This window comes from Malus sylvestris, chromosome 11, assembly GCF_916048215.2.
Source record: "Malus sylvestris chromosome 11, drMalSylv7.2, whole genome shotgun sequence".
Lineage (NCBI taxonomy): Eukaryota > Viridiplantae > Streptophyta > Magnoliopsida > Rosales > Rosaceae > Malus > Malus sylvestris.
Window position 1 is genome coordinate 40015031 of NC_062270.1, and position 278241 is coordinate 40293271.

The 278241-nt window shown below is 37.2% G+C and overlaps 27 protein-coding genes, 6 long non-coding RNA genes, 2 other non-coding genes and 1 pseudogene across 64 annotated transcripts; 23 read left to right on the forward strand and 13 right to left on the reverse strand.

Annotated features, from left to right (window-relative positions):
- The first annotated feature begins 4984 nt into the window (after positions 1–4984).
- On the forward strand, positions 4985–9757 carry LOC126590115 (nuclear transcription factor Y subunit B-4-like). Of its 2 annotated transcripts, none has more exons than XM_050255639.1 (2): positions 4985–5648; positions 9413–9757. In XM_050255639.1, the coding sequence occupies exon 1, from the start codon at positions 5063–5065 to the stop codon at positions 5558–5560; it is 498 nt and encodes a 165-aa protein (XP_050111596.1). In that variant the 5' UTR covers positions 4985–5062; the 3' UTR covers positions 5561–5648; positions 9413–9757. The 2 variants fall into 2 exon arrangements, with proteins under 2 accessions (XP_050111596.1, XP_050111597.1); XM_050255640.1 differs by lacking the exon at positions 9413–9757 and adding an exon at positions 5985–8071.
- A 149-nt stretch (positions 9758–9906) lies between these two features.
- LOC126590109 (potassium transporter 5-like) lies at positions 9907–79255 on the reverse strand. 11 transcript variants are annotated; one of them, XR_007612062.1, is made up of 9 exons: positions 78884–79251; positions 77759–77984; positions 76698–76946; positions 75758–75808; positions 75220–75480; positions 74508–74675; positions 74100–74354; positions 72755–73901; positions 9907–9991 (listed from the first exon to the last, which is right to left on the reverse strand). XR_007612062.1 is itself a non-coding variant. In XM_050255631.1 (9 exons), exons 2-9 carry the CDS (start codon positions 16238–16240, stop codon positions 10143–10145), a joined length of 2397 nt encoding a protein of 798 aa, XP_050111588.1. In that variant the 5' UTR covers positions 16241–16251; positions 79093–79254; the 3' UTR covers positions 9907–10142. The 11 variants fall into 11 exon arrangements, 10 of the variants coding, with proteins under 10 accessions (XP_050111588.1, XP_050111589.1, XP_050111586.1 ...); XM_050255631.1 differs by lacking the exons at positions 72755–73901; positions 74100–74354; positions 74508–74675; ... (2 more) ...; positions 76698–76946; positions 77759–77984 and adding exons at positions 11331–11585; positions 11775–11942; positions 12413–12673; ... (2 more) ...; positions 14885–15110; positions 16046–16251 and having other exon boundaries at positions 9907–11134; positions 79093–79254; XM_050255632.1 differs by lacking the exons at positions 72755–73901; positions 74100–74354; positions 74508–74675; ... (2 more) ...; positions 76698–76946; positions 77759–77984 and adding exons at positions 11331–11585; positions 11775–11942; positions 12413–12673; ... (2 more) ...; positions 47023–47248; positions 48159–48364 and having other exon boundaries at positions 9907–11134; positions 79093–79253.
- LOC126590113 (wee1-like protein kinase) lies at positions 27812–96613 on the reverse strand. 3 transcript variants are annotated; one of them, XR_007612066.1, is made up of 12 exons: positions 96191–96613; positions 96019–96079; positions 95852–95927; positions 95487–95747; positions 95307–95374; positions 95082–95191; positions 94958–94998; positions 94733–94881; positions 93763–94116; positions 93273–93459; positions 92981–93070; positions 27812–27877 (listed from the first exon to the last, which is right to left on the reverse strand). XR_007612066.1 is itself a non-coding variant. In XM_050255637.1 (10 exons), exons 1-10 carry the CDS (start codon positions 96538–96540, stop codon positions 93364–93366), a joined length of 1566 nt encoding a protein of 521 aa, XP_050111594.1. In that variant the 5' UTR covers positions 96541–96612; the 3' UTR covers positions 93115–93363. The 3 variants fall into 3 exon arrangements, 1 of the variants encoding a protein (XP_050111594.1); XR_007612064.1 differs by lacking the exon at positions 27812–27877 and adding an exon at positions 51727–51904; XM_050255637.1 differs by lacking the exons at positions 27812–27877; positions 92981–93070 and having other exon boundaries at positions 93115–93459; positions 96191–96612.
- On the forward strand, positions 34796–71834 carry LOC126590116 (uncharacterized). 2 transcript variants are annotated; one of them, XR_007612068.1, is made up of 4 exons: positions 34796–34898; positions 34993–35061; positions 40363–40593; positions 71565–71834. It is a non-coding gene; the product is annotated as an uncharacterized LOC126590116 (long non-coding RNA). The 2 variants fall into 2 exon arrangements; XR_007612067.1 differs by having other exon boundaries at positions 40369–40593.
- On the forward strand, positions 56944–57699 carry LOC126590119 (uncharacterized). The gene is made up of 2 exons (XR_007612070.1): positions 56944–57138; positions 57246–57699. It is a non-coding gene; the product is annotated as an uncharacterized LOC126590119 (long non-coding RNA).
- A 1395-nt stretch (positions 96614–98008) lies between the features above and the next one.
- Positions 98009–99153, forward strand: LOC126588261 (uncharacterized). Its single transcript, XR_007611387.1, has 5 exons — positions 98009–98123; positions 98199–98316; positions 98410–98504; positions 98625–98716; positions 98836–99153. It is a non-coding gene; the product is annotated as an uncharacterized LOC126588261 (long non-coding RNA).
- Positions 99154–99526: 373 nt separating this feature from the next.
- Positions 99527–99598, forward strand: TRNAD-GUC (transfer RNA aspartic acid (anticodon GUC)). The gene has a single exon. It is a non-coding gene; the product is annotated as a tRNA-Asp (tRNA).
- Positions 99599–99776: 178 nt separating this feature from the next.
- LOC126589441 (autophagy-related protein 18a-like) lies at positions 99777–103261 on the forward strand. Its single transcript, XM_050254726.1, has 4 exons — positions 99777–100789; positions 101750–101954; positions 102581–102707; positions 102872–103261. The coding sequence occupies exons 1-4, from the start codon at positions 99932–99934 to the stop codon at positions 102960–102962; spliced, it is 1281 nt and encodes a 426-aa protein (XP_050110683.1). The 5' UTR covers positions 99777–99931; the 3' UTR covers positions 102963–103261.
- An 8316-nt stretch (positions 103262–111577) lies between these two features.
- On the forward strand, positions 111578–112672 carry LOC126589442 (glutathione S-transferase F13-like). The gene is made up of 3 exons (XM_050254728.1): positions 111578–111831; positions 111935–111983; positions 112104–112672. Exons 1-3 carry the CDS (start codon positions 111685–111687, stop codon positions 112559–112561), a joined length of 654 nt encoding a protein of 217 aa, XP_050110685.1. The 5' UTR covers positions 111578–111684; the 3' UTR covers positions 112562–112672.
- A 192-nt stretch (positions 112673–112864) lies between these two features.
- On the forward strand, positions 112865–113571 carry LOC126590501 (glutathione S-transferase-like). Its single transcript, XM_050255944.1, has 2 exons — positions 112865–112898; positions 113138–113571. Exons 1-2 carry the CDS (start codon positions 112865–112867, stop codon positions 113569–113571), a joined length of 468 nt encoding a protein of 155 aa, XP_050111901.1.
- LOC126589440 (pentatricopeptide repeat-containing protein At5g06540-like) lies at positions 112967–115329 on the reverse strand. Its single transcript, XM_050254725.1, has 2 exons — positions 113688–115329; positions 112967–113591 (listed from the first exon to the last, which is right to left on the reverse strand). Exon 1 carries the CDS (start codon positions 115136–115138, stop codon positions 113720–113722), a length of 1419 nt encoding a protein of 472 aa, XP_050110682.1. The 5' UTR covers positions 115139–115329; the 3' UTR covers positions 112967–113591; positions 113688–113719.
- A 597-nt stretch (positions 115330–115926) lies between these two features.
- On the forward strand, positions 115927–118318 carry LOC126591246 (dephospho-CoA kinase-like). 4 transcript variants are annotated; one of them, XM_050256832.1, is made up of 5 exons: positions 116089–116228; positions 116312–116373; positions 116901–117039; positions 117148–117293; positions 117742–118318. In XM_050256832.1, exons 3-5 carry the CDS (start codon positions 116932–116934, stop codon positions 118184–118186), a joined length of 699 nt encoding a protein of 232 aa, XP_050112789.1. In that variant the 5' UTR covers positions 116089–116228; positions 116312–116373; positions 116901–116931; the 3' UTR covers positions 118187–118318. The 4 variants fall into 4 exon arrangements, with proteins under 4 accessions (XP_050112787.1, XP_050112789.1, XP_050112788.1 ...); XM_050256830.1 differs by lacking the exon at positions 116312–116373 and having other exon boundaries at positions 115927–116228; XM_050256831.1 differs by lacking the exon at positions 116312–116373 and having other exon boundaries at positions 116092–116228; positions 116882–117039.
- TRNAG-CCC (transfer RNA glycine (anticodon CCC)) lies at positions 115943–116013 on the reverse strand. The gene has a single exon. It is a non-coding gene; the product is annotated as a tRNA-Gly (tRNA).
- A 3416-nt stretch (positions 118319–121734) lies between the features above and the next one.
- On the forward strand, positions 121735–123507 carry LOC126591245 (heavy metal-associated isoprenylated plant protein 36-like). Its single transcript, XM_050256829.1, has 3 exons — positions 121735–121914; positions 122009–122084; positions 122311–123507. Exons 1-3 carry the CDS (start codon positions 121735–121737, stop codon positions 123105–123107), a joined length of 1053 nt encoding a protein of 350 aa, XP_050112786.1. The 3' UTR covers positions 123108–123507.
- Positions 123508–132925: 9418 nt separating this feature from the next.
- Positions 132926–135277, forward strand: LOC126590906 (bifunctional protein FolD 2-like). Of its 3 annotated transcripts, none has more exons than XM_050256421.1 (6): positions 132926–133083; positions 133393–133587; positions 133665–133848; positions 133963–134120; positions 134305–134517; positions 134909–135277. In XM_050256421.1, exons 2-6 carry the CDS (start codon positions 133474–133476, stop codon positions 135137–135139), a joined length of 900 nt encoding a protein of 299 aa, XP_050112378.1. In that variant the 5' UTR covers positions 132926–133083; positions 133393–133473; the 3' UTR covers positions 135140–135277. The 3 variants fall into 3 exon arrangements, with proteins under 3 accessions (XP_050112378.1, XP_050112379.1, XP_050112380.1); XM_050256422.1 differs by having other exon boundaries at positions 132954–133083; positions 133295–133587; XM_050256423.1 differs by lacking the exon at positions 132926–133083 and adding an exon at positions 133102–133299.
- A 12011-nt stretch (positions 135278–147288) lies between these two features.
- Positions 147289–149870, reverse strand: LOC126588604 (putative indole-3-acetic acid-amido synthetase GH3.9). The gene is made up of 4 exons (XM_050253708.1): positions 149566–149870; positions 149375–149476; positions 148280–149103; positions 147289–148040 (listed from the first exon to the last, which is right to left on the reverse strand). Exons 1-4 carry the CDS (start codon positions 149853–149855, stop codon positions 147466–147468), a joined length of 1791 nt encoding a protein of 596 aa, XP_050109665.1. The 5' UTR covers positions 149856–149870; the 3' UTR covers positions 147289–147465.
- Positions 149871–156577: 6707 nt separating this feature from the next.
- LOC126589765 (protein LOW PSII ACCUMULATION 1, chloroplastic-like) lies at positions 156578–160114 on the forward strand. 3 transcript variants are annotated; one of them, XM_050255157.1, is made up of 9 exons: positions 156581–156924; positions 157430–157533; positions 157684–157819; positions 158026–158257; positions 158692–158849; positions 158986–159174; positions 159311–159411; positions 159541–159637; positions 159852–160114. In XM_050255157.1, exons 1-9 carry the CDS (start codon positions 156685–156687, stop codon positions 159924–159926), a joined length of 1332 nt encoding a protein of 443 aa, XP_050111114.1. In that variant the 5' UTR covers positions 156581–156684; the 3' UTR covers positions 159927–160114. The 3 variants fall into 3 exon arrangements, 1 of the variants encoding a protein (XP_050111114.1); XR_007611925.1 differs by lacking the exon at positions 159311–159411 and having other exon boundaries at positions 156578–156924; XR_007611926.1 differs by lacking the exon at positions 159852–160114 and having other exon boundaries at positions 156578–156924; positions 159315–159411.
- A 502-nt stretch (positions 160115–160616) lies between these two features.
- LOC126589766 (rapid alkalinization factor-like) lies at positions 160617–161567 on the forward strand. Its single transcript, XM_050255158.1, has one exon. The coding sequence runs from the start codon at positions 161114–161116 to the stop codon at positions 161453–161455; it is 342 nt and encodes a 113-aa protein (XP_050111115.1). The 5' UTR covers positions 160617–161113; the 3' UTR covers positions 161456–161567.
- Positions 161568–161827: 260 nt separating this feature from the next.
- LOC126589767 (heat shock factor-binding protein-like) lies at positions 161828–163262 on the reverse strand. Of its 2 annotated transcripts, none has more exons than XM_050255160.1 (5): positions 163102–163262; positions 162732–162785; positions 162547–162570; positions 162416–162463; positions 161828–162143 (listed from the first exon to the last, which is right to left on the reverse strand). In XM_050255160.1, exons 1-5 carry the CDS (start codon positions 163102–163104, stop codon positions 162003–162005), a joined length of 270 nt encoding a protein of 89 aa, XP_050111117.1. In that variant the 5' UTR covers positions 163105–163262; the 3' UTR covers positions 161828–162002. The 2 variants fall into 2 exon arrangements, with proteins under 2 accessions (XP_050111117.1, XP_050111116.1); XM_050255159.1 differs by having other exon boundaries at positions 161828–162148; positions 162421–162463; positions 163102–163261.
- A 700-nt stretch (positions 163263–163962) lies between these two features.
- LOC126589764 (dol-P-Man:Man(5)GlcNAc(2)-PP-Dol alpha-1,3-mannosyltransferase-like) lies at positions 163963–167636 on the reverse strand. Its single transcript, XM_050255156.1, has 13 exons — positions 167420–167636; positions 167290–167324; positions 167071–167208; positions 166903–166971; positions 166472–166629; positions 166326–166392; positions 166183–166236; positions 165819–165907; positions 165539–165655; positions 165053–165186; positions 164890–164968; positions 164575–164631; positions 163963–164462 (listed from the first exon to the last, which is right to left on the reverse strand). Exons 1-13 carry the CDS (start codon positions 167583–167585, stop codon positions 164291–164293), a joined length of 1335 nt encoding a protein of 444 aa, XP_050111113.1. The 5' UTR covers positions 167586–167636; the 3' UTR covers positions 163963–164290.
- A 762-nt stretch (positions 167637–168398) lies between these two features.
- Positions 168399–172656, forward strand: LOC126590504 (uncharacterized; annotated as a pseudogene).
- A 2856-nt stretch (positions 172657–175512) lies between these two features.
- LOC126591627 (thioredoxin O, mitochondrial-like) lies at positions 175513–177973 on the reverse strand. 2 transcript variants are annotated; one of them, XM_050257403.1, is made up of 7 exons: positions 177517–177973; positions 177355–177429; positions 177121–177168; positions 176792–176877; positions 176279–176326; positions 176042–176154; positions 175513–175803 (listed from the first exon to the last, which is right to left on the reverse strand). In XM_050257403.1, exons 1-7 carry the CDS (start codon positions 177785–177787, stop codon positions 175719–175721), a joined length of 726 nt encoding a protein of 241 aa, XP_050113360.1. In that variant the 5' UTR covers positions 177788–177973; the 3' UTR covers positions 175513–175718. The 2 variants fall into 2 exon arrangements, with proteins under 2 accessions (XP_050113360.1, XP_050113361.1); XM_050257404.1 differs by lacking the exon at positions 177121–177168.
- Positions 177974–190472: 12499 nt separating this feature from the next.
- On the forward strand, positions 190473–201757 carry LOC126591626 (uncharacterized). 2 transcript variants are annotated; one of them, XM_050257402.1, is made up of 9 exons: positions 190473–190674; positions 199603–199628; positions 199723–199794; positions 199874–199936; positions 200128–200175; positions 200264–200349; positions 200461–200511; positions 200957–201051; positions 201267–201757. In XM_050257402.1, exons 1-9 carry the CDS (start codon positions 190586–190588, stop codon positions 201502–201504), a joined length of 768 nt encoding a protein of 255 aa, XP_050113359.1. In that variant the 5' UTR covers positions 190473–190585; the 3' UTR covers positions 201505–201757. The 2 variants fall into 2 exon arrangements, with proteins under 2 accessions (XP_050113359.1, XP_050113357.1); XM_050257400.1 differs by lacking the exon at positions 190473–190674 and having other exon boundaries at positions 199407–199628.
- Positions 194750–195470, reverse strand: LOC126591628 (uncharacterized). Its single transcript, XR_007612456.1, has 2 exons — positions 195093–195470; positions 194750–194988 (listed from the first exon to the last, which is right to left on the reverse strand). It is a non-coding gene; the product is annotated as an uncharacterized LOC126591628 (long non-coding RNA).
- On the forward strand, positions 196448–199302 carry LOC126591625 (uncharacterized). Its single transcript, XM_050257399.1, has 3 exons — positions 196448–197788; positions 198043–198457; positions 198545–199302. Exons 1-3 carry the CDS (start codon positions 196894–196896, stop codon positions 198987–198989), a joined length of 1755 nt encoding a protein of 584 aa, XP_050113356.1. The 5' UTR covers positions 196448–196893; the 3' UTR covers positions 198990–199302.
- Positions 201758–202877: 1120 nt separating the features above from the next.
- Positions 202878–203722, forward strand: LOC126590147 (translocator protein homolog). The gene has a single exon (XM_050255675.1). It carries the CDS (start codon positions 202949–202951, stop codon positions 203531–203533), a length of 585 nt encoding a protein of 194 aa, XP_050111632.1. The 5' UTR covers positions 202878–202948; the 3' UTR covers positions 203534–203722.
- A 677-nt stretch (positions 203723–204399) lies between these two features.
- On the reverse strand, positions 204400–206101 carry LOC126590145 (xyloglucan 6-xylosyltransferase 2-like). Its single transcript, XM_050255673.1, has one exon. It carries the CDS (start codon positions 205954–205956, stop codon positions 204607–204609), a length of 1350 nt encoding a protein of 449 aa, XP_050111630.1. The 5' UTR covers positions 205957–206101; the 3' UTR covers positions 204400–204606.
- Positions 206102–206665: 564 nt separating this feature from the next.
- Positions 206666–209554, reverse strand: LOC126590146 (alkylated DNA repair protein ALKBH8 homolog). Its single transcript, XM_050255674.1, has 4 exons — positions 209313–209554; positions 208553–208584; positions 207562–207771; positions 206666–207346 (listed from the first exon to the last, which is right to left on the reverse strand). The coding sequence occupies exons 1-4, from the start codon at positions 209515–209517 to the stop codon at positions 207044–207046; spliced, it is 750 nt and encodes a 249-aa protein (XP_050111631.1). The 5' UTR covers positions 209518–209554; the 3' UTR covers positions 206666–207043.
- Positions 209555–211938: 2384 nt separating this feature from the next.
- Positions 211939–213279, forward strand: LOC126588918 (stress-related protein-like). The gene is made up of 3 exons (XM_050254078.1): positions 211939–212095; positions 212356–212580; positions 212667–213279. The coding sequence occupies exons 1-3, from the start codon at positions 212060–212062 to the stop codon at positions 213117–213119; spliced, it is 714 nt and encodes a 237-aa protein (XP_050110035.1). The 5' UTR covers positions 211939–212059; the 3' UTR covers positions 213120–213279.
- Positions 213280–214430: 1151 nt separating this feature from the next.
- LOC126588917 (translocase of chloroplast 159, chloroplastic) lies at positions 214431–219245 on the reverse strand. The gene has a single exon (XM_050254077.1). The coding sequence runs from the start codon at positions 219076–219078 to the stop codon at positions 214654–214656; it is 4425 nt and encodes a 1474-aa protein (XP_050110034.1). The 5' UTR covers positions 219079–219245; the 3' UTR covers positions 214431–214653.
- Positions 219246–225910: 6665 nt separating this feature from the next.
- LOC126588775 (uncharacterized) lies at positions 225911–237136 on the forward strand. Of its 3 annotated transcripts, XM_050253878.1 has the most exons (27): positions 225912–226295; positions 226461–226689; positions 226844–226953; positions 229772–229888; positions 230013–230159; positions 230296–230969; positions 231121–231242; positions 231391–231482; positions 231659–231884; positions 232004–232073; positions 232650–232798; positions 232895–232968; positions 233063–233236; positions 233321–233392; positions 233829–233939; positions 234021–234110; positions 234370–234445; positions 234550–234646; positions 234730–234799; positions 234932–235111; positions 235183–235305; positions 235398–235481; positions 235775–235959; positions 236058–236196; positions 236327–236386; positions 236497–236601; positions 236720–237136. In XM_050253878.1, the coding sequence occupies exons 1-27, from the start codon at positions 226218–226220 to the stop codon at positions 236831–236833; spliced, it is 3768 nt and encodes a 1255-aa protein (XP_050109835.1). In that variant the 5' UTR covers positions 225912–226217; the 3' UTR covers positions 236834–237136. The 3 variants fall into 3 exon arrangements, with proteins under 3 accessions (XP_050109836.1, XP_050109835.1, XP_050109837.1); XM_050253879.1 differs by lacking the exon at positions 229772–229888 and having other exon boundaries at positions 225911–226295; XM_050253880.1 differs by lacking the exon at positions 225912–226295 and having other exon boundaries at positions 226559–226689; positions 226801–226953.
- Positions 237137–249769: 12633 nt separating this feature from the next.
- On the forward strand, positions 249770–254733 carry LOC126588777 (cell division control protein 48-like). 2 transcript variants are annotated; one of them, XM_050253884.1, is made up of 18 exons: positions 249770–250023; positions 250181–250302; positions 250440–250531; positions 250709–250849; positions 250944–251150; positions 251677–251781; positions 251864–251953; positions 252212–252287; positions 252392–252488; positions 252572–252641; positions 252773–252952; positions 253064–253186; positions 253279–253362; positions 253565–253749; positions 253848–253986; positions 254117–254176; positions 254287–254391; positions 254510–254733. In XM_050253884.1, exons 1-18 carry the CDS (start codon positions 249800–249802, stop codon positions 254621–254623), a joined length of 2214 nt encoding a protein of 737 aa, XP_050109841.1. In that variant the 5' UTR covers positions 249770–249799; the 3' UTR covers positions 254624–254733. The 2 variants fall into 2 exon arrangements, with proteins under 2 accessions (XP_050109841.1, XP_050109840.1); XM_050253883.1 differs by having other exon boundaries at positions 249773–250023; positions 250977–251150.
- A 4135-nt stretch (positions 254734–258868) lies between these two features.
- LOC126588776 (uncharacterized) lies at positions 258869–263913 on the forward strand. 2 transcript variants are annotated; one of them, XM_050253881.1, is made up of 18 exons: positions 258869–259107; positions 259258–259379; positions 259518–259585; positions 259738–259917; positions 260012–260185; positions 260712–260825; positions 260905–260994; positions 261203–261278; positions 261383–261479; positions 261565–261634; positions 261767–261946; positions 262058–262180; positions 262274–262357; positions 262615–262799; positions 262902–263040; positions 263170–263229; positions 263341–263445; positions 263564–263913. In XM_050253881.1, exons 1-18 carry the CDS (start codon positions 258884–258886, stop codon positions 263675–263677), a joined length of 2205 nt encoding a protein of 734 aa, XP_050109838.1. In that variant the 5' UTR covers positions 258869–258883; the 3' UTR covers positions 263678–263913. The 2 variants fall into 2 exon arrangements, with proteins under 2 accessions (XP_050109838.1, XP_050109839.1); XM_050253882.1 differs by having other exon boundaries at positions 260712–260822.
- An 8480-nt stretch (positions 263914–272393) lies between these two features.
- LOC126590775 (uncharacterized) lies at positions 272394–273489 on the reverse strand. The gene is made up of 2 exons (XR_007612152.1): positions 273218–273489; positions 272394–272933 (listed from the first exon to the last, which is right to left on the reverse strand). It is a non-coding gene; the product is annotated as an uncharacterized LOC126590775 (long non-coding RNA).
- Positions 272876–273690, forward strand: LOC126590776 (uncharacterized). Its single transcript, XR_007612153.1, has 2 exons — positions 272876–273019; positions 273425–273690. It is a non-coding gene; the product is annotated as an uncharacterized LOC126590776 (long non-coding RNA).
- A 750-nt stretch (positions 273691–274440) lies between these two features.
- On the forward strand, positions 274441–276935 carry LOC126589342 (thiamine pyrophosphokinase 1-like). 2 transcript variants are annotated; one of them, XM_050254608.1, is made up of 6 exons: positions 274441–274714; positions 274813–274909; positions 275338–275410; positions 275643–275744; positions 275933–276182; positions 276582–276935. In XM_050254608.1, exons 1-6 carry the CDS (start codon positions 274567–274569, stop codon positions 276698–276700), a joined length of 789 nt encoding a protein of 262 aa, XP_050110565.1. In that variant the 5' UTR covers positions 274441–274566; the 3' UTR covers positions 276701–276935. The 2 variants fall into 2 exon arrangements, with proteins under 2 accessions (XP_050110565.1, XP_050110566.1); XM_050254609.1 differs by having other exon boundaries at positions 274567–274714; positions 274808–274909.
- Positions 276936–278241: the final 1306 nt, after the last annotated feature.

A 278241-nucleotide genomic window follows, 5' to 3' on the forward strand; every position in this document is an offset into this window, starting at 1 on the left:
CAGCCCCTGCCCATTCCCACTGGTGTCTGGCAAGATATATCTCTCGATTTCATCGAAGGCCTGCCCCTCTCCAACGGGTACACAGTCACCCTTGTGGTGGTCGACCGTTTATCCAAACATGGCAATTTTATCCCCCTGAAACACCCATACACTGCAGCCTCTATCGCAGACACTTTCATCAAAGAAGTCTTCATCCTACACGGCATGCCTAAGTCGATTGTGTCTGATCGCGATCCCATTTTCATCAGCAATTTTTGGCAAGAGTTTTTTAAACTCCAAGGCAGCAAACTGTGCCCAAGTTCAGCTTACCAACCTCAAACAGATGGCCAAACCGAGGTTCTCAACCGCACATTGGAACATTATCTTCGTTGCTTCTCCACTGACAAACCCTCCAACTGGTCTTCTCTTTTTCCCTGGGCAGAATGGTGGTATAACACCACGTTCCAATCGGCCATAAAAATGTCTCCATACCAGGCTGTTTACGGTATTGAACCACCATCTATCCGCATGTATATGCCCGGCTCCACTGCGGTTCACTCCGTTGATGCTGCACTCCAAGACAGAGATATGTTACTACGTCTGCTGCGCACAAACTTGCAGATGGCACAAAACAAAATGCGGCAGGTTTATGATCAAAAGCGAACCGAGCGGGAATTTAGCGTTGGCGATTGGGTTTATCTCAAGCTCCAACCATATCGCCAACAATCAGTAGCTACAAGATCAGCTAACAAATTGGCACCCAAGTTCTATGGACCTTTCCAAGTTACTCACCGCATCGGGTCCGTTGCTTATTGCCTTCTCCTACCTTCAGATTCCAAGATCCATCTGGTCTTTCACGTGTCTTTCCTCAAGCAGAAGATTGGGGATGCTGCTACGCCACTTCCACAATTGCCTCTTATCGACTCCACAGGATTCCTCCACTGGCAGCCAGAAAAAGTCCTCGACAGAGGCATTTTCAAGAAGAAAAACAAACCTGTGACCAAATGGCTCATACAGTGGGCTGGCCTACCCGCGGAAGACGCTACCTGGGAGGTGGCCGACAACATCTTGGCCCGTTACCTCGACTTCCAGGCCTGAGGACAGGCCTGTTTTCAAGGGCAGGGGAGTTGTTAAGCCCATTTACTGGAGCCCACTACTTCCCTCCTTGCAACCGGCCCATATCAGTCCCTTTATCCTCATGACTAAGTAACTAGGGTTCTCCCTTACCAGGAGTATAAATATGTAATAGAGAGGAAGAACATGATATGAATGAAATGAATTAAACTGCCTCTTTTCCTCAAAACTCTCTGTTTCCTTCTTGCTCTTCCTATTTCCTGCACTATTTCCTGTTCAAGTTACCATTCTAGCTAATCTGAGCCGATTGGGTGTACCAGAGTCTGTTTTCTTTCCATCTATGAGGTGTTTTTTATTGGGTTCCTAGTAATTGTTGGTGGTGGTAGTTCAAGCTCGTTGTGGAGTGCCGTTGTGGCGCTTTAGGCGACGGCGGTGGGAGGAAGCAACTAGGGTTTTCTTCGGTGTGTTTTATATTTTGGGTTCTTCGGTTACTATGTAGTGGTTATTGTATTTGAACCTCTTATGTAATTATGTTGTGTTTTGGTAATAAAGTAACTTTTGACCAAAGAAGAAAGAAGTAATAATGAGAGTGTATAATTGCATACAAGCTTTGGACCAAAAGGCAGTATTCGTACCAAAACCCTAATTTAAAAAAAGAAAAAAAATCCAAAATCGGATCAGCTAAGATGCCCACTAGAGCAAGCAAATTGGAGAATCGCAACGAAAGTAGGAAAGTGTGGCCCCAAACTATATATAAAAATACAATGTGTATTTTTTAGAGGTTCACTTAGCTTTTAGCTTCAAATTGACTCTAAAAATTCAGGACCGACCTTGATGATCTCACATAACGAGTTGATTGAAAGAAACGTATATTCTATCCCCACCAAGTTCCCAAAATGATGACGCAACGATGATGATTGTGCCGGAAAAGTAAGAAATATTAGAATTAGGGTTGTCAAGCTTAATTAGTTTGAAGATACGAGAGCCATGAGTGTGTCTTTATCCTTGTACTTTTATTGCATGATCTGCCTGCTGATCGACCAGATTTGAGAGTTGGTAAATATGTTCATTGAACAAGGACCACAAATGTTCATGTTCTCTAAACAATGGTTTCACGCTGCAAAATAGTACGGCAAGAAGCAGAAACATTGGTTTAAGTTTGAAACTCTAAAAGCGGCACTTTTTTGCCACTAGCGGTAACCATGGTACGAACATGTATTACAAATATGTGGTGGTAATATGATATTGGCCTGGAATGGGAATGGGATATATTCTTTTGACATTGTTAAATTTTAATTTTCAAAAAGAATTTATGTACGAATATGCATCCTTATTAAAGGGTTGCAGCCTTATTAAATTTTATCTTTTGTTATCACCATCCGATATCTTCTATATCCTAAAAGAATTGATATAAGTATAAATTAAAGAAGAAGTACATGCAACTGTGAGGTTAGAAATCTTTATAAGGAGCTGAACTACTTCCCATGTTTCAGAGATAAATTAGTGATATAAGTGAATCCTTTATAAAGAGCTAAAACTTTTAAAATGGTTGAAATGAACTAAACTTTAATAAAAATACAAGTGAACCAACCTTTATAAAGAGTTGAGCTACAATTCCCACATATTACAGATAAATTAACAATATTAATTGGAGTAGGATTCTCTCGTCTCTTTTTTCCCCTCCCATTCCCTTCCCTCGTATTTGAACGGTTACGATTAAGTCACGTCAACATCTTATATTAATTTTTTATAACAAGAGAAAGACAAAATAAGAGAATGTGAGAGGAGAGGATGGAAGGGGATGAAAAAATGAGGCGAGAGAATCCTAGTCCATATTAATTTGTAGGGTACATTGGAAGCTAAGACTTGCACGATATATATAAACCCTTTCACAGATAAATGTCATTTCTTAGTTTTTTTATGTCTGAACCTTCTTTATGTCTGGCTCTAATATATGTATAAAATGCCCAATTTGGCAAGTTTATTGTTTTCATCTTCAGACAGGCATCAGCTCATCTATAAATTTATTACTGTAATCCCCTTTAAGAAGTGTGACTGCATAGATTAAGAGTATAAATGCCTATGACTTTTATTAGACTACATAACAACCAAACCAATATAAAATTTTCCTGCATAGATCAACGGGTTTGTGTTGTCCTTGACTGCACATGTTTTTCCATTCATAGGCTACTTAAATTTAATTAATTGAGCATTATAACTTGATGTTGATCTTCAACATATTCATATGAGTACTGGTGTCATACATGTTTCTTCCTGATGATTTGTTGAGGATCATTTAAAAACACTAATACATATATGCTAGAAAGAAATTAAATTCATATGATTACAGACAACTTGCTCAATATTATTATTTAATGTTTATTATAATTTAACAAAACGAATCAAATTTCATTGCAAATAACTGTAGCGTCGAATAAACTTCACAACTCTCTTTTAAGTTGTCTCCTTTTTTGTTCTTTCTAAACGAGTCTTTGGTTTTTGTGACGTATAAGCATCTATACTTATCGCTTAGTTGCATACTTAAAAGAAACTTAGTTATAAAATGAAAATCTAATTAGCTAATTGAACCTTTGCGAATAAATTATATATGTCATTTCACAAGGGTGGGAGTGGGGAGATTTCATCATTAAGCATAATAATCAAGATTAGGACATGTGAATTAATTTGCACCAAGTGAAATTGTATCCACCCTAAACCCTAGCTAGATCAAACTGCCACGTGCCAATCCCTACATAACCTAACAATAACAGTGCTCCTATTTGGCAAACGATTCATCATTGCATTTCGCAAATCAATCCAGGATTCCTGGACCTGGCTGTCACCTTGAAAAGTTGATTAGAGTACTATGCTGTTGTTAGAGTGACTTAATCTCATGTAAGAACCTTAGATTTAGCAGTAGGTAATCAAACACTAGGGTTTATAATATATAATTCGATCATAAAACTAATTAGTAATATGAGAAATAGCTCAACTTATTCATAAATTCATGTAAAGTCCAACCTCTCATCAATGCGAGATTCATTCTCAACACATTTCCTTATGTGTAGCGAATTTTCAAGCCTAACATGTGAACAACGCAAATTATGTAACGTTGAGCACTTGTGGCCGTTGCTCTGATATTGTGAAGAAAGTTGAAGTTCAAACATAAAACGAATTGGCAATCTGGAGACCAATCTAATTTACTTGTAAGTTCATGTAAGGTTTTTCATTTTATCAATGTGTGATTCAGTCTCAATACATTCCTTTTAGGTTTTAATTGGTTTGAACCTGCAGTGCAACAAGTACACGTGCATGCCTTTTGTCCACAAATTCAAATTCAGTTCATTATTTGAGATTAATTAGTTATTAATCTTATTGAGCTTTAATCAAAACAGATAGTCGAAAGACCAGGGGGGACAATTTTCTCCATAGTTATATGTTTGAGTCTTTCTCCTTTCCAAAGCTTTTACGTAGGAGTACTTAGCTTCCACAAAAAAAAAAAAAAACCTCTACACACAGTAATCCAAGGAGAGATTTTTGATGCACCGGAACACAATCACTTAGTGTTATTATTTTACTTAAATGATGACACGTATATATATTTTTATTATTGTTAATGTACTCTAAAAGTTTGATAAAAAATTTACTATAAAATTATGATATATATCAACTATATCGCTTATATTATAACACGAGAACTAATATCATATAACAAGTGTTCTTAGTACAAATAAACATTTCTACTTGAAAGGGAGAGAGAGAGAGAGAGAGAATAAACAATTAAGAAGCCAATTATACCAACATAGAGAATTGCCCGTTGTGCTGACCAGTATTTGTCAGGCATGCCACGTCATCATATCATATGATATGGTGCATATGTACATAAGTATGCATGTATGGACATCTAAGGTTCTATATAAAGCAGCTTAATTAAGTAATTAGCAAGTGAGAGAAGAGCTAGGTCGCGACGTGTCTGTGTTTGAGAGGATCAAAATTTCATAACATAGAGATGGTTGATAATATAGGAAACAATAATTCATCGGATAGAGAAGGGTTTAAGTACAATTTCACAGGTGGTGGTAGTGTCTCTAGTGATTATCACCACCATCTTCATCATCAAGAGGGGGTCATCAAGGAGCCAGATCGGTTGCTTCCAATTGCTAATGTTGGGCGAATCATGAAGCAGAATTTGCCCCCGAATGCGAAAATCTCGAAAGAAGCCAAAGAAACCATGCAAGAATGTGTTTCTGAGTTCATAAGTTTCGTGACTGGAGAAGCATCTGACAAGTGCCACAAAGAGAAGCGCAAGACGGTGAATGGGGATGACATTTGCTGGGCTCTGGCAACCCTTGGATTCGATGATTACGCTGAGCCACTGAAGAGGTACTTGCATAGGTACAGAGAATTGGAAGGAGAGAAGGCTGCTAACCAAGGTAAGGCTAATAGTAATGAAGAACAAACTGCCACCAAGGACAAGATTTCCTACAGCAGCAGCAAATACCTCTAATCCTCCATCGAAGTACAACATGATGGAAAGGGGAAATAGCTCGCTCTCTCCCGGCAATTTTGAGTACTGATCATATGAATTTAGCGAGGTAATTAATATACCTTTCAAATAGTTAGTACTACTAGATCTTAATTAAATTGCATGTGTTGAAGGTACATGACTATATATAATTAAGTGGGGAGTTAGGTTTTTGGTTTTGGTTTTTGTTTTCATGTGTGCTCTCATAATTAAGTCCTGGGGATCCTTCTTTGGTTGACTGTAATTAGCTTAAGAATTATGAGATTGGAGTTAATCCATTGACTTTTTTTGTCTTTTAATTCAAATATGAAGTTTACTGCAGGTGATTGTATGAGATATACATGTTGAACTGCGTTCCTAGTTAGCTTAGTTTTCTAAATCGCGATCAGTAACTTGTTGTAAACAGGTTATCTTGCTAATCTTCCCTTTCAATTTTGTCCTCAACCTAAATTCAAGCGGAGGGTTAGTGATGGGATCTGGATATACTTTTCCCCTAATTTATGTCATATTAAGGGCGATGGAAACCCTAACATCACATTTGTGCTAACTCACAACAAAAAGAGGAAACACCAACCATATATGCATCTGATTAGTTAAGCATCAGATTTTTCTTAGTGCAAGCTACCATTAGGTTCTTTGCCCTTTAATTATGGAATCTACTCACAAACACCAATTGTGCATAATCTCGTTTCAATTTTGATGCTAACTAAGTCATGTTCCGACCACATTTATTCTGGTGTGATCGAGTTGCATCTGATCGATATGATCAATTACTGGAGAAATTGGATAGGCTTAGGGTTTTATACGTGGATCTATCTTAACTCTGGGGAAAACAATTTGTTTGTAGGTTTGTTATCTGACTGATATTAGAATCTTGTAAAAGACTTGGAGATCATATCTATGCATTATCTCTTGAGAACTGATTGCATTTGAGTACTCTCTGATCGTTAAGATTACAACAATCTCCTTGCCTTTTGGCTTCCTTTGAAAATATATAGGAAAATAATGATTAAAAGAATCTCTCTGAAGGTGCTTTGTCCGGCCAAATTTTGGAATTCGTCAAAACAAACTTTGATGCTTTGTTGTTAATTTTACTCTCGAACGGTAAGATGCAAGTCGAACTGAGAATTATATCCTGATGTGCAATACGGCTCACTTAATCTCTCCTATAGCTTGAAGCATCGTAGTTTTACCTAAGTCGTAATCTCATTTCATCAATATATTATTAAAAAAGAAACTCTCTCTGGGTTAAATTTTTATATGTTTGTGTACATATATGCCATGTAGGGTTTTTCCTTGTAAAAATGAAATTTGCTAACAAGAAATCAATTGTGCGAAGTCTTTTTCCATTGTCTGATGCTAATTAAACCATGTTTTGATCACATAATACTGACGTGACTAAAATGTACATGAGAAATTGAATGCATAATTAAGCTTAATCAAATCAAATACTATTCGTGCAACTCTTTAGTACTTATACTGCAGTCTGGTTTTACATGTCTTGAGCACTAGACATCTTGGACTCTTAACTGTTAAATCTCTCTCTCTCTCTTCTTGTCATATAATTAACTTACCAAGTATAGATACTACTGCATGCTGCTTTAGACAGTTAACTTACCAAGTATAGTGACACCCACATCAGCCTTCCCTTCTGGAGATCATTAGGCTAATTATGTTAGTCAATGGGTAGCTAGGGTTTTCTTTGATAACCGTAGGGCATAATTTTTCACCGGGGACCACAGTAAATTTAGTAGCCCCATTAAGTCTCGATCATGCCGAAAGGTTTTACATATTCAAATGGGGCTTGGATCATCTTCCCACAAGTGAGGATGACTAAGCTCCAATATGTCAAGTTGTTAGGAAGTTTTTGTGAGGATTTCTTGGCAAATGGAGACAAACTAAGAGAGAAGTGCGAGGCTGAATTAATTATTTGGGTTTCTAGGGTTTTTCTTCATGTTTTCTTGGTTACTCCAAAAGAAAATATGATCGATATGATACAAGATCTGAGACAAGCAACACAATGGATGGAAACTTGAGGCATGACACAAAGTTGTTTGTTCAATGATGTACCTACTTAATTAATTTGTGCTTTACTAAAAAACTTAATGAATTTGTGACTTACTTGTTTAATCAAACCCTATCAATTTTACTTTATTAACGGATGAAGGATCGAGAGTGAGAATAGTTAAGAGCAAATATAGCGGAACTGAGCGGCTCAACACATCATTTTAACCACTAACCTTGCGAAGCCATTGCTGCAGAAAACTAGGGTTCTTCTTCTCCCAACATGGTTTGTATGCAGTGTCAATCAATGGGGCTTGATCAGTTTGTCTGCGTGTGTTGTGCGAGAGTAGGGACTCTTTATTTATAATGTAAACAATAGTCCTTGATAATTAAGGATACTTCCTATCATGTAATCCCTATCATAGTCATCAAGTTTGATAACCCTTATCACTAATAACCAAAGCATCCATATCAATATGGATAATACCATTTGCACCGGGACTTCTTAGGCTATATTTTAACACATTCCTTAATAACCTACAAGTACTGTCAATCCTAAACTCTTATGATCTCAATCCCTCATGCATGTGCAAAACAAGTGTGCAGCTCTAATTAAGCTTACAAGTAGTACCAATTAAACTTTCTTACTCATAAGCAACTAGAGAGTTTAGTGGTGAGAATCAGTAGAATGAAGTATACTACGTCCAATGTTTGAAATTTGTTTTCTTCTTTTTTTTTTTGTTGACAAGGGTCATAAAGCCCGAGAAAAATATAGAAATATTTCAATATAACATAAACAAAAATAAAATTTTCTTTCTCATGGAAATCGCTTTATTGGTTTTGTGAGCCTTCCATACTTTTAACTTTTTTTTCCCAACTATCATTTAGTTTTACAGTCTGATGGTATTCATTTTCATAGTCTTAGGTTCAATTATCGTCAAAGACGAATTTGAACTAAATTTGTATAACTAACTAATTGTATGGTTTAGCCTACTATCCCATCATTAATGTAGTAATATGAAATGTATTTAAAAAAAAAAAATCCCCCGACTCTCTTGGCTTTGGAGATGACATATAAACTATGGGTTACACACCATTAGTCATCAATATAAATTAAAGAAATTGCCTATTCATTATTTATTATCATAAGTGTCAATTTGTTCTACTAATATAAATAATTAAAAGACCTAACTTCTTTTTACACTATAAGTGACTCGTTAGTTGAAAAGAGGAAACCCAGAAGGAAAATTTCCTTGAAATAGCTAATTTAGATTAAATAGAAAGAAAAGAAAAGTGTTACTTCACGGAATCTCCTCTCAAACGGGCCAGACCCATAAATCTGACAGAGAGGCATGTGATTCATGAGTTCTCCATGTGACACTTAGTGGAGTCCCCAACTCAACACGTGGTATAGAGTTGGCACGTTGTGCATTTTCTTTTGTATCAACTTTTGGAGAACGTACGTACTACGATTGGGATTTTTGCAACTTTTTTATTTACCATTTAATCAGTGATTAGATATTAAATCGTAGTTTATCAATGACTATGGAAATAAGATATTAAATCGTAGTCAATGACTATGGAAATAAGTACTCATAAAATGTTGAATAAAAATCCCAGTTAACTTTTGTTGTGTTCAAATCGACAGTGGTTTAGAGAAGGGTAATTTTTACTTTATTACCATGAATTACTTTATGTGTGTTATGTTCTAAAGTTGTGTTTTCGTTGTAAGGTAATGCTACAATCCTTAACTAAGAAATTCTGTGGTGAAGTCAAACATTAACTTTTGTTGTTGTTGATAGAACTGAGTTTTTTTTATTGATAAAACAGAGTACAAAGAGTTTGGGGAGCAAGAGGAGCCTCATTAAAAAACCTCCAAGAAAGAGGGAAAACAAGCACTTAACCAGCTTGCTCCGTAATTACAATCAATTATCATTCTCCAAATCAATTTCAAGGAATGGAAATAATCAAAGTGGTTCCTCCTCCATGTATTAAATCCTCCATTGCTAAGTCCATATTTTCTCAATTCATGAGCCACCACGTTATATTTTCTTTTTAAATCCTCCATTACTAAGTCCATCCATGTGTTTAGGTGTATATAAATAATATAAAGTGTAAATATACATGTTCTCTATCAATAATATAACACATAGATTAATAATATTATTTGAACAATCATCGGGATTCTACTACAATCAGTAATATATTGCACTATAGAAAAAGAACATGTAAGAGGGTAGACCATGAAAAGAAGGAAGAAAAACTTGTACACAAAATTCACAGCATGAACAACCAATTGCTACTTTACGAAACAAATGTCATAATACATTAGCAATGGAGCATTGCATATAAGCGTATGTATCTATTACAATTGCACTCTATCTCGTGGCCGGAAGAGCTCTCAGTCACCTGATAACATTTTTAATTTGTAAAAACTCAAACCTAAATCCAGAATTCTTGATTTATTTATCTATTTGATGTAGCTAGCTAGCTAGTAATTAATCACCTTAAATAGCTTGTCTCAAGCATGTACTAAAATTTGTATCCACTTTCTTTTGCTCTAAAGTTCATAAGTCATGCCCACTTTCAACAGCCGCTTGTGAGGAATATCAAACACTTTGTCACTCTGCCTCAAATTTCTCTTCAAGAAATTGTAAGCGTAATCGATCGAAATTCTTTTTGCTATACCAGCTCCTTTGGCAGCCGTCACTTCATTTTCCCCAATCAAATGAACAACTCCCCGCCTCCATGCTTTGTCTATTGCCTCAATCTCTCTGTCCAACAAATCTTGTTGCTTATCATGATCATCAACTTGCTGCTTCAAATCCTCCTTTCCATTCTCTCCACCGTTCGCCAAAGCACTGTCTTCGAATTCTTCCTCGATCTCAAACGTGGTATCCCCATTAGCACTACTGTGCATATTATTTGTTTGAGATATCCAAAAACTATCCTTTATGAACTCTTTCAACTTCTCCACCAACAATCCTTCAAAGGGTTCGTTCTCATTGCGAACATCGGTGTACCCATACCTAGCAACGCATCGGAACACATTCATATCCTTAGGCTCTACTCTCCGAAAAAGAAAGCGCTCTTCCAATGGAACCTTGCTTATAGGCAACGATTTGATTGAGACAAAAACAAGGACGGAGTGCAATGCAGGCACATTCGCAGCGTAATGATTGAAGATTGGCGGGATGCCTTGAACAAGTTCCGAATAGAACAAGGCGAGGCCAGGCATACGAGAAAAGTTTGCATCAACAGCAATTTCCTTGAGTTGTTCGGGAGAAATTTTGTGTTCAAGCTCGTAATAGTACTTTCTTCGATGCACATCATTCCACACAAACATTACAAACATCAACAATGTAGCAAAGGCGAGGGGAAGATATCCGCCCTGGTCAAATTTGTAGAGCACTGAACTTAGATACAGAAGCTCTACACTTCCAATAACAAGAACATATGAGATGACGAGGAATATGTTGGTCTTCCATATCATGATCATGATTAGCACTAGGAAGGATGATGTAAGCGTCATTACAAACACCACTGCTATACCTGTACATATATATACGTATGACAATTAGACAAAGTCATTCATTATTAGTTTAATGTGCACATAAATATTTTCCTGTCAAACTGAATGTGGATCATGCATTAATTCGACTATTTTTTAATGTGAGACGGTGACTCAGATTTTGGCAACATAAGCATTTGTTTGATGATATAATTAAGTTTGTAAAGAGAACATTACCATATGCATTGCCGATCTTTGCAGTGCTTCGAAACCCTAAAGTGACTCCAACACAAGCTAACATGAGAAGGTAGTTCACTTCCGGAATATAAACTTGTCCGGCATACTTGGTTGATGTGTGCACGATTTTCACACGAGGGAAACACCCTAATGATAGTGATTGTTGGATTATAGAGAAAGTCCCTGAAATCATAGCTTGACTAGCTATGATCGCTGCCATTACAGCCACTACAAACATAGGCCAATACAAAGGCTCTGCATGCATTCAGCACAATTAGTACACAATTAAAAAATTATGCAACCACCTAAGTTAGTTATTATATATGGTTGTTAATGTTGAGGTATACATATTTGATACTTAGCTCGTAAAAGGTTAAACTGGTAATTTTATAGAGTTTTGGTTGACAATGAGTGTTTTATTAATTAGTAAAGATATATACTTACTTGGTATCGACTTGAAGAAGGTATCTGCAACAAGAAGATGGTGCTTGCGAAGAAAAGAGGCTTGTCCAGAGTATGCCAATATGAGAGCTGGATAAGTAACTGTGCACATACTTATTTGAATGGATCGTACTGTGAAGTGTCCCACGTCAGCAAATAAAGCTTCAGTTCCTGCAATTGAAGATTGAGACATTAAATAGTTCTGATTATAAAATTTGTATGGTAAAGATACGTTATGTATTATCTATTTTTGAAAGAAATTAACATTTAACTACTAAATAGTTCAGGGGTGTAGATAGGAATTCTATAGAATTTTAAAAGAATTATAAATTCATGGAGTTTTAGTGGGCTTATGCAGATAACATGTGAATTCTCTTAAAATCTGAAAATTCTTTAAAATCAAATCATGATACTTCTATAAAATTCTTTCAAAATCTTGATTACACCAGGATTTAATCTATATGAAGTATGAACTTGTAGAACGTCTTTAAAAATGCTAATTGAATAACGTTGAACTTTTATAAATTCATTTAAAATCTTGAATGAATACCATTGAATTTTTAAACTCTTTCCAAATCCTTTATATTGTCTTATTTAGAAATTAAATTTTTATGTTACTTTGCATGAAATTAATTGTAAACCTGTTATGGCTAAGACAATGCCACCAAGAGAAATCCAAGCGTCTTTTTTGTTCCTCCTGAAGTAATCTATTATGTATTGTGGATTTAGAGCCTTGACCACCGTCGGATCAAACTTGATGAAGTTGTAGACGCCAATTCCACCAATCATGGTAAACCAAATGCAAATAATTGGTGCAAAACTGTAGCCTACTTTATCAGTTCCAAATCTTTGAACCATGAATAGGGCAATCAAGATGACTACTGATATCAAAACAACCCGACCTGTGCACACAGATTAAATTCAAACTATTTAACCAAAAACATTTAAATTTAAATTACTCAAATTATCTTTTCACTATCCGTTTTATAGAATGAGGATCATCTCCGGATCGTCTTTGTGAGGATCCAAGGATCCTTTAATTTTGTCAGTTCATCATATATCGTGAGCCAATTTTCGTTAAGTACGGTTTGTGTTCAATTTTAAATAATAAAATTTAAAATGATTTCTAGCCATGCAATATACAATAAACAAATACGATTAAAGGATCTAAGAATCCGAAGAGGATCCTCATTCCGTTTTATATACCACACACAAATAATATTTGGATCAATACCTTGTGTCATTGCAGATGTGGCTTCTTTGATTCCTCCAACAGCCGATAGAACTGCCATCACATTGGAACAAAAACAATTTTAATATTCAAGTCAAAAGATATTAAGCACATAATCATGTGAGAGTAGGAGACGCAACTTTGATTTTGTCTTATATTGCAAAATTACTCAACTTTTTCGACTTCATTTTTGGGAAATTTTCTAGGTTCTTCTTTTTATTTTAACTTATGCTTGTGAATAAGATAACATGGACTCCATACGGAGAGGAACCACTTTTATTTTAGAGTTTGGTTCTGCCGGTTTTGCCCTAAAATTTATTTTTATTTATTATTTCATGATTTTTTCCTTTTTTTATTTGAGTTATAACTCAAGTAATAATACTCTATGTAGATTCCTTATTAATACAACTATAGACAAATAAATTAGATGTGTAGCAAGAGTTTTGTACAAGCGCCCATTTACTACCTTTTGCAAAAGACCCTAAAATCTGAGAGTCGACCATGTACTTGTCCCGTTAGTAAGTTACACTAATGAGCATGCAAGTTGAGAGATTCTAGTTAAACTTTAGAGACAGTTTCAGAATCGATATTGTTTATGACTTAATCATTTGTTTAATAAGTTTTATATTAAAAGTCTCAATATCTCATTCCCTTTAGTGTAGATTATATCGTTTGTTTTTTAAAAAGTTTCAATATAATAAGTAGTGAAACTATTCGATATAGAAAGAATTTAACTTCATTAGATTTTCGAACCGAGACATAGTTAAAAAAATTCTATATAATCAGAAATATATTCACCTTTCATCACGCCACTATGTCAAATGAGGAGATATATAGATAGGTACTTTTTTTTCTTCTTAATTAAAGATTTGACAAACCTGAGATGCAAGGAGTGAGGACACCATCACCAATGACCATGGAAGTACCAAGCATGGTGGCGAATAGTAGAAAGATTTTGGCAAATGGGCTGTTCTCCAATGATGACTTAAGCCTAGATGCCCTCTTTACACTTTTGGTAGGCAACTCAAGCTGAAAATTTGAAACATCACGATCCTCTGCTTGTTGACTCGGAGTCAAACCAACCTTGGCATATCGACACAGCAAAGAGTATAGTGCGAACGTCCCTCCTGCAAAAAAAAAAAAAAAAAAAACATTATGTGTTTTAAAAATATACTATAATTTTTTTTTTCTAATAAAAAAGACTATGATTGAATTGGCAATTTAGAAAAACCTATCATTATGCGTATTAAAAATTAAAATTTTTGTTAGACTCCACTTGACAAGTTCCTCCCAGGTTCGTACCTCAAACTTGTATTAAATTCAAACTTGGTATCTTTTTTTTCTTTTGGTCTTTTTACGTGTCAGAAAATGACACAGCGAAACATCAAAGGTTGGGGCTTTTGGTCGCATTAAAATGACATAATTAGGACTTTTGAAGTGGAAGAAAAACTGCAATTAACAATAGATTAATGGGGACTCAATTATATATAAGGGAATTCTTCTTTCTTTTTGACAGTTTAATTATAATAAGCAATCAAAAATTTCAAACTAACAACGTATGAGTCTAAAGTATATGCTGATGGAGAAATTTTGTAATTTGTCCAGAACACGTGGTGGTGCACCACATGTCATTATATAAGTGGAGATAAATTTTATTTTTTAAGTGTCCCTTTACTTGTATAATGACATGTGGTGTACCATTCTGTGTTCCGATAACATTGAAAAATCTCTCAAGCTGATGAGACACCGAAAGCTAAATGATGCTTTTTATATTTATTTATTTTCTATGAAAAGTTGAGAACATAATTAAATATGAAGGATTTAATAAGTGATAATATTTTGTTTGTAATTATACAGATCTAGGAGATGTATGGAATCTTACCATCGCCGTTATCGTTGGCCCGTAAGACGATTAAAACGTACTTAATCAGAGGGATTAAGGTGAGTGTGTAAAAGATCAAAGAAAGAACACCCAAAATGTCATCGCTATGGTTGATGCCTTTGGTGAAGGTGCTCGCATACACATAGAGAGGTGATGTACCAATGTCCCCATAAACTATGCCAATGCTCTGAAATGCCAAGTGCATTATCACCGACCAGTCTGCACCCTAAAAAAAATTCCAAAAGAAAATAAATTTAGAATAAGTTCAACAACAACAACAATCAAACTTTAATTATCTCATTAAGTGGATTGGCTCTATGAATTCTATAACGTCACTGCGCTCGATTTTACGCCAAGTCTTCCATCAGTTTCAAGTACTTCTTATCTTTTTTTAAAGTCTCTTTCAAAATCTTTCTATCCCTTCAACTATCGTTTTTGCCATAAACTTTCGTCTCATAGTCGCATCTTCTAGTCGGAACATTTATAGGTCTTCAGTGCACATGTCCAAACCACTTTAACCAATTTTCTCTCATTTTATTTTCAATTGCGATCACTCTTACTTTACCTCAAATATCCTCGTTCTTAATCTTATCTTTTCTTGTGTGCACACACCTTCAACAAGCATTTTCATCTCTGCTACACTCATTTTTTGCACGTGTTGATTTTTGATCTTCCAACAATCTGTGCCATAAAGCATTGTTGGACTTATTGTTGTCCTATAAAATTTTTCCTTGAACTTTAGTGGCATATGACATCGCACAACACACTCAAAGCACTCTTCCACTTTATCATCCTGCTTGTATTCTATAATTGAGGTTTCTATCCAATTCTGAATAAAATCATGTTTTCTTTTTATCTTAGAAAATTGTTCCGTTGTAAAAAAAAAAGCTATTTTGTCTTCTTTCTTAACTATTCAACAACTACTGTAAAAAAAAAAAAAACTATTCAGCAACTGTTGGTCTTTTTTTCTTTTTTTTTTGTTGAAAACAACTTGAGAATTAAATTCGAAACCTCTTCAAATGAAATGGAGGAGATTAGATGCCGCTGTATCAAATGACTTAAAAAATATATTTAATACACCAAATATGTATATATCAATAAAATCTAATTGAAATAGTACTATACTATTAAAGAACATAAGAAAAATGGAGATCGATGGACCTTGGAGGCATGGCCATGGGGAACTGTGAAACGGCGTGACTCGAGGTCCAAGGAGTCGTTTCTTCGCAACTTTTGCCAGGAAAGTTTCTTCCCTTTGAGTTGATCCTTATGATGCTCATGATGATCAGAAACTTCCTGATGATCTTGGCTTCCCTCATCTGTAGGGTTTTCCACTACTACCTCTTCATCAGACATTTCTATTAAACCTAGGCAGCCACTTCTCACACACTCAAATTAATTTCTAGAGAGAGAGAGAGAGAGAGAGAGAGAGAGAGAGAACTGTAGGTAGGTCTTCCTCTTTGAGAGCAAAAGCAAGCTAGCTAGCTAGGTGTTTGGGACAGAGTTAGAGATCTGGGGGTGCCAAGTGTGGGGAGGTGTTCTTCTATATGTGAGGATGGATTGTGATATTTAAAGGCAAATTAATTGAGGAAGAGGCCACAACTCATTTACCATATGCTCATATACATTGACCGTCTATTTATACGCATGGTTTGCACACATATACGTACAAAGTTGAATAAAATGTAGGGAAACATATCTCATGGCACTAGCAAAACAAATCTCATGGCATTAAGACAAGAGCTTGACCTTGTTTGTGAGAATAATATGAAGCTGACCTAAACGAGCTTCGTCCGAGGTTGAAGATGTTGATGGGCTCCCAATTTGAAATCTTTTTAATTGCTACATATTTATCCCTTTAACCCTTGATCTGTCAATTCTGACAGTATCACACACACGCACACATATATGTGTGCGTGTGCGCCCTTATCTATTTTATATATTATTCACGAATCACAAAGTACTTGAAATACGAGTGACACACCATGTGTCACTATACAGATAATGTGATATTTGTATTAAATTTTTCTTCACATGTATAATGACCCATAAAATTTTTCCAGTCATAATAAAAAAATTTCTCCACATTTTCATGACATTTCCATTTTTCTAAGGTGACGGCACTATCATTCATACTCCCTATTATATAAAATTAGGTTACCTTTTTCTTTTGGACTTGGAATATTAATGCACATTACCCAATTATAATATTTTTGTTTTAAATAAGTATTTAAATGCCCAATAATTCAACTTCTTCATAGGTCAAGTTTTATTACCAGCTGTGTATCTACCATATTTTATATTTTATAACTCATGTTCCTTTTAATATAATTTCCCTTTCTTGTATTATATATGAAACTAAAGAAATTTACAATGATACAAGGATATTCTCAATAAAAATGGCAATAATGAAATTTACAAGAAAGACAATTTGGACATGATCTCTATAAAAATGGCAATAATGAAATTTACAATTGTTGATGCACAAAACCGGAAGTCTTGGAACAATGTAAATCCGACCGTGAATCTGCATGAAATGTAAATGACACAAGAGTTATCGTGGTTCACCCCAAGGTTTGGGCTACGTCCACACTGATTGTATTATATTTCTCTGAGAAGTGAGGGAGAGAGAGCTTAGGGGATGTGAGGAGCTTTGAGAGGGGGTGAGAGGCTTCAGAAATGGCCTCTGATGGTGAGAATGAGCCTCCCCTAGAATGAGGGTAGGAGTCCCCTTTTATAGAATAAGGGGCTCCTCCTCTTTTACAAAGTATGGGCTTTAGTGTGAGGCCCAAATACAAGGCCCAAGGCCCAAATATACGAGGCCCTAAATATGGTATAAACAACAATGATACAAGGATATTCTGAAAAGCTATATGTAATACGTATAAGGCAGATTTGAGGCAATAAGGTCCATAACTACAGTCAAAGACTCAAAAGTCAATCCCCCGTGCGCTTATGTTAGAGGTGACACAAAATGATAATCCTTTATTTTATGTGTAACAGGTTGTTTCTATATACATGACGATGTGATATTATTATATTGTACAAACGTTATACTTAGGATTGTTTATTCTTTCTATAGATAAGTTCATTTAATTTGAAGATTGTTTAGTTATCCTTAACACATGTCAAACAAATCCATTGTTATGGTAACAAGTAATATCATTACGATTAACTGGTTGACGTGTGTGACGATTTGCTATTTTTCATCTTATTCTTTATTCTTTATTTATAATTTTTATTTAGTTTAGTTTGGATTTTTTTTAAATTAAATTATTTTATGTTAGAATCTTAATTAGAAAGAAGTATTTTGGGGATATTGAAAACTTCACCATTTGGGTGTATATATGTATGTATGTATGTATGTATGTATGTATAGCTAATTAAGCTTAATTTTCAGCAAATAAGAAACTGTATTAATACTGATCTATCACAGTTAATCTGTTGCTTTGCTTAGTTATAATCGGATAACTTAGAGCAAAAGTCACAGAGAGTTTTGTTGTGGAAGATGTCCACGTGATCGTCGTGTGACATGAGTAGGATTTAGGCTTTAAGCTTTTCGGAAGTATCAGAGGAAGGCATCAACTGTTTGACTTAGGGCATGCATGGTATGGCGCAACCAAAGCTTTTGGTCCTTGGCATTGTCAAGATTCCACTGCATGCTGGTAGCTGCTTTAGAGGGGGCGTTGAAGGGATGCGAAAGGTGCAGTTGCACATGCCCCAATTTTGAAGGGATCCTCAAAATTTTTGTCACTAGTATTTATATGTAATAATATTCTATATTTAAAATTGCTTTTGTTATGGGATAATGTTCTATATTCAAAAATTGATTTTATTAGGACATTAAAATCTCATCTTGGACTCCTTTTAAGCGTAATTTTTTTTATTTTCTAAATATAAAAATTTAGAGCACAATAAGATATTTTGAGTGCTAATAATACACCATAAAAGACGGTATTTTTTTTTCAATATTATTATATAATAATGTCACATATTCAAGTGAAACTTTAAAGTTAGAGTTTTTGAAGTTTGTTTTCTTGTTTGGTTGTTTAAGAGTGAAGTGCTTTTGATTATTTAGTGAACGTTATGTTTGTAGCTCTTTTACTTATTATTAATAACATTTTTAAACTTGCAATTAGTGAGTGCTAAACTTTGTTTTGATTTAAGTAATTGTTTTCTAGCGTCAATACATTGTCATACATTTTTTAAGACTATCTTAAGGAGGGGCGCTTTTATAAATTTCGCACAGGGCCCCTAAAATCTTAGAGACGGCCCTGCAGCTTAGGGGCCAATCAGCAGGCGTTACGTACCAAATTTGGTTATTTTTTATGGAGTAATGTTAAGGAGATTAAATTTGTAGACAAATTTTTGAAAACTAAAAGACATGGAAGTTGATGATTGATTTATTACTCACACATTGATAAACGTGCTTATTCTTATTGGTGACACATCATTTAGTTTGCAAATTTAGTCTTCAAATTTGGTCTCCCCTAGCATTATTCTTTTTTATGTTGTGTGGCAATTGCCACTGCTAAGTACAACCCCCTATGGCTTCTATGCCAACTTCCAAATTTAGATTGATGTTGATTGTATTACAATATTCACCAAGAATTTGAGAGAGAGAGAGTTCATAGGATCTTCCAAGATATAGGTGGAGTTAACGGTGTCATTAGAGAAATTATTGCAGTTAACTTTCCAAAATATAGGTGGAGTCAATTATTTTATTGATAGGGAAGAGGTCGGAGACTCGGATATTCAAAGTTAGGATATCTTTTAATACTAAAAAGAGAAATATATTACTGAATTATTAAGAGTTAGATAGAATAATTTAATTAGCTATAAACTGGTGTCTGTCATCGAACATATTATATTTTATTGCGGCCTCACGGTAATAACCATATTTTTGTAGAATCCCAGACGCCATGTGCGTGTTGTCTACTCCATCATCGCAATTATAAGTAATTATGTAGTTTTACTGAAAATAATGCAGAATTAACCAGAAGCAAACAGAAATAAACTACTAACCATGCTCCCTTCTGATCACTCTGTCCATTTGATTCTGCTAATTACCTTATTTTATTATTTGTTTGTCTCTTACTTTCGAGGTTCTACAAGGCTATTTCGAATTTGGACTTTCTCAGAAAATTAACCTCCAATAATAATTCTTCTAATTAATTATTTTACTTTGCACCTGTCCATTAATTTATGTTAGGTATTAGTTTCTAGTTCTTACAAGGCTGTTTCGAATTTGGATTTTCTCAGAAACCTTTTAGCCGAATTGGGTTTGTTTGCCGTTTCACATGTACCAAATTCAAGATATGGATAGACTGAGTTTCAAGTACTAATCAGTTCATAACTTAAGACAACATTAATCATTTATTTAGGTTTACCTTACAATATTTTACATAATCTGAATGGATCACTTTTTGGATTATGATTTAAAGCTTAATCATACAAAAAATTATAAAGTTGGAAGCCAGTTAATTATTTAAGTGTCTTAAATAGAATAACACACATTTGTCAATAAATAAATTCAGTATTACAATAATAATTAAAGAGCTAAACGACTTTCGATTTGATTGAATTTTTACAACGATTTATGATTGATGACCTAAAAAGTGAACTCTTATTTTTTTTTTGTCAAATGATAGATTTTGTTAGATTAGCCACCGACAGAGTTCGAACCCATGCCGTCATGCAAGAGCTCAACACCTTTCCACCACTATAATAAAGAGCCACTTGCTTAGGTATTGCCAGCAACGAGATTCGAACCTATGCCTTGGCCTAGCGAATAAAAAGTGAACACTTTAGATCATGAGATTATTTTGTTGACCAACACCACTGACCCGCACCTCCCCTTCCCCATTTACCTACTATTTTGTTATACCTTTCATCTTTTTATGTAGTGTCATTCTCAAACTTATTTCTATGCTCTCGTCTTGAAATAGAACGTGGGTTTGAATTGGCTTTGTGGTTGTGGTGGGTCAAAATCGCCTTCTACTAGTTAGTGTCCACGACGATTTATTGCGACGAATTTATACCGAATATAGTTTTTGTGTTTCTTTGTTCATTGTGGTTGCTATATAGAGATCAAGTTTGCTTGTTGTGTGCTTATTCTCTCCAAATTAAGGATTTGGTCACTGAGAAGATGTACTCAATTGACATCGATTTTGTATTTTTTGTTGTAATCGTCTTTTTATCAATGAATTACCACTACCATTCTTTAAAAATAAAAAAAAAACTGATTAGCGCTAAAACGCTCCTATATTTGTATTACATGTATATGGATATATATTTTGTAAGATTCATGATTTAATATTTTTAATTTTTCCGTCGAATTAGATAACAATGACTGCTATAGTTTTCTAACACCGTATGCTCTTAGAGCAACTCCAGTGTAGGAGCCCTTCCCCCAGACTATTCACTATTTAATCCACACAGTGAACAGTAATTGCCCTTAATGAACAGTAATTGCAGTGGTAATTGCCTTTTGCATTTCCACCCTTGCACTAAATAGCCCTGGCAATTGGCAATAAAAATTATTTTATTTATAAAATAATACATAATAATTTAATTTTAATTTTGGATAAGATTTTTAATCGTTCTCGTTGTGCCACGTGTTATTATCCGAAAAGCCAATAGCAATAAAATATTTGTATTTTTTTATTTATAAAATAAGTCAAAATAATTTTATTTGTAATTTCAGATAAGATTTTTAATCGTTCTCGTTGCGCCACGTGTCATTATCCGCAAAGACAATTATTGGTGATGGATTTCCGATAAGATTTTTAACCAATCATGTCGTGCCACGTGTCATAATCTCATTACAATCTTTGAGGCTAGATTTCCACCAGATTTTTAACGAATGACAGCATGCCGCGTGGCATTATCTACAGCCTAATCCTTTCTGAATTCTCCATATAATCTACCATCCATCCTTAGAAATCTCACACCAATTTTCTCAAGATCTCTATCATTATTCATAGTTTCTGCTTCATTCTTCACCAAAATCCCTATCATTATTCATTCTGCTTCATTCTTCACCAAAATCTCTATCATTATTCATAGTTTCTGCCTCATTCTTACAATGTTTTCTTCTTCTTCTTCAAAGATGATGTGGGAAATCGATCAAGAAGAGGAAGAATTGTTTAACCAATCAGAAGGAATGTTCAATGCTGGTGATTGGGCCCAAAATGAGATGAAGGAGGATGACAAACGTAGATGGAGAGATGACGAATCAAGAATGGCAAGAGCCTCACACTCCCGTCGAGTCATCCAACCTGTGGCTCAAATCTGCAGACCCAACCGTGCTGTAAACATTGATAGAAACAGGCAACGACGAGGTGAGGAGCTCTTGGACGATTATTTTGTCTGTAACAGTGCATTCCCTAATACGTACTTCTGACGTCGTTTTAGAATGGAACGACATTTGTTCAACAAAATCATGGGCGCTGTTTGCAACCATGATTCTTACTTTATGCAAAAACTAGATGCTTTTGGTGCTATGGGTCTCATGCCTGAGCAAAAAATTATTGCTGCCTTGAGGATGCTGGCATATAGAGCAGCTGCAGGCCAAGTGGACGAGATAACGAGGATGGGAAAATCAACCATTCTTGAGTCCCTGATGAGGTTTTGCTTGGCAATCGAATCTATCTACACCGCAGAGTACTTCCGAAGACCTACTCATATGGACTTGGAAAGGCTTCTGAAGAAGGGCGAGATGCGAGGTTTTCCAGGGATGATTGGAAGCATTGATTGTATGCACTGGACTTGGAAAAATTGTCCAAGTGCATGGAAAGGCGCTTATGGGGACAGAAAATGATCAAAAAGTATCATTTTGGAGGCGGTGGCCTCTTTTGATACATGGATTTGGCATGCATTTTTCGGGGTTCTGGGAGCTCAAAATGATCTCAATGTCCTTACCCATACCTCGGTGTTCAACGAAGTCTTGCAAGGAAAGGCAACAAAAGTCACATACTGGGTCAACAGACGTAAGTACGACGGGCCCTACTACTTAGCAGACGGCATTTACCCAAGGTGGGAATCATTTGTCAAAACAGTGCCACGTCCACGAAATGCAAAGAAAAAATACTTTGCAAGCTGTTAAGAAAGATGCAGGAAAGATGTGGAGCGTTGTTTTGGTATACTCCAAGCTCGCTGGGCTATTGTTAAGGGTGCTGCCAGAATGTTTGATGTAGAGTCGCTTCGATCCATCATGATGACGTGCATCATTCTTCACAACATGATTGTGGAAGATGAGTACGATTATGATGCCATTGATGAATATGAGCCAGACACTATGAACAATTCCAGAACACAAATATATTGTGCTCATGATGCCACCGAAGAACCTGTGCAACACGAGCTATTACAAAGGGATAGACGTTACAATGATAGGGTCATTCAACGATATAATGCACTTCAAAGGCCATATATGCACAATGCCCGCCAAATTGATTTGATAGAGCACTAGTGGGAATTGAGGGGTGCTGAAGATACTTAAGTTCATTAGTGTTTTTTTTTATTTGGTGTGTTATTTTATTTTATGTGGTGTGTTTTTTTAGTTCATTTAGTGAGTTGAAATGTAATTTTGGTATGTTGATGTAATTTTATTTGGTGTGTTTTTTTGGTGTGTTGATGTTATTTTATTTTGTGTGTTTAAATGTGTTTTGAATAAAGTACTAAATTAAATAAATTGGAAACAACATAAAGTACTAAATTCAATAAATAACCAAATTAAATAAATATACTCTTAGTTTAAATAAAGTACTAAATTCAATAAATTGGAAACAACGTAAAGTACTCTATTCAATGAATAAGAAATTACAACCCGAATAAGAAATTACAACTCGAGTTGATTGGAAAATTATGGGTTCGTGAATGGATAATCATCACCTAACCAATTTGTCGTGCTAGGATGATCTTCTGTTGTCGTGCTAGGATGATCTTCTGTTGTCATGCTAGGACCATCTCCTCTTACTGTCGCTTCTCTTGCATGCCTCCTTCGCATCACGTCAGCTTTCTCCGACTTCCAAAAATATTTAGAGTTTGGAGACTTCCCTTCTAAAGGCTCCTTCATAATGTTACGACCTTGTTCAGCCATTCTTTCTTCCCTTCTATGTTCCCTTTTTTGCCGAAGTAGTTCTCTTTCTCTCTCATCAGCTTCAATTTTTTTCTCAAAAGTTGCAGCTTTTGCATCCGTTCTAGCCTTATCAGCCTCAAATTTAGTCATTTCCCGGGCCAAAGTCAATTGACTTTGGTGGGCAAGGTCTTCCATATACTTTGCATAATCATTCTTGGAAGCATTACCTTTTCTCTTTGAAGCCTTCTTACCTTGAGGCCTAATTGGAAAACGGGTTGACCCCGACGCTTGTTCAATGGGGGGTGTTTCAGGCACTTCTTTTGCATCATCTTCATCATGATCATGTGAGGCATGATCGGGTGTAGAGTGTAGATGGGTGTTGTTCATGAAAACTTATGGACCGACAGGCACAACTCTGAATTTAGGACAATCTTTGACAATATTCCAACATTCAAACCGGGGGAATGTTTTGTTTTTGCTTTTGGTTTTGGCACCATACCAAGCTTGTGCTTGAAGTTCCTACACAATGCGGGAGAATAAATAATTATAACGAGAATAGGTAACAAATAAATAAAACAAACAAATAATTATAATGAAAGTAGGTAACAAATAAATAATACAAACAAATAATTATAATGAAAGTAGGTAACAAATAAATAATACAAACAAATAATTATAATGAAAGTAGGTAACAAATAAATAATACAAAAAAATATTTATAATGAAAGTAGCTAACAAATAAATAATACAAACAAATAATTATAATGAAAGTAGCTAACAATTAAACAATACAAACAAATAAATAATATATTGTTACCTGATCCGCTAAATTTTCCCCACTTCGAACATTACCACTAGCTTGTGCCAAGGCGTCTTTCCACGTACTAAACGCTTGGCTAAGTAATTTCCAACGACTGGACATCGATTCTTTAGTTCTTTGCCCACCCATTTTCTCAAGATAATTGGTATGAATAAGACTCCACATTTCTCGCAACTGCATCTCATTACCCGTAAGCGAATCATGAGTAACTTGAACCCAGCTAGTACACAACGCAACATTTTCAAGAAGCGTTCAATTCGTACTTGCTTGAGTAGTCATTTTGTTGGAAAAAATTGGATTCAAACTTTGAGAGAAAGATAGGAATGTGGTTGAAAGTAGTTGAGAAAATATGAAATTGTGGTGTAAGGTAGAAGATAATGAGAAGGTATTTATAGAAAAGTAAAATCAATTTTTTTAATAATTTTTCATAATTTTTTTTTGGATTTTAAAGAATTTTTTACATTTAAAAAAAAATTATTCACCTAATTAATCTCTGCCGTTGGTTTTTAAAAAAATTTGAATTCCAACAGTCCAGATTGTGCCACATGGCACAACGGTAGCATTTCAGAATTTTTAACTGTTTTTTTTTTAAATTTACAAAGCCTAATAACGTGGACCTTTGATCTTAGATCAAACGGATGAAATTAAATGATATTTTAAATGTTTTTTACCGTTGAAAATCCAACGGTCCATAAAATAAGGCCGTTTCAATCGAACAGACATGGGGAAGCCACGTGGCTTCCCCCAACGGTAAGTTTTCAAATCAGGCGCCGCGGGCCCCAGCCCTGTTTTTTTGTCGGAAGACGCGTGCCCACGCGCGCGTGAAACGCACGCGCCTGACGCAGCCCTCGGGCTCTCAGGCTGGCAATCAACGCCGGGCCTACTCCTCGGGCCTCGCCTGTCACTCGGGCTACCCAACGCTAGACCCTATCCCCCCAGCAATTTGGTCCTATTTAAATGCCTGGCCCCTGAGCAACCTCCCCCGCTGGAGTTGCTCTTATTGAATATTAGTTTTCAAAAACAGATGCTTATGTCATGCAAGAATATTCCAACTCAAAGTCTCAAAGACAAATATTTACGCGTGTATATGATCTAGATCCAATTGACATGCTAATTAATTAACTAAACCTTTTACTCAAATTATGCTACAAATTATTGTGGACACACCTTGATTAGTAATTACTTAGTGAATGCATGATTATAGAAAAATAATGTATTAGTTTGGACTAAGCGGCTAGACTTTCGCATATAAACGGCGAGTTGTAAGATATGACTAATCACACATGCTGCTGACATATTCCAATCAACTACACGTCACATCCGTTGCTATTGTATGAGAAATTTTTGAATGTGACGGTCACATAGCATTTGCAGCTTCAAGGCATGCATGCAACTCAAGGCTCACACGAATGTGTATCATATTTTGTACTCAGTTGTATTCTATGAGATTGTATTGTATTTGTTGAGGTCCTATATAATGTATATTAGCATGGATTGAGATCCATTGCAAATACCTGTGTCCACTGCAAATACCTGTGTCCGAAGTTTGCAGATCAGAAATCTGGACAACTCAATTTCAATGCTAAACTCCTTATTCGTTCATCCTACTGGCCCACTTTATGAAAATCCAAAACTTAAACGGCCTGAATCTCTTTATCACACTCTCAAACAGTCCAGATCTCTTAATCCGCACTCCGGACACAGAGATTCGGAATGAATCCTCATTCACATTAGCATCTTCAGATTCTAGCTACGACTAATAGCAGTGTTGTCCGTTATTAATTTGCTCGACCAAACTAGTTGTTGTCAACTTTGTGTTTCAAAAGCACAAAATGCATGTCTATTCGAGAATATTCCAACTCCACGACAACTTTCTACATGTTTTCTGGTTCCCATTGGAAACTAGTCACTCAAAAGCTACAAAAAATATTGTGGCTATGGATCATGTTGCCACCTTACGAATCAGGTTAGGTATATGCATGATTTGGGAAAGAAAAAAAATTACATTTTGGATTATTCAATTGGAGCATTTCTCGTATAAACGGCTGAAAGATTTTGTAAACATGATGCTGAGAACAAGAGTTACCTGTTTTAGGAAGGGGTATTCGGTAGGGCCACTGTACTATGGCAACATATACAAAGTATAGGGACTAACGAGCAAGTAGATGGGATCATGGAACAAAACATAGGAGTTGCATGATACAAGAACACTCAGGCGACAATATCATAAACCAATTAAATAACGCCACATGAGAAATTGAAAACAAATGGCGTTGTGTTATTAGTCTAGAATGTCAGTATAGGTTTTTGTTTATATATCTCTACTAATTATTAATAAAACACTCATTGTCAACCAAAATCCTATGAAATTACCAGTTTAACCCTCTAATTAAAACAGAACATAAATAAGAAATATGGGGCATAAATGTAATTTCACACAACCAAATTTTGTTGTTTTTTTTTTCAAAGTCTCACCTACATGTAATCCTAACATTTCTCTAATTAAAAAAAATTAAAAAATTAAAAAATTAAAAAACTTCTCACTCCCACATTCTCTATCACTCTCTTCCTTTCTCATTCTATTTCAAAAAAAATAATAAAAAAAAATTCTCATACACTTTGTGTGTGCTCATATACTAGTATTTTTTAAGTTTATTATTATTAAGACGAAGTGGAGGTTTCGAAACTGTTAAAATAATTTAAGAAATGAGAGAGTTTCGAATTCAGAATATATGAGTAAAAACTCAACACCCTATTTACTAAGATATTAGATTGCATGCAAAAATGCCGTGTAGGTAAATCCGCCTAGGGAAGAGGTGTTTTTATGTGCAATCGGATGCATCATATGGTCCAAATACCTTTCTCCTAGTTTAGTGCTATCTTGTATATGTATGTGTAAGTTGTAGCTATCGGTTATACCCCTTATGATTTAGCTACAATGGGCGATGGGGTCATTCGAAAGTGACTCTTAGAAGCAGCTCATGAGAGATGCTTTTCCTTAAAATCACTAGCCATCGTGATTTATAGAGAAGCACATATCCTTCTCCCAGAAGTGATTAAGGCCCTCTCAGAATTACTTTCCGAACGAGACCTTAGACTCCGAAGTGTGGAACTTGCCTGTTGACAAATTCAAAGGCTTTTTCTTTGTAAAACATCCTTCATTCTTTGCACATTAACATCCCTACGAACGAGTAAAAAGAGAATTAAAACTCTGTTCAAAGTGTATTCCGGGAGAATGAGACCTTTTTCATTAGCAGCACATAACCATGAGTACATGACCAAGAATTCCTCAAGTCGCAGAATATGCACCACACAAGTGGAATTTTAGGTGCATATATTAGAGGAAGAACGGATACATACAAAATGGGTCATTCTTCACAAACTTTCCTTTTCCTGTTTTGCAGGGCTTGCTGATGCTGCATATGGATGGCGAATACAACATGCCATTCTCTTCCAAAGGCGATCGTGGTTGCCCTAGGCTTGTCCATTTTGTTAGAATAAGAAGAAAATGTAGTACACAATGGAGGATATGCTGCAATGACTAGAGTGAGAGAGAGAGAGAAAGAATGAGAGCAGAGAATATATGACACTGCAATTCTTTTCACACGCACTGTTTGATTGCTCACAAAGTGAGAGAGGAACATCTCTCTACACTTAACAGTTACACTTCCAAACTTTTGGCAGTATTCAAAATTACATCCAAGTAATCCTAGCCATCCATCTTACACCCTATGAGATGAAGACACATGTACACTCACTTACTTAAGAACTATGAGACTTAGATAAGAAAACATACAACCAATTTAGCTAATCATCCTAGCAATATAAGCTAGAAATACAACTACCACATCAGATCACAATTTACACACTAACAGCCCCCTTTAAATTGTGAACTGATTTAACTCCAAGAAGTTCCCTCAGATAACTGAATTGTTCTCTTGCCAATGCCTTTGTAAAGATATCAGCAATTTGCTCTTTCGTAGGACAATGCAACAGCTCAATTACTCATTGCTGCAATGCTTCCTTTATGAAATGGTATCTCCTGTTGATGTGCTTGGTCTTCTGATGAAAAATAGGGTTTTTAGTGATAGCTATGGCTGAAGTATTATCACAATTCATTGGTGTTGCAACTATTTGCATTTCACCAAAGTCCTCCAAAACAAATCTCAGCCATGTAGCCTGTGCAGTTGCTTCAGATGCACTAATGTACTCTGCTTCAGCTGTTGATAATGCAACACATTGTTGCTTGACCGAAGACCAAGAGAAAACTCCACTGCCAAAGGTAAATGCATACCCCGATGTACTTTTCATATCATTTTCTGAACCGCTCCAGTCACTGTCACAAAATCCCATTAAGATTGCTCATTTACCTTTCTTGTATTCCAAGCCAAAATCAAGAGTCCCTTGAACATATCTTAGTACTCTCTTTGCTGTCCCAAGGTGCTTGTTGGTTGGACAGTGCATAAACCGTGATAGCAGACATGCAGCATACATTATATCAGGTCTAGTTACTGTGAGATACAACAAACTGCCTACAATTTGTCTATATTGAGCTTCATCCGCAGTCCCACTTCCATCCTATTTTCTTAATTTATCACTTGGAACCAATGGAGTACTCACTGACTTACAGTCTTGAAGTCCAAATTTCTTCAGTAGAGAAGAAGCATATTTTCTCTGATGAATGAAAATATACTCCTCAGTTTGCATTACTCCCATACCAAGAAAGTGATGTAAGAGTCCAAGATCAGTCATTTCATATTTGAGCATCATATCAGATTTAAAGTCATCCATCAATTCCTGACAACTTCCAGTGTATATTATGTCATCAACATAGATAGACACTATAATCATTTCTGAACTTTTCCTCCACTTGGTATACAGAGTTGCTTCGCTAGTGCTTTTCTTAAACCCACAGAGTGTAAGATATGAGTCTATTTCACCATACCAGGCCCTTGGTGCCTGCTTCAGACCATACAGTGCTTTATGTAACCTGTAGACCTTATCTTCTTCCCCTTGTACAATAAATCCATCCGGCTGATCAACATACACTTCTTCTTCTAGTACACCATTCAAGAATGCCGATTTTACATCCAATTGAAACAACTTCCATTTGTTCTTTGCTGCCAGGGCAATTAATGTTCTGATTGTATCCAACCTTGCCACAGGTGCTAAGGTTTCATTATAATCAATTCCGGGCTTTTGTGCATAGCCTTTTGCAACAAGCCTAGCCTTGTTCTTTTGAACTGATCCATCCAAATTCAATTTAGTTTTGTACACCCATTTCACACCAATTACAGGTTTATCAGATGATCTTTTCACTAATTCCCAAGTCTTATTTTTCTCAATCATGTTGATTTCATCTTTCATAGCTTTCTTCCATGCTTCATCCTGTGCAGCTTCATAATAGGATTCTGGTTCAACAATACACACATGACATCTTTCATAGATTTCACTCAAACTTCTATATCTCAAAGGAGTATGATCAATCTGAGATGCAGAAATTGAGTCACTAGCACTTCCAGATTCAATGAGTGGAGAATCTGTAAGTTGAGTCTGAGAACCTTCAGCAACAGCTTGTTCCATGGAATCCGAATCCTTATCAGCTTCTTTCATCTCTGAAGATTCACTTTCAGCAATTGGAATGTACACTTCTTTGATCTTCTGTCTATTCCAATCCCATGTACCATTCTCATAAAAAATAACATCTCTTGAAATGATTACTTTCTGATTTTCAGGATTAAGCAATCTGTACCCCTTTTCACAAGTGCCATATCCAATAAAAATACCAATGACACTTGTTTCATCCAGCTTCTGTCTCAGGTTTCTAGGAATAAGGGAATAACCTAATGAGCCAAACACTCTCAAGTGTTGAATTCCAGGTTTTCTTCCACTGAATTTCTCAAAAGGTGTCACATTTTCCAATGCTTTTGTAGGACATCTATTTAGCAAGTAGACAGATGTAACTACAGCTTCACCCCAAAGACTATAAGGAAGACCTTTCTCATGAAGCATACACTTTGCCATCTCCACTATAGTTCTATTTTTTCTCTCTGCAACTCCATTCTATTGTGGAGAGTATGCAACAGTAAGCTGCCTCTCCAAACCCAAAGCTTCACAAAACTGTTCAAATTCATTTGAGGTAAATTCTCCTCCTCTATCTGTTCTCAATTTCTTCACTGAAAAACCACTTTGAAGTTCCACTATAGCTTTGAATTTCTTGAATACATGAAAGACATCTGACTTGTGTCTCAAGAGATATATCCAGCACATCCTCGAATGGTCATCAATGAATGTAACAAAGTATCGATTTCCACTCATGGTTGGTGTTTGCATAGGGCCACACACATCTGAGTGTATAAGTTCCAATGGCATTTTTGCTCTCCAGATTGACTCCCTTAGAAAGGACACTCTATAATTCTTACCAAATGCACATCCCTGACATACACCTTCACTGTCATGCATTTCAGGTAACCCAATAACCATATCATGCTCCTGCAATTGTTGCAAACTTCTAAAATTCAGGTGGCCAAACCGTTTATGCCACATTGTACTACTCTGATGCACATTGGTTTTCAGTACCAAATGATCGTTTGACTTGAACACAAGTGGAAAGCATCTGTTTCCCTTTTGTTTCACACTAACCACTAAATTTGTCAGAGTTCTATCATAAAAAATATCCACCTTATAATCACCAAATAACAGAAAATACCCATGTTCAGTCATCTGCCCAACACTGAGAAGGTTTTCTGCAATTCCAGGTACCAACATAACTTCTCTTATGTACCTTTTTCCTTTATCCGTGTCAATGACCAAGGTTCCTTTGCCTTTCACATCAACAAGAACCCCTGTGCCAACTTGCACTTTTGCCTTAATACTTCTATCAATTTCCACAAGTAACTCATCTCTGGAAGTCATGTGATTACTGCACACACTGTCAATATACCAGGCATCACTCACAGCTTTCACTTCAGTTGATTGCTTGACCATGAAGAGATTTCCAGGTTCTCCCACCTTGTTTGTAAAATTCCTTTGCTCTCCCACTTTGTCTGCAAAATTCCTTTGCTGAGCATTTTTGTTTTGATTGCAGATCCTAGCAATATGACCAAGTTTTCCACACTTGTGACATTTAATCTTCCCTTTTAGCCAACATTCACCATAGTGAAGTTTATCACAGTATTTGCATGCCCTTCCAGTGTTGTTAGCTTCATTTCTTACACTTGGAGTAAACCTGTTAGTCCACTGCTTCCCTTTGAACTTGAAGTTCTTCTGATATTTTGATCCACCAGTATTGGTATGTTGATTACCAAATTTACTATTCTTAGATGAGATATCTAAGCTAGCAAATGCACGTTCTGTGCTACTCTCTTCATGTCTGATTAATCTTAGTTCAAACCCTTTCAATATGGCAACCACATCTTGTGTATCAATTACATCAATATCTTTAGTATTTTCTATAACAGAAGCAATGCTATCATATGTTTTGGGTAAACTGATCAATAACTTTTGCACAATTCTCTGATTACTAAGATCTTCTCCATAGCTTCGCATCTGATTTATCAGATCAAATAGCCTAGCTAAATATGCAGCTAGAGATTCACTTTCACTCATACGGGTATATTCAAAATCACGACGCAGACCTTGTAATTTCACAGATCGTACCTGTTTGTCCCCTACATACTCTTGCTTCAGAATATCCCAAGCTTCTTTCGCAGTTTCCAAGGTTGCAATGCGTGGAAAAATTTGATCTGATACGGCTCCCTGAATGATTCCAAGAGCCCTTGCATCCTTGACCAGATTTTCACTCCGCAACTTCGTTTCCACCTCAGTGAGTTCTCCTTCCCCTTTCGTTGAAGTGGTAAAACCTTTTTCAACAATATTCCATAACTCGTGAGATCGGAAGATTGTTTTCATTCGAATCTGCCAGAAATCGAAATTTTCTCCGTTGAACACCGGAGCTCGAAGCTCCCCTCCACCAGATCCAGCCATGTTAGACTTAGATCACACCTCTCTCTACTATTTTCTTTGCAACGATGTGTTGCAAACACTTGCTCACTATCTCTCACAGAATCGACGCCCAGAGATTCAGACCCAACAAGGCTCTGAGGCCATGTTAGAATAAGAAGAAAATGTAGTACAACAATGGAGGATATGCTGCAATGACTAGAGTGAAAGAGAGAGAGAAAGAATGAGAGCAGAGAATATATGACACTGCAATTCTTTTCACACGCACTGTTTGATTGCTCACAAAGTGAGAGAGGAACATCTCTCTACACTTAACAGTTACACTTCCAAACTTTTGGCAGTATTCAAAATTACATCCAAGTAATCCTAGCCATCCATCTTACACCCTATGAGATGAAGACACATGTACACTCACTTACTTAAGAACTATGAGACTTAGATAAGAAAGCATACAACCAATTTAGCTAATCATCCTAGCAATATAAGCTAGAAATACAACTACCACATCAGATCACAATTTACACACTAACACATTTCGCCGCACCTTGTCAAAAATTGGATTTTCGACCAAATCTTTCGCTGACGGCCTCCAGACTGGATTTGGATCCAACATGAACTGAGAGATTCATCAAAATGTAATGCAATCAGCAACGCTATCACAGGGTTCATTTAGTAGCACAAACCAACTAAGAATCATAGGATGCTACGTGTAGAATGGAACCGGTTTCTTAGAAAATTAGTCATCTACGAATACCATTTTCTTTAACAAAGATTCTCGCATTAAAATTAATTGCAACAAATAGAAATAGCAAAAGTGAAACAGTCACAAGTTCACAGCCACAGAAAACAAAGTCCAACCACTAATGGAAAGGAAAAGGTGATGTTACCTTGAGTAAGTTCTGAAATTGCAACGAATGACCAGGAAGGAGTGGCAACTTTCCCTCCCAGAGATTTAAAATTTGAGGTCCTGATTCTGGCAAAGGTGAACCTCTAATAAGCTCATAAACAGCAACTCCCAAGGAGAAGATATCGGCCTTATCAAGATCATCATATTTCTCATTCAGGATTTCTTGCGGCATATATCGAGCATCACCCTCTTCAATTGGCAGGCTGTTGTCAAGTAGAGTTGCACATCCAAAGTCACCAAGCTTATAAACACCATTCTTCACGTATATATTATCAGGTTTTACATCTAAGTGAGCTATTCCTCGCCCGTGTATAAGCTGCAACGCTTTTGAAATCTGTACATATATATTTTTACATGAGAAATTAGCATATACCAACAGAAGATGAAACATTGTCAAGCTAAAAAGCGTTCAAATTAATCAAAGACTACAGCCTGTCAGATAGGATCTCAGATATGTGTCAATGCCAGTGAGTGTGCATGCATGACAATGTGCAGCTGCTCATTTTCAAACCAAGACGAATAGTATCCAACAATGTTTTCATGGGATTCTTCAAGCACGGAGGAGGCATGACACGACAGCGTAAAGCCACTGCAGATTGAGATACATAATTTTGCTTCTTCCGTGGTTCCGTTGCCGTTGGTTTCTCCATCACAACCTCATTGATGCCAAAAACATCTTTCTCAAGCTCAACTACCGGCTCATTTCCGAACAGCGTAGGGCTGAGAGGATTCAATGAGATGTCATCTGCATCAAGTATGAATTTTTACTAGCAATTCCAATTACCAAGTAGTTTTTCATCAGAATTTACTTGTAGTAACAAAGTAAAACTTTTAGCCTTCCTCTGATAAAGTGATTCGAACCCTTGAAATTTGATCAAACCGCTAAAAACAGAGGCTTCTTTTAAAAGTTATAATAATTTTAACCGTTGGATCAAATTTCAAAAGCCTAAATCACTTGATCCGTGTGATTTGGTGGAAGAGATTCGAAAATGATACATTTTCGGCTTGTTTCAAAATTAGTGCACACTCTACGAGGACGATGGTAGTGGGCCGAGATAAAAAAATAGATAGGACACGTGTCGCTTACACACGCATCGAGGACCAAATTTGGCGTCAAAACCCACTGTCGACGAACCTCTTCCTTTGAACCCACAATTTCCTCTGTTTCTGAAGATTTATAAGCTCCACCACCGTGCTATGCGTTGTTTTCAGACAATTCCAGAGTTTGATCAGAGCATTTCTGGTAAACTCTCTCGATTCGATTCTCGCATTTTATCTGTGTTTTTCTGAATTGGGATTCTTGGATTGAAGTGTTCTTTGGTTGTTCATTTGGGCAGATGAGGAAGAATCGGAAAAAAAATGATTTTCCCAATTGCACTGCCATTGACGGTTCCACCAAGAAAAAGGTTTTTATTTATTTTTTAATGTTTATATTTATTTTGCTTTAAACTTCAATGTGCTTGATTTAATTTGTATGTATATGCATTGTTTATGTAGTCGTAATTGGCAAAGGATCGGTACAATGTGTTTGGATACCAAGAAAATATGAGATGGTACAGAGAAAATTATGTGAATTGCTTTTCTAGTTGTATTGACCCTGCAATGTGAGTTAGACCAATTCGCCAAGGTAGTGTGCCAGCTTCTTTACACTGAATTCGAATCCAATCCCCTCTTTGCAAATCATAATTGTTTAGAATAGAATATTGTCCTATACAAAAGAAAAATGATTATAGTTACTTTTGTTTTGCTTTTATAGTAGAAACTTGTCTTGTTGACACAACGGAAGTTGTAAGAAAAGGGATCACGAATGGTCTCCCTTGAAAAAACTCTGGAATTCCAGAATTTGTGAGAGAAACTCTCGTTTCTGAATTTTGTATTGATTCAAAAGCTATTGTCTATTACAAAGCAAAAGAACATATTATAAACACTTGTTTCAAGAAAATGAAAAGACAAGCAACAATAAATCCTCATTGATTAGGAAATACCCTCTAAACGACTCGGAACGTTTCTAAACTGTTCGCATCATCAAGCAGTTTCTTTATTCCTACGTTAGTCTTCTCTCCTTGAAAAGAACTCGTCCCCGAGTGATCAAGATATAACGGAACATCAACAAGATGGAAATGATGCAAATCAGTAACATTGAAAGAGCGAGAAATCCCCATTGATGTCGGCAAATCCACCACATAGGCGTTGTCATTGATTTTGTGCACAATCTTTGAGCATCGATGTTTATCAGCAGCAGCCTTGTTTTTGGAATTCATTTGAGCAAGTTTCTCGGCAACTTCGTTCTTGGCTGCTTGAACTCTTTCAGCCATATGTTCAGCTACAACATTTATTCATGGGCCATGAGGAAGCCTTATAAAATCCACCACATGATGGGGATTTAAAGTATAGACAATCGAAAATGATGACTTGTCGGTTGCGGTATGCACACCACTATTGTAAGCAAATTCGACTTGAGCAAGCACCAAATCACATTGCTTGGGTTTATCTCCACATACACAACGAATCATATTACCCAACGTCTTATTGGTCACTTCAGTTTGTCCATCTGTTTGAGGGTGGGCAGTGTTACTCCGATTCAATGTTGTTTCAAATATCTTCCACAAAGTCATCCAAAAGTAACTAAGAAACTTAGAATCCTGATAAGAAGTAATGGACTGAGGAACCACATGAAGGCGCACCACCTCTCGAAAGAACAAGTGAGCAATGTGAGATGCATCAGATGTCTTACCGGTCAACCACCACAAATACAAAATCGACTCCACGCTGGGTTCGAGGTAGACCCAACACGAAATCTATAGATAAATCCAGCCAAATATCAGTAGGGACAGGTAAGGGCATGTACAAACCCGTGTTTTGGGACTGACCTTTAAAGGATTGACAAACAAAGCACTTGCTAACTATGTTACCAACATCATTTTTGAGTTGTGGCCAGTAATATGGTTTTATCACACCCAAGATGACCGCTTAAACCACCATCATATAGGTCTTTAATGAGCTTCTCCCTTCATGAACAACGTGGAATGCACAAGTTATGCCCCTTGAAAAGAAACACATCGGTAATGTGAAAGTCAGAAGGAGGATGGGAGCGGAGACACTTTGCCCAAATGTCTTTAAAGTCGTCATCCCCCTCATAAAGCTCATTCAAGAAATCAAAACCCACAACCTCCTGACTCAAAGTCACCAATAATTGGGCTCTCCTGCTCAATGATCGGCTACGCGATTAAGCGTACTGGATTGGTGCTTGATGACAAAAGAAATTTTTTGGAGATAAGTCACCCATCGCATATACATCATGTCTAACACTTTTCTGATTATTGACCCACTTCAGTGCCATGGTCGGTGTATAGGACAAATTCATTTTGAACGAGTTAATGCTCCGATTAGAGTAAAGCACGAATGACAGCATAAAACTCTTGAGCATATGTACTCCATTTTTGCCTCACTTCGCTAAGCCTCTCACTGAAAAATGTAATGGGATGTTTTTCTTGAGATAAAACAACTTCAATACCTACTCCGTTTGCATCGTATTCAACTTCAAAAACCTTATCAAAGTTGGGTAAGTTGAGGACGGGAGTAGAGCATAGCTTTTCTTTAATTAAAGCAAAGCTCATGTCCTGTTTATCACCCCAAATAAAGTTACCATTCTTCAAACATTCTGTCATTGGCGCCACAATGGTGCTAAAGTTCCTTACAAACCATCGATAAAACGTTGCAAGGCCATGTAAGCTTCGCAATTCAGATACATTTTTGGGAGCTAGCCAATCTCAAATGGCTCTCACCTTCTTTTAGTTTACATGGATGCCATCCGAACTTATGACATACCCAAGGGTAGTCGATCGGTGAAGAAACTGCACTTCTTGAAGTTAATTTACAATTTGTTTTCCTGAAATATTTGAAGTACTTGTCTCAAATGCTCTAAATGGTCGTGCTCAGATTTGCTATAAATTAGTATATCATCAAAGTATACAACAACAAATAATCCGACAAATGGACGAAACACCTGGTTCATTAGTCGCATAAATGTGTTATGAGCATTGAACAGACCGAACAACATCACCAACCATTCATATAAGCCATCTTTACTCTTGAATGTTGTCTTCCATTCGTCTTCTGGACGGATTCGAATTTGATGATACCTACTTCGTAAATCGATCTTAGAAAATATTATGGAATAAACTAATTCGTCCAACATGTCGTCTAAACGGGAAATGGGAAAACGATATTTGATAGTGATCTTGTTGATAGCTCGGCTATGAACACACAGTCTCCATGTCTTGTCTTTCTTGGGCACAAGAAGAACCGGCACTATACAAGGGTTAAACTAATGAAGCCCATTTTTAACAACTCATCAATTTTCTCCCGTAGAATCTCAATCTCTTTCGGACACATCCTATAGTGTGGCAGATTTGGCAAGCTTGCCCTAGGAATGAAGTCGATTTGATGTTGTATATTCTGCATGAGAGGTAACTCATTCGAATATCGTCACTCACCAAATCCTCAAAGTCTTGTCGGATTGCTTGAACCTTGTTCGGAATCTGCAACTTTCGGTCTTGTGTCATTAAGAGGCTTTTCATGACCAAAGCACAAATTACCTTGGTCTTTTTTGCTTCGGATGTAACATCGCGCTCAGATGTGATCAAGGTGATGAACTTATTCGGGTTATCAACTTTTATGACAACATTAGTTGATTTTCCATTAGGGAACATGGTGATGCAATGTTATTCCCAAGTGAACTTATAGACATTGCCACGACCCTTGTGCATGACATCTCTATCCTATAGCCATGGACTACCGAGCAATACATGAGTCACGTCCATGTCAACTACATCACACACAACTTCCTCCTTGTAAAACTTCCTAATTGAGATGGGAACCTTACAAGTTTCAATCACCTTTTCCGTCGGGCCCTTCTTAATCCACCCTGCCGAGTATGGGTGTGAATTTTTCTCAGTTTGAAGGTGAAAGTGCTCCACGACTTTTCTAGCAACGAAGTTTTCACAACTACCTCCGTCTATTACCAACTGACAAACTTTGTCCCGAATAGTGCACTTAGAGCGAAAGATTTGATGACGTTGATTGTCATCGCTGGGTTTGGAATAAATCACTCGCTGTAAAACTAATGCTAACTCATCTCCTTCTTCCTCAGCCACATCATCATCATATTCATCATCTACTTCTTCATATTCACCTCCTTTTACTAAATTCACTATCTTGCCAACCCAGCAGGTGCTTGTGGGATGCCCATGGCTGCCACATTTGTAACACATGTTTCTACGAGGCTTGGTATACGGATTAGCTTGCTTGCGGAATTAGTTGTTTTGAAAACGAGTAGTGTTACGAGGACTATTTTTCACTCCTAGATGATCAACTTTATTTTCAACCCTTTTTTCTGGACCCTTGGAAACCTGTTGCTGCTGCACCATTTCTTTATTTCTTGGGAAATTGCTGAAAGATTAAGATGACTTTCCCCATTGCTTTCTAAAACCATAGCTCTGGTTGCTGCGATTTTTCTCCAGCAATTATGCGCTAATAGCCAACTCTTCTGTTTGAAGGGGAGTTAACACGTTGTAACCCAATTTTGTCATGAATGGAAGGTTTTAATCCAAACAAATATCGTACAGTTTGTCATGCAAAGGACTCAGTGGGACGATTTCTTGCAGCAAGGTTGAAAAACTCTTGTGAATACTCATGCACAGTTCGACTTCCTTGTACACAGTCGTGGTATTTTTCAAACAACACTTGCTTGTAATTCCGAGGAAGGAAACGTGCCCGAAGCATGCTTTGCATTTTACGTCAAGTTTGGACACGATTCTTTCCTTGCCACACCCTGGACTCTTGAGGCTCATCCAACCAAACGGCAACGCTTCCCTTTAGCCTCCATGCCATAACTTTAACTTCTCGCATATTCGAAGAAGTTCTCTTACTCCGCAAGCCAATCTAAAAACTCTTCAATCGATAAGTTTCCATTGAAAGTGGAAATTTCAATTTTTTTTTTCTTCTCATGGATTTTCAGGGATGGCAGAGATAACGTCATCTTCAGAATCTGAATCACCGTTAGGGAAATCTCTGACTTGCTAGGGTGCTACAACCAGTTCGCGAGCACGAACAACATGTTGAGCGCCGCCTACGGCCAGGCCTGCAATCATCTCTCTAATTTCAGCGAGGGAATTTTGCATTGTATGATTGATGCGACACTCCATAGCCACAAGCTCTCAACTCACGTATGTGAAACTTATGATATTGGTTCTTGCTTCGTCTTCAGCCATTGAATTGGAAAACCGGGCTCGATGCCAACTGATATAGCAGAAGTTGTAAGAAAATGGATCACAAACGGTCTCCCTTGAAAGAACTCTGGAATTCCAGAAGTTGTCTATTACAAAGCAAACAAACAGATTATAAATTCTTGTTTCAAGAAAATGAAAAGACAAGCAACAACAAATCCTCATTGATTACGAAAGACCCTATAAACGACTCAGAACGTTTCTAAATTGTTCGCATCATCAAGCAGTTTCTTTATTCCTACGTCAGTTACAGGAAGAGAGGGTGTATTAATCATAATTCTATTCCTAAACATGAGGAATTACCTATTTTGTCACGTCTAGAAGTGCTGAAAGGTGCGTGTTTTTTCGAAAATGGCTACTAGGCTTGAACTGGCATAGGCTCTATTTAGCAACACAGTGATGTTTGTTTAATTCTTTCAGATGCAGGTTCTAATGCGTATGCCTGCAGCTTGGCGGATGAAGTGAGCTCTAACGAAGAGGTAGTATGCATTCAGATATATAGATATCTTATTTTTGGTGTTTTTGTGCTAATGCAAGGAGTAATGTGCTTGTTTAGCGGAATGGATCTCCTAGGTTCTTGAATTTTCAGTGGTGGGCAGCAAGCGACGTGGAGATGAGGCCATGAACCGCGACAGAGTGATGGAGATAGGGGTTTGTTGTTTGGGTCACGGTGGTGTGAAAGAAATGAGCAATCTGAAAGGCAAAGAGAAAGAAAGGGGAAAGTGAAGTGGAATGGTTTAGAATTTCACTTGTTTGATATTTCATTCTAGCGCTATAATTTCCCACTATGCATTTTTTGTAAAATATCTAAAAAGTTTATGTGCGTAAATGTTGTTTGTCCTGTGTTTCGAGAATACGTGATGAATCTACTCGCCACTAGCTTGTTTTTAAGTTAGATATCTATCAGAGTAGATATGTGTGACGCAAATGAATAATTCCTCACGGATTCTTATAGTATGTGACAAATTTTTAGGCGTCACAATCAATTTCGTCACCTAATCTATATTTTCTTGTAGTGAAGGTATGGACCCAAATATATAGAAAATTCACTTTACGACATAACGCGATGCCTCAAAAGAGAAGGAAAGTGTGTCGTGTAAATTGTCAAATACGACACACGACGCTTAAGCCGTAAATATTTTTATTTAACGACTTGCACAAAAGTGATGCCGTGAATGCTAGATTATGTGCAAGTATTATAACATGAACTTTACGAATGTCGTGAATAATATCATTTAAGGCATGCCAGTACTGTACGCTGCATATTTCAAGTCGTAAAAAACCCAAACTGTTGTAGTGAATCAATTATCATTCTCCAAATCAATTTCAAAGAATAGAAATAATCAAAGTGGTTCCTCCTCCATCTATTAAATCCTCCATTGCTAAGTCCATATTTTCCCAATTCATGAGCCACCACGTTATATTTTCTTTTTAAATCCTCCATTACTAAGTCCATCCATGTCTTTAGGTGTATATAAATAATATAAAGTATAAATATACATGTTCTCAATCAATAATATAACACATGAATTAATAATATTATTTGAACTATCACCGGGATTCTAATACAATCAGTAATATATTGCACTAGAAAAAGAACATGTAAGAGGGTAGACCATAAAAAAAAGGAAGAAAAACTTTTAGACAAAATTCATAGAATGAACAACCAATTGCTACTTTACAAAACCAACGTGTCATAATACATTAGCAATGGAGCATTGCATATAAGCGTATGTATATATTACAATTGTAGTCTACCTCGTGGCCGGAAGAGCTCTCGGTCACCTGATAACATTTTTAATTTGTAAGAACTCAAACCTAATTCCAGAATTCTTGATTTATTTATTTATTTGATGTAGCTAGCTAGCTAGCTAGTAATTAATCACCTTAAATAGCTTGTCTCAAGCATGTACTAAAATTTGTATCCACTTTCTTTTGCTCTAAAGTTCATAAGTCATGCCCACTTTCAACAGCCGCTTGTGAGGAATATCAAACACTTTGTCACTCTGCCTCAAATTTCTCTTCAAGAAATTGTAAGCGTAATCGATCACAATTCTTTTCGCTATGCCAGCTCCTTTGGCAGCCGTCACTTCATTTTCCCCAATCAAATGAACAACTCCCCGCCTCCATGCTTTGTCTATTGCCTCAATCTCTCTGTCCAACAAATCTTGTTGCTTATCATGATCATCAACTTGCTGCTTCAAATCCTCCTTTCCTTTCTCTCCACCGTTAGCCAAAGTACTGTCTTCGAATTCTTCCTCGATCTCCAACTTGGTATCCCCATAAACGCTACTGTGCATAATATTTGTTTGAGATATCCAAAAATTATCCTTTATGAACTCTTTCAACTTCTCCACCAACAATCCTTCGAAGGGTTCGTTCTCATTGCGAACATCGGTGTACCCATATCTAGCAACGCATCGGAACACATTCAGATCCTTAGCCTCTACTTGCCGAAAAAGAAAGCGCTCTTCCAATGGAACCTTGCTTATAGGCAACGATTTGATTGAGACAAAAACAAGGACGGAGTGCAATGCAGGCACATTAGCAGCGTAATGATTGAAGATTGGCGGAATGCCTTGAACAAGTTCCGAATAGAACATGGCGAGGCCAGGCATACGAGAAAAGTTTGCATCAACAGCAATTTCCTTGAGTTGTTCGGGAGAAATTTTGTGTTCAAGCTCGTAATAGTACTTTCTTCGATGCACATCATTCCACACAAACATTATAAACATCAACAATGTAGCAAACGCGAGGGGAAGATATCCGCCCTGGTCAAGTTTGTAGAGCACTGAACTTAGATACAGAAGCTCTACACTTCCAATAACAAGAACATATGAGATGACGAGGAATATGTTGGTCTTCCATATCATGATCATGATTAGCACTAGGAAGGATGATGTAAGCGTCGTTACAAACACCACTGCTACACCTGTACATATATATACGTATGACAATTAGACAAAGTCATTCATTTTTAGTTTAATGTGCACATAAATATTTTCCTGTCAGACTGAATGTGGATCATACATTAATTCGACTATTTTTTAATGTAAGACGGTGACTCAGATTTTGGCAACATAAGCATTTGTTTGATGACATAATTAAGTTTGTAAAGAGAACATTACCATATGCATTTCCGATCTTTGCAGTGCTTCGAAACCCTAAAGTGACTCCAACACAAGCTAACATGAGAAGGTAGTTCACTTCCGGAATATAAACTTGTCCGGCATACTTGGTTGATGTGTGCACGATTTTCACACGAGGGAAACACCCTAATGATAGTGATTGTTGGATTATAGAGAAAGTCCCTGAAATCATAGCTTGACTAGCTATGATCGCTGCCATTACAGCCACTACAAACATAGGCCAATACAAAGGCTCTGCATGCATTCAGCACAATTAGTACACAATTAAAAAATTATGCAACCACCTAAGTTAGTTATTATATATGGTTGTTAATATTGAGGTATACATATTTGATAGTTAGCTCGTAAAAGGTTAAACTGATAATTTCATAGGGTTTTGATTGACAATGAGTGTTTTATTAATTAGTAAAGATATACACTTACTTGGTATGGACTTGAAGAAGGTATCTGCAACAAGAAGATGGTGCTTGCGAAGAAAAGAGGCTTGTCCAGTGTATGCCAATATGATAGCTGGATAAGTAATTGTGCACATACTTATTTGAATGGATTGTACTGTGAAGTGTCCCACGTCAGCAAATAAAGCTTCAGTTCCTGCGATTGAAGATTGAGACATTAAATAGTTCCGATTATGAAATTTGTATGGTAAAAATACATTATGTATTATCTATTTTTGAAAGAAATTAACATTTAACTAATAAATAGTTTAGGGGTGTACATAGGAATTCTATAGAATTTTAAAAGAATTATAAATTCATGGAGTTTTAATGGGCTTATGCAGATTACTTGTGAATTCTTTTAAAATCTACAGGTGAGAGACTGGATTTGTTAAAAGTCTAAAATACATTATGAACACCCTCTAAGCCCATCAAAATACCTTTTGAAAATTCTTTAAAATCAAATCATGATACTTCTATAAATTCTTTCAAAATCTTGATTACACCAGGATTTAATCTATGAAGTATGAACTTGTAGAACCTCTTTAAAAATGCTAATTGAATAACGTTGAATTTTTATAAATTCATTTAAAATCTTGAATGAATACCATTGAATTTTTAAACTCTTTCCAAATCCTTTATATGGTCTTATTTAGAAATTAATTTTTTATGTTACTTTGCATGAAATTAATTGTAAACCTGTTATGGCTAAGACAATGCCACCAAGAGAAATCCAAGCGTCTTTTTTGTTCCTCCTGAAGTAATCTACTATGTATTGTGGATTTAGAGCCTTGACCACCGTCGGATCAAACTCGATGAAGTTGTAGACGCCAATTCCACCAATCATGGTAAACCAAATGCAAATAATTGGTGCAAAAATGTAGCCTACTTTATCAGTTCCAAATCTTTGAACCATGAATAGGGCAATCAAGATGACTACTGATATCAAAACAACCCGACCTGTGCACACAGATTAAATTAAAACTATTTAACCAAAAACATTTAAATTTAAATTACTCAAATTATCTTTTCACTATCTATTTTATAGAATGAGGATCCTCTCCAGATCGTCTTTGTGAGGATCCAAGGATCCTTTAATTTTATCAGTTCATTATATATCGTGTTATCAATCTTCGTTAAGTATTGTTTGTGTTCAATTTTAAATAACAAAATTTAAAATAATTTCTAGCTATATAATGTATAATGAACAAACATAATTAAAAGATCTGAGAATCTGAGGAGGATCCTCATTCCGTTTTATATACCACACACAAATAATATTTTGTATCAATACCTTGTGTCATTGCAGATGTGGCTTCTTTGATTCCTCCAACAGCCGACAGAACTGCCATCAAATTGGAACAAAAACAATTTTAATATTCAAGTCAAAAGATATTAAGCACTTAATCATGTGAGAGTTGGAGACGCAACTTTGATTTTGTCTTATATTGCAAAATTACTCAACTTTTTCGACTTCATTTATGGGAAATTTTCTAGGTTCTGCTTTTTATTTTAACTTATGATTGTGAATAAGATAACATGGACTCCATACGGAGAGGAACCACTTTTATTTTAGAGTTTGGTTCTGCCGGTTTTGCCCTAAATTTTATTTTTATTTATTATTTCATGATTTTCCTTTTTTTTATTTGAGCTATAACTCAAGTAATAATACTCTATGTAGATCCTTTATTAATACAATTATAGACAAATAAATTAGATGTGTAGCAAGAGTTTTGTACAAGCGCCCATTTACTACCTTGTGCAAAAGGCCCCTAAAATATGAGAGTCGGCCATGTACTTGTCCAGCTATTAAGTTACACTAATAAGCATGTAAGTTGAGAGATTATTGTTAAACTTTAGAGACAGTTTCAGAATTGATATTGTTTATGACTAAATCATTTGTTTAATAAGTTTTATATTAAAAGTCTCAATATCCCATTCCCTTTAGTGTATATTATATCGTTTGTTTTTAAAAAAATCTCAATATAATAAGTAGTGAAACTATTCGATATAGAAAGAATTTAACTTCATTAGATTTTTGAACCGAGACATAGTTAAAAAATTCTATATAATCAGAAATATATTCACCTTTCATCACGCCACCATGTCAAATAAGGAGATATATAGATAGATACTTTTTTTTTCTTCTTAATTAAAGATTTGACTAACCTGACATGCAAGGAGTGAGGACACCATCACTAATGACCATGGAAGTACCAAGCATGGTGGCGAATAGTAGAAATAATTTGGCAAATGGGCTGTTCTCCAATGAAGATTTAAGCCTAGATGCCCTCTTTACACTTTTGGTAGGCAACTCAAGCTGAAATTTTGAAACATCACGATCCTCTGCTTGTTGACTCGGAGTCAAACCAACCTTGGCATATCGACACAGCAAAGAGTATAGTGCGAACGTCCCTCCTGCACAAAAAATAAATAATAACATTATGTACGTGAAGTGTTATATTTGCTATGGTGAACAATTTCTTTCTTCTGAATTGTAAGTTCGCAGAATTAAGAAAGACAGTTAAGGTCATGTTTACTCTATTTACCAATATGAGTACATTGACTCTAGTGAAGCGTATTGTTAGTATAATTTAATTATGGGTTAAAATCAACTAAAATATGATTAAAAAATCAAATAAAGTTTTCATGAATAAGAGAGGATTCAAACTTTAGTGAAAAAATAATACACTCCTCCCTCTATACAATTTGACCAAACTTGTATTTGCCTACGAGTTTTCCCCTGTAAGGATCTTCTTTTAGATATTTAAAAGTATACTATATATATATATATATATATATTTAATAAAAAAGACTATGATTGAATTGGCAATTTAGAAAAACCTATCATTATGCGTATTAAAAATTAATAATTTTGTTAGACTCCACCAGACAAGTTCCTCCCAGGTTCGTACCTCAAACTTGTATTAAATTCAAACTTGGTATCTTTTTTTTTTCTTTTGGTCTTTTTACGTGTCAGAAAATGACACAGCGAAACATCAAAGGTTGGGGCTTTTGGTCGGATTAAAATGACATAATTAGGACTTTTGAAGTGGAAGAAAAACTGCAATTAACAATAGATTAATGGGGACTCAATTATATATAAGGGAATTCTTCTTTCTTTTTGACAGTTTAATTATAAGAAGCAATAAAAAATTTCAAACCAACAACGTATGAGTCTAAAGTATATGCTGATGGAGAAATTTTGCAATTTGTCTAGAACACGTGGTGGTGCACCACATGTCATTATATAAGCGGGGAAATTTTTTATTTTTTAAGTGTCTCTTTACTTGTATGATGACATATGGTGTACCACTCAGTGTTTCAATAATATTGAAAAATCTCTCAAGCTGATGAGACACCGAAAGCTAAAGGATGCTTTTTATATTTATTTATTTTCTATGAAAAGTTGAGAACATAATTAAATACGAAGGATTTAATAAGTGATAATATTTTGTTTGTAATTATACAGATTTAGGAGATGTATGGAATCTTACCATCACCGTTATCATTGGCCCGTAAGACGATTAAAACATACTTAATCAGAGGGATTAAGGTGAGTGTGTAAAAGATCAAAGAAAGAACACCCAAAATGTCATCGCTATGGTTGATGCCTTTGGTGAAGGTGCTCGCATACACATAGAGAGGTGATGTACCAATGTCCCCATAAACTATGCCAATGCTCTGAAATGCCAAGTGCATTATCACCGACCAGTCCGCACCCTAAAAAAAATTCCAAAAGAAAATAAATTTAGAATAAGTTCAACAACAACAACAATCAAACTTTATCTCATTAAGTAGATTGGCTCTATGAATTCTATAACGTCACTGCACTCGATTTTACGCCAAGTCTTCCATCAGTTTCAAGTACTTCATATCTTTTTTTAAAGTCTCTTTCAAAATCTTTCTATCCCTTCAACTACCGTTTTTGCCATAAACCTTCGCCTCATAGTCACATCTTCTAGTCGGAGCATTTATAGGTCTTCAGTTCACGTGTCCAAACCACTTCAACCAATTTTCTCTCATTTTATTTTCAATTGCGGCTACTCTTACTTTACCTCAAATATCCTCGTTCTTAATCTTATATTTTCTTTTCTCATCTCTGTTACACTCATTTTTTTGCACGTGTTGATTTTTGATCTTCCAACAATCTGTGCCATAAAGCATTGTTGGGCTTATTGTTGTCCAATAAAAATTTTCCTTGAACTTTAGTGGCATATGACATCGTACAACACTCAAAGCACTTTTCCACTTTATCCTCCCGCTTGTATTCTATAATTGAGGTTTCTATCCAATTCTGAATAAAATCATGTTTTCTTTTTATCTTATAAAATTATTCTGCTGTAAAAAAAAAAGCTATTTTGTCTTCTTTCTTAACTATTCAACAACTACTGTAAAAAAATTAAAAAAAAAACTATTCAGCAATCGTTGGTCTTTTTTTTTTTTTTTTTGTTGAAAACAACTTGAGAATTAAATTCGAAACCTCTTCAAATGAAATGGAGGAGATTAGATGCCGCTGTATCAAATGACCTAAAAAAAATATTTAATAAACCAAATATGTATATATCAATAAAATCTAATTGAAATAGTACTATACTATTAAAGAACATAAGAAAAATGGAGATCGATGGACCTTGGAGGCATGGCCATGGGGAGCTGTGAAACGGCGTGACTCGAGGTCCAAGGAGTCGTTTCTTCGCAACTTTTGCCATGAAAGTTTCTTCCGTTTGAGTTGATCCTTATGATGCTCATGATGATCAGAAACTTCCTGATGATCTTGGCTTCCCTCATCTGTAGGGTTTTCCACTACTACCTCTTCATCAGACATTTCTATTAAACCTAGGTAGCCACTTCTCACACACTAAAATTAATTTCTAGAGAGAGAGAGAAAACTGCAGGTAGGTCTTCCTCTTTGAGAGCAAAAGCAAGCTAGCTAGCTAGGTGTTTGGGAGAGAGTTAGAAATCTGGGGGTGCCAAGTGTGGGGAGGTGTTCTATATGTGAGGATGGATGGTGATATTTAAAGGCAAATTAATTGAGGAAGAGGCCACAACTCATTTACTATATGCTCATATACATTGATCGTATATTTATACGCATGGTTTGCACACATATACGTACAAAGTTGAATAAAATGTAGGGAAACATATCTCATGGCACTAGCAAAACAAATCTCATGGCATTAAGACAAGAGCTTGACCTTGTTTGTGAGAATAATGTGAAGCTGGCCTAAATGAGCTTCGTCCGAGGTTGAAGATGTTGATGGGCTCCCAATTTGAAATCTTTTTAATTGCTACATATTTATCCCTTTAGCCCTTGATCTGTCAATTCTTACAGAATCATATACACACACATGTGTGTGTGCGTGCGCACGCGTGCGTCCTTGTCTATTTTATATATTATTCACGAATCACATTCACAAGAAATTTTTTAGGTACTTGAAATACGAGTGACACACCATGTGTCATTATACAAATAGTGTGATATTTGTATTAAAAATTTCTTCACATGTATAACGACCCATAAAAATTTTCCGATCATAATAAAAAAATTTCTCCACATTTTCATGACATTTCCATTTTTCTAAGGTGACGGCACTATCATTCATACTCCCTATTATATAAAATTAGGTTACCTTGTTCTTTTGGACTTGGAATATTAATGCACATTACCCAATTATAATATTTTTGTTTTAAATAAGTATTTAAATGCCCAATAATTCAACTTCTTCATAGGTCAAGTTTTGTTACCAGCTGTGTATCTACCATATTTTATATTTTATAACTCATGCTCCTTTTAATATAATTTCCCTTTCTTGTATAAAAATAGTTTCTTATATATAAATATTCTTTGTAAAAAATTTGAAAACTTATATGTGAAACTAATGAAACTTACAATGATACAAGGATATTCTCAATAAAAATGGCAATAATGAAATTTACAATGATACAAGGATATTCTCAAAAGATATACGTAATACGTATAAGGTAGATTTGAGGCAATAAGGTCCATAACTACAGTCAAAGACTCAAAAGTCAATCCCCCGTGCGCTTATGTTAGAGGTCACACAAAATGATAATCCTTTATTTTATGTGTAACAGGTTGTTTCTATATACATGACGATGTGATATTATTATATTGTACAAACTTTATACTTAGGATTGTTTATTCTTTCTATAGATAAGTTCATTTAATTTAAAGATTGTTTAGTTATCCTTAACACATGTCAAACAAATCCATTGTTATGGTAACAAGTAATATCATTACGTTTAACTGGCTCACGTGTGTGACGATTTGCTATTTTTCATCTTATTCTTTATTTATAATTTTTATTTAGTTTAGTTTGGATTTTTTTTTTAAATTAAATTATTTTATGTTAGAATCTTAATTAGAAAGACGTATTTTGGGGATATTGAAAGCTTCACCATTTGGGTGTATATATGTATGTATGTATGTATGTATAGCTAATTAAGCTTGATTTGCAGCAAATAAGAAACTGTATTAATACTGATCTATCACAGTTAATCTGTTGCTTTGCTTAGTTATAATCGGATAACTTAGAGCAAAAGCCAGAGAGAGTTTTGTTGTGGAAGATGTCCACGCGATCGTCGTCACGTGTGACATGAGTAGGATTTAGGCTTTAAGCTTTTCGGAAGTATCAGAGGAAGGCATCAACTGTTTGACTTAGGGCACGCATGGTATGGCGCAACCAAAGCTTTTGGTCCTTGGCGTTGTCAAGATTCCACTGCATGCTGGTAGCTGCTTTAGAGGGGGGAGTTTTTGGGGTGCGAAAGGCGCAGTCGCACAGGCCCCAAATTTGAAGGGATTCTCAAAATTTTTGTCACCTAGTATTTATATGTAATAATATTCTATATTTAAAATTGCTTTTGTTATGAGATAATGTTCTATATTCAAAAATTGATTTTATTAGCACATTAAAATCTCATCTTAGACTCCTTATAAGCGTAATTTTTTTTTTCTTTTCTAACTATAAAAATTTAGAGCACAATAAGATAGTTTGAGTGCTAATAATACACCATAAAAGACGGTATTTTTTTCAATATTATTATATAATAATGTCACATATTCAAGTGAAACTTTAAAGTTAGAGTTTTTGAAGTTTGTTTTCTTGTTTGGTTGTTTAAGAGTGAAGTGCTTTTGATTATTTAGTAAACATTATGTTTGTAGCTCTTTTACTTATTATTATTAACATTTTTAAACTTGCAATCAGTGAGTGCTAAACTTTGTTTTGATTTAAGTAATTGTTTTCTAGCGTCAATACATTGTCCTACATTTTTTTTAAGACTATCTTAAGGAGGGGCGCTTTTATAAATTTAGCACAGGGACCCTAAAATCTCAGAGACGACCCTGCTGCTTAGGGGCCAATCAACAGGAGTTACGTACCAAATTTTGTTATTTTTTCTGGAGTAATGTTTGGGAGATTAAATTTATAGACAAAGTTTTGAAAACTAAAAAACATGGAAGTTGATGATTAGTTTATTACTTACACATTGATAAACGTGCTTAGTCTTATTGGTGACACATGATTTAGTTTGCAAATTTAGTCTCCAAATTTGGTCTCCCTAGCATTATTATTTTTTATGTTGTGTAGCAATTGCTACTGCTAACAACCCCCTATGGCTTTTATGCCAACTTCCAAATTTAGATCATGTTTTAGGAGGGGGTATTCGGTTGGGCCACTGTACTATGGCAACACATACAAAGTGTAGGGACCAACGAGCAAGTAGATGGGATCATGGAACAAAATATAGGACTTACATGAAACAAGAACACTAAGGCGACTGTATCATAAACCAATTAAATAACGCCACATGAGAAATTGAAAACAAATGGTGTTGTGTTATTAGTCTAGAATGCCAATATAGGTTTATATATATTAAATTTATTATTATTAAGACGAAGTGGAGGTTTCGAAACTATTAAAATAATTTAAGAAATGATAGAGTTTCAAACTCAGGATATTTGAGGGGAAACTCAACACCCTATCTACTAAGATATTAGATTGCATGCATAAATGCCAATGTAGGTAAACCTGCCTAAGGAAGAGGTGTTTTTATGTGCAATCGGAAGCATCATATGGTCCAAATACCTGTATTGAAGTTTTTCTCCTAATTTAGTGCTATCTTTTATATGTATGTGTAAGTTGTAGCTATCAGTTACACCCCTTATGATTTAGCTACAATGGGCGATTGGGGTCATTCGAAAGTGACTCTAAGAAGCAGCTCATGAGAGCTGCTTTTCCTTAAAATCACTAGCCATCGTGATTTCAAGCAAAATCACCAAAAGTGATTTATAGAGAAGCACATCTCCTTCTCCCAGAAGTGATTAAAGCCCTCTCAGAATTACTTTCCGAACGAAACCTTAGACTCCAAAGTGTGAAACTTGCCTGTTCACAAATTCATAGGCTTTTTCTCTCTAAAACATCCTTCATAGAATTTTATATTATATATTTAACCCTATTCTTGGTATATTTTGGTTAATATTTTGGAAGAATTTTGATACTTTGAATTGTATTTTCAATATAGGACTTTCAACTTCCTCTGGTGCAAAACGTGGTCAAATGGACGAATTTTGGAGTAATTCCAGTTGGAAGACGTTCGTGAGCCACTCAGCTTGATCGTATCAAAAATTGGGATTTTTCCATCATGTGGTTATTTTCTGGCGATAAAATAAAGGAGCAATGCGTGGTGTTGAAAAATGACGTTTCTGGGTTTAATTTGCATTTTTGGAGCCCAAGATGACCTCAGATGGTTTCGTGGCCTTCTGGAGATGTGTTCGGAACGTCCTTATCTTTAAAACAAGCTATCCTGGCCCGGATTTGGAGGAGATCTGAGGCTAAAACGTGGCTGGACAAGTACTTGGCAGATTCTCCTAGTTTAATTAGGGTTTTATTTTTTTAAGAGATTTTATTATTTTTCTTAGTTTCCTAGTTGGATTAAGAAACCTATGTCTTAGGGTTTGTAAGGGCTGAGCAAATATATGGCTTTGGCCGTCTATAGTTTTTGGGGACGCTTATTATTATTCAACTTCAGAGACAAAGAACTTGGCTAGGGTTCTTGGAGATTTTCTACTTTAAGGTGTTTTCATTCCTTTTATTTTTAATAATATTTTCTATGATTTCAATTATGAATATGCATAACTAATTCATTTTGCTAGGGCGAAGCCTTGAGCCTTAGCATGAATATGTAATTTTTATTTAATTGCTTATGATTGATTGCATACACACTTTGAATTATTGATCACTGTTTTAAACTATCTAATTATCTTGATGACTGACCACCATTAGGATGTTTACACAAGTAATTAGATGCAATTTGGTCGAATATCACCGGATGATTGAGTATTGCTTCTTGTGATTGATAATTGTAATTTCATCTAAGGCGAATATCACGTTTTTAGGGGTTGCATGGTTCTTCAAAGGTTTTCATGAAACTTAATGAGTCTTGCATGTTCATATTTGATCTGAATATCACAGACGAATTGCATGTTAGATATACGTTCTTGCTTGAATATCACGAGGATAATATATATTAGGAAAACCTAACCTTCGAAGTGGCATGTGTAAATCATAAATAATTGGTAAAAATACATAAAATTGCTATGTGATGGTGGAACCCTAGTGTCTTTATAAATTGGTATTTAAAACTCTTTTCTTCTATTATATTAGTTTTTATTTAAAATTCGTTTTTAATATTACCTACTCTCAAACTCTCTTTTCTCAAGTTTTAATTCTAAGTATTTAATTAGGAATTGTTTCTACATAAATTATCCAAATAGTCCTTGAGGAAAACGACCTTGCATGAGCATCTATACTATAACATCCTTGTATTCTTGCAAGTATTTCATGTGATTTTGACCCTATTTGCATAGACGTTAAAAATCCTATCAAGAAATTGGCGGCGTTGCCGGGGACTATGTTAGATAATTTTTGTTTAAACTTTTTCTGATTATTTTTTATTATTTTTCGTCCACAAAAAAATCAATTTATTTTAACGCTTTTGTGTTATTGCAGATTCTGTAAACTGCATGGTCCAGATTAGATTAGGAACTGCCCAGATTGCACAGTTTGATCCAGAACCCGAACGCACACTACATAGACAGAGGAGAGAAAATAATTTGCTTTCAGATTATGTACTGCAAGGCACATTCCTGCAGGAATTATTTGCTGGTTTTGTAGACAGTCAAATCACAATGGCGTTGCAATTGCCTGCAGCAGGCAGGCCACTCAGAGAGTCATTGGTTGCCCAAGCCAATGATGTTCCTAATTGTATTGTGTATCCTTCCCAGGAAGATGGCGATTCATTTGAGATCAAGCACCATATGCTTGAAATTTTACCTACTTTTCGTGGGCTGCCTAACGAGGATGCTAATTTACATGTTGCAAAATTCATCGTGGGTTGCAAAAATATCTTGATCAGGGGTTTTTCTACCGAGGCTATTAAGTTACGTCTTTTTCCTTTTACTTTGAAGGATAAGGCTGAAACTTGGTTATTCACTCTACCGGCTAATAGCATTACTACTTGGCAACAATTGCATACAAGTTTCCTGAACAAATAGTTTTGTCATGACGTTGCCTTTGCCGCTCTAGGGTATTTTCCCTGCAACAGAACAATCATGTGTATGAGTTCCAGTGGAACCAGGTGTATCAGTTTGGGGGTTGATTGATTCTTTGTCTTCAACACGTTTCGAGTCCACATGGGCATAGATATGTTTTGGGGTGATCAGGTTTCATCTCATGGGGAGAAGATAATACATGCATGCTGCTTTACTCAGAGATGGGTGTTTATACCTTTCCGATCCACGGTCGCGTTGACTTAGAAATTTGTTTTGCCATTTTGTCGACTACATTTACAGCTTGCGCACTCTTTTTCTCAGATTTCCACTCGATCCGAGTCACCTACAGGCACAGAGAGACAGAGATTTGGGTTATGCAATGACTTTGAATTATCCTTAGCCATACAGTGCTCAACATTTCACGACAGGAGTTGTACCTTTCTTATGCTCGGATCTGTGGGTCTGACACGCTTTGCTTCTGTTTCTACTTTGCAGACATCAGATCCGTGAGCCGTCTACACACATTTTAACTCACAAAAATTTGGTGTCTTGTTGCCTCTCTCTTTTGTTGTGGATCCACGTACTCTCGCAGAAACAAAGGCATGCATGCATTAGTTTTTTTTTTTCCATGAAAAGAAGCTCACTGGAACTAAATGACAGCATGGAACGATTTTTTTTTACCTTTAGCATTTCAGGATTCCCGACCGAGCTCCAGTGCAGATGATGACTCCCATTTATGGGGATACATAGAAATGAGAGGGCTACAAGTGTTGAGCATACTGAGAGTCTCTTTGGATTTTCTAGAGAGAGTGAGACGGAAACCTCTTTTCATTTTGGAGAGAAATGGGTTTTGAGAGATCAGAGAGTGTTGAGCGCATTATGAGAAATGAGAAGGCCTAGGGGTTCTAAAAGCCATCTGACATGACAATGAGTGACTATAACACATTTCAGCGTCTCTATTGAAATCTTAAGAGCAAATCCACCCTTGCTTTTTGCTCGGGGGACAAGCAGCAGGAAAAGGCCCGAGAGCCGGTGGGTTCTTCTCCAGCCATGGAGAGCCCGAGTGAGGGTGGGAGCCCAAGGGCCGGGGGGTGGGCAATTGACAGGCCTGTGGCCCGAGGCCCGTGACGTCAAGCCTGGGTCCGGGCTTTTTTTTTTTAATTTTTTTGTGTCAGGCGCGTGCCCCTCACTCACAAGTGGGGGCGCGTCGCCCGACAGGAAATCAGGGCACGGGCCCAGCAACCCAGTTACCGTTGGGAAGCCACGTGGCTTCCCACGATCCATTCGATCCCAACGACTATTTAATACGAGCCGTCCGATTTGCAACAGTAATAAAAAAAAAGCTGATTTTATATCAACCGTTCGATCTGAGATCAACGGTTGATATTAATCTTCTTTATAAATTAAAAAAAAAGAAAAAATAGTTTTAAAATTAAGAAAAGTTACCGTTGTGACACGTGGTACAATCTGGAGTGTTGGAATTCAAATTTTTTAAAATCCAACGGCAGAGATTAATTATTTGAATAAAATTTTTAAAAAAAATTGTAAAAAATCCGAAAAAATTGTAAAAAAATATGAAAAACATTTGTAAAAAATTGTTTGTACTTTTCTATAAATACCACTTCTTCTCCATCTACTTTACACCACAATTTCATATTTTCTCAACTACTTCCAATGAAATTCTTATCTTTCTCCCAAAGTTTCAATCCAATTTTTTTTCCACAAAATGACTACTGATGCAGGTACGAATTGGTCGCTTCTTGAAGATGTTGCGTTGTGCACTAGCTGGGTTGAAGTTACTCATAATTCATTTACGGGTAATGAGATGCAATTGCGAGAAATGTGGAGTTTAATTCATACCAAATTTCTTGAGCAAATGAGTGGGAAAAGAACCAAAGAATCGATGTCCAGTCGTTGGAAAATACTTAGCCATTCCTTTAGTACGTGGAGAGATGCTTTGCCACAAGCTAGTAGTAATGTTCGAAGTGGGGAAAATTATGCGGATGAGGTAAGAAACTAGAAAAACATTTCACATAATTTTCTCTGTACTATCTCATATTTTCCTGGTATCCAAACACATTGTACCGATCTTTCGCCAATTACGACTACATAAACAATGCACATACATACAAATTAAATCAAGAACATTGAAGTTTAAAGCAAAATAAATAAAAACATTAAAAAATAAATAAAAACCTTTTTCTTGGTGGAACCGCCAATCGCAGCGCAATTGGGAAAATCTCTTTTTTTCCGATTCTTCCTCATCTGCCCAGATGAAAAACCAAAGAACACTTCAATCTAATAATCCCAATTCAGAAAAACACAGATAAAATGCAAGAATCGAATCGAGAGAGTTTACCAGAAATGCTCTGATCAAACTCTGGAATTGTCTGAAAACAACGCATAGCACGGTGGTGGAGCTTATAAATCTTTAGAAACAGAGGAAATTGTGGGTTCAAAGGAAGAGGTTCGCCGGCAGTGGGTTTTGACGCCAAATTTGGTCCTCGATGCGTGTGTAAGTGACACGTGTCCTATTTATTTTTTTTGTCTCGGCCCACTACCATCGTCCTCGTGGAGCACACACTAATTTTGAAACAAGCCGGAAATAGATCATTTTCGGATCTCTTCCACCAAATCACACGGATCAAGTGATTTGAGTTTTTGCAATTTGATCCAACGGTTAAAATTATTATAACTTTTAAAAGAAGTCTTTGTTTTTAGCGGTTTGATCAAATTTCAGGGGCTCAGATCACTTTATCCGTGGACTTTGGTGGAAGAGATCCAGAGAGGATCCCCTCTAAACCAAGACCACTTCGCTGTCGCGCCACCCAGGACACATAACCAATGAAACCCAAATCATCAAAACATTATCTAGGTAGTCTCCCAATCCCACGGTCCAGATTAAATATCAGATGAGTGCGCACGGTAGACTCTGTTTGACTCAATCATTTTGTAGCCTTCCCTCATCCGCTTCTCTCGGCACCGACGTTGACCCCAGTTTCGACGACCGGGAGTTCATACTCAGCCAAGACTTCTTCTGGTAAAATCCTACGCGTCATCAATTTTGTAAATTTTCAAGCTTTTCGGGATTCGAATTCGAACATGGATGAAAATTTGGATTTTTGTTCTGGGTTTTGATTGATGTAGCACTCCTGATTATTTCACACTGGATAATCAGCATATGGTGAACGGCTGGGATTGCAGCAAGGTACAATGGATGGATTGGATTTTACTATTTGTGTAAAATTGAGCAACAGAACTACGGAAGAAGCAAAATTATGTATCTCAATCTGCAGTGGCTTTACGCTGTCGTGTCATGCCTCCTCCGTGCTTGAATAATCCTTATTTGAAGGATGCTTCAGAAATTGGCATTGATCCTTTTGGCAACCAAAGATCGAAGGGTATGCTTGTGTTAGTTGCCAATGAGACATTATTTCAATATTAAGACCATGGTAGAACTCTTAATGTTTGCCTCTTTACCTCCGCTTTATCAAGCTTTGGAATTTGATCTTCTGCCTGCTAAAGAATATATGTTAAATACGGTACTGATTGGAACTGGAATAAGCCTATAAGGAAATGAGAACAGGGAGATACCTCGCTATCACTTGGTGATCTAGGGCCTAAGTGCTCAGGGGAGCTTTCACTGTCAATGGCTCTATCTCCGAGTGAAGATACTATTTTCATAGCAGGTTGTACCCTTTTACATCTTTTTCTACGATACTGAAACACAAACTAGATTAAACAGAGAACAGAAAGATGTAAATGAGATAAGGAAGGGAAAAACATGTTCGAAGAGAGAACCATTTTAGAAATTGCTCTCAGCATCGTTGTCTTATCCTGAAGGCCATATAAAAGCTCTGCCATTGACTGCTCAATAGATCCATGCCCAAGTTCATTAACTTCAATAGGCACAATCTCCAACTGATTTTCCTCTTCTCCTTGAATATAGTGAATAAACTCAGAATCCAAATATTTTTCGGTTATAGGCTTAATTATGTTCAACATGTCAGACACTTGTTGAACCTTGAAGGACACGTCACTTTCGTTCTTAGATACATTAATGCAAGAGGGTTATTCTTTGCGAGTCATGAAACGGAAGGAAAATCTTGGCTTGCCTTTGCTTTTGAGTCATACAACAATTGATTCTCGTGTTTAACAGAACACTACAGGTTGTGACAACGTACACTATATAAATGATCACCTTTACCTTTGGAAGATTTATTCACTTTCGAATAATTAGATTTTGACGATGAACACGACGTTTTTTCATTCAACCGCATGAGTGCCTCAGCTTCTTTACTCACTGCAGACCAAGTGTATGATTCGTCTTTTTTCTCACTTCCAATGGAATGAACGTCATCCCTCTGCAACTTTTTAGCACCAAGTGTGACAGGAACTCTCGAGCGCATGTTGTTCGATGATAGGATTTTTAACGTCTATGCAAATAGGGTCAAAATCACATGAAATACTTGCAAGAATACAAGGATGTTATAGTATAGATGCTCATGCAATGTCGTTTTCCTCAAGGACTATTTGGATAATTTATGTAGAAACAATTCCTAATTAAATACTTAGAATTAAAACTTGAGAAAAGAGAGTTTGAGAGTAGGTAATATTAAAAACGAATTTTAAACAAAAACTAATATAATCGAAGAAAAGAGTTTTAAATACCAATTTATAAAGACACTAGGGTTCCACCATCACCTAGCAATTCTATGTATTTTTACCAATTACCTATGATTTACACATGCCACTTCGAAGGTTAGGTTTTCCTAATATATATTCTCCTCGTGATATTCAAGCAAGAACGTATATCTAACATGCAATTCGTCTGTGATATTCAGATCAAATATGAACATGCAAGACTCATTAAGTTTCATGAAAACCTTTGAAGAACCATGCAACCCCTAAGAACGTGATATTCGCCTTAGATGAAATTACAATTATCAATCACAAGAAGCAATACTCAATCATCCGGTGATATTCCGACCGAATTGCATCCAATTACTTGTCTAAACATCCTAATGGTGGCCAGTCATCAAGATAATTAGATAGTTTAAAACAGTGATTAATACTTCAAAGTGTGTATGCAATCAATCATAAGCAATTAAATAAAAATTACATATTCATGCTAAGGCCCAAGGCTTCGCCCTAGCAAAAGGAATTAGTTATGCATATTCATAATTGAAATCATAGAAAATATTATTAAAAATAAAAGGAATGAAAACACCTTAAAGTAGAAAATCTCCAAGAACCCTAGCCAAGTTCTTTGTCTCTGAAGTTGAATAATAATAAGCGTCCCCAAAAACTGTAGACGGCCAAAGCCATATATTTGCTCAGCCCTTACAAACCCTAAGACATAGGTTTCTTAATCCAACTAGGAAACTAAGAAAAATAATAAAATCTCTTAAAAAAATAAAACCCTAATTAAACTAGGAGAATCTGCCAAGTACTTGTCCAGCCACGTTTTAGCCTTAGATCTCCTCCAAATCCGGGCCAAGATAGCTTGTTTTAAAGATAAGGATGTTCCGAACATATCTCCAGAAGGCCATGAAACCATCTGAGGTCATCTTGGGCTCCAAAAACGCAATTTAAACCCAGAAACGTCATTTTTCAACACTGTGCATTGCTCCTTTATTTTATCGCCAGAAAATAACCGCTTGATGGAAAAATCCCAATTTTTGATACGATCAAGCTAAGTGACTCACGAACGTCTTCCAACTGGAATTACTCCAATATTCATCCATTTGACCACGTTTTTCTCTAGAGGAAGTTGAAAGTCCTATATTGAAAATACAATTCAAAGTATCAAAATTCTTCTAAAATATTAACCAAAATATACCAAGAATAGGGTTAAATATATAATATAAAATTCACTTATCAAAATACCCCCAAACTTAGCTTTTTGCTTGTCCTCAAGCAAAATAAAACTAGAAAACAAAAAATAAAAACTAACAACTAGACACTTAACTAAAACTCAGCTAAAAAAAATTCTCACTTTCAAGTTGCAATCCATAGAAACTGTTAAAAATCAGAACATTTTTTCAAAAGTTCCAACCAATCCCACCACAGAGTCTAAACCATTTAGAATCAATTAGAAAAGAATTCACAAACTTCCTTTGGTGTAAAGTGAACCAACATAGTTAAAGAGACTCGACCAAAACTCTTACCTCTCGTCCCTTTATTCATACTTCACACACTAACTTCACATATATTTTTTTCTTTCTCTTCTTTTCTTTTCTGTTTTTTTTTTTTTTAGGAGTAACAGTAGTGGTCGTGCAATGTCGGTTCCCTTAAGCTTTCTATCCAACCCATGTAGCGAGTTTTAGGTCAATGACTCCCAAACCACTAGGGCTTTAGGGCACTAGGTGTAGAACACCCCTAAGGACTTATTAACCCGAGCTGAAAATGCTACGAAACCAACTAACCACCCTGCCTCATGCCAAAACTCTACCGTTTGACGCGAGAATCACTGCTGATTAGGTAGGACTGGCCCGGTTACTAGGCAAAACCTCGGGTGAGACAATTATTACTTTATAACACATGCTAACTTTACTTTATTTAGAACAAAAATAAAAATACACTTAGATAAAAAGCAAGTGTTTCAATCTCACTCCCCACAAACCACGTTGGTGTGAATGTGCAATTGTCAAAGTATAATTCGTGAATTAGTGTCTAAGTAACGATAAATAGAAAAAACTCTACTGTGGGATTAATCTTTACCATGTCCATTTGTTCCAACGTTTAAAATAATCTATGGATATTAGCTTAAAAACGAAAAAGTTTAACTGACACAAAAACAAAAATCCTAAATTTTTACTACTTTCCCACCTCCAAACTTATTTCACAATTGTCCTCCAGGTGTGGAAAATAAATATAAACTAAAAAAAACGAAAAGCAAAACTAGAAAAGAGAAGACAAATGTCTAGACCAAAGAACTAAAAGAAAAAGGGAAATATAAATGAAACAAAGAAATTAAAAAAAATGAAATACATAATAGAACAAAAAAAACAAAGGAAAAAAAATCACCTGACATAAGAAACATTGGGCCGTGACAAAATGATGCACATAGCCTCTTGATGACCCTTTGGATTATAACCCAGCCCACAAACCAAAAAGCCGAAAAGAACATTGGATGCCTATTTGAAATTGGAATGGCATGCAGCTGGCATGTGCATTGGAAAAGTGGGATTATGCTAGTTCCCATGTCTGAAGAAGAAAAGTCACGAGCAGTCCTCACAGTCATTGTCAGTAAATGAGCCTAAACGGCTCTTTTCTTTTTACCAAATCGAGAGCCAAACGGCTCTGTATTTCCCCATTTCAAAACAACCCTCTCGGACATATACACATAGCCACACGATGAAAACACGTGTCATACATTCGTGTAAGGAACTCTTTAAAGCAACTCCACCCATGGAGCCCTCCCCTGGCAATCCACTATTGAATCCACCCTATTGAACAGTAACTGCCTTTAATGAATAGTAACTGCCATTAAGAGCAAATCCACCGGATTGGACTTTGCCTAGGACCCAGCACAAAAACAAGGCCAGCACCCTGTCAACCAAGTCCACCCCCTCAACTTGACTGGTACCCAGCCTGAGCTGGGCTCTGGACCAGCCCAAAAGAGACTTAGCAAGAAGCCGGGCTGTTGGCCTGGCGCGTGCGCTTCATGAAGGCGTGGCGCGAGTGCCCGACAGGCTTTCAGAGCGCAGGCCCGCGTGACAGGCGCACTCAATTCCCCCCTCGAGTTGGCGACATGGCTCCTTTTCTGCCGTTGGATTTCCAACAGCTAGTTTTCTAGACCGTTTGATTTGCAACGGTAAAAAAAATTAAAATTTTTCTTTTAAAATAGACCGTCAGATCAAAGATCAACGGTCCACGTTTTTTTTCACAAAAAGTAAATAAAAAAAAGGCCCAATGGTCAGAAATATGACCGTTGGCCACGTGGCAACTCCCTGGCTCTTGGATTTGAATATTTTTCAAATCCAACGATCCAGATTAATTAACTATATTAAAATTCATTAAAAAATATTAAAAAATAAAGAAAAATTATTAAAAAATACAGAAAATTTTGAAAAATGTTAATTTTTTTCCTATAAATATCTAACCCTCATCTTCCACCTTTACACCACATTTCAATATTTTCTACACTTTCTATACTATCTACATTTCAATATTTTCTACACTTTAAGAGAAAAAAATGTCTTCGTAGAAGCTCATTGAAGATATTACGTTGTGTGAATGTTGGGTTCACACTACTCATGACCCGATTACGGGTAATGAGATGGATAAGCGAGAAATGTGGAGTAAAATTACGAAAGCGTTTTGCAATGTACATGGACAAAACGCCAAAACTAGTCAAGGTCTTCAAGGTCGTTGGAAAATGCGCTGGGTGTCCGGAGGTACTCATTGGTGTAAAGGGCTTCAATTGCAGAGCAAAACCGCATCAGGGACTCCAGAACATTTGTTTTTCCCATCCTCGCGATCTCATCCACTTGATCTGTAGATGCTCCATATGCAAGCATTCGCAAGGATGTCGTAATTTTTTGCTCGGGAATAAGACCTAGAACATGAAAAGCATCCTCTTTTTGCACAAAGTATGGATCATGGTTGCAAATATCACTCATGATTTTGTTGAACAAATTTCGTTGCAATCTAAAACGACGTCTGAAAATATGATCAGGGAATATGCTACTGGGAATAAAATAATCTTCCAATAGATTTTTACCTCGTTTTTCCCTTTTTCTATCGAGGTTTGCAACACGTCTTGGTTTGGCTATCTAACCCATGGCTTCAATGACACGGCGGGAATGTGAGGCCTTCTGCCTTTTATGGTGATCATCCTTATCCTCCTCCATGAAGAAAGCCTCATCTCCACCTCCACCTTCCTCGAGATTGGCCAATTCTGCCTGTTGTGCCAACAACCTTTGTTGTTGCTCCTGCAACTGTTTATACACCCTTCTTGAAGAAGACATTGTCATAAGAACTCAAGATTTGAAAACGATGAACAAGGATTCTGAGCTAAAAAGAAGGATTGAGCTTGGTGTGAGGATATGTAGGGATGTAGGGTTTATATGGACAACAAAAGAAAGGATGAGGTTCTGGACAATGCCATGTGGCACTACGTGATTGGTTGAAAATCTTATCGAAATCTTGGCTAAATTATTGTAAACCGGAAGTGACACGTGGCGTGTCGGGATTGGTCGAAAATATTATCGGAAATCTATCCACAAAATAGTACGTTCGAATAATGACACGTGGCATGACGGATTGGTTGAAAATCTTATCGAAATCTTGGCTAAATTATTGTAAAACGGAAGTGACACGTGGCGTGTCGGGATTGGTTGAAAATCTTAGCGGAAATCTATTCACAAAATAGTACGTTCAGATAATGACACGTGGCGTGACGAGATTGGTTAAAAATCCTATCCGAAATTAAAACTATTTTATTTTTTTATTCTTTTAGAAAAAATTTTAAAATATTTTAAATGGGCTGGGTGCCAGCGCATTTTGTAGGGATGGAGATCGTTTGTGCCAGCGCATTTTTTTACTAGGTGCCAGTGTATTTTTTTAGGGGTGGAGATGTCTTGGCTTATTACTGTTCATTGGAGTCTGTTACTGTTCACTTGAGTGGATAAATGCGGTGGGTGCTGGTTCAAAGTCCTTAGGGGTCGACTTACTCTAATGAACAATAATTGCCATTTGCATCTCCACCCTTGGAGCCCTTCCCCCTAGCAAAAGGCAATAAAATATTAGTTTTTTTTCTTTGTTTAAATAATACAAAATAAAATTATTTGTAATTTCGGATAAGATTTTTTAAATCGTTCTCGTTGCACCACGTGTCATTTTATAAAAAAAACAATTATTTAGCGATGGATTTCGATAAGATTTTTATCCAATGTCATCGTGCCACGTGTCATTATCTTTTGAGAATCTTTGACAATAGATTTCGATCAGATTTTAACTCGTTCAAAATTGCGCCACGTGGCATTATCCGAAAAGATAATTATTGGAGATCGATTTCGATAAGATTTTTATCCAATACGATCGTACCACGTGTCATTATCTTTTCAGAATATTTGAGGATAGATTTCGATCAGATTTTTAACGAATGATGGCATGCCACGTGGCCTTATCTACAATCCAATCATTTCTGAATCGTCCATATAATCCACCATTCATCCTCACAAATCTCACACCAATTTTCTCAACATCTCTATCTCATTATTCATAGTCTCTGCTTCTTCTTCACCATCCATCCTTACAATGTCTTCTTCTTCATCAAGGATGATGTGGGAAATCGATCAGCAAGAGGAAGAATTGTTTAACCAATCTGAAGGAATGTTCAACCTTCAGATAGCTAAAAATGAGATGGAAGAGGATGAGGAGCGTAAAATGAGAGATGACGAAACAAGAATGGCCAGAGCCTCACATTCCCGTCGAGTCATCCAGACTGTTACTCAGATATACAGGCTCAACCGTTCAAGAAACCTTGATAGAAGCAGGCAACGATGGGGTGAAGAGCTGTTGGACGATTACTTTATCCATAACAGTGCATTTCCTGATACGTACTTCAGACGTCGTTTTAGAATGGAACGACATTTGTTCAACAGAATCATGACTGATGTTTGCAACCATGATTCTTACTTTGTGCAAAAGAAGGATGCTTGTGGTGTTATGGGTCTCTTGCCTCAGCAAAAAATCACTGCTGCGTTGCAGATGCTTGCGTATGGAGCATCTGCAGACCAAGTGGATGAGATAACGAGGATGGGGAAATCAACCATTCTTGAGACCCTGATGAGGTTTTGCGGAGCAGTCGAATCTTTATACACCGCAGAGTACCTCCGAAAACCTTCTCACATGGACTTGCAAAGGCTTCTGAAGAAAAGCGAGATGCGAGGTTTTCCTAGGATGATAGGAAACATCGATTGTATGCACTGGACGTGGAAAAATTGTCCAAGTGCATGGCAAGGCGCATATGGGGACAGGAAAAGAGCAAAATCTATCATTTTGAAGGCAATGGCATCTTTTGATACATGGATATGGCACACCTTTTTCGGGGTTCCAGGGGCTCAAAATGATCTTAACATCCTTGCCCAATCCCCAGTGTTCAACGACGTCCTGCAAGGATCATCTTGTCTTGTTTTGCTAGGACCATCTTATCTTGATCTCGCTTCTTTTACACGCCTCATTCGCACCACATCCGCTTTCTCCGACTGCCAAAAATATTTAGAATTTGGAGACATCCCTTCTAAAGGCGTGTTCATAATGTCACGATCTCGTTGTGCAATTCTTTCTTCTCTAAGCAACTCCATTTCTTGCCTAAGTAGCTCTCTTTCCCTATGTTCAGCTTGAAATGCTTGTTGAATAGCTGCAACTTTTGCCTCATCTCTAGCCTTTTCAGCCTCATATTTCGCCAATTCCTGCGCCAATGTCAATTCACCTTGACGAGTAAGTTCTTGCATGTACTTTCCATAATCATTCTTGGACGCACTCCCTTTTCTTTTTAAAGCCTTCTTACCTTGAGGCCTAATTGGATAACGGGTCAACCCCAACGCTTGTTCAGGAATGGGCGTTTCAGGCACTTCTTCTCCATCTTCTTCATCAACCTGGGTGCCATGATCGGGTGTAGAGTGTGGAAGGGTGCTGTGTAGAGGGGTGATGTTCATGCATACTTCTAGACCAACAGGCACAACTTTGAATTTAGGACAATCTTTAATAATATTCCAACATTCCCACCGGTGGAATGATTTGTTTCTTGATTTGATTTTGGCAGCATACCATGCTTGTGCTTGAAGTTGCTACAAATAAATAATAATGAAATTATTAGGTAACAAATAATAATAATGAAATTATTAGGTAAATAAATAATACAGACAAATAACAACAATGAAATTATTAGGTAACAAATAAATAATACAAACAAATAATAATAATGAAATTAGGTCACAAATAAATAATGCAAACAAATAATAATAATGAAATTAGGTAACAAATAAATAAAACAAACCCTGCAATGTGAGTTAGACCAATTCGCCAAGGCAGTGTGCCAGCTTATTTGCACCGCATTCGAATCCAATCCTCTCTCTGCAGATCAGAATTGTTTAGAATAGAATATTGTCCTATAAAAAAGAAAAATGATTATAGTTACTTTTATTTTGCTTTTATAGTAGAAACTTGTCTTGTTGACACAACGAAAATTGTAAGAAAATGGATCACGAATGGTCTCGCTTGAAAGAACTCTGGAATTCCAGAAGTTGTGAGAGAAACTCTTGTTTCTAAATTTTGTATTGATTCAAAAGCAGTTGTCTATTACAAAGCAAAAGAACATATTATAAATACTTGTTTCAATAAAATGAAAAGACAAGCAACAATAAAACCTCATTGATTAGGAAATACCCTCTAAATGACTCGGAACGTTTCTAAACTGTTCGCATCATCAAGCAATTTCTTTATTCCTACGTTAGTCTCTTCTCCTTGAAAAGAACTCGTCCCCAAGTGATCAGGATACAACGAAACATCAACAAGATGGAAATGATGCAGATCAGCAACATTGAAAGTGCGAGAAATCACCATTGATGCCGGCAAATCCACCACATAGGCGTTGTCATTGATTTTGTGCACAATCTTTGAGCGTCGATGTTTATCAGTAGCAGCCTCGTTTTTGGAATTCGTTTGAGCAAGTTTCTCGGCAACTTCGTTCTTGGCTGCTTGAACTCTTTCAGCCATATGTTCAGCTACAACATTCATTCATGGGCCACGAGGAAGCCTTATAAGATCCACCACATGATGGGGATTTAAAGTATAGACAATCGAAAATGGTGACTTGCCGGTTGAGGTATGCACACCACTATTGTAAGCAAATTCGACTTGAGCAAGCACCAAATCACATTGCTTGGGTTTATCTTCACAGACACAACGAATCATATTACCCAACGTCCTATTGGTCACTTTAGTTTGTCCATCCGTTTGAGGTTGAGCAGTGCTACTCCGATTCAATGTTGTTTCAAATATCTTCCACAAAGTCATCCAAAAGTAACTAAGAAACTTAGAATCCTGATCAGAAGTAATGGACTGAGGAACCACATAAAGGCGTACCACCTCTCAAAGAACAAGTGAGCAATGTGAGATACATCAGATGTCTTACGATAAGCAGCAAAGTGTGTCATTTTTAAGTACCGGTCAACCACCACAAATACAAAATCGACTCCACGCTGGGTTCGAGGTAGACCTAACACGAAATCCATAGATAAATCCAACCAAATATCAGTAGGGACAGGTAAGGGCATGTACAAACCCGTGTTTTGGGACTAACCTTTAGAGGATTGACAAACAAAGCCCTTGCTAACTATGTTACCAACATCATTTTTGAGTTGTGGCCAGTAATATGGTTTTATCACACCCAAGATGACCGCTTAAACCACCATCATGCAGGTTTCTAATGAGCTTCTCCCGCAATGAACAACGTGGAATGCACAAGTTATGCCCCTTGAAAAGAAACACATCGGTAATTTGAAAGTTAGAAGGAGGATGGGAGCGGAGACACTTTGCCCATATGTCTTTAAAGTCGTCATCCCCCTCATAAAGCTCATTCAAGAAATCAAAACCCACAACCTCCTGACTCAAAGTCACCAATAATTAGGCTCTCCTGCTCAACGATCGGCTATGCGATTAAGCGTACTGGATTAGTGCTTGATGACAAAAGAAAATTTTTGGAGATAAGTCACCTATCGCATATACATCATGTCAACACTTTTCTGATTATTGACCCACTTCAGTTCTAGGGTCGGTTTATAGGACAAATTCATTTTGAACAAGTTAATGCTCCCATTAGCGTAAAGCACGAATGACAGCATAAAACTCTTGAACATATGTACTCCATTTTTGCCTCGCTTCGCTAAGCTTCTCGCTGAAAAATGCAAAGGGTTGTTTTTCTTGAGATAAAACAACTTCAATACCCACTCCGCTTGCATCGTATTCAACTTCAAAAACCTTATCAAAGTTAGGTAAGTTGAGGACAAAAGCAGAGCATAGCTTTTGTTTAATTAAAGCAAAGCTCATGTCCTGTTTATCACCCCAAATAAAGTTACCATTCTTCAAACATTCTGTCATTGGCGCCACAATGGTGCTAAAGTTCCTTATAAACCATCAATAAAACGTTGCAAGGCCATGTAAGCTTCGCAATTCAGATGCATTTTTGGGAGCTGGCCAATCTCAAATGGCTCTCACCTTCTCTTCGTCTACATGGATGCCATCCGAACTTATGACATACCTAAGGGTAGTAGATCGGTGAAGAAACTACACTTCTTGAATTTAATGTACAGTTCGTTTTCCTAAAATATGTGAAGTACTTGTCTCAAATGCTCTAAATGGTCTTGCTCAGATTTGCTATAAATTAGTAAATTAGTATATCATCAAAGTATACAACAACAAATAATCCGACAAATGGACGAAGCACCTGGTTCATTAGTCGTATGAATGTGCTAGGAGCATTGAACAGACCGAACGACATCACCAACCATTCATATAAGCCATCTTAACTCTTAAATGTTGTCTTTCATTCGTCTCCTGGACGGATTCGAATTTGATGATACCTGTTTCGTAAATCGATCTTAGAAAATATTATGGAATCGACTAATTCGTCCAACATGTCGTCTAAATGGGGAATGGGAAAACGATATTTGATAGTGATCTTGTTGATAACTCAGCTATGAACACACATCCTTCATGTCTTGTCTTGTCTTTCTTGGGCACAAGAAGAACCGACACTATACAAAGGTTAAGGCTTTCACTAATGAAGCATTTTTTTAACAACTCATCAATTTTCTCCCGTAGAATCTCAATCTCTTTCGGACACATCCTGTAGTGTGGCAGATTTGGCAAGCTTGCCCTAGGAATGAAGTCGATTTGATGTTGTATATTCCGCATGAGAGGTAACTCATTCAAATATCGTCACTCACCAAATCCTCAAAGTCTCATCGGATTGCTTGAACCTTGTTCGAAATCTGCAACTTTCGGTCTTGTGCCATTAAGAGGCCTTTCATGACCAAAGCACAAACTACCTTGGTGTCTTTTGCTTCGGATGTAACATCGTGCTCAGATGTGATCAAGGTGAGGAACTTATTCGGGTTATCAACTTTTATGACAACATTAGTTGATGTTCCATTAGGGAACATGGTGATGCGATGTTATTCCCAAGTGAACTTATAGACATTGCCGCGACCCTTGTGCATGACATATCTATCCTATAGCCATGGTCTACCAAGCAATACAGGAGTCATGTCCATGTCAACTACATCACACACAGCTTCCTCCTTGTAAAACTTCCCAATTGAGATGGGAACCTTACAAGTTTCAATCACCTTTTCCGTCGAGCCCTTCTTAATCCACCCTACCAAGTATGGGTTCAAATTTTTCTCAGTTTGAAGGTGAAAGTGCTCCACGACCTTTCTAGCAACGAAGTTTTCACAACTACCTCCGTCTGTTACCAACTGACAAACTTTGTCCCGAATGCACTTAGAGCGAAAGATTTGATGATGTTGATTGTCATCGCTGGGTTTGGAATAAATCACTCGCTGTAAAACTAACGCTAACTCATCTCCTTCTTCCTCAGACACATCCTCGTCACATTCGTCCTCTACTTCTTCATATTCACCTCATTTTACTAAATTCACTATCTTGCCAACCCAGCAGGTGCTTGTGGGGTACCCATGGCTGCCACATTTGTAACACATGTTTCCGCGAGGCATGGTATACGGATTAGCCTGCTTGCGGAATTAGTTGTTTTGAAAACGAGTGGTGTTATGAGGACTATTTTTCACTCCTGGATGATCAACTTTATTTTCAACCCTTTTTTCTGGACCCTTGGAAACCTGTTGCTACTGCACCATTTCTTTATTTCTTGGGAAATTGCTTAAAGATTAAAATGACTCTCCCCACTGCTTTCTAAAATCATAGCTCTGGTTGCTGCGATTTTTCTTTAGCAATTATGCGCTAATAGCCAACTCTTCTGTTTGAGAGGGAGTTAACACGTTGTAACCCAATTTTGTCCCAAATGGAAGGTTTTAATCCCAACAAATACCGTACAGTTTGTTGTGCAAGGGACTCAGTAAGACGATTTCTTGCAGCAAGGTTGAAAAACTCATGCGAATACTCCTGCACAATTCGACTTCCTTGCACACAGTCGTGGTATTTTTCAAACAACACTTGCTTGTAATTCTAGGGAAGGGAACGTGCCCAAAGCATGCTCTGCATTTTACTTTAAGTTTGGACACGATTCTTTCCTTGCCACACCCTGGACTCTTGCTACTCATCTAACCAAACGGCAGCGCTTCCCTTTAGCCTTCATGCCACAACTTTAACTTGTCTCGCTTCAGCTATCTCCGCATATTCAAAGAACTTCTCGCACTCCACAAGCCAATCTAAAAACTCTTCAATCGATAAGTTTCCATTGAAAGTCGAAATTTCGATTTTTTTTTTCTTCTCGTGGATTTTCAGGGATGGCAGGGATAACGTCATCTTCAGAATTTGAATCACCGTTGGGGAAAACTCTGAGTTGCTAAGGTGCTACAACCAGTTCGCGAGCATAAACAACATGTTGAGCGCGACCTACGGCCAGGCCTGCAATCATCTCTCTAATTTCAGCGAGAGAATTTTGCATTGTATGATTGATGCGACACTCCATAGCCACAAGTTATCAACTCACGTATGTGAAACTTGTGATATTAGGGTTGGTTATTGCTTCGTCTTCAGCCATTGAATCGGAAAACCGGGCTCGATGCCAACTGACACAGCAGAAGTTGTAAGAAAAGGATCACGAAAGGTCTTCCTTGAAAGAACTCTGGAATTCCATAAGTTGTGAGAGAAACTCTCGTTTCTGAATTTTGTACTAATTCAAAAGTTTTCTATTACAAAGAAAACGAACAGATTATAAATACTTGTTTCAAGAAAATGAAAAGACAAGCAACAATAAATCTTCATTGATTAGGAAAGACCCTATAAACGACTCTTAATGTTTCTAAACTGTTCGCATCATCAAGCAGTTTCTTTATTCCTACGTCAGTTGCAGGAAGAGAGGGTGTATTAATCATAATTCTATTCCTAAACATGAGGAATTACCTATTTTGTCACGTCTAGAAGTGCTGAAAGGTGCGTGTTTTTTCAAAAATGGCTACTAGGCTTGAACTGGCATAGGCTCTATTGAGCAACATAGTGATGTTTGTTTAATTCTTTCGGATGCATGTTCTAATGCGTATGCCTGCAGCTTGGCGGATGAAGTGAGCTCTAACAAAGAGGTAGTATGCATTCAGATATATAGATATCTTATTTTTGGTGTTTTTGTGCTAATGCAAGGAGTAATGTGCTTGTTTGGCAGAATGGATCTCCTAGGTTCTTGAATTTTCAGTGGTTGGCTGCAAGCAACGTGGAGATAAGGCCATGAACCGCGACAGAGTGATGGAGATAGAGATTTGTTGTCTGGGTAAATAAATCTGGATATGACATGTACGCTAGAGATGAGATGGCCTTCTTGTTGGGTCACAGTGGTGTGAAAGAAATGAATAATCTGAAAGGCAGAGAGAAAGAAAGGGGAAAGTGAAGTGGAATGGTTTAGAATTTCACTTGTTTGATATTTCATTCTAGCGCTATAATTTCCCACTATGCAATCTTTGTAAAATATCTAAAAAGTTTATGTGACGTAAATGTTGTTTGTCCTGTGTTTCAAGAATACGTGATGAGTCTACTCGCCACTAGCTTGTTTTTAAGTTAGATATCTATCAGAGTAGATATGTGTGACACAAATGAATAATTCCTCACGGATTATCATAGTATGTGACAAATTTTTAAGCGTCACAATCAATTTTGTCACCTAATCTCTGTTTTCTTGTAGTGAAGGTATGGACCCAAATATATAGAAAATTCACTTTACGACATAAAGCAATGCCTCAAAAGAGAAGGAAAGTGTGTCGTGTAAATTGTCAAGTACGACACACAACGCTTAAGCCGTAAATATTTTTAATTAACAACTTGCACAGAAGTGATACCGTGAATGCTAGATTATGTGCAAGTATTACGACATGAACTTTACGAATGTCGTGAATAATATCATTTAAGGCATGCCAGTACTATACGCCGCATATTTCAAGTCGTAAAATACCCAAACTGTTGTAGTGAATCAATTATCATTCTCCAAATCAATTTCAAAGAATAGAAATAATCAAAGTGGTTCCTCCTCCATCTATTAAATCCTCCATTGCTAAGTCCATATTTTCCCAATTCATGAGCCACCACGTTATATTTTCTTTTTAAATCCTCCATTACTAAGTCCATCCATGTCTTTAGGTGTATATAAATAATATAAAGTATAAATATACATGTTCTCAATCAATAATATAACACATGGATTAATAATATTATTTGAACAATCATCGGGATTCTAGTACAATCAGTAATATATTGCACTAGAAAGAGAACATGTAAGAGGGTAGACCATAAAAAGAAGGAAGAAAAACTTGTAGACAAAATTCATAGCATGAACAACCAATTGCTACTTTACGAAACAAACGTGTCATAATACATTAGCAATGGAGCATTGCATATAAGCGTATGTATATATTACAATTGCACTCTACCTCGTGGCCGGAAGAGCTCTCGGTCACCTGATAACATTTTTAATTTGTAAGAACTCAAACCTAATTCCAGAATTCTTGATTTATTTATTTATTTGATGTAGCTAGCTAGCTAGCTAGTAATTAATCACCTTAAATAGCTTGTCTCAAGCATGTACTAAAATTTGTATCCACTTTCTTTTGCTCTAAAGTTCATAAGTCATGCCCACTTTCAACAGCCGCTTGTGAGGAATATCAAACACTTTGTCACTCTGCCTCAAATTTCTCTTCAAGAAATTGTAAGCGTAATCGATCACAATTCTTTTCGCTATGCCAGCTCCTTTGGCAGCCGTCACTTCATTTTCCCCAATCAAATGAACAACTCCCCGCCTCCATGCTTTGTCTATTGCCTCAATCTCTCTGTCCAACAAATCTTGTTGCTTATCATGATCATCAACTTGCTGCTTCAAATCCTCCTTTCCTTTCTCTCCACCGTTAGCCAAAGTACTGTCTTCGAATTCTTCCTCGATCTCCAACTTGGTATCCCCATTAACGCTACTGTGCATAATATTTGTTTGAGATATCCAAAAATTATCCTTTATGAACTCTTTCAACTTCTCCACCAACAATCCTTCGAAGGGTTCGTTCTCATTGCGAACATCGGTGTACCCATATCTAGCAACGCATCGGAACACATTCAGATCCTTAGGCTCTACTTGCCGAAAAAGAAAGCGCTCTTCCAATGGAACCTTGCTTATAGGCAACGATTTGATTGAGACAAAAACAAGGACGGAGTGCAATGCAGGCACATTAGCAGCGTAATGATTGAAGATTGGCGGAATGCCTTGAACAAGTTCCGAATAGAACATGGCGAGGCCAGGCATACGAGAAAAGTTTGCATTAACAGCAATTTCCTTGAGTCGTTCGGGAGAAATTTTGTGTTCAAGCTCGTAATAGTACTTTCTTCGATGCACATCATTCCACACAAACATTACAAACATCAACAATGTAGCAAACGCGAGGGGAAGATATCCGCCCTGATCAAATTTGTAGAGCACTGAACTTAGATATAGAAGCTCTACACTTCCAATAACAAGAACATATGAGATGACGAGGAATATGTTGGTCTTCCATATCATGATCATGATTAGCACTAGGAAGGATGATGTAAGCGTCATTACAAACACCACTGCTATACCTGTACATATATATACGTATGACAATTAGACAAAGTCATTCATTATTAGTTTAATGTGCACATAAATATTTTCCTATCAAACTGAATGTGGATCATGCATTAATTCGATTATTTTTTTTAATGTGAGACGGTGACTCAATTTTTGGCAACATAAGCATTTGTTTGATGATAAAATTAAGTTTGTAAAGAGAACATTACCATATGCATTGCCAATCTTTGCAGTGCTTCGAAACCCTAAAGTGACTCCAACACAAGCTAACATGAGAAGGTAGTTCACTTCCGGAATATAAACTTGTCCGGCATACTTGGTTGATGTGTGCACGATTTTCACACGAGGGAAACATCCTAATGATTGTGATTGTTGGATTATAGAGAAAGTCCCTGAAATCATAGCTTGACTAGCTATGATCGATGCCATTACAGCCACTATAAACACAGGCCAATACAAAGGCTCTGCATGCATTCAGCACAATTAGTACACAATTAAAAAATTAAGCAACCACCTAAGTTAGTTATTAACTTATTATATATGGTTGTTAATGTTGAGGTATATATATTTGATACTTAGCTCGTAAAAGGTTATATTAATATTTTATATATACTTACTTGGTATTGACTTGTAGAAGGTATCTGCAACAAGAAGATGGTGCTTGCGAAGAAAAGAGGCTTGTCCAGTGTATGCCAGTATGAGAGCTGGATAAGTAACTGTGCACATACTTATTTGAATGGATCGTACTGTGAAGTGTCCCACGTCAGCAAATAAAGCTTCAGTTCCTGCAAATGAAGATTGAGACATTAAACGGTTCAGATTATGAAATTTGTATGGTAAAGGTACATTATATATTATCTATTTATGAAAGAAATTAACACTTAACTAATAAATAGTTAGGGGTGTAGATAGGAATTTTATAGAATTTTAAAAGAATTATAAATTCATGGGGTTTTAATGGACTTCTACATATTTCATGTGAATTCTCTTAAAATCTAAAGTGGTGAGAGACTGGATTTTTTAAAGGTCTAAAATACATTATGGAAACCCTCTAAGCCCATGAAAACACCTTTTAAAAATTCTTTAAAATCAAATCATGATACTTCTATAAAAAAATTCAAAATCTTGATTACACCAGGATTTAATCTATGAAGTACGAACTTGTAAAACCTCTTTAAAAATGCTAATTGAATAACGTTAGAAGTTTTATAAATTCATTTAAAATCCTGAATGAATATCATTGAATTTTTTAACTCTTTCCAAATCCTTTATATGCTTCTATTTAGAAATTAAAATTTTATGCTATTTTGCATGAAATTAATTGTAAACCTGTTATGGCTAAGACAATGCCACCAAGAGAAATCCAAGCGTCTTTTTTGTTCCTCCTGAAGTAATCTACAATGTATTGTGGATTTAGAGCCTTGACCACCGTCGGATCAAACTTGATGAAGTTGTAGACGCCAATTCCACCAATCATGGTAAACCAAATGCAAATAATTGGTGCAAAACTGTAGCCTACTTTATCAGTTCCAAATCTTTGAATCATGAATAGGGCAATCAAGATGACTACTGATATCAAAACAACCCGACCTGTGCACACAGATTAAATTAAAAATATTTAGCCAAAAATATTTAAATTTAAATTACTTTTCACTATCCGTTTTATAGAATGAGGATCCTTTCCGGATCATTTTTGTGAGGATCTCAATGATCTTTTAATTTTGTCCATTCATCGTTTTTGTGATCAATTTTAAATAAATAAATTTAAAATATTTTTTTACCACTCATTGTACGATAAATCTAAGTATCCGGAGAGGATCTTCATTCTGTTTTATATACCACACACAAATAATATCTGTATGAATACCTTCTGTCATTGCAGATGTGGCTTCTTTTATTCCTCCAACAGCCGACAGAACTGCCATCAAATTGGAACAAAAACAATTTAATATTCAAGTCAAAAGAAATTAAGCACGTAATCATGTGAGAGTAGGAGACGCAACTTTGATTTTGTCTTATATTGCAAAATTACTCAACTTTCCAATACTTCCCGTGGTAGTTTTACGCATGTGCAATAAGTGTCTTTGCACATGACCTTCAATCCTCAAGGGCTTCTTAAAGATGATATCTTGTACATTGTATTGATTTGGTTTGTTGACAAAAAGACTTCATTTTTGGGAAATTTTCTAGGTTCTGCTTTTTATTTTAACTTATGCTTGTGAATAAGATAATATGGACTTCATACGCATGAGAGGAATCACTTTTATTTTTTAGTTTAGTTTTGTCGGTTTTGTTCTAAATTTTATTTTTATTTATTATTTCATGATTTTTTTATTTGAGTTATAAAGCAAGTAATATAACTCTATTTAGAGCCCTTATTAATACAACTATATACATATAAATTAGCTGTGTAGCAAGAGTTTTGTACAACCGCCCATTTACTATCTTTTGTAAAAGGCCCCTAAAATCTGATAGTCAATCATGTACTTGTCCAGTTAGTCAGTTACACTAATGCACATGCAAGTTGAGAGATTTTTGTTAAACTTTAGAGACGGTTTTAGAATCGATATTGTTTATGACTTAATCATCTGTTTAATAAGTTTTATATTAAAAGTCTCAATACAATTAATAGTGAAACTATTCAATATATAAAGAATTTAACTTCATTAAATTTTCGAACCGAGACATACTTAAAAAATTCCTACATATAATCAGAAATATATTCACCTTTCATCATGCAACCATGTCAAATGAGGAGATATATGGATCAATACTTTTTTTGTTCTTGTATTAAAGATTTGACAAACCTGACATGCAAGGAGTGAGGACACCATCACCAATGACCATTGAAGTACCAAGCATGGTGGCGAATAGTAGAAAGACTTTGGCAAATGGGCTGTTCTCCAATGAAGATTTAAGCCTTGATGCCCTCTTTACACTTTTGGTAGGCAAGTCAAGCTGAAAATTTGAAACATCACGATCCTCTGCTTGTTGGCTCGGAGTCAAACCAACCTTGGCATATCGACACAGCAAAGAGTATAGTGCGAACGTCCCTCCTGCAAAAAATAATATTATTTGAATAATAGAGGATTCAAACTAAAATATGATTAAAAAATCAAATAAAGTTTTCATGAATAAAAGAGGATTCAAACTTTAGTGAAAAAATAAAATGTTTTCTCTATGCAATTTGACTAAACTTCTACTTGCTTACGAGTTTTCCCTTGTAAATGTCTTCTTTTAGATATTTAAAGGAATACTATAATTTTTTTTAATAAAAAAGACCATGATTGAATTGGCAATTTAGAAAAACCTATCATTATGCGTGTTAAAAATTAATAATTTTGTTAGACTACACTACATAAGCTTCTCCCTGGTTCGTACCTCAAAGTCGTATTAAAATCAAACTAGATATCTTTTTTTTCTTTCTTTTGGTCCTTTTACATGTCAGAAAAATGACACAGCGAAACATCAAAGGTTAAGAAGTTTGACAAATTAACCTTGGCAATCAAAATTTTCAAACTAACAAGGTATGAGTCTAAAGTATATGCTGATGGAGAAGTTTTGCAGTTTGTCCGGAACAAGTGATGGTACACCACATATCATTATATAAGTGGAGAGATTTTATTTTTTAAATATTCCTCCACTTGTATGATTACATCTAATGTACCATTCTTTGTTCCTAAAAAACTAAAAAATCTCTCAAGCTGATGAGACACCGAAAGCTAAAGGACCCTTTTTATATTTATTTAGTTTCTATGAAGAGTTGAGAACATCGAGTGCAAGAATATATAGTTAAATACAAAGGATTTAATAAGTGATATTGTTTTGTCTGTAATTATACAGATCTAGGAGATGTAAGGAATCTTACCATCGCCGTTATCATTGGCCCGTAAGACGATTAAAACGTACTTAATCAAAGGGATTAAGGTGAGTGTGTAAATGATCAAAGAAAGAACACCCAAAATGTCATCGCCATGGTTGATGCCTTTGGTGAAGGTGCTCGCATACACATAGAGAGGTGATGTACCAATGTCCCCATAAACTATTCCAATGCTCTGAAATGCCAAGTGCATTATCACCGACCAGTCCGCACCCTAAAAAAGTTCCAAAAGAAAATAAATTTAGAATAAGTTCAACAACAACAACAACGAAACTCTATTCCATTAAGTGGATTGGCTTTATGAATTTTATAACGCCGCTGCGCTCAGTTTTGCGCTAAGTCTTCCATTAGTTTTAAGTACTCCATATCTTTTCTTAAGATCTCTTTCAAAATCTTTCTGTCTCTTCATCTATCAATTTTGCCCTGAACTTCCGTCTAATAGTCACATCTTCTAGTCAGAGCATTTATAGGTCTTTAGTTCACGTGTCCAAACCACTTTAACCAATTTTCTCTCATCTTATTTCCAATTGCGACCACTCTTACTTTACCTCAAACATCCTCGTTCTTACTCTTATCTTTTCTTGTGTGCGCACACCTCCAACGAAGCATTCTCATCTCTGCTACACTCATTTTTTGCATGTGTTGATTTTTGATCTCCCAACATTCCGTGCCATAAAGCATTGATGGAATTATTGTCGTCCTATAAAATTTTCCCTTAAGTTTTAGTGGCATACAATATCACACGACACACTCGATGCACTCGTCCACTTTATCCTCTAGCTTGTATTCTATAATTGAGTTCTCTATCTAATTCTCAATAAAATCATGTTTTGTTTTTCTTTTAGAAAATTATTCTGTTGTGAAAAAAAAAAAAAAAAAAAAAAAACTACTTTGTCTTCTTTCTTAACTATTCAACAACTGTTGGTCATTTTTTTTGGTTCCAAACAACTTGAGGATTAAATTCGAAACCTCTTCAATTGAAATGAAGATTAGATGCCGCTGATCAAATGACTTTAAAAAAAAAAATTAATACACCACATATGTATAATATCAATAAAATATAATTGAAATAGTATTATACTATTAAAGAACATAAGAAAAATGGAGATGGACCTTGGAGGCATGGCCGTGGGGAGCTGTGAAATGGCGTGACTCGAGGTCCAAGGAGTCGTATCTTCGCAACTTTTGCCATGAAAGTCTCTTCCCTTTGAGTTGATCCTTATGATGATCGTGACGATCAGAAACTTCCTGATGATCTTGGCTTCCCTCAATATCTGTAGGGTTTTCCACTACTACCTCTTCGTCAGGCATTTCTATTAAACCTAGGTAGCCACTTCTCACACACTCAAATTAATTTCTAGAGAGAGAGAGAGAGAGAGAGAGAACTGCAGGTAGGTCTTCCTCTTTGAGAGCAAAAGCAAGCTAGCTAGGTGTTTTGAGAGAGAGTTTGAAATCTGGGGGTGCCAAGTATGGGGGGATATTCTCCTATATATAAGGATGGAGGGTGACATAAAGGCAAATTAAGGAAGAGGCCACAACTCATTTACTATATGCTCAAGCTCAATGATCGTATATTTTTACGCGGTTTGCACACATATACGTACAAAGTTTGAATAAAATGTAGGGAAACAAAAGTCATGGCACTAGCAAAACAAATCACTAGGACAAGAGCTTGACCTTGTTTGTGAGAATAATGTGAAGCCGACCTAAACGAGACGTCCGAGGCTGAAGATGTTGATGGGCTCCCAATTTGAAATCTTTTTAATTGCCACATATTTATCCCTTTAGCCCTGGATCTGTCAATTATTACAGTACATATACATATATATATATATGCCCTTGGCTATTTTATGTATTATTCACAAATCACATTTACGAGATATTTTTTAGTGTACTCGGAACACAAGTGGTACACTACGTGTCACTATACAAGTGTTGAAATACTTATGTTAAAAATTGACAACTTAAAAAATAAAATTTTCCTCACACATATAATGACTTGTAATATACCACTCATGTCCCGTTATAATAAAAAATATCTCTACATTCACACTGACATTTCCATTTTTCTAAGGTGACGGCTCTATCATCCATATTCAATATTATATAAAATTTGGTTCCCTTTTTCTTTTGGACTTGGAATTTTAATGCACATTACCCAATTATAATATTATTTTTTAAAAATAATTTAAATGCCCAATAATTCAACTTCTTCATGGGTAAAGTTTTATTACCAGCTGTGTATCTACCATATTTTATATTTTATAACTCATGTTCCTTTTAATATAATCTCCCTTTCTTGCACATAAAAAATTGCTCTTATATATAAATATTCTCTGTAAAAAAATTGAAAAACTTAGATATGAATTTAACTTCCCCATCATATTACAGAACCAGTAAAAGAAAAAAATAATAATTGGACATGATCCCTTTAGAAAATGGCAATAATGAAATTTACAATGATACAAGGATATTCTCAAAAGATATACGTAATACCTATAGGCAGATTGGAGGCAAAAGGTCCATAACTATAGTCAAAGACTCAAAAGTCAATCTCCCGTGAGCTTATGTAAGCGGTGACACAAAATTGAACAAGTAATGTCTTTACAATTAAATGTATTGTTCATTCTTGCAAATGACTAAAAAGAGTCTCTAAATTGAACAAAATTTATTTGAGAAAATTTGTAGTATAGTAAAAAAATGAATGGTTAAAACTGTTTGATACTTGTACGATGAAAATATATCATGTAAAGAAAATATGATTGAAGAAAAAATATAGGATAATAATTAAGCATGGCAAACATAACTCTTATGTAATGAAATAATTAAGTACGTGAATAGGTAGAACTAGCCTCTTGCCACATGCTCATGTGCATGTGTGACAATTTGCTCTTTTTTGTCTTATTCTTTATTTTTTATTTATAATTTTTATTTAGTTTAATTTGGATTTTTTTTAATTAAATTATTTTATGTTAGAATCTTAATTAGGAAGAAGATTTTGGAGATATTGAAAGCTTCACTATTTTGGTGTGCCCCTTTATTTTATATATATATATAGGAAACCTTTAAGGGAAGGGATCCTCATTTTTCTTGTGTGTGTGTATATATATATATATAGGAAACCTTTAAAGAACAATGAAATTTTATTTTGCTAATTAAATAAACAAATAACTTCGGATTGAATTGAATTTTTGTAAGGATGACCTATGATTTTCAGCTAATACGAAACTGTCTTCATACTGATCTATGACAGTTAATTTCTTGCTTTGCTTGGTTATAATCGGATAACTTAGAGCAAAAGTCACAGAAAGTTTTGTCGTGGAAGACGCTCACGTGATCGTCGTCACGTGTGACATGATTAGGAGTTAGGCTTTAAGCTTTTTGGAAGTATCAGAGGAAGGCATCAACCGTTTGACTTAGGGCACGCATGGTCTTGCGCAACCAAAGCTCTTGGTCCTTGGCATTGTCAAAATTCCACTGCATAATGGTAGCTGCTTAGGGCAAATCAGCAGGCGTTACGTGCCAAATTTGTTATTTTTTTTTATTGTGTAGCAATTGCTACTGCTAACAATCCCCAATGGCTTTTATGCCGACTTCCAAATTTTAGATCGATGTTGATTGTATTACAATATTCACCAAGAATTTGAGAGAGAAAGTTCGTAGGATTGTCCAAAATTTAACTGTTGTGCTGGCATTTAGTCAATTATTTTATTGACAGGGAAGAGATCTGATACTCGAAAATTTAAATTTGGGATATCTTTTTACATTGAAAAGGGAAATATATTACTAAATTAAGAGTTAAATTGAATAATTTAATTAGCTATAAACTGGGTGTCTGTTATCGTACATATTATATTTTTTCGCGGCCTCGTGGTAATACCCATATTTTTGTAGAAATTGATGCGCACCTAATAGTATTGTTTGCTTTAAGAAGATTAGGTTGCAGAATCCCATACGCCATGTGCGTGTTGTCTCCTCCATCATCGCAATTATAAGTAATTATGTAGTTTTACTGAAAATAATGCAGAATTAAGAAGAAGCAAACAGAAATAAACTACTCACCATGCTCCCTTCTGATGACTCTATCCATTTGATTCTGCTAATTACCTTATTTTATTATTTCTTTGTCTCTTACTTTCTAGGTTCTACAAGGCTCTTTCGAATTTGGACTTTCTCAGAAAACCTCCAATAATAATGCTTCTAATTAATTATTTTACTTTGCACCTGTCCATTAATTTTTGTTATGTATTAGCTTCTAGTTCTTACAAGGTCTTTTCGAATTTGGATTTTCTCAGAAACCTTTTAGCCGAATTGGGTTTGTTTGCCGTTTCACATGTACCAAATTCAAGATATAGATAGACTCAATTTCAAGTACTAATCAGTTAATAACTTAAGACAACACTAATCATTTATTTAGGTTTACCTTACAATATTTTTCATCATCGAAACGGATCTTTTTTTTGATTATGATTTAAAGCTTAATCATAAAAAAAATTATAAAGTTGGAAGCCAGTTAATTATATAAGTGTCTTAAATAAAATAACACACATTTGTCAATAAATAAATTCATTATTACAATAATAATTAAAGAGCTAAACGACTTTCAATTTGATTAAAATTTTTACAACGATTCATGATTGATGACCTAAAAAGTGAATTTTTTTTTTTGTCAAACGATAGATTTTGTTAAATTAGATGTTAGATTAGCCACCGACAGAGTTTTAACTCACGCCGTCATGCAAGGGCTCAACACATTTCCATTACTACGGTAAACGACCACTTGCTTAGGTATTACCGGCAGCAGGACTCGAACCTATGTCTTGGCCTAGCGAATAAAAAGTGAACACTTTAGATCATGAGATTATTTTGTTGACCGACACCACTTACCCGCACCTCCCCTTCCCATTTGCCTACTATTTTAACCTTTCATCTTTTTATGTAGTGTCATTCTCAAACTCATTTCTATGCTCTCGTTTTGAAATAGAACGTGGGTTTGAATTGGCTTTGTGGTTGTGGTGGGTCAAAATTGCATTCTACTGGTTTGTGTCCACGACGAATTTATACCGAATATAATTTTTGTCTCTTTGTTCATTGTAGTTGCTATATAGAGATCATGTTTGCTTGTTGTGTGCTTATTCTCTCCAAATTAAGGATTTGGTCACTGGAGAAGATGTACTCAGTTGACATCGATTTTGTATTTTTTGTTGTAATTGTCTTTTCCGTATCAATGAATTATCACTACCACTTCTTAAAAAAAAAAAAAAAAAAAAAAAACTGATTAGCGCTTAAACGCTCCTATATATGTAATTACATGTATATATGGATATATATTTTTGTAAGATTCATGATTTAATATTTTTAAATTTTCCGTCGAATTAGATGACAATGATTGCTATAGTTTTCTAACACAGCATGCTCTTGTTGAATATTAGTTTTCAAAAACAGATGCTTATGTCAGCAAGAATATTCCAACTCAAAGTCTCAAAGACAAATATTTACGCGTGTATATGATCTAGATCCAATGGTCATGCTAATTAATTAACTAAACCTTTTAGTCAAATTATGCTACAAATTATTGTGTACACACCTTGATTAGTTAGCACTTAGTGAATGCATGATTAGAGAAAAATAATGTATAGTTTGGACTAAGCGACTAGACTTTCGCATATAAGCGGCTAGTTGTAAGATATGACTAATCACACATGCTGCTGACATATTCCAATCGACTACACGTCACATCCGTTGCTATTATATGAGAAATATTTGAATGTGATGGTCACACTGCATTTGCAGCTTCAAGGCAGACAAGCAAACTCAAAGCTCAGCGTATCATATTTGGTACTCAATCGTACTCTACGAGATTGTATCGTAATTGTTGAGGTCCTATATAATGTATATTAGCATGGATTGAGATCCACTGCAAATATCTGTGTTTAAAGTTTGCGGATTAGAAATCTGGACTACTTAATTTCAAAAGCCCTCATTCGCCCATCCTACTGACCTACTTTATAAAAATTCAAAACTTAAATGGCCCAAATCTCTGTCACTCTCTCAAACAGTCTAGATCTCTTAATCCGTACTCCGGACACAAAGATTTGGAGTGAATCTCATTCACATTAGCATCTTTGTATTCTAGCTACGACTAATAGCAGTGTTGACAGTTGTTAATTTGCTCGACCAACGTAGTTGTTGTCAACTTTGCGTTTCAAAAGCACATCATGCATGTCTATTCAAGAATATTCCAAATCCACGACAACTTTCCTACGTGTTTTATGGTTCCCATCGAAAACTAGTCACTCAAAAGCTACAAAAATATTGTGGCTATAGATCATGTTGCCACCTTACGAATCAGGTTAGGTATATGCATGATTTGGGGAAAAGAAAATTACATTTTGGATTATTCAATTGGAGCTTTTCTCGTATAAACGGCTGAAAGATTTTGTAAACATGATGCTGAGAACAAGAGTTACCTGTTTTAGGAAGGGGTATTAGGTAGGGCCACTATACTATGGCAACATATACAAAGTAGGGACCAACGAGCAAGTAGATGGGATCATGGAACAAATTATAGGACTTGCATGAAACAAGAACACTAATTAAGGCGACAGTATCATAAACCAATTAAATAATGTCACATGAGAAATTGAAAACAAATGGCGTTGTGTTATTAGTCTAGAATACAAGTATAGGTTATATATATATATATATTTTACAAGTTTATTATTGATAAGGCGAAGTGGAGGTTTCAAAACTATTAAAATAATTTAGGAAATGAGAGAGTTTCGAACTCAGGATGCATGAGTGAAAACCCAACACCCTATCTACTATGATATTAGAGTGCATGTAGAAATGCCAGTGTCACTAGTAAAAAAAACTCCTTGCGCGACTGTTGAGCAAAAATTGTACACAATATGTAAACAAATAATTCACTCGACACAATTTTACCCTCGTTCATTTCTTGAAGAGGGTTTTATTAATTCGAGTTCGACCCATTCTAGGCTACGCGCCTATTAAATACAACCCTTCCTTTGGGAAAGGAATACCCTTTGATTCTAATATGAATAAATCGTAACTTGGGGATTTGGATATTTATTTGATTTTGTGACTGCACCTAGGTAAAGCCCTAGATTGCCTACGTACCTTCGTTGAGGGATCAAGTCACTCGTAGTTCCTTGGTATTTGGTACTTGTTTGGTTTTGATGCCTTGTTTGCAGTTTTAGCTCATGCGGGCGAGGACTTTGAGCCATTGGAGCAATAATGCCTTGTGCAGTTTTAGCTCATGCAGGCGAGGACTATAAGCCATTGGAGCCTACATGAGCACTTTAAGCCATTGGAGCGTTAATGCCTTGTGCAGTTTTAGCTCATGCAGGCGAGGACTTTAAGCCATTTGAGCAATAATGTCTTGTGCAGTTTTAGCTCATGCAGGCGAGGACTTTAAGCCATTGGAGCGATTGATACTGCTTCGTCTCTTTTTGATGCGGCTTCATGCCATTTGAATTTTGATGTGGCTTCGTACCGTTTGTAATTTGAACCGGCTTTATGCCATTTGAATCGGCTTTGTGCCATTTGTATTTTGACATGGCTTCTTGCCATTTGAGACTTTTCTTTGACTTCATTGCATGGGCATCATACATTAATTGGAAATCTAAGAACTGTGCTTCCAGACTTCTCTTTTACTCTTTGTAGAATTTGTAATTACTCACAAAGTAACAGAAGTGAATTTAGTTTATATAAACCAGGGATTCGTCTTTGATTTCATGGTTGCGTCAGCAAATTGATATCAGACTGCCTACGTATCATTAACGGAATCAAACCAGCGTAGTTCGTAACTTGATTTCATGGTTGCGTCTAAAAATTGATATCAGACTGCCTACGTATCCTTAACGAAATCAAACCAGCGTAATTCGTAAATTTGAGACTTTTCTTCGGCTTCATGCCATTTGGAAATTAATACTTGATATGGCTTCGTGCCACTATTACTTTGGTGTTTGACTTTGTCTCAGTGCCGTGCATCTTAGACTTCTTAAATAAATTTAACTTTGATAGATGCCATATTCATAAATCCTATATGAGTAATATGGAAGAGCTACTCTTTTTTTCTTTCTGGTTTCGTGGATAGCCTTCCCATTTTAATTTGAGGGAATTGTATGTATCAAGCTTCTTATTTTTTTTCCTTGTACACTTTAATTTTTCCAAGTCCAGATGGGATATCACATGGTGTCAAAGTCTTAGCACAAAAAGGCTTTTGATGGAATTCTTTAAGAAGTAGCTTCCCTTTTTTTTTATAATTTCCTTTTGAATTTTCAAACCCATTTGTCATGGGATTTTGAACCTATTTGCCCAAGAACCAAGTTTTTCTTTTAATCTGACAGCAGGCTTCACTTTTTTTTATAACTTTAAAGCTTCCAAATTTCAACAAACTCTGTTCTTCTCCACGTGAGGTGCAGGCCTTCCGTTTTTTTTTTCTTTTGTAGACTTGGATTTCTAGGTCCAAGCAGGTCTTCACGTGGCATCAGGAACAAACCAAGTCATACTTAACTTTATAAAGATATCTGGAACACTTTTCTTCCTTTAGAGTTTTTAAACTTATTGTATATACTTTTCCTTCCTTGTGCAGAAAAACATACTTGAAATTAGAATAAAAGCAGTCGCCTATTTTTTCTTCACATTTCTCAAGCAGAAGACTTCTTCGATTTTTTCAGAAGCAGAGCTCTTAAATGACTTGGGTTGCTTGGGTTTTGCTGCGATACATCTCTCTCTGAGAGGTAGGAGTAGGTGGAATAAGAAAGAAGAACTATTAAAGCTGCGAAGCCGGCACTTCAAAGTGCTATAGTATCGTCGTCTCGAGTACTACACAAAACTTTTCTTGATGAAAACTTACTTATTTCCTTTACTTTTGACTTGGAACTTCTATCAATCCATTTCCATCTCATCTTTTCTTTGTGTTTGTGTCAAATTTCCCAGCAACTTTGAAGACAGCTTCTATTTTTTTTTATTCCCTGTCGTAGCTTTCTTTTTGCAGACTTTACAATCTCCATTTTTCCTTCTCTTTCGAATTCTTAGCTTAAAAGACTTTGGTGGAACTCTTGAACAATACGTTCTCTTTCTTTTCCCTTTTGTCTTGCAGCATCTGTCAATTTTACTCACTTTTCCTTTGCAAACCATCTTTTCTTTTGCAAACCTTCTAGATGCCTGAGCAGCCCTTTGTGTTCTTTCCTCCGTTAGTGACCTGAGAGCAATCTTCATTCCCATTGATGCTTGAAGTTGGCGTCGTTCTGGCACCCTTTTTAACATAGGAAGACTTCGGCTGATTTCATCGCCGCTGGTCCATGCTTCTTGTTGCTTTTCCATATTCATGCTTGTTGCTGCCATGTTCGACATCTTCAACTTTGAGAAGACAGAACATGGCGTCAGGACTCTTACGGAGCTTTCAGGTTTGATTGGAACTTCACGGGGTGGTTTAAACCACCCCAAAGAAATTCATGGGACTAACTGTAGCGGCACAAACTGCTCCTTTTTTTTCTTGGCGTGGATGAACTTGCTGGGCAGAGATCACGGCATTGCTGCTGCTAGTGTGTCCATCTTCACGCTGTTGGCGAGCCTCGAAACCATCGTTGGGCGCGCTGGGTTAACGACGAAAGAACCGGTTTCGAAACCTCTTTGGGCACCCAAGCAATTGTTTTTTTTTTTTAGTTGCAGATCTTCAAAGGCCTACGACTTTATACTCTGGTTTGGAACCGCCGGAGAAGAATAAACTGGTAGTCAACGACTCGGCGCTGCTCGGCCGAGAGAGAGAGAAGATGTCACGGGGAACTTGAAATGAGGATGGTGACTGGGTTTTTTTTTCAAAGCAACGCCCCTATTAAAAGGGATGGATTGCTTTACCTGTTGTCGGCAAGATTGAGGGGGAATGAGAAGAGATTTTTTTTCTTTTCTTATCTTTTGGCTGCCATGGGGAAATTTGCCCATCCATCTTTCTGGCTTCGATGAAAGAGGAAAAGCCCAGTTCCCCTTTAATTCATTCTGCAAAAAGCTGCACCCAATACACAAACCAAGAACAAATTAAAGATAAAGATTGATACCTTTGGGTATTTTGATGTTCTTTGTCGTGTGCACACTTTGATGTTCTTTGCCTTGTGTACACCTTCCTCCTTTCTTGCTTTTTTTTCTTCTACTGTTGTGTACTTTTCCCCCTACTTTCTTGCTTTGTTCTTCTTTGTCGTCCGTTCTTCGCCGTCGTCTCTCAATTTCTGCAAAGTCTATCCTCTTCTTTTTCTGTCTCCCCCCCCCCTTTGCTTTGGTTCGATGCCTTTTTATAGGCGAACAGTGGACATGGCAGTTGAAGTTAGTGGGATGCAACTTTTCTGGGGTGTGGAGATGCTGAGAGAAAACCATCTCTTGAGTGGAGAACGTGAGAGTTTTAAAGGGTTCTAGATACACACGTTCTCTATACCCGGTTGCCATGTAGATGACAAACTCCTTCAGACTTGGTGTATGTTGAGGTCCACGTGTGCGGGTGTAGAGTTGTTTTTTTTTTCTCTCTTTATTTCTTATATATATTATATAAATATAGTATATATAAGAATATATACGCGCGCACACATAAAGTGAGCCTTATTTCTAGTCAGTCCATATTTTGGACTCTATTATTATTACTATTATTATTTTGAAGTCTCCCCATTTTTATTAAGACTTGCTAATATATTTTGTTTGTGAAAATATATAGCTCAACAGCGACGAAACACACATCGTCACGCAAAGTGACTTTGTGCAACCAAAATTTTAGACTTCGTCGAACAAAATGTTTAAAAAAATTTCAAAATTTTGCGGGACAAAATCCAAATATTTCGTCACCTAAACCCAATTTATTTTCTTTTTTATTCAATTTTATATTTTAAATTGTAAAATAAATAATTTTTATTATTTTTTAAAAACTTTGCGCGACAAATATTAATATTTTGTCGCCTAAACCTTATTTATTTTATTTGTATTTAATTTTATATTTCGTCGACGAATCAACTTTCCGCCACCTAAACCCTATTTATTTTATTTTATTTATATTTTAAATTGTAAAAAAAAATTAAAATTTTTTTCTAAACTTTGCGCGACGAATACTAATATTTTGTCGCATAAATCCTGTTTATTTTATTTAACTTTATATTTTAAATTGTATAACAAAATTTATTTCTATAAATTTTGCCCAACGAACCAATATTTTGCCTCGCAAAATCGTTAAATTTGGGCAGGTGCCGAAAATGGGACATGGGAAATTTAATTTTTTAATTTTTTTAAAACTTTGCGCAACTAATCTTTTATCACACAAAGTTTTGCATGACCAAAAACGAGGTGCGGGAATTTTTTAAAAAAAAAATTTTAAAAGACTTTGCGTGACCAATTTTTCGTTGCGCAAAATCGTATCCTTCGTTGCGCAAAGTAATATGATTTTTAAAACCAAAATAACACTACTGCAATATAGGCTATCACCGGCGAACCAAAAAGTGACAAGAAATCCGACATAAAACAATGTAATGGCGGATTGGAATAGCAACACCATTGCTAGCGTCACTAAAGGGCTTCAGTGTCGATTTGTTCGCTTAATTCGCCACTAAGCGACGGGGTTAAAAGCAACATTGATGTTGACGTCGGTTTAAAGCGACATATACTTCAACATTATGTCGGTTTAAAGCGACGTCAGATAACAATTAAATAAATAAACTATGCAAACTAGTGATGGTCTTAACCGACACCACCTTTGTTAATAATAATAAAAATATTTCAAAATCTGTCTCTGCATTCGTTTTCAATGAATTGCCAGGGATTGGATCCTCTCCAAATTCCTTTTGTTCAAATCCTCCGAATCCTCCCCCAACACCTTTCTTCTTCTTTTTCCTATGTGGTTCTACTGCTGCTTCTTCCTCTTCAATTCTTCTTCCTTCTCTGCAATTCTGCTGCTTCTTCAAAAAAAAAATTTCTAGCCGATTCTACTGCGCCTTTTTCCAGGCCGCTGCTACGATCCTGGGTCATCGTCTTTTCCAACATCCGCCCTCATCTCAACCAGCCCACCGTCTCGAGGCGGAGGATCCGAGGCCACTGCTGCCATCGCAACTTCTGTTGCTGTCAGCACATGGGTGATCGTCTTTTGACTGTCCGATTTGCGGTTGAACGGACTAGATTGATGCATCCGGGTGATCGTCTTTTAACCGTTTCCGTCTCTTCCACGACTCCCCCAACGCTCCCAATGACAGTCATCTGCCTCAACTCGGCGACCCCGCGTAAATTCTGAAACTCGGGATCTACGACCTCCGTCGTGACTGGCAGGAGCACGGTTTGGGCTCTGTTGAATTTGAAATGGCGATTGCTGCTGCTGCTGTTATGGTTGCGAATGAGGAGCAAAGAATGAGCTGCTTTGCTTAAGGGGCTGTGTTCTCTTCCTTTATATTTAGAATTTTGTGCAGGAGTCTACTGGAGTGGTGTGAAAATTTCAAATTGGAAAAATTAGTATCCGGTCCTTAGTTCTTACTGTTCATTGACTAAGACCTTATTAGTTCTCAAATTTTGATTCAAGTCCCTAACATTAATGTGATAATGAATTTACATGTTTATTATATAATTTTTCAATATAAAAATTAGTAATTAATTTAGGGTTTAATACTCACACCTCTATTAAACTTCTAATTAATTTTCAATTCAAACATTTCCAAAATAATAAAAAATTAAATTAAATTAAGTTTGTACCTATTAGCTTTTTTTATATATAAAAAGATTCTCAATTTTTTAATCTTAAATGTACCCATTCATATAATTTTTCAATTTTTTTAATCTTAAATGTACCCATTCTCAAATATATCAATTTGTTATATGTAAAATGTACCCTTTTTTTAATATAAAATCCTTTCAAATTTTTTAATCCATGTTTAAACTTATATGGGTACATTCTTTTTCGTTGATTTGAGAATGTATCCATGTTTTGGTACAATAACTTTTTTTGTTAATTTTGGTTAATGTACCCATACATATATGTACACACACACACACACACACACAATATAATAGAGAGTATAATTTATATTTTATTATTTTTAATCCCATAAATTATGGGTTTTATTTAAAATCTCATTAATATAAACAATTACAAATTTCAATTTTTAATTTTTAATTTAAAAAATATAGTAACTTACATTATTACATTAATGTCAAGGACCTCAATCAAAAACTAAAAACTAACAAGGTTTCAATCAAAAAATATTGATAGCTAGGGACCGCATCCAAAGTGTCCTTTTCAAATTTCAAAATGTTTGAAATTTTTCAAAAGTTTAGTGACCCGCCTTTTTAAATTTTTCTAACTTAAGTATATATGAATTGGTAGATAACAAAACGACACTGGGTTTTAAAATACTTAAAAATATTATTAGTGTCGACTAAAACCAACACCGGGTTTCAAAATATTTAAAAAAACTAAAATTTATGTTGCTCAAAACCGATGCAGGCTTTAAAATATTTAAAAACAATAATTAGCATCTGATAGAAGTGACACCCATACGTTATGTCGCTTAAAAGCGACACTTGTTTATTTAAAGCGACACCAGTATTTAAAAATTATTAAAATGTATGTCGGTTATAAGCGACGTTAAATGTTTACGTCGGTTAAAAATGACATAGACAGTTTATGACGCTTATAAGCGACAGTAAATCCGACGTCATGTTCAGTAGGTGTCACAAATGTCTTATCCACCACTATATAATATTAAATCGACATCACACTGACACTATAAGGCCCTTTTATAGTAGTGTAACTCCTCCACAATTTTCTCAATGTATCTTTCTAGTTCTCTTACCTCTCCTCTCTTTCCCTCTCCCCGAATCTGACCCCCTCTCTCACACTCAATCTCTCCTCTCTCTCTCTCTCTCACTCACTCTCTCACTATCTCTTCTCACTCTCTCACACTCTCTCCTCTCTCTCTCTCTCTCTCTCTCTCTCTCTCTCTCTCTCTCTCACTCACTCTCTCACTATCTCTTCTCACTCTCTCCTATCTCTCCCTATCTCTCACTCACTCTCAATCTTGCCAAAAGGTATTTTCTCTCCAAATTTTAATTTATTTTTCATTAATATGTGTTTTTGGAGTCAATTTTGGGTTTGGGCTAGATATAGGGTAAAGGGTGGAGTTTGGGGTCGGTTTTGGGGTATGTTGATTTTAGGGGAGGTTATGCCCATTTTTTGGTATTATTTATGTGGTTTTTTTTTGTTATTTGACCATGTTTGTTCTTTCTTTTTTTGTAGGGAATCATCGGGACTTTGACGGAGAAAGTTGAGAAGTTGAGGATTATGACACTATCGGACTATATCCCCTGCCACCACCACAATAGACTTGTATTAGGATTTTATTATTGTAATAATTTGATCACTATTTTTTCATATGTAATTTTATTTTGAATGTGTCAATTTAAATAAAGTAATTAAAAAATAAAACCATACAATTAAATTAAATTCAAAAAGTAAAAATTCAAAAAATTTTGCACTACCAAATATTTTGTCACGCAAACAATTACTATAATTAAATTAAATAATAGAAATAATAAAACAAAAAGTCAATTTAATTAAATAAAAAAATAAAAAACCAAAAACTTTCGTCGCCCAAAATTTTACGGCACCAAATATTTCGTCACGCAAAATATTAAATTAATTAAATTAAATAAAAAATAAAAAATAAAAAACTTTGCACGACAAAATATTTCGTCACGACATTTGTCACGCTAACCCTATCATCCCGACCTTTGCATGACAAAAATTTTGTCGCACAAGGTTTTAAGCGACAAAATCTTACTTTGCGCAACAAATCTTATTCCGTTGAGCAAAGTGTTTTTTGTAGTAGTGTGTAGGTAAATCTGCCTAGGGAAGAGGTGTTTTTATGTGCAATCGGAAGCATCATGTGGTCCAAACACCTGTATTGAAGTTTTTCTCCTAGTTTAGTGCCATCTTATATATGTATTTGTAAGTTGTAGCTATCAGTTATACCCCTTATGATTTAGCTACAATGGGCGATGGGGTCATTCGAAAGTGACTCTTAGAAGCAGCTCATGAGAAATGCTTTTCCTTAAAATCACTAGCCATCGTGATTTCAAGCAAAATCACCAAAAGTGATTTATAGAGAAGCACATATCCTTCTCCCATAAGTGATTAAGGCCCTCGCAGAATTACTTTCCGAACAAGACCTTAGACTCCGAAGTGTGGAACTCGCCTGTTGACAAATTCAAAGGCTTTTTCTCTGTAAAACATCCTTCATTCTTTGCACATTAACATCCCTAAGAACGAGTAAAAAGAGAATTAAAACTCTGTTCAAAGTGTATTCCGGGAGAATTAGACCTTTTTCATTAGCAGCACATAACCATGAGTACATGACCAAGAATTCCTCGAGTCGCAGAATATGCACCGCACAAGTGGAAAATTAGGTGCATATATTAGAGGAAGAACGTATAGATACAAAATTGGTCATTCTTCACAAACTTTCCTTTTCCTGTTTTGCAGTGCCTGCTGATGCTGCATATGGATGGCGAATACAACATGCCATTCTCTTCCAAAGGCGATCGTGGTTGCCCTAGGCTCGTCCATTTCGCCGCACCTTGTCAAAAATTGGATTTTCGACCAAATCTTTCGCTGACGGCCTCCAGACTGGATTTGGATCCAACATGAACTGAGAGATTCATCAAAATGTAATGCAATCAGCAACGCTATCACAGGGTTCGTATTGTAGCACAAATCAACTACGATCATAGGATGCTATGTGTAGAATGCAACCGGTTTCTTAGAAAATTAGTCATCTACGAATACCATTTTCTTTAACAAAGATTCGCAGTTCATAATCCAGCACAAGAGATGTGATTCTCGCATGAAAATTAATTGCAACAAATAGAAATAGCAAAAGTGAAACAGTCACAAGTTCACAGCCACAGAAAACAAAATCCAACCACTAATGGAAAGGAAAAGGTGATGTTACCTTGAGTAAGTTCTGAAATTGCAACGAATGACCAGGAAGGAGTGGCAACTTTCCCTCCCTGAGATTTAAAATTTGAGGTCCTGATTCTGGCAAAGGTGAACCTCTAATAAGCTCATAAACAGCAACTCCCAAGGAGAAGATATCGGCCTTATCAAGATCATCATATTTCTCATTCAGGATTTCTTGCGGCATATATCGAGCATCACCCTCTTCAATTGGCAGGCTGTTGTCAAGTAGAGTTGCACATCCAAAGTCACCAAGCTTATAAACACCATTCTTCACATATATATTATCAGGTTTTACATCTAAGTGAGCTATTCCTCGCCCGTGTATAAGCTGCAACGCTTTTGAAATCTGTACATATATATTTTTACATGAGAAATTAGCATATACCAACAGAAGATGAAACATTGTCAAGCTAAAAAGCGTTCAAATTAATCTAAGACTACAGCCTGCCAGATAGGATCTCAGATATGTGTCAATGCCTGTGAGTGTGCATGCATGCCAAAGTGTCTGCGATATGAATATGGACATTCATTAGATTAAACCCATTCCATCTAGTTTACAATAGCCCTGTGATCTTCCTTCATATAGTATTTTCTATAGAATCAAGTAAGCGAGGGACTGAGCTCAACATCAAATATTGAACATCTAAAACAGTGTCAAGGAAAGGTTATAATATCTCTCAAAAGACGGGGAAAACACACACACACACACACACTCGAATATATTAAGATTTTCGGGAATCAAGAATTCATGATTGAGGGGAGTATAAGCATTGAATATTAGGATTCAATGTAAGCATTCATGAGTGAAGACTTTGTTGGCTTCTCAAGTGTAGTAAAAACGGATCCCTGCTTGGTATTCAGTCTACTAAAAGATTTGGTGCTAGTACGTATTTATAATAAACATTACATTGGTTACTATAACTCTATAAGTGAGAAGCTTGTTAAAACTCATCCACACAAACCTGATACAAGGCTTCTAAAATCTCCCCCTCTTTGAATGGTCGGCAAAATTTGTTGATGGATAGGCTGTGATCACATAACTCCATCTGAATGTGCAGCTGCTCATTTTCAAACCAAGACGAATAGTATCCAACAATGTTTTCATGGGACCCTAGATAAAGCACAACAGTTAAACCATATAAAAGCAATTGCCATAGAGTCAAACAGATGAAGCAACGGAAACCTACCTAAAGCTGCCAAAGATTGAACTTCCATCATAGCCTTTCTCCTGCAAAGGATACAAAAGTAATAAAATGCATAAGCAAATGGCTTCAACGAATGGCAGATATATCTAGAGCATGAGTAAGCAACCTTTCTGTATCCTGATGCAACTGCTTCATGCTACGTTTCACTGCATACAAACAACCATCAATTCTGTTCAAGACTTTGAATACATGACTGAAGTACCCACTGCCGATTTGCTAGAAAGAGAAGGCAAATTACAAACACGTTAGCCAAGTGCACCAACATAAAAATTTCGAATTAGAAAGCAATATTTATGCTTAAATCCATAAACTTTTCGAGTTTGGTAGGTACCTCAATCTCATGAAAATCAGCACAGTAACGCGAAAGGCCATTTCCGCCCATAAATGCAGGGAAGAAAGCTGGAAATTGCAGCATTAACAATTAGAACTTGAAAACTGAAAGTGAAATAAAGGGTTCTACCACTGTCTTAATATTGAAATAACGTCTCATTGGCAACTAACACAAGCATACCCTTCGATCTTTGGTTGCCAAAAGGATCAATGCCAATTTCTGAAGCATCCTTCAAATAAGGATTCTTCAAGCACGGAGGAGGCATAACACGACAGCGTAAAGCCACTGCAGATTGAGATACATAATTTTGCTTCTTCCGTGGTTCTGTTGCTGTTGGTTTCTCCATCACAACCTCATCCATGCCAAAAACATCTTTCTCAAGCTCAACTACCGGCTCATTTCCGAACAACGTAGGGCTGAGAGGATTCAATGAGATGTCATCTGCATCAAGTACGGATTATTACAAGCAATTCCAATTACCAAGTAGTTTTTCATCAGAATTTACTTGTAGTAACAAAGTAAAAAGGACAAACTTTTAGCCTTACCCTGATCCTGCCTGCGCCTCTTCGACTTAACGGTATTCGACTTCTCCGGTGATCTGGGGCAAGGGATATCTTCCAGCTAAAAATAGAAACAAAACACATTAAGGCAACAATCTTTACACCCAACCTCAATTTTACACAAATTGTAAAATCCAATCCATCCATTGTACCTTGCTGCAATCCCAGCCGTTCACCATAGGCTGATTATCCGGTGTGATATAATCGGGAGTGCTACATCAATCAAAACCCAGAACAAGAAAAATCCAATTTTTCATCCATTTTGCGAATTCAAATCCCAAAAAGCTTGAAAATTTACAAAATTGATGACGCGGAGGATCTTACCAGAAGAAGTCTTGGCTGAGTATGAACTCCCGGTCGTCGAAACTGGGGTCAACGTCGATGCCGAGAGGAGCGGAGGAGGGAAGGTTGCCGTCGGCAGCTCCGGCTTCCAGAAGGTTCTGGAAGCGAGAGGGGTTCGATGATGACGTGGAAAACGCCGAATGGTGGGTTTCCCCTAGCTGAAGCCTCGGTAGCGCTCCCTTCATCTCCCTCCGATTCATCCCCTTTTTCGTCTCCCTCGAATCGACTCTGTCAGTGTTCTTCTTGCTGATATATTTAAAAATCGAAACTTTCGGGATTTCGAATCGCGCGGGACAAAATGATTGAGTCAAACAGAGTCTACCTGCACTCATCTGATATTTGATCTGGACCGTGGGATTGGGAGACTACCTGGATAATGATTTGATGATTTTGGTTTCATTGGCTGATGTGGTTATGTGTCCTGGGTGGCGCGACAGCAAAGTGGTCTAGGCTTAGGAGGTAGCTTTTTTCAAAATTAGTGCGCGCTCCACGAGGACAATGGTAGTGGGCCGACACAAAAAAATAGGAACCGGATTTCCTCTTGAGTATAGAAGGTTGAATTTCTGAGTAAATAACATAGATCGTTGAAATTTGATCTAATAATTTGAATTATTATAATTTTTAAGGAATTTTCAGTTTGTAATCGTTAAATCAAATTTCAACGGTGCGGATCATTTGCTCAGCCTCCTAAGCTATCATGTTCCAAAAACATACATAGGACACGTGTTGCTTGCACACGACCAAATTTGGCGGCAAAACCCACCGTCGGCGAACCTCTTCCTTTGAACCCACAATTTCCTCCGTTTCTGAAGATTTATAAGCTCCGCCGCCGTGCTATGCGTTGTTTTTAGACAATTCCAGATTCTGATCGGAGCATTTCCGGTAAGCTCCCTCGATTCGATTCTCGCATTTTATCTGTGTTTTTCTGAATTGGAATTCTTGGATTGAAGTGTTTTTTGGTTGTTCATCTGGGCAGATGAGGATGAATCGGACCGAGATTTTCCCAATTGCACTACGATTGGTGGTTCCACCAAGAAAAAGGTTTTTATTTATTTTTTAATGTTTATATTTATTTTGCTTTAAACTTCAATGTTCTTGATTTAATTTGTATGTATGTGCATTGTTTATGTAGTCGTAATTGGCGAAAGATCGGTACAATGTGTTTGGATACCAAGAAAATATGAGAAAGTACAGAGAAAATTATGTGAACTGCTTTGCTAGTTGTATTACCCTGCAATGTGAGTTAGGCCAGTTCGCTAAGGCAGTGTGTCAGCTTCTTTGCAACGAGTTCGAATCAAATCTCCCTCTCCGTAGATTAGAATTGTTTAGGATAGAATATCGTCCTGTACAAAAGATAAATGATTATAATTACTATGTTTTTCTTTTACTGTAGAAACTTGTGTTGCAGGAAGAGATGGTGTAGTAACCATAATTATATTCCTAAACAGGAGGAATTACCCCTTTCGTCACGGTTAGAAGTGCTGATAGGTGTTGTGTTTTTTCGAAAATGGCTGCTTGGGTTGAACCGGCATAGGCTCTATTGAGCAGCAGTGATGTTTATTTAATTCTTTCGGATGCAGGTGCTAATGCGTATGCATGCAGCTTGGCAGATGAAGTGAGCTCTGAAGAAGAGGTAGTGTGCATTCGGATATAGAGATATCTTATTTCGGTATTTTGTAAAATGGTGCTGAGAGGAATTTCTAAAATGGTTATCTCTTCGAACATGTTTTTCCCTTCCTTTTCTCATTTACATCTTTCTGTTCTCTGTTTGATCTAGTTTCTATTTCAGTATCGTAGAAAAAGATGTAAAAGGGTGCAACCTGCTATGAAAATAGTATCTTCACTCGAAGATAAAGTAATTGACAGTGAAAGCTCCCATGAGCACTTAGGCCCTGGATCGCCAAGTGAGAGCGAGGTGTCTCCCTGTTCTCATTTCCTTATAGGCTTATTCCAGTTCCAATCAGTACCGTATTTAACATATATTCTTTAGCAGGCCGAAGATCAAATTCTGAAGCTTGATAAAGCAGAGGTAAAGAGGCAAACATTGGTGGATCGATTTCAGGAAGCTTTAATTGACAGAACCTTGTTGCAGTGCCTAAACCATTCAGGTAAATGGTACGATCCTGTTAAACAAGTGCAGTTGATCTTTAGTGAATTCCAGACTGATTTCTTAATGTGGTTATAAACTGGCACTTTTGTAGAATTGGATTATTTGGGGGACTGCAGCAGGTTGCGCAGAGTGAGAAAGAAAGTGTCATGGAATTCTTGAAGAATATCGAGAATGGAGCGAACCAAAGTAAAAAAGCCTCGCAATTATTTTGTTTTTACGTTAATTTCTTCACGCATAGACTATTTGGATAGGAGCAAATTGAACAAAGAGGTTTGAATGTAGTGTTTCGTGTTTACACCTCCTCAGACGAACCAACCTGCATGGATGTGAAAATTCCTTCAAGGTACTTGGATGCAAAGCTGTAAGTTTTCCTCTGCTCCTTTGGAAACAGCGTGACGGTATGTTAATAATCATTTCCTAGAAGTTCTTATTCCGGCATGTTTCTGAGTGAATGCACGTGCACTTTTTCTCACGGCTCTGTTAAGAAACGATGAGTGAAGATGCACATTTTGTGCAGAGCCTCCAATGGCTAGGGAACCCCAAGAACGCGGTGAATGAAGAAACAACATGGACAGTTATTTTCAATCCAAGAGTTTGCGATGAAAAAGGATTTTGTCTTTGAAATGAATGGTAGACTTGTGGGATGAGTGGTTGGTGGGTGAGATTTCTGGTTGCAATTGGTAAGATCACTTCATCGTCAAAAAATCTCTAGTGGTCCTGTAATTCTGATGAGAGCTGGTCCCGATTCATTAATGTTTCCACGGGTTGATTGTCTGCTAAGTAACAGATGAATTTGTAAATCAATGAATTGATTGTCCACGGATTTGGCAGTTTTTAGCATATTTCTTGTTGGCTTTTCCATTTAGTCAAACATCTCGTGTTTCTTTTCCCTCCATGGAGAAGGTGTTTTATTCAAACCGGAAGAAGCATCGTATATGATCGTACATAGCAAAGAGAGGTTGATCTGCAACCCAAATACAATAATCAAGAAACATAAACGTAATCTTAATTCAAAGATTCGTTCCATGAATACACTCATGGATGCAATCACATATTTGTTCTTGAGAGTTTAATAGATGTTATTGTGAGGATGTGCAGTGTTGTCTAGCGTCGGAAGGTTAAGAAATCGTCTTGCAACCGCATTTATTTATCGAGGATACAAAAGATGAATTATTAAATTCGATTAATTTAGTTCGATTAACAACAAGGTCGTTGTAGTATAGTGGTAAGTATTCCCGCCTGTCACGCGGGTGACCCGGGTTCGATCCCCGGCAACGGCGCCCAGTTTTTTGAAATCCCTTTTTCATCATTAAATTACAATTTTACCCCCCGAAATATGAGTGCTTTCCCATCATCCGTGGTTTTGACGCGAAACACATCCCCGCTTTTGTCGTGCACTCCAATCAACGAATAAACTCGCCTGTGTTTTTACAATGACAATATTGCCCCTCTCTTCTCCCTAAATTTGCCACCAAAACCTCCCTTCCTGTTTCCCCTTTCTGCCCAATTCCGAAAAGGCTCAAACAGGAATTCGAGCGCATCCTATCCTCTTCTAGTTCCCTGTCATCTAAACGTACCCCTCAAAAATCCCACCACCCAGAGATCCTCCTCCCATGGCCACCCTCTCCGCCTTGGCTACCACCTGGCCCGACCCCAACTCCGCCGCCGCCTTCCTCTCCGATCCTACCGATGACAACCCTACCTCTGTCGTTGACTCCAGCGATGACAACCACGACCCCCAATCGCCCCCAAACCCTAACTCTGACCACAACCTCCACAACAACATTCCCCTCTCCTCCTCGCCCCCGGAGTCTGCCCCTCCGGCGCCCCGCTCGCCTCCGTCACTCTTCCACGTCTGCTTTAACCAAGACCAGGCCTGCTTCGCCGTGGGGACAGACCACGGGTTCCGGATCTACAACTGCGACCCGTTCCGCGAGCTCTTCCGCCGTGACTTCGACAACGGGGGCGGAATCGGCGTCGTCGAGATGCTATTTCGCTGCAACATCTTGGCCATAGTTGGCGGTGGGCCCGACCCTCAGTACCCGACCAATAAAGTCATGATCTGGGACGACCACCAGGGGCGGTGCATCGGGGAGCTCTCATTCCGCTCCGTTATCCGGTCCGTGCGGCTCCGGAGGGACCGAATCGTCGTCGTTTTAGAGCAGAAGATATTCGTGTACAATTTCGCCGACTTGAAGCTGCTGCACCAGATTGAGACGATCGCGAACCCCAAGGGGCTGTGCGCGGTGTCGCAGGTGGCGGGGTCGCTGGTGCTGGTGTGCCCTGGCCTGCAGAAGGGGCAGGTTAGGGTGGAGCATTACGGGTCGAAGCGGACCAAGTTCATCATGGCTCATGATTCCAGACTTGCCTGCTTTGCACTCACGCCGGACGGCCAGCTGCTCGCCACCGCCAGCAATAAAGGGACTCTTGTTCGGATTTTCAATACTCTCGACGGAACTTTGCTGCAAGAGGTATAATTTTTATTCAGTTTTAGCTTGAAAAGCTCTGAACTTGGTCATAATTCACTGCAATATGTTATATATTATAGCTTGAAGTTCTTGAACATTGGGGCTTCTTATGATTAGAGTGTATTGGGATTGCTTGGTATCGAATTTCGGATGTGAATTTAGGGGCTTTACTTAAGTTGAAGGCTTTCCTTAATTTGAAAGCCTTATAGTAGTATAATCAAGTTTCAATGCAAATGTGTTATGTATTTGAGCTTGAAGTTCTTGAATAGAGAGACTTCTTATGATTAGAGAGAATTGGGATTGCTTAGTATCAAATTTCGGATATGAATTTAGGGTCTTTGCTTAATTTGGAAGCCTTGTAGTAGTATTAATCAAGTGTAATTTGCAGCTTAGAGTTCATTGAAATGGTGATTTTTATTTCAGTTTGTACGGGATTCGAACATTCTTAAGTTAGGGGTAGTTTCTTCTACCATTAACAGGGGCGGTGCTAATAATTTATTTCTAATGACTGGGTATTTAGTGTTTCAAATTTCGGATATGAATTCAGGGGCCTTGCTTGAAAGCAGCTGTAAGTTGCAGGTTAGAGTTCATTGGCATGGTGATTTATATTTCAGTTTGTACTGGATTCGAACATTCTTAAGTTCAAGGAAGTTTGTTCTACCATTAATGGGGTTGTGGTAATATGAAGTATTTAAGGTACTTTCTATATGGACTTTCGGGTTTTGTAGTTGGTTCAGTGTTTTAAATCAGATACTGTTCATTATGAAGTCAATACATGTTTGTTTTCTGTATGCTTTTGCTTAGTGGACTTAGGAAGATTGTTTTCTCCAGTTCTTTTCTTTTTATCTGAACATTGAGGATGGTGCATCCCACCTCCTCCATTGGAAGTCTTAACTGGCGTAGACGTATGATTACGGGTTGGTAGAATTATGGATGTGTGATAGTTAATTGTATACATTGCAGGTAAGGAGGGGTGCAGACAGAGCAGAAATCTATAGTTTGGCATTCTCTTCAACTGCCCAGTGGTTAGCAGTCTCAAGTGACAAGGGAACGGTCCATGTTTTCAACCTCAAGGTTAATTCTGGATCCTCAAATGAGAACCCCCGAAGTGCATCTGATCCAAATCTTGCTGTTTCGTCATCAAACTCATCTCTTTCTTTCATCAGAGGTAAACTCCCACCCCTAAATGATTGTGTTATTCTACTCTGTTTGCTGTTTTTAAACATTCTACGTTTACTATCTGTCAATGCTTGGTATTAGGGCTTCCTATACCACTTCAATTCTTATTATTTTGCTTCTAGGGGAAGAATTTGATGTCACAGATATGATATAAGGACTACATTTGTATATGCTCTGTGGCACTTTAACTTTTATCAGCAAAGTCTAGCATCATGTTGACAGGATTAAAAACTGGAAATGTTTAAAAAAAAGTAGGCATACGACGTAAAAAAGTTCGCGCCCCTCTTTATCTCTAAAGATAGGATGTCCTAACCACCCAACAGCTATTCCAAATTTTGCTTTATCCCAATTTCCAGTACCATATGCTGAATACCCAATAAAGCACAGGTTGTGATGCATTTTCACTGGGACAGTGTGAGATTTTTAAACCTAAATTTTGTCACAAGATGCGTCCTTGTGTAAAATATTTGTTAGAAATAAAGTACTCTGAGTGTGTGTGGATGAAGGCTGTGTGTTGTGCTTCCTTCCTTAATACGTGATACCATGTGTATCATGTACACTGGTAAACAACAATTATGCTTGTCATTCTGAATCTGAGTGCGGTTTGTATTGCAGGTGTGCTGCCCAAGTATTTTAGCTCAGAGTGGTCGGTTGCTCAGTTTCGCTTGCTTGAAGGTTCTCAATACATTGTTGCGTTTGGTCACCAAAAGAATACTGTGGTGATTCTTGGCATGGATGGAAGGTATGAAAACAAATTAGTTTTATATGCTTTTGCAGTTTAGTGATGACCGAACCGTGTCAATGTTCAATCATTACTCATATACAGTACATCGTACGATTTGCTTAGTCGTTCTTGTTATGGGTTCGGAATTTAAACTTTGTTGTGCAATTTGCATTGGGATGCAGCTTCTATCGATGTGAGTTTGACCCGGTGAATGGAGGTGAGATGACCCAGCTGGAATATCACAACTTTCTAAAGCCCGAAGAAGCCTTTTAAAGTGAAATATAGTACTATCCATCCTTTCCTGCATTATAATGTTCTCTTGACTGTTTGGTCTTCTGCTATTTTTTTTCTCCCTAGTTTTAGGGTATGGGTAAATCATGCTGTAAATACATGAGCATTGTAAATTTGTAAATTTCTGAGTGCTGCACCGGTAACGAAATTAGAAAATGAAAAAAAAAAAAAACTAACTTAATTATAAAGAATATGTTTTGTACTGTTTATCTGTGATTCAAGTCAATCACGCATTGTTAAGCGTTTTAACTTATATAATAGTACTCGATTGGTTTGTGATACTGGCAATGTCTCGTTGCAAGGAAGAGCTCATAAAGTCCTCAAAATTATGAGCTTCTTGTGTTACTGTTGTTAATTCTAGTGTTGTGGTTTCCTGTGTTGCAGATTAAAAATGTAAATTAGTACTGAGGTTCCGTCTGTTGTCCATTTGTGTGGGAAATTGCAAATTGACCGTTGATGGTCACAGAATCAACTAGGACCCTATGTTTTATGGATAAGGAATGTGTGCCCTCCCACTTCCGGTGCCCTCCTGTTTGTGTGATCACTGTTAAGTTATGTCAACATTTTATATTATTATTCATTTTTATCCTATGTTTTATGGACATTCACATCTTCTAGACCCTGCGTAAAGCGGGAGCCTTGTGCACTGAGTACTACATTTTTTATCCCTATAAAAAAAACAATATAAAATATTAACGTGGCTTAACTGTAATCACACAAAACAGGAGGGCATCGGAAGTGGGAGGGTAGACAATCCTTGTCCATGTTTTATACTGCTTTTCAATGCTTTGTTTTATTAATTGTTATAATTTTAAGATTTGGTCCTTGGGTTTCATACATTTATTAAAATATGGGTACGAGAATCATTTTAGTTTTTAACCTTTTTTACGTGTTTATTATTAACACATGGAATCGCGAAACTGTGACTTTCTCTATGAAATACGTCATCAAATACCTAACAATCAGGAAGCAAATTAATTTGGGAAGCAAGTTGAATAAATCCTCTTTCTTTACTCTTTCATGTTTCAAAGTTCTTCGATTCTTTCATTCATTTCCCATTTTCCGTAAGTAAACATGCTAAAGTGACTCTTGTTAAGAGTGTTTCCAACAACCTCGCTAAATGAGGCTGTTTTGCTATTTTAACGTAAAATTCACAAAATTACAACTTCAGTAGACTAGCTATCTCCCGCAAGCTATTTGAACAATTACAGCTCCAAAAGATTTAACTAGTTAAATCTATTGACTTTGGATAGAGAAATTAACATTAATCTAAGCATAAAAATAATAAATGTAAATTAAAGAGTGTTGGAGATAAAAAATTAAAATAGCTGGTTAAAAACTTTTGCACCCTGCTCGTCACCAGCAAAAGAATTAACTTCGTTGTCAGAGATGCCCTAACAATATTGTGAATCATGTTGTAAAGGTGAATGGATGGCTGGCCAATAACCCATTCATTTTCTTTTACTATGCTGCTTGTGACTTGCTTCTATATAAGCAAGCCTTATGAAACACAACATAGATAGATGTGAAGAGTTCACGGGAAAGAAAGAGAGGAAGGAAGGAAGAGGAAGAGAGAGAATAGAGGAAGATGAGAGGAGATAATAGAGAGAGTTATCTTTGTACTCCTATTATTCTAAATTATAATGAAAGCGCCGCTGCTGCCCTGAGGACGTACTCCAGTCACACTGACTGTAGAGGAACCTCGTAAACCTTGTGTCTTGTTTCATTTATTCCACTGCACCCACAGTCGATTTTACAACACGTTATCAGCACGAGAAGCTCTCATGTCGGTGGAAAGCACTACTTACCTCTCACATCTATCGGCTGGAATCTCACAGATAAGAAAATCTTTTCATTTCATTCTCATATCTCTAAATGACTAATTTTCTTAAAGTAAATATACATGTGGTTATATAAGTATTGTCATTATTATTGGCAGAAAATCCGACGATCATATGAGCTTTGAAACTTCAACTTCCAGTGCTCATACAGAAACCATTCCTTCATAAAAGTTGTTCCTTATCCTCTCTCCCATAACATACCAAAATTCCAGAACCATCCAACGGTTAAATCATTCCATATCTTAGAAATAATACTACAGACTCAAAATCCGCAGAAAATTTGGCAGCCATGTAAATAGCCACTGAACTCCAACTTCCTGACATCCGATTGAAATACTTTCTTCTTGAAAGTTGTTTGTCCGCCTAGTACCTAGAACATATCCAAATTTCAGAAATTGTCAACGGTGCAATCGTCGTAGATGACTGAAACTTCAACTCAGCTTCCATTTCCGCAGAAAACTGGACAGCCATCTTATGAGTACCAAACCTTCATTTTCAGAAGCTCAGCTCGAAACTGTTTCTTCACGAAAGTTGTTTGGTATCTTCTTATCCATATCATACTAAATTTTGAGTTAAATCTAACGGTTTGATCTTCTTATAAGTGGCAGACAAAGAAAAGTGTGATTATTTTGGGTAGTTGGAAAGAAAGAAAAATATACATATATAAATTGAAAAAGGGAGCAAATGGATGGTGTGTCGGTTGGACTATTTAAAGAAAACAAAAAGGTTTTGGAAGTGAGTTGCACCATTCTGAAAAAATAAAATAAAAAATAAATAAAAAAATTGGAAAGGTGGATTTTTGGTGCATGATGTTGTCACAAAAGGAGAAAAGAACAAATATTATTGGATGGTACACGGCACCATGTGAATGAATAAGAAACGAAAATATATATTTATTTATGTGAATGGTGTTGGCTTAAAACACTTTCACAAGCTCTATTTATTTAAAGCAATTTATTTACAGTGGGTAGCATTATTACCCTTTGCTTTAAAGCTTTGATATTTATGTGCATGGTGTTGGTTTAAAGCCCATGTCACAAGCTTTATTTACTTTAAAGCAATTTATTTACCATGGACGGTTTTACCGCCTACTGCTTTAAGTTTTGATTTATGTGAATGGTGCTGAATTAAAGCCCTTGTCACAAGCTTTATTTACTTAAATGCAATTTATTTACTATGGTTGGAATTACCGTCTATTGCTTTAATTTATTTATTGTACTTATCTTTTGTTACTATGAGTATATACAGGACCTGAAGTTCCTTGATCAGATCAGAACCTGCAGTTTCTTGATCCTCATCATATAAAATGATTGGACCCAAAGTTCCATCATACAAAAGGATCTGGCATGAAGTCCCTTGATACTGAAGATCAGGACATGAAGTTCCTAGATGAGTACCGTAAGTTTGAAGTGCCGCAGTGCCTTAACTTAATTGTAATAAAAGCCATAAGAGTCTTAGTTTACAGACTATTAAATAAGGACCAGAAGTTCCTTATGTCCATACTCAAAATGGTTTAGCAGAAGCCTTTATTAAGCGAATGAAATTGATTTCCCGCGCTCTGCTCATGAAAACGAAATTGCCAATTTTCTACATGAGGACATGTAAACTTTACATGATGCATTATTAATTCGGTTGAGACATGTTACCGACCATCAATACTTCTCAGTACAACTCGGGTTTGGAACCAACCAAACATTATACATTTACGAGTTTTTGGTTGTGTTGTCTATGTGCCTGTAAGACTGCCACAACGTACTGAAATGAGGCATCATTGCAGATTAGGCATTGATGTTGAACACCATCTATCATTCAATATTTGAAATTCTTGATTGGGGATATGTTTACCGCATGGTTTGCGGACTGTCATTTTGATAAGACAATTTTCCTGCCATTAGGGGGAGAAAATAATATCGTTCCAGAAGAACGATGAGAAAATATCATTCCAAAAGAATAATGAGAAAAGACCGTTCCAGAAGAACGAAGAGAATTTGTCTTATTTTGATTCACGAAGCAATCAATGAGAAAATGAAATATGAATAATTGAATGATGCAACGAAAGTGATGAAATCATATATACTTACTGCAAATGTGCCTACAAGAATTGATGTCTCTGTTGGATAAAATAATGAGACAGTAAATGATTTATCTGTTGCACGCCTGAAACGTGGCAAACCCTTAGACTCAAAAGGTTCAGTCATTCGAATAAAGAAGAATAATATGGCACTACTGAACTATTGCATTCCCGAAGCATAACTGTTGCATGCCAGAAGCATGACAGTCGCCGTATGGATACACGTCCCAGATATGACAATCCACAGACATGGGAATATTGATGTCTCATGCATGAAGCATGATTGACGTATAGGTTCTAAATGACTCAACTCTTGGAAGTGGAGATTAAAATCCAAGCTCTATAACGCTTAAAAAGAGGTTATGATCCGCATTCTCTAAACTATGACTATCCTGGAAGAGATAGTGTAATGCCCTTGAAGAGGTAATGGATATCCAAAGAAATGAAAAGCTTTTATGCATGCGCATGCACATGAGAATATGGGATCACGGATTGATGATAACCAATGGTAATTTTGGTTTTTACAAGTAGCTACTAAATTCATCAATAAGCTGTGTTAATATTAAGTCACGTTCTTTTGTTCGTCGACAAAAGAAAAATTATTGGCCAAAAATGGAGAAAGGCAATTCCATTACAAATTTTGTAAGAACGTGGGCAAATGAACCTATATATATTTGAATACAATACAAATAGCCAAATGATGTTAAACCAAGGAGGTTATATATGGGCATTTGTAATATAGTGTGATACACTTACATGATATGACACAAGGTTGTAAACAAGTTCATATGAATGGAGAATTATATACGAAGGGTTGTGAGTCGCCCACATTATATCTCCATAAGTAAATCCCTCAAGTATACATGGGAGCAAATTGCTCTGTATAAATTCCAAAGGAAAATGTGTCATGAAGTGTAGAAAACCCTTGAAGGATTCAAATTGCTTGAAGTAAGCCTCTGAAGGGTAAAACATAAAATATGTACTCAATACCAATGGATGATATAAATTGCCTTAGTGAGTACTATCATTATGATATTGTTGCAACATACTAAAATCTCTTGCAAGAGTCAATGACATTAAATTATAACTCTTGAAGAGTTGATGATATTAAATTGGGACTCCTGAAGAGTCTAGAAAAATTATAAAGTGTTGAAGGAATTATTGTCTCGAGCTGCAGATCGAACAATCTACCAACACGAATCTTATCCATGATATTTATGATATTAAAAGAATCATATGGATTGAAGATTATGAGTTGAATACTCATATGATGAAGACACTAAGAATAATCATTTATCTTCGTGAGGGTAAAGATAAATTAATATTTGGTCCAGAAGTACCACATCTTAGTGAAGTATATGCTTTATTGTATTTGGCACAATACATTGAATGAAATAAAGCTTATTTATTAATATCTCCAAGAAATTACAGATATATACATACACATGAGTTAAAACAAACAAACAGGATGGAGCCTTCACAAAGGTTGCTCATGTGAAGCCTCAGTACTCGGAAGTACCCCAGAAGGGGGAGGCACTGGAGATTGATCATGTGGCACCCCAGTACTTAGCAAAACACCAGAAGGGGAAGGCATCAATTGCTTTCGGAATCTAGCAACGAACCTCTGGTGATCACTTTGAATCCGACTTTCGGATTCCTGCAGTTGGACGAGCTTTCTTTTCATGCTCGTAGAGTAACTATTTGCAAGCACGTGTAACACCCTATTCTCGTGCTTGAGCCCTCTGATCTCTTGTTTAAGACTTGCCACCTCCGCCATCAATGATTCAACTTGGCGAGTTTGAGCAAGTAGGCGTTGGCCCATATTGGACACAGAGCCAGCACACTGAACACTGAGAGCCAAGGAGTCTTGAATGGCCGACTCTTCAGACCGTTCTGAAAGGATCTTGTTATCCCTTGGAGTGAGAAGATTCCTAGCTACCACAGTAGCGGTTATGTTATTCTTCATCACAGAGTCCCCAACCGTAAGAGGACCATTAGAAGATAAGAAGGACGGGCGCCATATATTATCCTGACGCTGCTCGTCTGTATCACTCATAAGACTCAAATCTAAGCAAATGTTAGATGGGCAAGTCATTTTTCAGAAATGATGAAGGAAAAACAGAGGTCAAATAAAATTTCAGAAGTGCAAGAAGGTGGAAATTTCTCAGGCAGCAACTTTCTGAGCATACTCTTGAACGCAATTGATGTCTCTATAAAAGAAGAGGCAACAGAGCCGCTTGTTCAAAGATCGAAGCGACACGGCTCTCCGAATTTCAAAAAGCCAGATTTTCCTGAATAAAGTTCGTTGGCATTTTTCAGACGTAATCCCAGCTTTTCAGATGTCGCGTGCAATTTTGTCAAAGATCTCTGACAAAGTTGAAAACACGTAAATCTTACTGTTCTATTTACACCACAGTTGCTGACAAGAGTAAAAGCACAGCACCACCACTTGCTATTGAGAAATCTCTATATATGTCGACCTCTGTTCTCCATAACAAGGCAGACCTGCAACACTGCAAGAATACCTAACTCTTCCTCATCTCCGAGAATGCATCTTCAACATAGCATCTCGAAATACTCAATTTTCTTCCTCTCCGAGAATACCTTTTCAACATGTCACACCAGAGCAAGATTATCACATATCTTCAGGGACCAGAGCAAGATTATCTCATATCATGCAATCTCCCTGTCCTTTCCTTTGTCCATGTTCTTGCCTGCAAAGACAAGGGTAAGGAAAGCAATATGTCGGAACCTCCACTCAAACTCCCGGTAAGGAACCGATTGCCTGGAACCTTTCCTGATTGCTTACCTAGTATTGCTCTCGAGTAGTCATCTTCAACAGTTGGAGTTGGGTCTTCAGTCACCAAGAAGTGATGAGCCATCCAAATGCAAGGGTTTGCATTCCACTTCTGCACCAGGGGACAAATCCTACAAGAGAAGATGCCACATATGCATGGGGGAAAAACAGTGAAAATACTACTTAAGCAAAAGGAGCAAGTAAGGAAAGTGAAAATGATGCATTGAAGCATGTGGAGACAAGTGCAATGAACATATGCTGATTCATCCCCAACTAAGCCGAAGATTACTTGTCACGTGCAGCTCCTCATGGTCCAATTTCATTCAAGATCAAGCTTCGAAGGTCCTTAAAGAAATTACAAGTCCGATTCAAGATCAAGTGTCCACCACACTTGAATCAAATCTGCTTCAGATCAAAGGAGTAAATTCAGACATTTGGATGCAAGTCTAGCAGAAAGTCCTACAACCCAGTTCAAGAAAAAGCCTGTGGAAAGTTAACAACAAGTAAATCAACTCTTTCAGCAACTCTTCTTACTAAGAGACTAAAGCAGAACGATCAACGATCAACCTAAATGATTTGAAATCAGGGGGAGATACTCATCAGGGGGAGCATTCAAAACAGATCAAGATTTTAACGAGTCAATAGAAGACTTGTGGCCATCCAAGGGGGAGTGTTGTAAAGGTGAATGGATGGCTGGCCAATAACCCATTCATTTTCTTTTACTATGCTGCTTGTGACTTGCTTCTATATAAGCAAGCCTTATGAAACACAACATAGATAGATGTGAAGAGTTCACGGGAAAGAAAGAGAGGAAGGAAGGAAGAGGAAGAGAGAGAATAGAGGAAGATGAGAGGAGATAATAGAGAGAGTTATCTTTGTACTCCTATTATTCTAAATTATAATGAAAGCGCCGCTGCTGCCCTGAGGACGTACTCCAGTCACACTGACTGTAGAGGAACCTCGTAAACCTTGTGTCTTGTTTCATTTATTCCACTGCACCCACAGTCGATTTTACAACAAATCATTGTTTTTTAGCCAAAAATGTTGTGTAATCATTGTTAATTTTGGTAATCTTTTTACTTGGAAGTTTGTGCGTTGGTTTAAAAAAGGAGAGCAAATCTCAAGGGAGGCAGATTCTCTGCTATGCCTTTCGTGTCTTTCTGTTTTGTGTGATCACAGTTAAGCTATGTTAATATTTTATATTATTTTTTTTATAGAGATAATAAAACAAAAAGAAATTGTAATATAAAATATTGACGTGACTTAACTGTGATCATACAAACAAAAGAGCACGGAAAGTAAAAGGGCAGAGAATCTGCCTCCAATCTCTAGATGCTGCCAATCATTTTAAATTCAGCGCCCCGAAATCTTTGTTTGACTAGTAAGATAACATAACATACCTCATACAAAGAAGATTATGCCAACATTTTACTTTCAGCAGAGTGGTTGGATAAATGTTATTACAACAGCCACCAAACATTGTCCTATTAAGTGGAGTCGGCTATATGAATTTTATATCGTTAGTGCGTTCGGCATCAAGTCTGTTGTTATTTCTAAATACTTCATATCTTTTCTTAAACTCTATTTTTGAGTCTCTTTAGGTTTTCTTATATCATTTTGTTCTGAATCCGTCTCATCGTCGTATCTTCTAACCAAAACATCTAAAATTCTTTGGTTTACATGTTGAATAACTGTTATTGACACTTCAAAATAATTATTGCATCGGGCGAAACAATTCGTCTGTCGTCATTGCATCGGGGCTTTCATTCAACCATGTGAAATATCCGACAGAAGGTTAGATCTGCAGCATGGTGCTACTGTTCTTATTTTTTTTCAAATCAAAACTGTAAAAGACCGACAAAGAGTATCTCAACCAAGACTAATCTCAGAGCCTTGAGTTATATTTAATAAAGACCTTGGTCACCAACGCAGACACATCTTCTTCTCCAAAATCTCTAGGCACTGGCAAATACTAAGCTCCCTTCTGCTCCAACAATGGTGCTCAAGCTGCATGGACTTTCTGTGTCGACCTGCACAGCTCGCGTCGTCGCTTGTCTCCACGAAAAAAGCGTTGATTTCGAGCTTGTCCCCGTTGATCTTTTCGCCTGCGAAAACAAGCAGCCTGAGTTTCTTGCCAAGAATGTACATTTTTTCATTCATTTCCAAACATTTTACAAATCTCCATGATTTTTGCAGTTGTATATATATAGAAGCTCATTGTATTTTCTCCATCATGTTCATGCAGCCCTTTGGCCTGATTCCAGTATTAGAAGACGATGGCATCACACTTTTCGGTAAGTGCTTAATCTTGGCTGTCGATTTTCACACTCGTTCTTAGCCTCCTGCACTTCTTCTGACCGTAGAAAAAATTATCGTAAAATATTTAGTTAGAACTTCTTCATTTGTCGCACCAGAATCTAGGGCAATCACAGCATATGTAGCTGAAAAATTCAAGGAAACGGGACACGATCTCGTTCGTCGCGAAAACTTCAACGAAGCTGCATTGGTGAAGGTATGGACAGAAGTGGAATCCCAACAATACAACCCTGCAATCGAACCGATTATTTTCGAGTTTTTCGCAAAGCCTGTGGTAGGAATCGAACCAGATCAAACGGTGATCGATGCAAGTTTAGAGAAGCTGAAGAAGGTGCTCGACGTGTATGAAGCCAGGTTGAGCAGCAACAAGTTCCTAGCTGGTGATTTCTACAGCCTGGCTGACCTGCACCACTTTCCGGGCACCTTCTATTTCATGAAGACGCCTTGGTCTTCGTTGGTCGACGATCGTCCTCTCGTCAAGGCGTGGTGGGAGGAGATTTCAGCTCGGCCGGCCTCCAAGAAGGTGGCTGAGGGTATGAATTTTGGTGAAGTTTGAAGATGAATTGTTGTAACGGGTCTGCTGACATTGTTTGAGACGATGTTTTGGTTCGTATCTTCATTGATTGTAGCCGAATAATTTAATTAGTACAAGATGTTGTGTGCTCAATTTATCGAGCTACATTTTTTTTACGAAGATAGAGTTAGTGGGTTAAATTCTTAGTTGTTAAGAAGGGAGAGAAGAAGATGATCAAACTGTCACTGCGGTAAAGTGTCATCTGCAATGTGCTACATTGAGAACACATAGATATGCCATTTCACTCCGAGTAAGGTTTAACCTTCCATGCTTTCAACTTATTAGATGAGATTGGATAGATATAGAGTCGATACAAACCGTGTCAGACAAATTGACATCGAAAATTTGACCACAAGGATAAAATTAACAAAAATTTAAAAACGGTACTTTAAACCAATCAAACACTTTCATGTGAAAAAAAGTTAAAATACAATTCTAGTTCGTTATTGGCTTGGAATACGGCATTGCAGTTGTAGTCCTGACATCAAATTGACACACAACATATATGAAACATGAATTTGTGTATATAAGATAAGCCGTGCGGCTTCTGATATGCAGAAACAAGGGCAATAAGACAATACATTGCCCACGAGTATGCTGACAAGGGAACCCCGCTGGTGATCCGAGACTCGAAGAAGATGGCAATTCTATCATTGTGGACGGAGGTGGAGGGCCAAAAGTTCGACCCAGCATCCTCGAAACTGACCTATGAGCTAGCTATAAAGCCTCTGCTTAAAATGACCACAGACGCGGCAGTAGTGGAGGAATACGAACCCAAGTTGGCTGTGGTTCTTGATGTTTATGAGACATGCCTGGCTCAGTCGAAGTACTTGGCAGGTAAAAGCTTCACTCTGGCAGATCTTCAACCCCTTCCAACCATACATAACTTGATGGGAACACAATCGAAGAAGATGTTTGAATCTCGCCCCCATGTTAGCGCATGGGTAGCGTATATCACAGCACGTAATTTGATCTCAACTGACTTCAACTGAGATTCGAAAAGATAACTAGGCTGCAATCAGAGCAATTCTTATCATTTGGCATCCAATAAACTTGATGCAGTCAGTAAAATGGACAAAAACCCAATTCAATAATATTAATAACTAACCCTCTATTGAAAGAATTGTAATACGATCTGACTTATTGTGCTAATAGCTGATTAACTTGGCCCGGGGGCTCGAATTCCAAGGAACTACACCCCAGGTCTTTCTTAAGATCTCTCTGTTTCATCATCCCCCTCACTTTCTCAACATCATCCCATCTTCCCATCTCTGCATAAAAATTAGACAGCAAAACATAGTAACCACTATTCCCCGGATCCAGTTCAACAAGCTTCCAAGCTGCAAACTTGCTCAATTCCAAATTCCCATGAGTTTTAGCACCGCCCAACAACGATCCCCAAATAGTTATAGTAGGCTCGAAAGGCATTTCTCTCAAGCATTTCAAAGCATCTTCGAGACACCCCGAACGTGCTAAGAGGTCAATCATACAAGCATAGTGTTTGACCCCGGGCAAAAATCCATATTTTCCATCACTCAAGGAACGAAAAATCTGCCTGCCCATATCTACCAACCCCGAGTGACTGCAAGCGCTTAAAACCGAAACCAAAGTCACTTCGTCTATTCTGATCCCTTCTTGTTCCATCCTCTCAAACCACCCAACTGTCTCCTTACCATATTTAGCGAGAGCTAGCCCTTTAATAAGAGCATTCCAAGTAAATGTGTTCTTCTCTTTCATGCTATTGAAAACTGCCAATCCCTCTTCGATCCTACCACATTTTCCATACATGTCAATCAAAGAAGTTCCCAAGATCACATCCAATTCCCATCCACTCCTCCTTATAAAGTCATGTATCCAAGCCCCCATCTCAAGGGCCCCAAAATTTGCACACGCCGCCAAAGCATTCACCATTGTCACATGGTTTGGCACCACACCAGCAAACTGCATCTGTTCAAAAGCAATCAAAGCATCGTCATAATTCCCAGCATTCCGGTACCCCATAATTAAAACCGTCCATGACACAACGTCTCTTTGAGGCATTTCATCAAACACCTTTCTACACAACTCCATACGGCCGGAGGACGAGGCATAGAGATTCAACAACGAGTTTTGCACATAAATATCATAGAGATGACCCAATTTCACGACATGGGTATGCAGGCATTGCCCACGTATGACGTCCCGGGAATCGGCAATCGACTTCAGGAGGAATGGGAAGGTGAAGTTGTTGGGAAGAATGGAGCTTTTGTGCATGTGGGTGTAGATAGAGAAGGGGACTTGAGGGGTGTGGGTGTGAGAGAAGGCTCTGATGAGAGAGTTGCAGATGAAAACATGGGGTTTGGGGATTTGGGTTAGGAAGTGGCGGTGGGCTACATCCAGGCGGAGGAGGGATTGGCAGGCGGCGATGAAGCGGGACGCGACGGTGGTGTCGGACTGGAGGTTGAGGAGGATGAGTTGGGTTTGGATTTGGGGGATGTGAGAAGCGGAGGAGCAGTTGGTTAGGAGAGAGAGGAGTCGGGTTGTTGTGGGGCTGAGCTGCGGTGGCGGTCTCATCGTCATCTCATCCGAGAACGGACGGGAGGACGAACTTAACAATACTACAGTCCGCAGGGTTTTAGCTTTCCTATGTGAAGCTATTGCAAATGCTTGCCTAAAACACTTCTATCATAAGTGCTTTTAGTTTTACTGAAGTCACATTTTTGTAAGGCCATGGGTGCCAAGAATAGCTAAAAGTGTGATGTAATTTTGGGGTTTCATTTTCATGGTATGAACATTGTATGTTCTGAATTCATTAAACCACAATAAAAGTACTAATTCGAACCAATTTAGGTCATCCAATACTCGTAGCATGGAAAAGTTTTCTGTAATTTTAATTGGTAAGTTAAATACAATTCTTTACAGTACAAAAAGACAACTAAGTTATGAGAAAATTAGAATCCCCTGCACCTTTCTAATAAACATTGGTTCTATTTTGAGATTTGATTAGGACGCCTAAATGATAGCCATGTCAGCATTTTTATATTTATTTAGATTACATGTCATTATTGTGTTTTTTTTAATTTAAAATGTTAGTTATTAAATTCCATATATATCATTTTAGGCTGATATATTTTTGTACGTGGCCTTTTTTGTAGGAAGCCTTATGGTTTGCTGGTAGTGTTTCCAGAATTCTTCTCCCACGTTTGAGTTATGTGATCCTCATTTTTGAATTTTGAATGGACTTATCCATTTCAATTAGTGGAGTTATGGGTTTGCTGCTTAATGCTCATTTATTTTGATAAGTTACAACACTGGAAGACGCACACTGAAGAAGTTGTGCTGAGTTTTTGAAGATTTGAAAGTTGCCCATAAAATAAAAAAACATGCGCATCCAGGGAATCGAACCCTGGTCAGTACCGTGGGAGGGTACTATGATACCACTACACCAGATGCGCTTATTACTAACGAAATCAAACAACATATTTATAGTCATTAAAATCGTCTTTGTCCTCCTCTCCTCTCCTCTCCCTCACGACTCCGAAATCCCCACTTTTTCCACCGCAAATCTTCATGTTCTTCAATCAACTACGACCAACTGTATCGCTGTTGAGCATCAGATTCAGACCCACAAGTCCAAAGTTGCCCTAACCAAATTTGATACCCGCGGAAGGTACACTTTTCATGTTTCCCTCCCATTTTTTACTTCTGGGTTTCCTTTCCTCCTGCTTGAAAATGTTATCTGTGAATTGCTAGATGTAATTGGTGAGAAAGCTACAACCTTTGTGAAGAATTGGGGTTTTCCTTGGAGAAAAGATGTAATTTTGACTTCACATTTGTAATCTTTCAACTTTGACTAAATTATAATCGACATGGCCAATCGGCAGAGATGAAATACTGAGTCGGCCCCTTGCAGACATTGGTGGGAATTTCTCCCCCGCATCTTCTCATTCAATTGGTTTTCTATAAATTCACCGTTAGCTTTTAAATTTCTGTTTGTTTATGTGTAAACTAAACAAAAAGATTGCATCTTCTTATTGTATTTTTTTATAATCTGTACAGTGAGAACTAAGAACTCTAACTGTGTAAGTTTATCTTACGCTGTCGGTACCAAGTCCAGATAAAGGAGGAGGGGGAGTGCGTCCGGTAGTCCACAGCCGGCACTCCGACGTCGAATCCCTATGAAATTATTACAGGGAGGAGCAAAGGCTCTTAATTTTTAGGAACCCAAAATTCTAAATCATTAAAATATGGAGTACTATGCGCTAAAGTTTGTTAATTTACTTTAATTTTTATGTAATTTTTGCTTAAATTGTAATTTGATAGTAGGAGCAATTGTTAACAGAAAGAGCAGAAGATCAGAGGAAGTAGAAAGAATGAGGATCGTGGGGCTGACAGGTGGAATTGCTTCCGGGAAGAGTACCGTCTCCAATCTCTTCAAGGAACACAGCATTCCAGTCGTTGATGCGGATCTTGTTGCTCGAGTGAGTGATGAGCAAACCCTGAAATTTATGCTTTTGACAGTCATGAAAGTTAGATGGCAATGTGTTGTTTTCGGCTGTTTTGTGGACTCAATATCTTTTCGGTTTCAGGATGTGTTGAAGAAGGGCACTGGTGGCTGGGAAAAGGTTGTTTCGGCATTTGGAGAGGACATTTTGCAACTTGATGGAGAAGTTGATAGGCCTAAACTGGGACAAATTGTGTTCTCTAATCCTGAAATGCGCCAACTTCTGAACCGGTACTACCCCTTTGCAATTAGTTCCAGGTTTCGTTTGCGATTTTTTTTAGAGTACTGCTTTGTTAATACTTTGTGCTGTATGATTCAACATTACCCCTAGTGCAGTTGAGTGAATCAAACTCTTTTATAAATTGTAACCATTGGATTTCCTGGCTGCTTGTTGAAAAGCTAGTGTTGCATTAGATGTAAAACCTAGAGTGGCCAAGGAAAAAATAGCATTTAGGTTCTATAGAACTCCCTCTAGTTTTGACACGTCAAGGTCAAAATTCATGCGTGTGATTTCTTAAAAACAGCGAAAATATGCCAATTCCTTTTGGTTAAAGTTACCTAGATTTCGTCGAATTCAAAAATGTTGTGGTACCACTTTATGAGATTTTACTTTGGTGTAGCTTATAGCACAAGTTACATATTATATCAGCTGTAATATCTAGTTTTTATCTTCTTGTAGACTGCTAGCTCCATATATATCGTCTGGAATCTTTTGGGAAATTTTGAAGCTATGGATGAAGGGGTGTAAGGTTATTGTTCTTGATGTTCCTCTGTTGTTCGAGGCCAAGATGGACAAGTGGACGAAGCCTATTATTGTTGTATGGGTTGATCCTGAAACGCAGCTCCGGAGACTCATGTCGAGGGACAGAACAAGTGAGGATGATGCTGGAAACAGGATAAATGCTCAGATGTCACTCGATTTGAAAAGGACCAAGGCAGACATAGTGGTTGATAACACTGGATCGCTAGACGATTTAAGAGAACAGTTTCGCAATGTCTTACTTGAAGTCACAAAGCCCTTGACATGGACCGAATTTGTGCTTTCTAGACAAGGTGCCTCGTCCGTTCTTGCCTCCATCATCGTAGGTGTTCTTATATTCAAGAAAGTCGTGTATATGTCTTAGTTTATGTAGCAACCTTAGAACTGTACTTGTTGGGTACTTAATCTGTCATTCATAGAACAAAGAGGTTCCCTCTGTGTTTTGTAGCAACAACGAGGAATGATTCGATGCATTTGCAAACTATGATTTGCGCCAGAGCTTCGATTTTTTGAGTTCATAATTTACATATCGATCTGTTTAAACTTGATATAAGCAGGAGAGAGACTTCCATGCCCCCGTTTCACACTCTGTTACTATCTGTCTCCTCACACGGTAGAGAGGTAAGAAGAGTGTCTGAGCCGGGGGTAGGTAACCTCGACTTTTCCAAATGTCGAGGGTGTCATGTCGAAAAGGAAGTCGAGTCATTTTCCGTGATTATTTGGACTGCATTAATTAGTATGTTGTAGTGATTAAGTTAATTGATTTCTTTTCTGAGATTGGATGAATATTATTTGATAAAGCATGAATGACTTGGAGTGCCAAGTAGTGTCACAAGTCACTCTAGTGCTCATAACCTGGTGAATCCATTGGTTCATATAAAGTGCAGAAAGTGAAACCCGTTTACTGTATTGTCTGCTGTGACGACATGAATTTTTTTTTATAGATACACACACGATTGGGAATCTTTGTGTAGGACGTTCGTTCTTTCGGTTGATATTGTGTCAATGTTGTCGAAAATGGATTGATAATTTGTCAAAACGTTTTGTTATCTTGATGTATAACTAAATCAGGGTACGAGCCGATAGTTCGATGCCCAAGCAGAGAGCTTGCCAACTCATACAACTCATACATCATTATGTTAGCTAAACTCAGTACAGCCCAATGAAAAACACATCTCAACTAGCCCAATAAAGAGATGCATCTTGAGCGCAATACACTGAGTAAGAGCCAAGTTGCACCGCTAAGTATGAATACAATACTGATGACGCATTAACATTTCATTCTTCAATAAAAATTGGATCGATGTTTATTCCATAGACGGACTATTTATGATATCTTTACTTCTAATATAATCTCTCATCAAAAGTGCTTCCATAGTTTAGTCATTTGATCTCTTTCCGATTGTGTTTGAGAATGTTTCTATTGTTATCTTTCGTGCGTATGTATCACTTTTGCCTTTTGATTTACAGAAACTTGTACAACTGGTAGGCACAATAACTATCAACTACTAGTTGTTTGTATCTTTTGTGTGTGTATGCTTCTCTTTACGGAAATTGTATTATTAAGCTGAAATATCATGTGACAATGAACTCTGTTTTATATAAAATACCATCTTGAGGATGGTCCAAAAAGCCATCAAAAGCTCACTCAAGGCATAGTGGCCAATGGCAATGGCCCAGAGCAAGGGAAGTTGCCTAGTATTTTCTATCTCAATTACTTTTGCACTTTACACGCCACCAAACTTTGTACAATTGTTGTTCATGCAATATTGCAAATGAACAGCCTCATCTCTGGCCCCAAAATTCCATTTGGTTTTGGTACGATGCCAACAAATGTTCTTACCAGAAGCCTACAAATCATCTCATTTTATTGAATCCGTCCGCCAACGGGCAGATACAAAATTAATACTGATAGAAGTTGTAAGACCCGTTTAGCCACATAAGTGCTGGAGGTTTGCTTCGTAACTTCAAGGAGAAATGGATTAAGGCCTTCGCTACTAACTTGGACAGAGGAATCATCATGGAAGCTGAGCTTTGAGGTGTTTACATGGGTCTCTTTATGGCTTGGAATGAGGGATGTACGGATGTGATTCTCGAATGTAAATCTTGTGTTGCTGTTACTTTGATTCATAGTTGTGCATTCTAGATTACGTACTAGAATCGCTTTTATCTCATTCATTACATGAGTTAAACATATATATCCGATTACGAACAGATACTAAAATGTAATTAGTTGTATATCACCTTGTTAATATTTTCTCTAACAAGGTGATATATGTTCAAATTGTTTAATAAACGAGATAGAAGTTCCTTCACAAAATATATTAGCTCAAAAATATTGACGATCATTCATAGTTCTGCATTCTAGATTACATACTAGAATCGTTTTTATCTCATTCGTTACATGACTTGAACGTATATTACGGATAAATTCTGCTTGAGTGTATAAACATTTGTTCATATATCACACATATAGAACTTGTATGCATTCAGTTGCAAAACAGACTCGTCTCCAACGGTGCAATGTAGATTAGCTCGAGAGCAGAAAAGATTGTTCATAGCTATGCTTCCTGGATTACTTGCAAGAAACTTCTAGGCCTCGGAAGTTCTGAACAACAGCATCCTTTGAGGGTAGGTTAGCTAGGGGCCCATTTCAATCAATTATATCAGTGGCAGTAAAAGTCGATGATCAGAACCTTGAAAAAGTATAAAGACCGTCCGATCTTATTGAGGATAGCAAAAGATGCAGCAAAAGTCACAGTACAAAGCTGATCATCAATCAAAAGGTTCTCCTCTCTCCTCACGGGCAGAGTTTGGATTGATATCTGGAACTGTATGTAGTTTGTCAGCGAATGTCACTGTGCCGGACTGTGAGATGAGAAAATTAAAACAGATGAATGTGCGTGATTAACTTTGAGATATTCTTATATAATAATCATATCGTAAAACAAGCGTATATTAGTGCTTGATTGGTTTGAATTAGGTTTTTATAATCTTTAGATAAAAATATGAAGACTTTATAGCTAACATAGTCTATGAGATTTTTATAACACATAAGTTTAGTTTTTGAAATTTAAAATCACTAGAAGTAGTCTCTAAGATTCTCTGTCATCCATTATTTTGGTCATTCCATTAAAAAACTCTGTTAAGTGGTCACTAAGCTTTTTAATGAAATGACCAAAATGATGGATGATGGATAATCTCAGGTACCAAAGTTATGTGTTATGTAAATCTCAAAGACTAAAATTATGTGTTATGCAAATTTGAGGGACCAAAGTTATGTGTTATACCATCAACTTAACAGAGTTTTTTAACAGAATGACCAAAATAATAGATGATGGATAATTTCAAGATCATTTATATTGATTTTAAATCTCAAAAATCAAAGTTATGTGTTATGCAAACCTCATAAAACATTTTGACTAAAAAGCGAAATATGAAATTTACGTATGCGAATCAGTGAGCTTGTGAGAGTGTGAAATTGAAGTCAGTTAATTGAGATGTGGTGGGGACCTAAGGGTGCGTTTGGTACGTGGGACGGGACGGGACGGAACGGGACGAGGCGTTCCGTCCCGCGTTTGGTGCGCCAAAAATGGGTGGAACGGGCTGTTCCACGGGACAGATTTTGGGTGTTTTTGCGTTCCACCTCCCCCTGGAACGGGTTTGTTCCACGTCTGTGGAACACAATGTTTTACCATTTTAAGACAAATATACCCCATGTCTTTTTCAAAAATTACACATTCGTTCTGTCCCGTCCCGTCCCGTCCCATCCCGTTCCGTCCCGTCCCGTCCCGTCTGCGTACCAAGCGCACCCTAAGGGGATGGTCACGTGACATTGTCACGTGAGTTTGATGACGTGTCAGAGAAGCAGTGATTCATTGGGGGTGTGGAAGTTGACGTGGCATCCGCACCATGACCACATCAGATGCTTTCTTCACACTCTTTAAACCTCAGAACACATTCTCCCAAAGCTCCCCACTTCCCTTATTCTCCACTTCATCACCCTCTCTCTCCTCTCTCTCTCTTTCTCTCTCTCTCTCATCAATGGCAACAAAACCGGCTGAAGAAGCTCTTGGAACCTTAAAATACCAGGTAATTAGTATAAATATTTTCTTCTTTTTTTCTCATTATTTTTCAAGTTTTGTTCTTCACAAATTATACGTTGATCATCTCCTCCGTTTTGCAGACATGGGTCTTGAAGGTCTCAATCCACTGTGAAGGATGCAAGAGGAAAGTCAAGAAAGTTCTTCAGAACATCGATGGTACGTTTATACATTCTCCTTCATTTCTCCCTCGTCCCTCTTGCTACGCGTTTTGTTTTTTTTTTTTTTTTCCGTAAAAAAACTAAAAACGAAATGGTTATCAAACGCATATGTTCTAATATTTTACTTAGTTACGACACTGTGTTCACTCGTGTGCCTTAGCGATTGTCTTCTCTGAATTAATCCGTAATTGATCGTTCGTGTTTTGATTAATTGAGGTGATCAGGGGTTTACACGACGGATATTGATTCGCAGCAGCACAAAGTGACTGTGACCGGCAACGTGGAGGCGGAGACTCTACTGAAGAAGCTGCAGAAGTCAGGGAAGCACGCCGAGCTTTGGCCGGAAGTTAAGAAATCGAAAAAGTCCGGGAAATCAAAGAATAGTAGTAAGAACAGTGAGAAGCAGCCCGCGGATCATAACCATGAACAAGATGGTAAACCGGATAAAACCAACGGCGGTGATGATGCTGACGGCAGCGGTGAATCCGACGCAGAGGGTGACGAAGGTAATGAAGGTGGTGGAGAAAGCGGTGCTAGTCCTGCTGTTGGCGGTGGCGGCGGAAACACAGCAAGTACCGGGGCCAAAAAGAAGAAGAAAAAGAAGAAGAAGAAAGGGCAAAATAGTAATTCCACAAATGGCGGCGGTGCCACTGCCAACCCCGGCGAGCACAATATTGGAGATGCTCCGCCTCCTGCGGGCAGTATTGGGCCGTATATGGCTGGTGGGCCAGACATGACCCAACCTATAGCCTCCATGAATCTTGGCCCACCAGTTCAGCATGCGTACCCCGGCCCGTACCCAACATCAATGTACTATCCGCCCCCAACGTACGGGCTAAGTTACAATACGGCGTACCCTACCAGTACAAGTACCTCATACTATGCTCCTGATCCCATGCATACTGCCACTTATTCTCATCCGGGCATGTTCTCGTTTGCTCTGCCGTCCGATTCTATCAATGACGATGATGAAGACACGTTCGTTGACGATGAAGATGAAATTGGGTGCTACATTATGTGAAGATTATACGAGAGTCCGTATGTAGAACTAGCGTATATATACTAGTATATATGGTGTGTACTTGGGGGAGGGAGGGAGGATAAATTTTGATGTACTTATAAGGTGTGTTTGTTTGCCTTCACTAAGTTTTACGGGATTGGACCGACTAGATTAAGAATTAATATAGTCCAGTTCGAAATAATCCAATGCAACAAAACACCGATAGTTCTAAAATGTAAAAGCAGGGGAAAATAAAAGGGGTTGTAGTGGGGTGTATTATGTAGATTAGCTTTCTTACTAAGTATGGGTTTGCTTGCGTAAGAAGGCCAATGGCTTTGTAATGTTTGGTTATTTGTAGGACCTAAATCTTTCTTTTCCTCCCAGCCTGATGTGTAAAGTAATGAGAAGCCTTTTAAAATTATAGTTAGGGTTTGGGCGATTCGTTATATTTTCTTCGAGGTCGGGTAGGTTAAGCGTTTTGCTTAGGGGGCATGTCGAATCGCTGAAAGGCCTTTTTCAAAGCACAAGCATTGTTTAGTACATTTTGTTATTAACATATTATCGAAACCTTGTCGATTCTGTAACAACAATCCATCCTTAAAAATTTGGTGACAAAGAAAAGGCGAAGGTATAATTCTTAATCAAAATGCATACTAGCTAGCTAGCAGGTCTCTTTGATTAGTTAATGACAATAAATTAGTTGGTTCCAACAATTTGATTTACTTAATGCTTTAGTTAAGTCGCCTTTAGAAAAAGCAACATGCATATCTCCTCCATCTTTTGGTTTGAAATTAAAGTCTCTGTAGACAGTACAGATTTTTATTTCAATTATGCATGTGAGGGATGTAGATATATAAGGATAGGGATCCATTCTGATTTCAGTGTCTCGAGCTTAAGGACAGGGTAATCTAGACTATTTAAATTGAATTCGGCAAATTTTCATTAACTCATTTCGTTAGTTTACCTCACACAAATTAAAAGCTCCGATTTCTCTTTCACACAAATTAAGAATCTTAATTTTTTGGTTCTTAAGCTTTGGACACTAAGGTCTATGGAGGATCCAAATTCAACATATATATATATATATTGTAGAATAGTATTAGTCTCCCACTCGCTTTGGACTGGAAGGTATCCTCTGTGTATGTGGTTGTCTTAAGCTTTTTATCTCTTTATTCTTTTTAAGTCGCACAAAGGGCAAAAGATTTAAGCATGCATGGGGACCAAGGACCTAAGAAATAAGATCTAGCTAGAGGGTATCGGGGATAGAATAAATTTGATATCCCTCTGACTAATGGTGCAATTTGCTCAACTAAACTCGTTCTAACTTGACCAATATTTAAATGGAAATGAATTCTGCATACTAGTATATTTTACATAATCATGCTTATTTATGTTCTTTAATTTTAATTTTTTATTTAATTAATAAATAAACAAAATTGTGTAAGGAGATAAAAATAGATGTGTGAAATTTCAACTAAGATTTTAACGTTGAGTGTGTTAGTGTAAGCTTGCTGTTGCGTGTCATTCCCATCATGCCTTTTTATTTTCTTGCTACTCTAACAAATGATGTTGCTGCATATAGACCTGTCATTTCAAACCCGACCCGACCAATTAAAATGAGTATTCGGGTGAGTGTTTAACAGGTCGGGTGGTTAACGGGTCAACTCGTTAAATAACGGGTCATTTTGGGTGAACCCGCGAAACCCGTTAACCATCCGTTACACCCGTTATTGAGGGTTTTTGTGTAATTTCAGTAGTCAATTATAAGCATTGCAGACTTGCAGTTTACCCGCATTGCAGACTTGCAGTTTTGTGCGCTCTGTCTCGCATTGCAGTTTACCCGATTCCCTTCCACCTCTTCTTCCATGTCGTTAGATTCGGTGCTATTTCTAGTTTACTGATTGCTAGCTCATAATTAGTTTACTGATTATTCTCAATTCTTAATTCTCAATGTTACGGTTAGCATTATTTTTAATCCTTCAATTCTTGCTGGAATGCAGATTGGAATTAGATTGGAATTAGTTTACTGATTGTAAGCATTACTTTTGTTATGCATTGAGGATTAGCTGCCATTGGTTTGACAATTTGTTTTTATAAATAAAATGGGGCTGTAATTGATTTGGATGAAATGTTTAAAAAAAAAACAAAGGTTAACAGGTTGAAATGGGTGACCCGTTAGTTTAACGGGTTGGGTTCGGATGATTCGTTAGCTTAACGGGTTGAGTTCAGATGACTCGTTAAATTAATGGGTCAGGTTCAACCCGATTCAAACCCAGTAAACCCTACCCGCTTACCGGTCTAGCTGTATCAGTCTAATACCTTTAAAATTCAAGTGTGTTATCAATTCAAACTATTTTATACTCCAAGCCAGACCTCATTTTCCTCTTCATCCCTCTTTTTGGGGTGCAGCCTTCGCTTATCGTCCTTATTATATCAAATGTTTTTTTTTTAGCTTGAACTTATATTTTAAAAAATTTCTTGCTTACTTTTTACCTCATATTCGAATTTATGGGTTTTTTACAATGTCTTTATAGTTTTCTCTATTGAACTTAAGGTCTTTCATGCAAATTACTCCACTCTCTCTCTTATTTTAAGTTTAAATTACTTATGTATCCACACATAAAATTCTAACTCTGTTACTGATTGTGAAACTTTTTGAACGAATGTAAATGAAAGTCAGCGTAGTAATCCGGAAGTCTCGTGTGTGTGGAAGGGCTCTTGAGAACTCGAAGGATTAAAGGCTAGTCGAGGATAACAGTCCGTTGACTCCCAAGAACTCTTTATCAACACTTTCTTTGGTACAATTAGGGAAAAAAAAAGAGATTAAATTGAGGGGAGAACTTTAAAAATGTATGCCAAATTTCTATGTGATTCTTGATCACCTTGTGAGGACCATGTGTGTACATGTGTGTACATGTGTCGACTCTCAACCTAAAAAAAAATGTATGCCACATATCTATGTGATTCTTGATCACCTCATGAGGGCCATATGTGTACATGTGTCGACTCTCAACCTCGTGGGAATCTTCATTGCATGCAATCCGACGTCAAAGTAATAGTATTTAAAATAAAAATCATAATATTATATAATACGTTCAAAGTAACAATAGTACAGCTAGATTTCAATCTCTTCCCCTCAACTTTACCTTTTATCGATTTTCGGAATATCCAAACCGGAATATACCTCTTTCGAAACCGGATTATACCTCTAGAGAAGTTGCCAACAGCATTCTCTCAGGATACTCTTTGTGAGAATTCGGATGATCTGTGAATCATATTCGTTCATCGTATATCGTGTAATCAGTTTTTATCAAATATTATTTGTATTTAATTTTAAATATAAAATAAAATAATTTCTACCACACGATATACGCTGAACGAACATAATTTATAAATTCTTGAGATTCTCACAAAATAGATATGACATGATCCGGATTCGAGAAGTTGTTTATCCTGTCAGATATTTTTCACATAAGAATAAAAGACAACTTGGAATTGACCAAATTTCCTTTTCGATCAATTTCCATACCCATTTGTGGCTCACAACGGATATATACAGTCATAACCAATTTCTGGCTCTAAATGCATGGATGATAATTCTAAAACGCATGCTGGTCAAATGAAAGTTGACCAACTCTAAACTATGTACTTACCTACAAATAATATAAATAGTCAACGTTGTTTCAATATTGATTAATATCTCATAAGTTACATGGTGTAGATGAATCACACAATGGTAGTCAGAGGAAGGTTGAGATGTCTCTATAAGTTTTTCCGACCCTTGAAACTTAGACTGCCGTGACTTGGCCACCACTCCAACATTCACGTGCAAATAGTTGGCATCGAGTATGGGCCCAGGCTCATCAGCCAAACAACACGTGACTTTCCGGCAACAACCAGAAAACTAGACGTGGTTTTATGTCAGAAGTCATAAAGTCACAATGGGAGATAAATTCAGAAACCATTTATATTGATTCCCAAATCTTAAATACCAAATTGAGGAACTGTACCAATATCATGACTATTTTAGATAAAAAGCCCAAAAAAAAAATGAAAATTCTCATGAGTTGCATGCATGATTACTAAAGGATTTTGTTCCCCTTGGATGGATTGAATGATATGATCTCTTGGGCTAGTGGCGGAGCCAGAATTCTGAAAAAGGAGGGGCTTTTCACAAATATGTGTGTGTGTATGTAAAAAGTTGAATTCATAACATGTTGACATATGCAATTTGTGTAATCCTCACAAAACTGAAAAAAAAATCTCTTAAATTCAACACTAAAAAGAAAAAAAACGTAAAAACCCAGACAACCAAGTAAGAGGTAGGTTGTGGAAGGCTAAAGAAAATACAAAGAAGTAGAAAAAGAAGGAAAAGGGGGAGAGGTCTGCAAATAAAGAAGGTGGGTTGCTTTATAAAATTATAGGGTGTATATTACTGTTAGGTGAGAGAATCGAACCAGAAGTGGGGTTGCTTTTTCTATTTAAAATTGCACATCTCTTTTAAAACTCCTCTGCCAAACTTATCGTTTCATTAGATATCCGAAAAGATTTAAAATCAAAATAGTTTAACGACATCGTTTGCTTCATCTTCTTCCATAAGGTTCACACCTCAGATGAAGTCAGGATGGGCTGGGGACTACCCTAGTCCCTTGGTGGCTCCGCCCCTGTCTTGGGCTGCATTTAGAAGAATCTAGAAAGAAAAGGAGTTGATTTTTTTCATCAACCCCAAGTCCCCCACCACCAAAAACAAAACATCTACAAAGAAAGAAAGCCATAAACCGTTTGCATTTTGTAATTTATGATCACGAAAAGGAAAAAGATTGAAGATATTGGCTGTGTGGTGTTAAGAGTGTTACGTATTTCGACACAATTGCTGCACTATTCGTTATATAGATCAGAAGGAATGAGATATTATATAAAAGAGAATATGCAAATATATTCTTATATTTTTCATAAGATATTATTTGTAACGCAATTGGTTAAGAAGATTCGACTTTGTATTCGAAGTTCGGTGTTTGCTTTTCTCTTCTATTGAATATCTAAAATCTTTGTACGGAAAAAAAGTTGAAAAAATGATTTCTTTAATTCCATTACTCTATAGTTTAGAGCTTGTGTTTTAGTTTTAGGTGGATATTAAAGCTTGATCGTACAATAGTAACATCAGTAACAAATAAGTTGGGTGATGCATTCATTGGAAGATAAATTCTAACAGGTTGAGATAGGCCTAACAATTTATTGCACAACTTGTTAATCAGCAGATGCAACATGAAAGTAACATGTTTAGGGTCAACCTGTTAACGAGTCGGTCGTTATCAGGTTAATCGTTAAGAATCCATTGATGAGTCGGGTCGTTATCGGATCATGTGATAGGATATCATTTGGTAGATCTAAATATTAGACATGCCAATTTTTTGCATAATCCGTTAATTTGACATGGAACGACAGGACATAACCCCTTTAAATAATAGATACATAAAAGTAACACAAACACAATAAACACGACCTGTTTTTCAAGCTCAGGTGAGAGCAGCCGGTCGTTTTATATGATATGTCCCACAAAGTTGGTGACCCTTCGGCCTCCCAATTGATCACAATTGTAGCGGGTAGTTTTCCACAACTTGCCCAATCGGATAATGACGTTTGATTCTTGACCTAGCCAACCGCCCATAAAGGGCAAAGATCCAGAGCACTACTATTTGACTAAGCCAGCCCTCCCGTAAGATTCTTATGTCCAGACGTTCGCATAGGGTATCCTACTTTATTCGAGTGAGATTAGTTTCAGGCGGCTGTGACCAAATTCAAGTGATTCGCTATTTGTATGTGCAAAATAGGAAAGAAAGTACATGTTTCAGAATCCTTGCTAATACAAATATTTTTTTTTAAAGAAAATCGTAAAATATGGACTGAAACCAATTAGAGGATCTGAATGACCACCACATAGTGGTGAGGGGACGAATTCCAGACCGTATTCTGCACGGCACATCCTAAGTTCTATTCCTGATGCTGGTGAATCACACAATGATGACTAAAAGGAGGCTGAAATGTTTCTATAAGTTTTTTCGATTTCTAAAAGGTAAACTGTCACGATGAAGTCGCCAACTAGTCTCCTTTAAAAGAAAAAATGGGTATTTTGATATAGGCGTCTCGTTTTTTAATTTTTTAGACTAAACATACACTCCTTTTGAAAATTTGATCAAACATTTTCCTAAAATTTTGGTTATTAATTTCAGTTCCTATTATCTCTATTATCCCTATATTTATGCATTTATTATCCATCTCCTGGGCATTTCGTTTTCTTTTTTTTTCTTTTCCTATTATCCCTGTATTTATGCATTTATTATCCATCTCCATGCATTTTTTTTATTTTTTGTTATAATATTTACTTTTTTTGTGTGAATATAGTAGAATATTTATAAAAAAAAAATTGTCAAATTTTATTATTTAGAAGACCCAACACATAGTAAAGATTTGTTTGATAATATAGCTATGTCTAGTTACCTATAATATGGACACAGTTAGTTTTATAGTGGATTTGATTTTTTGTATTTCTTGGTACATTTGGAATGTAAATGTACCAAAAGGGTTATCTGATAGAGACGTTTGGTTTTGTGGTACATTTGAGATTTTTTGTTCATTTGGTCTTTTGGTACAATGGGAATCTAAACGTACCAACATGATTACTTGACAATGGGCACATTTGGTTTTATGGTACATTTGAAATTTTGGTACATTTGGTTTCTCGGTACATTTGAAATCTAAACGTACCAAAAGTCGATACTTTTGTTCTCAAATGTACCATAAGTTTTAAGTATATTTTTTTATATATCTATACATGAAAAAAATATGTATTGAAGACTTTTTATTGATACAATTTAAATAGAAAGAGTATTTGCTTTACATACTAATAATAAGGAAATGAGGAATTAGTTAATTAATTTTTTATTTTATTTTATTAAAAAAATGTCATTTAATGCGAAGAAGGGGATTGAGGAAATTAAATTCCTATATTATAGACAATTAGTTGCTAAGTTACCTTATACCTCTATATAAATGCATTTAAATTAATGGCATGGAAATTAAATAAATAGAAAATTATTGAGGTGGCAATTGATTGAAGCACCTTAATCAAATCTTTAAAAGGGATGAATGTTTAATCTAACAACTATAGAAAATATGTAGGGCCTTCTAATTTTCCCAAGAAAAAAATAGAGGATCCGAATCCTTCCCGAGATAAACACATAAAAAGAAAAACAGAAAAGGGGAAAATTGTAAAATAGGGATCCGAAACAGAAATCAATTTCATCAGTCCAACAAAATTGGGAAAATATACCCAACCCAGTGAAAAATGTAATTGTTCTACATCCGGCCCGAACAAAATTCTAAAGCCCGGTTGGAGTGGGCAGTTTTCCTAGTTAGGCCCGAACAAAAGTCTAGAGGAGTGCACCCTCATTTTTTGGCCCACTGGATTCGGACCGGCCATATCGGTTATTTTTTTTATTTTTTATTTTTTAATCCAAAACATGTTACTCATAAAAATTGAACTCAAGTAAGGGCTTTTAGCTCAAATAGTTAAGAGCATTTATATTTGTCTTTAAGGTCTTAAATTTAAATCTTCTACCCCACTATCGCTTTTATAAAAAAGTAAAAACCAGCCACTTAGTACTATGGTATAGTGATATTCTTCTTCAAGTATAGTGATATTCATTTTTACTTGTAAGTGAGAGGTCTTAGGTTTGATTCTCGACAAAGATAAATTTGAACCACATTATTGCTAGCTCGAAACTTCTAAGTGAGAGGTCTTAGGTTTGTTATATATTAAAAAAACCTAACTCGAAACTTCTCACAAAGTATAGTCTAAACATTAGGTATGAGAAACAAGTTGTGTTTATCGTGTTTGTGTCGTTTTCCTGTCAAGTCTTGTCGTGTCAAACTTGTTATCTTAATGGCTTCTTAACATGTGAACTGATTCGTTAACTAGTCATGTTATTACGTGTCGGATACGAGCTATAACGGGTCATGCAAGAATTCTCGTGACTAATATTTAGATTTGGCAAACAATACTTATCAGGTTCTTAACAGGTGATCCGATAATGACCCGACTCGTTAACAGGTTGACCCAAAATAAATTATTTTTGCATCTTTTTATGTTAGATTAACGAGTCGTGCAAAAAATTATCAGACCTACTTAACATCACTAGACGAAAGCTCAATTTGATGGCACTAAATATGCCAAAAACAAAGATAAGATTGAATTTATTCCCATCCTCTTCCCACTCATTTCTTTCCACCTTTCATATTGTGAGTTTGAAATGAGCATATCAGCCATAGGTGGGTTGTCTCTTAGCACACTGAGTAGCAAAGCATCTTAAGTTTGATAGCTTCCCATGAACATTTGTTCATTTTTCGAATGGAAACATTTGGAATCTAAGTTTGTTAAAAAGTGTATTCGGATTTGAAAGGGGCATATCTTTCAAATTCTTAGCACAATAAAAATTGGAGTTTTATATGATATCACTTCAATTTCTTTAAAAGATACTTGCTTTTTTATATATATCGTTTCAAGTTTGCGCGTATATCAAACTATAATTTGCGTATAAGAGAAGAAAATTATTCACACGTAAGCAACTACGGTTAGTTTGGGGTAACTGTGCTGTGAGAATAAATAGATGTAGAAAAAACAAGTAAGAGTTTCGTAAACTATAGTGTTAAAAAGTGCTTTTAGCTTTAATATATATATATATATATATATATATATATATATATATATATATAAATATATGTATATAAATATATGTATATATATAAGGTTATGATTGTTAATATGAAAGTTTCATTAATTAGCATTGTTCACCAGCTTCCAATGAAAAAAAATCGTTTTTTGAAAAGCATGTGTCGCTTCTGCTTTCTGTTGTTTTGGACACATAGTTTTGAAAAGAAAAAAAAAGTTACTTTTAAAAAACTTTAAGCAATGCCAACCAGTCCTAAATAATATCATGTTTCATCAATCAATTTTGGCATAAGACACATGGACAATGAGCACACATTCCTCTAGAATATGGCATTGGATTCAAGCATTTCCTCATCATGTCTTTAAAAAAAAAATAGTGGCCACATCAGCATGTAGTTTGTTCTTCTATAAAAACCAAGGCAAGGCCATAAGCAAGTCTAATATCTTACCCTCTTGGCCAACACAAACAAAGAGACTACTATCAAAGTATCAAGAATGAAGCCCCAAAACATCTGTGGGGAGAGTTCTCTGTATGACGAATCGACGAGGGGTTTCCGAGAGACGCTCTGTCAGGCTTATCAGGCCGCCATGGTGGTTATGGCTAGGCATGGACGTCAGAATGATGGTAGGGGTCTCTTAGTTTCCAAACCAATTGGGAGAAGAATAAGATGGAACAACTATGCAGAAGACCCCATTAGAACTCTCATATTCTTGGGGTCTTGGAGCCACACCTAGGCTTCGAATACTTGTTAGAAACTATGTCAAATATGATAGATTATTGATGATTTTCGTGTAATTAAATAATTACCATATGAATGTATTTTATCCAATATATCAAATATGTGGTCATACGTGATATCATAATCGATACTGTTCTGTTTCTTATATGTAAGAAATTTTTTGTTTTTGTCAAAAAAAAAAAAAAAGTTTACATACACAAAGGATTAGGTTCAAAAAATAAAAAACCGTAAAAAGGGAACTGAATACAAAACTGAAGTTGAAAAAATTGAATCGAGAAAAAACATAATCGAAGTTGAAAAACCGAATCAAACCAAAATCTATTGGTTCAGTTCGGTTTCAATGGTTCATAAAACAAACCGGCGCAATCCTAATACGACGTCGTTATGTGATTTTAAAACTTAACCAACCCCCCCCCCAAAAAAAAAATACTTGCGTACGGCGTCGTTTACCTCAATTTGGTAGCTGGCGACCCTAATTTGGTATCGAGATTCCCCGTCTTCTGCTTCTTCCACTCTCGCTAAGCTTGCGGTGAGTATTTCTGGTTCTCCTTTTTTTTGTTGAGATTTCTGGATTTTTTTTTATGTTTGGTATTGATTCTGTGAAGTACTATCCCCATCATTGTTATCTTGTTCTTGGTATTCAAAAGATTCGGTTTCTGATTTTTTGTGTGAAAGGTTTAGAGGATTTTACAGCTTCTTGGTGTTTAAAAGATTCAGTTTCATATTGGGCAAACTTGCAGGAACTGTAAAGTTCGATGCTTTGGTCTCAGAAAATGTAATTCCAGTTTAGGGTTTTTATGGGTACAGAAAATAAATGGTTGGTTTTACTGGATTACAGTAACCCGCTGCGGTTCGAGCTCCGAATCAGCCCGACCCGTCTTTCATATCTTAAGGATTGAGTGAGTGGAGTGGTTGATCAATGGCATCGCAATCCGATCACAAGGCTGCGATAATCGATGGGAAAGCCATAGCTCAGACCATCCGAAATGAGATTGCCGAGGAAGTTCGCCATCTGTGGCAGAAATACGGCAAGGTTTGCTTTTGCTCTACCTGGATTTTTGATGTTGTTTGGTGGATGAATTTTGACGTTGTAATTGGGAACTGGTTTAGGTCCCGGGACTGGCGGTAGTGATAGTAGGGACCAGGAAGGACTCCCAAAGCTATGTGAGCATGAAGCGAAAGGCGTGCGCTGAAGTTGGGATTAAATCCGTGGATATAGACCTCCCCGAGAATGTGTCCCAGGATGACCTCGTTGCCAAAGTTCACGAATTGAATGCTACTTCCGATGTACATGGTTAGTTGAATGAATGATGATTGCTCAATTTTTGCTTTTGAGTTGACAAATTTTTCGGAAAATATTTGATTTAGGCCTAATGGAATCTGAAAGTAGGTTTAATTTTGTTGACAGGTATACTAGTTCAGCTCCCATTGCCAAACCATATTAATGAGGAGAAAGTGTTGAGCGAAATCAGCATCGAGAAGGATGTCGATGGTTTTCATCCTCTCAACGTCGGCAAGCTTGCAATGAAAGGCAGAGAACCTTTGTTCCTTCCTTGCACTCCCAAGGCAAGACACTCGAGTTATGTATTCAAACACAGATAGACGCTGACACACACACAGTATGTTTGGTTTGTTCGAGGATTCTCTCAAACAAGGAATCCTTATTGTCCAAGCAATATTCACATAAAATGGTGAAAGCCATTCATGTACAGGTTGTAGCTTTGTTTTATAATGGTTTTTTTTTCTGCAGGGCTGTCTTGAACTTCTGTCGCGAAGTGGGATAAGCATAAAGGGAAAGAAGGCAGTGGTTGTTGGCAGAAGTAACATTGTTGGATTACCAGTTTCATTGCTGCTTTTGAAAGCAGATGCTACTGTTACCGTAGTCCATTCCCGCACACCTGATCCAGAGAGTTTCATTCGTGAAGCGGACATTATTATTGCTGCAGCAGGACAGGCAATGATGGTAGGCACTTCATAGATTATAGATCCGTGGTATGCAGTAACATCGTCTTATGACATGCAGGTGTTATCTTATTTCATATTTCTTGGCTTTCCACGAAAAATCTAGTACATAGTTTTGTTCTAGTTAGAAGAATACGACTAGTTGTTTGGTTCCATTCATCCCAAGTGAAGGAAAAAGGACACTCCATCGTCTTTCACTTTGCAGTTGTAAGACAATTCATTAGATGTTTATAAGCTTTCACTAGGCTCCATCGTTGCTTCAATGGAATAACCAACATCTGCCAGTGCAGCTGCATTGTGTCAATTTTGTACTTTCCTTGCCTTCGTTGGCCCTAGTGTCGATTGTTGTTTATGTGTTGACTCAATGAAATATATTCCTTACTGAATTTCAGATCAAGGGTAGTTGGATAAAACCGGGTGCTGCTGTCATTGATGTTGGCACAAATGCTATAGACGACCCGAGCAGAAAGTCAGGCTATAGATTGGTTGGAGATGTGGATTTCCAGGAAGCATGTAAGGTAGCCGGATGGGTAACTCCTGTTCCTGGTGGCGTCGGACCAATGACGGTTGCAATGCTACTCAAGAACACTTTGGATGGTGCTAAGCATGCTATTGCTCAATAAAGCCACCCCTTGTTCCTTGATCCCTTCATAATAAGCTGAACACATTTTGGCAATAAAGTTTGATTTTTATGGATGTAATTTATAAATTTTACTTTTTATTTTTAAGTCTTTGGGAATTTCGATCCCAGTTTTAACTGATCTTGAGCCGTTTCATGCTATGCTTGTATGAAGAGTTAGTGATTTTGTTCAGACACAAACTGACACATTTTCTAATACAAGTAGGGCGGGGAATGCGTACAATGGTAGGAATTACCAGTATTAGAGTGTTAATTTTGTGTGTTTAAATAATTTTATTGATGGAGTCATCATTTTAGGAGCCACTTTAGCTCTTGCTCAAAAAGATATTAAGAAAAGCTTAGCTTATTCTACAATGTCTCGATTGGGTTATATGACGTTAGCTCGAGGGATGAGGTCTTATCTAATAACTTGTGGGTGTGTTTCATTAAACCCCAACAAATTTAACCCAAAAAATCAGCAAATCAAAATTTTAAATTTTCAGTTATGCTTTCAATAAACTTGTTACTTAACCAAGCCAAAATAGAAACTAACATCACCTATAAAAACTTCCAAAAGTACAAACAGATAGAATTCTAGGGTTTTCATGAATATTGATCTCAATATTATTCATCTCACATAGAGGAATATATATAAGCTTATACAATCTCCTACAAATCAGGAAATAAATATCCTAAATATATTAGGATATCAATTACATACTCTCATACCCAAAATATCCCTACATTCCTTATTCCCCAAAGGTTGACTCACAGCAACACTCCCCCTCAAGTTGGTGCGTAAATATCACCTAAACCCAACTTGTTAAGTGAGTCCTGAAACACTCTTGATGACACGGCATGAGTTAATACATTAGCCAACTGATCTTCAGATCTCACATACGGAATATAAATCAACTTAACATCTAACTTATCTTTGATAAAATGTCTATCTACCTCAAAATGTTTTGTATGATCATGCTGAACTGGATTATTAGCTATTTCTCTCGCAGCTTGATTATCACAATACAACAACATAGCTCCATGTGGTTTGAACCCAATCTCGATCAGGAGGATCCTTAGCCACAACAATTCACAAATTCCATGTGCCATACCACGATATTCAGCCTTCGTAGTGGACCCAGCAACCACATTCTGTTTCTTGCTCCTCGAAGTTACAAGATTACCTGCAACAAACGTAAAGTACCCTGATGTAGAGCGTCTATCAGTAACATTTCCAGCCCAAGCAGCATCTATGTACCCTTTTACCTCTAAATGCCCATACTTTCTGAAGATTAACCCTTTTCCAGGTGCACCTGGTAAATCGCTAGATGATGATTCTGAACTATAAGCGTTTCTATTGGTTTACATGCCAACATCTTTGTCTCAGACAAAAGATCCAGAACATACTTCCGCTGTGACAAGTAAATACCCTCACAGGAATGAGCAACTTCAATTCCCAAGAAGTACTTCAAGCCTCCTAAGTCTTTTATCTCAAACTCCGAAGAGAGATACCCCTGTAACCGCTTCATCGCTTCAGTATCATCACCAGTAACTACCATATCGTCCACATAAATTATTAACAAGGTGACATTTCCTCCCCTGCGTTTGATAAACAAAGTATGATCCACATTTCCTTGTCGATAACCATATTTCTTCATTGCATCAGTGAATCTTCCAAACCATGCCCTCGGCGACTGTTTGAGTCCATAAAGAGCTTTTCGCAACCTACACACCTTACCTGTCCTGTTCGACACTTCAAACCCGGGCGGAAGCTCCATGTAAACGTTTTCTTCCAAGTCTCCATGTAGAAAAACATTTTTACATCAAATTGCTTCAATGACCAATCAAAATTAGCAGCTAAAGATAAAAGCACTCGAATAATGTTCATCTTTGCTACTAGGGCAAATGTTTCTTGATAATCTACTCCGAAAGTTTGTGTGTACCCCTTAGCAACCAACCTTGCCTTGCATCTGTCAATAGTTCCGTTTGCGTTGTGTTTGATGGTGAATACCCATTTGCATCTCACTGGTTTTTTCCCTTGTGGTAGTGACTCCATGCTCCAAGTATTATTTTTTTGTAGAGCCTCCATTTCAACTTCCATTGCTTTTGTCCATTGAGGATCTCGCAAAGCCTCTTCCACTATTGTTGGGATTTTGATTCCATCCATTGTATTCACTATGGCTCGGCACTTAGAAGACAATCGATGCATAGAGACATACTTTACAATAGCACATAAGACTTTTCCATCAGGAGAATACATGTTAGGTGGTTTCCCACGATTTTGTCTAGATGGCAACACATATGTACTTTCAATATTAGTCAAATTACGAGCTCCATTAGGTTGAGATGAACTTACCTCATGGATATCCTTGGTGACACACCCCGACTGAGATCAGGGTATGCTGGCCATCACGTGAGGATGACGTAGCCATGTGCACATTGCGGAAGCAATAAGGATAAGAAATATATGAATAATTAAGAACTAAAAGTTACTAATGTGCACTAATAAACCAGAAGTGCTAGGAGTGCAATACAAAGGTAAATACTCATAATCAGAGCATAGAAAGTCTAGGTGCAGTTCAGTAGGACAAGTACTAATTATACAGTACCAGAAGATGTCCTACAATTATTTTATTCTGTCAGAACCGCCGAAATCCTCAAAGCCACCAACAACAAACTTACCTAAAATCTGGAGGGGCGCAAAACAGAAAACGTGAGTGGGCAAAAATAAATGTTTTACAAAACCATTTCATTTCTCAAAAGTTCTAACCCCTCGCCGTAAAACATGTATAAATTTTCCCAGAAATAGAATATAACATATACATCAACATATATATAATTATCTCAATTCAAATCATGCTTCACATAATCATATTCATAAGTATGCCATGCCAAAACATAAAATAGAAAAAATAATTCAGGTGAGAATAATTTCATGGAAGATAACATATTAGTCGGAACCCCTGCATAAGTTTGTACGGCTGAATTCATAGCTCATTAGTCAATCTAGCCGGAGTCATTACCATGACTTATACGGCACTACACTGCACATAAGTCGAAACCACTAAAAAAGGTATGTATGACAAGACTGGGTGAAATATAATTATGCTCAATACTACTCTCTCATGATAGCTGGGTGATAATTCGCTAGTCACCTGCAAGTCGGAACCACTTATGATAGTTTGTACGACAGGACTGTGCACCTAAATTGGATCCAATGTGAGCATATGGTGCGGGAGGTGACATTATAAATAGGCATGTGCCATAACTCTGGCCAAATCACAATCACCCTAGGTGCAGTTTTATGAACTCAACGCTTCTCAATTAATCATAACTTTAAATCACATTCACAATTCATAACTCACTTGGGCTTACTTGAGCGTCCACATCACCACAATTATATATCAAGCATCATATACTATTTCATAAACAAAACATAACTTTATGCATGGCATTCAAGGCATACTTTCATTTAAACACATTTTTTGGGAAAATATCAAGTATATAAGTATATACTGAAAACTAAAAGCCCACTCACTGGTATGTTGAAGGGTCGTAGCCCCCGAGTCCCCCTTGACTGCACTCGTCCTCTGGATAAGTCTCACCTATATGTGAATTAACTGAATAAACGTTAATTTAAAGCACATAGACAAAACTAGCTAATAACTTCTCATACAATGCTCAAATGGGGTGTTTGAATATACCAACGTGATCTACACAACTCCACGAACATCCCCATATTTTTAAAATAATTTTCCGACCACCCACGCGCCGCCAAGCGCTGGCCAAGGCACGGCTAGAACCGCGGGCACGTGCCTGGCACACTGACGGTGGTAGTAACGGCGTTAGGGAATATTTCATTAAAATCTGGAATATTTCATCTAAAAACTAACGGTGTTACCTTACGTCGTTAGCATATTCCGTCAAAATTGACGGAATATGCTCTTTCTTCCCTGACAAGTCACCGGACATCGGCGACTGTTCGCCGGTTTCTGGAAAAGCTTATAACCCTAATTTGTACCTCATTTTAACACCAAACTTTATGAAATTTGAACCATTTTGAAGATCTCATTAAGACGAACAAAACCATACCTTTTACGAGCCCTAAAACCCACGGGATTCGCAGAAAAACTCCTAGATATTCCGGCCAAACTTGCAACTCGTCGAATCTCACTATTCCGACGTCCAAAATCTTCCAACAAAGCACTCATAGCCTCGTGAGGACCTCCTTAAGCTACCTATAAACTTGAAATCCCAAAAAATATGAGATTTTACGTTTGCATGAATAGTACCATAATCAAAGATCGAGAAAAACTAGGGTTTTCGAAGGAGTTCTTACCTAAAAATGGTACCATTCGACTTGTATGAGCCTCAGGAACACTATGGTGTCCTTTAAACCCTCGATCTGTAAGCTTCCTTCTAGATTTGATGTTGGTCCATAAGTGAGGGAAGGATAGAAAGTGAGTTTGAAAGTGAGAGAGCACGAGAGAGAAGTGAGAGGAAGAGTTTGTGTGTGTGTGAGTGGTCCATGTGGTCACCAACCAAAACCACAAAACAAATTTCCAAATTTTGTTCCAAAAATTAAGGAAAATGCAAGTTTGGACCACCATTTACATGCATAACACACCACAATGCTCATATCCTAGGGTAAAATAGTCAATTCACGTCATCGATAATTTATTTCGGGACAGGTTGTGACACTTGGGCACATGGATGGGTACAACAAGAGAAGGGTTATTCCTTAAAGTGTTTTGGTCGTCCAAACTTTGAAGCAATGGTCGCAGCTCACTGCTACCTTGATACTGTGCACCTGACCGTGCACTGGCTGTGCACCAAACCGTTCACCAGCTGTCATGTCATCGGCCCACTCACGGATTGGGGCTCACGTGCTGCTTCACGAGCTACCAAAGACTAGGTCTCATTCACACTAATGGGCTTAAGCTCATGGATTTGAACTGATGGCAGCTATCAGCCCTGTTGGCAAATGCTGTCACCGTGGTAGACATCATGCTGGCAGGTGTCGCATTGCTGGGTTTCACGGTCCTACCCAGTTGGAAGATCAATCCAACTGTAATCTTCATGTGTACTTATCTCCCCCTGAAGGTTATAGTTGGTGTGATCAGTGACAAAGAACATCTCGTGTTCGGAAAACGTAACATCCATAGTGACATATGTATGCTTGGTTGGTGGGTGGTAACACCGGTACCCTTTTTGCTGACCATGAAATCCCAAAAAGATACATCGAACTGCACATGGATCCAACTTACTGCGTTGATTTTTATGGAGATGTACATAGGCCACACACCCAAAAATACATGGTGACAATTGAAGAGAAGATGGTAACATCACATGGTCAGCAAAAACCTCTATAGAAGTTTGAAAATTGTGTACTCTGGTGGGCATTCGGTTCATTAGATAAACTGAATATCTAACGGCATCCGCCCAATATGAATGAGGGGCGTGAGCACCAATGAGAAGTGCTCGAGTGGTTTCCCAAATATGTCTATTTTTGCGTTTAACAACCCCATTTTGTTGTGGGGTTTGTGGGCAAGAAGTCTCATGAAGAATGCCATGCTCTTGGAAAAATTGAGAGAGTTCAGTACTGAGATATTCGCCACCATTATCTGATTGGAGAACCTTAAGAGGAAGAGAGTATTGATTTTCAACCATGTGATAAAATTGTTGAAAAATTTTCCCAACCTCACTTTTATGTTTCATAGTATAAAGCCATGTCATTCTGGTGCAATCATCAACAAAGATAAGAAACCAACGTACACTGTGAATAATAGCAACTGGAGAAGACCCTCACACATCAGAATGGACTAGCTTAAACGACACTATTCATTTATTTAAACTCAAATGATAAGAAATACGATGGCTTTTTGCCAGAATGCAATCACATTGAAAATCAGAGTCTGAAATGCCACAAAATAAAGACGGAAGTAATTTTTTCAAATAACCAAAAGATGCATGCCCCCAGTCGACCATGCCATAACCAGATTGTCTTATTCTTGTTCGGCTGGCTACTGTGTACTTGGTTCACTTTGCTTGCCGACACATCATCCACATATTATAACCCTCTCCTCTAGTACCACGCCCAATTATTGCCCAAGTCTGGACATCCTGAAGTAGGCAAAAAATGAGAAACATTAACACAACACAATCTAATTGCTCAGTAACTTGACCAACATACAGTAAATGATTGGATAACAATGGAACAAGTAGTGCGTTGTGAATAGACAAAGACAGAGTAAGGGAAATAGAACCGGCTCCTGTTATAGGAGCAACATCACTATTGGTTGTGATGACATCTTCTTTAGATGGTGAAGTCATATGATAAAATAATAATGCATCATAAGTCATATGATCTGTAGCTCTATAGTCAATTATCCAACCAGTATCCTTTTGGTGGACGATATTAAAACAGTACCGATTTTACATGGGTCCTCTGAGTTTTCATTCATTGAAATCTGATTGATGAGAGATAGTAATGGACCAGTTTCATCAACCTTGGATGTTGTCGTGACATGATGTGACAAATTGGGCCTTGGCTGACCTGCTGCGATGGCTACAATGCCACTGCTGCTCCTTGCTTTGTCTTGTTGGGATTTGGGCCCAACGTGGCCTCCTCCATTCGGTGATGTTCCTTGTCCAACAGCCGCAACACGTGCTTGTCCCGAGGCATGTTTATTCCCTTATGCTTTTAATTCCTTCTTCCTTTCCCTGTACCATTATGGATAACCATGAATTTCAAAACATGTTTCCTCGGTGTGTTGGGTTCCATTACAGTGATTGCAATGGAGTTTATCTTTATCGATATCTTCTTGCGTACGGGATGACCGAGAGTTTGCAATGGATGATGGATGATAATTTGGCGCTTTAGTTGCCATAGCCATAAAGGGTCATGTTACCGTGATGCTCTTTGTTCCCATCATAGTGGCCTGCCTCTGAGATTCGCGTCGTACTAAATTAAAACATTCTTCTATTCCAGGAATAGGCTTTATCCTTAGAATCTCACTCCGAACTTGGTTGAAACCACTATCTAACCTAGCAAGAAAATCATACACCCTATCCTTTGCAATTTCCTCTTTACGAGTTTTCAAATCCGCTCCACACACCATACGGAGAGGACATCTCTTGTCAAGGTCCTACCATACACCTTTCAATTCGGTGAAGTACAGGTTAACTGGGAGACCATCTTGTCTTGTCCGTGTAGCCTTGCATCGAAGTTCATAATATTGTGACTCATCAGAACCATCATAGAACATCTGCGTGACGCTTTCCCAAATATCCTTGTCGTGGGCAGGTCTATAAAGAGACCAAGTAAGTGTGATTCCATGGTTTTTAACAGCCATCCTCTCACAATAGCATCTTCAGTTGACCACCTTGCATATCCCGGAGCATCTTCCTCGATTGTAGGAATTTTCCCTATTAAATACCTTAGCTTGCCGAGCCCTGAAACATGAACCTCCATCATCTTTGACCAAACTTTGAAGTTCGAGTCGCTTAACTGAAACCCGAAAGGAATGGCGTTGATGTTGGTAGACTCGCCTGGGTTGGACATGGTGTGCACGGGGAATCAAATCTGCCTTATGTTCTCCAGCCATCGCAACAAGTTCCTTGGATATGTTTGGTTAGATTCTTGCAGCTTTGATGTTTACAAAGGCTGCAATTCAGTTTTGTGGTTTCTAACACACTCTAGGATTCAAATTGTGAGAGAGTTTATTGGGAGTTTGTGGCTGTCGAAGGCAGGCCGAACCTGCTCTTGATACCAATATAGAATTTTAGGGTTTTCATGAATATTGATCTCAATGTTATTCATCTCACATGGAGGAATATATATAAGCTTATACAGTCTCCTACAAAACAGGAAATAAATATCCTAAATATATTAGGATATCAATTACATACTCTCATACCCAAAATATCCCTACATTCCTTATTCCCCAAAGGTTGACTCACGGCAACACAAACTAATATCACCTATAACAACTTCAAAAATTGGAAACTAACATCACCTATAAAAACTTCCAAAAGTACAAACTAATATCACCTATAACAACTTCAAGTTGATTTCAGATCCGTATAAATTAATTTATGTACTTCTACAAAATAAGTTTACAATTCATGCACTTTTGCAAGATTAGTTTCAAAATTTTCTGTACTTTTACAAAATTAGTTTAATTTTTTTTAGCATCCTTTGCAAGATAAGTTTCAAAATTCCAGTACTTTTGCGAGATAATTTTTAGCATTTTTGCAAAATTAGTTTCAAAAATTTAAGCACTTATGCATTATCAATTTAAAAATTTTCAGCACTTCTACAAGATCATTTTTAAAATTCCAACACTTCTGCAAGATCAGCTTCAACATGTTTAGCGCTTTTGCAAGATTAGTATCAAAATTTTAACATTTTTGCAAGATCATTTCAAAACTTTCAGCACCACTTGCATGATCAGTTTCAAAACTCTAGCACTTCTATAATATCAGTTTCAAAATTTCAGCACTTCTACGAGATCAATTCAAAATTTATGTATCCAAATCACCAAAACCTCAAAAATCAAGTACTTAACAAAATACTAAAAAAAAATAAAAATCCCAATTGTTCTCATAAAAGAAACAAAACACTTGTAAATCTAGATAACAATACGAACAAGAAGATGAGGAGAGAAATATGAAAAAGAAGTAGGAGAGAGAAGGACGAAGAAGGAGGGGAGAGAGAGAAATAGAGAGAAGTACCCAAGAAAAAATAGGGGAGAGAAAGGGAAAAATAAGGAGGTAGAAACTCATTTTTCAAACATAGAGAGGTAAAAGTGTAAATGAAAAGACAATTAAAATAAGCCTTAAAAAACAACCATGACATTATCTTGAAACATATATAGAAGTTTATTTTGAGAAAGAATTGAATTAAAAAAATATAAGTTTAAAGTAAACAAATCATAAATATGTATTATGAATATTTATATGGTTATTTTTTATATATATTTTGTCAATTACTAATTTATAGATTCGTCTAGACTTTAAAAGAATTTTAAGAATTATTATCTTATTTATTTAGCGAGACTATTATTTAGTATATTGGCACAAGTCGGGAATGAAAAACAAAGGTATAAATTAAAAATAGAAATATTATTTGTTCCAAACAAAAAAGAAACCTGCAATTGTTTATTTTTTTCATCCAAGAAACCTTTTCGTTTGTTTCTACATTCCTATCCAGAAAGAATGAATTGAGTTCGTATATACATGTTAGATGCCACTATTGAAATAGCCCTTCTAGTTGAGTTACTTTGCCGCTTTCTCACGCTCTGTTAATCGGGAGAGGTATAATTATAGCCAGGTGTTCCTTTGGTAATTCCTTTTTAGTAGAATGAATTGTTTTTCTCATCCAAAAAGATCTCTGCATGTCTAACACCTGTTTAAGTATCATACAAAAAATTTAAATATGGCCTCTTTCTTAGACCTCTTAGATGGATTTGGATCCTCTTCGAGGTAACTGGTCGGGAGCGTCCTGACTAGTGTTCGTGGACCGTTGAATTTTTATCCAACAGCTACAAACAGGGAGGCCCTCGAAAAGTTATAATAATTGTAGCCGTTGGATAAAAATCCAACGGTCCACGAACACTGGTCAGAAGGATCCCGACCAGTTGTCTCGGAGAGGATCCAAATCCCTCTTAGATATAGAAGACATTTAAAATGCAAAAAGTCAGCTCCCCGGCCCAAAAATGTCTCTGATTTAGTAAAAACCGAAGTTATTAATTTACTGGACATTCATTTATCGATGTTTTACTATAGTGCAGATTTGCTTGTCTGCTTGAGCATTTAATTAGTTGCTTTAGCATTTTATTTGTCAACTTTGGCCCGTAAAGTTGTTTGAGAAGTGGGTATTTGACAGCACTCTGTGGTGGGAGGCAGAATAAACTAAAACCATGTTTGTCAAAGATGGAAAGATATATGATCATTGTCTAAGGAGATCTTTCCCTTCCCCTATTTGTTTGTTACATGATCCACGTAAACATATATGGATAACAATTGCGTTCCTATTGCGGGAATGCACATATTCCACATGCGACTCACCTTATAACTTCTATAATCGGAATAAATTAATTTTTTAATCTTCATATAAAAATTGTTCCTACAAAAAATCATTTGAATTAGAGATTATTTATGAGTCCAAATGTATAGAACCAATCTACAATGTGAGTACTATGTAACATATTCATGATCAACCGTTCATTTATTTGATATATTTAGATGTGTAAACGATCTCCAATTCAATTGATTTTTTTGTAAGGATGATTGAGCAATTAAACAGTTATGGTTATAAAATTTATACGTTGAATACATGTTATTTATAAAGGGTGAAATAAGTCCATTCACTCATGAGAGAGTGCATGTACTATCCAACATACGGTCGTTTTTGTTCATATAAGAAAAATATTTGATTCCTTTATATTGAAAGGAGAAATGATTAGCACTTTGACTCGAATATGTAAACTTTTCTTTTTGTGATAATTAAGAGTTACTATCTAAACTTTGTTGGAACCAAACAACTTAAATTTATAAGAGTTTATTCTGGATTTTATGTGTTACGTTTTGAATTCCTCCCACATGATTTCAAAATCTTCAAGGTATAGCGAGTGCATGGTGACTCAGTTTCTGTCTCTCACTAGTGGCGTACGTCCGTCTCTTGTAAAGCCCAAACTTTAGGGTAAAAGTAGTAAACAGCAAATTGAGATCCTTCATTTTCCTCCAACCCTAATCGCCCAAAGAAAGAGTGCTCCTTTTGTATGCGCATGCTTGTGCACACTTGAACATGGTGTCAGATCGATGCATCTACACACACACACACTTTATAACGATTGATTAGCACCATGACTATGCTCAAATTTCAAACAGGGTGGGACGCATCACCTGAAAATCTTGTGGAGCTGCATATATAATTTGAATATGCAACGTGCACCATTGTGGCATTATTGTGGACTGAGCTGTGTCTTAATTAAATTGAGATCCTTTTCGGTTCTCGCAGTCTGGAGTCGACGGACTGAATAGTTCAGATCACTCATTTCAAATCTTACGACCCCTATTAGTGAATCCTACTAACCCACTTCAAAAACATCAAGGATAGAGATCTCTCTCTCCCTCTTTTAAACGATCCGGATTACACATTTTGTCGACTACGAACTACTAACTGATTGAGCACCGTATTATCCAAAGACCCAAATGATCAATCGATCATGACAAGTAGTAATATGCGTACTAGCTAGTACAATTCTCGGAGACTTTTTTTTTGTGTACGTGATAAAACCTAATCTATGGCCCATCGATTGCTGCCTCTAGGTATCCAATTATGCTGTGATCAATGTTAGCGCATTATCTAAAAGTGACTTCTTATAGGAAGATCCCATTTTACAGTAGCAAATGCTACGCATTCACCATAGTCTTACATATTTCACTCAAAAGAGAAGGGGCTTGTATTATGTGTGCACTATCAATCTGCATGTTTATTTTCCTTCCTCTAATGAGAATTGTTATTGGTACTCCAAAAATCTTATTTGGCACTCAAAACTTTCTATATTTAGAAGGAAAACTACACTTGTGAGGAGAGCCAAATGAGATTTTTGGAGTGCTAATAACAGTTTCCCCTCTAATATGTGTATATATATACACTTGTGGTCGAATTCCTAGTTCCCTCCAATACTACAACAATGATTTTGTCGCTTTGACATGGCTCAACATGATCAAATACAACTCAACTTTTTGTGGTCGAATTCCTTCCCACCTCATTACAAATTAAAGTACACATTGAATAAAATCAAGAGCTGCGGCATACCAAAGAAATGAGAAACACGTCTAGCTGATAAATGAGATTCTGCAGCTTATCCACTCCCTCTTGTACCCTAACTTGTTTTAGTTTGATCTAATTAACAATTAGTCCTACTCCTTATGTTTCATTAGCATCGTGAAAACCACCTCTTTGCAAAGTAAAGGTGAGGCTGCTTATGATAGACGTTCCTCCTGACCCTCGTAAAGCGGGAAGCCTTTTTGGCTTGAGGCCGCTCTTATGCATGTGTCATTGGCACGAACTGATCAGGTCATTGATTTTGGTCTACTATATTGATCTGTTTCATGGAAGCAAGTAACTAACGAAGTAAATCATGAATACAATGATCAAATTAATTGAGGTGCATATTATATATTGTCTGCAAAATGCATATTTAAACTTATTGCACCAACAGCTTATAGGTGCAGAACCTTTTTTAGTTCAGTAGCAGGAAAATAAAGGCTAACAAAAAGAGTTCTAATCTTGACTATGATCATTAACACACGTTGGATCTAAGGGATCCACTTAGGATCTCTTGGACTAAAGAAACATGCCTTGACATTAGAATCAAGCAGCTTAAGCGCCTTATTCGACTTGATGCACCTCGGCGTTTTATATTGATTGATCGAACCCCCTTGGCTGATGAAATAGTCCATCAACGCGTCAAACGTCCCAGGCTCCACCACCCGAATCTCAAGCGGCCCTACGGACTTGTCATACGTGCGGCACCGGCGATAGATGTAGTCAAGTTCCTCTTCCACAGCAATGCAGCATTCTTGCATCACCTTATCATCAAGTGGGGCTGTTGAATCCACCATTGATCCATGATATATAATTTCCCAATACAGTACGTAGTGGCCGGGTAGACATGACGTATCCGCGTAGCTAGTGTACTCCACAAGAAGAGCATTGAAGGGTTCTAACAACTTCTTTGCTACAGAAACGCTCTTGTGCAAGTCCTCCTCATTAGTTTTGTCAGTGTCAATGCTGAGAACAACATTCCTCCTACAGATGAACCGAAATTGTGGTGCTTTATTGTGAAATCCAGTCACTTGGAGCACATCGCCGATTCGATAACGATTCAATCCTGATTAATCATTCATCAAACTCAAAACAGTTAATTAGCTGTGTACTGAACAATCTTTGGGTATGTTTAGGAGTCCTTTTGTAAGTAAGAAACGGAAATTGGTTTTGTAACTCAAAAACACTTATAAATTTTTCTACCATAAGCATCTTTTGCCCACTCTAAAGGCACTCTTAAACAAGCACTTTAGGATAAAAAGAAATAAGCTAACTAGTGCTAAAACAAAATTAATATAAGTTTACCGGCAAAGGTGGTGACCACCAGTTCATAATAGCAGCCAAGCCTCACTTGCACCAAATCAACAAGTTTATCACTACGCACCTCCTCATCCTCATCTATGTTCATGAGTCGAGTCCCATTCTCTCCCAACGGTATGAATTCGAAATACCCCATATTCGGCAAAAGGGTAAACGACACGTCAGCAGGGTCGGACAAGGGCTTCAAGTTGACACCAAAGTAGCACTCTGAGGAAGCATACATGGTGCAAACCAAGGGAAGTTTTCCGTCACTATAGTACTCTAGAGCTGGGATATATTGTGCCATGGACCCCGTGACAACAGCCTCAATGTACTTCGCTTTAGGCCAAAGATGGCATACAATTCCCTTCCATGATGGAAGGCTACAAATTTCATTGATCTCATCGGCTAGACTAGGGTTAGGGACGGAAATTAAGGGAGCCATTGATGACCGGCATTCGGGATCTGTGATTAAAGGATCTAATTGGCCGGTACGTATGTCATTGCAAAAGTTGATCCAATTTCGTTCTAGGAATGAAATGGCTCGAAGAAAGGCGGATGCAAAGACGGCGCCAAGCCTCAGGACTTGGTGGCGGTGGACTAGGCCGGAGAGGAGTTGGCAATACATGCTTTGGTTGCTGTCATTGCAAAAAATGGTCTGGTCAGGACTTGTACAATTGTTAAAAGGGTCAGGGCCACGGCACTTGAAGTGGCTGCTCTTGTAGTAGCTGGTAAGCACCGTTCGAGCTGGTAAGCCACACGGTGTTGACATTTCTGCCTTCACAAAGTAGAGGAACATAGCCTTGCCCTCATCCAGTCCAGGGACATACCTGCAGTTAGAATATCAAACACATGGGCATAACTGTATATATACACTTTTGCATATCAAGATAGATACATACACATCCTACTGATGGGTTACGCAAACTGTTACTGGGACCCCAAAAAATTCTGCACGTTTTCCTTAATAAAAACACAAGAGATATATTTCCTTTAGACAAGTTGATAGGGACTATTTTTTAGTGCTGGTAACAGTTCCCTATACTATAGTTACAATGTTAAGTTAGTAAATTAATGGAGAGAGTAGTTGTAATATTTAACTGGTTCATAATCGGCATAATGAGATTATATAGAAAGGTTCTACGATCCAGATCTTCAGCGATCGATGGCATCATCTTAGGCTCTCTTCCTGAAGTTCCTGAACTGCAAACGCAATAAGCCAAGTGTGTCAAAAAAAAAAATGATACAAAAGAAATAGAAAAGCTTGTAAACAAGGGAAAAGGCAGAGGTACCTGCACAACATTTCAGTTATGGGGTGGCCAGTAATGAGAGAAGAGTCTTCACCATTAGCAATCCTTTGGATGTAAGGCTGAATGGCCTTGTAAGTAATGACTGGGACACATTGCTTAAAAGCTGATACATCTTTTGATCCCTTCATATACTTACTCAAATATTCGGTTTTCGAATTTTGTGATAAGATCTCCTTCAAAATGTTCAACTGAACCCTACCAGCCTTGGCTGTGAGCCTCTCAATCTCCTTCAATGCCTCCTCACCCGTGTACTCCAGTCTCTTCCCATCCATGCTTTTAGTTTACAGCTCTTCTTGTTGCTCAATAGTTTTATAACCCAATAGGTCTAATATATAATGAGTTTGCCTTTTAGTTCTTTTTTGCATTTCTACATCTCTGCAACCTAATTGGGAACAGTTGGTGCTGACGGCATCCATAATGTGGCCCCTACATTGATTTGTAGAAACCATAACAATCTGGCCCCTACATATCATGTGTGCAAACTATAACAATGTGCTATACGCACCAAACTTGTTTACTAAAAGTTTCATTGAGCATCTTTCAGATTTATTCTGGCCCCTACACCAATGACCATTAACTAGTAGCAATTCTGCTTGGACGCATGAAATTTACATTAAACAATTTCATAGTTTCGTTTTGTACTACATGCATGATCTTCAAGTCTAAAGATTCTTAATTGGTTAACATGATTAGTGCTACTCGGAGCGGACACAACTTTGGCCAACTAGCGTAATCCACATTCATTGATTAGTGTCCATCTTTAATTATATCAGGGAAACTAGTTGAAATGAGGAAAATATAAATTCCAGTTGTTGCTTAAATGACTACTTTTGAGAATTTTATTAATATGTGTCAATGTTTAATTGATAATGTCGTTAGTATTTGATTGATATATTATCAATATTAGATTTTGTTTAGGGAAATTTTATTTAAACCTATCTAACTTTTTTCTACACCCAGCTTACTCTTTGCACCCGTTTGATTTTTAACTAAACTATTAATATCTCTTTAAACCTAAATTTAATACCTAATATACCCCCATAAACCCAATTCAATATGTGGATTTATTTTTACACACATTTGATTTTTAGAAGCTAAATTTGATGTGTTTAGACCTAAGTTCTTTGCATGGTTTTCCACAACACAAAAGCTGATAATTCAATTGTTACCTACAGAATATGCATGCATGCTAAAAATCACTGCGAAGAGCGATGTGTATAGTTATGGGGTTGTCTTTTTGGAGATCATAACTAGGAAAAGGCCAGAGAGGGCTACCACCCCAGTGGGGAAATCTAGCACACACATAAACAAAAACTGGAGAAGGCTACCTGTTGGGAGTGGTGGCGGGTTGCGTTCGGGTAAGTGCTTACCTGATTTCTAACGGAGAGGAGTACCACTCTTATAGCGTGGAAGCTACTACACATATAACTTCTACCATAATTAACCGTTAGACTTGTGGTATTGAGTTAGTTTACTTGGTTTGCTTCTAGTGACAGAGGCTTTAAATGCTTCAATAGGAATTCAAATGGTGTCTCGTCTAACGGGTTTTAAGTGCACCTAAACTTGTTGAGAATGTGTCAACTCGCACAATTTTCACCTCACTAACACAAGCCTTATAACGTACCAGTGAAAATTGTATACAAATGAAACTTCTAAAATAGAAAAGCTTGTTGATTTCTTGTATTTGCTCAATTAACGATTTCATTCCTGCATCAGTAGTGTACTGGATTCGAGCATATTTTAACATTACAAATGCCATAAGAAACTAAACTTTCAATTAAAACAATTAATATAAAAGTAGCGAACGAGGAGTCCACTTATGGGTCCTTTCACACCGGACATTTTTCATCATTGGATGCTTTCATTGTATTTGTTGAAAAAAATTACAGTAAAGTAACTTCTACACTCTAAAATTTTGAAATCAAACAAATAAAAAATTCATAATTGAGTCATATACCTTGGTTGGAGGATTCAAAACTTCAAAATCACCATCCATCAATAAAAAAAACTTATTTTTCTCTATGAGAGCTATTAGGGTTTTAGCTAGAATGAACGTAGAATAAACAAAGAGTGATCGTAGGGTTTAATTATAGTGTTTGAGTTTATTGATAAATTTGAGTTTTATTATTAATTTTATTTTGTACTTAATAGTAATTATGCAATAAGGTAAAATAGACAATTAACATTTAAAATTTGAATTAGGTGTAAAAAGAAGTTAAATGGGTTTAAATAAAATTTTCCTTTTGTTTATTTCAACAACTAAGATTTGTAAAATCTTCATCTAACCAATTTTCTTATCTTATATTTCTTGTGATATACCATTGGTCGACAAGTTTTCAAACACAAGTATGCTAGATAAACTAAGGGGTCTTGTACTTGTTAATCACAATTATGTCACGTCAAGACTAGGATGATGTTCTACCACTGATATCAAAACTTATTGTCCCTAACATGTAAAAGAATCAAAAGTTGAGATATTTTTTCTTGTCAATTGCACCATAACATGATGCATGATTTGGATCATCTTCATTTTTTTGGATAACGAAACGTATACGGGAGAGGGCAATTCCAATTGTTGAAATGATCGCTTATTGTTTGAAAGCAATTTATAAAATATTAACAACATATCGATTAAATATTAAAAAGTGATCATTTCAATAATTGAGATTTATGTATTCGACCATTTCATCAGCAATCGAGATTTGGATATCGATGATTTCAGTCCATTTTCCATTAAACTCCTCCATAACAATTGATGGTGATTAAAAGTGTATATATAATCATGTGTATACTTGTCGCTTTGATAACAGGACAACGTGACGTAAGTTTTCAAATGCTAGCTCGTTGATTTTACCACACTCAGATCACAAGTATCTGGTTCTACATCATGGATTGTCCACATGCTATATATAGAGAGAGCTTTTTGCTCCTTTCTTGCGCCAATTAAAGTATAAAGAAAGCTCAAAATCAACTTCTTTCTTTCAGTATCTGTTCCCCCTTAATTATCTATCAGAACGGAATGTGCGTGCAAAACACAAATTAAAAAACGTACGGCATTGTGTATTCTCAGCAACAATTGGTCGAATAATTTTCCAGGTGTGACGATCAGCACACCACTGTTGTTACCCTATGCATTCATATAGTTATAAGTTCTTTTATCATCCTTGTCGCTCACCCATATTAAAACATATCGGCATCACACTACAAATTTCTTCCATCCGTTAACAAGCTGCAGCTGCACTAGAAAGGCCACTAGAAAACAACGAAGGCTAGTTGGAAGTTGTAGCAGGCATCAAGATGTCAGTTCATTCAAAACCCCCCATTAAGTTAAAGTTATTCCTAAGTACCACATCTAGAACATTGAATTACAAGGAATTGCGTGCGGCTTCTCCTTTATGATGAGATTTGATCGATAGGCCTTTTCTTTTCTTGTGGCAAAACAAACGAACAATCTCAACCATTCATTGAGTAGATCAAGATGCTTAAGACGACTGCCCAGCAGATAAAATAATGACACGTCCTTATAGAAAATAGACGATGAGCAATTTTGCAAGAGGGAAAATTCAAACTCGGAACTTTGGGTGTAAGGTGAATGTTTTTAATAAACTAAGCTACAAGATCCTTGTGTCACAGCAAGTATCTTTACAGACACACAATAGTTACCCTTTGTTTTTTCTCTGCATGACAATTCCCGCAAGAAATGGCTGTATTGACATAGAAATCTTTTTTCCATAGCTGGCTAAGTTGTTGATGGTGTAGAAGAAAGTAAAACTATACTGGACCTAGATTTTGATTAAAATTTCCATGACCAGTTGGGGAGTACTGGACCTCCACTAAAACGATGGTGGCCTCCAATATATCTGCTTTTGGGTTGGAAGTTTTCTCCGTATGATACTCAGCACTCACCAAGCTAAAAAATTATTAGTCAGATACAATGGTTTCGTGATATTTATCCATCCATCCATATCCACTTCGGATATCCTTTGTCTTCGAACACAATCATGCCAGTGTGCAGTATCGTTTTTGTGATCACTGATCAGGTAACAAATTCGTCAGCTAGCTAGGCCAAACAGATCAAGAGCATGTGACTCTATATACGGTTATGATCGGAGGACACATTTTGATAAACATGTGAGTCCCCTGATCTGACCAGATATCTTTATTAGGGGTTTTGTTACTAGGGTTTTACTGTTTTCATATTTTAAAGATGGGGTCTTTTGTTATGGGTCCAAAGTAACTAAAAATTGAACCTATTTCAAAAGTCACTAAAAATTGGACTCATTTCAAAAATAGGCCTATAAAATTGGACCTATTTCAAATTTTCCCCTTAGGGTTTAGGTTTATAGTCCCACAACTAATTCGTTTAAAAGTACTTAGCTCAAATAAATTGGTGAATTTGACATGAAAATCATTCTTAAATTCCATCCTAACTCAATAGCACGGGAACTTTCTGAACTATGCAAATGATAAGACTAAGTTGACATATCGACCAGATATCTTTTATTTTTAACGGGGTTTTCTTTTTTCTTTAGGGTTTTCCGATTTAAAAGATTGAATTAAGATTTTGGTTTACTGCCCTAAAATCTTTCTTTTAAAAAGTAATTAGCTGAATATAAATGATGAATTTGATAAGAATTCTATGTCCATCATATAACTACATAACATGGGAACTTCCTGACTTATACAATTGATAAGATTGAGGTGATGGGGATGGATTCTTGATTAAATCATTCATAATTAAAAAAAAGAACATAAATGTTGAACTGGTATATAATCTTTTTACAGCAGCACAATATATGCCGATCGATAGGGTATTACATGGTCCCATCTGCAGGTTCTAAACATATATACTCGGTCCAACAAAGCATCCACTTTCTCATGAAACACTAGCAAAGCCAGCCCTGCATCATGATCAAAACATTTAGATGTGAAAGTTCTATTACAATTTACAGTAGAACAGGACCCAAAGAAAAACATCTTTTTTCAAAGGGTTTGTGAGTTTATGGATGAGCATTATTCTCTAGCTTTGGCAGCAGAATTGGTGCAACCTTTTGGATAGTGATGGAAAAAAGAAAAAGAAAGGATGTGCCAAATGTAATGAGAGGGGGCAAAACACCAGCACTTTACACGTTTTTGAGTTTTGTGACGCTTTATACTTTTGAAAGTGCGGATGCGGCGACAATGCAGTACTGTTTCTGCATCAGGCATATAATCTATGGGTCTATTTATTCAAAGAGTTAGCTATCCACACGTCATTTTTTAATTTAATTATGTCATTTGATCTTTTTCAATTCATTCTATTCAACGACCAAAAATTAAGAGGGATGTGTGAGAAAAAAAATTAGTGTATGAATAACATCATCCTATTCAAATATGTTGTAGCCTTGTAGGCTGTGTGACTCATTTGAACTCACTTTTCCAATATCAGAAGAGCATTGTGGTCTATATAATATGACAGATATGCAATAGTTTCTGTTTCAACTTTCAACTTTAGCTTGTTGGGGGCTAGGTTTTGGTCAATAGAATCCATTCCCTTTGTATGGTCATGCGGATGTTGTCATCTAACTTTGGCTCACTTTAATTACATAGATCTGTTTGAAACCATAGTAGATCAGTTATCTAAAGTTATTTCATTTGTTCACAGTGCCTTTTGATTAAAAAGCAATCTCATTTTATCCGTGCAATAAAGGTATTGTATTCGATTTTACAAGTTCTCTCCTATATCGCTTTTATGAACGATATTTTACACGGAGTGTTAACTCGACAAAAAACGATACGAAAATAATAGGTTTCGGGTCAATTTGTGTGGGTTGTTATTGGGTCACCCTTAAGAGCTTGTTAATGAGTAGAGTCGTGATCATGTCACTCAATAAGGTATCGTTTACCAAATCTAGACATTAGGAACGAGAATTTATTGCATGTCCCATTAACCCGACACGAAACGACACGATCTGTTGTCAAATTGGGTCATTATGAGGTCATTTGTTAAGATCTGGTTAAAATAATGGGTTTGACACAACATAACCCGTTAAGATAACCGATATGATATGAAAACGATACAAACAAAATTTATTTGCCAGGCCTACTTCACAACTAACTATAGTGAAAAATAGAGCTAACTACATTTTACCTGAGGTGGTTTTCAAAATGAGCCAAGATGTAGTTTTTCCACGTTGCACTATGAGATTTTGAAATTGTATCAATTTGTACCTTGTGTTGATTGAGTGTCTAATCCATTCAGTAAATCGATGACATGCCATATGTGAGATCCATTTTTTGTGGGAGGTGGATTGTCTGCCCTTCCATTTTCATACTCTCCACATGCCCTCCTAATATGTGGTCACGGTTAAGCAACATCAATATTTTATATTAATTTTTTTATAGAAATAATAAAACAAAAAGTAATAGAAATATAAAATGTTGACGTAGTTTAACCATAACCATATAAACAGAAAAAGATGAGAAGAGTATGGAAATGGAATGACAGATAATTCATCTCCTTTTTTGTGATATCGTATGAGCCACACACTTGCACTTTTTGGCCCAAATTGTATGCTAGCCCTCATAAACGTGTCTTACACTGACAAGGTCATTAATTATTAGAAGGACTGTACGATCAACATTCTAAAGACCTAATTGACACAATTTCAAAACATTACGAATAATAAGAGGACATTAAAATTATGTGCTCAATTTGAAAACCACAAGATATTTGTAGCAAATAGAAAGAAAAATAATGATATTTTTACCATTCCGACTATTTGTTTTAACACAATTTGATAACTAAAATGTCTCATTTTTATTTATTATATATATGATCTTTATTTAATGAATTATTAATAAACGTAAAGTTGCATGATTTGGTGAACACGAAGTTGCGTGAATTGACGAAGTATTTTGAGAAGGAATTCCATGACCATTTTTCGAAAATAATAGGATATTACATTGGTGGCGGTAAGGTTTTTCCCCGCCCAAAGAGTGAACGGTAAACTACGGACGGTGTGGATCTTCTGCTGATGCTGCATTAATGACACTGGATTCGCTTCTTTTTGTTGATAGGGTGTTAACGGTCGACAGTGCGAGTTGGTAAAACTCGCTCTAATGGCTGTGGCTGCTCCGACTCTGCACCGCCAATGGCTCCTCTTGTCGAACCCAATAACACGAAAAAGGCCGTCGCTTCCCGGCGGAGCAACCACCACGCTTAATCATTTGCAAATCCACAAGAACTCAGCCGGCATCTCTCTCATCTCTTGCTCTTCAACTTCTCAGTCCACTGAAGCCAATACAGAAACCCCCGAGTCTTGTGTGAATTTGGGTCTCCAGCTCTTCTCCAAAGGACGGGTAATTTCCCATTTTTCCCTACTAATCATCGCAGTTTTCAGTTTCATTCAGCAAATTTTATGTTTTTGTGAGATCGGTATGTTGAAGTTTAGTTTTCTATTAGACGTAATGGCTATATGTCATTGATATTGTGTCGATATTAATGTTATCGGTTTCCTAACTAAGAAAAAATCATTGGTATTGATACAGTTTCGACAATATGGACTCTAACATTGACGCCAAAGGACGTCCTGCGCGAATGTGTCGAGTTTTCGTGATTTTCTTTATCTGTTGGTATAATATGAGCTAAAAGTGTTCATCTTTGAGGTTAGGAAAGCAAAAATATCGTATCTTTAGCTAGAATTGTTTATATGTTGAGTTTAGGAAAGCAGAAATGTGTCGTTGCGGTTTGTTTCTATTTGTTTACGTCTAGAAATTTGTATTTTGGTGAAAAGAAGCTCTCTTTTTTGGTTGTATTGAAGTATCTGATATCATGTCTAATTGTCTATGCTCCTGGTGTTTTCAGGTTAAAGATGCCTTAATTCAGTTTGAAAAAGCACTCAGTTTGGACCCCAACACGATCGAGGCCCAGGCTGCGCTGTATAACAAAGCCTGTTGTCACGCTTACAAGTATGGATTTCGGATTACTTCGTTGGTTTTCCTTCTGCATCTCAGACTCTGATGAAAATGGCCGAAATGTGTATTTTCTATCGAATTTTACCTGCATCTAACACTTATCTAGGCTGATAGGTGTTGTTTTTTGTTCACTTTTTGAGGAAGAGGGGAAGGAAGGAAGGCTGCTGATTGTCTACGTACTGCCTTGAGAGACTATGACCTCAAATTTGGCACAATTTTGAATGATCCCGACTTGGCCTCTTTCAGAGCTTTGCCCGAATTTAAGGAACTGCAAGAAGAGGTTTGTTACTAAACTCGAACTGTTAAGTGTACCTGTTGTTTTGTCCTGTAAAATTTGTGAGTGCATCTCATCTTCTGGTTGTTTCACCATTTGGATTACGAAAGTGATGGAGTCATATAAATAGCTGTTATTCGTTGTTGAAACATTTGCCATGTTTTCCTCCGTGTATAGACATCTTCCGTAACGAATATTTCTTGTCTATACAGGCTAGATTAGGTGGGGAAGATATAGGCTACGGTTTTAGGAGAGATCTCAAGCTCATTAGTGAAGTCCAAGCACCATTCCGTGGGATTAGGAGATTCTTTTATGTAGCTTTCTCTGCAGCTGCAGGAATCTCAACGTTCTTTACTGTACCCAGGCTGTTCCGTGCAATTGCAGGTGGTGATGGTGCTCCTGATCTCGGGGAAACTGCCGGCAATGTTGCCATTAATATTGGAGGTAAAGTCAAGTGCTTTTACCTGCATATAGAAAGTTCAAAGTATGAATTTCCCTTCTTTTTGATGTGCAAAAGTACTGAGTGACTTCAACTAGATAACCTTGTTATGAAGAACAATACTACGTTTGTCAGATATGGTTCTCGGTATGCTACTCTGCTTCATCGAAAAGAGAACGTTATAATCTTATAGAATATTTGGAGTCATATAAGTTAAGATTCATTCAATGAGCATCCTTTATTTCATAGAAATTGGGAGCAACAGAATAAAAACCCAAAAGATCCGACTTTCACGAGTTTTAGCTTTTGGGTTCGGTGTTCACCAACAGTCATGTCTTCTTTCAATTTCTTGGGAGATTAAGGGATTGAGTATGATACTGAGTGAACTTATGTAACTTGCATTTTAATGTGGCTAAGCTTTTGGATCAGTAATCTACAGGTCTTATTGTTCTTGTGGCATTGTTTTTATGGGAAAACAAGAAGGAGGAGGAACAACTTTCACAAATATCTCGTGATGAAAATCTATCGAGATTGCCATTGCGCCTCTCCACCAACCGGGTTGTTGAGCTTGTGCAGTTGCGAGACACTGTCAGGCCTGTGAGTGCCAATGCTTTTTTTGGTTATCTGGAATCTTTCTATGTAGCTCATATGTTGATATTTCTCTACATCTGATTTCTGTTTTCATTATCTGGATTCTGGATATGCCAATGATCTGATAAAGTCTACGATTTAGGTTATTTTAGCAGGGAAGAAGGAGACGGTGGCCTTAAGTATCCAGCAGGCAGCAAAGTTTCGAACTGAGCTCCTAAGAAGAGGTGTTCTTCTAGTTCCTGTCATCTGGGATGAAGTTAGGGCACCTCAAATAGAGAAGAAAGGATTCGGTTCACCTTCAAAGGCAGCTGCTGCTCTTCCTTCTATCGGGGTAAGATGCGAAGACTCTCATCTATAGTTCTCTTGCAAAACATCATCCTTGTAGAATTAGATGCATGTTCTGAGCGAGCTTTAGATTGCGACCATTTGTTTCATTCTTCCCACTATATCTGTTGGCTCTATGGTAGGAAGATTTCGAGAAACGAACTCAGTCCATAACTGCAAAGTCAAAGTTAAAAGCTGAAATCCGATTCAAGGCTGAGGTTGTTTCCCCTGGAGAATGGGAAAGGTTACATGCTACTCTACTTTGTCTACGCGCTTGTTTCGCCACCAATTTATTACTCTAAACAACAAAATCTTTTGTGTTTATATGCATCATTCGGTTTGTATGAGTCATTGTGTTTATATGCTTGTTTAGGTGGATAAAGGATCAGCAAAAGTCCGAAGGAGTTGCTCCCGGTGAGGATGTCTACATTATACTGCGCCTAGATGGTAGGGTTCGAAGATCAGGGAAGGTAAGTGCATACTGCATTGATTTACTTAAGTTCTGGATTTGAGTTTCTGAAATAGCCGTTTCTTTTGCTCCATTTGTTTCCATACACCCTATAAGCGTTTAAACTTGTTCAACCTAAGGAAAACTTAACTCCGAGCGTCATGCTCTCCTTTTCGTTTCCCTTTTTATTGTTTCGGAGTAGAATACATCTGTGATATACTCCGATATCTTTGCAGGGCATGCCTGACTGGCAACAAATTGTGCAGGAGCTGCCGCCTATAGAAGCATTACTTAGTAAACTAGAAAGATAGGAGAGTTCTTACACCTCCCATCCCCCATAATATTTCCCCGAACATCATCCCTTTCGGGTCATTTTGTACTACATATACTTCTGCAGACTCACGATTCATTACATTCCGTATGTATTGTAAATTTTACCACGAAACGGTGAATTGGGGACGGCTATATTTGTTTATATACAACAGAGTTTCTTTGTTCAGCCATCTTTGCCGTTACGCAACTCTGTGGGGGCTTATAGCTTAAGTGGTTGAGCGTTTTACTCTCAAAATATTTCCCCGAACATCATCATCCCTAACCACCGTTATATCTAACTGGCAATCTGAGTATGATAGAATGGCTTGTTTAGCTGTTGCTTTCAAAAAGATTAGTCTGAATCTTCTAACGTAGGAAGAAGTTTAATCAAAGTCAGCTTAAGTTGCTCGAAGTTGTTGTAGTGCCCGCTGGCACAGGTTCAAAAACAGTATCAATTTCAATGATTAGTTGCATACTGACTTATGATTTGAATATACAGCCTAGCGTGCTTCGGTTTTGACGTGGCTCGTTTGGATGTGCTTTTAAAATGACTGAAAGCACTTCTAGAAAAATGTTTTTGAGTTCCAAAAGCACTTTAAGTGTTTTTTGCAAGAAGCATCAGTTATGTGTTTCTTCCAAGAAGCACTTTAACTGCTTTTTCAAGATTTAGTTGTACATTTACTAAAGATTGATTCTAAAAATATTTTCACCAAAAACGCTTTCAGTCATTTTAAAAGCACATCCAAACGAGCTCTAAAAAGACTTCTAATAGCGTTTGATAGAAAACCTTGAACGTACTTTTGGGTCAACAAGCCCTTCCTAGAGACAGGGAGCATTTCCAATTGCTTTTTCAAGAAACACTTGGTTTTTTTAATTAAAGTCTCAACGTCTTTCTAATAAAAGTGCTTTCAGCAAAAGCAATTATGAGCGGGAACAACCTGTAAATCTTACCAGCATATTTTTTACTAGTGGTAAATTTTGTTATCTTGGTAGGTTTTGAACAGATCACGAATTATTCCAATTTCAGCTTCCCTTGTTGCAATAAGAACAAGGTTGAATTAGTGCAAGTCAATTAAGTCATCACCTTGTTAGGTTATCTTCTTCTCTTGTTCTTATTATTTTAAGTAACTCTTAACAACTTTAAATACAAGTTGGCAGCCAAAATACACACAGCATACCAAAACCTATGGCCAATTCCTCTGCCATTATCTTTTCCTTGGCCTTCGTTGCTGCTTTGATCATCTCCGTTGATGCAAGCGGCGGTCATGGGGCGAGCTGGGTTCCAGTGAGACCCCGCTGCGAGGGTTCAGTAGTGGAGTGCATGGATGATCATGATGATGTGTTTGGCATGGACTCGGAGATCAGCAGGCGCATCTTGGCCACCTCACAATACATAAGCTATGGAGCTCTGCAGAGAAACACTGTGCCTTGCTCTCAGAGAGGTGCTTCCTACTACAACTGCAAGCCGGGTGCTCAGAGCAACCCATACAACCGTGGATGCAGTGCTATTGCTCGTTGCCGGAGTTGATCAACGGTGTAGCATGTTTTTCAGTGTTTATCACTTGGATTAAATAGAACATGTTGTGAATTGTAATGTTTTTATTATGCTTTATCTTAAAAATCAATCTGAGTTCGAATCCCCCTACTCTTAGTTTGGATTAGACTAGAATATCGCTGAAATATAAAAAAGAAAGCTATCCTAATAACTTTGTGTGTATTTTTTCTCGTCTTCCCATGCCTCGATTAACCAGAATCTCACCTAGGGAAACCAGAATCTCACCTAGGGAAAGGAGTTCCAAAATCATGGTCCAAGGACGAAGTATCAAAGTTTTCCCAGCAACGAAACATTCAAAATCAAGATAAACACCAATGAACTGTTAAATTCTGATAAGAAACAACGCACGATAAGACATCATCTCATATTAATGACTTTCAAAAGATAGATCACAAACAACATTAGCTACAAGAGCACACCGAGTGTACACAATTGCAGACAAAGAAAAGATAGCACACATTCGAAAACCTTATCAAATGTAAGACAAGCACTATGTTTATCTGCAAGAATGTAACTAAATTTATGCAGAACCTTCATCTTGCTTCACTTCATCTGCCGCTGGCTTGGACTGCTGCATTGGAGACGGAGAGCCCTCCATTCCCATCTCTGTTTTTAGGTCATTGATGCTGCTCTCCAACTCATTTATGCGAGAGCCCATCTCGTCAAGTGATCACAGTTAAGGAAACATAACAGAGAATTCATTTAAGCCACTACAATTATATAACACAGATTGTAAGGTTTCAAACCCCATTAAGATCCGACAATCCCTACTCGCAGCCAAAACCAGTAAACATTGATATAGATAGTTTTACGGAAAACTGAATTTTAAGGCTTTAATTAACCAGTCATATACATTTAAAGAACCAAACTTTCCAATGCATTAACCTAGCATGGATCAATAAGCGCTTTCGAAACTAAAGAAACTGAGAAAAGGATATTCTTCGTGACAATGGAGTCGGACATTGTTTGGAACCTAGATTGCTGCAGACAGAAATTTTATCAGTAATATTCAGTTGATTCAAACAGCATCAACTCAACTTGAAGTTACAACTCGAAAAACTCACCATTTGTTGAAGAAGATTTTGCACCTGTGAACAAACAAACCCCGAAAAAATATGATAAGAACACCACAGAAGGCGAGATTACCAACATAAAATTCTTGTACAAATGATTTAATAATCTTAAAAGTCCTACATTTTCCGAACAAAAATCGAAACTCAGAAAGCTATGAGAACAATTAGGCACTCACAAAAGCAGACATGTCAGCAGTGCTCTGCTTCGGATCCTCCGAATCATGCCCGTCCTGCAAAGAAAAACAAATTCACAGTAAAATCATACACTTGCACAACCAAAGCGCTCGATAGAGTTGCCCCAACGAACCCCAAAGCCACGCACATTGGGGCGAAGTGCAACAACCAGGGAGAAAGACACAAGCTTTTGCGGTGGAAATCAACAGTAAAAAAAATCTAGGCATCGAAATTTGTAGCTATAAAATTCAAAATTTTGAATTGAATCGAATCGGAGTTGGAAAACTAGGAACCCTAGCGACGAAATTGGGTGAAATTGAACGATTTGTTTCGAGAAAAATAACGAAATAAAGAACGATGATTTGCAATTACCATTCTCTACAACTTTGGGAAGTGTCCTTCTTGCTCCTGCTTCCGTCCGTACAGCAGCTGCAATGGCGATGCGTTGGGTGCTTTGGGTGCGGTGTGGCCTCTGGTTTATAGTTCCGGTGATTCGTTTCCAATGAAGTTACTGATATGCCACTCCTTTTGAACCCAAAATTTCTTCTTCTGGCCAAAGGTGATAGTGGGCATTTTTGGAAAGTGAATGACTTGGAAGTTGGGAAGCAGAGCGCCACCGAAATTCATATTTTTATTATCACAAAATTAAATTGCTCTGTTTTTGGTTTTAGAGCAATCATCGGAAAAAGTTTGAACTTGTTTGCTCCGCAAGTTCTTGAATCTTTATTTCGTTATTTATGCCCAATTTGACTAATCTGTCAGCTGTAAAATTACGCTATCTATGAACATGCTGCAAATTACAACTCCAGTTATCTATGATTAAACTTCTACACTTTGAGACAAGACTATAGAGGGGATGCTTATTAAGGCCAGGCAAACCATAACTGAGAGAGACCATCAAAGCAGAATCAACCTCCGCATCAAGATGAAAGATTTTTTCTAGCTTTAGAAATCTTCAACCCATAAAAAAAAAGCCCAAAGCTCAGCATAGAGAACTTCCCCAACTCTTTTTTTTATCAATAAAACCAGTGATCCAATTACTGTGCCAATCTCTAATTAATCCTCCACTTCCAATTACCCCATTAGAACCAAGCCTAGCAAGGTCCCAGATGGAGGAGGAAATCAAACCAAGTTAACCTGCACACAAAAGTTTTAATCAATCTTGTATAATTAATTCCTCCAATGTCAATGAACAAAGAAAGAAAAAAAATGAATTAACTTCCACCATCTTCCTTGATCAAAATTCAAACCTCATTCAAAAATTGAAAGACAAGTAATATTAGATCAAGAGCTAGTTGGTCAATCGTCTAATACTTTCAAATTCTCGAAAAATTATAAGCTAAACATCGGAAACTGCCTGTCTTCGATTCCGAAACCCGACTGTGTCCTCAAAACAAGAAGAGCACCAATCGGAACAACAATTTCAAGAGAAGAAACAAAACCCTAATGCTTGGTAGAGTACAAGGGAAGAAAAAAAAGCTGGAAGTTGCCTTTGTTCTACATTAGCAGATTTAGTATCGTCTGTATAAGCGTTGTTTAAGAAGAACTAGTAAATGCAGCATCATTTATCTTTGTTTTCAGTCGATGCTTTGTCGTCCACATAAGGATATTCAGGTGGGGCGGACCACAGACCGACCAGTATTACTAGGTGGAGAAAAAGAAGCATTGCCGACGAGTACATGCTAGAAGGAAAGACGTTCCAGCAAAACTCCACCCCAATAAACAACATTACACTGTCCAAAGTAAACGAAGTTCAATCAACAAAATGATCGGTATCAAAGTAATAATCACACAAGAATTAGTGAAGACTATGTAGCCTAAGGATTCAATGATAAAGCAACCTACCGCAGTACTGTGGGGAAAGGCGTTTTCCACAATAGATAAGGTAAGCTATGGAAATACCTGCAGTCGGACACAAAAAGATCTGTGTGTTATGAACAAAATAAACGAATATATAGCTTATAGATCAAGAATTTTAGTAGAACGACTCCAAATAGTTTTGAGATATATTGACATCGATTGCATTCAGATTCAGGCCCTCAGCTTTCCTACCATCACGTTTGAGGATTCTATATTGTAAATTAGTTACCATGCATTTATAAGTAGAGCTGTCCGGCTACAAGTTATAATTTAGACAGAACATCATCCAGCAAAACTTACCAAGAGTAGAACTGATAATGCAATGATCGAGCACATACAATGCCGATGAAATTCCCAACAAACATAGTTGTTACAATATCTAAAATTACCATGCCCGCGTTAGTATCAACTATAAGGAAACGTAGAAAGGAAAAAAACCTTATTACAGAGGCCTTCTACTTACATTCTTTCCTAAGAACTCTGGCGGATGAATGGCTATTGGAGGACTTCTTCAAAGGGAATGAACTTGTCAGAGCAAATTTGAGTTTTAAAGGATCAAGTCTAGAATACAAAAATTTGAAGAGTCCGCCTTCATGCCTGCACAAGACAATTACCAAAACATATTCAGCAAAAACACGCAATCATTTGGCCATCTATAAATACCAGTCACTTGTCAAGATACTAGAGAATTGCATGTTATTGTAGACAAGAGCCTATCTTAGTGCCTGCTTGCCAGTAGAGTGGTATCAGGACGTTGTTATGACTAGTCACATATGGAAATATGTTGAGAGCAGAACAAATGTTTTCATTTGGCGAGAACATATTCATAACCTCAATTTTACAACTTCCTATTATCTTGCGGGAAAAATAGAACGATCCTTACACCTAACACATAAACCACGCCAATTCCCAATACAACTTATTAAAAGAATTACACAGTTATGCTTACATGCACCATCTATAATGAGCAAAAGCTGTGAGCAAACCAAGGTGAGCAATCAGCAAAGAGATTGCAAATGCCTTCGATACAAATATTGGCTCAGGAACAAACTTGAAATTAACAGACCTGAGAAAAAGATCGCATGTTATTTTCCAACAACAAAGTACACGAAATAATCAAGGAAAGGAATTTCAAATGAAAAATAGACCATGTATTGCTAAATGAGCTCAAAAATATGAACGGAAAAATTTCATTTAAAGATCTTAAATTATGTGTTCAAAGAATGTACCAGAAGTGGATAAAGACTCGACCGAGATTAAAGGCTCTTGAGATGTATGCAAATGGATGAGACATGATGAAAGGCATCCCCAACAGTATCTGCAGAACCATTCAGCAAATAGCTGTCAACAAATGAACACCCTGACTGGAAAATGCTCTTGAATTGAGGATCTTGAAGTCTAGCTCACCTAACAATGTTGGAATAAAACACATACATTCAACTTCTGCATTACCAAAGTTGCTTACTCTGAATTCTAAGAATGGAAAAGGAAAAATAATAGAATGTACATCAAGGCTGCACGGCTTAATCAACTGACAACTTTCAAGCCTATGCAAACAATATTTTGTTGAAAACAAAAGGAAGAGGTAAGCACCTGTAGTAACGCTGCACCAGCTAAAGCTGATATCACTCCACTGATACTCATAGCCTGTAAAAGATGTGTTGGTGCTTGAGAAATTTTAGCAAATAACTCACGCACGAATCTTAAATAAATGTTCAAAGACAAATTAATATTACCTTTAACATGAGGAGTAGTAGAGGTGGAGCATAGAGAAGCACATTCATCTTTATTGAAACAGCTCCACTTGATAGATCACAAAAGCCAAAGTTAAAACAATTATTGTTTATCTTGAAAAAAGTTCGTCAAGCATGTAAAATGCTACCTGAAAATGATCAGTCCAAGATGCCATCTTTGGTAAAGAAGTGCAGCCAACGAAGCGTACAAGAGCATCATGGCCAAACAGTCATTAAAAAGACGAAGCACAAAAATAGAATGCACCCTTTTCGATAAACAAAGCAAGGTAAAAGCCCACCATGGAACCTAACAACAACCAAAACGGCATTGGAAGCTGAAATCAGAGCTGATACCTAAGGGAGGAGAATTACAGTTTAAGCAAAAGTTGTCCGGTAACACTTTTCTAAATGTCCGATCTGTAATACAGTTAGTTTGACTACATTTATGTTGTCATCAATTAGCATGTACAACAGACAGTTAATAAAACCAATCACAACTTTGCAACATCAGCGGCCAAAAGCGTTAAAGCAGAATCAGCACTTTAAATTCACAAAAAAACAAGATTAATTGTTGTCATACCACATCAGTCTTCCCATAGATGATCAAAATGATCCCCAAGTTTACAATGTACAAAATCCCGAACAAAATCTGCAAACACGAAATAGAAATCGAAACCATCAGACACAAACTATGGTTAGAAACTAAAAACATCAACGAAAAGCTTTCGCATATGAAAAAAGTGATCACCTGAGCTGGATAAACTTGGCCTCCTGTAACATACTGAATAGCAGAATAAAAGTACAGGTAACCAGCAGGATAGACCAGCGGCCCTGTGTCCCCTTTTAAGTTCGCGTAGTCTCTCTCTCCACCAAGAAACCCACTAACCTGTCCATCAGATACTGTCATTTTCTCAGTAACCAAACAGAATATAGAAAAAAAGATAAGAACTTTAGGAAGACCACTCACTTGTGACATGTACGCGTCCCAATCTATCTTCGTATCTGCAACCAAACACTCACGATATCACCAATCCGAATTCAGAGAGAGAGAGAGAGAGAGAGAGAGAGAGAGAGAGAGAGAGAGGGAGGGAGATTACAGGGGACATAGGCGACGATAAGGGCTACGAGGAACGAATCGCAGAGGAGCAAGGCGGAAGCGAAGAGTAATTTAGGGTCTTTGAGAATTTTGGGGTTCGAGGAGTTGGAAATCCGCCGGCGCTGCAGGGGGTTCCGCTGTGTCGCCGCCGTCGATCTGCCCGCCATGGTTGAGTCGTCGTCCTTGGACCTCAAACGTACTACAAACTAAAAAATGGACCTGACCGTTGGATTTGAATGCTATAGTCCATGATCTGACCTTTGCTTGAAATCGGGCCGGGTTGACGGTGAACAAAAATGTAGGCCCAATATAATCTATATTTTATGGATTGGCCGGCCCAAAATATGGCCCCAATGTTTTGTGGTGGTGACTTGGCACGTTGTTCCTTGATAAAAAAATTGGGAGAGAAACTTGTATAACACTGGGAGGGGATGTCACCATAGTGGCATTCGAGCATCTTATTTTTGAAAATGGGGTGGGCTTAGCTTCACAATAAGCTAGCAATAAATTGGTTTAAGACCTCTCACTTATCAGTGAAGAGGAATACCACTAGACCGTAGTACTAGTGGCTTTTAAAAACTTCAAGGTAGAAAGTTCTTAACTATTTTTTTTCTTAGAAAAAGAGGATCAGTTGGTAGTTTTACTACGACAGTCCACCATTTAAGAGCCCGAGAAGACTCACAAAGTCATTACAGTCTGCCCTGATTACCATCGTGTTATTCACCAGCGCCGGAAATCGTCTATTTGGTATAAAATAGTTAAAACATGAAGGATTTAAACCTCTAAAAATTGCTAACAAGCTTCACCAAGGGTTTATTAGTCAATTGCATTTACCACAAGAACGTCTTTAGACTATATATTTTGTCACCAATTATGAGACCTATACGTATGTGTGTGTGCACCCCTTCTTTTCTTTTCTTTTCATTTTTTTTAATGGCCCTATAAACTTGTGAAAAGAACACTCCCCAATCAAAATTAAAATGAGGAATTCTTGGGTTTTGGTGCGACACTTGCTTCACAGTCGCAACAACCCTAACCCTAACTTCAGTCCCAGTTTCACCATCTTCACCCCCACCAAACCTTGATTTTCTACAACACAGGAGTCGTCGCTTCTCCTCCTCTTCAAGTATCTAACCCCGCCTTTTTTTGTTCCATGTATCTAATTCAACCCTAACTCTACCTATCTCATTTTTATTTTATTTATCAATTTATCAGACTATCCTGACTGAAGGTGGAACAAGTTTTGGGATATGCACGTGCCATGGGAAGACCGGCGCCTCTTCGTAGGTACTCCATCTCTCCTTCAATCCAGTGTTTTTGTTGTTTACACCGATTTTGCTGTAACCACAAATACTCTTGTTTGGATTTATATTTAACATTGAGCTTTGTGATAATAGAGGCCCAGAGGTGCAAAAGCAAATGAAGATTTGCCCAAGCCCAATTGATAGGCCCGAGATGAATGTAAGCTATTTTCATCAAAGGCATAGGCCACATGTCTATGATTGAAGTGATAGGTGACAGAGAACAACTCACCACCAACCAAAAAGCACTTTTCAAGGGGCATGACGAGTACATAAGTGATGACTCACTACCCTCTGAAAGTTATTAGCTAAAGGCAGAGTTGAGACAGTCGGGCCAAATTGTATATAGAAGTTGAGAGAGGCACCAGAGACAAGGACACACAACCAATCAAAAGACATACAAACTCTATTCTCAAGCCAGTTCGTACCCAAAAAGCTGAATTTTGTCCAGATCTAGTTCTTTTTAGCTATAGTTCCCTCATAGAAAGCTATCTTTTGTCAAGATTAGAAGCTCTGCTACATTCCCTTAGTGTTATAGTATCAATTCCCTCTAGTGAAATCTATTTACTTTTCATCCATCATCACATACAAACACTTGTAAACACAAAGAGAGGCGGCTGCAAGAAGTTGAACCTTGCCCAACAAGGTTAAATCTTGCCTGAGTCTTTCTTCTTTGTACTTACATTTAGTAGATCTGTTGTTTAATGTACTTTCCTTCATGTATTCAAGTCACTTTCAACTGTTTTCTACTTAAGAGTTCCATTTATATTCGAATCTGGTTAAGTTATTAAGCATGTTTTCATTAAAGTAAACTTTGATCGAGGAAACAATTGGAAGAGCCCTGAACACCCTTCATTTTAGACATACAAAACTATGAATTAAAAGTAGGGCTGGTTCGAGTCGGGATCCCGAACCGAAATCCCGAACCGAAATCCCAAACCGACTCTCTTCGGGGTAGGATTCTAAAACCCGAAACCGTACCAGAATTTTGGTATTCCCGAATTTCGGAAGATCGAATGAATGCAGTCCCCAAATAACAAATTTTCGGTCCCCTAATCCCAAATTTGTAGACAACCCATCAAAAATCAAACTGTCGTGGATTGAAGAAGTCGTCGATCAAAATTCAAAAGCAGAAAAATACAAAGAAATCAAGCATGCAATAACTGAAATTAGGGGATTTTCAAAACAAAAATCCTAATTTTAATTCTAAATCCCCAAATTGAAAGTTTAAAACCCTAATCCTCAATTTCAGAATCCAAATCCAAATCAAGGTACAATAATTTCATGAAGTTTGGCACTTTCAGATTAAAGAAGCTTCGATTTGGAGGTGGAACCGTGGAAGTTTGGATTTGGAATATGGTGTAGTGGTGATTACTTGACGGCTGACGTGTTGAGTTTGTGACAAAAGGAGGAGGAGGAGAGCAGAGAGTGCAAAGACGATTCGAGGGATTAGAGAGAGTGTTGAGTCTGAGGTTGTTGACATAGCAGATGAGGAGATGAGAGAGTGCAAAGAGATCCAAGAATTAGAGAAAGTCTGTCTGAGTGTGAGAGAGAGGGCGCAAAGTCATTTGAGAGATAAGAGAGAGTGTCAGGTCTTTTAGCCAACGGTTGAGATTTAATCTCAACCGAATCCAACGCTTATGGTTTATTCAAGTATATATAATATATAAATAAATAAATATATATGTATATATCTGTTTAGGATTACCGAACATTTGGCAACCCATTCCCAATTCCCATATCATAGTCTCGGGATTATTTCGGTATGGGTTACCGAACTTTTTGGGATTTTTTTATTTTGGGATTTTTCGGTTTCGGGTTCGGGATTTTTTCAGTCAGGTTTGGGTAATTCGGGATTTTTTTCCCAACCCTAATTAAAAGTCCTTGTTTACAAGGTAAGAAGATAACTTAATGCAGACCTAACTCATCTGTGACAATCTGTTATACAAAGATAACAGTGGTACGCTCAGATTCTTGTTAGTTTTGATTGTGAGCCTCAAGGCCTACACCAAAGGCCCCGCAAAGGAACCTTTCAAACTAACTATAAACTCATTTTGCAGTACACCAAGCAGCAAGATCTTGCCCGACAAGCAAGAAAAAGCCACTTCCTCGGGGAGCTGTGCGAGGGACCAGGTCCAGAAATCCAGCCCGAACAACTCTATTTTTCAGTCCCCTAGAAATTTCCTTGAATGAAAAGGATGAGTATGATTTGGAGATTAATAGAGTTCAAGGTAATCTCTTCAGCGCAATTATATATATATATATATATATATATATATATATATATATATATATAATACTTATTTTAATCCTAAATTGATCTTAAATTTGTTTGAATCTGTTCTATTTTGAGAAAACTTGTTAGTGTAATGGAGTTTAGCTTATGTGTTTTCATTAATTCATTGGGATATAGATAAATCTTCGTCAGCGGTCTTCTGCTTCTATGACGCTCGAACAGATGGTAAGTTTTTATGAACTTACTTTCAACAGAAAAATCATTCAACCAAGTACTATTTTTCAACTCATGTTTAGTTTACTCTTCTTCTGCAGACTTTTGCTTCATACATTCAGTCATCAATAGGTGGGCTAAGGAATTCCCACATGTAGCATTGTATGAAATCATCATTGATCATCTGGTATGGCATTGTAAAATGATCTTCTGTTCATTTTGTCCAAATTCTTTGCCAATCATTTTAGTTTTTAACAATTATGATATTTTTCTTGTTTTGCTGCAAGATTAGTTGATCTTAAGATTTGTTTATTCTCTCTGCAGAAAGAAGAAGATCGTAATAATGTAATGAGATAGTACAATTTCAATTGTACGATAAATGATTCTTTTTTTCTGGTTTTGTTTTGTTTTGTTTTGTTTGGACGTAATATTCGATACTTAGTGTAATTTGTAACATATGTTTAGTTATATTTGTAAAGCAAATATAAGATTACGTACGATAGACGTTTCTCTCCGACTCTCGCCAAGCGGAGAGATCTGTTGGCTTGCGGTCGCACTTTTTTTTTAAAAAAAAAATTCATTAATTTGTGTTGTAACTTGTAATTTTTACCATATCATAATTAATAATTTGGTAAGATAACCATACATTATATTAACATAGTTTGGGAAACATATTTTAGCTTATTTAATTGGTTCAGCTGCATGAAACCTCACAAATTATAGGGTTGCTTTCAAGCTGGCATAAGATCTTTGAAGATATCCTACCAACTGATCCTCAAACTCACGAAAATTTTACATTTGTAGGGCCTTCTACTCACACTGTTTATATGTTTGTAGGGTCTTCAAGATCGGCTCCCAACTTTGAATCAACCTTATAGTTTGGGGTTTTATGCAGTAGACTCAAAATTAATTTCCTTTTTTGATGTGTGCATTTCTTTTGCAGCCAACATTTTTTTTGGTTCAAGAAAATGACGAATGTAACTATTTATAGAGACTCTTGTTCGTTTCGCAGAGGCCTGGGAATGGAAAAAATAGTTTACCTCATGTTTGATAAGTGCGCGTTATGAAAATATGTCCCTAATTAATGAAGGGAATTGATGTTGGGTATCGGCAGAAGAAGACTAATGGGAAAAGTATCAAGCTAAATTTCTGAAAATAGTTTCTTATATTGTTGCAGGAAGGTCTCGTACAAAAGGGGGTCTGAGGGTCTTTTCATTTCTGTTTTCCTGCTTCTGTTTTTCCTTGCGTTCCATCTGAGTACAAAGAGACCTTCTTATACTAGGAGTAGAAGACCCTAGAAACATATATTATTGCTAATTAACCAACTATGATATCTTGTTATGCCTGATGACTTAGTTAATCTAAGTTGTTTACTCTCCATATATGCAGAAAGACAAGTATAAAAGCATACTGGAAAATCTTAATATTCCCCTTACGGTAAAAGATTTGACCGTTCAAATTTTGTTTGGAGCTGATGTTCTTAATTAAGCTCGACTGATTTAATTGTTCATATCTTTATCCTTAATTTGTTTCCAAAATACAATTTGTATACTTTTTGTAGCCAACATTTCATTTCTATCAAAACGGGAAAAAGGTAGCTGAGATAACTTGTAAGAGCTGGGAGAGCGATGCTTATGAAATTTGCTTATTGTAAAGGTAATGAACGAGGCTTTTTTTTTTTTTTTTTTTTTTTTTAATTTTCCTTTGGTGGACGGAAGAGCATTCTTTTTTCTTTCTTTCTCTTTTCGGTGAACGCAAACTAGCTTTCTCTTTTGCTGTTTTTGATGTAACGATCATTATATAAAGGAAGTAGCAAACAATGCCTTGAACATATGAATCTGCTAATCTTCTTGGAGCTTCTAGAACGAAAGCTTTTTGGATGTTACTTGAAGACTTCTTGTTTTGCACGATGCGGCGTTATGGTTTTCTTGATCATCTTTATGAACTATGTTCATCCTCTTCACCATCACCACCAAATTCACTCAAGCCCTCTTCTTCCAGTTCCTTATCTTTCAAACCCATCTCTCACTCTTCAAATCTGCATTTTTGGCAATCACAAGAAAGGTGGCTGCCCTCATCTTTTTCAGGAGGTCCAATGAAAATTTCCCTTCATGAGTTTGTAATACAAAACCCTCCACATCAGTACCATATAAACTTACTTCCACATCTCTCTGAAATATTTTGTAGTAAAACTCACCAAAACCCTTCAGTTCGGAACTTTATGGACATACTTCCACATGTCTATAAAATATTTTATAGCAAACTTTTGGAGAAGATGAAGGATGCTGAATCACTTGTATTCAGTTTTGACCTTGACATTGATTCCTTCGACCTTATTTTGCAGAACGGAACAATGTACATAGAATTGAAAAAAAAGGAAGGAGCACTATGCAAAAAGTTCAACTTCGATCAGATGCACTTCTTCAATTGTCAGATATTCACTAACGGTGTCCCTAAAGAGCTGGAAAGTATGACAAAAGTGTTGATTCGGACCCAAGACATAGGTGTTGCACTGTTGTATCATGCGACTTTACCGTCAGTGCTTAGAAACCAAGTACGTATGTGGGTTTATTCCAAGGTAGGTGAAGCAAAAGACTCAAAGGACCAATGGATTGGATGTACACGATGGAGTTGGATGATTACTTCAAAAAGAAAGGCTTTAAGTATTATCCTAAAGAGAATTGGATGTCAAAAATTGATGTGCGGTTTTACACGAAGGACATGAAGTAATATGGTAATATTCCGATGGAATTCCTCCGTTGCTCAACCAATATCGTAAAACACGCACATATCAACTCGTACATGACCATAATATAAGTATAAAGCTTGTATATTTAATTTTATTCCATCGGAATATTACCATACTTCTTCATGTCCTCTATGTAAAACTGCACATCAATTTTTGACATCCAATTCTCTTGAGGATAATACTTAAACCTTTTCTTTCTAAAGTAATCATCCAACTCCATCATGTACATCCGGTCTCATCGGTCCTTTGAGTCTTTCGCTTCACCTACCTTGGAATAAACCCACATACGTACTTGGTTTCTAAGCACTGACGGCAAAGTCGCATGATGCAACAGTGCAACACCTATGTCTTGGGTCCGAGTCAACACTTTTGTCATACTTTCCAGCTCTTTAAGGACACTGTTAGTGAATATCTGACAATTGAAGAAGTGCATCTGATCGAAGTTGAACTTTTTGCCGTAGTGCTCCTTCCCTTTTTTCAATTCTATGTACATTGTTCCGTTCTGCAAAGTTTCCATGTGATTCAGCATCCTTCATCTTCTCCAAAACTGAATCCATGTGATTCAACATCCTTCATCTTCTCCAAAAGTTTCCTATAAAATATTTTATAGACCTGTGGAAGTATGTCCATAAAGTTCCGAACTAGAGGGTTTTTGTGAGTTTTACTACAAAATATTTCAGAGAGATGGGGAAGTAAGTTTATATGGTACTGATGTGGAGGGTTTTGTATTACAAACTCACAAAGGGAAATTTTCATTGGACCTCCTGAAAAAGATGAGGACAGCCACCTTTCTTGTGATTGCCAAAAATTCAGATTTGAAGAGTGAGAGATGGGTTTGAAAGACAAGGGACTGGAAGAAGAGTGCTTGAGTGAATTTGGTGGTGGTGGTGGAGAGGATGAACACAGTTCATAAAGATGATAAAGAAAACCATAATGCCACATCGCGCAAAACAAGAAGTCTTCAAGTAACGTCCAAGAAGCTTTCATTCTAGAAGCTCCAAGAAGATTAGCAGACTGTTGTTCATATGTTCAAGGCATTGTTTGCTACTTCCTTTATATAATGATCATCCCATCAAAAACAGCAAAAGAGAAAGCTAGTTTGCGTTCACCGAAAAGAGAGAAAAAAAAAGAATGCTCTTCCGTCCACCAAGGGAAAATTAAAAAAAAACAAAAAAACAAAAAAAGCCCGTTCCGCCGCTGCGTAGTGCTTTGATTTCTCAGATCAGGTTTTCTCCTTTCCAATTTGAATTGCCAAATCAATTTTCTTAATAGCAAAAGGAAAGAAGTAAAACCTTTGTTTGGTCGGAATGCAAGAATAGGAATAGGAAACATGTATTTTAGCACAATTTTATGAAGGAAACATGTATGCAAAGCTTTCGACAGTGCAACTTAATTCATGAAGTTCAAAAACTATTTTGTATAAGATTGTTCTCTAATTTTTTTGGTGATGAGAAGATGGACATCTTTTTTTGAAACAAAAAATTACTTCGTCTCTCCATGCCATGACGGGTTAAGCTCTGCAGATTTCGTAAGCCAAAGCATAACTGAGGAGTAAGGAGGCATTTGATTTTTACGAGTCCGACAAGCAGATCGAATAAATTAGATGTACGACTCTGTATTTTGACAATCGAGAAAAGTATGTTCATCAGGAATTTTCAGATATATTTGTATTGCAAGTCATCCTGATAATACATAGCCCACCATCAAAATAAATAAACGCTTTTTCGAACCGTTTCCGCACCATGCATGCTCCTAAAACAAAGTAGTTGGTGCTTCACCTGAGGAATCAACTCCTTTTCTCTCATTGCCAGGTGATCTTTCTGTACCTCAACGTATCTTCAACTGTACTCTTCTCCTTATCAGATGATCTTTCTGTAGGTCGACGACTGCAAGACGAGAAAATTCAACAATAGGGTTCACCAACTATTTTATTAATTTATACAATACAATAAATACATCTTATCCCACTAAGTGGGATCGGTTGTATAATTCTAGAACATTGTGCTCAATTTGTATCCATTGATCTTCTCCAATTCATTTGATCCAACAATAGAAAATTGAGAGAGATGTGTGAGAAGTAAAAATCGGTATGTAGATAACCAAACCCATCTTAAAAATACTTACATGTAGAGTTCTACAAGAGTCTTTTTCAAGCAAATCTCGTAAGCATCACTCTCCCAGCTCTTACGGGTTATCTCAGCTACCTTTTTCCCGTTTTGATAGAAATGAAACGTTGGCTGCAAAAAATATATAAATTGTATTTTAGAAACAAATTAAGGATAAAGATGTGAACAATTAAATCAGTGGAGCTTAATTAAGAACATTAGCTCCAAACAACATTTAAAGGGTCAAATCATTTACCGTACGGGGAATATTAAGATTTTCCAGTATGCTTTTATACTTGTCTTCCTACATACATAGAGAGTAAACAATTTAGACTAATAAAATGAAATAGGCAGACACACATCCCATAGCAATTACAAGATTACTACATGAGTAAAACCATAAATCAAACAGTTCAATTAAAAGATGGAATGCAAGGAAAAACAGAAGAAAAAGACCCTCAGACCCCCTTTTGTACAAGATCTTCCTGCATCAATATAAGAAATTATTTTCAGAAATTTAGCTTTTTACTTTTCCCATTACTCTTCCGCTGCCGATACCCAACATCAATTCCCTTCATTTAGGGGCATCTTTTCCTAACGCACACTTATCAGAATGCTAAACAACCCCGAAGTTGTTTTCTACCTTATTCTTAAATATTAAGTTGGGATTAAAAAACTTAGCAGAAAACTGAACGGTTTCCAGAAAAAAGAAAAAAAAAGAAAAAAAAAGGGATTCAAGTTAATATAAGACTGGATTACAGTGGCACACCTCAGGATCAAGGATGAACTCGTATGCTGTTACATGTGGAAATGGCTCACACATTTCCATAAACATATCAGACGTGACATGAGAGACTGCACAAGAAGAGTACATCAAACACAAGTCGGAAAAGGAGCAGCTTATTTTAGAAAATGATAGCCACACACATTTTTTTCTCTTCCTACACACTTCGTCATCAGACTGAATAAATAAAACGGAAACAATACAAATGATTAAGCAGGGTTTTGTAAGGGAAGAAACAAGGTGTGTGGTTATCATTTCTCTATTATATTGCAAAAACAAACTAGCTTAAACAGAGTAAATTCATTTGAACTTACTGGCCTCATAATAGGTCGTGAATAATATAATTGCCTGCAAAGATTCGTCTGTGAATTAAAGGAGCAAATAAGAAACTGTTTGAAATTCTATGTTTTCTCAAGAGTCAATAGTAAGCAATTTCATTAAAAGAAACCTACAAGTAAAAAATTTCATCCAAAAATTAAACAACAACGTAAAACAACCGAACCCATATCCGATTAAGTGGGGCTGAGTGTATGATTCCTAGAACGTACCTTGAATTGTTTTAACTGCTCTCACATACTGATCGTAATGGTTGTTCAGCAAAATGAGAGGAATGCCTGAGTAACCTGAAAATAAGAAAATTTGTGAACAAAGTTAATTCAGCGGCAGGAAGGCAACAAGACATGAAACTTTGTGAAAAGAGGGTTACCAACCCTTGTAGTTGATGGACCAGCGGCTAGTGGAGCCAATAATAATTTCCTTTTTTGGGCTGGAGTCAAGGGTACAGAAGGGGTTTGAAGTGGAAGAAATTGCCAGTGGCGGTGGTTGGCGTGGTGGTGAAGATGGTGTGATTGGGACTGAAGTTTTCAGGGTTTGAATTATATTAAAAGGATTCTTAAGGTTATGGTGATGAATAAGAGCTGCGCAGGGTTTCGTGCGATTGCCGAGCAACTGTCGCAATAAAACCCTGGAATTCCTAGCCATTCTCTTCTCTCCCTCGCTTCGCTTCCAAATCCCGAATTCCTGGCTTTATTCACCAAAGTTTAGAGGATTGGGTAGTATTCTACGTAGAATCTCCTTACACAGTTTTCTTGTCAAGAGTAGCTTGTATAAAAATATATAACCTAATCGAAATTTAGACTGCAGTGGCCAACACTAATTATAAACGATAAATTCTCAATTCTAAACCCTAGACACCCACACTAATTATGAGACCTATATATAAGTATGTGTGTGTGCTGTGCGCCTTTTCTTTTTCATGGCCCTAAAAAAAGAGAAAATTAGAATGCTCTACAATTTTTTTGTATAGTTTTAAGATTAAACATTTATTCCTTTTAAAGATTTGATTAAAATATTTTGACCATTTTTTTTAACAAATGATATTATGTACATTAAGGGGAAGGAAATGAACTTAGATGAGCTAGCTTTGACCAATTGTCACCTCAATAACTTTCAATTTATTTAGTTTCCATGGCATTAATTTAAATTCATTTATATAAAGAGATAATGGTAGTTTAGCAATTAATTGCCTATATAATATAGGAAATTAATTTCGTCAATCCCCTTCTATGCATTAAATGACTTTTTTTAATAAAATAAGGTAAAAATTAATTTAATTAATTCCTCATTATTAGTATTGAAGAAAGAAAGATAACTTTCTATTAAACACGTCTCAATGAAAAAAGTCATTAAACATATTTTTTTCAAGAAACAAAATATACAAAAAATCAAATGCACCATAAAATTATATGTGCCCAGATGTTTTGGGGTCCTTTCGTTTAAATAATCAAATGCACTGACAATTTTTTTTTATAAATATTCTACTCAATTCACAAAAATAAAAATTATAATAAGCAATTAAAAAAATCTGGCAGCACCATAATAAGGGGTGGATAATAAATGCATAGACATAGGAACAATAGGAAAGGGAAAAAAAAAAGAAAAAAAGAAAGAAAAGAAAACGAAATGCCCTGTGAAGAAGTCGTCAACCTAAACTTCTAAACAAAATTGAACTTCTAACGTGAAAACTTAGATAATCACCAAAATTTTAGGAAACTGTTAACACAAAATTTTAAAAGGAATAGTTTAAGAAATTCAAAGATGAAGCGCATATATATATATATATATATATATATCTTCATTTTAATCCTTAAATTAGATTAACTTTTCAATAATACCGTATTGAAAATTAAAAACTTAAAATAATCCTTTGACTGATATCCACATCAGATTATATAGTCCATGTCATATTTAATTATTTGTCTACAAATTTATTATATTTTTACTTTACCTATATTGCCCTCAGGTACAGATAAGTGGTTAAACGTTTTGTAGTTCAGGATTCCTCGCGTCTCTGCCCGTTATGATTCCTCTCTCCATCGACTATGCATCGGTTACGATCAATGTATTAAAAGCGTGAGGCGTGGGCGAGGCGTCCGAGGCGAAGCCCCGTCTAGGCGTGAGGCGAAGCCTCACGGGATTAAATTTTTTATTTATTTTTTTATATATTATACATATAATTGTATAAAAAAAATAATACTATGTAATTTAAACATTCATTCTACAATTATATACATATAGATATACATACATACATATGTATTAATATTCTATTATAACTTAATCTTATCAATTAATATTTTATTAATTTTTAATCTATATGAATTAATATTTTATTATTACTTATTATTTCAAGAATCATCCCGTGACCTCCTTGTTTTCTCCGCCTCATCTTCTTTCTCTATACCACCATTTTTCTCTCCGCCCACCGCATCCCTCCCATCTGCCTCTTTTCTCCTTCATTTTCTCTGTACCAGGGTCTCCATCCCCTTCTTTTTTTCTTCCATTTCACCTCTGTACCACTGTCCCCTCTCTTCTCCCTTTGTATTTATTTTGTTTCGTGATGTGAGAAATTACTTGACACACAAATTAAACCCTCTTTTTGACAATTGTAGTATAGATGTAAGTAGGGTATCGTTCTAGGCCGGGGATTAGGAGGGATTGCTAATCTATTCTAAATTAATTTAAAAATATTAAATAAGACTCAAGGACACAAAATTAGGCTAAAAACTCTAATAACTCGAAACACACTTAAAATGACTCAAAACAATGAAAACAATTAAATTAAACACTAGGAACTGAAATGGACGGAAATTAAATTAAAAGACTAACAATAAAGAAAACTAACTAAATAATATAATTTAATAATGGATGGGTGTTTGGTTTTGATAAAAAGTAAATTAAACTTAATTAAATTACAGAATTGATAAAAACATAAAATTAAGGTAAAATGATAAATGACGGACTAGCTAGAGGGTTCTTCTCCACACATGACACATATGCAACCTAAATTGATTTTCAGTTGTTCTTTCAATAAATTATTAATTCTCAATGCCCCAAGTTAATTAGGTACGCTTAAATTAACCCTCAGTTTTTCCACAAGTTATTGGGTTGGATGATTGCATACGACAACCCAAAACATTCCCTACAAGTTCCCTACATGAGTTGCATAATAGAGATACAAGCAAGAATCAATAAGTTCTATGAAAAACATAAGCATTGACGAGACACTCGTTACTATGATTTGCATGAAACTTATGCCAAGAATTTACTTAACGTGATTGTGACTAGCAACCTTCACTACTTATGAATATAAGTTCATAACGATTAGGTGAAATTCCCTTATATTCTAGCGTCAAATTCATGCATGTAAATTAAGCGTGCACTCTCAACCAACATACACAAATCAGTTTTTATACGAACAGATAAGTAAATTGAAATCACAACTTATGAAATCACAACCGAAGGTAATCAATTCATATTACAAATATAAATCATGGCTTTGAATTAACCTCTAGCCAAAATAAAATTAATTACACATTATTAAAACAAAAATAAAATAGGAGTTTGGAAAGATTAAACCGAAAGAAAGGATCTGCTGCTTGGACTCTGAACTGCATGGACTCTGAACTGCATTTTCATGCTGATCTCCTGTCCTCTCTACGTCTGCGAGCTGCCCTCCTTCTTTCTATTTTCCTGTGCTGTCTGACCTCGCTGCCAAAGGGCAGCTTCCCCCTTCCCTTCTCTCCGCAGCTTCACGCTGCCCAAAGGGCAGCCCTCTGCCTTCCACCAAAATTCCCCGTACTCCAGACCCCCCTCTCTACATACCTCCGATTTCCTTTTATTTCCTCCTTCTTTTATATTTTCCCTTTTTTCCTTGCGCCTGACTCCCATGTGGACTCCTGCTTTTTCTTTCTCTTCTTTTTTTTTTTTATCTTTTCCTTTATACTCTCTCCAGCTCACGCTTCATCCTCTCCCGCTGCCAAGGGCAGCGCTTTTGACTCCCCTCTGACTTCTCCAGCTGCCAAGACAGCACTCTTTGACCCCCTCTGCATTTCTGCGCTGTGCTCACCTGTCCATCCTTCTTTTTCTTTTCTTTTTTATTCTTTCCCTCAGTCCCCTAGCTGTCTCTTGGATCCCTTTTTTTTCCATTTGTTCCAGCTGCAAAGGTAGCTTCTTTATGTTTCTTTTCTTTACTCACCAACTGCAAAACACTTCAATTTTAGATATATCATATAATTTCTAATGCCATATAATTTCTAATGCATACCTAATAAATTTAGCCTAACTTCCATGACCTATAATCCGTGACATAATTCTACCAATAATCCATGACAAAATGAGAACGACTAAAGCAATTTTCGATGAATTTATTATTTAAAACTCATTTGTGCCATTTTTATTTTCTTTGCATAAACAAATCCTATAAACACAAAAATAACGTAAATAGCTCAAAATATAAGGAACTAACTAAGAAAAGATGAGTGAATTTGAAGTAAAAATATATATAAATATGATCCGATCAAATACCCCCACACTTAACTTTTGCTAGTCCTCGAGCAAAACAAAGAAAACTAGAACAAGAATAACATTAGCTTCCCCTATGTGACCCTCATAGAATTTCAATTAAGAAAACAAATCATCAAGAACCATAGCTAGCATAAAGGAACTAATCCAAGTTCATCTTCCTAATTCAAATATTAGCAGTAATCTTTAAATCATCCTTGAAGTGTAGTGTGTGAGATAGCCATGCTAATGTAATTTCAAGTTCTTATTTTTAAAATCATCATATGCAACGGGATATACACTCAATCACATATGTGTTTAGTTTTAATGTGTTTCGCTCAAAGAATCAAATGTGAAAGTTCTACCATAAGCTTGCATAAAGATCACTTCTCCACAGTCATAATTGCAAAACTTAAATCAAGAGGACTTTTATTGGATGTAATGAGGCTTAGGGATAGGGTTATTGAAATGAAAGAATAAGAAAACACAAGTTCCAAGCTATATTGCAAGCAATTCTTTTGTTTAGATTTATAAGAACTCAAGCTCTCCAACGATTCTTCAGACATCTCCAACCACAACCTTAAACTGAAACTTTAAAAACTTTTATTTTCTTTGTATACAATCTTTCTTTTTCTTTTTCTTTTTTTTTCTTTTTTTTTTTTTTTTTTTATACAAACATGAAATACCCCCACACTTATTCTTTTGCCAAACATCTTCACAGTATTTCACAAACGTTTCTCATAAAACAATCTCGCATTGCTCGCTTGGAAAGGGTAAGGAAAAATGTTTCAGGTATAAGGGTAGACATATCTGGTGATAAGAAATAAAAGGCTCAACAAACACGGCTCAAATTGGCAAACTAATGATATCATTTTTCTTTGGGAAACATGGTTATTTGGGCCATAGTGGTAAACCTAATGCCTCTATCATTTCCAAGTTCATGCAATCAATGACAAACATTTCGAAAGATCGTTACGCAAGTTCTAGAGATGTATCTCACATAAGTTCATCACACATGAAAGAATAAGAGTGTATGAAAAATGCACACACTTTCAATCGGCTCAAAAACTCACATAGGATGTATATGGTCACTAAATTCACATATGAAGCTTTAAGTCATACTTTAGTTTCACATTAACAAGGCTATGTGCATTTGGTTTTTCAAAGATGGTCAAACATGTACAAAACTAACAAGAGAATTAGGAATTTCATAAAACACATGTTAACTAAGTTCTTGATAATCGTGATTCAAATTTGATCTAATTATATCATTGGGTCGGGAAACTAACAAAAATCTAATTCAAAACAATAAGGGAAACAAGACAATATTTTTGGATTTTTAAATTTTCCGAAATTTTTTTAATTTAAATTTTTTTTTAAAAGAAAACAAAACTAATTAAGAACACAAAAAACAACAACACAGAGACAAATGAAATTCTGGAGATTTCTACCCCCACACTTAAACTTGACATTGTCCCCAATGTCAGAAAACACTATAATGCAAATAAAAAATAAAAAATAAAATAAAATAAATAATAAGAAACAAAATAACGCAATTGGACTGAAAACTTCCCTAATTTGCAGTAAAATCAAGCGATGACCCCCAAGCTAAAATTCTGCAATCAACTTCAAGGGTGGAAATAACCAAAAGTTCCTGCAAAGAAAAGAAATAATTCAGTTAAGTACGCAAGAAAATTAATTAAAAAAAAAATTGCAAACGAAAAATTGAAAATTACGATAAAAGATAATGAATAAAACTAATAAGTAATCATTGGTCGTGCTTGTTGACTTTCCACAGCTTTCCTCTTGAACGGGGTGACACTTAGCTTTTCACTTGCAAGTGATGATTTTATGCTATTGTACTGCAAGGCTTTGCTCTTTGGGAATGTTGCAGTTCCTTATTTGTTCTCCAAGCAGATGTGGCAGCTTCTCTTGTTCTTCATCTCAGACTCCTTCCGCTGGGATGATTGCGCAAGCTGCATTCTTCTCTGCTTGTTTCCTCTGCATGACGGGCAGGCACGAGGTAGAGGTATTGGTCTGTTTCTTTCTTCAATCTTTCCAAGTGCCCACCTCTTGCTCTCTTTCTCCTTGTCCCTAGCTGAGGATGAATCAGCACGTTGTCTCCACATGCTTCAAGGTATCATCTTCACTTCCCTTATACGTAAGAGACGAAGAGGAAACACAAGATGATGAGTACTCGAGAGCAAGTGCTGGCTGGAGAAAGGACAGGGAGAAAGCATGATATGAGATACTCTTGCTTTCAACCTTCATGATATGAAATACTTTTGCTTTGAATGGGTTGTTTTCAGAAGTATCCCAAGGAATGAGGAACACAGAGTAACTTAGGAGGATTCTTTGGGAATGCATTTTCGGAGATGAAGAAGTGCTGAGAGGGTGTGTCTTTGCTGTGGAAGGCGAAGGTAGATACTTATGGAACTTTTCTTCACAACCGGAACTATTCTCTCACTCATTGTCGGCAGCCGGTGGATGGATGAATAGTACAAATTACGCGCTTTCTGACAAAGCTGCCAGTAATTTCCGCAAAGCAGATTCCTCATTGATATCTGGAATCGGCGCTTCGAGCTCTGAGCAACGTCGAGTGTAGAGGTAGCATGTGACACGTGCGGATAAATCTGGAAAAGAAGATTTGCCCGTGGGTTGAAGCCCAGCTTTTGAGAAAGCTAGCGTGTCTTTGACTGTTGAATTTCCCTCTTCGATTTCTGAATTGGTGCTTCGACAAACTGCCCGAGAATTTCGCAAAACAATTTACGTGTGACAAGTGACGACACGTCTGGACAAATTGATCTTTTGAAATCCGGGGTTCGGCTCGTGGTTTCTGAGCAAGCCCAGCCTTTAAGAAATGAAACGCCTCTTTTGAGAAAAGAATCCGGCTTTTGAGAAAGAAGCCCCGACTCTTCGATTTGCGAGAGGACGCTTCTCTGAGGAGCGCCTCTCCGATTTCTTCTTTTTATAGAGGCGTTAAGCTTGTTCCACAACACACTTGAGCACCCTCCTGTAAACACTCCCTTCTTGCACTTGTTTAATCTTGATCATTCCGACTCTCTTCTTTCTCAACACTTCCAGAAAATGGCTGGCCCTTCCGATCGCCGTTTTGACTTAAACATTGGTGAAGAGGCAGCTCCGCCTTCACCAGACAACATATGGCGCCCATCTTTCATATCCCCTACTGGTCCCCTTACCGTTGGGGCTTCGGTGATGAAGAACGATATGACAGCTGCGGTGGTGGCCCGGAACCTTGTCACTCCTAAAGATAACAGACTACTTGCTAGACGGTCTGATGAATTGGCGGTTAAGGAGTCTCTGGCCCTTAGCGTGCAGTGTGCGGGTTCTGTATCCAACATGGCCCAACGCCTATATGCTCGAACCCGTCATGTTGAGTCGTTAGTGGCTGAAATACAGAGTCTCAAGCAAGAGATTAAAGGGCTCAAGCATGAGAATAAGGAATTGCACAAGCTCGCACACAGCTATGCCACCAGTATGAAGAGGAAGATTGACCAGATGCAGGACACCGATGGTCAAATTTTACTTGATCATCGGAGGTTTGTGGGTTTGTTCCAACAACATCTGCCTTCGTCTTCTGGAGCGGCACCGCGTAGTGAAGCTCCAACTGATCAACCTCTGCCGCCTCCTACTTCTGTGGCCCCGCCGACTGCTAAAGCCCCGCCTACTACTGAAGCACCACCCGACCAATGAATACTATTAGTTTACATCATTGTAAAATTTTAATTTTAATTTTTTTTTTTTTTAATTTTATGTATTTTTTTTTTTTTTTAATTTTTAATTGTTTTTTTTTTTTTTTTTTTTATCATTAATTTTAAATTTTATCTTTTTTTTTTTTTTTTTTTTTTTTTTTTTTTTTTTAAATATGTAAATTAATGTAAAGAGACTTTGGTTAACCTTCCCCCACACTTAAACTAAATAACACAAACTCACAGAAATCAACCAAATAACACAACTAACTAAACAAAACAAAATGAAAGCAGTAAAGATAAGGGTGTAAGAATGCAAATCTGATTTGGTTAGCGATTCCAAAGTCTCCCTTCGTTGAATGCTTGGGTTGCCTCCCAAGAAGCGCTTGATTTAACGTCTTTAGCCGGACGCATCTTTCCTTTAAATTTCCCTCGGCTCCATTTGAACCTAAAATCAAAGAAAGAAAAATAAATCAAATATCAAAAGTAAAATACACAAACACCAATATAAACATAAACAAAAACAAAAATAAAAGGATTAGCAAAGTTGCTAATCCCCGGCAACGGCGCCAAAATTTGATGTGAGAAATTACTTGACACACAAATTAAACCCTCTTTTTGACAATTGTAGTATAGATGTAAGTAGGGTATCGTTCTAGGCCGGGGATTAGGAGGGATTGCTAATCTATTCTAAATTAATTTAAAAATATTAAATAAGACTCAAGGACACAAAATTAGGCTAAAAACTCTAATAACTCGAAACACACTTAAAATGACTCAAAACAATGAAAACAATTAAATTAAACACTAGGAACTGAAATGGACGGAAATTAAATTAAAAGACTAACAATAAAGAAAACTAACTAAATAATATAATTTAATAATGGATGGGTGTTTGGTTTTGATAAAAAGTAAATTAAACTTAATTAAATTACAGAATTGATAAAAACATAAAATTAAGGTAAAATGATAAATGACGGACTAGCTAGAGGGTTCTTCTCCACACATGATACATATGCAACCTAAATTGATTTTCAGTTGTTCTTTCAATAAATTATTAATTCTCAATGCCCCAAGTTAATTAGGTACGCTTAAATTAACCCTCAGTTTTTCCACAAGTTATTGGGTTGGATGATTGCATACGACAACCCAAAACATTCCCTACAAGTTCCCTACATGAGTTGCATAATAGAGATACAAGCAAGAATCAATAAGTTCTATGAAAAACATAAGCATTGACGAGACACTCGTTACTATGATTTGCATGAAACTTATGCCAAGAATTTACTTAACGTGATTGTGACTAGCAACCTTCACTACTTATGAATATAAGTTCATAACGATTAGGTGAAATTCCCTTATATTCTAGCGTCAAATTCATGCATGTAAATTAAGCGTGCACTCTCAACCAACATACACAAATCAGTTTTTATACGAACAGATAAGTAAATTGAAATCACAACTTATGAAATCACAACCGAAGGTAATCAATTCATATTACAAATATAAATCATGGCTTTGAATTAACCTCTAGCCAAAATAAAATTAATTACACATTATTAAAACAAAAATAAAATAGGAGTTTGGAAAGATTAAACCGAAAGAAAGGATCTGCTGCTTGGACTCTGAACTGCATGGACTCTGAACTGCATTTTCATGCTGATCTCCTGTCCTCTCTACGTCTGCGAGCTGCCCTCCTTCTTTCTATTTTCCTGTGCTGTCTGACCTCGCTGCCAAAGGGCAGCTTCCCCCTTCCCTTCTCTCCGCAGCTTCACGCTGCCCAAAGGGCAGCCCTCTGCCTTCCACCAAAATTCCCCGTACTCCAGACCCCCCTCTCTACATACCTCCGATTTCCTTTTATTTCCTCCTTCTTTTATATTTTCCCTTTTTTCCTTGCGCCTAACTCCCATGTGGACTCCTGCTTTTTCTTTCTCTAGATGTAAGTAGGGTATCGTTCTAGGCCGGGGATTAGGAGGGATTGCTAATCTATTCTAAATTAATTTAAAAATATTAAATAAGACTCAAGGACACAAAATTAGGCTAAAAACTCTAATAACTCGAAACACACTTAAAATGACTCAAAACAATGAAAACAATTAAATTAAACACTAGGAACTGAAATGGACGGAAATTAAATTAAAAGACTAACAATAAAGAAAACTAACTAAATAATATAATTTAATAATGGATGGGTGTTTGGTTTTGATAAAAAGTAAATTAAACTTAATTAAATTACAGAATTGATAAAAACATAAAATTAAGGTAAAATGATAAATGACGGACTAGCTAGAGGGTTCTTCTCCACACATGACACATATGCAACCTAAATTGATTTTCAGTTGTTCTTTCAATAAATTATTAATTCTCAATGCCCCAAGTTAATTAGGTACGCTTAAATTAACCCTCAGTTTTTCCACAAGTTATTGGGTTGGATGATTGCATACGACAACCCAAAACATTCCCTACAAGTTCCCTACATGAGTTGCATAATAGAGATACAAGCAAGAATCAATAAGTTCTATGAAAAACATAAGCATTGACGAGACACTCGTTACTATGATTTGCATGAAACTTATGCCAAGAATTTACTTAACGTGATTGTGACTAGCAACCTTCACTACTTATGAATATAAGTTCATAACGATTAGGTGAAATTCCCTTATATTCTAGCGTCAAATTCATGCATGTAAATTAAGCGTGCACTCTCAACCAACATACACAAATCAGTTTTTATACGAACAGATAAGTAAATTGAAATCACAACTTATGAAATCACAACCGAAGGTAATCAATTCATATTACAAATATAAATCATGGCTTTGAATTAACCTCTAGCCAAAATAAAATTAATTACACATTATTAAAACAAAAATAAAATAGGAGTTTGGAAAGATTAAACCGAAAGAAAGGATCTGCTGCTTGGACTCTGAACTGCATTTTCATGCTGATCTCCTGTCCTCTCTACGTCTGCGAGCTGCCCTCCTTCTTTCTATTTTCCTGTGCTGTCTGACCTCGCTGCCAAAGGGCAGCTTCCCCCTTCCCTTCTCTCCGCAGCTTCACGCTGCCCAAAGGGCAGCCCTCTGCCTTCCACCAAAATTCCCCGTACTCCAGACCCCCCTCTCTACATACCTCCGATTTCCTTTTATTTCCTCCTTCTTTTATATTTTCCCTTTTTTCCTTGCGCCTGACTCCCATGTGGACTCCTGCTTTTTCTTTCTCTTCTTTTTTTTTTTATCTTTTCCTTTATACTCTCTCCAGCTCACGCTTCATCCTCTCCCGCTGCCAAGGGCAGCGCTTTTGACTCCCCTCTGACTTCTCCAGCTGCCAAGACAGCACTCTTTGACCCCCTCTGCATTTCTGCGCTGTGCTCACCTGTCCATCCTTCTTTTTCTTTTCTTTTTTATTCTTTCCCTCAGTCCCCTAGCTGTCTCTTGGATCCCTTTTTTTTCCATTTGTTCCAGCTGCAAAGGTAGCTTCTTTATGTTTCTTTTCTTTACTCACCAACTGCAAAACACTTCAATTTTAGATATATCATATAATTTCTAATGCCATATAATTTCTAATGCATACCTAATAAATTTAGCCTAACTTCCATGACCTATAATCCGTGACATAATTCTACCAATAATCCATGACAAAATGAGAACGACTAAAGCAATTTTCGATGAATTTATTATTTAAAACTCATTTGTGCCATTTTTATTTTCTTTGCATAAACAAATCCTATAAACACAAAAATAACGTAAATAGCTCAAAATATAAGGAACTAACTAAGAAAAGATGAGTGAATTTGAAGTAAAAATATATATAAATATGATCCGATCATTTCGCCTCAAAGGAAACGCCTGGCACGGGAGCTGAAGCAGCATAGTAGTGGAGATCGTTCACGGATTCTAAGTCCTTCAAGCGGAGATCTGGTGTTCTTTCGTGAAGCAAAAAGGGAAAATCTGGGTTGTGGGTTCGTCGGGAAGCAAACAGGGGCAGATGCGCCTGGACGCCTTGAGGCGCGCCTCCGCCGCCTCAGCGTCTCCGGCGAAGCATTTCGCCTACTCCAGCAAAACTGAGGCGTTTGCCTCACCGCCCAGCCTCAAGGGCGCCCTAGGCGCGCCCCGAGGCGAGTTCTTTAAAACATTGGTTACGATTCATCTCTCCATCTCCGGCTTCAATGAAGTTTTTCCCTTTTTCTATGCTGATGACGATGTTCACGCTTCCTTTCTATATATTGATCCCGAAAATCAGGTTGGATTGTCTCATTATCAATTCATAAGAATCATCCTGATTTTTAGAATTTTCTTATATAAACTCTTGGGTCCAAATCAAAGTGAAGCAATTGTTGTGCTATTCACTGGTGATTCGTGCATACTAGACTATTTTTCGTTCATGTTTTCAGCACCAATTCCGACCAGTTGGGGTAAGTTTTGAAAACTGTAAAATGTTGTTCTTTATGTCTCTCATATGTTTCAATTTAACTTTTTTCAAATAGTTGAAGCATGGATTTAACTTTGATCAAATTTGTGTTGGGGTTCACATGATTAATACACAATGCATATTTTATGTTTGATGAATGTTGGAGTATGTGGCCAAGTGGCCAACTTTTGGCTATAAAAAATTATAAAGAAAAGAAAGGACAACATGATTATGTTTCCTTGTTTTGTGGCATGTTTTGTGGCTTTTTTTAAAGCCATAATTATGAGGCTTTTTTCGGATAGAAGAAATAAGGAAGGAAGAGCTCATTTTCAGTAAGGGAGCTCATTTTCTGCCGAGAGCAAGGAGAGTTGTAGAGAGCCCAAAAGAAAGAAGAAGTTGCTGCTTCATTTGGTTAGTAATCATCCACCAAAGTAGTTGTTGTTGTAATAGCTTTGAGCTATATGTATAGAGAAGAAATTATTCATTATATTTCTTCCTCTATTTGTTTCTTTGGTGTGTGAGAGCTATTAGGTGTATTGGGTTATTTGGGTTGTGAGATTGCCAACACTTTGTAAACTCCCATTTGGTTGATAGTGGATTATTGGGTGAGCTCCTACTGCTCCGAGGACGTACTCCAGTTACACTGACTGTGGGTTAGCTTGAGTTGGTTCCAACGGGTTTGGTGCTATCCTAGCACAACAATGAAATGCTCAAGTGAATTCTTTTTTAAATGATCCCGCACATGCGAACTTGGTGGCATAATTTTACTAATCTGTGCATTAGTGAGAGTTTTTGTTAGTTCATTGTACTCACTTTTTTTATGTTTTATTTGTTTGTACGAGATATGGATGTAACCACAATGGAAAAACTGCAGCTTTCCCAATTTTTGGGAACACTTCAGTCGCCGAGGTTTGTTCACATGTTTCTTCGAGGTTTGACGAATTGGTTGTCGGTACTTTTGATCTTACTTATGCTGCCCCCGGGCATCCATCATGTTTGTGTTAGTAAGACTTTATTAGTTATGTATATATATATAAAGACTGACTCATATACCGATCTAACCACTAACCTGAGGAAGACATCGTCTCAGAAATAGGGTAAGGAACTAAGGCTCTTCTGTAACTCTGCACTGACCGAAAGCAAGACTCACTCAATGGGGCTTGAGAATTTCTGTAAACTTGCGTGTGTTTAGTGAGAGCACAGGGACCTCAGTTATATACTATATGTGATGGTCTTTGATTAGGAGTCCTCCCATTAAGTAAACCCTATCAAAGATTAACCTTATCACCGAAGATTACTTATGCATAAATCAGCTAGAAGAGTTCTAGTTTATCTAAGAATGTTTCTGACTTGTATACCTAAGTAATACAACTCCTGAAAAGTTTACCGCATGTGCTAATGCTAATCTCCTTGTCGTCCCAAAAGTCTTTGTACAAATCACCAAGTGTTTGCTCTCAAACAAAACTTACATTCTCCCACTAGAGCAAATACTTTGTAAAGTTGTATAATCATACTTGAGTTGGGAAGAATCTGAATTGGCCATGAGATTAACTTTCGACACTTCTTAGTTTTCCAGTCTTTGTCATTGTTAAGCATTTATGAGAATTATAGGGCAACACACTCATTACACTGAAGAGTACCGTCCCCATAATTACTTTCAGTAAAGCTTATCAACACATAAGATTCCAACAAGATATATAGCATGTAAGACATAATTGAACATGTATTAATTATGTCAAACATTTGGTCCCTTTCAGAATCGAAAAACGATCCATGTGCTTCTATATAAAGCCCTCAGGTTGTCTGACACTGTATAATGAATAAGAATCATAAACAGCATGCAAAAATATTCATGCATTATCATAGCTAACAGTTGAACTCTTTAAGGGAACTTGAACAACCTTTCAGCTTTATTCTTTATTAGCTAAGAAAACTTCATTATTAATACTCAAAACTTATCCTCCATAACATAAATTGCTATTGAATTAAAACTAGCATAAAAGTTTAAACCTGTTGCATAGCTCCCACTAATTCGCTTCATCAAAACCAGCCAAGACTCCCATGCTAGTGACATGCTTCTTAAAAACAATGGTGGGAACTGCTTTATTTAACGGATCAACAATCATGGATCCAGTCTCCAAATAATCAACTTTAACTAGACCTGCCATCACCTTCTCTCGAGCAATGAGATATTTTATATCCAAATTCCTTGTTGCATTAGACCTCTTATTATTCTTAGTAAAGAATATGGCTGCATTATTATCACAGAAAATCTGTATAGGTCTCGATATAGAGTCCACTACTTGAAGCCCAAGTATGAAATTCTTCAACCAGATAGCTTGATTCACTGTTTCACTGACTGATAAATACTCTGCAACCATTGTTGATGCTGCCACAGTTCCTTGTTTGACAGACTTCCAGGAAACCGCACCACATGCCATTAAGAAAACATAACCTGTAGTCGACTTCATATCATCTGGACAACCTGCAAAATCTGAATCACTATACCCTTCCAAAACCAAACTCTTGGTTCTTTTATACACCAACATATGATCCCTGGTTCTCTGAAGGTATCTCAAAACCCTTTTGGCAGCATTCCAGTGAGCTTCACCTGCATTGGATTGAAACCTCCCAAGCACAGAAATGGTGAAGGCCAAGTCAGGCCTTGTGCACATATGTGCATACATTAAACTTCCCACCAGGGAGGCGTATGGTTTGTCGTCCATAGCCTTCCTCTCTAAGTCTGTTTGTGGACACTGCTGCTTACTCAATTTATCACCCTTCGATATAGGCATCTCAGTAGTTCCACACGAAGACATGTTAAACCTTCTTAACATTTTCTCTATATATGCTTTCTGTGACAATCCTAGCAAGCCTCTCCTTCTATCCCTTTTGATCTCAATGCCCAAAACATAAGTCGCTTCTCCCATGTCCTTCATTTCAAAGTGCTTCTGCAAAAAAGTTTTTGTATCATCCAACAAACTGTGACAATTCGTGGCAAGCAATATATCATCCACATAGAGAACTAGGATGATAAAGTTGCTCCCACTGAACCTCAGATAGATGCAATTGTCTGAAGGATTCTCAGTGAAGCCATGTTCTTTCACAATTCTATGAAATTTCAAGTACCACTGTCGTGATGCTTACTTCAATCCATATATGGATTTGTTGAGTTTGCACACTAGGTTTCTTCCTTCTCCCTCCTTGAAACCTTCTGGTTGTCGCATGTAAATGCGCTCTTCCAGGTCCCCATTCAAGAACGTCGTTTTTACATCCATTTGATGTAAAATCAAATCAAAGTGAGCCACCATAGACATGATAACCCTAAACGCATCCTTTGTCGACACGGGGCTGAATGTTTCTTTGTAGTCTACACCCTCCTTTTATGTGAAGCCTTTGGCAACGAGCCTGGCTTTGTGCCTTTCTATGTTTCCATTTGAATCCCTTTTTGTTTTAAAAACCCATTTACATCCAATGGGTTTTGTTCCTTCTGCCTGTTCCACTAAATCCCACACTTGATTGTTTGCCATTGAACTCAGTTCACTCTTCATGGCTTTTATCCATTTATCAGCATCTGGTCCTGCAATTGCTTCTTTGTAACTCAGCGGATCATTAAACTCTAAAAGATCAGTGTCAACCTGTGTCAAATATACAAAATCATTTAGGGTTGTAGGTTTTCTAACCCTAGATGACCTTCTTATATTTGCAGTCTTCATGTACATGGTGTTGCTATTGTTGATTTTCTGTCACAACCTCTTCAAACACATCTTGTACGACAGTGTTATCGTGCAGTTCGATGTCATGTCCAACCTCTATCTCGTTACATGGTTCATCAGAATCATTGCTTCCCATGTTCTCGGTTACTACAATTATTGGTGCCATAATCGTTGTGTTACGATCAACGTTTTCAACTGCAACTTCTTTATTGTTAATTTCTTCTTCAAATACGAACCCTTCAACCCTTGTCCCAGAATCAACGCTTGCATCAGACTCCATGAAAACTGCTTTTCCAGTTTCGACAATTCTTGTATTTTGGTTAGGGCAATAGAATCTAAAACCCTTCGATCTTTCAGCATATCTAATAAAATGACAACTGACAGTCTTTGAATCAAGTTTCTTGTAGCCGGGATTATATATCTTTGCCTCTGCTCTACAACCCCATACATGCAAATGGTTTAAACTCGGTTTTCTGCCTGTCCATAGTTCGAAAGGTGTCCCTTCCACAGATTTTGAAGGTACCCTATTTAATATATAATTTGCAGTTTTCACTGCTTCACCCCACAAACAACTTGGCAGATTAGTTCTACAAATCATGCTCCTTACCATGTCCATGAGAGTTCTATTCCTCCTCTCGGCTACTCCGTTTTGCTCCGGAGTACCTGGTGTGGTATATTGGGCTACAATTCCATGTTCTTGCAGAAATAACGCAAAAGGTCCAGGATTTCTACCAATTTCAGTATATCTACCATAGTACTCCCCTCCCCTATCAGACCTTACAACCTTAATGTTCCTTTCTAATTGATTTTCGACTTCACTTTTATAAATTTTAAAGGTTTCAAGTGCTTTAGACTTTTCTGAAATCAAATAAATGAAGCAAAATCTTGAGAAATCATCAATATAAGTTATGAAATATTTGTTTCCTTCTAAGGTTTGTGTGGGAAAAGGACCACAAATGTCCGTGTGAATGATCTCTAAGGGTTGCTTACTCCTAGTTGAGCCTTCTTTTCTAGTGTTTGTCATTTTCCCTTTAATGCAATCCACACAAAAATCAAAGTCATTGAAGTTTAATGGAGGTTGAATTTCGTTTTTGACAAGCAGCTCCATTCTTTGTTTAGAAATATGGTCGAGTCTCTTATGCCATAATATTGAAGATTGTTGAGTTTTGACTTTATCATTTTGTACGTTGAAAACACATTCAGTTTGATTCAATTTAAGTTGAAACATACCATCACTCATGAAACCATGTCCTACTTGAGAAGACTCATAAAAAACGTTGAAGCCCCTTTTATTAATAGTAAAATAAAAACCCAATAACACTAGCTTTGAAATAGAAATCAACTTCCTTTTCATGGAAGGCACATAAACAACGTTATCTAACTCTAAATAAAAACCAAATTCTAGCTTTAGTCTAACACTTCCTAAGGCTTTGACTTCAACTCTTCTTCCATTGCCAACCGAAACTTTGACTTCATCCTTATTTGGTGTTCTCCTTGTTGTGAAGTCCTGCAATGAATTTGTGACATGTATAGAAGAGCCCGAGTCAAGCCACCATTCAGTGCTAGGTATGTTAATTAAATTTGATTCAAAGCAAGCAAAAACATTTTTACCTTTCTTTGCTTCTTGTTTGGCAAGCCAAGCCTTATATTTGGGACAATTTTTCTTCATGTGGCCTGCCTTTTTGCAAAAATAGCACTTGAAAACTGAAGGTTTATTAAGTTTGAAGTTTCTTTTAGGAGAGGGAACTGACTTGGTAGAGTCCTTTTTGGCAGTATCGGGGACATGAGATTTAGTGGCCCTAGTGACACTTTGGACAAAATTCACAGACTCAATTCTCTCTTTCTCAAACCTTTCTTTCTTCATCCTTTCTTCTTCACTCACACAAATAGCTATCAATTCATTCACATCCCATTTCTCACGTAGACCATTATAATAAACTTTGAGTTGTGTATAACTCTCAGGCAGAGAATTCATAATGACATGTACCAGAAAAGTATTAGAAATTGGTACCTCAAGTGCATTGAGTTTTCCAGCAACGTCCACCATCTTCAATATGTATTCTCGCACACTTTGAACCCCATCATATCTCATGGTAGTGAGAGCATTCATGAGATTACCTGTCTCAGTTTTTGGCGATTCCCTATACTTTGCCTCAATGGACTTCAGAAAATCTTTTGCATTTGTTTCATCAGGAAAGCCACCTCTCACCACATCTGTCATGCTCCTTTTGATGATCAATAGGGCAATTCTGTTGGATTTGTGCCATTTTTCATACTTGGATTTCTGATAGGAGGTGTTGTCATCAGTGAGTGCCGGAGGCTCTTCAGTTCTCAGTGCCAAATCCCAGTCCATAACTCCCAAAACGATTTCGAGATCTTGTTTCCACTTTCTGTAATTGACACCAGTAAGAGGCTCAACTGTATTGAGATTCAAAGAGCTAGGATTCACTAAAAAGAAAACGTTCATGATGTAAAGAGTATTAATCTTTAACCCCAAACCATAAATCACATCTTCAACATCTTTAGATTGATGAATATGTGAAAACTTTCTTTAATCATATCACTTTTATAGTCAACATTCGAATTTCTGTAATTAAAATCACAAGCCTTTGTGGTTTGACAATATTAATTTGATTCAAATATATATATAAAATGATATGCTGCTCAAATTCGAAGCATGAAAGAAAAATCATCTTTAGATGATCAATAATCATGTCTTGAATTTTAAGCACCATCACTGGTACATGTATCGATTGAAAAACATAATATCCTTATGATCAAGGATAACTTTAGTCATCCTTGAACGTGTTTTATATATTTTTCCTTGATGATACAGTTCCAGTTCCATAACCTGCAAGACAGAATGAAATTTCTTGATGCCTTTCACATAGGGTCAGATGATATGTGAGGGCTCTGATACCAAATGTTAGTAAGACTTTCTTAGTTTTGTATATATATATAAAGACTGACTCATATACCGATCTAACCACTAACCTGAGGAAGACATCGTCTCAGAAATAGGGTAAGGAACTAAGGCTCTTCTGTAACTCTGCACTGACCGAAAGCAAGACTCACTCAATGGGGCTTGAGAATTTCTGTAAACTTGCGTGTGTTTAGTGAGAGCACAGGGACCTCAATTATATACTATATGTGATGGTCTTTGATTAGGAGTCCTCCCATTAAGTAAACCCTATCAAAGATTAACCTTATCACCAAAGATTACTTATGCATAAATCAGCTAGAAGAGTTCTAGTTTATCTAAGAATGTTTCTGACTTGTATACCTAAGTAATACAACTCCTGAAAAGTCTACCGCACGTGCTAATGCTAATCTCCTTGTCGTCCCAAAAGTCTTTGTACAAATCACAAAATGTTTGCTCTCAAATAGAACTTACAGTTTGATACAATCAGATATGGATGTCCGTGTGATGCATCTATTTTTTATTAATGAAAAGAAAACTAGCATTGATATAAATATCAGTGATCACATGATAGTTGAGGCAGGAGCATATGCGAATGCAGAAAGTTCTTTTGTGGCGGAAGGCAACATCCCTGCGGATGACCGTGAGTTTTTAGGGAAATTTTCTGCACCTAGTGGGAGAATGTATCTATCACATCCTTGGAGATCATATATGTCAAGGGTGGGCCAAAAGTTTGTTGGTGGTGTAGTGGAGTTTAGAGACAAATTGAAGAAGTATGCAGTTGAGGCAGGTTTCAAGTTTTCTTATGTGAAGAATGATAAGGAGAGGGTCACTGCGACATGCACCAAAAAGCTAGATGGGTGTCCTTGGCGGGTTCATGCCTCGGTGTGTCGTACTAATGGCTATTTTTATATTAGGAGGTTAAATAACAATCACACATGCAGTGGTCGTATTAGGGAGCGTAGAAGCAAGATGATGAACTCAAGCATTGTGTCATCCATAGTTGCTGATCAGATTAGGTCAAATCCTCTCATCAAACCTACTGACATCATCAAAAATTTCAAACAAAATTATGGTTTGGATATATCGTACTACAATGCGTGGTATGGGAGAATGAAAGCAAAGAAATTGGTTCATGGTGCCGAGGCAGTGTCATACCAACTATTGACATGGTATGTCAAATCAGTCAAGGAACTTAATCCGGGCTCTCATTGCATCTTAGAGTGTGAGCCAAATAGTCATCGGTTTAAGAGATTATTTGTCTCTTATTACGGTTGCATTGAAGGATTTCGTTTCTGCAGGCCTTTGTTGTTTCTAGATGGTACCTTTGTTAAAAATAATTATAAAGGCACATTGCTCGCAGCTACAGGAAAGAATGGGAACCAAGGTAATTATATATTTTTTGTGCAATTAATTAGGGTATTTATTTAGGGAACTTTAACGAAAAGCTCCCGGTACTGTTCACTTTAACGAAAAACCACATTTTTACATTAAAAAGTCAATCCTGGTACTATTCACTTTACCCTTTATTTTATCCTTATCATTAAAACTCAAAGTTTCCAAACTCTTTTCATTAGTTTTCCTTATTTATTATCTTATCTTTATTGTTACTTTTTCATTGGTTTTGCTTTGTTTTTGCAGGGTTTTTCCCGCTCGCTTTTGCCATGGTTGATCTTGAGAATGAAGAAAATTGGACATGGTTCATGGAGCAATTGTCCTATATGTTGACACCGCAAGAACGGACAATTACTTTTGTTTCAGATAGGAATAAGGGGTTGCTTGAGTCTGTGGCTACAGTTTTTCCGCATTCTCATCATGCTTTTTGTTTGGAACATTTGAAAAGAAATGTCTTCAGTAAATATCCTACTAGTTGTGGCAAAATTTTCAGGGACCATATTGTGCATTTGTTTTGCAAGTGTGCTTATGCACCTAATACCCCAGAAGCCTTTGATATGCACCTAAGGGTTCTAAAGGATGAAGGTGGATCCGTAATGAGAACTTTCTTGGATAGTCTTCCAAAAGAAAATTGGTCCGATGCGTTTTTTGAAGGTGCCAGGTATGTGTATTTTTTCAGTTTTTATTTTCTCTTTCATCTTTGGTTATGGAATGAGGTTCATACATTAATCACCATTCCCTTATATAGGTATGGAGAAATGTGGTTCAATGTTGCGGAATCTTTTAATTCTAGGATATGTGAAGAACAATATTTGCCAATTTATCAATTGGTTGATGGTATTAGAGTGAAGATGATGGAGATGAACTCTGAACGGTCCCGAGCAGCACACAATTGGAATACATTTCTATGCCCTGAGATGGAGGAGCGCCTTAATCAAGTTTTGGAAGTTGGTAGTCATTGGGAAATTAGTAGGTCAAGTCTATCTATTTTTGAGGTACACAATGACATTTCAGTGATGGTGCATTTGCAAAAGCGTTTTTGTTCATGTTATCAATGGCAAATCAAAGGGTTTCAGTGTGAGCATGCAGTGGCTGCGATTATTAAGGATGACGGAAATCCTTATGACTATGTTGAAGATTTCTTCACCACTGAATACTACAAGAGTTTATATAAGAGACAAATAATCTCTTAAACCGATGACTATTTGACTCACACTCTAAGACGCAATGAGAGCCCGGATTATGTTCCTTGACTGATTTGACATACCATGTCAATTGTTGGTATGACACTGCCTCGGCACCATGAACCAATTTCTTTGCTTTCATTCTCCCATACCACGCATTGTAGTACGATATATCCAAACCATAATTTTATTTGAAATTTTTGAGGATGTCAGTAGGTTTGATGAGAGGATTTGACGATCAGCAACTATGGATGACACAATGCTTGAGTTCATCATCTTGCTTCTACGCTCCCTAATACGACCACTGCATGTGTGCTTGTTATTTAACTTCCTAATATAAAAATAGCCATTAGTACGACACACCGAGGCATATATATATATATATATATATATATATATATATATAAAACCCCCCCCCCCCCCAAAAAAAAAAAAGCTCCCCAATCAAAAGTAAAATGAGGAATTCTTGGGTTTTGGCGCGACACTTGCTTCGCAGTCGCAACAACCCTAACCCTTGTGCAGCTCTTGCTCATCCGTGTAATTCACTCCAAACACTAACCCTAACTTCAGTCCCAGTTTCATCATCTTCACCCCCACCAAACCTTTATTTTTTGCAACACAGGAGTCGCCGCTTCTCCTCATTTACAGGTATGTAACCCCGCCTTTTCTGTTCCATGTATCTAATTCAACCCTAACTCTAACCCTACCTATCTCTTTTTTATTTTAATTATCAATTTATCAGACTATCCTGACTGGAGGTGGAATAAATTTTGGGATATGCACATGCCATGGGAAGACCGGCGCCTCTTCGTAGGTACTCCATCTCTCCTTCAAGTCAGTGTTTTTGTCAATTACACAGACTTTGCTGTAACCACAAATACTTTATTTTTCAGTTCCCCCAGAAATTTCCTTTTATGAAAAAGATGAGTATGATTTGGAGATTAAAAGAGTTCAAGGTAATCTCTTCTGCACAATTATATATACAGACACACACACACACACACACACACACACATATATATATATACACACACACACTTTAATTCTAATTTGATCCTAAATTTGTTTGAATATCTTCTGTTTTGAGAAAACTTTTTAGTGTAATGCAGTTTTACTTATGTGTTTTCATTAATTCATTTGGATATAGATAAATCTTCGTCAGCGGTCTTCTGCTTCTATGACGCTCGAACAGATGGTAAGTTCTTATGAATTTACTTTAACAGCCAAATCATTCAACCAAGTACTAGTTTTCAACTTATGCTGGGTTTACTCTTCTTCTGCAGACTTTTGCTTCATACATTCAGTCATCAATAGGTGGGCTAAGGAATTCCCACATGTAGCATTGTATGAAATTATCATTGATCATCTGGTACGGCGTTGTAGAATGATCTTCTGTTCACTTCGTCCAAATTCTTTGTCAATCATGATAGTTTTCTTATATTGCCTCAAGATTACTTAAATTTGTTTATTCTCTCTGCAGAAAGAAGACGACCGCATTAATGTAATGAGGGAATACAATATCAATTGTACGGTAAATGGTTCAATTTTTTTTGTTTGGATGCAATGTTCAATGTTTACCATATGTTTAATTATATTTGTATTCAAAATAAAACTCGTTAATTTGTGTTGTAACCTGTAATATGTACCATATCATAATTAATAATTTGGTAATGATGACCATACCTTATACCACATAGTTTGGGAAATAAATTTTAGCTTTCTTTTGTCTTAGATAAAAAGTTAATTGGGTCAGTTAACCTCACAAATTATAGGGTTAATTTCGAGCTGGCATACGATCTTTGAAGATCCTAGAAATTGATACTCAAATTCACGAAAATTTTATATTTATGCTCATGTCAGACTGTTTATATGTTTGTAGGGTCAACAAGATCGGCTGCCAACTTTAAATCAACCTTATAGTTTGGGGTTAGACCCATAATTAATTTACTTTGTTGATGTGTGCATTTCTATTGCAGCCAACATTTCGTTTCTTTCAAAATGGGGAAAAGGTGGATGACCTAGCCGGTGGCTCTGCCATATTCTTGGAAAATACTCTTAACAAAATTTATGGGTAATCATTTTCTGGATTTACTCTACATTTGTGTGCTTTGACGTAGATGTAGATCTGGCCAGTTTACACACAATTCATTAACACGACATAAGCACAACATATGTTTTTAGATATTGCTTAGCTACTCACTAGTAAATACTCTATGTATTTACTTTTTGATTTGGTGCAATAAAAAAATGCCAGTGTTACTAAACGTTGTTGAATTATTCATCTAGGGGAGGAGAATGGAGTACAGCACAAGTCCTTGACACACAATTAGTTAAGAAAGATGGGAATGGTGAAGTAGTTTGTTCATCATTTGAAGTGGAAGCAGTGGCACATGATACTTGGGATACAAGTTACGAATTGAAACACTATTCCAAATGCCCTTGCAATTTGTGCCGTAGCTGGAAGTACCTGCGACTGAAGTTGTCACAACAGCGTGAAACTGAGATTGAAAAGGATGAGAAATAAAGTTTAAACTTAAAACTTGTTTGGTGGTTTGGAATTTCAATAGCTACCTTGTGTTTTTGTTAGTTTTTTGGCTATCGTGCAATTTCTTTGAAATTATGTATGCACTTTGTAAAAGCATGTCTCCGTTCACGCTACATATGCATAGATTTTGATAGACTTTGAAATAGAACGATAACTTTGATGTGGTAGTTTTTGGTACTTCTTTTCCTTTAATAATCAATTAATTTAGTTGGATGTAAAAATAAATTACATATATTAAAGTTTTTTAGAGTGGAGTAGGTTATGAAGTAATGTTTGATTTAAAGAGATGCTAATAAAGCGTGACTTCAAGCCAACAAGGTTCTTTGCTTGCGAGAGTTGGAGAATTAAAATATAATATAAGTGTAGAGTAAAATTCGCAACACACATTGTGTTACAGAATATAAATCCCTTAGAAAAACCTCAGTGGTCGTTTTATTGTTGTTGAATGCATGTAGTGTCTCAACAATAAACTGGAAATTCATACTCCATTTAGAATAATCCATTCCCCAACATTTAAACCGTCAGATTCAATTCTTGGCTTAGATCTAACGGTTTTAAATGTCGGAGTCTGTCATACTCCGGTGTAATAGAACTTTACAGTTTAATACTTATTAATTTTATTATTTACAAGACTAAGAATATATATACATATAATCCTTGATTCACAAGAAAACATAAAAGGACATAAAATATCCTTTCTAATAAAGAATTCCTAAAATATTTACATAAGCTTTACTTACTCTTTACATACTCATTAAGACTCACGTTAATATAAAGTAGTTAAGATTATAACAAAATTATCTTTCATATGAATTGGATCTAACGGTTTTAAATGTCCAAGTCTATCATACTCCGGTGTCATGTAGCTAAGATTAAAAAAATTTATCTCCCATCTTTGGATGATTACAATTTTTTTTGGAAACTTTTACGAAAAGCTCCATGTATTGTTCCATTTAACGAAAAACCACATATTTACACTAAAAAGTCAATTTTGATACTATTCATTTTACCCTTTATTTTGTCATTATCATTAAAACTCACAAAATTTTCAAATAATTTTCATTAATTTTTTTTTTTCCTTCTTTTCGAAAAGGATGAATACAAGTTTAAAGAGTATCTTAATCACCCTTTTGCAAATCTTATCCCCTACGTGCATGGCATGCACGACAACACCAACCGACATGGTGAGTTTTTGGCTCTGCACCCAGCCTCCACCATTAATCATCTGCTACTACGTGTATAATCCCCCATTAGCCACGTGTACGTTCCGTTCCCATCCGCTCCTTGCCTCCACCTCCGCCCACGTGTCCTCCCTGTAAAACCGCTCTCCTGTATATAATTCCCACCTGAAATCCCTCCAATAAAACTAAAACATAAGAACAAACAAACAAAAAAGACACAGTGATTCATCTCTCTCTGAAAAATGGATAATTATTCCGACCACCTCAAGCAACGCAGGACAGAGGATCCTGCCGCCGCTGCCGCTACTGGGCCCGCTGCCGGGAAGAAGAGCGGTTACAGAAGCAGAAAGGACGTGAAAATGGACATGGCCAAACGCGGCCTTAGGTCCTTAGCCGTGGCCGTCGCAATCCCCGTCTCTCTCCACCTCCTCGCTATCTACGCAGGCTCATCCGACCCCTACCGCATCGGATCCAAGCCCTTCTGGATCCCTCCCTTATGGGCCCTGCGGTTGACCTGCATGGCCTCCAGCTTCCTCATGGGCCTGGCCGCTTGGTTAGTGTGGGCCGAAGGTGGTTTCCATAAGAACCCGATGGCCTTGCCCATTTACTTGGCCCAGCTAGGGTTGAGCTTGATTTGGGATCCGATTGTGTTCGGGGCGGGGGCTCCGTGGGTCGGGTTGATCGTGTGCATGGGGATGTTCGGGGCGATGATCGGGTGTTCTCGGGTGTTTAAGGATGTGAATCCGGTCGCCGCCGATCTTATGAAGCCGAGTTTGGCATGGGTTGCGTTTTTGGCCGTTGTAAATCTGAAGCTTGTATTCCACTGAAATGTCAATTTAATTACTATAATCTTTTGTGTCTTGCAAGGTCCGTTTAGAAATGATAAATTCTATTAGAAGCACTTCCTGTATAAGTAATTGAGCCTTTCATGCAAGAAGCATACAAGTGCTTCTTTTAGAAAACAATGCAAAGTGTTTTTCCTGATCCATGAGTAATTAGAAGCTCATTTGTATGTACTTTTAAAATACCTGGAAGAGTTTTTAGAGAAAATATTTTTAGGTTTCAAAAGCATTTAATTACTTTATACGAGAAGTACTAGTTATGTGTTTTTTTTGAAGAAGCATTTTAAGCGTTTTTTCAAGATTTATTAACATTTTTACTAAGGATTGTTTTTAAAAATATTTTCATCAAAAACGATTTCAATCATCTTAAAAACATATCCAAACGAACTCTAAATTTTCATGTCATAGCGCTTTTGGTGATTTTATACTTTTTAGTTATTTTAAAAGCATTTTCAAGCAGGACTATCTTCCAAACGTCATGAACATGGGGCTAGTCTAGTTGGTAAGTGCGGCCTCACAACCAAAAAGTTGCAGGATTTGTATCATGTGTTCAAGCAATCGTCGTCTTTAGATATAGGGACACAAATGAAGCATAAACAGCCAGAGTATATAAGAACTCCAGTCTCGAGATCGAAAACCCAAAAACCAGTGAGAAATGAACTAGCTTGGTAGAAGAGACTTTCCTATCCCGGCTCGGGATGTATACATCAACCTGACAGGATGTATACATAGCCCATCACACGATGTATACATCCCGGGTAGGAAAGTCCATCCGCTAAAGTAATAACTCGGGGAAAACCCATCATAAAATTGTCAATCGCCATGTGTGGTACATAATCCACAAACGCAAGTCTGAACAGATCTCACTACATTATGAATATTTACACAATAATGTCTACAAATTTGATTTGGAATTTTTGGAAACAATAAATAATCTTTCTGATTTCATATCGGAAGTAGTACGCAAATTTATAAGGTACAAAAGAATACTATCTCCACAACTAGCACAAGGAATACAGAAAACATACAGTGTAACAAATCCTAGTAACACGAGTGAACTAAGAAGACGATACCTTGGCGGCCTTGAATGCCGGATGAAGCAATCCAAGTTCATCCTTAACCTCGAGCGGAATGTTTTTTTGGTTCCTAACTCTCTTAACTCTTCTACTACCCAATGACCGGTGCGCGAAACCATAGATCTGAAGAATCTGATTGTCCCCAAAGTTAAAAGCTCTATCCATCTGCTTCAAGCATCTCTCAACAGGGTAATCTGCTAACTTCCCACACGGTTTGCAACCTACGAAATGCGTCACCAGTGGCCACCGGTGGTCGCCCAAACCAGGGCGATAATTCTCAATCATTTCTTCATATCTATCAACCAAAATCCCCCAATATCCGTGCAAATAATATCCACTCTCAAGATAAACCTTATCACCCCACTTCTGTCTTTGAGTGGCCAAAATGTAGACCATGGCTGACTGATCATCAGCTTCGAAAACCGGCCTACCCTTCAATTCCTTAGTGAGCACCTTCCCTGCCTCCTCCCTGATTTTCCCTTTCGGTCCCATCGGAGCCCAAGCATCGAGCATATCCAACGACCACTGCGTATTCCTCAACAAAAAACTCCCGGTATTCAACCCAATCCAACTTTTCTCATCATAGACCGTCTTGTTCCACCCGTGCATCACAAAGTTGGAATCTTTGTACCTCTCCCATGGCAATTCAAACGCCATATCTGTAAACATTGCATCACTATCCATCCACCATAGAAACTCAACCTCCGGGTGAGACAAAAGGAGCTTCCGAATCAACGGAAGCTTGGCCCAGAAACCCGCCATTTCGGCATCCAAAAGAGCCATATTGTAAAAAACCTCAATCCCATGTAATCTACAATAATCAATTTTGTTCTTAATCGACTTCAACAAGTAATGATCACCTACCGGATTCTCGCAGGGTTTCGGCGAAGACCCAGTCACAAGAAGCACCCGGGGCTTACCAGGCCAGATGAAATTTGGGAAATTAGGGTTTTCCCTCAGCCATTTCGACCTCAACTCGTCCCAATTCGAAATCTTGGGTCCGAGAGTGTATGGCTTATTCGGGTCGACCTGTTCCTCCTCACCTTCATCGACAAGGAGCTTCTTAATATCGAAGGCGTTGTAGTTGTTGGGGTCCGACGGCGTCGCGTGGACCTCCTCCAGGACGCGGTGGGCCTCCGCCCGCTTGCGGGAGTAGAAGTGGTCGCGAATCTCGAGGAAGTCCTGCTCCGGGGTTCCGAACTTGCCGGCTCCGATCGTGCCGCGAAGGACGACCACCGTGAGGACGAGGCAGAGGATCGTGACCTTGGAGTGCCGGAAAGCTCTCTGGATCCGTCGCGATCGTTGAGCTCCCAAGCATTTCTCTAATAACATAGCTAAAATTTCAACCTCAATTGAACATAAATAAATTGGGGATTTTGGGAAATTTTGGTGGGCGGGGGAGTGGCAGTGGAAACCCTAGAATCCAGAATTTTGACAGAATTGGATTTCGTACAAAGATTTCTAAGCTAATGTCGGATATTTGTACCATGTTTAAAATGGTACGGCAAATGATAATTAAAATGGTACGGCAGCTGAAAGAAACAGACCAAACAAAAACACCAACTGACAAATGTTTTGTGGTTTGGGCCTTTAGAGTTTGGACCCACTTGAGAGGACGATTAGGCCCACTGTCATCCGTTTAAGGGCAAAAATAATGCATGAATATAGGTTAGGGTAGTTCGTCTGTCCTTTTGCACTCGAGTTTCATTTCTCTCCTTACATAATAGAGTGATTTAAAAAGTAGAACACTACTTGGCTGCTGAACTCTTCTAATACCCAATCACATTTCGACACGTGTCTAAATACTTGAAGTTGTATACACATATTAAACACGTGTTCAATTGTCATTTGGTATGAGCAGGAGTGGCTGTTGAATTTTCAGCAGTCAAGTAGTGTCCTAAAAAGTTGCTTGACTATTTATTTATATGTAATGAATAATTTCTCATTGGCTGTTAACCTCCTGCCCTTTGATGTCAAGAAAAATTTCTGCAAGAGCATACCCTTGTGTCGTTGATCTATCTAACGAGACATGAACCAAAGCTTCGTGAACAATCGTGACCATATGATTGAAGAAGTTTATGCACACATGTCAAAATTGAACGGGTATCTTCTGGTTTACCATGTTACGTTTAAAAAATGCAAAAGTAAGTCTATAATTTGCTTCCTTAAGCATTCATCTTGGCCACTGGAATCTTGGATAATCTGCTTCCTTAAGCATTACTTTCAAACTGGCTCCGTTTACAGGGCAATGTCATCTCCAATTCGCGAAACTACGCGCTTTCCAGGTGCAATCAGATCCTCAAATTCGATTCTGCAAACAGTACATTCTAACCCGAAAATGTGACAGAAGTGATAACATCTTGATGACCAAGGAATTGGAAAAGTAGAAAGATATTCTGCTGAATAATCCTATAAGGAGCTACTCAACTTGGCAGAGCTTCCTCAGGGTTATGGAGATTCTCCTCGTCTGAGTTAGTTCCTCCCCTTCCCACTTCTGAATTCCAGGCGTGCGGTTGATCTTGTGCTTCCAATGGTATCGCGCTTCTCCTGACATGAAAATTAGGGACCCGGGGGTAAGATAAACTGGAATCTTGGCCACGGGGGGATCATTTTTCGTATTTGTTCCTTCAACTTGACTAAAATGCATCACACATGACGACTCCAGGGAGAGAATGGCAATTCCATCTTCGAAGCGCATGAGATCAACGTGCGCACAGATTCCCTGCACAGAAACGCAGGCGGAGGATGTCAATCTCGATTGTTAATTCTTCTGATAGCAGTGCATCAAATCTGCATGGTTGGTGATCAAACAAAAACTTGCACTTGTTCGAAGAACGCGGCTTTATGCTAGTATTTTAGATACAAATCAACATCGTCAACTCAATTATTTTCTCACGCAATAAATCTAAGTAAGAAGAGGCAAAATTCATCTCGCACCTCACCCGGTTGGTAAGAATTTAGAATGAGCTGGTCAAAGAGCGGCTCTCTGCACAAAAGATCGGATGGAAATGGAGAGGCATTCTCCTTCACACCATCATTGCTTCCCAAAACAATAGGATCAAAAACATAGTCACTTGCAAGCGCAACCTTGTGAATAGAACGCGAAAGCTCGTCCGCCCATGCTGGAAGATCCCCAAACCTCATTGCCTGCAGGGAAACCAAATTCCTTCAGCTCGCAATGCACCAATTACCTAGTACTCTTAGCACTTAGGCGGGATAAGACAAGCAGAAAATCAGCCGGTTGCAAACTTCTAATCAAGGTTCTAAAAGATGATAGGCGCTAGATGGGCAGCAGGCTAGGCGGATTTGGGTAAATCTATTATATTTCGTGTAAATAAATGTTTGTTTATACTTAAAATATGTATAATTTCATCATAAACTACAAAATAGAATGTCATACATATTATGGAGTATTGGACATAATGAAAACATGGGGAACGAGCATATAATGTGTGTTCATTTAAGCATTCAACAAGTCTTTATAATTTATTGAAAAAAAAATGCAAAATGCAAGCTATCTATTTTCTATCTAAGTGAGTCGCAACCTAGTCGGTGTCTAGGTGGGTCTGGGTGGGCTAGGCGGGTGCCTCAGGTCTAGGCGCCCTTTCTTAATTTTCAAACGCCTAGGCATTAATCGGGGCGATGACCAGCAACCTAGCCCCGAGATTTTTAGAACAGTGCTTCTAATCAAAGATAGAACCAGCAGGAAATTAACCGCAATTTTTGTACGGCTGGTCATCTGTTTAGTGTCCTTGCATTTCTATTTTTGACTAAGCGTTTGTAACTTGTTCTGTTTGCGCTTATTTACGCGATTGCAATCTCACATTTACCATTAAGTTTTACAGATATTAGGAAAATAAACACCATGCCAATGTATAATTTGTATCCTAAGTCCTAACATATGAATGTAATATGGGATTATGTGCACCTGATTATGAGAGGCTTGAGTGAACCATCCTTCTGCAACCACAAGTTAACAAGCCACTGTATGTGAGATCAATGCAGACAACGCTCGAAAGCATCCATACTTCCGGCCGGATAATACGCACAAATAGAAATAGTTCCAAAACCTCAATCGAAAACATCTAGATGGAGACTGGACAGCTAAACCAGATATTTATTAGTGTGTCGGAAACACAGTCCAGTTCTATTTACGCCTACTTGTCTCCAGATAGGAAATCTTTAAGAGAATGGATCCCCATTTTTTTATAAAAATGGGGGTTAGATGTGGGATGCACACTAATCGAACTTTAACGATTCGAACCGTCTATTTTTCAAGTTGCAACTCATAGATCATACTTGCAAAATATTAAACAAATCGAAAATATTTAAGACATCTAATTGAGTTTAAATAAATTAATTAATACTTTGTTATATATATAAGATCAATAAAATTAATTTTATCTCGATAATAATTAAGTAGACAAATAGTTTTGAATTGAGTTAAATTTTTGTAAGAATTGTCTATAAATCGAGACTTACAAAATAGACGATTCGGATAGTTGAAGTTGAAGTTTGATATAAAGTGAACCGGCATCTAATTTCCATTTTTTTTTTTTAAATGAAGATTCCTTTGCATATAGAAACTGCTATGGACATAGTTAACAGCAAGGCATTTTCCTACACATTACTTGTGACAAAATGAAGCTAAAAGATTTATAGACTATGAGTAAAGAACGAAAACGCACCGTTTTGGATTGTGGAGAGCAAAGAGGACTGGTGCTGAGGAGAGAGGAAGTCTCTGCACAACCACAGCCCTTTGATTTGTTTGATTGGTTCCCAGAAATGGATCGGGTCGGAATCGGATCCATCGCCCGGTTCCCAGTCCTCGCTGTCCGACGAATCGCCGAATACGTGCCGCAGAATTTCTTTGCTAGCAGCATCCATAGTCATAAGCTCTGATCTTGTCTTTTGACGAGGCAAAGCTTAAAAGAGTCAAAAGGTTCCTCTCTGCACTCTGCTCAATCTTAACCATTGATTTGATTGGATGAAAATATCAAATTTTACTTTTAACCACTGATTTTGACAACTGTAAAATTAGAACGAGAGAGGATCTTTGCCGGATTTTTTTTGTGAAGATTTAGAGATCTTTCAATCATATTTATTCATCGTATCTTGTGCGGTCAGTTTTTGTTAAATACTGTTTATATTCAATTTTAAATATAAAAAATACAATGATTTCTGACCACACGATGTACGATAAATATATATGATTGGAGGATTTTTAGAATCTTCACAAAAAAAATCCGACAAGGATCCTTCTAGAATTAGAACCATAATAACTATCATAATGTCACATTATAACTACAAATTTTCATATTACACACTTTTTAATCGAAACTATTTGTTTATAAAATTAAAAATACCAATCAAATTGCAGATTGTTTAGTCACTTGCCTAACTCAACAAATATCGCTAACAGATAAGAAGTTCATGATTTCCACACTTAAAAAGTGAAAGGTCTCATATTAACTCACATAGATTTTGTTAATAAAAAAAAAACTCACATAGATGAAACTATGGCAAGTTGTATTATACTTTCCCGTTGCATGAATTAGTCCAAAATTAAAGTTCAATAAAATTCGTTAATCACAACAGAACGGGGGAAGACATGCACCTTCGTATATGGACATCGAGTTTAGATTATTTTCGGACCTTTGTGTCCTGTGCCTACTATCAGAAAAATCTGGACTCTTAGTTTGTATGAAAAATCAGAGCATTTTGTTTGTGAGACGCTAGCAAAATAAATGAATAGAGACAATTGGTTTTAATTTAAGTGATCCAGATTGTGTGACGATTAGAGGCAGTAAGATCTATAATAAATTTGTATATGAATAGTTTAGGGCATGTTTGGTATTTTATTTGAATCCAACTTTTTAAATTTGTTTGTACCATACTTAAGGTATCCGTATTTAGACCTCGTATAAATACTCGGATGACTCAAATGTAATTATGTAATAAATGAAGGGGCCAATATGTAATAAGTGAGAAGCCCTTATTCTATAAAATGACTCCTCACTCTCCTCATTAAGGAAGCCAAGTTTTAGGCCAAGATTGAGGTTAAGACTTAGGCCATGGGAAGAAAGAAAATAGGCTAGAGAGCACACTGCCTCTAGCCTTCTTGTATATACATCATTCAGCGTGAAAAAATATTAAAATCAGTGTGGACGTAGCCCAAACATTGGGGTAAACCACGATACATCTTGTGTTTTTTACTTTCTTGCAGATTCATGATCGAATTTACGTTGTTCCAAGACCCCTCCGGTTTTGTGCATCAACAAAACTCAAAAACAATTTTCAAGTTTTAGGCTTTAAAAACTTATTTGGTGGGACTATTTTAAGAAACTGAACTCAAGACTAACTAAAAAATATAGTATATTCTCCAAAAACATAAAAAGTGAGTTTTTAGAGTATTTAAATTTAAACTCACTCATTTTCTCTCCCTCACCCCCTCTCACTCCAAATCTCTCTCTCTCTCTCTCTCTCTCTCTCTCTCTCTCTCTCTTTTCTTCTTCTTCTTCATCTCTTTTTTTTTTTTTTTTACCTTTTCGTCTCTTGTCTAATCTGCTCTCTTCATTCTCTCGGTTCTTTCTGTCACTTATATTCATCTCTGACTCATCTGATCCTCTCTTTTCTTTCTCTTTCCTTCAATCATCTCTTATTTTCTTTCATCCTCTCTCATCTTTCTCTCACTCATGCAACCCTCCTCTCTTTATAGATCTCTTTGTCTAGTTTAAGTCATAAAATAGATTTAAAAATTTTAAATCGCAAGCCAATCAAGTTTTTGAGTCTTAAAGAAAATTGTTTTCAAGCAATGTTTTGAGAAATGATAAAAAATTTCAAATAAAATACTAAACAAATCCTTATTTTCCCAACAAAACATAAATTACTTAATTTCGAATCGACATTTCTAAAAGAGTTCCTATTGGATGCAGGGCGCAGCTCACCGTCGTATCACCAACCTCGTCGCAGACGATTACTGATTGGATGAAACCAACAGTCGCCTCGGCCGTCGTGCCGCGCCAAGTTGATGGACATTCGCTTGGGCTTTCGCGCCCATGCAGAGAATCTAATCCTCCTCCTCTCACCAGACGACGACACGTAACTGTCGCAGTGTCACCCTTAGATGTCCACGTGTCGTCATCTGATAAGACGTCCCCATGCTACCCCAGCGCTTCATCTCACCCGTCGAATTATTCCTACCAAAAGTACCAACCAAGCCGGGAAATGCTCCCTTTGACGCATTTGCCACATCCACCATTCTCGAAGCGCCACGTGGAACATAACATATAATTCTAGCCGTCGATTTCTTGGAGATTGTCGCCCACGTTGGAATCACCTATAAATTTGAAAGAGTCGCAACGCATCCTTTCGTCTTCTCCGTTTTACTTCAAAATAGTCGAAAGGCATCCAAGGTTTTGAAAGCAGAGCAAAAATGGCGGATTCTGAAGCATCGCAGTCTACAGAAACGGTAACTCTCTCTCTAACTCCTGTTTGATTGCCGAGAAAGTGATAGAAAAGTTCGATCTTTTCTTTCGGGATGATTAAAATTTTCTGTTGATTTTGATTTTTGAAAAGTTCTGTTGGTTTTAGAGAACGTGGTAGAAATTTTTTTTTCTTTTCGGAATTATGAAAACGTTATGTTGATTTTGATTTGGAAAATTTTCTGTTTGGTTGCCGAGAAAGTGACGGAAAATTTATATTTTGTTCCTTTCGGATCTTGATTTGTAGGTGCGAGTGGACGAGAAGAATCTGAAGTATTTGGAGTTCGTTCAAGTGGCGTCGATTTACGTGGTGGTGTGCTTCTCGAGCCTCTACGAGTACGCGAAGGAGAACTCCGGTCCGCTTAAACCGGGTGTTCAGACGGTGGAAGGCACCGTCCGAACCGTAACCGGGCCGGTCTACGAGAAGTTCCACGACCTTCCCTTCCAACTCCTCAGATTCGTCGATCGCAAGGTCAGTCTAAAACCTTAAATTCCGCCACCATCAAATTTACAGTGTAAACAGTTGTTAATTTTCGATCGCGGTCACGTGCTTTGCAGGTGGACGAGTCCTTGAGCGAGGTGGACCGTCACGTGCCGGTTCTGGTGAAGCAGGTGTCGAGCCAGGCGCTATCGGTGGCGAGAGCGGTGGAGCGAGGCGGCTTGGTGGACACGGCTAAGAATCTCACCGGGAGCTTGTACGCTAAATGCGAACCCGTGGCGGAGCAGGTGTACTACAAGTACGAGCCGGTGGCAGAGCAGTACGCCGTGTCGGCTTGGCGCGCGCTGAATCGGCTCCCGCTGTTTCCGCAGGTGGTTCATATAACGGTCCCCACCGCGTCGTACTGGTCCGACAAGTACAATCGGGCCGTCGGGTACACCGTGAACAGAGGCTACTCCGTGGCGGCGTATCTGCCGTTGATTCCGACGGAGAGAATTGCCAAGTTGTTTGATGAAGCCGAGAACGGGGTTGCCGTTTCGACGAACGGTGGGGATGTTGTAGTGGAGCAGTGACGACCGTCGATCTGGGTTGGGGGCTTTATGGTCTTTTGGGTTTTTTCGTGCTTTTCCTAGTATGAAGTTTATTTTGGGGCCCCGTTTTGGAGGTCTTGTTTTGAATTGTAGTCCGACGTGGTAACATCCTAAATGAATCGGAAGAAAATTTTGGTACCAATTTGGCATATTTTAGTACAAGGAAAGTTTTTAATTATATTCTTTTTATGAATTAATAAATTAATAAGTTTGTTGATTTACACGATCTAGTATTAGTCTCTTTTCACGTCCAAATTTCGATTATAACTCGTTTTATATTAGATGATTATGTTAGGTTGAGCGTGCAACATAGCCAAAATGCAAGAAACGCTATTCTCCGATCTTGAGATAATCTCTTTGCAAGACGTCCATCTTCGAACTAGAAAGTTATTTGCGTAAAAACCAAGAAGAGAAAGAGACTGGAAATACTCTGTTTCTTATGGTGTTTTAGACGGTTGAATTTGTAGACTAAATTTAGTAGGATTGAATACCAAGAAGAGAAAAGAAACTGGAAATACTCTGTTTCTTATGGTGTTTTAGACGGTTGAATTTGTAGACTAAATTTAGTAGGATTGAATACAAAACTTTAGATGCCATGACTAGAAGCAAATACATTTTGTGAGAAAAAAAATGTCGTTTTTAAAGATTTCTATTCAGCGTTTTGTAGTGTATTTTTTGGCCCAAGGATCCACGCCGGATCTTTTTCCAGAGGATTTTGTGATCGTAGTTGTTCATCGTACATCGTGCAGTCAGAAATCATTTGAAATTTAAAATTTAAAATTAAATATAAATAGGACTTAACGAAAACTGACTGCACGATGTACGATGAACAACCACGATCACGGAATCCCCCAGCAGGAAAAGGATCTGGCGAGGATCCTTTTAATATTTTTTGTGTTTTACGTAGTTCATTAACAGTCTTCTTGTTGGTTTTTAACAATCAAGTCTAAAGCGGCGCACTTTAAATAAATCGAATACAAGAGATACTTTAAACCCTAAACCAATCTACCTTACTAGATCAAAGATACAGAAAAATTAAGTAGAAATGAGGCTTTCTCAACACGTTAATTCTTTCACGAAAAGAAAATTAAACGGAAGAACTTTTGCTCTAACAATAATTCTACTTAAAACGAAAACAAATTTGACAAAAAAAATGCGATTCATTACTCGTATGAGCAGCCATGGAACAAAAACGCCGAGCAGTCAGGGAAGCAAATGTGTATGTGCAAAGATATCACAAAGATTTATCCCATCAATTGCAGAAAGGTTCTAAAGCTTGTTCTGGAGTAACGGTAAAACTGAATAAACTAAAAACTTCTCATTAACTACGAATCATTAGTACATAATCTGAGATTCTAACAGCAACGTCTCATCGAATAAACTCCCTCTCTAGGTTCCATGGCATTTTCGACACAACTCATCTCGCAATCTCAACTTTATTCGACAAAAGATCAAGACATCGACCTCATAAATATAACATAATGGAAACAGATGACAAAATGAATAGGACGTATCTTTAGTAGATGGAGTAGTTCTCACTGGCTCCGGGCTGGATGCTGTTGTAGATAGCCTTGACGACTGGAATCACAGCAATAAGAGCAAGTTGTAGTTGTTCGGAGCTGCTGGTTCTGATTGAGATCTGTCCACTGCGCTTGTTGTTCAACCCTGCACGAACAGCCATCTTGTAGTTTCGCCCGAGGGAAAACTGGGACTGGAAATTTGCCCCCAGGGCCAAGTCACCCCTCCACCGCACTAGAGACAGACCCAATGAGGATTGATCCTGGCCAATTGGAAAATCTGCCTCCCTCAGCCGCACCTCCAAGTTTGCTCCATATGCTGACTCGCCCTGAGATCGGACAGTACCAGTACTACTCACCAATACCAGACGCTTGCCAACCGCATACTGTTGTTCAACTTTGAGTCCAGTGGACACATTTTCTCCCAGAAATGTCACAGATACTCCAGCAGCATTCTTGAACCTCTTGGAGGTCTTGACTTTGGTGTCTCCTCGCACAATGTATGCAAGTTGCTTTCCAATGTTCTGAATGTCAAACCCTAGCATACTCGACCAGTTCTCCCCGTGCTTAGCACCAACCGAGGAATCTAAATGGAGATTGAACTCTTTCTTATCCTTTGTAAGCTGAACAGCAACAGCTGCTGGAAAAGAATTAGCAATGGCCAGACTATGTTCAAGGTTGACACCATCGTACCCACAGTCATGGTCCCAGCCTTGGGGGTCCAACACTGGCCTTGCCGTGAACTGAGAAGTCGGCTCCAGGAACCGGTACCTGTGAGCTGGATTTTCACCATCAAAAGAAGGCGGCAAAACCATATCAGGTAATGCAACCGGCACAGCTGCTGGAGCACCGTTTTCTGGATCCTCTTCACCCAAATAACCATACTCCTCTTCACTTACCTTGCCCTTCTTCTTCATTTCCTTCATCCTTCTCAACTCTTCTTTCCACATCTTTTTCTGGAGGAGCTTAACCCTATAATCATACTCCTCAGCGTACGCCTTCCTCTGCTCTCTACTAAGCTTAGCAATCTGGGCCTTCTTGAGGGGCTTAAATGACGGAAGCTGATCATACTCATCCTCTTCTTCCTCTTGATCAGAATCAGACAAGTCAGCCAAGTCAATGTCTGAATCAGCATTCTCACCACCTTGATCGGTAGCAAGTTTTGGGTGCGGACGAGATTGCAACAGCCAAGACAACAAGTATGGAAGAGGAGCCGAACGGGAACGCAAACCAAAGAGCTTACGGTGATCAAATGATTCCTGAGGTTTTGAGAGATTAGACGCATCAGACAAGATCTTCATAGAGTAGCACAAGAGCAATAGATGGGATCTCCAAGCTACACCATTAGGGAGCACTTTCTGATTATCTCTCTTCCGACAAGACGGGTGGTTCTCTACAAGAGATATTGGACTCATCATACTAGGATTCATAAACCTTAGGTCACCAACAGCTTGTCCAATCGTCTGCTGCATGATTTGTTCCCGCTGACTACGAAACATCTCATAATTCAGCGGGGAGCCTGATGGTCCATCAGGAGGAGCAGAAGAGCTGTGAGTCAGAGTAACTATGGTGCTTCGCCAAATTGAAGGACCAAAGGCATTAGTGATTGATCTTAACAATAGGACATCACTTAGATCCCTACCTCGGGAGTCCATCCGATCCACATAGAGGACAATATCTGGGGGGGATTTTTTCATATGCCTCTGCACAGAAGATAAAATTTTGCGATTTATGCCCTGTTCCATTGCAGCAGATTTCAGACCTGGTGTATCAAACACCTTAATCTTGACTCCATCCACCACTCCAACAATTTCTTTCACAGTAGTTGTTCCAGGTCCAAAAGCATTAATTGGGGTAACTTCTGCACCGAAAATAGAATTTATAGTGGCACTCTTCCCAACACCTGCTTTCCCAAGAACCAATATGTTCAAGGAGAAGTCCAAATCATCTTTCTCCTCTGCTTCAAGCTGGAGAGCGGTCATCTTTGCAGCTTCGAGGCTAAATTCTTGACTGTTTTGCCTCCCTGACACGAGAGCTAGGCGGTATAGAACCTGTCTTGGCACTGACTCTTCTGTAGAAACACCTAATCTCTGAACAAGCCTCAAGAACTTAACCCTTATCTGCTGAAACTTTTCGAGCTTCGCTCTCTCTTCTTCGCTCAAGTTCTCAGAACCTCCCCCAACTGTGGCATTGGAAGATGTCATAAGGTTCGAGTTGTTTGGTCGTGAAGCAGGTTTCAACGACCGAATTGAGGACCCCAACCCAGCAGGACGCTCAACAGAGAAAAGCCTGGATCCATCTGGGGTGGTAAATGTAACATTGCCACCATCTGAGGAAGCACCTGTTGCTGCTTTCAAAAGAGCTGCCAACGCAGCTGAATCAAATAACTCTTTTCCGCCCCCTTCCTCATCAGTGTCCACTTCTTCATCCGAATCCGTAACAATCTGGCCATCAATTCTCTGTGAATGATCATGATAACTCTCAGCACCTGAGTAAGAGCCAGCACCTGATCCTCGCTCCAACTCTTCCAAAAACTGTTTAGCAGCTTCAGAGCTTCCAAAAATCATACCTTCATTGTTCGCATCTGTAACTGAACCTTCATTCTCACCTTCATCATCTTGAAGATCCTGATCATCATCTTGAAGATCATTATCATCATCATCTTGAAGATCCTTATTGCCATCACCATCATCAGTTTCGACTCTTATCTCTCGGTTTGAAATGGAATTTGGACCCACAGATTCAATGCCAACTTCATCAGGGGAATGCTTCTCCTCAACTTCCTCATCTAGCTTTACTTCTCGGCTATTAGAACTTGAATCCAGAAACTCAGGTGCCACATATTTTCCAGGGACAGCCGCTCTCAATCCATGCACTTGATCATGTACACTCAAGTCACCGTTACCCAGTTTTGCCTCAGTCTCTGGTTCTTGTTCTGCTAAACCAGAAACAACGTTCACAGTTTCCATTTCAGCTCCATCCCCAACCAATAGTTTGTCATCTGGAACCACATCAGCACCTAATTCCCTCGCCATCCCTTTCTCTCTGGTTTCGGAATCAGATTTCAGTCCATCCTCCCTTTCTGGCCTCTTCTCGAGATCAACTTCATCCGCACTAGCAGCAACAACAGCTTTCTCTCCATCAAGTTCCACATTCCCAGACTCAGGAACAACCGCTCTGTCAGGCAAATATTCCACAGCCACTGACTCCGAGTCATTTGGTTCTTTGGTCTCACGGCTAATTTGATCAAAAACATTATCCAAACTCACACCTTCTTCAACCACTAAGCCTTTTATTTCAGATTCCTCAATCATCTCTACATCACCAACGACAACAGCTGCTCCTGTCTGTGACAAATTGGCATGTATATCCTGCACAATTGAGTCACCTCCGGTTGTAATTTCCACACCGTTCTCTTCAACTTCAACAAACTTATCATCAGCTGGCCGATCCCCCACCACGCCATTTTCTTTACTCTCTCTCACAACTTCTGTCTCATCATTGAAAACATCCTCATCCTTATGCTGCTCTACAACCTCCTTATCATCTACTTCAGCCACCTCCCGGCTAATTTGATCAAAACCATTATCCAAACTCACACCTTTATCAACCATCAAGCCTTTTATTTCAGATTCCTCAATCGTCTCTACATCACCAACGACAACAGCTGCTCCTGTCTGTGACAAATTGGCATGTATATCCTGCACAATTGAGTCACCTCCACTAGTAATTTCCATAACATTCTCTTCAACTTCAACAAACTTATCTACAGCCTCCTTATCATCTACTTCAGCCACCTCCACCGGCTTCTCCACTGCCGGGGTTTCCTCGACCACCGAGCCTAAACCCTCAACCAATTTCGAATTCTCAACTACGTTATCAACTTCACCACCACTAACACCATTTTCCGTGACCACTTCACCCAAAATTTCACTCTTCCCCATCCCACTATCCCCCCAAACGACACCGTTAGAACCCCCACCCTCTAAACTCTTCAAATCCCTAACCCCTTCTTCCCTGGTATCCTCCTCCTCCTCGTCGTCATCCACCGAAACCTTGGCAACCGGCCGCAGCCTACTCGTCGGATAGAAGAATTCCGACGAGTTAACAAACTTAACACCGGAATCCCCCTCCTCTCCCGCACCACCCCCAACCACCACGGTTTCTCCGCCTCCAGCGCCTCTCACAAACGCCCTCTCGGAAACAAAATCCTCCTCCCCACTCACAAACCCCTCCTCAGTCTCCGACCCGCCACCGTCACCACGGCCACCAACCCCGCTAAATTTCTCGTCGTTATCAATTTCGGAAACATGGATTTTCGATGAATCATCGATATCAGAGTACCGCGAAGAAAAAAAGGAAGAACCTGGTGCGTTTGAGAGGTGCTGAGCCTGCTCCTCGGAAGCAGAAAGCTTGGACTCCATCGGAGGCTGCTGGCTGTGAGGTGGAAGTTGAAGGGTTTTTGGGATTTGGGTTTTGTGGAAATGAAGGGAGGGAGTGTGGGGGAGGAGATAAGGTTTTAGAAGAGGAGGGTTTCGGGACTCCCAAGTTCCTTGTTTGTAGAGAGAGGGAGGACTGGGCGTGGGAGTTCCGTCCGATGTTCGCACCACTTTTAAATTTACTAAATTGTCCTTTCTCCCAAGATTTTTCTCTCATTTGTTGTTGTTTTTTTTTTTATTATTATTTTTTAATCATCATTTGCTGCCAGATTTTGTTTTAGAAATTGGCCACAATGATCATTTTAACGAAGAAAAAAAATCTATTGTTTTGTAATTATCATTTGCTGCCAGAGTTTGTTTTAGAAATTGGCCACCGTGAATCCGTGATCATTTTAACGAAGAAAAAAAATCTAGCAGTATTCATTTATACTGGTAAATAAAATGTTTTAGATTGACTCATATGAATGGTGAGAACGTATTATATTAGTGTTGAGTTTAATACTTAGTTAGTAGTTTACTTATGATCTGGCATGGCCAAATCCCTCTCCCAACAAAATATCTCATCCTCTTATAATTGAATATGGTTGTATAAAAATAAAATTGTCATTTGTTGCCAATTTTTGTTTTAGAAATTGGTCATGATGATCATTTTAATGAAAGAAATTTAGTGTATTCATCTTTACTTTTATATAAAGATTTTAAGTTCGAATCACCAAAGTTAACTTTGAGAGTAGCTCAAGTAGGCGCCTGCCTAGCGTCCCCACTTCGGAGGGGCCTTCAAAAAAAATTTATATCCCGTAATTAACATATTAATACAAAAAAGTAAGAAATATCATAATTCATTTGTTAGTGCAGTAGAAATGTTCGGCTTCATTTTTCTTTGGGGTGCAGAGCTGCCTTTCAATCTCTTGATTTTTCTTGTTTTTCAAATTTACTATCAATTCATTTGTCCAAATGCATATAAAGTTATAAAACTCAAGTCCCTTTGCAATCTTTTTTTTTCTTTCAACTTCTCATTCTCTCCATTTCTATTGAATGTTTAAATTATTTATCATATGGTCTTAAAGATTGTACTTTAAGGTAATCAAAACATTAAATTTATATTTTGCTTTTCAATAACTTTTTATTCAATGACTTATTTTAATATTCAATTCGTTAGTGTGATGTTGATTTTAGACAAAAAAAAAACACACACAAGAGAAACAATTGGCATTATTGAATTTATTATACTCGTCAATCAAGTTTTATTGTATTTTACTCTCTTGATCATCAAGTTTTATTGTTCTTCACTCTCAATCTTAGACTCTTGACTACAAACATTTAGTATATTTACGTCTAAAAACGTGAGCCGTGTAATATTTAAGTAATGTTTGTATATTTATAGTCTTTTTATATTAATTTTTAATGATATTTGATATGAAAATATAATTTTTTATGTATTTAGCGAATTCTTTTTTATATAAATCAATATACAAAGAATCGGATATTAGATAACTTTAGGGCCCCCACTTCGAAAGCTTGCCTAGGACCCCCAAATTCTCAGGCCGGCCCTGCGACTCACATAAATGGTGAGAACGAATTATATTTTGTTAAATTTGATACATAGTTAATGTTTTATCATAATCTCAGTCGATACCTAATTAGTAGTTTACTCATAATCCGGCCTAGCCAAATTCATCCCCAATAAGATATGTCATCCTCTTATATTAGAATATCATTGTATGAAAAAATAAAAAATAAATCATCATTTGCTGCCATTTTTTGGAAATTGGCCACAATGGTTATTTTATAAAATTTTTAGTTGTCATTATGTCACGAATATATCATCTTTACATTGTTAATATTTAATTTTGATCAGTCTAAATTTAAAGATGGTCTATGATCTTTACATAGTAAATCTTTTTCATATGATACAAGCCTAATTTAGTAATGTCCCATGAATATATTTTTTAATCAAAAAATGACTTATCATTTATTTTATGATGGTTTTATCTACACATCTATTTTTACCTCTCATACACCATTTGTTAATTTTTAATATTTGATGTTCTTTAATTCATTAGATCCAACAGCAAAAACTTGAAAGGGATACATGGACAGTACCACTCTTATTTTAAAATGTGTCATTTTGCTTTCTATGGTCAAATTTTATCACATTGTTGTTGGTGTTTGCTATTTATGACACTCAATTTGATGAAAAAGTATGAAATTAATGTTTTTAAAAAAAATATTAAGTTCAGAAAAATATTGTGTTGATCATGTGAAATATGATGTGGTATTTTTTTCTCTTAAAAAATTGTAGGTAATATATGTTAATGTAATTACAAAGATTAAGTAAATGTTTAGCCATCATTATGTAGTATGTTGCCATTTTTTACCGTCAGTTGCTCATTCATACATGTTAGTGTTACACAACATCAGCCGTGAAATTTCTAGTAAGTCTTCAACATCTCCATTTCAAATCCATCCATCCCCTACCCAAAGGATTGAAAAAATCTATGCCGAAAGGTAACAAGTAATTGTCAAATATTGCGCTTTGTTTGTTTGCATTTGAAAGATAAGAGTTTGGGATAATATAATAAGATCGGGCGTTTTGTTGTTTCTTGGTCTCTACGTGTTATCATTTGCTCCCTCTTATTCCTCATCTACAAATGGATGGCCCTAACTCTGTGCCTACTAGATTTAGGGTTTTGATTTATCACACATACGGCACCTTCTACATTGATCCAATGCTTAATTTCTACACTACCAAAGGTCAAGTCATATTAATCGATAACATATGTAATACGACGTGACGGTATCATCCAATGACTAATGCCACCAAACATTGACAATCGTATGTAACAAAACGATATTAAAGTGATAATCGTAATGAGAAAATACTCTTTATATCAAGTTGAACTCAATGTATTAGAGAACTTTTATCTTTCTTTTTGTTTGTACAAGCCATGTGAATCCCTGAGTTGATTGGTTTAGGCTAGGAGTTGGTGGGCAACATTGGTTGAGTGCGGACTTATAAAAATAAATAGGCAAGTTGTTAAGCCTGATTGCCCCTTCCTCGGCCTAATCTAAGGAACCCATCTTAAGAGTAGGGTCATGAATGTAAATGACAAAGTTCTATGAATGTGACAATATGGGTGGATATATGGTTAATATGTCATCGATTTAGGATACATTTATAAATAAATATGCATGTTATAACCTGAACGCGTTTGCTTGTAACACAATGTGACAATATAATAACGATGTGTTTGTGCAACAAGTTAAATATCGTTTGCTTATGATAGATACTATTAGTTCATGTTCACCTAACTTATTGCTACTAGAACCACTTGTAGTTTAGTATACCACTTATAGTTTAGTATATTCCTCTCCACTTGTAAGTTGAAAATTTTCAAGTTCGAATCATATGAATGACAAGTTTGATATGCAATCGATTATTGTTGGTAAATTGTGGATAGAATATTGTAATATAAAACACAATTATGACTTTGTTAAAAGTGAAATGGACAAAGATTAGGCGAGATTAACTATTCAGCAATGGTTGTGTGCGAGACACCTACCCCTTTCTAAATGGGTGAGGACCTTTACATCAAAAAACTCCCGCCCGTCCCATCTCCACCCCCTTTTCATTAATAAAAATAGTGAAAGAAAATAAAAGAGAGAAATACAAGTGGGGGACGAAGTCAAGACCTACAAAAACAGAAAATCAACAATACAATAGTAAGGTAAAAACAAAATGTCTCGAATATGGACAAACTCCTATAATCCAAAGCTTACGAATGGTGTTGGAACCCCCATTTGTCCCACATCAGATAGAGGGAGAAGAGAAGAGTACTTTAAATAGAATTACACCACTCTAACTAACATTGAGACATTTGGTGATAAAACCTCACACCTGAGGATTGGGCAGATGGTAAAGTGGGGACATTATCGGTGTTGTTAGAGTTGGCCCTCGGCTCGTCGACCTGAAAAATTCCACATGGTATCAGAGCCAGGAGATGGGCCCTTACTACCATGTTATTAGGTGGGTCCCCTTTGGCATCGTGCTATGTCCACGTAGGCCAAAGTTGCCACGTGATTGGGTGGATCCCTGTTTGGCCCTGCGCGATGGGTGAACCCCCATTGGCTTCACGTGGTTGCTGATGTGGATTTCCACGTGTGACCCATAAAATGGGGTCTCACGTGCGGGGGAGTGTTGGAACCACCATTTGTCCCACATCGAACAGAGGGAGAATAGTACTTTAAATAGAATTACACCACGCTAACTAACACCGAGACCTTTTGTGATAAAACCCCACACCTGAGGATTGGACGGGTGGTAAAGTGAGGATAATATCGGTGTTGTTAGAGTGGGCCATCGGCCCGTCGACTTGAAAAATTCCACAAATGAAACCAGAAAAGAGATGCAAGAAAGGATTATGGAAAAACTTGTAATAACCAAAGAACGATTCAGAACCGCTAAATCCTTAACACTATGTTTGGATGAGGGAAATAAACTTGGAATTTGGATAAAAGTCAGAATTTATAAATTGACATGCACCAATTCCCTTGTTTGGATTTATAACATAGAAATTTAGAATTTTTGCGTGGAAAAAAAACTTGGAATTTAGGGCCTCCAATTTCCAAGTTTAAATTCCATGTAAATAGGTGTCATTTCCCAATTTCTATGATTGAGAGTTTAAAATTAACAAATTCCGTTTTCAATTCCACTGTTCTTTTAAGTTAACCAAACAACAAAATTCACAAATTTTAGAAAATAAAACCCCTTCATTTCAATTTCCGTCATTTTAAAATTCCTTAGTAATCTTAATTTTCTTCATCCAAACATAGTGTAAGCTCTAATTCAGAAAGCGAGCACGCACAAACACAATTATGACTTATTTGTTGATTGAGCTACACTTACTCTAATTGCACATCGTATGAAACTTAATACGAGCTAACTCATTAGGTCCATTTCATAAACGTTTGGTTTATAATTTTTGGACTTCATTCTTGTGTTAGAGATGGAGGGAAAGTACATGAGAAAAATGAGGAATATATGATAACGAAGAGTAAGATTCGACTTAATCTCACTCTCACTTTGTTTAGTATTTTGTTTTCATTAATCCTTTTTCCTATATACTCTTTTACGAAATGACTGTCAAAGGGGTCGTCATCTCACTTCACAACATAGTTCGATTCTCTCCGATGCTAGTCAAGGCTTGAAAATGGAGAGTACGATTCGACTATGTGGAAGCAAGTAGCAATTAGATATTTGGTGAGGCACACGAGATTGCCTTTTGCCAATGATTAAAGCTAATCACCAGAAACAAAAACCTATGTCCATGATCAAAACTGCGTGATTCCTTGCCCACTTTCTAATGTCCTTGTGGTTGGTCTTTTTCAAACATTCCCCTAAGAAGTATTACCAACCACATATTCAATTAACCTAATCCTTTCCCTAATCCACAACGTTTTCAATTATTGGGGAGTCAAAGGATCGACGACTCGCTGAGAGACTTTTAGTGTGTCCAGAATACAGAGCGGAACACCACATGTCATTATATAATAAAGGAACACTTGAATTGTATAATAACATGTATTATTTCACCCCGTGTTCTAGACACACTGAAAAACCTCTCATACTCATAAATATATATAATTCACAGAATAATAACTATATCAACTGTGGATTGCTATTTAAAATGTGCTACAACATGGAAACGGGAATCAACAAATATTGGGCGACTGCTATGCTCTTCCATAATCCCGCCAACATCTTGAATAATACGCATGGAACGCTGCTCGGCTCTTTACAGATGATGAGTCCTCCATCATTCACCGTTAAGTTTCAATTCGATAATCATGAACAAGTAGCCTAACATATGAGGAGACAATAACTTAGAAATGTACCAAATCCAACTTGCAAAGTGCACTAGTTGCATGCAGTTGGTACGAAAAGAAACCAAGTTGCTAAAAAGCCAAGTTGCATGCATCCTCATAGAACACCCTCGTCCCTCTCAAACCCACTAGCCAAACCAAATAAAACAAATACTAAAAAATTAAATGGGAAGGTTCTCCGAATCATGTACAAACTCTGTTGATCTGTGGAAAATTCATGAAGTTGGTCGATCATTTCAATCGGTTGGTGATTGGTTTGGCATATTGGATTGTACGTGGTGGAGCCAGTTGCATGCACATAACTGATCAATTTAGGGATTTTTTACGGTAGGAATTTTACTAAGATTTGGTACTGGTTTGATCTTGAGGTGCTTTTATAAAAAGTGGGTGTGAAAAAAAATTAAGCTAAAAAGGATATTTGGTAAACACTTAAAAACAACTTATTTTCACAGTTTTTGGGGAAAAAAAAGTTGAAAACGTGAAGTAGCAAAAATGAGCTTATTCTCACAGGACAGCAGAAACAGTTTTTTTTTTTTTTTTTTCAAAGCACAACAATATCAAACCAGCCATTGAGGTGTTGAACTGCATGCATGCGATCTTGTCGACCTAAACTGCAACTTGACAAGTACAAAACTAGTTCAATTTCGCATCAACAAAACGCAAAATTTTTCAGCGTGTTCGAAACATGAGTACATACATCATGTGTCATTATACAAGTAGAGAGAGATTCTCATGCAAATTGTTATGGAAATTTCATTAATACATAATCCTCAAATTTCAAATGCAAATCTCCAACTCCAAAAAGCCGATATATCTCTTGAATATTACTATGAAACGTTTCGAAATCCAGAGTCAGAAACTCTGTTAACTTCTCTCTCTTTCTCTCTCTCTCTCTAACTAGTTAAGTTAAGCTCTCTCTCTTTAGCTAGTTAAGTGTTAAGCTTTCCAAATACAAATAAAATTCCAAACAGTTTTCAACCAGAACCAAACACAAAAGGGCTCTTCCTACTTCCTCCACCGCTTCAGTATTGTCTCCCATTTGTCCTGCTTTCTCTCTCTACTCTCTCTGTAAAACCATATAAAACCAGGGAGAGAGAATTGGAAAATAAACAAATAGAAAAGCTCAATTTTTGTTTCTGATAACAATAATCTCCTTCAATCATTCTTCTTCTTCTCTCTACCTTGTTTGGATCAGAGACGAAGACCCAACTGAAGCTCTAACGAAAAGCGCCAACTTCACCATGGTTGAAACCAGGCGCAGCTCCTCTTCCAAACGCGCCTTGTCCGCCTCCCCTCCTCCCAACCCCAAGCGCTCAAAGGTTCGGTCTTTTCCAATTCAATTCGTTTTTGCAGAAATGGGTTTTCTGGGGGTATTTGAATTTTATGTTGCATGTGCGATTTTGGGTTGAAAGATTGATTTTTTTTTTTTGTTCTTTGGGGAATTTCCGAATTGCTTGATTGATCGGTTAATGTTGAAACCTTAGGCGTCTGATGCTTCATCGTCGAACAACGGAGTTAGGAGCGGGCCGCCAGCGGAGCCTTTGGGTCCGATTAAGGAATCTGGGTCTCAACCTCCGGAACTTGAGCTCCGATCCTCTGATCCGCCGACTATCGATTCGTTGAAGGCAATTAACGGCCCTGATGCTACCGCGCTGGAAAGATCCCCCGATGATGTTGCGGAAGGCGAGGCCTTGGTTTCACCGCAGCCTTTGGGTACAATCTTTGCTCTCTCCCTCTTTGCATGTCTTTTTATTTTTGTAATTGTATATGGGTTTTCATTGCATGGATACGTGGGTTTAGGGTTTGAATTTTTGTTTGTGGTAGGGTTTTGGTTTGATTTTGAATTTCGGTTGTTGGGGTTTCTTAGGGGAAACTGCAGTCCGTGCCGGTTTGAAGCGGGGTAAGAAGCTTCCGAAGAAGAAAGCAAAATTGAATTCGAAATCTGCTTGGGGAATGCTTATTTCGCAGTTCTCAAAGGTGTATTTTGTTGCTTATTTTTTCTCCTCAATGTCATTTGTTATCATTGTTTTCTTAGGAAAGATCCGAGAAACAAATGTTTGTTGGTTTTTTTAAATATACAAGCCGTAGAAGATATAAAATTTGATTATGTTTTGCCTGATGCTTTTTGTTTGGCTAAAAAAGATGGCTTTATCACATTCATATATCTAGGTAATGATAACAATCAATAAAGATATCTTATTTGGGGTATTCCTTTCAATTAGTTGGACATGTATGTTGATTCTTTACTAGTGTTAGGTTTTGTTAAATGCAGTACAACTTGATGCAGAGCAGTTGGGTGAGTGGGCAAATTTTTCTCAAGAGTGATGAAATGATGGATTAAATTATCCTAGGAGAGGGCCAAAACAGTGGTTAGAGTGGCTTGTAATTGATGACGACCAAGAATTTGTAATTCTTTGAGTACTATGCCTCTGTCAACACATACAAGCAGTCATGTTGTGTACATCAGTCTTCACAACAGAAATCCGGTTGTGGTATCAGCTGTTAGGGTAGATATGGATGGTTCAAGATTTCTCTCTTATTCTTCCTTACATCATATTTGAGCTTAGATATTTCTCTTTTATACTTTTGTACACGAAGACGAAGGCAGTTTAGTATTCCTACGTCCAATATGAAGTAGGAAAGAATATGAAGTACCAGTCTCCTTTCTTCAATATCGTACGTCGCCTTTTCATGCCTTCAAGGTGGACCATAGTACTCTGTAGTGGTTATTTATTAGGTAATTGTCTACTTGTGAGGATTTATAGTGGCTTGTAATTGTATGACGACGTAGAATTTGTAATTCTTTGAGTACTATGTCTCCGTCAACACATACAAGCAGTTATATTGCGTCCATCAGTCTTCACAGCAGAAATCTGGTTGTCATATCAGCTGTTAAGGTAGATATGGATGGTTCAAGATATCCCTCTAATTCTTCCCTACTTCATATTGAGCTTAGATATCTCTTTTGTATACTTCTGTACATGAAGGCAGTTTAGTATACATACGTTCAATATGAAGTAGGAAAAAAATATGAAGTACCAGTCTCCCTTCTTCAATATCATACATCACCTTTTCATGCCTCGCAAGGTGGACCATAGTACTCTTCAGTGGTTCCTTGGTAATTGTCTACTTGTGAGGATTTAGAGTGGCTTGTAATTGTATGACGACCAAGAATTTGTAATTCTTTGAGTGCTATCCATGCCTTCGTCAACACATACAAGCAGTCATATTGCGTCCATCAGTCTTCACAAAGTAATCCGGTTGTCATATTAGCTGTTAGGGTAGATATGGATGGTTCAAGATTTCTCTATTACTCTTCCCTAGTACATATTTGAGCTTAGATACTCTCTTGTATACTTTTGTACACAAAGACGAAGGCAGTTTGGTATTCCTACGTTTAATATGAAGTAGGAAAGAATATGAAGAACCAGTCCCCCTTTTTCAATATCATACATCACCTTTTCATGCCTTCAAGGTGGACCAGAGTACTCTTCAGTGGTTCCTTATAGGTAATTGTCTACTCGTGAGGATTTAGAGTGGCTTGTAATTGTTTGACGACCAAGAATTTGTAATTCTTTGAGTACTTTGCCTCTGTCAACACATACATGCAGTCATATTGCGTCCATCAGTCTTTACAATAGAAATCTGGTTGTCATATCAGCTGTTAGGGTGGATATGAATGGTTCACGATCTCTCTCGTATTCTTCCCCACTTCATATTTGAGCTTAGATATATCTCTTGTATACTTTTGTACATGAAGGCAGTTTAGTATACCTACGTTCAAATTGAAGTGGGCAAGAATATGAAGTACCAGTCTCCCTCTTCAATATCGGACATTGCCTTTTCATGCCTTCAAGGTGGACCATAGTACTCTTCAGTGGTTACTTATAGGTAATTGTCTACTTGTGAGGATTTAGAGTGGCTTGTAATTGTCTGACAACCAAGAATTTGTAATTCTTTGAGTACTATGCTTTCGTCAACACATACTAGCAGTCATATTGCGTCCATCAGTCTTCACAATAGAAATTCAGTTGTCATTTCAGCTGTTAGGGTAGATATGGATGGTTCAAGATATCTCTCTTATTCTTCCCTACTTCATATTTGTGCTTAGATATTTCTCTTTTGTACTTTTGTACACGAAGACGAAGGCAGTTTAGTATTTCTATGTTCCATATGAAGTAGGAACTAGGAAAGAATATAAAGTACCAGTGTCCCTTCTTCAATATCATACATCACCTTTTCATGCCTTTAAGGTGGACCATAGCACTGTTCAGTGGTTCCTCATAGGTAATTGTCTAGTTGTGAGGATCTCAATAGCATTGTTGTTGGAGTGAATTCAATACAAATAGCTAATGATTATATTGGAATATTGAGGGAATGTCTGATGATACCTTTTTACTTTGTTACCAGTAGAGGAACAATGCATGGGAGGAAAGAGGGAGAAGGGTGAATGGGGATGGTGTGAGGGAGAAGGAAAAATGAAAGAGAATGCACCATTCAATATACATGTCCTCCACCTCCTTTCTACCATCCTTAGTCATCCCTCATTGCTCCCATATCTTTCATCTCTATATCTATACCTTTTTACTTTTAGAAAAACATCATATATAATAGCTTGGTGCCAAAAAAGCGTTCTTTTGTGTTTTCGGTGGCTCATTGTGTGCTTTGAATGTTATCATGTAACAAGTTGCTGATATCTTTCTTTTGTTTATAGTGAGGAATGATTCTTGCTCGGTCAAGATGTCCTTTTATAATTTTGATCTAATTATATGTTTGTTTCTAATGCCTTTTCCAGAATCCGCACCAGTTCATTTGTGAGACTGTTTTCACTGTCGGTCAAAGTCATGAGTGCCATTTATGTCTTAAAGACCCATCCATTAGTACCACTTTGTGTAAACTGAAACATGTTAAGGTATTGTCATTAATATAGCTTCTACATAAATCTTGACTGGTTATATTTTTTGAACCCCAGGTTTGTGAAAAAAAACTGCTCTTGACTGATATTATTTCTTTTCAAATAATTTGTTTTTGAATAGCGTGACGGTTCGTCCGCTGCAGAACTAGAGATTATATGTGGTAAAGGTGATGTTCAGGTGAATGAGAAGACTTATCAAAAGGACACGAAGGTGATTCTTAATGGAGGCGATGAGGTTGTATTCGGCTTGTCTGGAAAACATGCATATGTATCCTTTTCGCTGCAGTACCATCTAAAGTATAGTAAATATGACATGTAATGTTGTCTTTTAGGGTTCCACCCTTCCCTTAACCTAATGCAGTGTCTTGTTGTACTGTTCAATTGATTCCTTAGCCTTGAATCAGATTTTCCAGCAGCTGACCAATGACCATGGTATAGCTACTCAGGGCATACCTTCAATTAGCATTTTAGAAACCCAGAATGCTCCAGTTAATGGGATGCATATGGAGGCAAGATCAGGGGACCCCTCTGCTGTTGATGGGGCTTCAATATTAGCGACGATGTCAAATGTGCCAAATGACTTGTCGCTACTTTCAGAACCTGCTAAAGCTGGCGACGATCTGCAACAAGATGCAGAGATGCCTTCTCTTCCTTCTGCCTGTCGAGATACAGATGATCATACTCCAGACATTGAGATGAAGGAGAGTACTAATATTAATGATCAAGTTTCGGGTGATAAAAATATTGTTCAGTACCCTGACACTGCGAATGAAAACCCCAATCTTGATAGTGTTGAATTGGATATTGATACTGAAACCCAGAAGGCCTCTGGGGCAACTTATCAACTAAGACCACTCTTCCGAATGTTTACCGGTTCTTCTAGTGCCAATTTTGACTTAAGTGACAGCATTGCTAAGATACTTGACGAGCAAAGGGAAATAAGAGAACTTCTTCACAATTTTGATCCTCCAATGTTGATATCAACTAGGCGACAAGCATTTAAAGAAAAACTGCAACAAGGAATTCTACGTCCTGATGATATTGATGTCTCATTCGAAGGTTTTCCATATTACCTAAGGTGCATCAATTTGCCTTTTTTTTTTATTATTGTGGATTAGATCATCATATGATACTGAACTAGCTTCCCTTATTGTGATTTGTCCATATGTAGTTGGACTCTTATTGGTAAATTCTGCGCTCAGACCTTTCCTCATTTTGCATTTTTACAGTGAAACAACAAAGAAGGTTTTGATTGCATCCACCCACCCGAATTTGAGGTGTAGCAATTTTGGAAAATATTTTTCATCACTACCTACCGGGAGCCCGCGCATATTATTATCTGGTCCAGCAGGTACTTCTGCCATTTTAATTTTGTGGTTTATGATGCTTGTAATTCTGTGGTTGATGATGCTTGTAAATTCTGAAATTCTGAAATTTTATATTTTCTTTTTCTTTCCTTGTTAATTCATTAAGTTTTTATTTTAATAATTCTTTTGTAGGTTCTGAGATATATCAGGAAACCTTGGCAAAGGCACTCGCGAAACATTTTGGTGCTAGATTACTAATTGTAGATTCTCTTCTCCTGCCTGGTGTATGTTCTTTCATGTCCCTTTTTTAACTGGAATCTTCTTTGCTTACAAGCATATCTTCTCCTTCTGTTGTTGTTGATCTACTTTTTTCTAGCAGTTTTCTTCGTCATTTCAGGAATTCAAGTTTAGAATTGTGGATTTTTCTTTTAAATATTTCTTGAAATATACTTCTTAATAGGTTGAGGCACCACCGCCCAAGGATTCTGATTCTGTTAAAGAAGTACCAAGGCTTGAAAGAGTTTCCACATTTACGAAACGAGCAGCTCATGCTGCTGGATTCAAGCACAAGAAACCGACCTCTAGTGTTGAGGCTGAAATTACTGGCGGATCCACTGTGAGTTCTCAGGCACTGCCAAAGCAGGAGACTTCTACTGCATCATCCAGAGTCAATACTTTTAAACAAGGCATGATATTGTTTCTTAGAATGTCGAACATACAGTGGATTTCTTATTGGTTTATTGATCTAGAATTGTAACTTAACACTATCTGTCTTTGAGGTGCTAACCCTTATCCATCTATGCAGGTGACAGGGTCAAATTTGTGGGTGCCATATCTTCTGGTACTCAACCGCTGCAGAGTTGTCCTCTTCTAAGGTATTCGATTTGTATGATGGTATAAAATGTACATTTCTGAGTAAATTTGATATTCATAAGTGGCATTTGTATATGCCAGAATCTGAATTAAGCAGACGGTTTGGTGCCTCAATGTTTGACATGGCATCTTAAGTTGATAGAAATGATGCTGGTGGACCAAACAGTTAAAAATATTCTTCCTTGGCAAGTAATTACGAGCTGCCAAAGGCACTGGATGTGTGATAAGTTGGTACATATGAAATTGAGTCAGCTCCCATGCCAGTTTGTGGCAAGTTTTTGTAGCAGTCCTTGTTCTAATAGTCCTTTAACAGTTGGTTTACTTGTATTTATAAAAGTGTGTCTTCCACAAAACTCCTTGCACTTCAGAATTTAAATTTGTTGGATGAACGGTTTCTTTCTTTTATTTGGAAATTTTTACAAATTCCTTTAATATGATTGCCACTATATAAACTTTTTATGTGAGTTTGAAAAGGAAGAGGAAAAAATTGTGCATGGGAAAACAACAGTTACCATAATCATGCTATATGAATCTCATGGACCATTGATCGAAAGTGATTTTGGTTCTAAATTTTGCAGGGGACCATCATATGGTTGTCGAGGCAAAGTAGTTCTTGCTTTTGAAGAAAATGGGGCCTCAAAAATTGGTGTTAGATTTGATAAATCAATACCAGATGGCAATGATCTTGGTGGTCTTTGTGAAGAAGATCATGGCTTCTTTTGTTCTGGTAATTTCTGATATCATGTTTTCTTCCCCATTAGTGCATGATTTTTCTCTATTTTACTTTTTGTATTCCTGTTAATAATTAATTTTTACTATGCAGCTAGTCATTTACTTCCCTTGGATGTTTCTGGAGGTGATGATATTGACAAGCTTGCAATCGGTGAACTTCTTGAGGTACTCATCTCCTTTACACTAACAAGAGCTCCCTTTACTGTACCAATATAGTTGCGATAAATTTGGTATTAATATCTGCACCAATGTTGTGCAGGTGGCAACCAATGCGAGTAAAAGTCTTCCTTTGATAGTGTTTTTGAAAGATATAGAAAAGGTTATGGCGGGTAACCCAGATGCATATAGTGTCTTGAAGAGTAAGCTTTCAAACTTGCCAGAGAATGTTGTTGTGATTGGCTCTCATACCCAGTTGGACAATCGCAAGGAGAAGGTAAGAGGCTGAGGATTTTCATTTGGCTGATTTTGAACTCACCGTTGTAGTTTGACACTAACACACTATTTTTATGTTTTGCAGTCCCATCCTGGTAGCCTTTTGTTTACAAAGTTCGGCTTAAACCAAACAGCTTTGCTTGATCTTGCTTTTCCGGTATGTGAATTTCCATTATCTTTTCCATTTTATTTTTCTTGGTGGCATGTAATGCTAATACAACTTTTAACCCCTCATATCAGCATCAGTAATCATGCTTATTCTGATTTAGATTTGTAGACCTTGACAACTGTGCAAAGTGCTTTACTTTCTTTGCCATAGATGAGTGAGAGCATGTCTTGAGTTTTTTCTCTCAAACTAAATTCTTATCTGATTAATTTAATTTTTAATTCACTTTCTGTTTGATTTACATTCAACTCTCTCTCTTTCTCTTGCAAATGTACACAAATTCCTCAAGGTCAATTGAAACAGTCTGATGAGGGGGTCTTTGTTCACATTGAAATATAAAATTCAACAATACTTTACCCTCTTTTTCGTAGACGATGATACTTTTATTCTGAAAAACCAAGATGACACATTTATTATTGGTATTCAGGATAACCTTGGTGGTAGACTGCATGAGAGGAGCAAAGAAACTCCTAAAACTATGAAGCAAGTTCAACTCTCTCGGATTTTCCCCAACAAAGTGACCATACAGCTGCCCCAGGTAGTGAGCCTTTTTCTTACATGGTCATTGTGCTACTTGTTATTGCTTGCATGAGGTAATATTTGTTGGCTATCCTGGCAGGATGAGGCTTTACTTTCGGACTGGAAGCAGCAGTTGGAACGTGATGTTGAAACTTTGAAATCGCAGTCTAATATTGTTACCATTCGCTCAGTAAGTACATGTGATCACATCTTCTTTTTGTTCCTATTGTTCTTTCCCTTAAATACGTCTCTCATGTATACTGTTCTTACACCTTCTTGCGCACTTATTGAAACACAAGGATGTGAAGATTGTGCACATGTGCTTGCTAATGCTAACCGGGATTCATGTCTCTGTTGACATATTTTAGTTAGCAGTTTAGTGGCTAATGTAGTGTGTTTAGTGCTTTCGATGCTATTCCTGTATATTTTCATAAGGCTGATGCTTTCAGGTTCTTAACCGAGTTTCTGTGGATTGCCCTGACCTTGAAAGTCTTTGCATTAAAGATATAGCGCTTACAACTGAAAGTGCGTTTTCTTGGACTCAAATTTTGTAGTGCAGAACATTTTGCAGGGAATATTGACTTTAATATTCACTTACGCGATTCATTGTATAATCTTTTCTTCAACAGGTGTTGACAAAGTAGTAGGCTGGGCTGTTAGTCACCATCTTATGCATTGTTCAGACGCTTTAGTTAAAGATGACAAACTTGTTATTTCTACTGAAAGGTTGTACAATTTCTTAGGACAGTGTAGTTTAAATATACCATCTATTCTGTTTTCTTATCATAGTTTATGGTTCTATGCTACAGTCTTAAGGATGGACTAAACATTCTACAAGGCATTCAAAACGAAAACAAGAGCATAAAGAAATCACTTAAGGTAAGTTGATATTGTGGGGAAGTACCACAAATGCCTTGCTTCCGGCTCTCTGAAGATGAAATGTAAATTAGATTTTCCATAATCAGGAAAGTAAGTGTATATTGTATTGGATTTAACTCCATGATATTTCAGGATGTGGTTACTGGAAATGAATTTGAGAAAAAACTTCTTGCTGATGTTATTCCACCGAGCGATATTGGGGTTACTTTTGATGACATCGGGGCCTTGGAAAATGTGAAGGACACCCTAAAGGAGTTGGTGATGCTTCCTCTTCAGAGGCCTGAATTATTTAGCAAGGGACAGTTGACTAAGGTAGAAACATGGCACTCTTTTCATTTGTCCGCTTTGGAATTCTTATCTGATTATCGTCACTTATTCTACAGCCTTGTAAAGGAATCTTGCTCTTTGGTCCTCCGGGCACTGGAAAGACCATGCTTGCGAAGGCTGTTGCAACGGAAGCTGGTGCAAACTTTATTAACATATCAATGTCAAGTATTACTTCAAAGGTATTTTTGCATTTTATCGTGGTTGTTGGAACTTGGATAAACATTTTGTGACAACTATTGAATCCATATGACCCCTTTAACTTTTGTTGCAGTGGTTTGGGGAAGGAGAGAAGTACGTTAAAGCGGTGTTCTCCTTAGCTAGTAAAATTGCCCCTAGTGTTGTTTTTGTTGATGAGGTTGGTTCATTACATACTATATATTTGCGCTGTCCAGGGAACCTTTTTCTTTAGTTTTCTCGTTTGGAAAATGTGAGTTATACAAAGAGTTTTCTGGAACTGCTTTATAAGCTGACATGGTGGGCTAGTTTGCCTCGGTTATTAAACTACAGCAGTGTAGGCCACTAGTGGATGGCACGGCCATGCAAGATACAATGTCAGTTTATGAGTGTTTATAGAATCCTTTTGTTCGTCTTGTTTCACTCAATTTTATTCCCGTCCAATTTGATTTTTTTCTTTGGCTACCATCATAGGTTGACAGCATGTTAGGCAGACGTGAAAATCCTGGGGAACATGAGGCTATGCGTAAAATGAAAAATGAGTTCATGGTTAACTGGGATGGTCTGCGTACAAAGGATAAAGAACGTGTATTGGTACTTGCTGCTACTAATAGGCCTTTTGACCTTGATGAGGCTGTTATTAGGAGGCTTCCGAGGAGGTAAAATTGCATGTTTGCCTGTTGTGGTGCTACTGCATCTGTTATATGTCAACGCAAGTATATTGACTTCCTGCGTACAAAATTGATTCCATGTGCAGATTGATGGTGAACTTGCCAGATGGCCAGAACAGAGAAAAAATACTGAGAGTTGTATTGGCCAAAGAAGATTTGGAAACTGACGTTGATTTGGAGGCAGTTGCAAATATGACAGATGGGTATTCCGGAAGTGACTTAAAGGTTGCCTACTAATTTTTACGAAACCCATCTAAGCTTTTTACATACGTAGTTTTATTTTTGTCGGTTATATTCTATGTAGTTCTATTTTCTCTTATGTAATGGATTGTCCCAATTTTTGTTGTGGTTGCAGAATCTGTGTGTTGCTGCAGCTCACCTCCCCATTAGGGAAATTTTGGAGAAGGAGAAAAAGGTTGGTTTTCTGTACAGTGTAACAAAAATACAAAGCCCTTGTTGATTTTTTAACTTGAAGTGGTGTGGTTGGTTACTGCAACTAAGTAGTTCTTTCTTCACGTATCGCAGGAGAGAAGTTTAGCTTTGGCGGAGAACAGACCTGTACCGGAGTTGTACTGCAGCACCGACATTCGTCCTTTGAAGATGGAGGACTTCAAACATGCGCATGACCAGGTACGTTGTGACCTAATAATACAATACGGGGTTTTGGCTTCTTGTAGTATTCTACGGTGGTCGGAAGTGTTCAGTTGTGTTCCGGATCATTGGCTGTCTAAGATTGAATTCACTGCAGGTGTGTGCAAGTGTGTCATCGGAGTCGACAAATATGAGTGAGCTTCTCCAATGGAATGACCTATACGGCGAAGGCGGATCAAGAAAGAAGACCTCTCTCAGCTATTTTATGTAGAATAGGTATTTTTTTCGGTGTATAGAAGTTGGTTTTGTTTATTCTTCTTCATCGAGCTTATAAGGCGTGGGAAGATATCCATGGAAATCCCGTCCAAGGTCACGCCCCCATTTGTACGATATATATAGGGTATTTTTTTTCTCCTTTTTCGCCTTTTATTCGATTTATATTTAACACCTCTGTTAGCAATGTCGTTCCCAGTTCATATGGCAGTTATCTAACTTAGCCTTTTCTCTTTGTTATGGGTCCTTTTTAGCCTGTAAATGCTAATCGATAAATGAAAGACGTTTTACAATTTTCTAATGTTTGCTTATTTGAGTCGATCGGTGTATGAAAGTGTGATATTTTGGAGTGTTTGTAAAGGTATGATAGAAAGGATGCAAAGTCGTGTTACATTAGAAGTATGCCTGACAATTTCTAGGCTTGTTAACCCGACACCAAACGACACAATAATAACAAGTTTTGAGTTGATCTGTTAACAAGTCGCATTGTTGTGGATCATTCGTTAAGAACCCGATATCATTTTTTTAAATAAACTAATGAATTTAGAAAATTTTCAACCAGTTTATCAACCATCTCAGCAAACATCATGACTATAAGGCACATTAGATGAATGAGTACATTTTAAAGATACAAGTAAAACAATAGTATGAAAAACTATGAGGCATGATTTGCACCAATTTACCATTGAAGGCCAATTTATCGACATGCTCTGAAAACGTTGTAGACTGATGTAGAGCTTTGTGTCCATAGTCTGTAGGTTATCTATAGAGTAGAAATTCTTCTATACATATTGGCATGGGCAAAGCTTCATAGGAGCGAGGAGGGGCGGACACTCCTCCCCTCGTCGGAAATCAAGGCCAGGAGCGATGGTTCCGCCCCTCTGGTCCTGTTGGAAATAATGGAGTCCCGGCTGCTTCTCTGGATTCTTTGCTGCTGCACGCAGCAGCAGCTTAGAGTTGTAAGTTTTTTTTTCTTCTGAAAAGTCTTAAGACGGAACAATGCCGTTTCGGTCGATTGAGTTAAAAATAAAAAGAAATGATTGTAGTGGGGACCATTAGTCCTCCCGTTTCCTCTTCACAATCACACCCCGTCCTTTTTAAGAGAACAACAAAGTATGCCCCAAAAAACTCACAATTCACAAATATACCCTCTAGTTCTGACTTGTTAAATTATATATTGGCAATGTATTTAATTTTGTATATATGAATATAAATTTTAGTCCACAATCACCTAATGTAGATTAATAGTTAGCACATAATTCAGTCTCTTACTTATATGTTAGCATTAGATAATTGGTAGTGATCATTTTGATCGTTTTTGAAGTAGTGTTCATTTTGATATTTTCAAATGAGTAAAAAAATGAAGGACGTATAGGTTTGGAGTTTACCTTAAAAATATAGGTCAACTATAATTTACACTCTTCACGTTTGAAATGATTTTTAAAATGGACCACGAAGTTTTAAAATTCTCATAATACATCTCATAATACATCATAAGATATATTATAAGTGTATTAATTTTTATCTTCGGCCTAATTGTACTATTTATTAAATTGATGACATTGTGAGCTTGATACCCTTATATGAGCTCACTTGTAAACTATATTTGCACCGGATTGACTAAAAAAAAATTGATTTTGACGAAGATTTAACTGAAACCGAAGGATGATGGGCGTTGAAAATGTGTTTTTTTGGATGACTAGTCAGAAGAAAAAAACAAAGCATTTCGAATGGAAGAATTTGCAATGACCAACGACAAACTTTTTTCCTCAAAAAGTTTTTCCGACGGCTTAATACCTTTTCCTACAACATTTTACCCTTGCTAATAACATTTCATTATGCAATGAATGAGCACATTATGGAATGTTTTCATGACACGAAACCTCGCTGGCAATAATTTTTACCCATTCAAATTTTGCCCCCCTTGTCAATACTTCCTAGCTTCACCACTATATTGGTATGGGTGGTTTGGGTCGGATAATCACAAATTCATTCAATGTAACAATCCCTAACGTCCCAAATAGTTGAGTGATATCTCTTTAAATATTTGCCATTGATGGGGTGTTTTTGGAGATTCCCTTCTAGGTCTGTTAAATGATATACATGTGATCTTTTCTAGCTTCCATGTCATCGTAATGATGGGAGTTGAAGCTTTTTCATCTGTCTTGAATCTTCTATCCGATAGATGATCTTCAAATTAAGATTAAACTCAAAAAGAAGGATAATTATTTTAACAATATTTGACCAAACTTAAAAAGAGATGTGTTGGACTCTTCGAAATAGACTTCTCCAATCAGCTTGACGACAAATTGAACCTTGTGAGAGTTGATGATCTTGAAAAGTGAGGTCAAAGTACATATCTTGTTCACTTTCTCTGGCTCAGCCTTGGTTTGAATCAAGGTATTAAATATCGATGATATCGGAAATATCGGTAGTCCAAAAACACGGAAATTTTGATGGAAATATCGGAATATTATCGATATTGATAAAAATTGAATAAAAACCACGGAAATTGTAAGAAAAACTTAGCAATTTTTATTGAAACTTTGCAGAATGTTTATTTAGTCAATTATCTATTAGTTTATCACAAAAAATTGGAAGGAAATGCATTGCATGATGGATTTAACTTATTTAAGTTGATTATATAGCGAGCTGGCAAACATTGTGAGTGTAGAAAATATGTAGTAATTAATGAAAGAAGTTTAAACACACCATAATCATTTATATATAATGAATTAGTACAATATTTTACACTTTATAAATTGCATGGTAAGATACATGAGTGACTTAGTATCACATAGAGTTCCTATGAGGTTCAAAATTTTGACTATCTTCATCATCTCTATGTGTAGAGTGTGTGTATTGTGAAGAGTAGTCATCAAATGATAAATCCCCAAAATAGTTTTGCATGTAATTGTTAACATGCCACCCATATGGATCCGAGATTGGTTGACGTTGTCCATAAGCAAAATCATTTGAAGATTGAGTCTCAGATTCTTTCCATGAGTCGCTCGATTCCATCCTAACAGGAATGAGATATGAAGGGTAGGGAAATGGTTGGTTATGAGTATAACCATAGTTACTACTTCCCACTCCAACAGAGTTCGAAGTTATAGATAACGAGTCATCTTCTTGACTTGACAAAGTCCCCTTGCTTCTTTCTCTACGAGTATAGTCCTTCCCTATGGCACCAATTTTTGGTCCTGCCCACCTACTGTCATGGTCCTTATCCTGTGTTGCATGCGTGAAGTTTGCCTCACTAGTGAATGGGCTAATAAATCCGGGAGGTGGTCCAACATAGTTTCCATATCCACCACTACCTCCAGCTCCACTATATCCTTCAACATTCCCACCTCCGGTGGTAGGTGAGTCTCCTGATCTTGTACTAGAGCTATCATTAGTATCAGCAGGATCTTGTGGTTGTGTAGGATTGGAAGAAGGTGGAATTCCAGTGTTTCTTGGTCTTGGGCGCAATAGTTCTTCCAAAGAGTCAGCGCTTGTAGATCCCACCTCCTCCTCTAATACTCTTTCTACATTTATCCCTTCATTATGTGCTTCTTCAGCAACTCTTAGAGCTGGGTTGCCTTTATCATCATCTAAATGAAGATGTCTAATCCATTGATAAAGTTGGTTACCCTATGCATCATCATCTTCAGCAACAATATTAAACACATCTAGTGGGTCACCACGGTCGACATGATCTATTTCTGCTTCCTTATCTCGAATTTGAAGCTTCATGTTGTAGTAGCAATAAACTATTTTTTCCAACCTACTATGAGCTAACCTATATACCTTAATTAGAAATGGCCAAAAAAAAAAAAAAAAATTAAAACAGGACCAAAAAAAAAAAAAAAAAAACTGTTGGAAAAAGATTTAAGAACAAAAACATAAATTATATACCTCACCTAGAAAGGGCTTGCAAACTGGAAAACAACCAAAACAATCCAAAATGCCTTTTGAGATGATTGAATCGAAATCGAAACGAACAGACAGACGAAGAGATGGAGAGAGCAAATCAAAAGGAAAAGAGACGGAACAAAATGGAAGACATTTCCAGTAGCTTCAAAAAGCAGGGTGAATATATTGAAGACCAAACCTCACGATCACTTACACGTGGGTTGGATATTTTAAAAGCAGGTTTGGATTTTTTTTTTCTTCGCTCGGAAAACACACACATATTGACACATGGGCTGGATATTTTGAAAGCAGGTTCGGATTTTTTTTTCTTCTCTCGGATAACACACACACACACACACACACGCACACATGCACAGACCACTTCCTTCTCCCTCATTCCTCTCCTCATTCATCTCCGGTTCTCCCCCCATCTCTTCTCTTCAAGTCTTCTTCCCAGAGCAGACAGACACACACACACCCTACTTTCCCGTGTTTCCCCCTTCCCTAATCCCTCGAACCTTATCCCTCATTTATGTCCTTGTTTCTTCTCCCCCGGAGCATAGACCACCACACCCACACCCGCCGAGCACCACAATGGCGAACACTCCGACGAGCACCATCACCACCTGTGGAACGTTCCTCATCCCTTTCTCACCTCCCGACGACCACCATTAGGCAAGGGGATCCATCAAACGGTTTGATTCAAACTCGAGCAGGTTTTGGGATCCGGAGAAAATGGATTTTTCATTTACTACGACGGAGGCGCATATCTTGGGTCTGAGCCCGGATTGTAGTGAGAGATCTGGGCCGACGCAGCCTCGGCTGCCTTTTCGACGACAGAGCCACGACGATTGTTTCGATAATATCGAATATATCGCGATATTATTGATATTATCGATAATATCGCGATATTTTGACGACAATTAGGGGGATACGTGGGAAAATATCGGTCTTTCTGAAACGATAATATCGGCAATATTTTGCCGATATTATCGATATTTTAGTCATTGGTTTGAACTCCTCCCTTTTATCTCTGACCCAACAATATCTATTTAGGAGATCGAAAATTTGGTGCCAAGTTGTGTGATAATAATAAGATAAGAGTATTAGTAATAAATATCAAACTCGTCATTCATTTATAATATTTTAATAATTTAATATTGAATTTGTCGTTCATTTATAATATTTCACTTCCACATGAAGATAAAGTACTACTCGAAGCCCAATCCATTTTCTGTGAGCGGAGGCCACCTTGTTTTGTGTGCCATGGTCTGCCTCATTCTGCCTAAGCTTAGCCATCCTCGTTCTGCATGCGTCGAGACTGCTTAACACCCAACATTTTTTACAAAAATGCAAATTTTTTATTATTGGAAAATATTTTTCTTGAGTATTAAGTTAAACTTTTTAAGGAATTTGGAAGCAATTTTACGACTTATTGAACAAAAAATGTATATTTAGTAGAATATTTGAGCCGAGAACTAAAAAGATAAGCAAAAAACATAGTAGTGAGTCCCATAACATTGTCAAATGGGGTTTGACACTCAAGAATCTCAACGGAAAGCCTCATCTTAATTTTCAAAACTTCACAGTGAATCGAAGGTGAAAATAAATAGATTGAACGGTAATTTATGTACGAATTTGCAAAACTGACTGAAAACCGTGAGTGTTAACCCACATTTTTTTTGTAAAAAATGCAAATATTTTATTTTGTCCAAATATTTTCCGTGAGCATTAAGGCAATCTGTATAATGTATTTGGAAGTGGATTTACGATTTATTTAGCAACACGTGTATATTTAATAGAATATTTAAGCCGAAAAGTAAAAAAAATAAGTGAACAACATAGAGACGTTAAAATGTATATTTTATTATTATTATTATTTTTGTTATAAAATTAGAAATGTTAAAATCACTTGTAGGTGAGGCTTAAAATAAAAATAGCAAAATTTTGTTTTGTTAAATAGTCTTTCACCCTTTTTTGGTTAACAAAGAGGGTTCTATTAATATGTAGTTTAGATTTTGATGAAAGAAAAAATTAACAAAAAGAAAAATCTGGTTCAAATATCGTTAAATTTAGGTCTTAAATGGTTGATTACAAGTGTTCAAATACGAATTATAATAAATTTTGCATGGAAAAATATATTTTTAAGGGCATGAATATAATAGTTTGTTGTAGTGGTAAGAGAAATAAAAGAAAATTGTACAAAAATGATTGAAATTCTTGGGGGTGGCAGAAAGTCACGCCTGCTTTCTGGCACCCAAGGAATTTCAATGATGTTTGTTAATTTTTCTTTCAGTTCTCTTACCACTACGACAAACTATCACATTCATGTTCTTCAAAATATATTTTTCTGTGCATGGAGCCTGACTCATTTTTTGAGCGCCCAGGAGTTCGCCTCATTCTGCGTGCGTGGAGCCCACCTCGTCTTGTGTGCCTGGGTTCGCCTCATTCGGCATATGAGGTGTTCGCATCGTTTTGTGTGTCAGAAACCTGTCCTTTTTTTTGTCCATAGAGCCTGCGTCGTTTTGACGTGCACGGAGCTAACCTCGTTTTCGTGCGCAGGACTGGCCTAGATTTGTGCGACGTATCCCTCCTCGTTTCTCATGCGTAGAGCTCGCCTCAATGTGCGTGCCGGGAAGCCCGCTCTGTTTTCTTGAGCGCAACCCGCCTTGTTTTGCTTGCCAATATTCGCCTCGTTCTGCATGTGTCGAGCCCGCCTAACATCCTACTTTTTGACAAAAATGCAAATTTTTTATTTTCGCAAAATATTTTTTTTGAGCATTAAGTTAAACTTTTAAGGAATTTGAAAGCAATTTACGACTTATTGAGCGACAAATGTATATTAATAGAACATTTGAGCCGAGAACTAAAAAAATAAGCGAAAAACATAGTAATGAGTTCCAGAACATTGTAAAATGGGGATAGACACTCAAGAATCTCAATGGAAAGCCTTGCCTTAATTTCCAAAACTTCACAGTGAGGTGAAGGTGAAAATAAATAGATTGTACGATGATTTATGTATGAATTTGCAAAACCAACTGAAAACCATGAGTGTTAATCCACGTTTTCCAAATATTTTTTGTGAGCATTAAAGAAATCTTTATAATGTATTTAGAAGCGGATTTACGATTTATCGAGTAATAAGTGGATATTTAGTAAAATATTTAAGCCGAAAAGTAAAAAAAATAAGTTAACAACATAGAGATGTCAAAATGTGCGTGTGTATATATATATTAGAGATGTTAAAATCACATGTAGGTGAGGCTTAAACAAAAAATAGCAAAAATTTGTTTTGTTAAATAGTCTTTCACCCGCTTTTGGTTAATAAAGAGGATTCTATTAATATGTAGTTTAGATTTTGAAAAGAGAAAAAATTAACAAAAAGAAAAATCAGGTTCAAATATTGTTAAATTGAGGTCTTAAAAGGTTGATTACAAGTGTTTAAATATGAATTATAATAGATTTTGCATGAAAAAATATATTTTGAAGGGCTTGAATATGATAGTTTGTTGTAATGGTAAGAGAAATGAAAACAATAATACAAAAATGATTGAAATTCTTGGGGTGGCAGAAAGTCACGTGACTTTCTGGCACCCCAGGAATTTCAATCATGTTTGTTAATTTTTCTTTAAGTTCTCTTACCACTACAACAAACTATCACTAGTGTTTAAATACGAATTATAATAGATTTTGCACGAAAAAGTATATTTTAAAGGCCATGAATATGATAGTTTGTTGTAGTGGTAAGACAAATAAAAGAAAAATGTACAAAAATGATTGAAATACTTGGGGTGGTAGAAAGTCGTTTCAAAATATATTTTTCTGTGTGTGGAGCCCGACTCGTTTTCTGAACAGCCGAGAGTTCACCTCGTTTTGCATGCACAAAGCCCACCTCATCTTGTGTGCCTGGGTTCGCCTCGTTCTGCATGTGAGGTGTCTACATCATTTTGCATATCAGAAGCCCGTCCCTTTTTTTGTCCACGGAGCATGCACCGTTTTGACTTGCACGAAGCCAGCCTCGTTTTTCGTGTGCAGGGGTGGCCTAGATTTGTGCGTAGTATCCCTTCTCGTTTCTCATGCGCGGAACTCACCTTGTTTTGCTTGCCGGGAGGCCCACCAAGTTTTCTTAAGCGCAGCCTGCTTTGTTTTGCATGCCAAGATTCATCACGTTCTGTGTGAGTTGAGTCCGCCTTGTTTTGCCACTACAAGAAAACATGGAATAGGTGACCAAATTTTATGTGGCGCCCAAAAATTCTTCACATATTTTTTCTATATGTGATGCATTGTTCAGAGCGTCACGCATGACTAGTTTTTTAGGTATGAAATTTGAGAACATTTAGGTGATGATAAATACATCACATATTCTAGAATGGAGTGACGAAAATCATAAGCGTCACTTAAAAATTATTTTTTATCTTTTAAGATTAAAAAGTGGTGACACAAATTTTATGAAGTGCTTACTAAAATATATGGCAAGGAACAATGGCACCCCAAAGAAGTGTGATATGTCAGGAATTTCAAAAGGGTCACATATGTGTATTCTCGGTGACGAAAGTGATTCATCACTCTTTCAACAGTAAATAAAAAAAAGAAAAAAAAAAGAAACATAGTAAAGTATTAAACAAATTTGATAAAGCCCATCTAAATTCTAAACTGTTCTCACTCACTTTCCCTTTCTCTATGTCTCAGACTTCTCCCGTCTCTTGTCCCTGTGACCCAAGCCACCGACGCGTCTCCTAATCTTCTTCTCTCTATACCGCGACATTACCGGCATCTTTTAAGTTAAACGCTCAAACCCTTTCTCATCTATTCGCTGTCTATCACACTCCACAACCAAAAACCCTAGAGACCAATTCAACCAACAAGCCAAATCCACACCATGTCGCGTCTCAACCTTCTTCCAGTTTCTTGCTCCACCACCGAAAACCCAAGAACCCTAACCCTTTCAACCAACTACATAAATCTATGCCAAATTTCTCCATGCCTACGAGACTACTATGTGGCCAAATGGTTAACGAATTCAATTTTTATCATTCTTTTTAAGTTAGGGTTTTGGATATGCAGGTAATTGCCTCCAAATTGAGCACGCCAACAGCCGTCGACCTCTACATCCATCTTTCAAGGACTCTAATTGGGTAAAATTTGGTTTTTAATTTTTAGATTTATATATAAATATTATATATCTCCCTCCCGCCTGTCTGCTTTCCGTCACCGTCGAAGTGCCCGGACATTCAAACTCTAGAATCCCCAATACATGGAGCTTTTCTGCATTTCGTTCGCCAAACTTTGGGTATGTTCTCAATCTCTAGACCCTATCCTTTTCCCTTTAACTTTTTGTTTAGTCTCAACTTTATGGTGTTTTTCTTATATTTGTTCTATCACTGTAATTTTAAGTTATTTTAGGTAATGAATTTGGTTGAGAATCTTAGTTAGGTTTGTAATTTTTTTCTAGTTGCCTGGGTTTGAGGATGATTAATCCACTTTCTAAATTTTAATTACTTTGAACTTTGATTATTAGGAAACTGCAATTTCAAAAATCCAGACATGATTATATCTCCATAATTTCGATGACAGACTGTTCTAAAAAAGATTCATATGTACTGCCTGATTAGATTATTAGATTATTTGTCCTGAATCCTAAGGTAGATCTATAAATGTTGACATTTTGCTTAAACGGAATAGTTTCCACCTCATTGCTTCAATCATGTTTTGTGTCCTTAAATCCAAGAAAGCTGACTAAACTAAAATAAACTCTCCCAGTCATTTAGCTTGGGTGGTGAGATGTGGACTGAAGGAATTTTGGTCAGTTTTTGGTCCACCAATTTTAAAACAGCCACATAGCCCCAAGAAAATAGACAACAACTGATTTCCAGCAAGCTGCCCTTTTCACATCCAAACTTGTTTTCCCACTTTACAAATATTCCTTCGAACTTTAATTTGTTGTACTGAACCCCTCACACATTTTGTTCGACAAGCTAGTATATTTGCCTCTCATCATTTCTATCCCATCATAATTATAAACGTTTAAACTAGCTTGAATAGGGAAAAAGGGAAAAAGAAACACTTAAAGATCTCTAATATTGACAAAGGATATGAATATAATCTTTTTAATTTCAAGCTTGATAACACAAGTCACTTAAAGTAACTTATAACTTTCAAGTGCTTGGTAATGGCGAATTTTTATTTTAAAGTATGTTATTGTTTATGCTAAATGTAATATAAGCTTTTTAAATAATTGAGTTTGCATATCTGGTATTTTTTATTTTGAGTTGGGTTTAGTGGAGGCCATTTGGACTAAGTTGGGAATGCTCATTTTCTGGTTTCTGAATTCCTGAATGAGATCATCAATTTGAGCAGCTTTCCTTTTCTACTACACTGTGATGGCATGCCTATTCACACGAGAACAATGTAAAGCTGTGATCAACTATTGAAAGTTCCTTCATCATTAACTGGTTAGATTATAATCCCAGCCTCTGGAGATATGTTTAGCAATGGCACACATTCAGTTTGGTGATTTGGATATATTTTTCACTAGCATGTTTAGAGGGCCTTTATTTATCTTCTACAAAAGAGCACTTGTATAGAAAGAGCTTGAGAGGCAAACACCGCCTGCCCTATGAGAAGTAGCGCAAAGCAGGCTCACAAGGTAATGAAATTAAAGCACATATAAAACTCATTATGTAATTTAGATAGGCTCATCTGTTATGTTTCGTTCTTCTTAATGTAATTGTTTCTTCAATTCTTATTTTCTTCTCTTTTGTTAATGTTATTCAATTGCTCAATGCACCTACTATTGTCTAGACAAACATACACCTATGTTTTCTTCTCTTTTTTTTATGTAAGGATAAGATGAAGAAAAAGAAGGATCAAATTAAAGGTGAAAGCATTCAAGAAGCACCTGAGGTAGTGATGGTGATCTTTCAAATGACAATGATACTTGTGCTAAACTGAAGACCATGATATGGTTGATGACTTATGTATTTTGTTGTTGGTTTTAAATATGCACATGGTATACCTATTTTATTATCGACTCAATGGCTTAGAATCTTGTTAGCATTTCAATATGTCTAGAGGTGTTAGGATGCTTATGTTAGCTTTTGGGATACTTGGTGTATGTACTGGATGTTACCTAACTTATTGATCAATGAAATGTGATTAAACAAAGTATTACCTCATATTTGTTATGAATGTTAATTCTAGATGACGAAGCGGGGTTCGAATTGTTCCTAATAGGTATATGAATTTGACACATGTGACACAAATTGCGCCACATGCCAAAGGAATATGTGACACTTTCAATTTCACTTATCCTTAGCCATAGCATTTTACGATCAGATTGCGTGATGATAAATTCCTCACTTATACATTTGTTATGTGACGAACTTATAGGTCACTAACTTTTGTCTTTTGTGACGCTTATTTCGTCACACGTAAAGTTATTAAGTGACAAATGCGGCGTCACTAATACTTAAAAAATGTGGTGAGTGAAAAAATTTGTCACGAAACTATAGGTGACGTATATGTGACAAACATAGTGACGCTGGATTTTCGTCATATATAATCAAATGTGACAAATTTTCATGTTTATGTGACGAATGTGTGTCGCCACCTAAGTCATGTTTTCTTGTAGTGTGTGCGTCGATCGTCTAACCCCATGTTTTTTTGACAAAAATGCACATTTTTTATTTTCACAAAATATTTTTCCTGAGCATTAAGTTAAATTTTTTAAGAAATTTGGAAGCAGTTTTACGGCTAATTGAGTGACAAATGTATATTTAGTAGAATATTTCAGCCGAGAACTAAAAAAATAAGCGAAAAACATAGTAGTGAGTCCTAGAACAATGTCAAATGGGGTTAGACACTCAAGAATCTCAACGGAAAGTCTCACCTTAATTTCCAAAACTTCACAGTGAGGCGAAGGTGAAAATAAATAGATTGAACGGTGATTTATGTATGAATTTGCCAAATCGATTGAAAACCGTGAGTGTTAATCCACGTTTTCCAAATATTTTCCGTGAGCATTAAATAAATCTTTATAATGTATTTGGAAGCGGATTTACGATTTATCGAGCAACAAGTGTATATTTAGTAAAATATTTAAGCCAAAAAGTAAAAAAAAATAAGTGAACAAATTAGACAAAAAATAGCAAAATTTTGTTTTGTTAAATAGTCTTTTACTCTCTTTTGGTTGACAAAGAGGGTTCTATTAATATGTAGTTTAGATTTTGATAAAAGAAAAAATTAACAAAAAGAAAAATTAGGTTCAAATATCGTTAAATTAAGGTCTTATATTGTTGATTACAAGTGTTTAAATACGAGTTGTAATAGATTTTGCACGGAAAAATATATTTTGAAGGGCTTGAATATGATAGTTTATTGTAGTGGTAAGAGAAATAAAAGAAAATTGTAGAAAAATGGTTGAAATTCTTGGGGGTGGCAAAAAGTCACGCCTGATTTTGTGGCTCGTGACTTTCTGACACCCATGAATTTCAATCATGTTTGTTAATTTTTCTTTCAGTTCTCTTACCACTACGACAAACTATCACATTCATGTTCTTCAATATATATTTTTCTGTGCGTGGAGTCCGACTCGTTTTCTCAACACCCAGGAGTTCGCCTCGTTTTACGTGTGCGGAGCCCACATTGTCTTGTGTGCCTGGGTTCACATCGTTTTACATGCAAGAAGCCCGTCCCTTTTTTTGTGCATGGAGCTTGTGCTGTTTTGACGTGCACGGAGCCAGTCTCGTTTTCCACGCGCAGGGTAAGCCTAGACTTGTGCAACGTATCCCTCCTCGTTTCTTATGTGCGGAGCTCGTCTTGTTTTGCATACTGGAAGCCCATCCCGTTTTCTTGAGCCCAACCTGTCTTGTTTTGCATGTCAAGATTCACCTCGTTCTACATGAGCTGAGTCTGCCTCATTTTGCTCATTTTGTGTGAGTCGATCCCTCCTAAAACCCTGCTTTTTGACAAAATGCAAAACTTCACAGTGGGGCAACTTACCAGTGCGGCAACTTAACTTCCAAAACTTCACAGTGGGGCAACTTAACAACTAAGACAACTCTTCCGAATGTTTAGCGCTTCTTCTAGTGCCAATTTTGACTTGACTGGCAGCACTTCTAAAAAACTTGACGAGCAAAGGGAAATCAGAGAACTTCTTCACAACTTTGATCCTCCAATGTCTATATCAACTAGACGACAACGTCGACAAGCATTTAAAGAAAAACTGCAACAAGGAATTCTACGTCCTGGTGATACTGATGTCTCATTCGAAAGTTTTCCATATTACCTAAGGTGCAGCAATTTGCTTTTTATTTTTATTTTATTTATTGTGCATTAGATCATCATATGATACTGAACTAGCTTCCCTTATTGTGATTGGTCCATATGTAGTTGGACTCTTATTGGTCAATTCTGCGCTCAGACCTTTCCTCATTTTGCATTTTTACAGTGATACAACAAAGAAGGTTTTGATTGCATCCACCCTCCCGAATTTGAGGTGTAGCAAGTTTGGAAAATATTTTTCATCACTACCTACCGGGAGCCCGCGCATATTATTATCTGGTCCAGCAGGTACTTCTGCCATTTTAATTTCTACACATAGGCTTGTAATTCTGTGGTTGATGATGCTTGTAAATTCTGAAGTTTGATATTTTCTTTTTCTTTCCGTGTTAATTCATTATGTTTTTACTTTAACAATTCTTTTGTAGGTTCTGAGATATATCAGGAAACCTTGGCAAAGGCACTCGCGAAACATTTTGATGCTAGATTACTAATTGTAGATTCTCTTCTCCGGCATGGTGTATGTTCCTTCGTGTTGCTTTTTTAACTAGAATCTTGTTTGCTTACAAGCATATATTGGAGTTCTGTTGTTGTTGATCTACTTTTTTTCTAGCAGTTTTCTTCGTCATTCCAGGAATTCAAGTTTAGAATTGTGGATTTTTCTTTTAAATATTTCTTGGAATGTACTTCTTAATAGGTTGATGAAAGTGTATCCACTCATGCAATCCGTGAACTTCTTTCCACTCATGCAATGCGTGAACTTCTTGAGGTACTCATCTCCTTGTGTGGTTCTGGAGGTGATGATATTGGCAATCTTGCAATCGGTGAACTTCTTGAGGTACTCATCTCCTTTACACTAACAGGAGCTCATTTAACTGTACCAATATAGTTGCTGTTAATTTGGTATTAATATCTGCACCAATGTTGTGCAGGTGGCAACCAATATCTGCACCAATGTTGTGCAGGCGGCAACCAATGAGAGTAAAAGTCTTCCTTTGATAGTGTTTTTGAAAGATATAGAAACGGTTATGGTAGGTAACCCAGATGCATATAGTGTCTTGAAGAGTAAGCTTGAAAACTTGCCAGAGAATGTTGTTGTGATCGGCTCTCATACCCAGTTGGACAATCGCAAGGAAAAGGTAAGAGGCTGAGGATTTTATCAGTTAGCTGATTTTGAACTCACTATTGTAGTTTGACATTAACAGCTTTGCTTGATCTCGCTTTTCCGGTATGTGAATTTCCATTATCTTTTCCATTTTATTTTTCTTGGTGGCATGAAATGCTAATGCAAGTTTTAACTACTCATATCAGCATCTGTAATCATGCTGATTCTGATTTAGATTTGTAGACCTTGGCAACTGTGCAAAGTGCATTACTTTCTTTGCCTTTGATGAGTGAGAGCGAGTCTTGAGTTTTTACTCTCTAACTAAATTTTTATCTGATTAATTTAATTCTCAATTTGCTTTCTGTTTGATTTACATTCAACTCGGTCTCACTTTCTCTTGCAAATGTACACAAATTCCTCAAGGTCAATTGAAACAGTCTGATGAGGGGGCTTTGTTCACATTGAAATATAAAATTCAACAATACTTTGCCCTCTTTTTCATAGATGATGATACTTTTCTTCTGAAAAACCAAGATGACACATTTATTGGTGGTGTTCAGGATAACCTTGGGGGTAGGCTGCATGAGAGGAGCAAAGAAACTCCTAAAACTATGAAGCAAGTTCAACTCTCTCAGATTTTCCCCAACAAAGTGACCATGCCCCAGGTAGTCAGCCTTTTTTCTTATATGGTCATTGTGCTACTTGTTATTGCTTGCATGAGGTAATATTTGTCGGCTATCCTGGCAGGATGAGGCTTTACTTTCGGACTGGAAGCAGCAGTTTGAACGTGATGTTGAAACTTTGAAATCGAAGTATTATATTGTTGCCATTCACTCAGTAAGTACATCTGATCACATCTACTTTTTGTTCTTATTGTTCTTTCCCTTAAATACGTCTCTCATGTATACTGTTCTTACACCTTCTTGCGCACTTATTGAAACACAAGGATGTGAAGATTGTGCACATGTGCTTGCTAATGCTAACCGTGATTCATTTCCCTGTTGACATTTTTAGTTAGCAGTTTAGTGGCTAATGTAGTGTGTTTAGTGCTTTCGATGCTATTCCTCTATATTTTCGTAAGGCTGATGTTTTCAGGTTCTTAACCGAGTTTCTGTGGATTGCCCTGACCTTGAAAGTCTCTGCATTAAAGATCTAGTGCTTACAACTGAAAGTGCGTTTTCTTGAACTCAAAGTTTGTAGTGCAGAACATTTTGCAGGGAATATTGACCTTAATATTCACTTATGCGATTCATTGTATAATCCTTTCTTCAACAGGTGTTGACAAAGTAGTAGGCTGGGCTGTTAGTCACCATCTTATGCATTGTTCAGACGCTTTAGTTAAAGATGACAAACTTGTTATTTCTACTGATAGGTTGTACAATTTCTTAGGACAGTGTAGTTTAAATATACCGTATATTCTGTTTTCTTATCATATTTTATGGTTCTGCGCTACAGTCTTAGGCATGGACTAAACATTCTACAAGGCATTCAAAACGAAAACAAGAGCATAAAGAAATCACTTAAGGTAAGTTGATATTGTGGGGAAGTACCACAAATGCCTTGTTTCGAGCTCTCTGAAGATGAAATGTAAATTAGATTTTCCATAATCAGGAAAGTAAGTGTATATATATTGGATTTAACTCCATGATATTTCAGGATGTTGTTACTGGAAATGAATTTGAGAAAAAACTTCTTGCTGATGTTATTCCACCGAGCGATATTGGGGTTAGTTTTGATGACATCGGGGCCTTGGAAAATGTGAAGGACACCCTAAAGGAGTTGGTGATGCTTCCACTTCAGAGGCCTGAATTATTTACCAAGGGACAGTTGACTAAGGTAGAAACATGGCACTCTTTTCATTTGTCCCCTTTGGAAAGTGAAACAGTTCTATGTTGGTGCTTCTTTTCTTTCATGTTTCTTATCTGATTATCGTCACTTATTCTACAGCCTTGTAAAGGAATCTTGCTATTTGGTCCCCCGGGTACTGGAAAGACTATGCTTGCGAAGGCTGTTGCAACTGAAGCTGCTGCAAACTTTATTAACATATCAATGTCAAGTATTACTTCAGAGGTATTTTTTCATTTTATCGTGGTTGTTGGAACTTGGATAAACATTTTGTGACAACTATTGAATCCATATGACCCCTTTAACTTTTGTTGCAGTGGTTTGGGGAAGGAGAGAAGTACGTTAAAGCGGTGTTCTCCTTAGCTAGTAAAATTGCCCCTAGTGTTGTTTTTGTTGATGAGGTTGGTTCATTACATTCTATATATTTGCGCTGTCCAGGGAACCTTTTTCTTTAGTTTTCTCGTTTGGAAAATGTGAGTTATACAAAGAGTTTTCTGGAATATACCATGCCAGTTTATGAGTGTTTGTAGAATCCTTTTGTTCGTCTTGTTTCACTCAATTTTATTCCCGTCCAATTTGATTTTTTTATTGGTACCATCATAGGTGGACAGCATGTTAGGCAGACGTGAAAATCCTGGGGAACATGAGGCTATGCGTAAAATGAAAAATGAGTTCATGGTTAACTGGGATGGTCTGCGTACAAAGGATAAAGAACGTGTATTGGTACTTGCTGCTACTAATAGGCCTTTTGACCTTGATGAGGCTGTTATTAGGAGGCTTCCGAGGAGGTAAAATCGCATGTTTGCCTGTTGTTCTGCTACTGCATCTGTTATATGTCAACGCAAGTATATTGACTTCCTGCGTACAAAATTAATTCTATGTGCAGATTGATGGTGAACTTGCCAGATGCCCAGAACAGAGAAAAAATACTGAGAGTTGTATTGGCCAAAGAAGATTTGGAAACTGACGTTGATTTGGAGGCAGTTGCAAATATGACAGATGGGTATTCCGGAAGTGACTTAAAGGTTGCCTACTAATTTTTACGAAACCCATCTAAGCTTTTTACATACTTAGTTTTATTTTTGTCGGTTATATTCTATGTAGTTCTATTTTCTCTTATGTAATGGATTGTCCTGATTTTTGTTGTGGTTGCAGAATCTGTGTGTTGCTGCAGCTCACCTCCCCATTAGGGAAATTTTAGAGAAGGAGAAAAAGGTTGGTTTGCTGGACAGTGTAACAAAAATACAAAGCCCTTGTTGATTTTTTAACTTGAAGTGGTGTGGTTGGTTACTGCAACTAAGTAGTTCTTTCTTCACGTATCGCAGGAGAGAAGTTTAGCTTTGGCGGAGAACAGACCTGTACCGGAGTTGTACTGCAGCACCGACATTCGTCCTTTGAAGATGGAGGACTTCAAACATGCGCATGAGCAGGTACGTTGTGACCTAATAATACAATACGGGGTTTTGGCTTCTTGTAGTATTCTACCGTGGTCGGAAGTGTTCGGTTGCGTTCCGGATCATTGGCTGTCTAATATTGAATTCAATGCAGGTGTATGCAAGTGTGTCTTCGGAGTCGACAAACATGAGTGAGCTCCTCCAATGGAATGACCTATACGGCGAAGGCAGATCAAGAAAGAAGACGTCTCTCAGCTATTTTATATAGTGTTTAAATACGAATTATAATAGATTTTGCATGGAAAAATATATTTTGAAGGCCATGAATATGATAGTTTGTTGTAGTGGTAAGAGAAATAAAAAAAAAATATACAAAAATGATTGAAATGCTTGAGGTGGCAGAAAGTCACTTCAAAATATATTTTTCCGTGCGTGGAGCTCGACTCGTTTTCTGAGCACCCGAGAGTTCACCTCATTTTGCATGCACAGAGCCCGCCTCATCTTGTGTCTGGATTTGCCTTGTCCTGCATGTGAGGTGTCCGCATCGTTTTGCATATCAAATGCTCGTCCCTTTTTTTGTCCACGGAGCATGCGCCGTTTTGACTTGCACGAAGCTAGCCTCGTTTTTCATGCGCAGGGCTGGCCTAGATTTGTGCGACGTATCCCTCCTCGTTTCTCATGCGCAGAGCTCAAGTCGTTTTGCATGCCGGGAAGCCCACCAAGTTTTCTTGAGCGCAACCCCCCTTGTCTTGTGTACCAAGATTCATCTCGTTCTGCGTGAGCTGAGTCCGCATCGTTTTGTGTGCGTCGATCCTGCCTAACCCCATGCTTTTTGACAAAAATGCAAATTTTTTATTTTCACAAAATATTTTTCCTAAGCATTAAGTTAAAGTTTTTAAGGAATTTGGAAGCAGTTTTAGGGCTTAGTGAGCGACAAATGTATATTTAGTAGAATATTTGAGCCGAGAACTAAAAAAATAAGCAAAAAACATAGTAGTGAGTCCTAGAACATTGTCAAATGGGGTTAGACACTCAAGAATCTCAACGGAAAGCCTCGTCTTAATTTCCAAAACTTCACAGTGAGGCGAAGGTGAAAATAAATAGATTGAACGGGGATTTATGTACGAATTTGCCAAACCGACTGAAAACAGTGAGTGTTAATCCACGTTTTCCAAATATTTTATGTGAGCATTAAATAAATCTTTATAATGTATTTGGAAGCGGATTTACTATTTATCGAGCAACAAGTGTATATTTAGTAAAATATTTAAGCCGAAAAGTAAAAAAAAAAAAAAGTGAACAAATTAGACAAAAAATAGTAAAATTTTGTTTTGTTAAATAGTCTTTTACTGACAAAGAGGGTTCTATTAATATGTTGACACACCCCGACCTAGATCGAAGCATGCTGGCCGTCATGTGGGAGTGACGTAACCATGTGCACAGTGCGAAAGCAATAAAGATATTAGGGAAATGCGAAAGAATAAAAACCAAACTACTAGCAGTACTAGCTAAGATAGAGTGCTAGTGCGAGATTAAATGTGAAATACACAACTAGAGCATAAATATCCTAGATGCAGTCAAGTAGGACAAGTACTAATTGTACAACACCTAAGGGTGATCCTACATTTATGATGTTTTGTCAGAACCCTTGTCAAAATCCTCGTGATCCAGCAAAGCACTTATACCTAAAACCTGGAGGGGCGCAAAACAAAAAGTGTGAGTGGGCAAAAACAAAGCTTTTCAAAATCATTTCATTTCTCAAAAGTTCTAACCCCTTGCCGTAAAACCTGTATAATTTTCCCAGAAAAATATAATATATGCTATATCAGAATTCATGCTCAGGATGAAAATCCATAGAAATATATCATGCCAAAGTATCTCAATGAAATGCCATAAGTAATCTAGTTAAATATATCAGTGCCAGATATCATAACAACTGGATCTACCTAACTTGACCTGTACGGCTGAGTACATAGCTCATAACCAATCTCAATCATATCAAATCAAATCCTGCACACGAGTTGGAACCACCTAAAGTGGTCTGTACGATAGGATTAGGTGTAATATAAATATGCTCTAGTGCTACGATCACGTGAAGACTGTGCGAATAATCGCCGGTCACTTACGAGTCGGAACCACCCAAAGTGGTATGTACGACAAGCTTGTGCACCTAACTTGGATCCAAGGTGAGCATATGGTGCGGGAGGTGAACATCACGTGAATGACTGTGCCCTAACCTTGGACGGGAGCACTAACACCAGGGTGCAAGTTTATGAGCTCTCAATACATCACATCATATCTCACATAACTGAAGCAATCACATATCTTTAATTTATGAACTTACCTGGCACTTACCTGTGCGTCCACAACACTAATCATGAATATATGCAACTACTAATGCATAATTAAAATAGGCAAATACTTGCATGGCATTTCCAAAACGTAATTTCATTTAAACACATTTTCTGGGAAAAATCTCAAGTATATAGGTATATACGGAAAACCAAAAGCCCACTCACTGATATGTCAAAGGGTATTAGCCCCCGAGCCTCGATTGATGGTGCTCGTCCTCAGGATAGGTCTCACCTATATGCGAAATAACTTAATAAAAGTTATTTAAAGCACATACAAAAAACTAGGAAATAACTTCTCATACAATGCTCAAATGGGGTTTTTGAATATACCAACGTGATCTACTCAACACCACGAATATCCCCATATTTTTAGAAAAAATTTCCGACCACTCACGTTCCCGCCAAGGCATGGCTCAACGCGCCTCCATGTGCGGCCAAACCCTAACCGAAACTTAACTGCCGTTAGGAATATTTCGTTAAAACCTTAACATAAATTAACGGCGTTACCAGACGCCGTTAGAATATTTCGTCAAACTTGACAGAATATTCCCTTCTCCTTCCTTGGTTCGCCGGAGTTCGGCACCGGTCGCCGCTGCACTCGCCGATTTCTAGAAAAATTTCAAATCTTCATATCTCTTTTGATTCTCAACCAAAATTCACAAAATTTATACCAAATTGAAGCTTAGGATGAGAGGAACAAAACCTTACCACTTTGGGGACCTAAGACCAACGGAATCTCGCTAGAGAAACCTCGATAATCCGACCAAAAATTGAAACTCGCGAACTGGGACTTCCAAACATCCAAAACACTCCAACTTTCTTTCCCAAGCTTCGTGAAGATGTTTTAAGGCTTCCTATAACCTTAAAACTCCTTGAAAACTTCGAAATCATGAGTGCATGAACAGTAACCCAAAACTGGGTTCTCGGGAAAATGAGGCCTTCACATCCAAATAATAGTATCAATGGATTCCTGGGCTCTCAAGGAACTTGAATATGGTCTCCAAAGGTTCGATCTGAGGATGAAAGTGAAGGTTCAAGGTTTGTCCGTACAATTGTACGGAAATGGAAGAAAATGCGAGAGGGAGGAGAGAGAGTCAACAGGATAGGGTGAGGGTATGTGTGTGTGGTCCAGATTGGTCCCCAACCAAAGACAAATAAACTTAAAAAAATCTAATTGGGTCCAATCTATTAGGAAATGAACTTAATTGGTCCAAAAACTTAGCTTAAATCACAACCACAACCCAACGCTCAATGGCATTTTAGACTTTTCACACCGCCGATAAAAAATATTTCGGGACGGGCTGTGACATATGTAGTTTAGATTTTGATAAAAGAAAAAATTAACAAAAAGAAAAATCAAGTTCAAATATCGTTAAATTAAGGTCTTAAATTGTTGATTACAAGTGTTTAAATACGAATTATAATAGATTTTAAACGGAAAAATATCTTTTGAAGGGCATGAATATGATAGTTTGTTGTAGTGGTAAGAGAAATAAAAGAAAATGTAGAAAAATGGTTGAAATTCTCGGGGGTGGCAGAAAGTCACACCTGACTTTGTGGCTCGTGACTTTCTGGCACCCAGGAATTTCAATCATGTTTGTTAATTTTTCTTTCAGTTATCTTACCACTACGACAAACTATCACATTCATGTTCTTCAATATATATTTTGCCATGCGTGGAGTCCGACTCGTTTTCTGAGCACCCAGGAGTTCGCCTCGTTCTAAATGCGCAGAGCCCGCATAGTCTTGTGTTCTAGGTTCACCTTGTTCTGCATGTGATGAGGTGTCCGCATCGTTTTATGTGCCAGAAGCCCATCCCTTTTTTTGTCCATGGAGCCTGCGTCGTTTTGACGTGCGCAGAGCCAGCCTCGTTTTCCGTGCGCAAGGCTGGCCTAGATTTGTGTGACGTATCCCTTCTCATTTCTCATGCGCGGAGCTCGCCTTGTTTTGCGTGCTGGAAGCCCGTCCTGTTTTCTTGAGCCTAGCCCTCCTTGTTTTGTGTATCAAGATTCGCCTCGTTTTGCATGAGTAGAGTCTGCCTCATTTTGCTTGCGTCGATCCCGCCTAAAACCCTACTTTTTGACAAAAATGCAAAACTTCACAATGGGGCAACTTAATTTCTAAAACTTCACAGAGGGGTTACTTATCAACTAAGTCTAAGACCACTATTCCGAATGTTTAGCGGTTCTTCTAGTGCCAATTTTGACTTGACTGGCAGCATTTCTAAGATACTTGACGAGCAAAGGGAAATCAGAGAACTTCTTCACAATTTTGATACTCCAATGTCGATATCAACTAGACGACAACGTCGACAAGCATTTAAAGAAAAACTGCAACAAGGAATTCTACGTCATGATGATATTGATGTCTCATTCGAAAGTTTTCCATATTACCTAAGGTGCAGCAATTTGCCTTTTTTATTATTATTGTGGATCAGATCATCATATGATACTGAACTAGCTTCCCTTATTGTGATTGGTCCATATGTAGTTGGACTCTTATTGGTAAATTCTGCGCTCAGACCTTTCCTCATTTTGCATTTTTACAGTGAAACAACAAAGAAGGTTTTGATTGCATCCACCCACCCGAATTTGAGGTGTAGCAAGTTTGGAAAATATTTTTCATCACTACCTACCGGGAGCCCGCGCATATTATTATCTGGTCCAGCAGGTACTTCTGCCATTTTAATTTTTACACACAGGCTTGTAATTTTGTGGTTGATGATGCTTGTAAATTCTGAAATTTTTATATTTTCTTTTTCTTTCCTTGTTAATTCATTATGTTTTTATTTTAATAATTCTTTTGTAGGTTCTGAGATATATCAGGAAACCTTGGCAAAGGCACTCGCGAAACATTTTGGCGCTAGATTACTAATTGTAGATTCCTTCATGGCCCTTTTTTAACTAGAATCTTGTTTGCTTACAAGCATATCTTCTCCTTCTGTTGTTGTTGATCTACTTTTTTCTAGCAGTTTTCTTTGTCATTTCAGGAATTCAAGTTTAGAATTGTGGATTTTTCTTCTTAATAGGTTGAGGCACCACCGCCCAAGGATTCTGATTCTGTTAAAGAAGTACCAAGGCTTGAAAGATTTTCCACATTTACGAAACGAGCAGCTCGTGCAATCCGTGAACTTCTTGAGGTACTCATCTCCTTGCACTTTTCTGGAGGTGATGATATTAACAATCTTGCAATCGGTGAACTTCTTGAGGTACTCATCTCCTTTACACTAACAGGAGCTCCCTTTACTGTACCAATATAGTTGCTGTTAATTTGGTATTAATATCTACACCAATGTTGTGCAGGCGGCAACCAATGAGAGTAAAAGTCTTCCTATGATAGTGTTTTTGAAAGATATAGAAAAGGTTATGGCAGGTAACCCATATGCATATAGTGTCTTGAAGAGTAAGCTTGCAAACTTGCCAGAGAATGTTGTTGTGATCGGCTCTCATACCCAGTTGGACAATCGCAAGGCAAAGGTAAGAGGCTCAGGATTTTATCAGTAAGCTGATTTTGAACTCACTATTGTAGTTTGACATTAACAGCTTTGCTTGATCTTGCTTTTCCGGTCTGTGAATTTCCATTATCTTTTCCATTTTATTTTTCTTGGTGGCATGTAATGCTAATGCAAGTTTTAACCACTCATATCAACATCTGTAATCATGCTTATTCTGATTTCGATTTGTAGACCTTGACAACTGTGCAAAGTGCATTACTTTCTTTGCCTTCGATGAGTGAGAGCAAGTCTTCAGTTTTTACTCTGTAACTAAATTTTAATCTGATTAATTTAATTTTCAATTCGCTTTCTGTTTGATTTACATTGAACTCGGTCTCACTTTCTCTTGCAAATGAACACAAATTCCTCAAGGTCAATTGAAACAGTCTGATGAGGGGGCTTTGTTCACATTGAAATATAAAATTCAATAATACTTTGCCCTCTTTTTCGTAGACGATGATACTTTTCTTCTGAAAAACCAAGATGACACATTTATTGATGGTGTTCAGGATAACCTTGGTGGTAGACTGCATGATAGGAGTAAAGAAACTCCTAAAACTAAGGAGCAAGTTCAACTCTCTCGGATTTTCACCAACACAGTGACCATACAGCTGCCCCACGTAGTCAGCCTTTTTTCTTATATGGTCATTGTGCTACTTGTTATTGCTTGCATGAGGTAATATTTGTCGGCTATCCTGGCAGGATGATGCTTTACTTTCGGACTTGAAGCAGCAGTTGGAACGTGATGTTGAAACTTTGAAATCGCAGTCTAATATTGTTACCATTCGCTCAGTAAGTACATCTGATCACATCTTCTTTTTGTTCCTATTGTTCTTTCCCTTATTGAAGGATGTGAAGATTGTGCACATGTGCTTTCTAATGCTAACCGTGATTCATTTCTCTGTTGACATATTTTTAGTTGGCAGTTTAGTGGCCAATGTAATGTGTTTAGTGCTTTCGATGCTATTCCTGTATATTTTCATAAGGCTGATGTTTTCAGGTTCTTAACCGAGTTTCTGTGGATTGCCCTGACCTTGAAAGTCTGTGCATTGAAGATCTAGTGCTTACAACTGAAAGTGCGTTTTCTTGAACTCAAATTTTGTAGTGCAGAACATTTTGCAGGGAATATTGACTTTAATATTCACTTATGCGATTCATTGTATAATCTTTTCGTCAACAGGTGTTGACAAAGTAGTAGGCTGGGCTGTTAGTCACCATCTTATGCATTGTTCAGACGCTTTAGTTAAAGATGACAAACTTGTTATTTCTACTGAAAGGTTGTACAATTTATTAGGACAGTGTAGCTTAAATATACCGTCTATTCTGTTTTCTTTTCATATTTTTTATGGTTCTATGCTACAGTCTTAGGGATGGACTAAACATTCTACAAGGCATTCAAAACGAAAACAAGAGCATAAAGAAATCACTTAAGGTAAGTTGATATTGTGGGGAAGTACCACAAATGCCTTGCTTCCGGCTTCCTGAAGATGAAATGTAAAATAGATTTTCTATAATCAGGAAAGTAAGTGTATGTTGTATTGGATTTAACCCCATGATGATTCAGGATGTGGTTACTGGAAATGAATTTGAGAGAAAACTTCTTGCTGATGTTATTCCACCGAGCGATATTGGGATTACTTTTGATGACATCGGGGCCTTGGAAAATGTGAAGGACACCCTAAAGGAGTTGGTGATGCTTCCTCTTCAGAGGCCTGAATTATTTAGCAAGGGACAGTTGACTAAGGTAGAAATATGGCACACTTTTCATTTTTCCCCTTTGGAAAGTGAAACAGTTCTATGTTGGTGCTTCTTTTCTTTCATGTTTCCTATCTGATTATCGTTACTTATTCTACAGCCTTGTAAAGGAATCTTGCTATTTGGTCCTCCGGGTACTGGAAAGACTATGCTTGCAAAGGCTGTTGCAACTGAAGCTGGTGCAAACTTTATTAACATATCAATGTCAAGTATTACTTCAAAGGTATTTTTGCATATTATCGTGGTTGTTGGAACTTGGATAAACATTTTGTGACAACTATTGAATCGAATATGACCCCTTTAACTTTTGGTGCAGGGGTTTGGGGATGGAGAGAAGTACGTTAAAGCGGTGTTCTCCTTAGCTAGTAAAATTGCCCCTAGTGTTGTTTTTGTAGATGAGGTTGGTTCATTAAATTCTATCTATTTGCGCTGTCCAGGGAACCTTTTTCTTTAGTTTTCTCATTTGGAAGATGTGAGTTATACAAAGAGTTTTCTGGAACTGTTTTATAAGCTGACATGGTGGGCTAGTTTGCCTCGGTTATTAAACTACAGCAGTGTAGGACACTAGTGGATGGCACGGCCATGCAAGATACCATGTCAGTTTATGAGAGTGTTTATTCCCGTCCAATTTTATTTTTTTTATGGCTACCATCATAGGTTGACAGCATGTTAGGCAGACGTGAAAATCGTGGGGAACATGAGGCTATGCGTAAAATGAAAAATGAGTTCATGGTTAACTGGGATGGTCTGCTTTCAACGGATAAAGAACGTGTATTGGTACTTGCTGCTACTAATAGGCCTTTTGACCTTGATGAGGCTGTTATTAGGAGGCTTCCGAGGAGGTAAAATCGCACGCATGTTTGCCTGTTCTGCTGCTACTGCATCTGTTATATGTCAACGCAAGTATATTGACTTCCTGCGTACAAAATTGATTCTTTGTGCAGATTCATGGTGAACTTGCCAGATGCCCAGAACAGAGAAAAAATGCTGAGAGTTGTATTGGCCAAAGAAGATTTGGATCCTGACGTTGATTTGGAAGCAGTTGCAAATATGACAGATGGGTATTCGGGAAGTGACTTAAAGGTTGCCTACTAATTTTTATGAAACCCATCTAAGCTTTTTACATACGTAGTTTTATTTTTGTCGGTTATATTCTATGTAGTTTTATTTTCTCTTATGTAATGGATTGTGTACCGATTGTTGTGGTTGCAGAATCTGTGTGTTGCTGCAGCACACCTCCCCATTAGGGAAATTTTAGAGAAAGAGAAAAAGGTCGGTTTTCTGGGCAGTATTAACAAAAATACAAAGCCCTTATTGATTTTTGAACTTGAAGTGGTGTGGTTGGTTACTGCAACTAAGTAGTTCTTTCTCCACGTATCGCAGGAGGGAAGTTTAGCTTTGGCGGAGAACAGGCCTGTACCGGAGTTGTACTGCAGTACCGACATTCGTCCCTTGAAGATGGAGGACTTCAAACATGCGCATGAGCAGGTACGTTGTGACCTAATAATACAATACGGGGTTTTGGCTTCTTGTAGTATTCTACCGTGGTCGGAAGTGTTCGGTTGCGTTCCGGATCATTGGCTGTCTAATATTGAATTCAATGCAGGTGTGTGCAAGTGTGTCTTCGGAGTCCACAAACATGAGTGAGCTCCTCCGATGGAATGACCTATACGGCGAAGGCGGATCAAGAAAGAAGACGTCTCTCAGCTATTTTATGTAGAATAGGTATTTTTTTCGGTGTATAGAAGTTGTTGGTTTTGTTTATTCGTCTTTATCGAGCTTGTAAGGCGTGGCAAGATATCCATGGAAATCCCGTCCAAGGTCACGCCCCCATTTGTACGATATATATAGGTTTTTTTCTTCTTCTGTTTCGCCTTTTATTCGATTTATATTTAACATCTCTGTTAGGAATGTCGTTCCCAGTTCATATGCAGTTATCTGACTTAGCCTTTTCTCTTTGTTATGTTTCATATATGAGTGCTTGTATAGGTATGATAGAGATGATGCGAAGTCGTGTTATTGGAAGTACGCCTGACAATTTTTTTCATGACTTGGTAACCCGATACGAAACAACTTGAAAATAACAAGTTTTGAGTTGATTCTTTAACGAGTTGCGTTGTTGTGGGTCACCCGTTAATGAGTTGAGTAGTATTGGGTCACTCGTTAAGAACTCGATATTGTTGTCAGATTTAGACATTAGGTAGAGTACTTTCTTACATGATCATTTAACCTGACACAAAAGAACATAACCATTTAACAAATTGAGTCGTTATTGAATCACATATTGAAGAATCCGTTAAGGTAACGAGTCTGCTTTTGTTAACCAAATGTAGAAAGAAAATAATAATAATAATCTGAATGTTCGAATTGACGATGGAAGAGGCCGGCAAGGCGGGTGAGTGGATAGCCTTCGCATGCTCTTCTCCCTCGTCTACTACACAATGTTCCACAAATTGCATGGAAGCTTTTCTTGGATATCTTGTTGCAATAGGAGCAAAATGTTTGACAAAAGTTCAAACATGATTACTCCATAAGTCAAGTTGGGACGGGCAGTGTTTGTCTCCACACCTTGGTTTAAAACAAGTCGTCTCAATGCAAATTGAGGCTTAAGACAAAAATAAAATGAACGTTATTTTCGTATTTTCTATGTACTATACTCGTTCCACATCTTAATAAATTATTTTAAAATAACTAATATAATTTTTTAAATGAAGTAATGAAATTAGAAAATTTTCAACCAGTTTATCAACCATCTCAGCAAACATTATGACTATAAGGCACATTAGATGAATGAGAACATTTTAAAGATACAAGTGAAACTATGATTTGAACCAATTGACCATTGAAGGCCAATTTATCGACATGCTCAGAAAACGTATGACCGCCAGCTTCCTCCTCCCCCAACTCTCACTCATCCCCTTCAATTTTATATTTAATTATGAATGCAAATGCGTGTTGTAGACTGATGTAAAGCGTTGTGTCCATAGTCTGTAGGTTATTTAATCAACAAATGTTTGTGACAAATGTTGGTTAACTATAGAGTAGAAATTCTTTTATACATATTGGTATGGGTGGTTTGGGTCGGATAATCACAAAGTCATTCAATGTAACAATCCTTAACATCCTAAAGAGTTGGGTGATATCTCTTTAAATATTTGCCATTGATGGGGTGTTTTTGGAGATTCCCTTCTAGATCTGTTAAGGGGTATACATGTGATATTTTCTAGGTTTCTTGTCATCTTAATGATGGGAGTTGAAGCCTTTTCATCTGTCTTGAATCTTCAATTTGCATAGAAAATATGTGGCATAGATTTATTCTGTGGCTTTTCATCTGCCTTTTCATCTGCCTTTTCATCGTCTCAATGCAAATAGATCTAAGCCACATATTAAAGGAAACTAGAGGGAAGGAGATCCCACCAGTAACAATGCCATTAAAGGCATACACATGGAAGGTGGTGGTGTTTCCACCAAAGCTGGAGCTGTACGCACCTTTCGAGAGTGCGCAACAAGTTGCGTTAAGAAAAATGGCCTGTAGAGCCCAAATTGAGTGAGACAGAGGAATGACGGAGCAAGGTTTGATGGATAGGATGGTGAAGGAAGAGAACTAAGGATGTGAATGGGAAACTGAGATTGGAAGAATAGGGGATCAGAGCTAGGATTGTAGGTAAATTGGGCCGAAACAATGGGGACAAAACACAGGCCAACGAGCATGCAGAAAATAAAAGAAGAAAAAGTGAAACGGGAGACGGCCACCGACCCTGGACACAGACAGGGCCGGCGACGGAAGAGGGAGGAAGCAGTTAAAAACAAACTCTCACAAGGGGAGAAAGAACTCTCACGAAGGGAGAGAATGAACTCTGCTTTTGAACTCCTCCCTTTTGTTTCTGACCCGTCACCCAACGATATCTATTTAGGAGATCAAAAATTTGGTGGCAAGTCGCGTGAAAATAAAAAGATAGAGTATTAGTAATTTAATATTGAACTTGTCATTCATTTATAATATTTTAATAATTTAATATCGAATTTGTAGTTCATTTATAATATTTCACTTGCATGTGAAGAAAAGGTACCGCTCGAAGCCCGCCCCATTTCTATGAGCGTAGTCCACCTTGTTTTGCTTGCCAAAGTCCGGCTCGTTCTGCGTGAGATGAGCCTATCTTGTTTTGCGTGCGTTGGGCCCACCTAACACTTATGTCTTTTGACAAAAATGCGAATTTTTTTATTTCGCAAAATATTTTTCCTAAGCATTAAGTTAAAATTTTAAGGAATTTGAAAGCAATTTTACAGCTTATTGAGCAACAAATGTATATTTAGTAGAATATTTAAGCCAAGAATTGAAAACCATAGTAGTGAGTTCCAGAACATTGTCAAATGGGGTTAGACACTCAACAATCTCAATAGAAAGCCTCATCTTAATTTTCAAAACTTCATAGTGAGGCAAATGTGAAAATAAATGGATTGAATGGTGATTTATGTACGAATTTGCAAAACCGACTGAAAATCGTGAGTGTTAATCCACGGTTTTTTTTGAAAAAAAATGCAAATTTTTTATTTTGTCCAAATATTTTCCGTGAGCATTAAAGAAATCTTTATAATGTATTTGGAAGCGAATTTACGATTTATCCAGCAACACGTGTATATTTAGTAGTATATTTAAGCCGAAAAGTAAAAAAAATAAGTGAACAACATAGATATATTAAAATCACCTGTATGTGAGACTTAAACAATAAATAACAAAATTTTGTTTTGTTAAATAGTTTTTCACTCTCATTTGGTTGACAAAGAGGATTCTATAAATATATAGTTTAGATTTTGAGAAAAGACAACAATTAACAAAAAGAAAAATCAAGTTCAAATATCGTTAAATTTAGGTTTTAAATGGTTGATTACAAGTGTTTAAATACGAATTATAATATATTTGGCATGGAAGAATATATTTTAAAGGGCATGAATATGATAATTTGTTGTAGTGTTAAGAGAAATAAAAGAAAAATGTGCAAAAATGATTGAAATTCTTGGGGTGGCAGATGGCAACCAGAAAGTCACTCGTGACGTTCTGCCACCCCAGTAATTTCAATCATTTTTGTTAATTTTCTTTTATTTCTTTTACCATTACAACAAACTACCACATTCAAGTTCTTCAAAATATATTTTTCTATGCGTGGAGCCCGACTCGTTTTTTAAGCACCTGAGAGTTCGTCTCGTTCTACGTGCGTGGAGCCCGCCTCGTTCTTTGTGTCTAGGTTTGCCTCGTTCTGCATGTGAGGTGTCTGCATCGTTTTAAGTGCAAGAACCCCACCCCTTTTTGCATCCACAGAGCTCGCATCTTTTTGGTGTGCACGAAGCCAGCCTCGTTTTTCGCGCGTAGGGCTGGCCTAGATTTCTGCAACGTATCTCGCCTCATTTCTAGTGCGCGAAGCTCGCCTTGTTTTGCATGCTAGGAAGCCCGCCCCATTTTTTGTGAGCGCAGCCCGCTCTATTTTGCATGCCATAGTCAACTTCATTTTGCGTGAGTTGAGTCCGTCTCGTTTTACGTGCGTCAAACCTATTTAACACCCATGTTTTTTTTTACAAAATGCGAATTATTTTATTTTTGCAAAATATTTTTTCTTGAGCAATTTTTTGTAAAAAATGCAAATTTTTTATTTTGTCCAAATATTATCCGTGAGCATTAAGGAAATTTTTATAATGTATTTGGAAGTGGATTTATGATTTATCAAGCAACAAGTGTATACTTAGTAAAATATTTAAGCCAAAAAGTAAAAAAAAATAAGTGAACAACATATAGATGTTAAAATGTATATTTTAAATTTTTTTTTTTATAAAATTAAAGATGTTAAAATCACCTGTAGATGAGGCTTAACTAAAAAAATAGCAAAATTTTGTTTTGTTAAATAGTCGTTTACTCTTTTTTGGTTGACAAAGAGAGTTATATTAATATGTAGTTTAGATTTTGATAAAAGAAAAAATTAACAAAAATAAAAATTAGGTTCAAATATCGTTAAATTTAGGTTTTAAATTGCTGATTACAAGTGTTTAAATACAAATTATAATAGATTTTGCACGGAAAAGTATAGTTTAAAGTGCATGAATATGATAGTTTGTTGTAGTGGTAAGAGAAATAAAAGAAAAATGTACAAAAACGATTGAAATTCTTGGGGGAGGCAAAAAGTCACGTGTTACCATGTAGCATTCTGGCACCCCCAAGAATTTCAATCATTTTTGTTAAGGGGTGTGATATCCACACACACCTCATTTTACTTCTCACACACCCTTTTAATTTTCGGCCGTCAAATCGGATGAATTGAAGAAGATCAACGGACATAAATTATCAAGGGGTGTGTGAGAAGTAAAATGGGATGTGTGGATAGCACATCCTTTTTGTTCATTTTTCTTTCACTTCTCTTACTAGTACGACAAACTATCACATTCATGTTCTTCAAAATATATTTTTCCGTGCGTGGAGCCAAACTCGTTTTCTGATCACCAGGGAGTTTGTCTCGTTCTGTGTACACTGAGCCGCCTCGTCTTGTGTGCCTGGGTTCGCCTCATTCTGTATGTGAGGTGTCTGCATATTTTTATGTGCCAGAAGCCTTCCCTTTTTTGTGTCCACAAAGCCTAAGTCGTTTTGGCGTGCACGGAACCAGCCTCATTTTCCACACGAAATGCTGGCCTGTGTGCGACATATCCCGACTCGTTTCTCGTGCGTGAAGCTCGCCTCGTTTTGTGTTCCAGGAAGCCAACCCCATTTTCTATGAGTGCAGCCGCCTTGTTTTGCATGCATTGAACCCGCCTATCATCCATGTTTTTTTGACAAAAATGCAAATTTTTTATTTTCATAAAATATTTTTCCTGAGCATTAAATTAAACTTTTTAAGGAATTTGGAAGCAGTTTTACAATTTATTGAGCAACAAATAACATTGTCAAATGGGCTTAGACACTCAAGAATCTCAATAGAAAGCCTTACCTTAATTTTCAAAACTTCACAGTGAGGCGAATCTGAAAATAAATTAAATGAACGGTGATTTATGTATGAATTTGCAAAACTGATTGAAAATCGTGAGTGTTAATACATGTAAAAAAAATATTTGTCCAAATATTTTCCGTGAGTATTAAGGAAATCTTTATAATGTATTTGGAAATGGATTTAAGATTTATTAAGCAATTGCCTCAACTATGGATCAAACCACAATCTCATTCTTCATGTTTAAAAATTACAATGTTAAACGTCATCTTACGAATTTGTTGCAGTGTTAGATTTTTGTCAATTTATTTGTCAATTTCTCTGTTAAATGCTTAGGTGGCTTAAGGTAGGGCCTACTCTCTTGCCCAACTGGATAAAATATTAATTAAATATAAAAAAATTAAAAATAAGGAACTTTAATGAAAAGGGCTTGGATCAAGATTAATTTAATCAAAAACCATCCTAAAGTTTTCTTTAATAAAAAACACCTCAAAATTAATCATGAGGACAAGAGCCCCAAATTTCATACGGGCTGGATTACAGAGCCCAAAATGAACAAAATCAAGTTTCCAAAATTACCCCAACGGAAGCCAGCCCTAGGTGAATTAAATGAAGGATTGTTTGGTACGGATATTCCAGCAGATTCAGAGATTGCCTTGTCATGGTTTCCTTTGAAACCAGTTCCACCTAAAGTTTCAACCAAAATACCAGATCAAAATTGCTCTCGCACCAGCCATCGTTGCAAGCTCGCTCGCTCCCTAGAGTCTTCCATTCGTGGTTGCCGCTATTTTCTACGATCTTCAATTTCAATCAAGATGGTGGTTCAGAACGATAATCGATTTGCTCCATCCAGAGGCGGATCCACAGTGGGGTCAATGGGGTCACACGACCCCTTGGAAGCCATGGAAACTACCTTAGAGACCCCTTGGAGATGGTGGAACGACCCCTTGGAGCTGACTGGTGCGACCCCTTGGCTGCACACCAACTGTTCGACGAAAGGCTCCTCGGCGGCTGGGCAAAACGAAGACGAAGGAGAAGGCGCTGCGCGCCTGTTTTTTTTTAAAAGCAACCTGGGCAAAACGAGTGCAGTGTTCTGGAATTTCTAAGTTTTTCAGGTTCTGTTCTTGCGACGAAAGGAGGAAGAAGATGAGTTTCTCTCTCATCCTTTCCTTCTCACGTGACCATCTCAAACTTTCCCATAAAATTTATTTTATAATTTTGTCCAATCACATTTGGATAGCTAGCATTAAGTTGACGTTTTCAAAAAGGAAAAATGGGCTGTCAATACCCAGGTTTAAATTTTTATATTCAAGATGGGGAAAAGCAAAGAATAAAAAAGAATAAAATATGGTCTCTGTTTGTGAGTCTCTTGCTAATGTGAGTGATGGAAGGTGTTTGCAATGCTTTTCTGACCGTTGGAGGTGTTTGCATTGCTATCATCAAAGCAATGCCAGACATTTACAAATGTAAGCCACCCATATAACTTGACAGCACGTTAAGCGCGTTAAGCCACGTGTGTTTGGTTAGGGGATTTCTTTGATGATAGCAATGTACGTAGTTTGGGGATGTCTGGCATTGCTTTCTAGTTTTTTTATTATGAAACCATCCAATTCATTACATGAGATTTTTATTTTTATTTTTGAAAAATTAGATATAATTATTCAAAATATCTTAAGTTATATGGCATATATGCTTAATGTGTTTCTAAATTTTAGACTTCTTAGATATTTTTTTTGTACGTTTAGGACCTTTGAACAAGGATTTTGGAGTAGCTAGTCGCGCTATCCCAATGAAATGACGATATGCATGCCGTTTCTGTTAAAAAAAAATTTCGCGCTACGCGCGCTATCCTTATTGAACTTTTACACTGCGACCCCTTGGGATAAGATTCCTGGATCCGCCACTAGCTCCATCCACCAGCTGAGCTTGAGAAAAGGAAGCACAAGATCAAGAGGCTTGTACAGACCCCCAACTCTTTCTTTATAATATGGATATTAATCGATGGATGCTTACGCTTTTGGGTTTTGTATTTATTCTTATTCCCTCAAATTTTGGGTTTTGTATTTTTTTTTTTTTGTCGAAAGATGAGTTTTGTATTTAGTTTGTTTAGTTTTGAATGTTAAGTGTGATGATACTAGTTTCGAATGTTTTGAACTTGAATAGGATGTCAAGTGCCAGGGGTGCTTCAACATGTGAATTTTTATCCTTTTTTGCTGTTTTTGTTTAAGTATTTATTAAATATGTGCTAGGAAATAAGAGTATTTATTTGTTGTTTAAAAGTGAATGTAATCGAATACGTTTGTGCAGAACCACTATGCTCAGTCACTTGCAAACAGTTGTGGTGTGTGGGAACTGCCAGGCTGTGTTGTGCCAGCCTATTCCAAAGGGGAAGGGACAGAAGGAACACAGTTCAAGAACTTGAAATCAAATTGGTAATTTGATGTAACGTGTCTCATTCCCTTCTTTCTCCTCCTCAATGTCGCTTCTTCATAGTCTACAAATCTCTGTCCACGCATAATAAGGCCCCGGTAATGTCGTAGACCACATGGGAATAGCAGCCGAGTCCCACCACTTGGAGTGGTCTATTGGTATCCCAAACAGCTTAGGAAGATCTGGTAACAAGCGGAAGAAACCCGAGATCATCATTAGGATGCTCTGCATGCACAACCATTTAATTGAGGATACACCAGGAAGGATATACATGATGGGAAAGAGAAGGGGAAGCTTATCAAGCATTTGAGTGTATCTCATTACCATGATTCCAGCTCATGTTATAATACCCATTAGGAAATTTAATCTTTAGATTGAATAAAGTAAAAGAAAATGAAAATATAGAATGCAGAAGAAGAAAAAAGACATATAGAACATGGGTACACTAACTATTTATGAAACTGAACACGAGCACACTATTTTTGAAATTGACTATTTATGAAACTGAATATGAGTACACTATTTCTGAAACTGACTATCTATAAAACTAAACATGGGTACACTAACTAAACACAGGTACACAATTTCTAGAACTGACTACACTGTTTCAGAAAATAATTACACTATTTATAAAACTGATTATTTATGAAACTGGGCACGATTACACTATTTCTGAAACTGACTATTTATGAAACTGAACACGGGTACACTATTTCTGAAATTGACTATTTATGAAACTGAACACGAATACACTATTTTTGAAATTGACTATTTATAAAACTAAACATGGGTACACTAACTAAACACGGGTACACAATTTCTAGACCTGACTACACTATTTCTGAAACTAACTACTCTATTTATAAAACTGACTATTTATGAAACTGAGCACTAGTACACTATTTCTGAAACTGACTATTTATTAAACTGAACACGGGTACATTATTTCTGAAATTGACTATTTATGAATCTAAACCCGAATAATACATATAATATATAATATAATTTATATATAACAAATATAGTATTATAGCGCGTCAATTGAACGAAATCAAATTGCGAATATAATTTCATGGATTTACAAATCAAATGCAACTAAGACTATTTATGAAACTAAGCCAACACTATTTATGAAACTGAACACTACTTATGAAACCGAAACAACACTATTTATGAAACTGAACATTTTCAGATGCAAGCTTTTTGGACATCTTATTGACCTCTTCCTTGGGACTGAGAAGTAATTGCCTCTGGCAGTCCATAGCGGACTTATCCTTTAAATCTCGGCAAAATTCTTTTCTTGGATAATCTTCTCCTGTTCCGAATCACTAAGGGCAGCAAGATAAGCCTTCTCCACCTCAAGACCACGGGTTTTCTCTGCATTCATTTTCTCATCCCAAAACTTCTGAATGTTTTCCCTATCGAGCATTTCGGACCTGATAACTTCCATCTCAGCCTTCATTGCAGAATACCAAGACAAATCCCAGAAGGAAGGAATTGGAGAAGGCAAGAAATCAGTCTCTCTCTCCTCAATTCAATTATGCAGCTGATGCACATCTTCCAATCCCTTCCTTCCTTGAGCTACACAAAGTCGAAACCAAGAAACTTTTTCATGAGTAAATATGCCTCAGTTGTTGTTTAGCTTGGTTCAACGAGTAATACATTTGGTAAGTAAAGAGTAGATAATGTAATCAAGCTTAAGAAAAAGGGGTTCAAAGGATACAAAAATATTCCAGCAACAAACTCGTTACCTCAAGCGCAAATATAATTTTACTTTTTGTACTTCTCATTATGAAAAATTAAAAACCCATGGTTCGTGCGTATTCTGTACTAGTATATAACATTAAGAAAACAAAATGGAGTACCTGAAGGGGAGGTGTAGTGGTCTCAAACAGCAAAGCATCAGGCTTGTTAACAAGAACATAAGATTTAGTCCACAAACAGCTCAACCCACACGGGCACGAATACAAATTATCCAAATTATCAGTAATCCAAGTCCACACCTTCACCAACACGCTAACATGCTCCAGTTTCGACTCCCCCCATTCTGATTCGCAGTGAATTTGTTGCAGAACTGCAGCTGCTTGTGCTTCTCTTTCAAACGGGAGCAACCCACTTTGGCACCCCACTTCCTAAATGCGCCGATTAAATGGGTAAACGGGTCAGGTGCGGAATTCGAGGAAGCTGCATAAGAAGAGGATCGAGGAAGCTGCATACATGGGTTGGTTCCAATCGGCGGCAATTTTAGCAGTTGTTTGTTATCTTTCTCCTCTCTTAAATGATCCAGCTATGAGATTTTCTAATGCTTCGCAAATTATAGTTTCATGACATGAATAAACTAACGGACAAATAACAAACAGAAAAAATAAAAAATCATCGGGGGTAAAATTGGAAACATATTAGATTATTTTTGCTGGGCCATGTTGATTGGACTAATTAAGTATTGGGCTTTGTCCTAACCATTAAATAAACTTATTATATAGGTTTTTGTTAAAGTCTAAAGTTTTGAAGTCATTTTCATTAGTTTTTCTTTAAAAATATTGTTAAAATATTTTATTTAAAAAATATTAATTAAATATTAAAAAATTAAAAAAAAAACAAGTCAATATTTTATTTAAAAATTTATGGTACCCATCCCCACATTTCTCTCTCTCTCTCTCTCTCTCTCAATTCTTTGGTATCAATTCCGATGGCGTTCAGTGGAGGCAACGCAGGGAAAGAGTGAGCCAAAGGAGAGATGGAAATTGTGGGGTGGGTCCCACAATAGTTTTAAAAATATATTAAATAATTTTTTTATCTGTTGGGTTAGGAAGTGGATTATGCCTTAAGCCACGTCAGAATTTAACAAAAAAATTGAAAAATAAACTTACGGAAATCTGACATTGTAACAAATTTATAAGATAAGATATGAAATTGTAATTTTTCAGATATTTGGTATGATATTGTAGTTCGAGTCATAATTAAAGTGTTTTTGTGTAATTTTCAAAAGAAACTATCAACGTCAAGTTGACGTATACCACTGATAAATGGACCGAATGTGTGCGCTAGTCGGTTGAATTGAATGAAAGGTGGAATCCTCTTCTACTTTAATTGGGTTTTGACTTTACCTCCAAAAATAACAAAATTTGAGTTTTGACTCTTCGCGTTGGCATTTAGTCCACCGCAAATCCAGACTAACAGAAAAGCAAACCACGCCACCGAAGACCGCCGCCGAATGACATCTAAATCCATGGACCTCATGTCTCATTCCTCCGCCTTCCTCCTCCCTACGCTCCCGCCCAACCAGACGCCGTCTCCGACCTACGCGCTCGTCGTGCTCAACCAGAGCCTCCCGAGATTCGCTCCCCTGCTCTGGAACCACGGTACTTATCCTGCAACTCTCTTCCTTTTCAATTGTCCAATTTTACAGTTTTCGATTTGTTTCTCTGAGCTTTTTGTGGTGCGTGTTTGTTTAGAGCAGCACAACTACGTCTGTGTGCGGACGGCGGTGCCAATCGCGTTTACGACGACATGCCTCTTCTGCTACCCCACGATAACGCCGTAGATGTTCGGAAAAGGTTAATCTTTTACTTTTCTGGATTTTGAAAGTTAGTTTTTGGTGGAATTTTACTGTGAAGTGTAAAGTATGGCTTTTGATTGATTCGATTCTTTCACTGTGTTAGTTTAATTGTTAAAGTTGATTGCTTTATGACGTTGTTCAAATCCGTTGCTGTTGCTTTTTCCAGACCTCTTTTTGTTGTTTGAAGCAATTTCAGCCTTTTGCTTAATTTTTCTCGAAATTAGCCATTTTTTTTTATGTTTTGAACCATTAGTGGGGCCTTGTTTGGAAGGCATAAACTGGAGTGTAATTTTCCGTTAGCAACGGAAGACTTGGTGCAAAACCGACCACAGTCGCCTTCAACGATTCATAAGGCTTTGTTGTTGTTTGTTTGTTTATGAGGACGAATTTCCACTTTTTGATGCTAAGTGCTGATATTTGTGCCAGGTACAAGCCAGATGTTATTAAAGGCGACATGGATTCAATCCGAAAGGATGTCTTGGAATTTTATGCTAGTATGGTAAGTGAGCTCATTTGAACACGGATCTTAGTATGTTTAGCCGTCATTCCTTGTCATATCTAGCAAACTTGTGGAATTGTTTGTTAATGTTGTCATCTTTTGAGTTATGTGGGAAATGATTCAGCCTATTTACGTATATTGCACTTGGTGTCGTGGAGGTACTGTTGCTCCTTGATCTGCATACATCGGTGATCTGGCCTTTTCTCAGGATCTCTTTTTCATTTGAATGCAGGGAACCCAAATTATTAATGAATCTGAGGATCAGGACACGACGGATCTGCATAAGTGTATAGCATACATATGTCACTCGGCACCAAACCTAGATAAGTCTAATGTATGTTGTATGTTGTATATTGTTATCGTTTCAACGTTCTTTTTGTTTTTCTGCTTTGGAATTTAGTCTGATTTTGTAGGTGCTTTAGTAAAACTTTCCGTAACTAAAATGTTGTCCTTACTCCTTGCAACTTATTGTGATTTTTCAACTCTGTACATGAACTGAATTTCTTCTTGATGTATTGGCAGCTATGCATTCTGGTTGCTGGGGCACTTGGTGGACGGTTTGACCACGAGATTGGAAACATCAACGTGTTATGTCGATTCTCAAACATTCGAATAATTCTCATATCTGATGATTGCCTCGTCCATCTTCTTCCAAGAACACACCGCCATGAGATTCATATTCAGTCTTCTGTTGAAGGCCCTCATTGTGGACTCGTACCCATTGGGATGCCATCTGGAAGTACTACAACCACGGGGCTTCAATGGGATCTCGGTGAGTATCTCTTAAGGGCGTAAGGCTAGTTAATTCTTACCTTCATTGTATTACGATTCACTTAGCATATAATTGTCTGGTCACCTCTTCCTGTTCTGACCTACTTAAGCGTAACCAAAAAGGAAAAGGGCGTGCCTGGTATTGATTTCATTGTTCATGTTTCGGGTTATCTAACAGCCCGTGTATGGCAAGATTGTGGTCACATAACCTATCTAATTTGAGAGGGAACCGTATGTACAAGTCTCGTAGAGTTTGTTGGTGGGAACTGTATTGAGACTTGGGTTGAGGGCTTTCTTACAGTATGGTGTCATTGGGATGAGATATGGTGAAAACTTTTTATCTGTTCGTAGCTGTGCAATTATTGCCGGAGCCTAACTCGCTCTTACTTTTCTTTTCCAGCTGAAACAGAGATGAGGTTTGGTGGTCTGATAAGTACTTCAAATCTCGTCAAGGGAGAGAAAATAACAGTGCAATCCGATGCAGATCTTCTTTGGACTATAAGCATTAAAAAGATGTAGATCTTGCGTTTCCAGGGTTCCTTTCAATTAGCTGCGTACGTAAGTTTTCGTGTTCAATTTTCTTTGGTTTTTGGCGATCCTTATTGGAGGAATGTTGCATCATGTTTTCACTCCCGTCTTGAATTCTTAACGTTGTTTAAACTCCGTCCAATCATATTGTATTTTTCTAATTATTCTAAATCAAAAGTACTATGCAGAACATGTTGGAGTCCTTCTGCAGATAATCTTTTGCAAATTTGTGTTCTTTCGGCAATTTCGGCTAGATTTTGTAGTCACATATCCTCTTCTTCTTGCCCGCAGTGGCACGAACATTGACAAAGAGCCTAAAAGAGTGCTGAGGCACCGGGGCCAAGAAAAATCATATCATCATGGGTTACAAAAATAACCAAGGAAAGGCGAATATAAACTTGAGGTATTGCTTGTACTAAAAAAAGTTGGAAAAATACTTGATCCTTAGGTTCTAAAAGACGATAGGCGCTAGTTGGACGGCGGACGGCGGGTTGGGGCCTAGCGCGTAGGTGGCTAGGCGAGGTATAGGCAGACTACGTGGATTTAAGTAAATTCATTATATTTCGTATAAATAAATGTCGTTTTATACTTAAAATATATATAATTTCATCATAAACTACAAAATAGAATAACATATATATTATGAAGTATTAGAACATAATGAAAATAGAACAAGCATATAATGTGTGCTCATTTAAGTATTCAACAAGTCTCTTACAATTTATTGAAAAAAATGCAAAATGAAAGTTATCTATTTTTTGTCTAAGTGAGTCGCAACTTAGGCAAGTCTGGGTGGGTGCCTAGATGGTCTAAGCGGTCTAGGCGGACGCTCTTTGGTGTATTTTCTTAATTTTTAAATACCTAAGCATTAATTGAGACGGTGATCAACTGCCTAACCCTTTAGGCGGTGTTAAATGGGGATTTTTAGAACAGTATCCACGCATAAACTTTTGCTCTGACGGGCGCATTTTCAACACTCTACAAATGTTATTTTTTGTTAAATTTGAAGCGCCACATGTTTTGCCCACTCTATGAACTCAGTGACTCACTATGTCATTTGTCAACTTGTTCCCTAAAAATATTATTTTTATCTTGTTTCTTATTATTAAAAGACGAAAAATGATGAAATACTAAAAAGTATAACTGTAAAGTAGCAAAATTTCGTCTTCAAATTGCCAAGTAGGTTAAATACACTTGTATTTGAAGAATTACGTTTGTGGACTTTTTTAGAGATGATCATTGAGTTGCTACGTACCAAAAAGTGATTTATACCACTTAGTTTTTTTTTTTTTGGAAACATACCACTTAGTTCTTTAGTTTAGTAGGATTGTTCATTTATAAGTGAAAAGTCTTAGAAATCAAAACAAAATGTAGAGCATTGGTCGAAATTTAATTAAAAAAAACTCCAAAATACACCCAATACTAATTCCTTGTACTCGCCACCAAGCACCTTTAAGGTTCGAGAAAACATTGTTTGTCTTCTTAGAGCATCTTCAAATAAGACGTTAGAAAATATACGTCCAACTTTACTT

Excerpts from the sequence above, each read along its gene's own strand:
- LOC126590115 (XM_050255639.1), top strand. The coding sequence starts at position 5,063 with ATGGTTGATAATATAGGAAACAATAATTCATCGGATAGAGAAGGGTTT.
- LOC126590109 (XM_050255629.1), bottom strand. The coding sequence starts at position 79,081 with ATGCCTGACGAAGAGGTAGTAGTGGAAAACCCTACAGATATTGAGGGA. Across the intron at positions 13,057-13,880 it reads CCTCACTCCTTGCATCTCAG|TTCTATCGGCTGTTGGAGGA; the intron begins GTTTGTCAAATC and ends ATGTGATGGCAG. Across the intron at positions 11,943-12,412 it reads CATTGTCTTAGCCATAACAG|GAACTGAAGCTTTATTTGCT; the intron begins GTTTACAATTAA and ends CTTCAATTGCAG.
- LOC126590113 (XM_050255637.1), bottom strand. The coding sequence starts at position 96,540 with ATGAGTGCAGGTAGACTCTGTTTGACTCAATCATTTTGTCCCGCGCGA. Across the intron at positions 95,928-96,018 it reads ACGGCTGGGATTGCAGCAAG|CTGGAAGATATCCCTTGCCC; the intron begins GTACAATGGATG and ends TTCTATTTTTAG. Across the intron at positions 93,460-93,762 it reads AATTTCAGAACTTACTCAAG|TTCATGTTGGATCCAAATCC; the intron begins GTAACATCACCT and ends TGAATCTCTCAG.
- LOC126589441 (XM_050254726.1), top strand. The coding sequence starts at position 99,932 with ATGGCCACCCTCTCCGCCTTGGCTACCACCTGGCCCGACCCCAACTCC. Across the intron at positions 101,955-102,580 it reads ATCTCTTTCTTTCATCAGAG|GTGTGCTGCCCAAGTATTTT; the intron begins GTAAACTCCCAC and ends TTTGTATTGCAG. Across the intron at positions 102,708-102,871 it reads ATTCTTGGCATGGATGGAAG|CTTCTATCGATGTGAGTTTG; the intron begins GTATGAAAACAA and ends ATTGGGATGCAG.
- LOC126589442 (XM_050254728.1), top strand. The coding sequence starts at position 111,685 with ATGGTGCTCAAGCTGCATGGACTTTCTGTGTCGACCTGCACAGCTCGC. Across the intron at positions 111,832-111,934 it reads CTGAGTTTCTTGCCAAGAAT|CCCTTTGGCCTGATTCCAGT; the intron begins GTACATTTTTTC and ends ATGTTCATGCAG. Across the intron at positions 111,984-112,103 it reads CGATGGCATCACACTTTTCG|AATCTAGGGCAATCACAGCA; the intron begins GTAAGTGCTTAA and ends TTGTCGCACCAG.
- LOC126590501 (XM_050255944.1), top strand. The coding sequence starts at position 112,865 with ATGAGATTGGATAGATATAGAGTCGATACAAACC. Across the intron at positions 112,899-113,137 it reads ATATAGAGTCGATACAAACC|AAACAAGGGCAATAAGACAA; the intron begins GTGTCAGACAAA and ends TCTGATATGCAG.
- LOC126589440 (XM_050254725.1), bottom strand. The coding sequence starts at position 115,138 with ATGACGATGAGACCGCCACCGCAGCTCAGCCCCACAACAACCCGACTC.
- LOC126591246 (XM_050256830.1), top strand. The coding sequence starts at position 115,942 with ATGCGCATCCAGGGAATCGAACCCTGGTCAGTACCGTGGGAGGGTACT. Across the intron at positions 117,040-117,147 it reads ATGCGGATCTTGTTGCTCGA|GATGTGTTGAAGAAGGGCAC; the intron begins GTGAGTGATGAG and ends TTTCGGTTTCAG. Across the intron at positions 117,294-117,741 it reads ATGCGCCAACTTCTGAACCG|ACTGCTAGCTCCATATATAT; the intron begins GTACTACCCCTT and ends ATCTTCTTGTAG.
- LOC126591245 (XM_050256829.1), top strand. The coding sequence starts at position 121,735 with ATGACCACATCAGATGCTTTCTTCACACTCTTTAAACCTCAGAACACA. Across the intron at positions 121,915-122,008 it reads TTGGAACCTTAAAATACCAG|ACATGGGTCTTGAAGGTCTC; the intron begins GTAATTAGTATA and ends TCCGTTTTGCAG. Across the intron at positions 122,085-122,310 it reads AGTTCTTCAGAACATCGATG|GGGTTTACACGACGGATATT; the intron begins GTACGTTTATAC and ends TGAGGTGATCAG.
- LOC126590906 (XM_050256421.1), top strand. The coding sequence starts at position 133,474 with ATGGCATCGCAATCCGATCACAAGGCTGCGATAATCGATGGGAAAGCC. Across the intron at positions 133,849-133,962 it reads TGCTACTTCCGATGTACATG|GTATACTAGTTCAGCTCCCA; the intron begins GTTAGTTGAATG and ends TTTTGTTGACAG. Across the intron at positions 134,121-134,304 it reads TCCTTCCTTGCACTCCCAAG|GGCTGTCTTGAACTTCTGTC; the intron begins GCAAGACACTCG and ends TTTTTTCTGCAG.
- LOC126588604 (XM_050253708.1), bottom strand. The coding sequence starts at position 149,855 with ATGGATGGGAAGAGACTGGAGTACACGGGTGAGGAGGCATTGAAGGAG. Across the intron at positions 149,477-149,565 it reads ATAACTGAAATGTTGTGCAG|TTCAGGAACTTCAGGAAGAG; the intron begins GTACCTCTGCCT and ends TTGCGTTTGCAG. Across the intron at positions 149,104-149,374 it reads ATTATGCCGATTATGAACCA|GTATGTCCCTGGACTGGATG; the intron begins GTTAAATATTAC and ends TTCTAACTGCAG.
- LOC126589765 (XM_050255157.1), top strand. The coding sequence starts at position 156,685 with ATGGCTGTGGCTGCTCCGACTCTGCACCGCCAATGGCTCCTCTTGTCG. Across the intron at positions 158,258-158,691 it reads TGTTGCCATTAATATTGGAG|GTCTTATTGTTCTTGTGGCA; the intron begins GTAAAGTCAAGT and ends AGTAATCTACAG. Across the intron at positions 158,850-158,985 it reads TGCGAGACACTGTCAGGCCT|GTTATTTTAGCAGGGAAGAA; the intron begins GTGAGTGCCAAT and ends TCTACGATTTAG.
- LOC126589766 (XM_050255158.1), top strand. The coding sequence starts at position 161,114 with ATGGCCAATTCCTCTGCCATTATCTTTTCCTTGGCCTTCGTTGCTGCT.
- LOC126589767 (XM_050255160.1), bottom strand. Across the intron at positions 162,571-162,731 it reads CTGCTGACATGTCTGCTTTT|GTGCAAAATCTTCTTCAACA; the intron begins GTGAGTGCCTAA and ends GTTTGTTCACAG. Across the intron at positions 162,464-162,546 it reads AAAATCTTCTTCAACAAATG|CAATCTAGGTTCCAAACAAT; the intron begins GTGAGTTTTTCG and ends TTCTGTCTGCAG.
- LOC126589764 (XM_050255156.1), bottom strand. The coding sequence starts at position 167,585 with ATGGCGGGCAGATCGACGGCGGCGACACAGCGGAACCCCCTGCAGCGC. Across the intron at positions 166,972-167,070 it reads GCCAAGTTTATCCAGCTCAG|ATTTTGTTCGGGATTTTGTA; the intron begins GTGATCACTTTT and ends TCGTGTTTGCAG. Across the intron at positions 166,393-166,471 it reads CTTGGACTGATCATTTTCAG|TGGAGCTGTTTCAATAAAGA; the intron begins GTAGCATTTTAC and ends TGATCTATCAAG.
- LOC126591627 (XM_050257403.1), bottom strand. The coding sequence starts at position 177,787 with ATGGCTAGGAATTCCAGGGTTTTATTGCGACAGTTGCTCGGCAATCGC. Across the intron at positions 176,327-176,791 it reads AGTTCATCCTTGATCCTGAG|GAAGACAAGTATAAAAGCAT; the intron begins GTGTGCCACTGT and ends CTATGTATGTAG. Across the intron at positions 176,155-176,278 it reads ATCTTAATATTCCCCGTACG|CCAACGTTTCATTTCTATCA; the intron begins GTAAATGATTTG and ends TATTTTTTGCAG.
- LOC126591625 (XM_050257399.1), top strand. The coding sequence starts at position 196,894 with ATGGATGTCCGTGTGATGCATCTATTTTTTATTAATGAAAAGAAAACT. Across the intron at positions 197,789-198,042 it reads AGGAAAGAATGGGAACCAAG|GGTTTTTCCCGCTCGCTTTT; the intron begins GTAATTATATAT and ends TTGTTTTTGCAG. Across the intron at positions 198,458-198,544 it reads GCGTTTTTTGAAGGTGCCAG|GTATGGAGAAATGTGGTTCA; the intron begins GTATGTGTATTT and ends TCCCTTATATAG.
- LOC126591626 (XM_050257400.1), top strand. The coding sequence starts at position 199,436 with ATGAGGAATTCTTGGGTTTTGGCGCGACACTTGCTTCGCAGTCGCAAC. Across the intron at positions 199,937-200,127 it reads GGAGATTAAAAGAGTTCAAG|ATAAATCTTCGTCAGCGGTC; the intron begins GTAATCTCTTCT and ends ATTTGGATATAG. Across the intron at positions 200,350-200,460 it reads AAATTATCATTGATCATCTG|AAAGAAGACGACCGCATTAA; the intron begins GTACGGCGTTGT and ends TTCTCTCTGCAG.
- LOC126590147 (XM_050255675.1), top strand. The coding sequence starts at position 202,949 with ATGGATAATTATTCCGACCACCTCAAGCAACGCAGGACAGAGGATCCT.
- LOC126590145 (XM_050255673.1), bottom strand. The coding sequence starts at position 205,956 with ATGTTATTAGAGAAATGCTTGGGAGCTCAACGATCGCGACGGATCCAG.
- LOC126590146 (XM_050255674.1), bottom strand. The coding sequence starts at position 209,517 with ATGACTATGGATGCTGCTAGCAAAGAAATTCTGCGGCACGTATTCGGC. Across the intron at positions 208,585-209,312 it reads GCTCTCCACAATCCAAAACG|AAGGATGGTTCACTCAAGCC; the intron begins GTGCGTTTTCGT and ends TTGTGGTTGCAG. Across the intron at positions 207,347-207,561 it reads ATTCTTACCAACCGGGTGAG|GGAATCTGTGCGCACGTTGA; the intron begins GTGCGAGATGAA and ends GTTTCTGTGCAG.
- LOC126588918 (XM_050254078.1), top strand. The coding sequence starts at position 212,060 with ATGGCGGATTCTGAAGCATCGCAGTCTACAGAAACG. Across the intron at positions 212,096-212,355 it reads CATCGCAGTCTACAGAAACG|GTGCGAGTGGACGAGAAGAA; the intron begins GTAACTCTCTCT and ends CTTGATTTGTAG. Across the intron at positions 212,581-212,666 it reads TCAGATTCGTCGATCGCAAG|GTGGACGAGTCCTTGAGCGA; the intron begins GTCAGTCTAAAA and ends CGTGCTTTGCAG.
- LOC126588917 (XM_050254077.1), bottom strand. The coding sequence starts at position 219,078 with ATGGAGTCCAAGCTTTCTGCTTCCGAGGAGCAGGCTCAGCACCTCTCA.
- LOC126588775 (XM_050253878.1), top strand. The coding sequence starts at position 226,218 with ATGGTTGAAACCAGGCGCAGCTCCTCTTCCAAACGCGCCTTGTCCGCC. Across the intron at positions 231,243-231,390 it reads ATTATTATCTGGTCCAGCAG|GTTCTGAGATATATCAGGAA; the intron begins GTACTTCTGCCA and ends ATTCTTTTGTAG. Across the intron at positions 232,074-232,649 it reads CAGAGTTGTCCTCTTCTAAG|GGGACCATCATATGGTTGTC; the intron begins GTATTCGATTTG and ends TAAATTTTGCAG.
- LOC126588777 (XM_050253884.1), top strand. The coding sequence starts at position 249,800 with ATGTTTAGCGCTTCTTCTAGTGCCAATTTTGACTTGACTGGCAGCACT. Across the intron at positions 252,953-253,063 it reads CCAAGGGACAGTTGACTAAG|CCTTGTAAAGGAATCTTGCT; the intron begins GTAGAAACATGG and ends CTTATTCTACAG. Across the intron at positions 254,177-254,286 it reads TTTTAGAGAAGGAGAAAAAG|GAGAGAAGTTTAGCTTTGGC; the intron begins GTTGGTTTGCTG and ends CACGTATCGCAG.
- LOC126588776 (XM_050253881.1), top strand. The coding sequence starts at position 258,884 with ATGTTTAGCGGTTCTTCTAGTGCCAATTTTGACTTGACTGGCAGCATT. Across the intron at positions 259,918-260,011 it reads CAATCGGTGAACTTCTTGAG|GCGGCAACCAATGAGAGTAA; the intron begins GTACTCATCTCC and ends AATGTTGTGCAG. Across the intron at positions 263,041-263,169 it reads ATTCGGGAAGTGACTTAAAG|AATCTGTGTGTTGCTGCAGC; the intron begins GTTGCCTACTAA and ends TTGTGGTTGCAG.
- LOC126589342 (XM_050254608.1), top strand. The coding sequence starts at position 274,567 with ATGACATCTAAATCCATGGACCTCATGTCTCATTCCTCCGCCTTCCTC. Across the intron at positions 275,745-275,932 it reads CAAACCTAGATAAGTCTAAT|CTATGCATTCTGGTTGCTGG; the intron begins GTATGTTGTATG and ends ATGTATTGGCAG. Across the intron at positions 276,183-276,581 it reads GGGGCTTCAATGGGATCTCG|CTGAAACAGAGATGAGGTTT; the intron begins GTGAGTATCTCT and ends TTTCTTTTCCAG.